The 288,358-nt window shown below is 41.4% G+C and overlaps 2 protein-coding genes across 2 annotated transcripts; one reads left to right on the top strand and one right to left on the bottom strand.

The window, feature by feature from the left end:
* Positions 1-22,713: 22,713 nt before the first annotated feature.
* LOC308678984 (ribonuclease P protein subunit p25-like protein) lies at positions 22,714-26,894 on the top strand (the record flags this gene model as incomplete). The annotated part of the gene is made up of 2 exons (XM_081346213.1): positions 22,714-22,899; positions 26,530-26,894. The coding sequence occupies exon 2, from the start codon at positions 26,541-26,543 to the stop codon at positions 26,892-26,894; it is 354 nt and encodes a 117-aa protein (XP_081202339.1). The 5' UTR covers positions 22,714-22,899; positions 26,530-26,540.
* A 28,430-nt stretch (positions 26,895-55,324) lies between these two features.
* On the bottom strand, positions 55,325-266,475 carry EPHA5 (EPH receptor A5; the record flags this gene model as incomplete). The annotated part of the gene is made up of 17 exons (XM_081346212.1): positions 266,416-266,475; positions 234,083-234,746; positions 179,339-179,494; positions 158,066-158,401; positions 124,184-124,308; positions 121,549-121,708; positions 91,537-91,642; positions 90,797-90,869; positions 90,066-90,499; positions 85,772-85,839; positions 84,064-84,189; positions 83,391-83,576; positions 76,530-76,591; positions 70,318-70,527; positions 63,878-64,027; positions 57,697-57,890; positions 55,325-55,484 (listed from the first exon to the last, which is right to left on the bottom strand). The coding sequence occupies exons 1-17, from the start codon at positions 266,452-266,454 to the stop codon at positions 55,325-55,327; spliced, it is 3,249 nt and encodes a 1,082-aa protein (XP_081202338.1). The 5' UTR covers positions 266,455-266,475.
* Positions 266,476-288,358: the final 21,883 nt, after the last annotated feature.

Here is a 288,358-nt window from a genome sequence, read left to right as displayed (position 1 = left end):
AAACTGGGCTATGGTCAGAAATAGTTCTTGCACAGATCTTTACCTTCTTAATCCTAGGAAAAAAGTCATTAGTCAACAAAATAAAATCAATCCTGGAAAAAGATTGATGTCTATCAGAAAAAAAAGTATAATCCTTTTCATGTAGATGTGTATCATGCCAAATGTCTCGCAATTCCAGATCATCCTTCATTTCAAAAAAAGATTTGGGCAATCTAGCATGACTCGGGGCACGCTTAAAAAAACCAGCTTTTTCCAACTGTACGTCTAGGACACCATTCCAATCTCCCATAAAAATAAAAGATTTATAATCCAGTTGGGTAACCTTTGTATGTAGTAAGTTAAAAAAATCAGCTTGTTGTTGATTAGGAGCATACAGTCCAACTAAGAGCGTTTTTTTGCCTTCTAGCAGCAAATCTATCATAACATATCTTCCTTGCTTATCTACTTCAATTAGTTCCGCTGTCAGAGTATTCTTAACATAAACAACCACTCCATTTTTCTTATTCATTGCAGAAGCAATAAATTGCGTACCCAGCCTTGAGTTCAATAAATACTTTTGGTCCATAACCCTAATATGCGTTTCTTGCAAACAAATAACATCAGTCTTAAATTGTTTTAAATATTGAAAATCTTTCTCTTCTGTGGTGAATTTAATCCATTAACATTCCAGGTTAGAAATTTAGTCGCCATTCTTGGCGTCTTGAAGCTTCTGGAGCACGTCTGCCAGGACCCCTGTAACTTCCTTAGGCCGCGGCCCTCCCACAGCTTCACTGTAAGTACGCTTTGGAGGTTCCATAACTTTCTGCTGGTCTTGCTCTTGCTCTTGTCTCGCTCGTCTTAAGGCGGCACGCATCATCCTCTGCTCTCCAGCAACAGCCGATGAAACTGTAATTTGATCCCCTCCAGCACCATTCTCCTCTGTCTGTATTCCTTCAGCATCTTGAGACTTTCCCTCGCCATATCCCTTTACAGCTTCCAAAAGTGACAGGGGGGGTGCTTTTAACACATTGCTGTAGAAATCACGTGCCTGAGTCACAGTAACCAGACGATGTCTTTTACCTTCGTGCATCACCACCATTCCGACTGGAATCTCCCATCTAAACTTGATATCACATTTCTTAAGTTCCTGTGCAAGGAATGCAAAATCTTTCCTTCTCCTTAAAATCTTTGGAGGAATCTCTTTTAAAACCAGGACTTCTTGCTCAGCAACCACAAACTTAGTATCGTAAGCAGCTTGAATAACTTCATCCCTAATTGCTCTCTTTGTAAAGTAGACCACCACATCTCTAGGTAACTTCCTCTGCCTTGCAATCCATGAATTTACACGAAAGATTTTATCCATACTTCCCTCTATTTCAGATGCTGGCTGGCCCAGTACCGCTTCCAAAGCCTCAGAGACCAGCTGCTTTAAATCTTCTTTAGGATTCTCTTTTAAGCCCCTGATTCTAATAGCAAACTCCATCTGATGGTACTGGACAAGGCTCAATTCTCCATCCATTTTGTCCCTTATATTTTCATTCTCTAACACCTTTACTTCTAATATAGAGTTCTTTTGACTAAGATCCTCCACTTTTTCATCCAAACGTTGCACACATTCAGCGACACTTTCAATTGTAGACAAAATGTCTGCCCTCATTGCTCTGAACTTCTCTTCCATCTTCTCCTCCAATTTCTCCTCCAGCTTTTCCATCTTTTCATCCATCATATCTGACATTAATTGTGAATGCTTTTCAAAGGCATCTTGTAAATCCTTAAGCGTCAATGCCGGAGGAGGTGCAGGAGGAAGCAAAGCTTGCAACGAGGTCTGTTGCACCGGGGAAGCCCCCGTACTCCGGAGAGCTTTGGAAGTTTTAGCCGCCATCTTCCCCCACTTTCACTTGTTGCACACTTTCACTTTAAAGCTATAAAATCCATTGAGCTAGAGAGTAAAGATAAAAGTCCACTTCACCTTGACCTCCTGTACCGCTCTGCCTGCTCCTTAATACTCAAGAGTCTTTCCTTCTGGCAGGGGTGGTTGCTAACGCTTGGCTCTGCTCCAAAAATCACGGAGCAGAGACGCTGCGCAGCCCGGAGCTAACCCAGGCTTCGGGGGGGCTCAATCCTTCAGCCGCCCAAACTTTAAGCTCAGGCGGCCCCGGAGAGCTCAACCCCTACCTGGGGCCTCACCCCCTCCTCTTCTCCCGAGGAGGGGGCTTCAGATCAACCTAAACAGCTGATCGGCGCTGTTTTCGATGAAACAACAAAGCTGCGGAGCGGACAGCCCGGAGATGGCTGTCTTCAGCGTCGCGTCGCCACCGGAAGTCCAAGGCAGGTTATTTGTTTAATATCATCAGTCAAACTGGTGCCAGCCTAATGTGCTTAGTGTGCTGATTCTTAGTGTGATTCTGTGACCTACAGATTTGACATATATGAGCCTGTCACAGGTTCCAGGTGATTTATAATATTTTAAATCACATAGTAATTTATTTACCTTTTGGAAAAGTTTATGGTTGCTTATCTCAAGACAAGTTATAAGAAGAACAACAAAAGGATAAGAAATTTATTATGTGTAATCCCTAGGGAGGAAAGACAATCTGGGAAGCCCCCTAAAATCCCAAAGGGATGAGCCTCAAGACAGAAGTTGTAATCCCCACATCTATATATAACTCTCATTGAAATAATTATTTGTTCTTTTTTTATTATTAAAGTGCTCCTGATGTTCAGACACCAGTCTAGTTAGGACTGGGCTGATTTTGCTTCATCCAGACACATCCTGGCCTCCTGAGGTTTTGAACGTAGATTGGGGCCTGATGCCACAATAGCAAGTGCCCTTTCCAGAGAAGTTGTACCAAGCCCATTCCATCCATCTAATGCTCGGCCTCTGAATCTATCAAATTGGGGCTTTTTACATTCTTTTTTTTTACATTCAGAAGAAATATAACACACATCAAGCTTCAGAAATATTAAGCAGAAAGCTGATGGAAATCAGAATCAATCATCCAGATATTTCCCAGGATTTATTTATTTATTTATTTTATTGCATTTATATACCGCCCTTTCCCTGAGGACTCAGGGCGGTTTACAGGGAATTAAAAATCAAACATACAAAAGTTAAAAGCCAAGTTAAAAAATATTAAATTAACCCTGTACTATTAAAAACCCCAATTAAAATAATTTTCTCCTCAGCCTGGGCCCGAGAGCTCAAAGAGCCAGGTCTTCAGGCCCCGGCGGAATGATCGGAGGAGACCTAATATGCATGGAAAATGTCAAGTCACTTAAATAATTTGCAGAAGCTTAGTTCCATGGTGATTCTGTTTGATAAGAATGGCTATTAATGCTACCTCAGTGAGCCTTTTTATGACCTGCCTGATTTATGGGTGATTTCCATAAAAATCACTGAATTGAAACTGATGAACTAGCAGGAGGAAGAGATATTTTCCTAATACCAACTATGTCTGTGTTCTGGTTTCTGACATGCTCAGTTGACTTAATTTATTTCTCCATTACATTTAGTGTTGTGTACTGGGTTCGTTGCTTGAATGAAGAGACAAGGCGAGTGAGTTCAGTCAGGAACTTTCTTTATTTGCTTGCAGGAACTTAACTGGGAAACAGGGCTGCGAATGGAGCTACTTATACCCTGGCCTCTAGGTGGCGGCCAATAGGTTTGAAGCAACCTATTGCTGCCCTAGAGATGGCCGCGCTGGAGACGGGTTGTCTGAGGAGCTGGGAGCCGTTAGCCAGCTCCCTGCTTAAACAACCTTCCAGCATTCAAACCCCATGTGGTACACTCAGTAAAACAAGGCCCAATACATTACACCCCTTTCCCCTAGAATGTACACACATTATAGCAACAAAAGAAATAAGTACAGCAATTACAAGGTTTACACAAGTACACAAGCAACAAACCCAGTATACAACACTGGCGACGAAGGTGGGATCCTGCTCCTTCCACAGAGCTGAAAGTCACTAGGGGTGAGGCTGGAATGTGCCTGGTGGGAAAGCAATCCCCCTCCTACAGTCGGCATAGCACAGCCATGCTATTGACCACGAGCCCTGCGGACTAGTGGTGAAATGATAGCAATCTTTCAATATTTAAGGGGCTGTCAAAAAGAAAGGAGGGGTCAGTCTTCTGGTTTGCCGATGCAGCTGCCATGGAAGTCTGGAAGGTGAGCTCCATCTTCCACATCCAGTTTCACTTTGCTGGGGGACCCTGGAAAGGGTCGAAAGTCGCCCTGTAGGGGCAACCAGCAAGGAGGGGACTGATCACAGGAAGGTGGTAGCCCTTCTGCTTGTTCCAGGGCACCCCTCCAAACTGACGAACGAAAGACCAGCCATAGCAATATGGCTCATTACTAGGCTGAAGACACCTGAAGTCACACTTACCACCAGGCAATTTTAAAGCAGCACAGATGAGACTGGGTGAGATCTACCTCTCTTAAATCCTAACTATTTTTTTACCTGCATAAACTCCCTAAAGTACTTTCCCCCCTGTGGAGAGGGAAGGGAGATTTTATCCCTCCTCTAGAAACAGGGTGACTGACTATCCAGGGGAGTTTAAAACATTGAAAGAATAACTTGATCCTAATTGGAATTCTATTTTTTAAAGTTTGTGGACTAAAAGATTTTCTATTCTTACTGAAGATCAGGGGTTTTACTTATAAAAAAGAAGCAGAATGGAAAAGATCATAAAAACTTTGGATTTAAAAGAAAACTTTAAATGGTAGGGGTGACATCTTGGGGCTAAATCTGATACTTCAACTTGTTATTGCTTAAAAGAGACTTGGCCAGTAGCCCAGACAATTGATAAGACTTATGTAACCTTGAGACATCAGCTGTGAGAAGCTCAGCTGTGTTCCATATTCAGTGACATTTTTTTTGTTGCATTCTCTGATTGTAAAGCTTTTAACCTAATACACTACTAAGAGAATATGAAGATTAGGAACAGATTCTCTCTATGTTGAAAGCAATTCATCGAACTATTCTTACAGCTACTGATGAAATAAGAGGTTACAGAAAAGAACAAGATGTCAGCGCAGATATATGAACTCAAACTTTGATTACAACTAAAAAATTAACTACACAGAATATAACAGAAAAGGTGGAACAATTAAAGATCATGACAGAAGATTCAACTGATCAACAAAAACAGTCAATGGAAAACCCAGAAAAGGGACTGACAACATGGAAAAAGGAAAAGACTTTCTACATAAATCAGAAGGAACCTGAGGATCAAGAAGAAGAACAGATTGAAAAGAAGATAAACAGTTCAGGACAACTATGTCGAGATGGAAAAATAGATGATTTGTTAGTCCTCTCAAAAAAATGGTGACCGGATGGTTTTTTCTACATCAAACAATCTACATAACAACACAGGGAGACTTGTTTGATGACTCAAAAGCACAGACATGGAAGATGATTTGGCAAAGAAAGCAAGCCAGAATAAGATTGAAGTAAATTGAGGTTTTGACTCACTCATGAGAATGAAAATAGAATATACTCAAATAGATGTGTACTTTGATGAGTTGAGATAAAGAAAACATTAGTCATTTATAACTTAGAAGTATAAATATTAATAGTTAAATTTGAACACTGATTTGCTTATAAAAGTTAAATGTAAAAATAATTAATATATATATATGTTTTCTGAGGTTTTCGCGGGTGTTTGTATGTAGATCCTTTGGTCATTCGGGTTTTTCCCCATGTAGAATTGGAGGTATCACGGCAACGTTTCGACGAAATCTCATCCGTCATCTTCAGGCTGGTGACTTCACCTTCGTTCTTCTGGGAGAAGTGTGTGATAGTGGCTGTTTGTTCTTCTTTTTTAAACTGCCAGAGGGGGTGTGTTCTGTGGGTGGAGGCTTGGCTATGTTCTGATGGGGTGGAGGTGTGCTCTGATTGGGTGGGGGCTTAGCTGTGTTCTGATTGGCTGGGAGTGTGTTTTGAATGGGGGCTGTGTTCTGATTGGGTGGGGATGTGTTTTAAGTGGATGGGCTGTTCTCAGCTGCCAGCTGAGAACAGACCTGAACTGGTGAGTTGTGCTGCTTTTGTTCTGATTGGCTGGGAGTGTGTTTTGAATGGGGGCTGTGTTCTGATTGGGTGGGGATGTGTTTTGAGTGGATGGGCTGTTCTCAGCTGCCAGCTGAGAACAGACCTGAACTGGTGAGTTGTGCTGCTTTTGTTCGGCTCCGTGTTTGTGGTGGTGCCATGTTTTTATAGTGGGTGTCAGTTTGCTTATTGTGTGGTATGGAGGGGTTTAAAGTGGGTAATGTTGCAGCTGTAGTTAGGTTTCTGTTTTGTGGTTGTGTGTTGTTATTGTTGTGGGTTCGGATTTGCTTTTGAATGGTTGTATGGTGGTGATGTCATGTGATGTTATCATGAGTTTGGGTCTGGTATCATTCTTGGTGGTTGGGACTAGTCTGTCAATCAAGGCGGGTTTCCAATAATCAGAGAAGCCATCGAGATAGAAAAACGCCCCCACAGCATGAATAAACGAGATGATACCTCTCGCCTACCAGCTATTTGGAAACCCGCCTTGATTGACAGACAACTCTCCAGTTCAGGTCTAAGGCTGGCAGCTGAGACCAGCCCATCCACTCAAAACACATCCCCACCCAATCAGAACACAGCCCCCATTCAAAACACACTCCCACCCAATCAGAACACAGCTAAGCCCCCACCCAGTCAGAGCACACCTCCACCCCATCAGAACACAGCCAAGCCTCCACCCACAGAACACCCCCCCTCTAGGACATTGATTGTCTATAAAGATTGAATGTTAAAATAACCAGGATATGTATAAGCTAAAAATTATTGATAAACATAAGAATGTTATTTTTATTTAATTGATATAATAAGAATTGTATTAGTTTAAACATGAGACAGTAAATACTAAGGGGGAAAGAGAGGAAATATTTAATGTGATAGTTTGAGACTTATACTAAAGATACTTGTATGTCATTGAATTATTGATTAACTCAGCTGCCATGGTGCTTTTTAAATACTTAAATGTAAAATTAGAAAATCAATAAAACATTTTAAAAAAGATACAATACAGATTTGTGTTACAGCATCTTCTCCATCACTGTCTGAAACTGAAACAATGACTGTACTCACAGAATATGCTAAATATACTTTGATCACTGAAGCACTGAATGTGCCATAAAATATCCAGTAAACAATGTAATCACCATTTAAGTATGACCCAGCAGTGTGCTGTAGCTATCAAAAAAGCAAATGCAGTCTTAGGCTGCTTCAACTGACCAATAGTATCAAGATCACATGAAATAGTAGTGCTGCTTTATACTACATTGCTGAGACCACTCTTGGAATACTCCATCCAGTCCTGGTCACCAAGATACAAAAAGGATGCTGAGACCCTACAAAGAATACAGAGAGGTGAGCAACAGAGATAAGGTATCTAGTAGCTAAACTGTATGATGAATGGTTGAGACAACTAGATATGTCTATGAAAGGATATTTTGATCCCCACAATGGATGAATGGCTGCAAATGTTGATGGAGTTAGCAGAGTTGGCTAAATTAACTGCTTTGATTAAATGGCTAGTATATATTATTATGAAAAATAAAAAGTTGAGGTTGTATTTTATTACCTTATTCTATTGCACCAGAGTCAGAAGTCAATGTACTGTTTTTTTCCCTTTTACCCTACAATTTTTCCTCTTCCGTATTTCCCCCCTACTTTTCTATTATTTTCATTTTTATTTCTTTCTCTGTATTTTATATTTTGATAAAGTAATAAAATCTGTGACTCCAAACAACTAGGTAGTATACTTATTCTAATGAACAGAAGGACAAGGGATGACATGAGAGCAGGCTTCCAGTACTTGAAAGACTCTCACAGAGGAGGGAGGGAAGGGCTGACCTATTTTCCAAAGAATTTGAGGCAGTGGTGGGATTCAGCCAGTTTGCACCACTTCGGCAGAAGCAGTAGCTAATTTTTTGTTGCCCAGGCCCAGAATTGACTTTTGGAAGTGGCATCTGCACAGAGAACCCGTTCTTCATATATCTAAATACCACTACTGATCGGAGGGCAGAACAAGAAGAAATGGGTGAAAGCTTATCAAAGAGAGATACAACCTAGAAATAACAAGAAATTTCTTGACAGTGGGAACAGTTAAATCAGTGGAACAGCTTGCCTCCAGAGGTTGGGGTGGTCCATCAGTGGAGGATTTTAAGAAGAGATCAGTCTGCGATTCATCCAGAATGATATAGGATGTCTATTTGAGCAGGGGGTTGATTAGAACAGTGTTTTTCAACCACTGTTCCGCGGCACACTAGTGTGCCGCAAGATGTTGCCTGGTGTGCCGTGGGAAAAATTGAAAAATTCGAAAGATTTTTAAAAAAATGTCAAATTTTTGCCCACTAGGCGGGCGCCGGACTGGTTAGCTCAAGGCAATATAGCGAAAGCTATATTTCATTTGGATTTACTTTCACCGGAGATGCAAACAAACCAACTCCACTGTGCGTGGTGTGTGGTGAAAAGCTAGCTAACAGTGCTATAGTCCCAAGCAAACTTAAACGCCATCTCTAAACGAAACACCCTTCGCTTCAAAACAAGAATGCGGACTATTTTGTTCGCCTGCGTGAAAACACGGAGAAACAGGCAACTTTCATGAGAAAAACCACAAAGGTAAATGAAAGAGCTCTTAAAGCTAGCTATCAAGTTGCTGAACTTATAGCCAAGTCAAAAAAGTCGCACACTGTGGCAGAGACATTAATACTTCCCGCCTGCAAAGCTATTGTAGAGGAGATGCTCGGACCTGAAGCAGCTAAGGAAATAGCCAAAGTCCCTCTCTCAGACAACACAATTTCCAGACGTATTAATGACATGTCTGCAGACATCGAAAGTGTGGTTTTTGATGGTGCAGGAGCAGGAGGAACTAACTGAACTGAGACAAAATCGTGGTTTCAAGCTAAGATTTGCTGATCTACCTTTGGACAGTTTTTGGTTGTATACTGCCAAGGAGTTCCCCCTTCTGGCAAACAAAGCTATTTTGACATTGCTCCCATTTTCCACTACATATCTGTGTGAGATGAGCTTTTCAAGCATGATTGCTATAAAAACTAAATACAGAGAGAGACTGAGAGCTGTTGACGAAGAGCTACGTGTGTGTCTTTCTTCGATTCCAGCCAGAATATCAGCTTTGTGTTCAGCCAAACAGGCCCAGGTTGCGCACTGAATAAAGTATTTTATAATTTTTCATATTTCTGTTTACTTACTATTTCATAATAAAGTAATTATAAAATACTTTCTTTGTGTTTATTTGATTCCTATTCAAGAGAATTACTTTATATATAGTCAATATAGGCACAGAGTTAAATTTTTTAACATTTTTTAATGGTGGAGTGCGTGATTTTTTTCAAAAATTTTGCCCAAAAAAGGCTGAAAAGCACTGGTCTATCAGACTTTGATGAGGAGATTGAGGCTGATGAATGACAGGAAAGACAAATCTTAAGAGACTTTTTCAGTTCCCTTCTAGGAACTGAAGGTTTCAGAGGAGGAGTCAGCCCTTCTCTCTTTGGCTGTCCTCTGAAAACCAACTTTGTTTTGCCGGGCAACCATCTTTGCCTTAAAGCCTGGAAGAGGCATCTTGTTCTTCACCCTTGGTGTGGTCCTTCCACTTCCAAACTTCACTTTTCGGAAGCTGGCTATATTTTCAACACTGGGCATGTAATTCCTGGTGGTGTATGCAGAAGGAGAGGAAGGTGGCAGGATTTGAGGTTCTTCTGTCCCCTTAGAAATCCTTGAAGGCTGCACAGAGGTGGCTATGGGTGGATATGGCAAGAGAGGCTGGGATCCAGTCATCTCAAAGCAAGAAGGAGATCTGGGTGGCAAGAACAACCTCAGAGATCGCCGAACCCTTTCTGGAAGTCCCCATCGGTGCTCTGATGTAAGATGTCTCAGATGGGCCTCCAAGAGTTCTTTTTCCTCAACGCTGAGAAAATCGAGGTCTTGACTGAGGATTTGCACTTCTCTATCCCGTGGAGGAATCTTGGTCACAGTGTCTGTGGTGATCTTCTCTGCTTTAAAGAGATGTGGGGCAAACGCTTGCAACGATTTTAACACTGTTGATGGCAAGCCCCATGCATGCTGGATCCTCTTCCACTGGATGTGGAATTCCAGAAGGTTCCGGCTGCTCTCTGGGAGGAAAGGGAGCCCTGTCTTGGTACCGGAGCAAATCTGGACTTTAGTTTGCCTAGACTTGCCTGTTGCTCTCTGTCTCTTATTGCCAACTTTGCTGTTGGGCTTTTCTAAAGTCTTCTGCTCTGGCTTAAACAATACCAGTTCATAGATGTCTGTGGTTTGAAAATCAGGTCCACTTTTCTGTAAGGATTTGGGTGGTAAAGGCAAGAGAGGCTGGAATCCAGTCATCCCAGGATGAGAAGGAGATCTGGGTGGTAGGAAGGCCCTCAGAGATTGCCGAACTCTTCCTGGAAGACCCCATCTGTGCTCTGATGTACGATGTCTCAGATGGGCCTCCAAGCATTCTTTCATCTCAATGCTGAGGAAAACAAGGTCTTGACTAAGGATCTGCACATCTATTTTTTCCCTTCTTGGTTTCCTAGATGTGATTTTCCCAGTAGTCCTCTCTGATTGAAGAAGATATGGGGCAAAGACATGGAGAGATCTAACCACCATCGATGGTAAGCCCCATGCATGCCGGATTTTCTTTCGTTGAATATGGAATTCCAGAAGGTTCCGGCTGCTCTCTGGGAGGAAAGGGAGCCCTGTCTTGGTACCGGAGCAAATCTGGACTTTAGTTTGCCTAGACTTGCCTGTTGCTCTCTGTCTCTTATTGCCAACTTTGCTCTTGGGCTTTTCTAAAGTCTTCTGCTCTGGCTTAAACAATACCGGTTCATAGATGTCTGTGGTTTGCAAATCAGGTCCAGTTTTCTGTAAGGATTTGGGTGGTAAAGGCAAGAGAGGCTGGAATCCAGTCATCCCAGGATGAGAAGGAGATCTGGGTGGTAGGAAGGCCCTCAGAGATTGCCGAACTCTTTCTGGAAGACCCCATCTGTGCTCTGATGTACGATGTCTCAGATGGGCCTCCAAGAGTTCTTTTTCCTCAACGCTGAGAAAATCGAGGTCTTGACTGAGGATTTGCACTTCTCTGTCCCGTGGGGGAATCTTGGTCACAGTGTCTGTGGTGATCTTCTCTGCTTTAAAGAGATGTGGGGCAAAAGCTTGCAACGATTTTAGCACTGTTGATGGCAAGCCCCATGCATGCTGGATTCTCTTCCACTGGATGTGGAATTCCAGAAGGTTTCGGCTGCTCTCTGGGAGGAAAGAGAGCCCTGTCTTGATACCGGAGCAAATCTGGACTTTAGTTTGCCTAGACTTGCCTGTTGCTCTCTGTCTCTTATTGCCAACTTTGCTGTTGGGCTTTTCTAAAGTCTTCTGCTCTGGCTTAAACAATACCGGTTCATAGATGTCTGTGGTTTGCAAATCAGGTCCACTTTTCTGTAAGGATTTGGGTGGTAAAGGCAAGAGAGGCTGGAATCCAGTCATCCCAGGATGAGAAGGAGATCTGGGTGGTAGGAAGGCCCTCAGAGATTGCCGAACTCTTTCTGGAAGACCCCATCTGTGCTCTGATGTACGATGTCTCAGATGGGCCTCCAAGCATTCTTTCATCTCAATGCTGAGGAAAACAAGGTCTTGACTAAGGATCTGCACATCTATTTTTTCCCTTCTTGGTTTCCTAGATGTGATTTCCCCAGTAGTCCTCTCTGATTGAAGAAGATATGGGGCAAAGACATGGAGAGATCTAACCACCATCGATGGTAAGCCCCATGCATGCTGGATTTTCTTTTGTTGGATATGGAATTCCAGAAGGTTCCGGCTGCTCTCTGGGAGGAAAGGGAGCCCTGTCTTGGTACCGGAGCAAATCTGGACTTTAGTTTGCCTAGACTTGCCTGTTGCTCTCTGTCTCTTATTGCCAACTTTGCTCTTGGGCTTTTCTAAAGTCTTCTGCTCTGGCTTAAACAATACCGGTTCATAGATGTCTGTGGTTTGCAAATCAGGTCCAGTTTTCTGTAAGGATTTGGGTGGTAAAGGCAAGAGAGGCTGGAATCCAGTCATCCCAGGATGAGAAGGAGATCTGGGTGGTAGGAAGGCCCTCAGAGATTGCCGAACTCTTTCTGGAAGACCCCATCTGTGCTCTGATGTACGATGTCTCAGATGGGCCTCCAAGAGTTCTTTTTCCTCAACGCTGAGAAAATCGAGGTCTTGACTGAGGATTTGCACTTCTCTATCCCGTGGGGGAATCTTGGTCACAGTGTCTGTGGTGATCTTCTCTGCTTTAAAGAGTTGTGGGGCAAAAGCTTGCAACGATTTTAGCACTGTTGATGGCAAGCCGCATGCATGCTGGATTCTCTTCCACTGGATGTGGAATACCAGAAGGTTCCGGCTGCTCTCTGGGAGGAAAGAGAGCCCTGTCTTGGTACCGGAGCAAATCTGGACTTTAGTTTGCCTAGACTTGCCTGTTGCTCTCTGTCTCTTATTGCCAACTTTGCTGTTGGGCTTTTCTAAAGTCTTCTGCTCTGGCTTAAACAATACCGGTTCATAGATGTCTGTGGTTTGCAAATCAGGTCCACTTTTCTGTAAGGATTTGGGTGGTAAAGGCAAGAGAGGCTGGAATCCAGTCATCCCAGGATGAGAAGGAGATCTGGGTGGTAGGAAGGCCCTCAGAGATTGCCGAACTCTTTCTGGAAGACCCCATCTGTGCTCTGATGTACGATGTCTCAGATGGGCCTCCAAGCATTCTTTCATCTCAATGCTGAGGAAAACAAGGTCTTGACTAAGGATCTGCACATCTATTTTTTCCCTTCTTGGTTTCCTAGATGTGATTTCCCCAGTAGTCCTCTCTGATTGAAGAAGATATGGGGCAAAGACATGGAGAGATCTAACCACCATCGATGGTAAGCCCCATGCATGCTGGATTTTCTTTCGTTGGATATGGAATTCCAGGAGGTCCCTCTCCTCAATGGGGAGGAAAAAGAGCACTATTTTGGGACATAAGAATCTTGTTGCTTCAGTAGTCCCCCCTGTCTTAACCTGTAATGCTTTGGGAGTTATCTTCATCGCCCCCAAATGGTGCTTTGCCTTTTGCAATGGCACTGAAATTCGGGGAGCAGATGATGTGTCTTGAAATGGTCTATACCTGCAAGGCCAGTGAGGCTGTGCTGGAACCTGGGAAGAGGGGAGAGAAGGCAGGAATGGATGAAATGAATGTTGAATCCGTTTTGGAATCTCCCACTTATGCTTTATGACCATGGTCCTCACACTGGTCTCCAGATGTTCCTGTGTATTTGTGTTGAGGAACCAAAGCTGCTGGGCCTTCGTTTCCAAATCTGCCTTGTCTCTTGGACTCCTCTGAGTTCTCTTTCTGGTGTGCTTCTGTAGGCCAAGTGGAAAAGGAGCAAAGATGCGCAGAGATTTCAAGATAGCAGATGGCAGTCCCCAAGCGTGCTGGATCTTCTTGTGGGTGACATGAAACTCCAAAAGATCCCAGGACGTATGGATGTAGAAAAGCAGCCTCATCTCCGGGGATCTGATGGCAGCCACTGGAAAGCTGGAACTAGTTCTTGCATCTGGTTTCCTCTGGTGGATGTTCTTCATAGGCTTCATGGTGGCTTCTTTCCAGGATAAAGTCCACCATGGTGATCCTTTTCTTCTGGAATGGGAAGCATGAGCTCCCTCTTGCAGTGGGAATCTGAAATGACGTTCACAGTGGGGTTTTTCATCAGTGACCTGTGGAGGAGGAACCATTGCTCTCAACGAATCTTTACTCAGAGACGATGGCACTTGTACCCCCCTGTGTGTTTTTCTTCCATCTCCCAATCTCTGTAGACCTGGACCTCTGAAGGACCTCTTCTGAGGCTCAGGTGGGACTGGTGCAAAAGCCTGTAGAGATTTGTGTACAAGAGCAGGTAATCCCCACTCGTGCTGGATCCTCTTGTATTGTACATGTAATCCCATAAATTCCAGGTCTTCCTGTTTAAGGGACATCGGGGTGGTCTCTTCATCAAGTGCCATCTTTTCTCTCCCAGACCTTGAGATTTTTCCTGGGGATCTTTCTCCTACAAGATCACCTTTGGGGAGAGCCCTCTTGACTGTGGTTACATGATGTATGTCTTCTGCTTTGTGCCATGGCTTTGAGGCAGTCTGGAAGAGTCGGTTGTAGGCATGCCGTGGGGTTTCGGCTTGACCCTGGTCGCCCTCAACCTGGGAACGAGAAGCAGGGGGCAGAAACATTTTCAGTGACTCCTGGACACGCTTGGGAAGACCCCATCGATGGACTGCAGTTCGGTTCTTCATGTGAGCCTCCAGTAGTATCTGTGTCACAAGACCCAAGAAGAACAAGCTGATGGTTATTTTAATTGTCACTTTTAATACACCCCACAAAGCGGTGATGGCAATGCCAAGTCCCTCCAGGAGCCGTTCTGGTTCTAAAGGGAGTGCAGAAAAGGCCTGAAGAGATTTTTGAACCATGGATGGTAATCCCCATTCATGCTGTAACTTCTTGTGCCGAATGTGCATCTCCAGAAGGTCCAAAATCTCTGTTTGGACAAAACATGGACCTGTCCTTGAGAATCTCAGTTCTTTTGTTCTGGAATCCATTACATTGGCTGTTTGACTCTCCTGGCCAACATTCTTCTCCAGAGTCCACCTCCTGAGCTTGGACATCTCTAGTGGTGGGCTTCCTACAATAACATTGCCAAACATCTTGTTTAAGGATTTAGTGTAGATACTGGGAAGACCCCAAAGATGCATTAATTGTTTGCATTTAATGTTCAAGTTCATCTTTTCCACAATGTCCTGTTCCAGAAAATACAAGCAAGATGGCCTGGGTTTGATTTCTGAGGACACAAGGGAACATTTAGGAAGAAAAGTTTCTCCAAATGTGGCTTGAGGTTTCTCCTCTGGAAGTAGTGAGTGAAAAAACTTTACAAACTGATGGACTTTCTGAGGGATGCCCCACTTTTGCTGTAACTTTAGCCGTTGAATGTGGAGCTCCAGGTTTTGTTTGACTTTCTCAGAAAGGAAATGCAACTCTAGATGAAGCAAGGAAATCTGAGTCACCGCCTTTGGAAGATCGCGATGCCACTTGGGTGGTTCTCCAATTAAGCTTCTAAGGGATCTCTGGACCAGGGTAGAATATCCCCACTCATGTTGTAGTCTTTTCTTCTTAACATGCATTTCTAAGTTTTCTCTGACCGCATTTTTGAAAAACAGAGACTTTACTTCTGAAAACTCAACGGGAATCTCTTTGAACCTGACTGAAGACAAAGGTCCTCCAGGACACATAGCTGCCAATGTCTCCACGTACTTTAGTCCCAGGCCCCAGAGGGACACCAAGCGACCCCGTTGCAAAGTTACTTCGATCTGACCCATGGCTGACAAGTCAAAGGAGAGGCATGGGCTACGAGTCTGGGGGGTCCTGAGACCAGGAAGGATAAGCTTGGGGAGAGGTTGCTGGTAGGTCGTCAGCCGGACACTGTCTTCTGTGGTCCCTGCAGAGAAGAATTGTCCCAACATTAGACCTCTTTGGGGAACATCTTTGCCTGTCCCATCTAAAGGTAAAACGGCTAAGGGGCCCAGGTGGTGCTACATGACACAACCTAGGTCAGGGGTAGGCAACCTCAGCTCTTTTATGACTCATGGACTTCAACTTCAACTATGCTGACTCAGGAATTCTGGGAGTTGAAGTCCATGAGTCATAAAAGAGCCGAGGTTGCCTACCCCTGACCTAGAACTAAGGAGGGATTTCCTGACAGTTAGAACAATTAATCAGTGGAACAGCTGGCCTTCAGAAGTTGTGGATGCTCCATCACTGGAGGCTTTTAAGGACACAGCCAATTGTTCAGAATGGGATATGGTCTCCTGCGTGAGCAGGAGGTTGGACTAGAAGACCTCCAAGTTTCCTTCCAGCTCTATTAATTAATCAGTAGAATGGCTTGCCTCCTGAACCTGTGGGTGCTCCATTACTGGAAGTTTTTAAGAAGAGATTGGACAACTATTTGTCCAGGATGAAGTAGGGTCTACTACTTGAGCAGGAGGTTGGACTAGAAGACCTCCAGGATGTCTTCCAACTCTGTTATTCTGTTCCATGCTCGGTTGAAGAGGGCGGCTTGCAAGCTATTTCTCTAAGAGGACACGGGGTGAATGTTTCAGCTGAATCAAGGAATCTTAGGACTCGGAGGGACCTTTGAGGTCATCTAGTCCAACCCCCTGCTCAAGGCAGGAGACCTTATACCATCCTGAACAAATGGTTGTCCCATCTTTTCTTGAAAACCTCCGGCATCCATGACTCTGGGAGCCAAACTCTTACGCTGATTACAGGTAGTCCTCAAGTTACGACTACGGTTGTGTCCAAAATTTCTGTTGCTAAGAAAGACATTGGTTGGGTGATTTTTGCGCCATTTTGACAAGCTTTCTTGCTACAGTTGTTAAATGAAGCACTGCAATTGTAAAGTTGGTCACACGGTTGTCAAGTGAATCTGACTTCCACATTGAGGAAAACTAATTCACTTAAAATTGCGGACTCTGCTTAACAAACACAGCAGTCACTTAACAACCGCTGCATAAAATGTTAAAAAAGCGTATCCAGTCTTGTGATGCCTTGACTTACAAGCACAATGACTTACGGCCATAATCGCGGTTTTGATTATGGTTATAACTTGAGGAGTCGTTGTATGCCCAGTTCTACTGCCTTTGTTTTAAGTTAAATAGTGCCTTTCGTTCATTTTAAATGGTTAGTCCTGGAGTAAGGTGCTGTTGATTACTTTTGATGGATATGCCTTGATTAATACAAGGTAAGCTGTCCTGGGTAGCATTTTTAGAGAAAAGCAAAATTGGAACGAAACAGAGAGGATCGCCCTTGGCAACGATGACAAGCTCATTGGTGAAGTGATCCATATTTTTGGGAGACAGTTAGGTGTCATGATGATAGCATCAGGCTAGAATCCGGAATCTGGGATCCTGAGTTCTAATGCTGCCTGGGGCACAAAGCCAGATGAGTGGCCTTGGGCTAGCCACTTCCTCTCAGCCCTTGGAAGCAGGGAATAGCAAACCACTTATGAAAAACCTTGGCAAGAAAACTACAGGGCCTTGCCCAGAAGCGGACACAAGGGAACAGAAGAAAGAGACAGAGAGAGGGAGAAGATGATAGCTAGCTAGGGAGATAGAGAGATAAAGAAATAGAGAGATGATAAAAATAGATAGATAGATAGATAGATGATAGATGATAGATAGATAGATAGATAGATAGATAGATAGATAGATAGATAGATAGATAGATGATAGATAGATAGATAGATAGATATACATAGACAGACAGACAGACAGACAGACAGACAGAGATGGAGAGATAGAGGGATGGAGAGAAAGATGATGAATAGATAGACAGACAGACAGACAGAAAAAGTACTGCAACAATCTGGTGGGTTAAATGCTTGGAAAAACTTAAAACCTTTTCCGATGGTTTTAGTTTCCTGCAGGCTGGCCTCACTTTTCTGCTGAACCTGCAAAGAGACAGAAAAAAGAAAAAAGAAAATCTTTTCTCCAAGTGATGACCAGGACTTAGGGGACAGTGAGTGTGTCCAGATGCCCACTCTCTCTCTGGTCACTTGCAGGCCTCTGAATGCTGGGTCATGAAAGGACAGCAAAGGAAACACCCAATGTTCTAACTCAGGGCTTTTCGACCTTTTCACCCATTGTACCACTTTTAGGATATGGCAACATCCGAGTACCACCAATCGCCTAGCAAGGTGTCAAAAAGTTGATGACAAAAAAAGGAAAAAAGTGATGAAGTACAGGTAGGCCTTGACTTACAACAGTTCACTTAGTGACTGTTTGAAGTTACAATGGCACTGAAAAAGTGCCCCCCAAGCCACAACCAAGCAAGACACCTGCCTGCCCACCTGGTGGCGCTCTTCCTCCTGTCCGAGGTTTTCATTGTTGTGAGCATTTCTGTTGAGGATTGGCAGTGTGGGTGGGGGGCTGTTTGGTTTTTATTTCTCCCCCTCTGCTGGGTGGTTGCAGCAGGTTTTGGTCACTTCACATGACCCCGGGATACTGTGACCGTCATAAATATGAATCAGTTGCCAAGACTCTGAATGTAAATCACAAGACCCTGGAGATGCTGCAACATTCCAGCTGATCGGCGCTTCTTCTGGGCTCAGAAGCACCGGGATCAGCGCCAAGCTCCAGCTGGAGCCTGGTGCTGATCCTGGTGCTTCCGCTGAGCCCTGACAGCCCTGCAGCTCCAGCCATGTTTCGCTCAGGCTTGTGCGGTGCTGCCACCGGTTCAGCTCATTCCCCTCCCCCACTACTTTTCTAGGATGGTCGCGTACCACTTGCCAGGTGCCAGTGTACCACAGGTGGTACCCGAACCACTGGTTGAAAAGCCCTGTTCCAATATTTGAGGGGCTGCCACAAAGAATAGGGGTGTGTGTCAACCTCTTCTCCAAAGCACCCAGAGGCAGAAGAAGAGGCAACGGATGGGAAACTCATCAAGGAGAGAAGCAACCTGGAACTAAGAAGAAATTTCCTGACTGTTAGAACAATTAACCAGTGGAACAGCTTGCCTCCAGAAGTTGTGAATGCTCTCCAACACTGGACGTTTTTAAGAAGAGACTGGACAGCCACTTGTCTGAAATGTATAGGGTCTCCTGCCTGAGCAGGGGGTTGGACTAGATGACCTCCAAGGTCCCTTCCAAGTCTATTAGTCTGTTATACACCAGGTTTCTTCAGCATATTCAACTACAGACGTAAGACTCAGGCCTTGAATTCATCTTATTAAGAAAAGTCACATTTTTCTCCCTATGACTTCTTCCCTATGGCACAGATGTCTCAAAAACTTACAGATTCTGCCTTGGGAAACCATTTACGAGGGTCCAAGAGGAATTTCAAGCTGCTTTGGATCAGCTCAAAAGCCACACGCCACACTGTGAAAGTTTTCAAGATTTTCCAGATAATAAAGAAAACTAAGATCAAAGGGGCATTTTTGCCGAGAAGTATAATCAATTTCTGAAGAGCTAAAATGCCAAAACATGTAGCTGCCAGCTCCATACTGGAGAAAAAATATCCAGATAGCTAAAGTCCTGGGCTGGGTTTAAATATAAACAGGGTCTTTGTATGATGTGTTCTGAGCGCATCATAAAGGTCACCACACAGCACTATGCCAGCCCCATCTCAAAAGTCCCTCATCATCCTCTTCCTGGAAATTGTCACATAGAAAAGCCCTCACCTACTTGCTAGAATTCATGATGCTCCACCCTCATGTCTATACATTTATCATCTGGAGTTTATCATCTTAGAAAATCAGAATAGAGCTGGAAGGGACCTTGGAGGTCATCTAGTCCAACCCCCTGCTCAGGCAGGAGACCCTATTCCATTTCAGACAAATGGTTGTCCGGTGTCTTCTTAAAAACTTCCAGTGTTGGAGCATTCACCGCTTCTGGAGGCAGGTTGTTCCACTGGTTAGTTGTTCTAACTCTGTTAGGAAGTTTCTCCTTAATTCCAGGTTGCTTCTCTGCTTCATTAGTTTCCATCTGTTGCTTCTTGTCCTGCCTTGGAGAGTAGGTTGACCCCCCTCTTCTTTTTTTAACAATAACAATCTTTTATTGCTTAGCAAACAGCATGTTGTCTGGGTTCGTATATTTAAAAAACAATCAATAATAATTAATTTCTAAAATTCCATAATATATTAATGATATTTTTCCTTGATCTTCTCTTCTTCCAGTAGTATTCTCCCTTTTGTCAACATCAAACAAATCCAATACTTTCAATGCATACAAGGTTAAATATAAACATTTTTCTTGGGTTTGTACAAATAACAATAACATCAACGTATAACATCTTTTCTAATTGGCTTATGTTTCAATTGCATTTATAAAGGCCATCTTATTGAGTCACTATGTGTCCTGTTTTCAAGATTCTTATTTAAGCTTAGTTTTCCCTCAGTGTTCAAACCATTTTTATCAGTCATGATTTTCTCAAAGTTAATTGCCTTTACACAGCTAAACTTTTCATTCACACACACCATCCCAATATTTTTACATTTCATATGTTATAAAAGATACTATACTACTTGCATGTCTTATCCCTCTTACTGTAGGGCCCCTCTATATCCAAAATTTATCTATTCTTTTAACCATATTCAAACAAGTGTTTAATCATATAGTACTCCATCTGGTAAATCGAGTCAAATCTCTTGAATCTAATTCTAGCTTTCTTCTTTTGCCTTGAATTCATCTTATTAAGAAAAGTCACATTTTTCTCCCTATGACTTCTTCCCTATGGCACAGATGTCTCAAAAACTTACAGATTCTGCCTTGGGAAACCATTTACGAGGGTCCAAGAGGAATTTCAAGCTGCTTTGGATCAGCTCAAAAGCCACACGCCACACTGTGAAAGTTTTCAAGATTTTCCAGATAATAAAGAAAACTAAGATCAAAGGGGCATTTTTGCCGAGAAGTATGATCAATTTCTGAAGAGCTAAAATGCCAAAACATGGAGCTGCCAGCTCCATACTGGAAAAAAAAATATCCAGATAGCTAAAGTCCTGGGCTGGGTTTAAATATAAACAGGGTCTTTGTATGATGTGTTCTGAGCGCATCATAAAGGTCACCACACAGCACTATGCCAGCCCCATCTCAAAAGTCCCTCATCATCCTCTTCCTGGAAATTGTCACATAGAAAAGCCCTCACCTACTTGCTAGAATTCATGATGCTCCACCCTCATGTCTATACATTTATCATCTGGAGTTTATCATCTTAGAAAATCAGAATAGAGTTGGAAGGGACCTTGGAGGTCATCTAGTCCAACCCCCTGCTCAGGCAGGAAACCTTATACCATTTCAGGCAAATGGCTGTCCAGTGTCTTCTTAAAAACCTCCAGTGTTGGAGCATTCACCACCTCTGGAGGCAGGTTGTTCCACTGGTTAGTTGTTCTAACTGTCAGGAAGTTTCTCCTTAGTTCCAGGTTTCTTCTCTCCTTGACTACGGTAGTTTCCATCCGTTGCTTCTTGTCCTGCTTTCAGGTGCTTTGGAGAATAGCTTGACTCCCTCTTCTTTGTGGTAGCCCCTGAGATATTGGAACACTGCTATCATGTCACCCCTCACCCTTCTCTTCATTAAACTACACATACTCAATTCCAGCAACCGTTCCCTATTTTTGTCAGTGTTGTTGGGAATAGGAAAGACAAATTAGGTAGGATGTGCATTTTTTATCTCCCAAACAGTAATTCTCCTGGCAGCTCTATAATCCATTTTGTTAGATCTTTCTTATCCTCAAGGTGCTTTGGCGAATAGCTTGACTGCCTCTTCTTTGTGGCAACCCCTGAGATATTGGAACACTAGTTATCATGTTACACACACACAGTCCTTTTCATTAAACTTTGTTGTTGTTAGTTGCGAAGTCGTGTCCGACCCATCGCGACCCTATGGACAACGTTCCTCCAGGCTTTCCTGTCGTCTACCATCTTCTGGAGTCCATTTAAGCTCATGCCTACTGCTTCAGTGACTCCATCCAGCCACCTCATTCTCTGTCGTCCCCTTCTTCTATTGCCCTCAATCTTTCCCAGCATTAGGCTCTTCTCCAGTGAGTCCTTCCTTCTCATTAGGTGGCCAAAGTATTTGAGTTTTAGCTTCAGGATCTGGCCTTCTAAAGAGCAGTCAGGGTTGATCTCCTCTAGGACTGACCGGTTTGATCGCCTTGCAGTCCAAGGGACTCGCAGGAGTCTTCTCCAGCACCATAGTTCAAAGGCTTCAATTCTTTGGCGCTCAGCCTTTCTTATGGTCCAGCTTTCACTGCCATACATTGCAACTGGGAAGACCATAGCTTTGACTATACGCACCTTTGTTGACAGGGTTATGTCTCTGCTTTTTAGTGTGCTGTCTAGATTTGCCATGGCTTTCCTCCCAAGGAGCAAGCGTCTTTTAATTTCTTGGCTACAGTCCCCATCTGCAGTGATTTTGGAGCCCAGGAAAATAAAATCTGTCACTACCTCCATTTCTTCCCCATCTATTTGCCAGGAGTTGAGAGGGCCAGATGCCATGATCTTGGTTTTCTGAATGTTTAGTTTCAACCCAAGTTTTGCACTCTCCTTCTTCACTCGCAACAAGAGGCTCTTTAGTTCCTCTTCACTTTCTGCCATTAGATTCATTAAACTACACATACCCAATTCCAGCAACCGTTCTTTGTATGTTTTAGTCTCCAGTCCCCTAATCATCTTTGTTGCTCTTCTCTCTTTCTAAAGTCTCGACATCTTTTTGACAACGTGGTGACCAAAACTAGATGCAGTATTCCAAGTGTGGCCTTACCAAGGCATTGTAAAGTGGTATTAACACTTCACACGATCTTGATTCTATCCCTCTGTTAATGCAGCCTAGCATTGTGTTGGCTTTTTGGCAGCTGCAGCACACTTCTGGCTCATATTGAAGTGATTGTCCACTAGGACTCCGAGATCTCTCTCACAGTTACTACTATCGAGCAAGGTACCACCTATACTATACCTGTGCATTTGGTTTTTCTTGCCTAAATGTAGAACCTTACTTTTTCCATCATTGAATTTCATTTTGTTAGATAGCACCCAATGTTCAAGTCTGTTAAGATCCTGCTGTATCTTAAGCCTATCTTCTGGAGTGTTGGCTGTTTCTGCCAGCTTCGTGTCGCCTGCAAATTTGATGAGTTTCCCATCTATCCCCTCGTCCAGATCACTGATGAAGATGTTGAAGAGCACTGGGCCCAGAACAGAGCCCTGGGGCACCCCACTACACACTTCCCTCCATGTAGATGCGGTTCTATTGAGGACCACACGCGGACTTTGCCTGCCGGTCAGCCAGCTACAAATCCATCTGGTGCGGCTAGCCCACATTTTCCTATCTTATCAAGTGGTAGGTTGTGGTCTACTTTATCAAATGTCTTACTAAAGTCCAAGTTGCACCCTTTTATGTTTACAGAAAATAGAATAAGAACTTTATTGTACTATAAATAAATCGGCATACATTAAAATGAGATTTTCGTTGCATATAGCTCTCAATATACACAAATAACAATTGCAAGAGCCTTGACTGCAAAAGAAAAAGAAAAATATTGATGAAAGCGATCACCGCACCATAAGCAATCCCCAAGCAGATTTATACAAAAGCTGAACGATGGGAAAAACCTGAGTGATGATAAACCACGTTTCTTGGTCAAGGAAGAACCAAACCTCGCATAGTTTTTACAAGCTTCTAAAGCCACGCAACGGGGGCGTTCCAGAAGAGAGAGTTCCGCCCACAGCAGCTCTGGCCAATAGGAAGAAAAGGGCGGCCCTCCCTCTTTGTGCAGGCGCGAGTCTTTCCCCGCGCTCTGCGTTGTAGCGCATGCGTGGTCCATCATTCGCGCTGAGGAAGCCGGGTGGGCGCCATTTTGGTTGCGGCCCGGTGGCACCGGTGGCGGCAGCAATTGGTGAGCGGAGGAAGGTGTGGGCTGGGGATGATGGGAGTGAGTGCCCGAAGCCTAGGGAGACCAGTGGTGAGGCGAAAAAAGTCCGGGGCCGCGTTCACATATTTCTGGGTCAGCCCGGGTTGGTCCCTCAGCAGTTCTGAGGGGAATCCACGGCTCAGCGCTTTGCCGTGAGGTGCGTTTTTATTTAATTTATTAATTTTTATTTCGCCTTGATGGAATTTTTATCCTGCTTTTTATGTATTTGGGATAACTCAAGGTAGCAAATTTGCCTGATCCTATTTTCCCCACAACAACCCTGCGAGGTGGGCCTGCCTGGCCTGAGAGAAAAACCGAGCCAGCATTCCTCCCACCCCCATAAAGACCATTTATACAGTAAACTGCAAAAGAAGGGGATCCAGTTCAAAGAAACCAAAATATCTGCAATATTATTTCATTATCAGCAATTGATTAATATTGGTGAGTTATTTCACCACAATAATTCGCTAATATATTCAGGAATATTACTGAATGGTCTCTGTAATCCAGATAATAAGGACAGAGTGATAGTCTTAAATAATATTACTTCGCTACAGTAATTCAGGAATATTAGTGAATTGTTTCGCTGCAGCCCAAATAATATACGTAAAAGGTAGCCATCTAATTAATATTTCACAAGCATAATTTACTAATATAACCCTCGACGTACGACCACAATTGAGCCCAAAATTTACGTTGCTAAGCAAGACAGCTGTTGTGAGCTTTGCCCCATTTTACAACCTACCTTGCCACCGTTGCTAAGCAAATCAAACAGGTTGTTAAATTAGTCGCCCGGTCATTAAGTGAATCTGGCTTCCTCGTTGACTTTGCTTGTCAAAAGGTTACAAAAGGACCCTGCAACTGTCATAAATGTGAGACAGTTGCCAAGCATCTGGATTTTGGGGAGGCTGCAGTGTGAAAAATGATCTTGTCATTTTTCCCCCCACTGCCCTTGTAACTTCAAATGATCACTGAATAAATGGTTATAAGTCAAAGATTACCTGTGGTACAAGGCTTTCTCTAATATTCCATTTAAAAGTACATCAGCAACTCGTCCTCTCTTTCAAAGGAAATGAGAGGATGGAGTTATGTGATTAATTGAATACTGATTGCATCAACTGATTAAAATTAATGGCTTAAATGACAGAACATTTTCTTCTAGATTTGCATAGCACTGATTGTTGAACATGAGATATTAATGAAGAACGCTTAAAGGTAAACCAGCACACACTTGTTTGCCTGCTCTGCTTAATAAAACATTTATTTTTTATGACATTTATATTCGGCCCAGCTCAATCTGCAAAGTGTCTTTGGGTGGCTTAAAATTCACTTGCTGCACATAAGCAACATTACATAGAATAACAGAGTTGGAAGGGATTTTGGAGGTCTTGTAGTCCAAACTCCTGCTCAAGCACTTATACCAGAGGTCCCCACCTTTTGGGTACCAGGGACCAAGAGAGAGGAGAGAGGTTTTTCCACGGACCGGAAGGTGCATGGTTTTGTGTGCTGCCTGCATCCCACAGATGGGGCTTTGCTTGTTTGTGCGGACCGGTTGCTGGAATGCCACAGCCTGGTACTGGTCCACGGACTGGGGTCTGGGGACCCCTGACATACCATTTCAGACAAGTGACTGTCCAATCTCTTCTTAAAAGCCTCCAGTGTTGGAACACCCACAACTTCTGGAGGCAAGTTGTTCCACTGATTAACTGTTCTCATTGTTAGGAAGTTTCTCCTTAATTCCAGGTTGCTTTGCTCCTTGAATAGTTTCCATCCATTGTTTCTTGTCTTGCCTTCAGGTCCTTTGGAGAATAGGTTGACCCCCTCTTTTTTGTGGCAGCCCCTCAAATCCTGGAATACTGCTCTCATGTCACCCCTGGTCCTTCTTTTCTCTAAATTGGCCATACCCAATTCCTGCAACCATTCTTCACATGTTTTTGTCTCCAGGCCCTTAATCATCTAGTTGCTCTTCTTTGTACTTTTTCCAAAGTCACAACATGTTTTTTGTAAAGTGGTGACCAAAACTGGATACTGTGTGGCCTTACTAAGACTTTATAAAGCAGTACTAATATTTCATCTGATTTTGATTTTATACCTCTGTTTATACAACCCAGGATTGTATTAGCTTTTTTTGGCGGCTGCTGCACATGGCTGGCTCATGTTTAAGTGATCGTCCACTGGGACTCCCAAGGTCCCATTTCTCTTCCTTGTTCTTCTTGAAATCCTCCAGTGATGCGGCACCCACAACTTTTGAAAGCAAGCCAAAAGCATTAGTTATATATGGGTGACTGAAGCTTCCCCTTATGCATTATTAACGAGGGTGTGAATAAGAGCAGGAATAAGGATGCTTTAATGTGACGAAGGCACCTTGGAGTGAGTTGAAACATTGATCTGGCTTGTCTTTGCTAAACAGTGTTTTCGGTAATTATTGTTTCATTGTACAGTTATCTCTTTCCCTTTTTTTCTTTTATTATTATTTATTGGGCTTACATGCCACCCATCTAGCCTAGAGCCGACCCTAAACAGCTTACAATAAAAAAAGCTCAAGATGAAACATTTAAGCGTAATAACCATAAATATTAACACTAGGATTAAGTTGAAATTGCAAGCTGGGAAGAAAGGGAAGAAGATGCACAAAAGGAGGAGGTGGGGTCTTAGCACATTAACCACCTCCAGAGTGAGATGCCCCAGTTGGGGGCCCAGGCCAGCTGGCAGAGCCAGATCTTTAGGCCCTTTCAGGACATGTGCAAATCTCACCTGCGGGGTGGTGGATGATATTTCAAAGGGCAGAAGCCACAGCAGAAAACGCTCTTCTCCTGGCCCCCACCACCTGGAATGTCTTAAGTGCCATGGTCTGCAGTAGACCTCTTCTGCTAGCACAATAAGGATAACCTGGGCCCATGCCTGAAGGGTTTTTATCACCCTTGAAGATGGAACAAGGGACTGGGGATAAACCTCGTCGTGTTCAGCGGGGTAAATTCCCAGATTTCTAAGACTTTGCATCCGTAATCCTATAGCATAATTGGATCCTGAAATGCCATTTCTGTCCTTGTTCCTTACAGCACTGCAAACCATGGAGAATTACCAGAAGTCCAAGGTAGTGGAGAAGCCTTCTCCTCTCCCTTTCACCAGCTTGCCCTCAGACATCATTGAAATGAAAGTGAAGGATGGAAGCAAGATCCGGAATCTGATGGGCTATGCCATTGGCAAGATGGAGCAAGAGACGACGAGACAGATGCTCTTCAGCAGGGTTGGCAAAGCCATCAACAAGACCATCACCTGCGTGGAGATTATGAAGCGGCGGCTCAAGGATCTTCATCAGATCACAAAAGTGTTCTTTCAGCAAATAGAGGAGGACTTATTATCATTCATTTTGTGCCAATCCAGCTTCTTTTTGGTCTTGGTGGCCACAAAGGCGAGGACCTGAGGCCTTCTCACCACAACCCTGACCCCCAGGGGCCTCCCCAAGGAGGAAACTGGAGCAGAGGGCATGAAGTTCCTGTGGGACCTGAGGAGAATCCAGGACATCCCCAGCAGATGCTGGAGCCTCTTGGCTAGCCAGTGAGACTCTAAGCTCTGAATCATAGCTTCTTCCATGAAGGAGACGGACACAGATGGAAAGTGCATCTCCTCTACCTTGGCAGCCTCGGGAGAAGCTGGCTTGGAGCTTCTGCTACTCTTCTGCTTTTGAAGGACCCTTTTGTGGTGCTTAAGGGACCTGCAGCTCCTCAGTCTGCTGTTGTATGCATGCTGATAATTTGTCTAACCTTGGCTTATACTTTGTAAGTTTGAGAGCAACATGTGCAGCACTCAGGTCATTTGTTAATCTGTTTCTAGTGTCAGATTTGATATAATTCAAAGCTAAAAACAGTGTGCTTGCTCCAGAGGCTTGTTTTGGCTAGGAAGGGGCTTGAGAAATGGCTTTTTCCTGCAAAAATTTAGCCAAAGAGCGAGGTGCGCATGCTCACAGAGAGGGCTCCAAGTGCCGCCTCTGGCAACCGTGGCATAGGTTTGCCACCACTGGTATAGGGTTTCCTGCTTGAGTAGGGGATTGGAGTAGAAGACCTCCAAAGTCGCTTCCAATTCTGTTGTTCTGTTTTTCAAGAGCATAGAAACAGCCCTTGGAGTAGCTACAATTTTGGATATACAGGCTGGTAATACTTATAAGAAAGATGGTCCTTTGTGAGGTGTGTGCGAATATGCCCTTTGTAATGTTTAATTTGGAGGACATGCAGTTCCAGTAGGGATGGCCTTATCTTATTTTGCTGAGTGTGTAGATCTTTTCTTTGGCAGGTGTCTATGTGCTGATTCTGGAATGCCACCTCTATATGCTCAGGGAAGTTTGTATTATAAGGGATTTTCCCTGTTTGCTATTATTTGCTTGATTTAATCAATTTCAGCCTGGCTGTCAATTATCACCTAAACTAGTTGAAGAGCATGTGCAACCTTATATTGTCTTTGCAATTTAGTTTCTGAGGAGACAGTATTCTCTGAGCTTGGTTGTTTTCTTGCAGATGTTTCACAACCCAGACTAGGACTACTAGGACTGATGATGTTAACTAGTTGGGTCATGAAACATCTGCAAGAAAACAACCCACTTCAGAGAGCACCAAAGACTCCTCCTCCTCCTCCTCCTCCTCCTCCTCCTCCTCCTCCTCCTCCTCCTCCTCCCTTCTAGCACTGATGATGTTACCTAGTTGGGTCCTGAAATGTCTGCAAGAAAACAACCCATTTCAGAGAGTACCAAAGACCCCACATTCCTCCTCCTCCTCTTCCTCCTCCTCCCTTCTAGCACTGATTATGTTACCTAGTTGGGTCCTGAAATGTCTGCAAGAAAACAACCAAGCTTGGAGAGCACCAAGGACCCTACACTTCAACTCTGAGCTACAAATATTCTCCTTTATTAATATTTATTAATATACTGTCTTCTGGCTACAAGCACGTATATGATTAACGAAGTTCACAGGGAGTGCATGAATAAAATTACTTAAATTGTAAAATTATTTCAACAAGCATAAAGAGCTTCAGGGGGGGATGACCAGCATTTTGAACTGGACTGGGATGCTGACCAGCAACCAAATTGGTCCTACTCATGACTTGCAGGATTGTTGTATAGGTAGTCCTTGACTTACAACCACAACTGAGCATCCCAGGGTCAGGTGAGCCCCATTTGCAACCTTCCCAGCTGGCTTTGAACAAGCAAAGTCAAGGGGGAGAAGCCGATTCGTTTAACGATCACATGATTCCCTTAACAACCGCAATGGTTCACTTGACCATTGGGTGCAGCTTCCTTAACCACTAACTTGCTTAGCAACTAAATTCTGGACCCAGTTGTGGTCATAAATCGAGGACTTAGCCAGCAGTAAAAAAAATGCTCTTTGAGGAGCACATGAGTGACCAGTCTGTGGTGCTTCATCCCTCAAGGCTTTCAAGAAGAGAGTGGACAGCCAGTTGCCCAGAATGGTATAAGGTCTTCTGCTTGAGCAGGGGATTGGACTACAGCAGTAGTGTCAAGACTGATTCGCCCTTTTACCCTCGCTTATAGCTTTACAGTGGGATGGGATGCAGAACTGGGAGGAGTGGTTTCTAGGCAACCGAGGCTTCTGAGAGCCAAGGTCACTAATGCAGGTGCTCAGCAGGGAAGTGGACTGTTTCCATAATAAGAACAAATGTTACTATTGGACAATATGAACACCTGGTGGGTGGGGATGAGGGAATTTATTGTTTAGCTAAGCAAGCCTTTGAGCCGGAAAATCAAGAGCTGGTTTTGCTTCTTCTGCGCCAATGTAAAATTTCAGTAAAGTATTAGACTCTTGGTAAAATCATGTCTGAGTAGTTTCTTTTTCTGGAAATGCCAACTGGACAGTTGACAAGCGGTCCCCAACCTTTGCGGCTTGGTGGCATGGCTAGGGGTGGGGGAGACAGGAACCAGGCCATACGAGCAATGGACCGATGCTTGTGCACAGCTCAACTTGACTTCAAGTGTGCGCTAGCCTGCTGTTTGCATGAGTTGAGCTGCATGCGCATGTGCATGCCAGCCCACTGCTCACATGGCTCAGTTCCGAATAAGCCACAGCCTGGTAGTGGGTCGTGGCCTGGGTGTTGGGAGCCTCTGGACTAGAGGAACTTCAAAGCCCCTTCCAACTCTGTTGTTCAGTGGAAAGGCTTGCCTTCAGAAGTTAGTGGGTGCTCCATCCCTGGAGGTTTTTAAGAAAAGATTGGAAAGCCATTTAGTAGGAATAGTTTGAGTTCTTCTGCTTGAGCAGGAGGTTAGACTAGAAGACCTCCAAGGTCCCTTCCAGCTCTGTTTTTCTGTTAATTAATCAGTGGAAAGCTTGCCTCCAGACATTCTGGATGCTCCATCCCTGGAGTCTTTCAAAAAGAAACTACACAGCTATTTGTCCAGAATGATAGGGTCTCCTGCTTGAGCAGAAGGTTAGACTAGAGGACCTCCAAGGTGCCTTCCAACCTTATTCTTTGTTCTTTCAGGCACTGCAGACCCTAAACACAACACTGCCAAAAATAAAGGTTTATTGGTGAAAAGGTACTGCAGAATAGAGCCAATTTACTTAACGGTCCCCAATTTTTGTCCCTGCACCCCACCATATTTCCCAGTTCTCCTGGTTTTGGAAAGTTCCTGGCTTTTCTTCCAGAAGCAGAGCTTTCCTTTTAGGATGTTCCTGCAGAGATGGAGCTTCCCCTGCAGGATGCTGGTGAGGGTGGAGCTCCGCTTGTCCACAGAAGTGGATAATGCTGATCTCCCTCCCTGTCCTCCTGTGCCTTCCCTTTTGTCTCTCTTTGGGCCTCTTCCTTCCTCTTCCTTCTGTCTGGGGCTCTGCCTCCAAATGAACAGCCCCTGTTGCAAGTTCAATTTCTTCTCCAGGATGTTACCCAACATGGTCATCTTTTCGCTATCCAAAGACTTCTGTTCTTGAGGTCTCTTGTTGGCTCCTTGCCTAGGAACCTCCAAAGTCTGGCTGAGTTTCGGGTCAAAGGCCAGCCTTCTGATGACAAGACATTCTTGGTGTGTTTCCTTGGAAGACCAGCTTACCTTCACCTGTTTCTTCTTCCTAGCTTTTGGGGGCCTTCCAGGTGAACAGCTGATAGGCCTCATCCCTCTAGGGAGAGGACGTTGGAACCCACTCGCCTGCCCCACAGCTCCTGCTTGCATGAAGTCTACTGGAATCTTCCTTTTCTGCCAGATGACCACATCCTTACCCTCTGAGATTTCACCTGGTTTTAGGACACCATGATCTTTAGGTGATCCCACAACTACTTCTGCTACTCCGCTGCAAAGCTGATCACTGATGATGACTCTTGCTTCTTCTGAGAGGGCCACCAAGGAAGGGGCAGAGTCCTCAGCTAAAGGGGGTTGTCTCACTATTGAGGAATTAGCCCATGTCCAGCTGCCCATCTCTTCTCTGAAGGACTCTTCTGCTCCCTTGTTCTGATCTTCCCACTTCACTTCCAGCTTTCTTCCTTGATCCCAGTCATCTATCCTCATGTCTTTACATTCTGTGCTGCCTTGGGACAGGGTCTTTAGGGACAAAAGGCTCTGCTCCTTAGCGATGGAAAAGGTGACTCTCTCCATCCTCCCCTCTTCCTCACTATCTGCCTTCAGGGTCAAGCTACAACTTTCATGATGGACCTGAAGTTTAACATCTGTCCTTCCAAAGTCTTGATTTTGATGGGGGCCCTTTCTACTCTCCTTGGGAGGTTGAACATCTTGGTCTTCTGTGGTCTTCTTCTTTCCTCTAGAGGATGAAGGATGTTGCAGGTAGAGGAATCTCTCGCAGTCGGAGAACCAATGGTCCAGCAGTTGGGTTCTAAAAAATGTTTGGCACCTGGCTGCTTCTTCCAGAGAATGGTCAAGGAACTCTCTCCATGTAAGCCTACTTCCTCTCCTTTGTAGCCTACTGCTCTGTGTTGCATGATGCCCCCTCCTGATTTGCCTGTAACATCTGGCTACAACATCCTCGTATCAGGAATTGGGAACATGAATATGGTGTGGGGAAAAATATGAGACTTGTTGAGAAATAGGAGCATGATATGGTTGAACATGTGCCTCTCACGGCCTGTAATACATCTTGACAGCTTCTGGCTCTTGGAGAGAAGAATGACTCATGTTGTCTCCTGAGGACCCTTCTAACTCTTCCATGTTATCTCCTAAGGACTCTTCCAACTCTTCCATGTTGTCTTCTGAGGACCAAGGAGAATCCTGGGCTTCGTTGTCTTCTGCTAGTAGAGAGGAATCACCTACTATAGCTTCCCCTCCCTTCCATAAGACTTCCTTCTTTTTCTTCTTTTTCTCTGGCCATTTTGGTTGTCTATCAGAAGACCTCCAATATCACTTCTGATCTTGTTTTCTATGTTTTACATGCTTGAAATCAATTCCTGAATTGTTTTCCATCCTGTTGCCTTGTCTTCAGTCTATCCCGTGGACTGAAAATTTATATTAGTTAGGATTTGGTTAAGTTAATACTAAAGATAGTTCAGGTCACCTCCAAATTTCATTGATTTATTTAGACGTAGTGGCTGGACTTAACTATTCTTAAACATCACTGTTCTCATATTATTTCTGCAACAGACAGCCACAAGCAAATTTTTCCAAGTGTCACTGGGCATTTCTTAAGATAGTTTCAGCATATAATTGCACATGGTAATTCAACCTATACTATATTTAGCTGTGGTAGCTAGGTTTTTTTGTGTGTGTATGTGTGTGTACGCATGCACTTGCAACTCTGAGTCAGTGTGAACTCCTGGCGATTGCCTGGGCTAGTCTTTGAAGTTTTCTTGGCAATATTTTGGTAGTGCTTTATCAATGCCTCCTTTCTAGAATTGAGAGAGAGGGACTGGTACAAGATCCTTCAGTTGGTTTAGTGCCTAAGGTGGGAGTATAACTGTTTGAAAAAGCAAATGTCCCTCTCCAAATGTCACAACTTTCTGGGCTTGTCTTCCAGAATCATCTAATTATGATATTTCTCTTCTCTTGAATCAGTTTTATATTAGTTTTGTTGACAGGTAAGGATATTCTATTTTTAAAGAACAAAAAGATCCCCATCGTAGGAGTGAAGTAAGTGTATGAGATAAGGATCTTTATATTATTAATGCTGATCATTATATATATATATTACCTGAATATTAAATACAATATGATATATGATGCAATATGATATATATTTTTCAGAGAAATAAATGGGGCCACTTTGAAAAAAGACTATCCCAAATCACTTAATTTATATGTACCCTCAAAATAGCTAACATAACATTTCAGGTATCCTTACTCTACAGCTAAAAACACTTGTTGTATTACTTGCATTCATTGATTTTTAGCAACCCATTCCAACCTAACTTTTATGTTCCAATAAAACATAAGAATTTTTCACAAATCAGAATTTGTGAAATTTAACTACATTAGAGAATTTTATACAATATTTTTTTTCATTTGTTGGAAGCTTATAAATCAGGCAGAGTTATCTGTTGCGGTTGTTCTTTCAAATATGCTGAGATTTTTGCCATTTCTGCCAGGTTTGAAACTTTTAAAGTCCACTCTTCTATCATAGGCAGGTCCTCCTTCTTCCAATATTGAGATACCAAAAGTCTTGCTGCCGTTATTAAATTCAACATCAATTTGATTTCTATAACAGTACAATCAGTAATAATACCCAACAGAAATAGCTGTGGAGAAAACCTTATCTTTTTCTTAAATATTTTCTGCATATTCCACCAAATTTTAATCCAAAAAGCTTTAACTTTTTTTGCAAGTCCACCATATATGATAATACGTTGCATCATCACAACCACACCTCCAACATTTAGGCTGATAATTTGGATACATACATGCTAATTTTTTAGGATCTAAATGCCATCTATAAAACATTTTATAAAAATTTTCTCTTAAATTTTGTGCCTGTGTGAATTTTACATTTCTGACCCAAATTTTTCCCCAAATATCCATCGTTATTGGCTCCTGAAAATTCTGGGCCCATTTTATCATACAATCTTTAACAAGTTCCGTTTCTGAATTTATTTCTATCAATGCATTACATATCCTTCTTATATGCGCTTGACTTTGATCTCTAATTTGTTTTACCAAATTTTCATCAGTTATCAAAATACAAATTTTCTGGTCTTCTTTCCATCTAGCCTGTAACTGCCCATACTGAAACCAGGTCTGAACTATTTTTTCTTCTTTTAAAATATTAAACTACTTTAATTGCTATACATTCCTTTCCATTCTAAGAATTTCTTTATATGTAGTCACATCTTCCCCTTCATGGATTACTGCCTTGTCGTGGTGAAGGGGCTTGCGTAATTCAATGAAGCTATGAGCTATGCCGTGCAGGGCCACCCAAGACGGACAGGTCATAGCAGAGAGTTCTGACAAAACGTGATCCACTGGAGAAGGAAATGGCAAACCACTCCAGTATCTTTGCCATGAAAACCCTATGGACAGTACCAAAAGGCAAAACGATATGACGCTGGAAGATGAGCCCCTCAGGTTGGAAGGTGTCCAATATGCTACTGGGGAAGAGCAGAGGGCTAGTACTAGTAGCGCCAGAAAGAATGAAGCGACTGGGCCAAAGCCGAAAGGACGCTCAGCTGTGGATATGTCTGGTGGTGAAAGGAAAGTCCGATGCTGTAAAGATTTTTTCTCCATAGGAACCTGGAATGTAAGATCCATGAATCAAGGAAAACTGGACGTGGTCAAACAAGAGATGACAAGACTGAACATTGACATCTTAGGTATCAGCGAACTAAAATGGACAGGAATGGGTGAATTTAATTCAGATGACCATCAGGTATACTACTGTGGGCAAGAATCCTTCAGAAGAAATGGAGTAGCCTTCATAGTCAATAAAAGAGTAGGAAAAGCAATACTGGGATACAATCCTCAAAATGACAGAATGATCTCAGTTCGAATCCAAGGCAAACCATTCAATATCACAGTAGTCCAGGTCTATGCCCCAACCACCAGTGCTGAAGAGGATGAAATTGACCAGTTCTATGAAGCACTACAGCACCTTATAGAACTAACACCAAAAAATGATGTTCTTATCATCATGGGGGATTGGAATGCTAAAGTAGGAAGCCAAAAGATAACTGGAATAACAGACAAGTTTGGCCTTGGAGTGCAAAATGAAGCAGGGCACAGGCTGATAGAATTCTGTCAAGAGAATACGATGGTCATAGCAAACACTCTTTTCCAACAACCCAAGAGACGGCTCTACACATGGACATCACCAGATGGTCAACACAGAAATCAGATTGACTATATGCTCTGCAGCCAAAGATGGAGAAGCTCTATACAGTCAGTAAAAACAAGACCAGGAGCTGACTGTGGCTCAGACCATGAGCTTCTCCTTGCAAAGTTTAGGCTTAAACTGAAGAAAGTAGGGAAAAGCACTAGGCCACTCAGGTATGAATTAAATCATATCCCTGTTGAATATACAGTAGAGGTGACAAATAGATTTAAGGAATTAGATCTGATAGACAGAGTGCCTGAAGAACTATGGACAGAGGTTCGCGACATTGTACAACAGGTAGCAACCAAAACCATCCCAAAGAAAAAGAAATGCAAGAAAGCAAAATGGCTGTCTGAGGAAGCTTTGCAAATAGCTGAGGAAAGGAGGGAAGCGAAAGGCAAGGGAGAAAAAGAAAGATACACCCAATTGAATGCAGAATTCCAGAGAATAGCTAGAAGAGATAAGAATGCCTTCTTAAATGAACAGTGCAAAGAAATAGAAGAAAATAATAGAATAGGGAGGACCAGAGATCTTTTCAAGAAAATTGGAGAAATGAAGGGAACGTTTAATGCAAAAATGGGCATGATAAAGGACCAAAATGGCAGGGACCTAACAGAGGCAGAAGAGATTAAGAAGAGGTGGCAAAATTACACAGAAGAACTATACAAGAATGAGCTTAACGTCCCTGATAATCACAATGAAGTGGTCACTGACCTCGAGCCAGACATCCTAGAATGTGAAGTGAAGTGGGCCTTAGAAAAGCTGAGCAACAACAAAGCTAGTGGAAGTGACAGTATTCCAGCTGAGCTATTCAAAATCTTAAAAGACAATGCAGTAAAAGTGCTACACTCAATTTGCCAGCAAATTTGGAAAACTCAACAATGGCCACAGGATTGGAAAAGATCAGTTTACATTCCAATTCCAAAGAAAGGCAGTGCCAAAGAATGTTCAAACTATCGCACCATTGCACTCATTTCTCATGCTAGTAAAGTCATGCTTAAAATCCTACAAGCTAGACTTCAGCAGTATGTGGATCGAGAACTACCAGAAGTGCAGGCAGGATTTCGAAGAGGCAGAGGAACTAGAGATCAAATTGCCAACATACGCTGGATCATGGAGAAAGCTAGGGAGTTCCAGAAAAACATCTACTTCTGCTTCATTGACTATGCTAAAGCCTTTGATTGTGTGAATCATAACAAACTGTGGCAAGTTCTTAAAGAGATGGGAGTACCAGACCATCTTATTTGTCTCTTGAGAAACCTATATGCGGGTCAAGAAGCAACAGTGAGAACTGGACACGGAACCACTGATTGGTTCAAAATTGGGAAAGGAGTCCGGCAAGGCTGTATACTGTCGCCCTGCCTATTTAACTTATATGCAGAGCACATCATGAGAAAGGCAGGGCTAGATGAATCAAAAGTTGGAATTAAGATTGCCGGAAGAAATATCAACAACCTAAGATACGCAGATGATACCACTCTAATGGCAGAAAGTGAAGAAGAACTAAAGAGCCTCTTGTTGCAGGTGAAGAAGGAGAGTGCAAAACTTGGGTTGAAACTTAACATTAAGAAAACCAAGATCATGGCATCTGGCCCTCTCAATTCCTGGCAAATAGATGGGGAAGAAATGGAGGTAGTGACAGATTTTATTTTCCTGGGCTCCAAGATCACTGCAGATGGGGACTGTAGCCAAGAAATTAAAAGACGCTTGCTCCTGGGGAGGAAAGCCATGGCAAATCTAGACAGCACACTAAAAAGCAGAGACATCACCCTGTCAACAAAAGTGCGTATAGTCAAGGCTATGGTCTTCCCAGTTGCAACGTATGGCAGTGAAAGTTGGACCATAAGAAAGGCTGAGCGCCAAAGAATTGAGGCCTTTGAACTGTGGTGCTGGAGAAGACTCCTGCGAGTCCCTTGGACCGCAAGGCGATCAAACCGGTCAGTCCTAGAGGAGATCAATCCTGACTGCTCTTTAGAAGGCCAGATCCTGAAGCTAAAACTCAAGTACTTTGGCCACCTAATGAGAAGGAAGGACTCACTGGAGAAGAGCCTAATGCTGGGAAAGATCGAGGGCAATAGAAGAAGGGGACGACAGAGAATGAGGTGGCTGGATGGAGTCACTGAAGCAGTAGGCGTGAGCTTAAATGGACTCCAGAAGATGGTAGAGGACAGGAAGGCCTGGAGGAATGTTGTCCATAGGGTCGCGATGGGTCGGACACGACTTCGCAGCTAACAACAACAAGTCACATCTTGTTTAAATCCCACACTTATATTTTCTATTGCGTGTTTAGGTATTGCCCAAATTGGTATTTTATAATTTAACTTATATCAAAAAAATTTCCAAACTCGCAACAGAGCATATCTTAATATATGAGTCTTAAAAACAGTATCCACCTTCTTATCATACAACAAATATGCATGCCAACCATATAATAAATCACATCCCTCAATATTCAATAATCTTCCTTGTGTTAAATTAAACCAATCACTAATTGATGATAAAACTGCAGCCTCATAATATAATTTAAAATTGGGCATTTTAAGACCACCTCTTTCACGTATATCTTGCATTATCTTAAGTTTTACTCTCGGTCTTTTCCCTGCCCAAACAAATTTATTAATACCTTTCTGCCATTCTTCCAAATTTGAGTCTTTTTTAAGTATAGGTATCATTTGAAACAAGAATAAAAATTTTGGTAAGACATTCATTTTCACTGCTGCAATTCTTCCCAATAAAGACAATTGTAATTTTCTCCAACTATCTAACTCTTTTTGTACTTTTAACCATAATAATTCATAATTATTTTTATATAATTTCACATTTGAAACTGAAATATATACCCCTAAATATTTAATCTTTTTAACAATTTCAAATCCTGTTAATTTTCCTAGGACTTCCTTTTGTTCTATAGTCATATTTTTAGACAGTATTTTAGTTTTTTGCCTATTTATCTTGAATCCAGAAATTTTTCCATATTGCAAAATTATCTCCATCAAATCTACAACCGACAGAGTCGGTTGACTTAAAGTAATAACCAAGTCATCCACAAATGCCCTTAATCTATAATCTTGATCTTTTATTTTAATTCCCTTTATCTTATTTGAATCATGTATCTTGATCAATAATATTTCCAATGTTAAAACAAACAACAAAGGTGACAACGGACATCCCTGTCTTGTACCCTTTTCAATTTTACAAGTTTCTGTTAAACTGCCATTAATTATTATTTGGGCTGTTTGTTTCTGATATATTGCTCTAATAGGTTGTAAAAACCTATCCCCAAACTCCGTCTTCTCCAATACTTTAAATAAAAATTGCCAATTCAATTGATCAAAAGCTTTTTTGGCATCCAAAAAGATCAGCGCTGCGGGGACTTGATTATTTCTTTCCAAAAATTCTAATAAATTTACAATATGTCTCACATTATTTTTCATTTGTCTACCACTTATAAATCCTGTTTGATTACTATGAATCATTTGCTGCATAACCTTCATTAATCTATTTGCTAAAATTTTAGTAAATATCTTATAATCAGTATTTAAAAGCGATATTGGTCTGTAATTTTTAGTTTGAGTAAGATCTTGATCTTCCTTTGGAATTGACATTATAAAAGCTGTTTTCCACAAAGGAGGCACTTCTCCTCCAGACTGAATTGTTCTAAATAATTCTTTTAGAGGTTCCACCATTTCTATTTCTAAGTTTTTATAATAAATGGCTGTCAAACCATCTGTTCCAGGTGCCTTACCCACTTTTAATTGTTTAATTGCTAAAATAATTTCTTCAACAGTTATCAATTGATTCCTTCCTTCCCTTTGTTTTTGTGTAAGTACAGGGATATTCACACCTTGTAAATTTCTATCTATATCTAAACCTTGAGTTACATCCCTAACATATAATTTGGAATAAAATTCAACAAAAGCCTTTTTAATAAAATTTTGCTGAAACACCTCTTTACCCTTATATTCTATCTTATCTATATTACGTGACTTTTGGTTTTTTCCTTAACAGATAAGCTAACCACTTAACTGGCTTATTAGCATTACAAAAAGTATTATGTTTGGCATACCATAAATTAATTGCCACTTGGTCTGCCATTAACATATTAAACTGCCCTCTTAACAGATTAATTGCTTCTTTCACCCTCTTATTAGATGGGTTCAAAATAAAAGCCTTCTCTTTCATCTTTATTTCCTCCTCTAACTCTTTACGCTTATATTCCAATCTACATCTATATTTATTATTCAAATATATTAACACTCCTCTCATATAAGCTTTACTTGCATCCCAAACCATTTCAGTGGAAGTACCCTTATGCATATTTGTTATAAAAAATTCTTTCATATATTTTTTACATTCTTCCACATTTTCTTCATATTTAAACAAATTTTCATTTAACTTCCAAGATCTCCTATCTACCTTTCACTTGTCCAATTCCACCCATACTGGGCTATGATCTGATAAAGTTCTTGGACATATCTTAATCTTCTTAACCCTGGGGAAAAAATCATTAGTAGTCAACACAAAATCAATCCTGGAAAAAGATTGATGTCTATCAGAAAAAAAAGGTAAAATCCTTTTCATCCACGTTTCGTTCTCTCCAAACGTCTCTCAATTCCAAATCATCTTTCATATCAAAAAAAGATTTAGGCAATCTAGCATGATTTGGAGTACTTTTAAAAAGTCCTTTTTTATCTTTCTGCATATCCAGCACTCCATTCCAGTCTCCCATCAAAATACACGATTTGTAATCCCATTGAATTATTTTATTATGTAAAAAATTATAAAATTCTCCTTGCTGTTGATTAGGTGCATATAGTCCAATTAAAAGTATTTTCTGCCCTACCAGGAACGGTCTTTGTTGACCAGCTGCAAACTCCAACTCAGGTGAAGTTCTCAATGACCTCCATTCTCAGTAATAGGAGAACAATCCACCTGAAACCATACCAAGATTGCTTCCCACTTGTGATTCTCAGTAATGGGAGAGCATCCCACATCTTCACCTTTAGAACCCTGGCAAAAGACAACACTTTCACAAGAAGAGGAGTCCTGTCTAAAGTAAACAGCCTGTTCGACCCTCTAAGTTTTGCTCCAACAGCTCAAGGAAAGCTTCTTCTGCGCTCACTCTCCCAAAACATCCCGGACTGGGACAAGCCATTTCCACCAGAACAGAAGCAAGCCTGGGAGATGTGGCATGGATCTCTAAGTTGTCTCAAAAGCACCCACGTACAGAGCATGCATGTTCCCATCTCACTTGCCACCGCAACAAACAAGGAGCTGCATGTGTTCTCAGACGCTTCTATGAAGACAATAGCAGCTGTAGGATACATAAAAGTCTACAGCGGGGAGAGCTGCAGTGTCGGTTTCATCATGGGAAAGGTGAAGCTAGCACCACTACAAGGTCACACTGTGCCCTGATTAGAACTCTGTGGCACCGTTCTAGCAGTAGAAATAGTAGACCTGATAACAAAAGCAATGAACCTTGAGTTTCAATCCACCACCTTCTACACAAACAGCAAGGTGGTGCTCTACTGCATCTACAACCAAAACAGACACTTCTACGTCTATGCAAACAATAGAGTAGAAAAAATTAAAATATCTCCAAGCCCTGAGCAGTGGCAACATGTGCCAACAGATCAAAACCCTGCAGACCAAGCTAAGTGGTCTATTTTTGCATTGCAGTTGGCAGACTCAGTATGGCTAAAGAGTCCTGAGTTATCAGCTCATTCAGACAGCCTGATGTCACTGAGACCAGAGCAATATGTGCTTCCAGATCCAGGTCAAAACGCCAACGTTCAATCTCAGGCACCCAACAAATTGCTCAGACAGAATGAGAAAGCGACCATCCAGACCATCTGCTTGTTGGCAATGGGCAAAGAAACAGAGAAAATGCCCACTAGCTGTTTCCTAGAATCAGCCCACCTTAAACGCTCCTACAAATGGAGACCCCGCATATTTGGCATAGCAGTAATCCTCTTGTTCACTTGTCTTAGCATTCCAGGAACTCACTTTGCAGGAGCCTGCAAGGTCTTGCAGATTGATGAAGGCATTTGTCATGACCCCAAATTTTTTTTTTTTTGCTTATTCTAGTTAGTTATAGTGGAAATTTATATTTCCAAGCGGGGAGTGTGCTGGACCAGTATACTGCTGCTCCATTTTATATCTAGTTTAGGAATTAAGAACTGTGTTAGTGTGTTCGGCATTTATAGGGTTAATACAGCCTTTTTAGCAACAATGTATGTAAAAACATGTAGCATTTACAAGGTTAAACGTTATTTCCTCAAGAGATGCCTTATGGGAATTGTAGTCTAACTGTTTAGTGAATACCATGCTTACTTATTTAAGTGGGTGGAATTTTAAGTTTTATGGTAGGACTTCCTGCCTTTGTCTTTTGTTCAATCGCTCTGGGTAAATCCCTGGCATGGCTAGGGATATCACGCTCCATCTTCATCCTGTAGCTTTGCACAGGATGGAAAGATCATCATTTTTTCACCTAATGAGATGGACTTCAAATTACAATCTGCATTCCGAATGGACCAGTGCTGTAACCATGAGTTATTGACATTGGAAGCATGAGAAATAAAAGTAGTTTGTTTATTCCATTTCATTTGAGTTTATTCTGGCTGTTTCAAGAGAGATCAGCATTTGCATCTTTATTTGAAACAGAACAGGCAATGTGAAATAAAAAAAGCTTTCTTCCCATCGAGAATTAAAAAAACTAAGACACACCTGAAGATGACAAATATAAAATTCAATATTATGAGTCATTTCACTTGGTAATTCCCTGGTATTATTAAACAGTAAGATTGTTTAGATTTCTTCATTATTTTAAAAACCGTCATAAAGGTTTGCCTAGTATACTCTTAAAAAAATGAAAACCACAAACATTTCCATTTTTACTGGAGAGCATGCTAATAAATGGGATAAACAAAATAATGGAACGATCAGTTAAAAACCAGATAATTGATCCATTCAAAATTATACATCTCCCCGTGGCACAATATATTTCTCGAAGTAGGTAATATATACAGGTCTGCTAATTAATTATTGAGAAACCATGGGATTTATGATTTCTTAATGTATGGATAAAACAATCAAGATAATCCCTTTTTGTTCCATTTTATATATGTGCTATGCATACTATTGGCACCTATCTCACTATTTCTGCTAGTATTATCAGCGTATACATTTGGTAGTTAAGACAGGAGAGAAAAAAACATTTGTACAGCAAACAAAGCATCTTTTTATTGTATGAAAAATATAAAATTCTGTATGTTTATACTACAAAAACATAGACAAAAATGCACAATGGGCATTAAAAAGGGAAAAAGCAAATACATATCACATTTTCTATGGATTCCACCATCAATACAAAATACTTAGAAATGGGGTAAGTGATAAGATCCTCTTAGCAACAAGTTAATTAAGGATCAAAAGGTTACTTCTACAATACTAATCAGATGTTTTGCATATAAAAATTGGAACTCTAACATTTCCTGCCATTAAGCCTCTGCCAGTTGTATTCATCACTATTATTATACCCTACCTTGTAGCGACTGTTTTATTATTATTATTATTCAGGGTAAAAAACAAAAGATCACTCTTAAAAAACTATGTGCAAAGGATATGTAAAGGCCTTGTTAATTAGAAAAAAAAATTATAGAAGGGAAAAAATAGCTCAGTTCTTTTGATAGTTGCGTAACTATGCAACAGTGCAACCTAAAAAAGGCAGCAGGTTGAGATTTGCCTAAACTGAAGATTTCAAGGACCTTGAAATAATTTTGCTCTGCTTAGTAAACATTTCTTTTAACTATTTAAATTAGGCAGAATTCCAGCAAGAATAAATATCACTGCTTCAGGCAGGAAGGTGGTGCAGAGAGTGGTGAGGCCGGCCGAAAAGATCATTAGCAGTTCTCTCCCTTCCATCCAGGACATAGCACAGAAGCATTGCTTGAGCAGGGTCCGTAAGATTATCTGGAACACTACTCATCCTCTTCACAACCTGTTTTCCTTGTTACCTTCTGGGAGGACACTTCGTGGTATCCATAGCAGAACATCCAGATTCAGCCATAGTTTCATTCCATACAGCATTAACCTTGTGAACTCTCAAGCTTCCTCCTTCCGTTGTATATTCAAGATGGACAGTATTTAATATTTATTTGTTATGTATATGTAGGGGTGTGGGTCTATACATATGTTGTATATAGTATGTTTTAGGTGTGTGTCATGTATGTGTTTCACTTGAGACCAGGCAACTAAATTTCATTTTTGATCTGTGCAGTTGTGCCCACAGTAAGAAAATGACAATAAAGGTTATCTTATCTTATTCATACGGCTTGTTTAGGTAACTGACTTTGGGCAGGAGAGATATGAAAGATTCATGTTTCTCCAAGATGCCTAAATATCCCTGGTTGTCCCTCCAGTGTTACAGTCTTTGTTATCATTCATGGCAAGACTGCACTATAGTTTATTGAAGGTTTATTATTGGAAATATCGAGATTTCCATTGCATAGGATAGTGTTATGCCTAAAATGGAACAAGTCCATAGCCCTAACTGTAACAATCATAATGTTCAAGTTTCCTTATTGTGTATCAAAGTCTCAATTTGTAAAGTATCAGGCATGATCCAATTTTTGATTTGATTTGATTTGATTAAATTTATATGCCGCCCTTCTCCCTGAGGACTCAGGGCGGCTCACAACAATAAAAATTAAAAAACATAGAGTATTTTTTTAAAGAAAGAATTAAAACAATAAATGCAAAATTACGAGACAATTTAACCAGGTAAAAAGCCTTATTAAAAACCGTAGTCAGTCCAGGCCCGCTTGTTGAAACAACCAGGTCTTCAGGTCACGGCGGAAGGACCGAAGGTCAGGGGCTGTCTGCTGCTCCGGGGGCAGTTAATTCCAGAGGGTTGGCGCACCCACAGAGAAGGCTCTCCCCCTGGGGGTCGCCAGCCGGCATTGCCTGGCCTACGGCATCCTGAGGAGGCCGACTCTGGGAGCGAACCGGGCGATGGGAGGTTGACAATGGCAGCAGGTGGTCTCGCAAGTACCCCGGGCCTAAGCCATGTAGGGCTTTAAAGGTTATTACCAGCACCTTTAATCGCACTCGGAGGGTAACCAGAAGCCAATGCAGCTCGTGCAGGAGTGGTGTAACATGGGAGTACCGAGATACTCCCATAAGCACCCGCGCGGCCGCATTTTGCACCAGTTGAAGCCTCCAGGTGCTCTTCAAGGGCAGCCCCATGTAACGAGCATTGCAATAATCCAGGTGAGAAGTGACGAGGCGTGGGTAACCGTGCATAGGGCATCTCAGTCCAAAAAGGGGCGCAACTGGCGCACTAGGCGAACCTGTGTGAAGGCCCCCCTGGTCACGGCCGTTAGATGATCTTCCAAATTAAGCCGTGAATCCAGGAGGACACCCAAGTTGCGAGCCCTTTCTGAGGGGGGCAATACCTCCCCCCATCAAGAGATGGAACTTGTTGGACAATACGAGATGCTGGTATCTACAGCCACTCAGTCTTGGAGGGGTTAAGCCTGAGCCTGTTCCTTCCCATCCAGACCCGCACCGCCTCCAGGCACCGGGACATCACGTCAAGGGCATCACTGGGTTGGCTTGGGGTGGAGATGAACAACTGGGTATCATCCGCATATTGGTGATACCTCACCCCAAAGCCACGGATGATCTCACCCAGCCGCTTCATATAGATGTTAAACAGGAGGGGGGAGAGAACTGACCCCTGAGGCACACAAGTGAGGGGCCTCGGGGTAGATCTCTGTCCCCCTGCCAATACAAACTGCGAGTGGCCCAAAAGATAGGAGAACCACCGTAAAACAGTTCCTCCCACTCCCAACCCCTCAAGCCGTTGCAGCAGGATACCATGGTCGATGGTATCAAAAGCCGCTGAGAGGTCAAGTAGGACCAGGACAGAGGAACAGCCCCTGTCCCGGGCCTGCCAGAGATCATCCACCAGTGCAACCAATGCCATTTCCGTGCTGTAGCCAAGTCTGAAACCGGTCTGGTACGGGTCCAGATAGTCCGCTTCATCCAGGAATTGCGGGAGCTGATGCACCACATTCTCAACAACCTTCGCTACAAAGTGAAGGTTGGAGACAGGATGGTAGTTATTCAATGAGGCCAGGTCCAGAGCAGGCTTCTTGAGGAGGGGCCTCACCACCACCTCTTTTAATGCGGAGGGGAAGACACCGTCCATCAAAGAAGCATTGACAACTGCCTGGAGCCAGCCCCCTGCCACCTCCCAGGTGGCCGAAACCAGCCAGGAGGGACATGGGTCCAGTAAACAAGTTGTAGTGCTCAGTCTACACATGATCCTGTCCACATCATCCAGAGTCACAGGGTCAAACTCACCCCAAATGGTATGATTAAGACCTGCCCTCTCCACTCTGCCGGATTCCGCCCAGTCGGAGTCCATGCCCCGATATCTGTCACGTTGCTGTTTTGAGTTCTTCTGTGGCTGCCTGCAGCCACACACCATGTGGTGCAATGCACTGCTGCCATCAGTTGCGGCTGGAAGCTGCATGGTGTATCACACCAATTGCACCGGTACCACCACTCATGGTAAGAGGCCATGAGGCTCATCGCATCGATCGCCCTCGCAAACAGCAGCAGTGGTGCGATCAGCATGATGAATGCTGCAAGTGGCTGCAGTGGCACAACGTGCCATGTCGCATGTAGCTGCAAGTGGCCACAGAAGAACTCAGGCAGCAACGTAACAGGTGTCGGGGTGTGGGAGGCCTGGCTGCAGCAGTCCTAAGATAAGTGGGTAAGACATCCCCACTGGGTCTTATTTTGGGGGAAACATGGTAGTTCAAATAAAAGGTCAGTATCAGCTTCTGAAGTGTTATTTCACTACACATTTTTAACTCCTGTTCTTTTGTGCCTCCTGTTCTTTTCCAGTAAATTGGACAAAGCAGTGGGAAAAAAAGTAGGGGTTTTTTTGGAAACACTACTATAGAGACTGTTTGCCATGAATGTAGTATCATAAAAAAGGATTCGTAATCATACTTTGATCATTATTTTCTTTCCTTCTGAAAAAAATGGGGATAATATTTGATTATTCTGAACTGAAATTGGTACAATCACTGTGAACTTATTTTTCAATTAATACATTGATTACATATATTCTGGTTACACATGCATTCAGTTTGCAGTTATCATCACTAATTACAATGAAGCTCCATGATGTAGGAATTAAAATTTAAGGTTTCTAAAGTCTCTCAAGTGATCAGAGAGATGCACGATTAGCTGTCTGACTCCATCCTTTGACTCTGTGGTTAATATGGAAACCTAAGGTGAGGGGTTGCCTGTTTAGGTACCTCTCAGGGCAATAACATCATCAAAGCTTCTATTCAGCACTGTATTTAGTTGCTGGATCAAACCTGGAACAATTACTGGAACACTTGTGAAGTTGACCATCACACAAATGAATTTGCTGACCAAAACAGTAGGACAAGTTTGCTTTACAAAGTACGGTACCAATTAAAATAAATGAATTGTTATCATTAAATTGTGGATAGATCAGAATGCATGATTAAGCAAAGATGACTTCAGGAATCATGATGTGGCATAGCTGGTGTGGCATTAGAACTAAGCTTAATCATGGAAAATATTAAGTCATCATTGAAAAAAATCATATATTTGACTATCTGTGGTATATTTATCTACTTTAGTAGCCAATTCATGCAAAACTGATCAAATGCAGTAATAAATTACTGAACACAAAACTGAATCTAGAGGGAAAGGAACCAATGCAACACAATTGATTATGGCCATTACAAAATTAAAAGTAAGTGCTGTACGGTAAATTTTGAATACAATATTAATATTAAGAAAGATCTGTGACATTTGCTTAAATAATTATAATGCAAAGAATAAAAGTTCCCTGGAACTACAAAAACTGTACTGTATGAATTTTGTGCTTAAAATTATGTGCCAAGAAATTTATACTGAAGAGTCGCACATTTGAGTTATTGTGCACAATATTGATTTGAGGAGGGACAGGAAACTAAGTAGAGTCTTTTGCCCACCAGTAACTTCCTAGAAATGTTATGAAGTTACTTCTGCCTTCTAAGCTGTTTCTCTCACTAGAAATTGTTCAAACATTTTCAAGCAGAACAAATATTGGCTTTTTCCATCCTCTCAAGAAACATGGGTACTTTCCCAATAATGACTTATATTGCCTTCTAGATGTATCCATTATTTACTTATTGGATTTATATGTCACCCATGTCATCTGGAAGTAACTGATTGGAATCACTGAACCAGTGGACTGATCACATTAATGAAGACCATGTGATGCTAGAAGTGACCAATGAGGAAATGGCTACAGATTCCTCAGGAAGCTGAATTCTAAAGTTAGTATTTAATATTCTGCTAATGTCAAATATATCTATGTTATAGTAAAACAGCATTAGAAACAGAAATAATATAAAAATGCATTCATGTATAAGCAATTGTATCTGCAAATATTGCATTAAAGATGGGCTAATCTCCCATCAACAAGAAAAATTAAAGACAAAATATTCATACACCTGGTATTGCACTGAATGTTCATCAAGGAATGTGTGTATAGTAATATCTAGAGCTTAATTGATGTAGAGCAGCAGCATTTTTAAAAATATCCAAACAAGAACTCTCTTGTCAAGAAATAGTCTAATATTGCGTTTCATTATTCTTCCATCAATGCTTAAGACTTGAGGCAAACCTCAGGAAACTACTTTTTTAATATAAACTATCAAATCAGTAGAAAATATTTCTATTCAAGTTAAATCCTTGGAGATATTAATATAAGTTACTATTTTCAGCTTTTTTAAAAAGGTCTAATATATATTATTTTTTTAATTGTTGAAGCAGACTAAATTATAACCATGCATATGGAATATATCTATTTCCGCTGTTCATAGACATTAATTTTAACTTCAAAATGTATCCACAGAGAAATAGATTATAACACTGGTTATAAATTATACAGTTGAGGCCAATGTTCCTCTGTTGCATTATAAAAATCACAGCTTTTTGTGTTGTTGTTAAAATAAATGTCAGGTTTAAATTTTAAATGTGCAAGTTGATCACTTTGAAAAAGTGATAGTCATTTTTTTTAAAGTTACTGTGGCACCATCCCATTTACCATCTGGACCTTCATTTCTTGAAGGCTGTTCATTATCTTCTTCTGGTGCCCAACAAGTGTGATTCCAAGATGCCTCAAATCCCTGTATGAAGAAAGCACATGTTGATTCCAAAGGCCAATACACTGGGATATTGGCTGTACTTGATCAACCCATATGTGTCTGTTTTGAATATGCATGTTTTCAAATTACATCTCTTAAAGCAGTTCATAAAATTATAAGCATTATTTTAAAATCTGTCTTTTTTCCTTTAACTATCAGAGGATGCCAGGATTTCTTGCTATTTCTGAGGCAGTATAAATGAGAAAGCTTTTCCTGAATTCAGGAAATGTGAGAAAAAATGAGTGAGTATGGAAAAGGGAGAGTATGTTATTTTTCTACTAAGCCATAACATTTGTACGCATCCCATTCCAAAAAAACTGATGAAAATATTTTTGATGTTGAGAAATATTCATAGTCACAGAGACAGATATAAACAGTCCAGTAAAAGGTTTAGCTTTTGATTGTCATGTCTTTTTTGTTTTTTTCACTCTATAGAAAAGGAGGCTGAACTGGGATATCTCAGACCATTTTAGTGCAGTTTCTAGTGCTACTCTTCCTCAGAGAACAGAAGAGTGATCCTTCCTATAAGAACAGGGCACGCGTAAGTGTTCCTACTTTCTTTTCCTGTGCCTTGGGGAGTTGGTATTGCTTATTTCAACAAATAGATTGAGTTCACCCACTTCATGTATGTATCCTTGGTATATGTCTGAAAACAACTCTTGTCTTCCACAGAATGAAGAAAATAATCTGTCCATCTATTATTCAACTATAATCTCTATTTTGGTTGAAGAGTGGCATATAGCTTTTTAAATATACATGTGTTTGTGTATATGTGTGTATCTAGATGTATACACACACAGGGCCATCTAAAAACTTCCCAGTAGTATCTTTTAAGTAATTATATGAAAAGCACAAGACTAGCTAAACAGAGATGAACATCAGAGCAGAATTAGTGTCGGGAGATTTGGAATGGAAAACGTTTGCATCTTTCTCCAGGAAAATTTATCATATTGTACTATACTTTTGACATTATGATCAAGGCCTGGTATAAAAAAATGATAAAGTAAACTGATATTGCTTCACATCAGTATTATACTTTTTAAAGATACGTCAGTGTGACTGAAAAACTATACGTATTTAAAACTGTTTATTTTCACAACTTGTAATCTACACTTCATGCAGATTTGAAAAGCATGGAGATCTTGTACCTGAAAGGATGGCATTTTGATATGACCAGGAATGCTCATAGAGTGTGTAAGACAGTTTAGATAATTAAGTTTTCAATTCTTGTAGGAGAACATAAAGCGTTCATCTGCTCTTGTTGTTTATCCTTTTCAAAAGAAATATGGTATCATAATTAATTTTGAAATATATATATATGTCACCAGATGAAAAATAAAGAATAAAAAGCAAGAGCTGGTGAATTCCTGATATTTTTTCCATAAAGGAACTTTTTTTTTATTAAAAACATTTATTTTAAAAGAAAAACAAAACAATTACAATGTAACACAACACAACACCCACACATATTGTTATAAATTTTCAGAGCAGTCCAATGGATAAAAAGCAACAAGGTGTCCTGAGATTCAATATGTATCTTTCATAAGGGAGATGTGATGAAGTCCACCTTCTGTTGTTAGCCATTAAAGTCCAGTCAAGTATGCAATTTAAGAGGCCAGTTTCATTACTTAGCTATTCTTGAGGATTGTTCTGGCACTCAAAATCATCAGAGATCGTCCATAAAGTTAGAAAATAGTTGCTCTTTATTTCTGTGAGAACAGTCTGATAATCCAGATGGAAGCATAGGTAGAAAACAGGATCCATCTCTCACTAGAATTAGAACTACATGACAACAATAATATTGGAACACACTGGTTGTCAGGTCATGGAAGAAGGATCTGGAACAGAGCACAGGACTTGGGGCAAATGCTATGGAATCCATTTTTTTTAAAAAATGTTACATTCAAAAGGCATCACTTTTGAGAATGTGCCTTTGAAAAAGACCGTGCTAGCTGGCAGGTTTATGAATGACATCTGAAAGAAAGCCACCAAGATTTTTAGATTGTTTGAGTATAATTTAAAACAACTTCAAAAAACTCATTTTTCTTACTCATTTGAAGGAATCTTGTTTGCCATTCACACTTTAAAGTTTGCCACTCAAACTACCATACAATCTTAAAAATCTTGGTACAGAAGCTTTATCTTTCTCGCTCACCTGTTTAGTTCAGGGCAAACACAATGCCTTCACAAAGACTGAGGTCCTCATTTCTAATAATCAGACTATTTTTCTATGTAACATTCAACCTCCTTCTTGCCTGGGTTCAGATTGCATGATAAAAGTTCTGGGAAAGCAGCAAAACCAAATAATGAATTTTAAATAATGGTGAATGGTGAAATCTATTTTAAAGTGCTGAATTTTGATTTTTCCTGATCTTCCCAAGTCCCAGCTCTGGAACAATATGAATACTCAACCCTAGTAGGTACGTTAAAAACACAATTAAATCCAAACATTTCCCATGTTTCTTTCTTCTTCTAAATAGTTAACCACAATCGCTTGTTTTCTGGGAAATTGCAAATTACTTTGAGTTTAGCTGTTATAAATAATTTGAAGGTCCCATGTTTTTTTTTGAAGTTGCTGCTTATCCTTAAGAACAGAGTAAATTGTCATGATTTCTTTTGTTCTAGGAAATATTTGAGAAATTCAACAAGAGATTCAGTTTAACATAAGGATTTCAAATAGATGTTTAACCAGTCATTTGGAGATTAAATAGCCATTTTTCTGTTGTTGTTTTTTTAAAAATTGGATCTTCATTGTGACCATGGGTTTAGAGGTAATGGCCTAGTGTACCTTTCCAACTCTATGATTCTATGACAAGAAGAGCTATATTACCCTCCTGGTTTCCTCATGGAAACTGACTAATCCAGAAAATGTTTCAATTATATCACATGAAACTATTACTCATTTATTAATAAGTTTGAGTTTTTATTGTAAATATTTTCTTTTGTTGCAATAGTTGGGGTTTTTGTTTTTCTGCTATATTTTACATTTGCAATAAAGAATGACTTATCAATTAATTGAAAGTAATTTTTTTGGTATCTATACATGAAAATGTGTTTTATACCATACACATAGGGACTGAAAAGTATAAAAATACAATAATACAGGAACTTAATTATTTAACTAGTTGAATGTTTTGTCTACATCAAATAATCCATTCAGGTTTCAAATAAATTATCATAGCCAGTTTACTTACAAAATACAATCTGTGATTCAGAAAGTATATAAGTGAGCTTTGATTTATTTGTTTTATCTTATATTTTAATGTCTCAAGTGGACCGTGGATTTTCAATAAAAATTGAAGCATATTTTTAAAACTGAAATACAAAAATTATAGCTGATGAAATCTAAAAGTGACATTATTTAAGATAGGAATAATGGGCGGAACAAATTAAAGATACAGTTGGTAATAATAAATCACTTATTTTGATGCTTTGTTTTTAAAGTAGATGGATGGTTGGCTTAATGTAAGATGTCAGATATACCCAACTTCTACTCAACCTGACAAGATAAAAATTCTTCCACAATGAACTTGCCTCCAAAATGGGTGAAAGGAGAAGACATTGCTTTCAAATCTTTCCACAGAATCATAGAGTTGGAAGGGGACATTTTAGCCGTTAGGTCCAATCCTATTCTCAATGTAGGAATCAATTGTCAGAAATATACACTTTTTTGCACAAAATCCCACTATCTTGAGCAAGAAGTGCATGACCTTGGTCATCTTTGACTTTGGCTTCCAAGAAGCTTAACCTAACGTGGGGTCTGGTTTATATATGCAGCAGGCTGTTGAGACAAAAGAAGGTAATGTTGGTGACTATAAAACCAGATCAAGAAGAAGATATCAAGCATCTCTTTACTGTGAAATGCTTACACTCCATTTTCAGGGAACTTAAGCTAGGAGCATTAAAAATGTGAAATTTTATGGCAGTCTGAAGAAGGATCTTTCTCTTTCTCATTTAGGAGTTTCTCATAGCCAGAACTCTAATGTAAGGTAGCACAACAAATCCCTTTTATTCTTATGGCTTTATGGACAGAAGGATTTGAGATGGATTAGCAGAATGATGTTATCTTAATATTTTATCTATAAATAGTTTCCATACAATATTGTTTTATTGTATAACTAGTGTAGAAAATAAAGAAAGACAAAATGTTTTTCAATAAATTCTGTGATATTAATAGTGAGCCTACAGAAATAGGTGATGCAAATATGGAGAAAGAGAAAACTGGAATTTTCATTCTATAACTATTCAGCCCAGTCTAATTCTTATCTTAATTTTCTGCTTGAATAATATCAACAGTCTAATTTCTATTAGTGCACATTTATACAATACTAATGTAGTATTCTTGGCCTTCACCAAGATTCTGAAATTATAGTTTGGTTGAGTACATCAAAAATTGCTTTCCAAAGATCCTAAGGCCTGCACACAAAAAACTATAGGTCTCAGAATTCTGGGATTTGTAGATACAATTTCAAAGGCACTGGGTTGGAGAAAAGCAGAATGTGGAAGAAATAAACTTTCAGTCTCTATTATCTACAGCTTAATGATAAATTTTGTTAAATATTCATTTTATCAGTTAACTTTTCTGTATGATTCTGACTCTGATCTCATAGAAAATTCCACTAGTATGAGCTCCTACACACACACACACACACACACACACACACACCCCACATACATGGAACCTGAAACTAATTGGATTAAATTTTAAATAAAGCATTAAAACCTGAGGATGATCACTAGAAACAGCAGAAAACACTATTTTACATGTTTAACTCAGTTAAGGGATAGTATATTCCACCTAGTTTTAAGCACCTCTACCTGTAAATCTATTTTTTCTAAAAGCCAACATCTCTTTAAAAATTGGTAATATTGTTACTTTTGTTAATTTGTACAATATGACAACTTAAAAAACTGAAATTATTTCAGGGGCATGATGTTTTAAAAATAATATTGTTTGGCATTTATAAATATTTTATTAATTTTCTAATTTTACAGAAATACTTAATAAACAACTTGTTGTCTGGGTCCATTAGCAATTCAGTGGTTTATATCAACTTCTTCGATCTAGATCTAATATTACACCATCAAATGTTTCCTCTCTTCTTCCAATAGTACCTGTTTTCCCACACTAGGCAAATACAATTCTTATTGTTATTAATAAATAATATTTTTATATAATTGAAGGGAAAACATGACATCCACTATCAAAATTATAATACATGCTAAAGAATTAATAATTCATATAATAGTCAGTAAGGCAGAAATTAATGTCTATATTATTTAACATAAGTGCAAATACCCAATCAGAAAGATACTTGTAAAAATATAGGACATACCCAAATTCTTATATGATTGATACATACATAACAGACAAGAGAGTATCAGGAAAATCCAAATTTATAATACCAGTGCAGGAATTCAGAAAATTCAACATATTTTCTTATTTCCTTTTCATAGTTAAGACATTTGCTAAAAGTAGATTCTGTTTCTATGTTTGATGCTTTATAAACCCTAGCTGTACTATATATTCATTTTTAAAATTGACTACTGTTAAAGCCAGAACTGGATCTGAGATTATCCAATAAAATAGACTTTAGAAACAAATGAAAAATATTGAAACAGCTGACGCAGGTTCAGGGAAGATGAAGTATTCAAGCACAGCCAAGGAGCTATGACACATTCATCATATTTCAGTTTAAAATATAAGCAGGGAGATGTTTTGTGTCCTAATTTTCACTCTGCTGCTGAGAAGAAGTCCTCTGATGTTAAATCAAACAAATAAATAAATAAAGCAAACCATATACTTTTAAATGAACAGCAGATTGTTGAAGATCTCCCGTAGAGCCAGGATTAATTTGCATCCTTGAGCAGTAAGAAGAGAGAATGTTGTGCTTAAAAGGGTTGTGTGCGAAGATCAATAATACAATGCAAATATTTTTTTTTTAAAAAACAACCTAACATAGATGACATTGACAAGCATTTTTTTTTAGTTTGGAGCCCAGAGAAGCCAGAGAAAATGAAGGCATTTATTAAATTTCATTATAATTGTAGGGAGGTGGGGGAAAGAAACATTTTCACAATTTATTTTTTGTAAAAACAAACAAACAAAGAAACAAACAAACAGTGAATTCGGTTTTCCCACATCTCACTTTCATTTTGGCAAAGCTGCCTTTAACAGAAAGGATTCCACATCTTGCCATGTCAGTCAAGACCTCTGACCTTCCTGTATTTTAATCAAGATCTTCTCTGTTTGGAGCAGGACAAATATGTGACCCTCCTGGTATTGTCACTCTCAAATGAAAGTCAGGGTGTTTTTCTGGTTTTTGAACTCTTCGCTCAGGAATGTTCACTGCATAGGTTTTCCTATTGGACCCTTTTTTTATTTCATAGAGATCTCAAGAGGAAACGAGGCCTTAATTTTTAAAGTCAGCAATGTGTCAAATCTCTGATAAGAGAAAGCCTCGTCCCTTGCAGTAGCCTCCCTATATTTCTGTATCCTTGTAAAGGACAAATATCCCCTCTTAACATAAGCTTGCCTCATATCACTGCACAAAGACAGAGGAAATATTCATTCTGCTCACGTTTTAATCTGAATTTATGTATTCTGAATTTCCTAAATCAAGACATAGACTGAAACTTTTCCAACTGTTATAATGTTAAAAATATACAAAAATGTGTATGTTACAAAAATGCAATAAATTTGAAAAATATATTTGAATATAAATATATATGTACATACACACACATACATACATATACAATTTTTCAAAATGTTAAAAGAAAAATCACTTGGAAAAAATTTAAGATGGAAAATATGATAACGTGAGTGAAAGAGTCACAATAACTCTACTGAGCAAAGTAGCAAACCTAGAGAAAATAATAGTGATTAGATCTGCTCCAAAATTATTAGATTTTCTGCACAGGAACTTGTTGCCATATCCTGGATAACAGGGAAGTGGGATTATTCCTCTGCATTTTTTTCTGAGATGTTTGCAGTCAAGCCTTTTTTTTCCCCTTGAAAATCCTTACACCTTGTACAGTTAGGATGAAAGTACCTTTATTATATGAAAAGCAGGAGACACCTTATGCCAAAATTGGCATGCTGTTGAAATGATCAAAGTCACACGATCCAATTATTAGTGCAAAGTTACTAATGTTATCTTTTCAACAACTGTGATACCTACAAATCAATGTTATCTCTGATATGCTATCATTTATATAGGATATAAATGAGTTTTCCCTAGAGTCAAATTGCAATTAAAAAAAATCTTAAATGCTTTCAATTGTTTTCTACCTTTACTTTTAATTGACTTCCAACCCAAAGTGCTCTCCCTTGTATCAGTGGAAATGATCAGGAATTCTACTCACTCCAGTGTCACCTGAGCCACAGCATCCATGGAACTGTATCCATTTTCCATGAAAATCTCTGTGTACCGTCCCATTTTGATGGCTTCCAGCCATTCACCTACAGATCTGTAGACCCCATTTCCAAGTGGGCTGTGTTCCCCTAATAAATTTGAAATTCTAAAAGAGAAACCAAGGTATACATTAAAACAATCTTTTTAAAAAGTTGGATGTAAGATTATTGCACATGAAGGAAGACCAGCAAACAGAGTTGTGTAGTAACCCTGGAGGTGCCCAAGATTAGATTTTGTGCCTAACTATTTCAAAGCTTTACTTCACAGCTAGCTATATAAATATTCTACAGGTCAATTTTAGGAGGGATCATTTCCTCACACTCCCTGATTTTTAAAATCTAATTTATTTATTTAAATTTATTGGCTGCTCAACTCCAGTGGACTCTGGGCAGCATACAAAGTTTTTTAAAAAGCCTAGAGCATAAAAATAGCAAGAAACATTTAAACAACAAGCAGCCCAGACTAAAATACTCTGCTACAGGAACCCACAAAACAAAAAACAGGCCTTTAAATAATGACAAACATCAAGTCCAGGTTTGGGGCATTTTTTTGATTTCATATCATTGATTTTTGGGGGGGAGGTGATATTTTTTCTCAAATTGATTCACCTATTAAAATTATAATATGTTGATACTGTAACATTAGAAACTGATCTTCATAACTGGCTAATATACAGACAGCATTAAGAGTGAGTGATGTGATTTACTCACAATCTTCCCAACTTAGCCTAACAAAAACTTTGCAAAGTGACAGTGAGGATCTACTAAACAGTCAGAGAGCTAGATTGGTCCTACATACATAATTTATATAAGGAGCTTTCTGGGTTTTATATTTTGTGCGTTTCTTTTCAAAGCTGCAGAAGAATATGCTATTGCATTATGTCTACTGCCATTGTTCCTATAATGTCACAGAGTTCTTAAAATTCAGAAAGCTTATGAATGTAATAAATAAACAAAATAAAATAATTAATCATCCATCAAGATAAATGTAGCACATCTTCTTACATAATGCATTCTATTTGATGGATATGGTAGGTGCTAATACTGACATAAATTGTTATGAATTTTTAATCACATTTCTTTAAATAATATCAGCATTTGTCAATTTTCTAAGGAACTTATACTAAATTGCAATATTCAGGTGATAAAATTAATTGGAGGCCAATTATTAAATTATACAGGCCACAGTCATCTTGGAATGTTTTTGAGTAGGAAAATATAGAAAAAGAGGAATGGCAGAAAGAAAGGAAGGAAATAAAATAGAGAAAATATCTATGTCCTGCACATTAAAAAATATCTTTAGATCTTTATTATTTTTTTAAAAAAGCTTATAAACAGGTGTGGCAGATTTGCTCATTTTTGCTATTATTATAAAAATATAATTACAATAGATGTTATTTTTTCCCAAATAAACCATAGGGATTGGATTTTCAATAACCCAGGCATAGCTTAGTTTTCAAATATTTGAACTATATTTTGATTTTTTTTATTTTTCTGTTCTTTGAACATGCAGCATTATAAAGTTGTTAAATGCATTCCTATTTTAAATACAACAATCTATAAACCAAGGACAGTGAGCCTTTAGCCCTCTAATTTTGATGAACTACAGCTTGTATATTCCTACATTACTGCATTATTGAACATGTTGGCTGGAGTTACTGCCATCAATGATTCAAAATCATCTCATGAATTTTGCTTTTCTATCCATGCTGCAATCTTTATATTAAATCAGAATATTGATTTTGATTAGGTGCCCAATCAGTTGCCTGTTGTCAGTTCAACCAATTAGTTATATATACATATTTTAACTTATTATAATTTGATTATAACTAAGAGCATAATTATAACAAAGAGCGTGAATTCTGAAACTTGCTATAAGCTCTATTCCTCACTATAACAGAAGTATTAAAGTATTAAAATTGGCCAGTTTTGTAAATATGGCACATTCTGTAAAAATAAAAAAATAATGGATTCTTTCAAATTTGTTTTCAAAAACAAAATATACATATCACAAGTAGTAAAATATTTATCCATTTAATTTAACTTTGATTTCATTTTCAAGAAATAAAAAAATGCTGTTGAAATTTGAGGTTCTGGGAGCCTACAACTAGCTCATGTTTCCTACATTCTCCATTTCTGTTTTGGAACAACACATGTAAACATGAAACAACTAAGGGTAGGTACTTTTGTACCATCTCTTTCCAAATGAGAAAAATAGCTTGTATTTTGACAATAATCAAAAACTGAGATATTTCATCAAACCAGAGAGACATATCATCAATGAAAGAAAGATAGCATAGCATGAATTTGATTTTATACCTGCTTGATGTGTTCACCAATGTTTTCAGGCTACTGGGATTCCGAATGAGCTTTTCCAATATGCAGACTATTTCATCAAATTTGGGCCTGTTATTTCGGTCCTTCTGCCAGGAATCTAACATTAGCTGATAGAGAGCAGCTGGGCAGTCCATGGGACTTGGCAAACGATAACCTTCTTCAACAGCCTTAATCACCTAAGGAAAAAATAATCAAATTCCTGAATGTTCTTCTTTAATAAAAATAATTGTAATCAAGATTCCCCTGACAATGCAGCACATGGATTTCTGTTGTTAAAGCATTCAGACCATGTTCCTGCTGATAACATTAAGTCTATATAAATGATGGTATGAAAAACTATATATTTGGAAAACTCTATCCATATTATTTACAATATCATGCAAGAATTTTTATTATATCTTCACCATGGAATAGTGCTACTAGAATCCAATAATATAGGAAAAAAATTACACAGCCAGCACTGGCATTGGTAATATCAAAAACTATAAATTCTCTAACTCAGTTTCAGATAAATAAAACTTCCCAAACCCTTGAGTTTTTGTAAATGAATTTATATCTGACTCCAGCCTATCAGGTTGTTAACTTTTTCAGGAACACAGCCAACTCCCAAAACTTTTTATAATCGCAGCCAAATATTTCTAACTATTTTTCACAGAAACAATAACATTTACTGACCTACTACTAATGTCTATATCACAGAGCACATCAAACCATTTATTACACCTCTCAGGTTTGTCTACGTAGGAAAAGAAAAATTCCATGAATAAAACTCCTAAAGGGGAAAATAACTCAAGAAGCATGGGAAACATTGAAAAATATGATCATAAAAGCCAAGTCCAATATAAAACCACTAAAAATGAAAAGCAAGAAATCCAAGAAGAAACCAGCATGGTTGCACAAAGATCTCTCTGATACACTGCAAGACAAAAAGTATAAGCACAAAAAATGGAAAGAGGGACACATAACTAAGGGAGAATATCAGCAGATAGCCCAAATCTGCAAAGATGAAGCCAGGAATGCAAGGGTCAGAATTAACAAAGACTTGCAACAAAAGTCAAGGATAATAAAAAAGTTTCTTTCAATATAAAAAGAAAAAGAAAAAAGTCAAGGAAACAGTCTGTCCACTAAAGAGAGAAAATGGCAAGGAAGTAACAGGCAGTAGAGAGAAAGCAGAACTGCTTAATTCATTCTTCACATAAAAAGAAATTATTGCCCAACATACCACAAAAAACTACTACAAAAGGGAGACTAGAAATAGAAATTAAAATAAGCAAGAAAATGGTTTTGCATATTCATCATTTGACCCTGATCAATATAAATCACTAGGACCTGACAGATTACGTCCCAGAGTTCTGAAGCAGCTGGCAGATGTAATCTCAGAACCATTGTACCATCTCTTTCAAAAATCCTGGAGTACCGGGGAATTGCCAGAGGATTGGAAAAGGGCTGATGTGATTATTATCTTCAAAAAAGGAAAAATAACAAACCCAGGAAACTACACACCAATCAGCTTAACATCAATACCTGGGAAGATAACCGGAAAAAATAATAAAAAATCAGGTCTGTGAATATCTCAAAACAAATAAAGTCATAACTAGAAGCCAGCATGGGTTTGTTAAAAGCAAATCATGCCAAACCAATCTTATTTCATTCTTTGACAAAGTGATTAAATTAGTAGACCTGCAAAATGTTCTTGACATATTATACCTAGAATTCAGTAAGGCAAAGTAGACCACAACCTACTTCTTGGTAAGCTAAAAAAATATGGGATAGGCTGCATCACCACTAGATGGATTTGTAACTGGCTGAAAAACCGTACTCCATGAGTAGTCCTTAATGGTACTACTTCTAAATGTAGGGAAGGAGTGGGATACAATAAAGTTCCATTTTAAGCCCAATACAGTATCTTCACAAATGACTTAGATGAAGGAACAAAAGGAGAACTCATCCAATTTGCAGATGACACTAACTTGGCAACAATAGTCACCATGCCAGAAGACAAGCTCAGGATCCAAAAAGATCTTCACAGACTTGAACAATAGGCCCTATCCAACAAGTTAAATGTGGGGAAAAGCAAGGTTTTACACCTAGGCAGGAAGAATCAAAGGCATAAGTACAGATTAGGTTAAACATAGCTCAAAAACAGTAACTGTGAGAGGGATTTTGGATTCTGTGTGGACAATCATTTAAACATGAGTCAGCTGTGTGCAGCAGCAGCCAAAAAAACTAATACGACCCTTGGTTATATAAACAGAGGCATAGAATTAAAAGCACGTGAAGTATTAGTACTGCTTTATAAATCTTTAATAAGACTGCACCTGGAATACTACATCCAGTTTGGTTACCACACTACAAAAAAGATGTTGAGACTGAAAAACTTCAGAGAGGAGCAACTAAAATGATGAAAGGCCTGGAGACAAAAAAAAATATGAAGAATGGTTGCAGGAATTGGGTATGGTTAGTCTAGAGCAGGGGTGTCAGACTGCCGGCCCACGGCCAGATGCATCTTGAAGAAACTGCACCCACCCCATTGCCGGCAATGGCAAAAAAGCTCTGATACGTCACATGACATCATGTGACATCGCGAGTTTAACATGTCTGGTCTATAGAAAAGGACGACTAGGAATGACATGACAGCAGTATTCCAGTATTTGAGGGGCTGCCACAAAGAAGAGGGGGTCAACTTATTTTCCAAAGCACCAGAGGGCAAGACAAGAAACAATGGATGGAAACTAATCAATTAGAGAAGCAACTCTGAATTAAGGAGAAACTTCCTAACAGTAAGGACAGTTAACCAATGGAATAGCTTGCTTTCAGAAGTTGTAGGTGCTTCATCATTGTAGGTTTTTAAGAAAAGACCGGACAACAGCCTATCTGAAATGGTATGGGGCAGGGGTAGGCAACCTTGGCTCTTTTATGACTCGTGGACTTCAACTCCCAGAATTCCTGAGCCATGGCTGACTCAGGAATTCTGGGAGTTGAAGTCCACGAGTCATAAAAGAGCCACAGTTGCCTATCCCTGGTATAGGGTCTCCTGCCTTAGCAGGGGATTGGACTAGAAGATCTCCAAGGTCCCTTCCAGCTCTATTTTGATTGATTGATTAAATTGTAGTAAATGTAATTATAGGATTATAATTACTTACAGAAAGGGAAGGAAAATAAAGTGCCAGAGTATGGAAAAAAATTCTGAAAACATATACACAGATGGACAAATGTTTGTTAATATTTTTATAAAGATTTAGAAGAGGATTATCGAGAAGGTATGCTTATCAAATTTTTACATGACATAAAATTGGGGGGATTGCTAATACCCTAGAAGACAGTCTTGAGGTTCCAAAGGATCTTGGTAGAGATGAATGTTGGGTCATATAAGGTCCTGTCCATAGTAAGAAGAATCAGATGCACAGACACAAGATGGCACCTAGCTTAGTAGTAGTACTTGCAAGAAAGATTTGGATGTTCTGGTAGGTCACAGATCAAGTATGAGTCAGCAGCATGCTACGGCTGCCAAAAGATCCTGTTGATGGTTCTGATCTACGCTGCACTGATCTGATTGCATTGGAACTGAAATACTTCAGTTCAGTTTTGGTTGGCATAATATGAAAAGGATGCTAAGGAACTGGGAAGAGTGCAGAGATAAATGAATGATTTAGCTTGGAGCTAAATCTTATGAAGAATAGGTAGGAGATTAGCATTTTTATCTTAAAGAAGAACCAGTTAAGGGGAGATATGATAGCAGTCTTCCAATTCATATAGGGCTGTCACAGGGCACTGATTTATTCTCCATAGTGCCCAAGGGTAGGAGAAAAACCATGAATAGATGATGCTTTATAGAGAAAGATTCAATCTGAGATAAAGAGGAATGTCCTGACTGTCAGGCCTGTTAAGAAGAGAAATAGCCTATCTTTTGGAATCAACTTGGAAAGCTATTTGACTGGGATTCTCTAAGGATTCCTAACCTGGGCAACGAGTGGATATAAGACTTCCAAGGTCTCTTTCAACCTTATGATTCTATGATTCTGTATGATTGTCTGGGAATAGCTCTTTCTACGCATATGATGTTCTGCAATAGTTTGGCATTCAGATGCTGAGAAATAATAGCGTTGTTAATATAAAAAGTAGTACAGGCAGGGATAATATGCAATTACTTCAATGACAAGTACTTTAGCTCATTTACAATGGAAGCCACTGGTTCTTAATGTTTTTAGAAAAACAAAAATGAAATCAGACATGCAATGTATCTTAATACTGATTAACTTAAAATTATACTAAAATAATGGGAGGTTTAATTACGTATGAAGAATCATCACAGGCAATATGAATCTTAATTGGCTTAACTGGCACCTCTTTTACTAATTAGTAATTCACCCAGAATAATAATTAAACCTGGAACTTGATTACTATCACTAATTCATACTAGCCTATTTGTTAATATATAGTCTGATTGTGGTGATGAGGAAAGATGCAATTAGAGTTAGGGTACAGAATGATGACAAAACTAATCCACAATTATACAGAATATATATATTGCCCTAAGACTCATTTATGTAAATCTAGGCAGCTCAAAACTATCAATTCTTTTTTCACAGAAGAATCTCTGAGGGGCTTCTTGGTGCTCTCTGAGCTTGCTTGTTTTCTTGCAGACGTTTTATTACCTAATGAATTAGGATAATGAAACGTCTGCAAGAAAACAAGCAAGCTCAGAGAGCACCAAGGACTCCTCAATTCAACCCTGAACTACAAATATTTTCTTTCATTAGATTCTCTTTGGTTAGTAATATGCAAGCTCCTGAAGATTAAGGTGTGGGAGTCTGTCAATGTTTCTGAATGGAGTAATAAAAAGTATTCATTCCATGATAGTCCTTATCTCTAAAAATAATACTGATGGACCTTGAATTAAGAACTATTAATGGGATGACGGTATCACTTCCAAGGGAATTTGTCTTGGCTTTGTCGTTTCACTTTATTGCAAATTATGTTTGTGCTACTGAAATGAAAGGCTTGGCAACAAAAGAGATTAAAATGAGAAAGTGGGAATGTTTCCCATTTTTTTAAAAAAAACCACAGCTGCTGCCTGGTTGAGCTAGCTTACATGTGTGAAATCTTCATAAATACAACTCCCTACATATTGATCTTCTATGTAGTAAACCTGTGACTTTATAAAATATATATTCAAATAGTATGCTATCACTGTATGTATATTATTTCCAATCTAGTTAAGTTAAAAAGTAAATTGCTATAGAGATATGGATAAGTAAACACCTCTCCATAATCTATATCTATGGGCATCAAGACATTGTAACTGAAGTAAATGTTCTGTCAAAGACCAACCAGTCAGTCAGTAAGGGTCTGATGATTCCTCAATTCTAAACACACAGGATTCAGACTTGAAAACAAACAAACATTCTATTTCCACAGTTATTACTCCCAGGAACAATAAAATAAAATATTGTATAAATAAAACAGCTCAAAAACATGATAAACCCCATATCAGATTTGATAAATATCTGAAATGATCTCTGGATGCCCCCTTATCCAGCAGCAAAATCTTGAAGTTGTCTGGCAGTAACAACAATAGCAGCAAGACTCCAAGAATTTTTCCTATTTCAACATCACAGGTATTCCCAAAAGAGCAGGAAAGTATTAGAAATATCAAGTAGTAGAATTAGCTATCCATGTCTACTCAGAGTGTTGGGACATAACTTTGTTTTTCTACAGGGAGATACCAGCAGTGCATCATAGGATTCAAATAGTGATGCCAGCCCAGATTTGGACTGGGAGCTGTTCCATGTTCTGTACTGATAAGATCTGTCTACATGGCATTATGATTAGATTCTAACAAGCTGATGCTCCAAGTCAGTTCTGGTACTCATAATGGGTTAATCTCATATTTACCACTCAGAATTACTAACTGAAATAAAGCATAAGATCAGCTGCTGTGCCTTATACAAGCCCCTTAATTTTTTATCCATTAATCTTACTTCTCTTCTCCATTTCACTCATTTGAAGATTCCATACTATTTTCAGAATTGACTCTTTTGACAATACCTGTAACTGTACATTTAGGCCTTTAAAATTAAAAATAGAAAATAATTAATATATGCAACATCCTGATTTGATGACTAACATGTTCTCACATAGAGAAGGAAAAGGAAATATTTACATCTTGATTGGTCATCTCCCAGTATGGTCTCTCTCCATAGGACACTACTTCCCACATCACAATCCCATAGCTCCAGACATCACTGGCAGAGGTAAACTTGCGGAAGGCTATAGCTTCAGGAGCTGTCCATCGAATTGGGATTTTCCCTCCCTAGAAATAATATATATATATATATATATTATCTCAATTAAATTTTCTTGACGTGTCAAGGATTTTCTAGAGAGAATGAATAGGCAAACAATTTCTAATGTTTGGAAGGTCTCCTTCTACATTATTGCATCCTTTACATACATTCAGATATATTAATTGCTGGTATTAAAGGCCTATTTGAATTTAGTTTGCATAACAAGATACAGTGAAATTGACAGCTCAGTTAGGTCATCATAGCTAGTGAAGGAAAATATAAAGAAGCATGCAGTCATCACAGTTTTAAGTCATCAGTTTCTGAATTGTTAACTATATATTTAAAAAATACACATAAAACATCTCATATCACAGTTTTGAGATCAAAGCTGTACTTTGGGCCTGCAAACAAAATGACTCATGATACACAAATTCTGAATTCAAATTATAAGGCCAAGCCCAGTGTCATACCTCTGTCGGAGCCTGAATCTGCTGAGGAAAATGAGCTGGAACGGGACCCTATGGAGGTCAAGGGAGAGGTGCCTGTGGCTTCAAAGGAATGTTGGGAAGAGCAGGCTGAGGCAGGCCAGGGCCTTTCAGTATTGGGACAGGATGAACAGGAGAGACAGAGTTCAGGTGATGAGCAAGGGCCACCCCCTCCTGATCCTAGAGCATAGGGAGTGGAGAGGAGGGAACAATGCAGGCAGGTTCAACTACTCAGGAGGAGAGCGTCCCGCCCATCTCCACAAGGCACACCTGGAGACTGAGACTTAAGGAGATGCTGTGGGGAGAAGCATTTGTCAAGAACAAACGCTGATTCCTTGGAGTTTTGTGTGTTGTTGATGATCTCTTGTTCTGTGTTGTGATTTCTGCTTGGAAACCTGAAAACTCTGATCATTGGACTGACTGACAATGTTGCTTGGATGTTCAAAGACCTCAGATTGTATTTTGGCTTCTCTTCTGAAACTGCTCAGGCAAGCTTGTATTTCCACAGACTCATTAGATTTTGGATGTATGTGTCATTTCTTGTTATCTCCGTGGCCTTGAGTAAATTACTCTGCTAATCAGACTGTATGTGAAACTACTTACAGCCAAAGGCGGCTGAAGGTGCATATGTCTTCCTTTGTTTTGAGGCTTGCCAGAAACGTGGGAGCATTTGGGGAAAATTTGGAGCAATTAAAGGACAGTTTGAATTGCCAGTTGACTACATTGCCTCTGCGCTGCGCCCTCAGTCATCACACCCATAACTATTTCTTTGTATGTTGTCTTAGAAAGAAATATTGGCATGTAATTCAACTATTGTTTAATAAGACATATGATAAAAATAGGAAAATGTTAAACAAATGGCTACTCTCAGTGAGAGCATAAGATATAATCATGACTAGGTATTTATTTAATGACATTCATTGATGACATGGTATCAGATACACTATTGTGACATCACCCTATTGTTCCTGTTCTAAGTGGTTTTTTTTACCCTGAAATATAAATTAGCATTAGACCTTAATGTCAAGCCCCGTGGGCTCGACATCACGAAGGGAGCTGGGGGAACGCCGTGCACACCGCCCGCCCAAGCCTCATGGCGAAAGCCACCCAGAAGCGGCCCGGACAGCAGCGGAATGGCTGTCAGCCACCATGGGCAGTCACACAGAGCCCACGGCCGCGTCCCCGAAGGACAGCTGCTCTGGGGCCTTGTGACGCATCGACGCTGACGGAGCTGCCGAGAGGACCCCCAGGCAATCAACAAGACAGCCGTAACTTGTCCTGGGACTTCGCAGCTGCGTGTTCTTCGGTGGCGGCGCCAAGCGGGCCAGAACCAAGCCCGGCTGGCAGGGCATTGTGGGGGGTTGCTGCATTAAGGCGCTGGATGGTGAAGGGGAGCACAATAGGGCTCAAGGGGGCACAACAGGGGAACTTAGGGCATACACTTACCTGCAAGCCATGTGGAAGCTCGGAGGCAGGGGGCGGGATGCTGTACAAGGAGATGGGAGGGGGGCGGGCTTTAAGCAGGCCCAGCCGGATGCTGATCTGCCCAGGGAGGGTGGGGCCAATAACCTTCAATGTTTAAAAAGCGCATTGGGGCAACTAGCTCCCAATGCTGACTTTGTAACTGCCTGGAAATTTCTGGAGTAAAGAGTTCCTCGCTGTCGTCATTTTTTTTGTTCCAAGCAAGGACGGCTTTGACAGTAAGTCAGCGTTCCCCACAGCGTTCCCTCGTTGCTGTGTTCTGCTCGGGACTCTGAAGCAACTGACATGGCCGAGGGAACTCAAGGGGCTGTGTCTGCAGCGGAGGGAGAGGAGCCGGCTGGGGCTCCAACGCCTCTGGACGTGAGGGAATTAGCAGAGGCTCCACCCGTGGTCCGGCCCAAGGTCCGGGACTCGTGCCCAGTGGGTGAAGGCTCTGGGACCCAGGGGACAGCTGCTCAGGCGAAAACCGGGGAATGGTGGCTCAGTCCGGTACTGGGAGAGACGGAGGCTGGCCAGGAATGGCCACCTAGGCAGAAGGGATAGTTGTTGGAGTGGAGAGAGCACCGCGTTACCAATGAAGGAGGGGAGGAATGGAGCTACTCCACGGCTCCTGGGAGCTATACTATGGATGTCCTGAGGGACCAGTTTGGGAAGCCTCGGCCGTGGACCCCCAACGATCCCGAACTGGAGACTGGCCGTTGGGCTCAGGACAGGCCCGGCCGTGAGCAGCAGAGCCAGACTTGCTTCCGTCTGGCCAGTCCCCATTTCCGGGCCCCGCAGGGTCCTGACACTCCATAGGGGGTTGCCCCTTACCACCGGCCCCAGCGGCTGCTTTGGGTCTGGGGCCTGTGGGGGCGGGTGTCACGGGGGCAGTGGCGCTGTGCTACGCCCAGGACCGCCGGCAGGAGCGCTGGGGTGGCAGCACACAGGGCCTGTAGCGCAAGGTCCAGGTGCTCCAGCGGGACTCTGGGGGGTACCAGCAGCGTGGGGCCCACCACCATTGCCCATGACTTTCGATGGCCATCCCGACCGCTTGGCCCTCTTCCTTGGCCACGTAATCCATCACCTGGACAAGTACGGCCCCGTGTATGCCTCCCAGTGGGCGATGGTGATGGCGGTCACAACAGCACTGCAAGGGGAGGCCGCGGCATGGCTCACTAACCTGTACGGTGACTGCGCCAGAGAGCTGGGGAACATTGGGTTATTCCTCAAGGCATTGCGGGTCCACTTCGAGGATGTTACCCGTGTACAGCGGGCTGAGGCCAAGATAGTCAGGCTTCAGCAAAACGGTCGTTCAGCAACGGAATTTGTCCGGGAATTCAGGGAGGTGGCAGGCAAACTCAGATCGTGGCCGGAGCGGATGCTGATCCACCACTTCCGGGCCGGGCTGGACGAACACCTCCATAGGGCCTGTATCGTCCGCGGAATACCTCCCAGACTCCAGGAATGGCTTCGGGTTGCGGTTGAGCTGGACGTCGGGTTATAGGGCTGCCAGTGGCGCGCAAGGCCCTCAGCGGACCCCCGACAAGTCCCGCAGAGGCCGCAAGGGGAGGGGCAAAAACCAGTGTCACCAATGCCAAAGTCTTCAGTACCACCACCCCGGCCCACTCCTTGTTGTTTCTGGTGTGACCAACCGGGGCACCGTGTAGCCGACTGTCCCGTACTGGTGCCCCGAGCGGTGGCGGCAGCAACCCCAGCATGGGGTGCAACCCCCGGGCGTTTCATGGAGCGCTCTCGGGCCTCACATCAGGCTTCAGACACGACGCCCAGGAGGAACAATGAAGCGGAGACTGAGAGGCCAACAGAAGTGGACTTAGAGGTCTACGGGAGCGGCGACGTGCCACAGGAAGACCTGATGGTAAGCGCACCAATCAGCCTGTTCACGGTCCCGGTAACACTAACGAACCCCGGTACAGGTGAGACACTGGGATTCAGGGCCTTGATCGACTCGGGTAGCACGCGGTGTCTTGTCAGTCAAGAGGTGGTGACCAAGCTAGGTGTTGGGGTGGTGCAGCTGGACACTCCGATACGCTTCCAGAAGGTGGATGGGTCCCTCTTGGGGGAAGCACCCATCACGCATGTAACAAAGCCCATACGCCTGGACATGGGGGAGCACTGGGAGAGATTGCGGTTCATCGTGATGCCCTTCATGACTGAGGAGGTGATCCTGGGTCTTGCGTGGCTGGATAGGTGGGGCCCGACTATCTGGTGGGAGGGGGGTGCCAACACCTTCGACTTGGGGTCGGACCCCAACCACCTGACCACGAACACATGGGGGCGGACAAATCGCCGGGAAGGGCAAAAGAAGGTTGCAGGGCTGGATCAGAGGTGCGGGTTCCGCCAGAATATGCCGATTTCCTGGAGGTTTTCAGTGAACAAGTGTGATCTCCTGCCACCCCATTGGGACATGGATTGTGCGATCGAGCTGGAGCCGGGGGTCAGGCTGCCTAAGCCACGAATGTACCCTATGGCACCGCGAGAGATGCTGGAGCTCCGGCATTACATAGACAAGAATCTGGCATGGGGGTTTATGCAGCCTGCTCGCTCATGGACGGCAGCACCCGTTCTCTTCAGGGAGAAGGACGGTGGACTATGGCTGTGCGTGGATTATCGTGGGGTCAACGCGGTATGCGTCAAGCACCTGTACCCACTACCTTTGATGAAGGACATGTTGTCCCACCTGGCCAAGGGGAGGGTGTTCACCCGTTTGGATCTACGAGAGGCTTACTACCGGGTGAGTATAAAGAAAGGTGATGAATGGAAACCAGCGTCCATTCCCGTCGGGTTGGGGAAAGGGGCCCCCGGTCCTGTTCGTAATGGGCACTACGAAGTACAGGACGTTTTGGACTCCAGGGTGCGGAGGGGAAGGGTACAGTACCTGCTTTTGTGGAAGGGGTATCCGGCAACCGAGGCATCATGGGTGGCAGAGTGGGACGTCCAAGCACCACGGCTAGTCAGGGCATTCCACCGTAGGCACCCAGATAAACCCGGGGGGGGGTCGGGTGGAACCCGTCGCTCATACTGGTACCCATGTAACATCTCCCTCTTGCCTTCCAGGTGGAGCCCTGGTAGGAGGGGCCGCCTGTCAAGCCCCGTGGGCTCAACATCACGAGGGGAGCTGGAGGAACGCCGTGCACACCTCCCGCCCAAGCCTCATGGTGAAAGCCACCCAGAAGCGGCCCGGACAGCAGCGGAACGGCTGTCAGCCACCATGGGCAGTCACACAGAGCCCACGGCCGCGTCCCCGAAGGACAGCTGCTCTGGGGCCTTGTGATGCATCGACGCTGACGGAGCTGCCGAGAGGACCCCCAGGCAATCAACAAGACAGCTGTAACTCATCCTGGGACTTCACAGCTGCCTGTTCTTCGGCGGCGGCGCCAAGCGGGCCAGAACCAAGCCCGGCTGGCAGGGCATTGTGGGGGGTTGCTGCATTAAGGCGCTGGATGTTGAAGGGGAGCACAATAGGGGCTCAAGGGGGCACAACAGGGAAACTTAGGGCATACACTTACCTGCAAGCCGTGTGGGAGCTCAGAGGCAGGGGACGGGATGCTGTATGAGGAGATGGGAGGGGGGCAAGCTTTAAGCAGGCCCAGCCGGATGCTGGTCTGCCCAGGGAGGGTGGGGCCAATAACCTTCAATGTTTAAAAGGTGCGTTGGGGCGACTAGCTCCCAACGCTGACTTTGTTACTGCCTGGAAATTTCTGGAGTAAAGAGTTCCTCGCCGTCAACCGTTCCACGTTGTCGTCATTTTTTTTTGTTCCAAGCACGGACAGCTTTGACACTTAATCAATCTCCTTCATAGAGAGCAGTTAATTTGTTTGTGCATGAAGAGACAATTTGTTTAGCTCATGGAACAGAGTACATGGATAACAGTAGTAAAAATATATAAAAGGAGCACACAATACTATGATACACATATGATGAAAATATGTACTCAAATTTGTAAGAGATATGGAATTCAAGAAGTTATATACAAGTTACAGGTCATATTTTGAAATACATATGTTGTGATTGCCAGAAGGCAGGATAGAAAGAGAGGCAAGAAGCAATAGTTTATATGGATGGTCAGTAATGCAGATTACTTACACAATGGAGCTGTTCTAGAGGTGAGGTTTTTACAAAACCTAATATGTCCTTGCTGATTTATATTTTGTTTCTGTATTTATCCTAGAGCATAACTCTCATTGACAAAGTTAAGAGATTGGCTATTGGTAGCTCTGGTTCAGGACCATTGTCCAAACTTCAGAGCAACCAACACAACATATGGAAATTGGTTGAACTATGCCCCAAGTTAGTTCCCCTACTTTGGTTCTGCAGTAAAAATAAATAAACATTCACAAGAAACTTACTCTTGTTGTGTAAGCAGCTTCCGGATCATCTTCAAGAATTCGAGAAAGTCCAAAGTCTGACACTTTACACATTAAATTACTATTGATTAGGATATTTCTCGCAGCCAAATCTCTATGTACGTATCCCATGTCAGACAAATACTTCATCCCAGAAGCTATTCCTCGGAGCATACCAACCAATTGAATTACAGTAAAGTGCCCATCATTCTTCTGTAAAAAGTACAACATTACAAAATTATAGAAGCAAATGACTAAATCTTGATTCTGACAAAGGAAAAGGAAATGCTGGAAATATCACAATATATTTTCATAATATATTCCAAACCCTCAGGAGCAAGTTAAGACAATCTATAACTGTTATTAAGACTTTTACAACTATTTACCAGCAAAAAACCCCAGATTCTGATACAATTTAATAACCAGATTGATTGAAAGTGAAATAGGAATTAAAGTTTCAAAAAGTCTTGGCAAGTGGATACATTTACTTCCACACCCCATTTATTTAGTTCTTTATGATGGCAATTTCTATGTCTACTTTCAACTGATGCAGTAGAAGAACAGCTACCTACTTCACAGAACAAGATATTCTGAAATTATTATATTTTATTATTATTATATATTTATTATTATTATATTTTAAACTGACATAGTTTTTTTCCCCAGGACTTGCAATCCATCACAGTTACTACATCTGGAACACAGAAAAAACAGCAAAAATCAGTAGTCTGTAAAGGGGAAGGCTTTGGATATATTAGTCACGATGTCTGTAGCTGGTCCAATGAAAAAATGTACAAAAGAGATGGTTTGCATCCATCAAAGAAAGAGACGGAGTTGCTCGGCTATAAATTCACAGACTTTCTGGAGGAATATTTAAACTAAACAGCGGGGACAGTGAGTTAATTGATACAGAATATCCCTGTCCCCAGCAACCTAAAAACTTAGGGCTATCAGTGCATGTAACATATATGTGTGTGTGGACAAGAATATCAACCTTGCTGTCAAGCAAAATCAAGCTTCTAATAGCGAGTGCCACATAAAGTGCATTAACCAAAAAGGTGGTAAGACAATAAGGGAACTCAGGGACCACACATGTCATGTAGAAAGTAAACAAAGGGTCAGTCATAAAGGACTCAAATATCTATACACCAATGCACAGAGTATGAGCAATAAACAGGGTGAACAAGAAATTCAGGTTAATGAGGGCAGATATGATATTGTCGCCATTATGGAAACATGGTGGGATGAAATCCACAAATGGAACACAGCTAGAGGGATTTAAATTATTCAAATGAAACAGACCAAATAAAAGAGGATATAGTATATTTCCTATATAGAGAGCAACTTATATAGTTGCTCTCTATATAAGAAATAACTACATCTCTACAGAAATAGAACATAACAATGATGAAAACTGTAAACTTGAATGCATTTGGGTCAATATAAAAGGGAGAAAAAATGACATTGCCATAGGAAATAGATGAACTTTTTGCTAGTCAGCTAAGTTATGTAGGAAGCACATCACAATAGTAATGGGGGACTTTAACTATCCTGACATCAACTGGGAGACAAACTCTGCACCAAATGGAAGATCAAACAGATTCCTGACAAACCTAGCAGACAACTTTGTCACCCAAAAAGTAAAGGAGGGAACTAGTGGATTAGCCATTTTGGATCTAATTCTCACTAACAGAGATGAAATGATAGAAGGTGTTGAAGCCACAGGAACCTTGGGAGGAAGTGATCATGCAATATTGGAATTCAACATTATGGAAGCACAAGCAATAGAATACAGTCAAACTAGATTCTTGGACTTTAAGAGAGCTAATTTCAATAAACTTAGAGAGAGCTTGGGAAGGATTCCATGAACAAGAATCTTCAACTCAAGAAGCTTGAGAAATTTTGAAAAGTGAGATGGTAAAAGCCCAGTCAAGCACAATACCAACAAAGAGGAAAAATAATAGCTCTCAAAAGAAACCAGCATGGCTGCATAAAGAACTCTCTGATAAATTGAAAGATAAAAAGGACAATATAGAAAGTGGAAAGTGGGGCACAAACTAAGTCAGAATATCAGCAAATAGCCTGAGCCTGCAAAGATGAAGTGAGGAAAGCTAAGGCTCAAAATGAACTAAGGCGTGCGACCAAAGTCAACATGCAAAAAACAAAAAAAGTGAAGGAAATGATTGGTCCATTAATGGGTGAAAGTGACAAGAAGGTGACAAGCAACAGGGAGAAAGCAGAATTATTTAACTCGTTTTTTGCAACTGTCTTTACACAAAGGGAAAAAACAGAACAACTTATCAAAAATAGTGCCATAAAAAACAGAACAGAAACACAAGTTAAGATAGGCAAGAAAATAGTAAGTGAGCACCTGTCTAGCCTAGACGATTTCAAATCACCAGGACCAGATGGATTACACCCAAAGGTTCTCAAGGAATTGGCAGATGTGATCTCTGAACCACTGAACTATATTTTTCAAAGATCCTGGAGCACTGGGGAACTACCAGAGGACTGGAAAAGAGATGATGCAGTTCCCATTTTCAAAAAAGGAAAAAAAATGAATCTAGGAAATTACAGACCTATCAGCCTGACCTCAATACCTGGGAAGATTCTGAAAAAGACAATCAAACAACGAATCAGCGAGCACCTACAGGCAAACAAAATCATTACTAAAAATGATTTTTAGTAATGGGTTTGTCAAAAACAGATCATGCCAGACAAATCTTATTGCATTCTTTGACCAAGTGACAAAATTAGTGGATCAAAGGAATGCTGTGGATATAATTTACTTGAACATTTGATAAAGTAGATCACAAACTACTACTTGATAAGATAGAAAAATGTGGGTTAGACAGCATCACCACCAGATGGATTCGTAGCTGGCTGATCAGCTGTACTCAGCATGTGGTCCTCAATGGAACCGCATCTACATGGAGGGAAGTGTGTAGTGGGATGCCCCAGGGCTCTGTTCTGGGCCCAGTGCTCTTCAACATCTCCATCAACGATTTGGACGAGGGGATAGATGGGGAACTCATCAAATTTGCAGACACCAAGTTGGCAGGAATAGTCAACACTCCAGAGGGCAGGTTTAAGATACAGGAGGATCTGGACAGACTTGAACATTGGGCGCTATCTAACAGAATGAAATTCAGTGGTGAAAAAAGTAAGGCTCTGCATTTAGGCAAGAAAAACCAAATGTACAGGTATAGTATAGGTGGTACCTTGCTCAATAGTAGTAACTGTGAGAGGGATCTTGGAGTCCTAGAGGACAATCACTTCAATATGAGCCAGCAGTGTGCTGCAGCTGCCAAAAAAGGCAACACAGTGCTATGCTGCATTAACAGAGGGATAGAATCAAGATCATATGAAGTATTAATACCACTTTACAATGCCTTGGTAAGGCCACACTTGGAATACTGCATCCAGTTTTTGTCACCATGATATAAAAAAGATGTTGAGACTCTGGAAAGAGTACAGAGAAGAGCAACAAAGATGATTAGAGGTCTGGAGGGTAAAACATATAAGGAATGGCTGCTAGAATTGGATATGTCTAGTTTAATGAAGAGAAGGACTAGGGGTGACATGATAGCAGTGTTCCAATATCTCAGGGGCTGCCACAAAGAAGAGGGAGTCAAGCTATTCTTCAAAGTGCCTGAAGGCAGGACAAGAAGCAACGGATGGAAACTAATCAAGGAGAGAAGCAACCTAGAACTAAGGAGAAAGTTCCTGACAGAACAATTAACCAGTGGAACAACCTGCCTCCAGAAGCTGTGAATGCTCCAACATTGGAAGTTTTCTAAGAAGAGACTGGACAGCCATTTGTCTGAAATGGTATAGGGTTTCCTGCCTGAGCAAGGGGTTGGACTAGATGACCTCCAAGGTCCCTTCCAACTTTACTATTATAATTATGATTATGATCCCAATTCTTTGCAAATTCTGCAATAATATTTATTTTCTCCTTCTCACTCCACTGAAATGGGAAAAAAACAAATAAATCCAGTAGCCTGGAGTTTGGTACATTAGCTTGTCTTTGCTAAACAAAATGGGGAAACTGATCCCTGTATTTCGTCTGGGGTTAGGGTTAGGGAAAGTCATAGAATTTTATTTTTTTATAAGACATGAAAGTTGGGAATTGGCAAGAAAGATGAGTTAAGAATTCCCTCTAATGGGGAAACAGATCCACAATCATATAAATCTAACTTCACTATAGTTTCAACTTATTACTGTTTATCTTTAAAAGAAACCTAGAGCTGCTTTTCACTGGCATAGACTCATCATGTAGATGTGTTCTTTGTTGCTCATGTCTTTTAGCAGCACAACTGTTTTTGATCCAGGGATATGTATTAGTGAAGTCCTTGTTGGTGTGGGGCAGGTCTAAATTTAAATAATTTTTTTTGCTTATTAGATTTCATTCCATTTCACTGGAATATAGAGTGAATATAAAAATATAGAGGATTTTAATAACAAATTTTTGATATATTGGTAGTTAAAATAACATAACACAAATATCTCCAAATGTGGGAAATAGTATAATAATAATAATAATAATAATAATAATAATAATAATAATAATAATAATAATAATAATAATAATAATAATAATAATAATAATAGTTGATTGATATCGCTGTACCAGGAGATGCCAGAGCTGAAGAAAAAGAACTGGAAAAAATTACGAAATACTGCGACCTGGCCATCAAAACTGCGCGATTATGGATGAAACGTGTAACAGTGATACCCATTGTCATCGGGACACTGGGAACTATGTCCAAAAACTTTGCAAAATACATCAAGAAATTGCAGCTTCCTGCAATAACTCCAGCATAGCTACAAAAAAACCTGCACTACTCGGAACATCTTACATTTTAAGGAGATTCCTGGTTGATACGTAGGATGCTGGCAGCAACCCGTGTCAACCATTAGTGCCAGTCAATTTGAGTGTTCAGTTGACTGAGTTTCATGTTTTATGAATAAAAGTTTAATAGTAGTAGTAGTAGTAGTAGTAGTACAGTAAACATTACTACATTACGAGAGAGAGAGAGAGAGAGAGAGAGAGAGAGGGAGAAAGAATGAGAATCATTGCAATTATGGGGAAAAACAGAAATTTGAAAGATGTTGATGAAGCAGAATCAGGAATGGCAATGTAAGTAGTAATGTGACAGAGTGTATAGAGACAAACATCTGTGAGGCATCATATCAACATAAAATTCTTTGTTTGAAAAATATTTTTTTTTAAAGCAAGCAGTGGAAACTTGTATACAAACTCCAAAACTATACTTGATATTTTAAAAAGAATAGAATAGGAAATAGTGTGAATCATAGTAAAATATTTATTACAAGCAGCCCTTGGTAAAGAGGAATAGTCTCTTCAGAATTAATATTGTTCTCATATATTATTTAGAGTGTGGGAAGAAAAAGCTATCTCAAAACTAGTTTGTGTAGAAAGCAGTAGATCAAGAATTAACTGGCACTAATCATTCAGAACACTTTACACTATGCTGGAAAAACTCTATTAGTTTCTACTCATGAGCTCACTTCAATATTCTAACACCAAGAAACAATTAAAATGTTTAACAAAAAAAATTACAATTATTTTTTCAGTGCCATGTTCAAGCAGAGGATATAAAAGCAAGGTTTAATTTACTATAAACAACCAAGGACTTTGGAAATAAATATGTGAATGACAAAAATCCTGTACTCTTGTGTTCCATGATAAATGTGTTGAAAATTAAAACTGTTAAACAACTCCCCTGGAGCACTTCAGAACTAGGTTCCAGATTGTGAACCAGCATTGTTAATAACATGCTTGAAAAATGAGACTGCAATTCAAGAAAATAATTGATAGAAAAAGACATAATTAACTCCAACTGAATAACTGCTACTGATTGTTTAATGTTGGTATCATGTAGTCATAAACATTTTCAGTACCACAGCACTTCAGTTTCTTCCCTTATGTATGTCAATATATTGTATAGGAGGTATCACAGAATGTGAAAAACCAAGCCTATCACTGGGAAAATCAAAAACATTTCAGAAGAGGGCAATATGGAACTACTCAGTTGCTAAGAAAACTGCATGATGAACACATCCATGAAATCTGCAGGACTTGAGATTCACCTGAAGAAGACTTTAGTTTAAGAAAACCACATTTCTTCAGGGGAAAAACTATAAAATGGGAGATTAGTACCTGACATGCATACACATATCAAGCTTACCTTTAAAAATGTATCCAAGGATCCATTTTCCATATATTCAGTTACAATCATGACTGGTTTACCTGGATAAAGTAGATCAAAAGCCCATCACCTGTAGCTACTGGAACAGCAGATGAATAATTATGTGCTTTTGTATATATAACAAAGTTTAACTTTTTATGCTGCTTATGCATAACAGAGGGCATAAGATGGCAAAAACTTACTTACAAGTATAATACAGGTAGAGCGCAGGTTTTAACTGAAATGAAGCCTGCCCATTACAGTTAGAAATCAGGATGACCATTAAGTGAACCTCCTCACTTAATAATCCCCTATCCCTGCTCTCCCCAATGCAATCATTAAATGAATGCTCTACCAGTGTTAGCTTCACCAGTGTTAGTGAGGAAAAGAAAGGAGACAATTTCTTTTCTTTGCTAAAGCTAGTCTTAGCTCTGCCAGCTTTAGCTTTGCTGGCATAACACAAGCAAAACTAATGCTGGCAAAACTATGGCTAGCATCAGCAAGGAAAAGAAATCTTTGAAAGCATTATTTTTCGCTAAGAAAAAAGATGTCCGCTTGTGGTTTGTTCATGTAACTCAGCAATAGAGCGCAATCCTGTTCTTTTTCCCTATCCTGATCTCTTAGGCCCTGGAGATCCTTGAAAGGTACATGAGTGACTGTTGACTAAGGTGGGGAGGAGTATGTGGAACCTGTGGAGTGGCAAAGCAGGCAGGGCAGGACAGGGAGAATAGGGGGGGGCACTGAATGTTCTGCAATCCATCATAATGGTGAATGACCATGGAGGAGCTATAGTAGCTGTAATTTGAAACCGACTCATAAATGTGTTTGGGGATGTCTGCCATAACTTCAAATGGTCATTAAATGATCCATCATAAGTTAAGGACTATCTGTACATTTAAAAACATACTTGAAAATTTATGTATGACACACACATTCATCTGGAGAGTGTGATTTGCTGTTATTTCCTAATGGCAATTTTTGGTATTCAATCTGTTATGTATTAGGCTTAAAGGAACACCTAAAGTACTTGTATAAGAGTCACCACCAGGAGGGGTTGAACTGTAACTGTTTGGCGGGAATCAGTTTCGGCGGGAAACAGAGGTTCAATCTGATTGGTTGGCTGTGTACCTGGCCAGGTACTGGCCAGGTATATAAAGAGTGCAGGTAATCCCTATTCTCCAGTACGGTTGCTTCCACCAAATAAAGAGCTGTTATGCTGTACTCATCGGCCTGGCGTCCTTCCTACTCTCCAGAACCCACAACACAACAGTGGCGACGAAGGTGGGATCCTGATTTGCCTTAAAGAGCTGAATTCACGAGGGGACGGCTTCACGTGCTGGAGGAAAGAGGCATCTTCCCCCCCCCCCGCTTCTACAGCTGGCTAGTCACCATGCTAGCGGCCACACATACTCAGAACCAACCGTCTGAGTCGGCGGAGCATGATCCGAGAACAAGAGGAAGAAGATGCCAAAGGTCGGCCAGCCCAGAGAATTTGACATCTGCCATCCCAAACGGTGGCCATCACACCTGGGGCAAGTCGAGAACTATCTCCGGGCGAACCAAATAGCCGAGGACAGCCTAAAAGCGGCGACCTTGCTTTGCATAAGCAGGCCTGCCATATTCGATTTGGCCAAAAGCCTATTTGCACTGACGCCGATCGAAACCGTCTCATACAAAGACCTTATGAAAGAGCTGAATGGGCATTTCAAGCCCTGAATGTCCGAATTGGCCTGGCGGTTCCATTTTGACCAGAGTGTGCAACAGCCGGGCGAATCTGCGTCCGAGTTCATCGTGGCCTTGCGACAGGCTGCCCGCCTCTGCAAGTTTTCCAACCTGGACGAGACTACGGGACAGGCTTGTGTGCGGCCTAAGAGACAAGCGACTGCAACAGAGGCTTTTTGCAAGGCCCAAAATAACTCTCCAAGACGCTCAAGACGAGATCTTGGCCGACGAGGCAGCCAGAGGTGAGGTGCAAGTGGTACAGACTCCCCTGCCCAGCAGCCCAGAGGAAGCAATACACTACGAAGGCGCTACATACGGCGAGCACATAGATAAGGAATAAACTGACATCGACCAGATCCAGCGAAAAACAGAACAACGGGGAAAAAAACAGGGAGAGCCAGCAGAAAGCAGCTCCCTCCCTGAAATGCAGAGGCTGCGGAGGCAACCATGCGCAGGTGAGCTGCAAGTTCCGGTTGGCCACGTGTTGGGCCTGTGGAAAATCAGGCCACATCACAGCAGTCTGCCATAGCCGTGTCCGAGAGGGCCTACCCAAGCAACAGTCGGAGAACTCGTCGTGGCAAGGTACCAGGGCCCAGAGCTCGACAAGCGTGGGGTTTTTCAAAAGCCAGAGGGCCATCTGCCAAACCGGGGCCCGCCGGCCGCTTAAACCCAAACTAAAATTGGAAGTCCATTTACAAGGCATTCCTTGTAAAATGGAGCTAGACTCCGGCTCTGCAGTCTCGATTATTTCCAACGAGACGTTTAAACTTGTTTGCGGCCGGAGCAAGCAGTGGGTTAAATTGAGGCCCTCCAGTATCATGTTAACCAATTTCCAAAATGCCCCAGTAAAAGTTAAGGGGGAGGCCACCCTTTCCATGCGGTTTAAGAGGTTTCAGGGGCACTTGGATGTTATCGTAGTCAAAGGCCGTAGAACCAGCTTAGTCGGGTTGGACTGGTTTGAGGCATTGGGCATTGTAATATCTGGCATCCACAGAATGCAGGGAAACAACATTGAATCTGTCTGCAAAGAGTTTGCAGACGTATTCAATAAGCTGGGAAGGTACACAGGGCCCCCCATTTCATTTAAATTAAACCCCAGTGTCTTAACCATTAGAGTTAAACCCAGGAGAGTCCCCTTCGCACTCAAACACAAAATTGAAAAAGAGCTAGACAAACTAGTAGAACGGGGTCCTGCAGCCGGCAGACGGGGGAGAGTGGGACACCCTGATAGACACCCCCCTCAAAGCTAACGGGGAGATCCGCATCTGCGCGGATTATAAATGCACCCTAAATAAGGTCCTAAACCAGCACGCTTACCTGGTCCCCATGGTCAGCCACATTCTCGCTTCCCTCCAAGGCGGCGCTATCTTTGCTAAACTAGACCTTGTGCAGGCATACCAGCAGCTGCCAGTTACCATGGAGACAGCAGCAGCACAAACAATTGTAACTCATAAGGGAGCCTTCAGAGTTAACTGTCTGCAGTTTGGCGTAAGTGTAGCACCAGGAACTTTTCAGGAGGTAATGGAGTGAACACTTAAGGGCATCCAAGGTGTATGCCCTTATTTTGACGATGTCCTCATTGCAGGAGAAACAGAGGAAGTGTTAGCAGACAGACTTAGGGCAGTTTTAAAGAGGCTTCGCTCTGCAGGTCTAAAGCTAAAAAGAGACAAATGCAGCACAGGGGTTGCATCCACAGAATTTTTGGGGTTCAGAATCGATGCCAGCGGGATTCACCCCGCAGAATCAAAAGTGAAGGCAATTAAGATGGCCCCCACTCCCAAAACAAGGCTGAACTGCAAGCCTTTCTGGGATTATTAAAATTTTACCACGCCTTCCTACCCCACAAAGCAGCCATAGCTGAACCCCTGCATAGGCTCCTTGATAAAAAAAGCTGCATGGAAATGGACCAATGTCCAGCACAAAAGCTTCCAGGACCTAAAGGCTCTACTGTCCAACAAGTCCACAGTCACCCATTTCATTGAAACGAAGCCTATCTGCATTGCTTGCGATGCTTCACCCTATGGAGTGGGAGCAGTGCTAAGCCATCTGGAGGAAAATTGTACACAGGTTCCCATAGCCTGCTACTCTAGAAACTTGTCAGGGGCAGAGAGGAACTATGCACAGATAGACAAGGAAGCCCTGGCAATAGTGGCTGGGGTCAAAAAATTCCACGACTATCTGTATGGTAGGGAATTCAAAGTGTTTATGGACCATAAGCCTCTGTTAGGCTTATTCACCACTGACAAACAAACCCCACAAATACTCTCCCCAAGGATGCTCAGATGGTCCATATTCTTATCGGCTTACAATTTTAAACTGATTCATAAGCCAGAATGGTCACCAAGCGACCACGGGGAGAATTACCCCTCATTGGGTTTTCAAGCTGGCACACAAGCTAGCTCACATCCCCCTACCAGCACCACCAACAAACAACTGCGTCCGAGCCCGAGGAGGACCATGTTGACACAGAACTGCATCAGGAGAACCCTGATCAACCAGGACAGCAAGCCTCCCAGGACACCTGGGCTAAACCTGCACAGGGTCTGGCTATGGGGTGGGTCTACCAGAAATGGTCAGCCAGAGCTTACCTGCTGACTCTCCAGTTCAGGAGAACTTGGACTTCCAGGATACGCCGAGTAAGGCGCCAGCCCACAAGGGGGAAGAAACCCTAAGACGTTCATCTTGGCCCCATAGGCCACCTGCTTACCTCGCTGTGTGCGCAAATAAAGGAAGCCAGATGGCAAGGTCCATTGGGAGGATCGGTTGTCATTGTAAATCCTGGAAAAAAGGGTGCGGCTCATAACCCTAAGGGGGGGGCTAATCCTTCAAGATGCAACACTGAAGGTGACGGGGGAATGTAAGTTCGTTGTATATGTATATTGTTTTATCCTTAAGGGGGAAGGGGTATTATGTATTAGGCTTAAAGGAACACCTAAAGCACTTGTATAAGTCACCACCAGGAGGCGCTGAACTGTAACTGTTTGGCGGGAATCAGTTTCGGCGGGAAACAGAGGTTCAATCAGATTGGTTGGCTGTGTACCTGGCCAGGTACTGGCCAGGTATATAAAGAGTGCAGGTAACCCCTATTCCCCAGTACGGTTGCTTCCACCAAATAAAGAGCTGTTATGCTGTACTCATCGGCCTGGCGTCCTTCCTACTCTCCAGAACCCACAACACAACACAATCCATATATATCCCACTATAACAATAAATTCCTGATTTAACAGATTTCAGTTTTATCGAGTTTTGGATACAACAGACAAAATTTGCCCATGTAGCAAATGCTTCTGTGCAATTGTAAAGTCTCACTTACCATTTATGCATGGATAAATATGTAAAACAAGCCATGCATAAAATCCCATTTAGCTTAACTGATATTCTGTTAAAACCTATTTTCCCTATTTGCCTATTAAATTGATAGTTTAAATCAGTGGTGTCAAACTGCCGGCCCACGGGCTGGACGCATCACGAGGAAACCGCACCCACCCCATTGCTGACAATGGAGAAAAAGTTCCGATACGTCAACAATGAGCTCATTGCTAACAAGAACAATTATCTTTTTCTAACCTTATGTGGTTAATCTTTTGCAACTCTAATGATAATTGTCTCCAATTACTATACGTAACTGTTCTCTGATTTGTCAAGAATAATTGATCTAAAAAAATATGTGAAATTCTGCTAGAACACATATAGGTAGTTCTTGACTTATGACTATAATGTAGTCCAAAATTTCTATTTCTAAGTGAGACAGTTGTTAAATGAGTTTTGTCTCGTTTTATCACCTTTCTTGCAACAATTGTTAAGTCAATCACTGAAGTTGTTAAGTTAGTAGTAATATGATTATTAAGTGAACCTGGCTTCTGCATTGATTTTGTTTGTCAGAAGGGATCACATGACCCTGCGACATTGCAATCATCACAAATGTAAGTCAGTTGATAAGAGTCTGAATTCTGATCATGTGACCATGGAGATGCTGCAATTGTAAACGTGAAAAATAGTCATAAGTCACTTTTGTTCAGTGCCATAACTTTGAATTGTCACTAAACGAACTGATTTAAGTCAAACACTATCTGTATCTGTATTCTTAGCATTAACTTTCATTAAAGAAGCTATCTATTAATCATATGTAAATTTTGTCTGTCTTTCAAAAATAAAATCTCAATAAAATGTCCTCCTTTCTTACCCATTTTATTTCCACAACTATCTTAGAAGGGATTCAATTGAACTACATGCTGTTAGGAATGGGAGGTTCAAGATCAATGTTGTTTTTAGCAGCAACAGCCAAGTATTTATTAGCTTGTTTAATTCACTATCATGAGGTCAAAGTCACAAATTCAGAAAGTCTGCCATTTCTACCTGCTTTCCTACTAAAATTCAGATTTTCTAGAAATGAAAAAGACTTTTGTTTAATTGATTACTAAGGATGTTGTGTTGAAGCTCAGATTTCTAAGACTAACATTGTAACCTGACATAGCATGTACCCCTGCTGTTGCATGACATCATTGGATGTAAGATTAAGGAGAATATTCAGTACAATGTATGAGAATCTAAGGGAAGTTATACACATGATTAGATGCTACTTTACAGACAATATTATATTTCTTATGATTTCTTATTTCTTTTCATCCTAAGCTTTAGAACAGAGAAGGATGCTGCTATTTGGGGGTGGGGGAGGACCCAGAACCACTCCCTGGCCAGATCCTAACCTGAAAATAAAAGAGGGAGAAATACATGCATGGATTAGTCTTTGCATAAGAAACCAATATTTTATTCTGACTTACAAGTTTGTTTGACTACTCTGGTTTTGAAGCAATATTATATGAATGAATAATGTTTGAGAAGACAAAAAGGATGATTCAATGACTTACTAATTTTTCCATTATAGATATTACCAGTGCTTTTTTTGTAAAAGAAAAAGGTGCCGGAACTCCCACGTCATACAACCTGCCTTGCCTACCCTACAAGGTTCCATCCAAAAAAGGTGCCGGAACTCCGTTCTGAGCGTTCTATGAGAAAAAAAGCCCTGGATATTACAGTTAGATATATTAACATTATTGGAATTTAATGCCATTAAGATATTGCTGCATATAGTTTGTATAAGCAATGATAATCAAACATTCATTAGCATTAGGTACATACTCTTTGTTACCACGCCTTCCAGGTGTATTATGTTGGCATGATCAAACTGCCCCATTATGCTTGCTTCTCCCAAGAAATCCCATCTTTGTTTCTCAGTGTAGCCCACTTTCAGGGTTTTAATGGCCACTGGCAATTCACATTTCCCAGGAAGTTTCAAGCGCCCACTGCATACTTCACCAAATTCACCTACAAAAAATTCACCCCTCAATTAAGAGAATTTAAAACTAAAATCTGATAATGCCTGCTGACTTTTGCACATAAATCTTAATTTTTTATTATTTCAAGTTTTTTTCAAAGAGGTCAGATATAACATTACTCATTCACTAACTGCATTTTTATTCCAAGTCAACCATAATTCTTTTTGAAAGAAGACTTGAACCAGATTTCTGTTTATGAACTATACTGCTCCTGACAGATGATCACATTTTTTATTTTATGCTAAATTAATATTGATTAATCATCACCATTCATAAGGGTCTATAGTGAATCATTTTATCTACAGAAAACTTAAGTTTTGCTTTTATAAATAATAATTTTATCAGTGACAGGATCTAAAATATAATTTATTTTCAGTCCATTTATTGGAAATCCATTTGCATTGAATATTTATTAATGCATTCCAACCATTATCCTAACACATGCAAAAGAGAGATAAACATTTAGATTTTCTTACCAGCTCCAATAATTCTCTCAATTGATACGTATGACACTTCTATTTCTTTGGCAAATTCATGGACAGCTTGATTAGGGTCTTCATAGGTATGTGGATCAATATAGGTCTTTACTCCTGGTAGTTTAACTGTATATAAAATTACTTATTACACTTCCCTTTACAGTATGCAAATAAATTAAAAAGAAGCAGTAACTTTAAAAAGCATAATCACCTGGGTTTAAAGAGAATTAGATGACTGAAACGTATTACTATTAATTAGGCAGTTCTATTTTATTAGGGAATGTTTTTCATAAAAACCACAGGTATCAGGCTACACTTAAAAGAAGCATTTTTCTCCCTTTTTTATTTAAAGAGGAAACTGACTTTGAAGATTGTACTCTACTGTACTTCTTGCAACAGAAATTTGGTTATTAGTCTTCCATACACTAAAAAAATCTGTAGTATATTACGGAATATATTTCAAATATATATTTCAGTAATAACTTAAATTGTAATTAAGTTATAAATTAGAAATTAAGCTGTAAATTGGAATTAAAAATTATTCCGCTGTGGAAAGAAGAAGGCAGGCAGGGCGCAGAGGAACGGAGACCCGGCGACGTTTGGGGATATTTGGGGAGGCGCCCAAACCTCCCCAAACGTCGCCGGGTCTCCGTTCCTCCGCCCCCTGCCTGCCTGCTTCTTTCCGCTGTGGAAAGAAGCAGGCAGGCAGGGCGCAGAGGAACGGAGACCCGGCGACGTTTGGGGATATTTGGGGAGGCGCCCAAACCTCCCCAAACGTCGCCAGGTCTCCGTTCCTCTGCACCCTGCCTGCCTGCTTCTTTCCACAGCGGAAAGAAGCAGGCAGGCAGGGCGCAGAGGTCCGGAGACCTGCCGACGTTTGGGGAGGTTTGGGGAGGTGCGCGCGCACCTCCCCAAACCTCCCCAAACTTCGGCAGGTCTCCGGACGGCGGCGGCTTTGGAGAGGTGCGCGCGATCCTGGAAGCACCGAAGCAAGTCCTCGGTAAGCTCCGGGCGGTCACTTGCTTCGCGTCTCCTGAGGGAAGGGGGGGCGACTGGAGCGGGCGTGTTTCCTCGCCTGCTGGGCGCCGCGATTTGCCCGGGGGAACGCGCGGGCCCCGAATAGCAGCGTGGAGCGAGGAAGCGGACAGCCAGGGCTTCCCGGAGAGCCAAGGCCACACAGGGTATTCCTGTGTATTCAGGCTTGCAAAATGGCGGATCGAGCCTCTGCTGGTGGCAGAGGCTTGCAGAACGGCGGATCGGCTTATACTCGAGTCAACAACTTTTTCCAGTTTTTGGGGGTGAAATTGGGGGTCTCGGCTTATACTCGAGTCGGCTTATACTCAAGTATATACGGTACTTATTTCTTTATGGTACTTGTAATTAGGTAAAGGGACAAATTTTTAGCATTTTTCAGCAGCTTTTGTACCCATCTCAGAAAAACAAAACAAAACAGAAAAAAACCAACTAATGAAACAAATGAGGAGTTCTACAGAGTGGGGGTATGATGCTTGTTTCTTTCTCCATTCCTACACTGGAGTTTGTGAAGCAGAGATTTACTATATACTGGATGCTCAGGATATGTATTCTTCTGCCATCTCCATAAATTGAGTCACATAAATATTAAACTGTACATTGTGCACTGTAAAGACCAACAACAAAACAAAACAAAAAAGCTTTTGCAGGATTGTTTCCAATGCTTTTTACTTACTGTGGCCATTATGAAAGTGCATTTTTTCTTCTTCAGGATCTTGTTTAGCTTTGCTATAGCCACACCGCCTGTCGTGGGAAAAAAATTACATATATACATATATGCATACTTACATACATGTATACACTCTTTAGTACAGAAATATGCCATTATTACTTTAATAAATAGAGCAGTAATGGTAGCCATGAAATGAAACACATGGAAAAATCACTTAAAAGTTAATAAGAAGAATGCTGTGAAGATTAGCATGTTAGAGTAGTGATGAAAGTATTTCCTCACTAAATCAGTGGTTTCATTAAATATTACATTTCAGGACCAGAGGTTTTGTCTGCTTTTGGATTTGGGCTGGAGCCAAACTTCAGGGAACTTCTCTCTAGCACAGTGTGTGCTGTTCTGTGTGTGGTATTTGTATGTGGCTTTTTAGATGCTGATTGGAGTGCGTTGAACATTACATTGTCATAGATCTGGCTGGCCAGGAATCATGTTCTAAAGTGTTGTGAAGTGGCTGGACAGACCACTCAAGACAGCTGGTAACCTCAACAGATTTATTAGAACAGAGCAACAGATAACAGAGACATTCGGCTTTTTATAGTCTGTAACCGGTCGTCTGGACCAATCAGCGGCCGGTCTTTTCCCGCTTTGCTTTCTGCTCCAATCAGCTTCGCGAAACGTCTGACAGCTCGGTTTCTCGTGGCTGGGCGGCTTGTGTTGCTTTGACAGCTGAGAGCTGTCAACCGGTGCGCCTGCGTATAGTCGGGAGTTTTGACAGCTGTCAAAACTCCCGCGTGTTCGGCTGTCAAATACTTTACCTCACGTTATAGTTTTAGAGAATTAGAGTTAATACATTAAATGGAACTATTTACATATAATACACCCCTTACCCTTCCCCCGGATTGTTTTCACCCCCGTGTGTTTATTTATTTTATTTTATTTATTTATTTTATTTTATCACATTTGTATACCGCCCTTTCCCTGAGGACTCAGGGCGGTTTACAGGGAATTAAAAATCAAAACATACAAAAGTTAAAAACCAGTTAAAAAATATTAAATTCACCCTGTACACTTAAAAACCCCAGTTAAAATTTTCTCCTCAGCCTGGGCCCGGGAGCTCAAAGAGCCAGGTCTTCAGGCCCCGGCGGAATGATCGGAGGTCGGGGGCAGTCCTCAGCTCCACCGGCAGCTGGTTCCAGAGGGCAGGCGCTCCCACTGAGAAGGCCCTATCCCTGGGTGTCACCCGCCGGCAATCTCTCACCGGCGGAACCCTGAGCAGACCCTCCCTGTGGGAGCGCACTGGGCGAAGGGCGTTTGATGCCGGCAGCAGGTGTTCCCTCAAATAACCCGGACCCAGGCCATGTAGGGCTTTATAGGTGATAACCAGCACCTTGAATTTCACCCGGAGGGCAACCGGAAGCCAATGCAGCTCGCGGAGTAGAGGTGTTACATGGGAGTATCGGGAAACCCCCATTACAACTCGCGCGGCCGCATTCTGCACCAGTTGAAGCCTCCGAGTGGTCTTCAAGGGCAGCCCCATGTAGAGAGCGTTACAGTAGTCCAAACGGGAGGTCACAAGCGCATGAGTGACTGTGCGTAGGGCGTCTCGGTCCAGATAGGGACGCAACTGGCGCACCAGGCGAACCTGTGCAAAAGCCCCCCTGGTCACGGCTCCTATGTGATCTTCAAAATTGAGCCGTGAATCCAGGAGGACGCCCAAGTTGCGAGCCCTATCAACGGGGGGTAACACCTCACCCCCCATCGTTAGAGGTGGAATAACTTGGTTAACCCGAGACGCCGATATGCACAGCCACTCAGTCTTGGCGGGATTGAGACAAAGCCTGTTTCTCCCCATCCAGACCTGAACCGCCTCCAGGCACCGGGACATCACGGAGAGGGCATCACTGGGTTGGTTCGGGGTGGAAAGAAAAAGTTGGGTATCATCAGCGTACTGGTGATACCCCACCCCAAAACCACGAATGATCTCGCCCAGCGGCTTCATGTAGATGTTGAACAGGAGAGGCGAGAGAACCGACCCCTGAGGAACTCCACAAATGAGAGACCTCGGGGCGGATCTCTGCCCTCCTGTCAACACCGACTGCGAGCGGCCCTGGAGGTAGGAGGAGAACCACCGTAGAACGGTGCCTCCCACTCCCAACCCCCTGAGACGCCGCAGCAGGATACCATGGTCGATGGTATCGAAAGCCGCTGAGAGATCTAATAGGACCAGGACAGAGGAGCAACCCCTGTCCCTAGCCCTCCAGAGATCATTCACCAGCGCGACCAATGCCGTCTCCGTGCTGTGTCCGGGCCTGAAGCCCGATTGGTACGGGTCCAGATAATCAGTTTCCTCCAGGAACAGAGGGAGCTGATGCGCCACCACACTCTCAACAACCTTCGCCAGAAAGCGAAGGTTGGAGACTGGACGGTAGTTGTCTAAAGCAGCCGGGTCCAAAGCAGGCTTCTTGAGAAGGGGTCTCACCACCGCCTCCTTCAAGGCGGCAGGGAAGACACCCTCCTTCAGAGAAGCAGTTATTACTGCATGGAACCAGCCTCGTGTTCCCTCCCGAGCCGCATAAGCTAGCCAGGAGGGGCACGGATCCAACAAACAGGTGGTGGAGCTCAGTCTCCCCATGATCCTGTCCACATCATCAGGGGAAACAGGGTCGAACTCAGTCCAGATAACATGCTCAAGACCGCCTGATTCCTCCACATCAGACTCTGCCCAGTCAGAGTCCAGGCCGGTCCGGATCCGAGCGATTTTGTCCGCCAGATGATGACTAAACGATGGCCAGTGCCTCCCAATCAATTTGAGCGTAATTTCTTTCCGTTTTAGTCAGGGTCCGGGAATAAAATGCGATAGGTCTTTGAGTGCCGTCCTGGTCCAGGTGGCTGAAGACGGCTCCTATTCCGTACGGGGACGCATCGCAAGCGATGCAGACAGGGGCGTCCTCCTTAAATAGGGTGACAGTGGAGCTTTTGCAAATGATATTCTTAAGTGACTGGAAACTATTTTCATGTGCTCTTGTCCAGGTCCAAGGTTTGCCTTTATCTAATAATCTATGTAGGGGTTCTGCTATTGTAGCCTTGTGGGGAAGGAAGGCGTGATAGAAATTTAATAGCCCTAAAAACCCCTGAAGTTCTTGTTTGTTCTTGGGGCTGGGGGCTGCTTGAATAGCTTTAAGTTTGTCGTTGGTAGGATGGATGCCCTGGGCGTCAATTTTGTACCCGAGGAATTCCGTAGAGGGAACTCCTATGGAACACTTTTCTCTCTTTAGTTTAAACCCGGCAGTTCTGAACCGCTCTAGCACAGCTGACAATCTGTCAGCTAGAATGGCTTCTGTTTCTCCGGCGATGAGTACATCGTCAAAGTAAGGGGAGACCCCGGGGATTCCCTTTAAGGTTTTTTCCATGATGCTTTGAAATATGCCTGGGGCTGCCGAAATGCCGAATTGCAGTCTTGTCACTTTAAATGCTCCGCGGTGTGTGACAATTGTCTGGGCGACCACGGTGTCATCGGTCACAGGCAATTGCAAGTACGCCTGCGTGAGGTCTAATTTTGCAAAAATGGCGCCGGAGCGGATGGAGGCGAGGACGTCTCTCACCGCTGGGATGGGGTAAGAGTGAGCGTTGAGCGCTAAGTTTAGGGTCGCTTTATAATCAGCGCACAATCTAATTTGCCCATTAGGTTTTACAGGGGTTACGATGGGGGTTTCCCAGCTGCCCCCGTCAGTAGGTTCTAAAACTCCCAGCTTGACAAGGCGTTCCAGTTCGTCCTCAATTTTTTGTTTGAGGGCGAAGGGAACCCTCCTGGCTCTAATTTTGACAGGTTGTATGGCGGGGTTTAAGTTAAGGGCGATAGGAGCGATATTTGCCCAATGAACCATCGAAGACGTCTGCATATTTTCTGCAGACGGCCTCGAGGTTTGAAGTTTGCACTGTGTTGACGCCAGTAATGGCAATGCCTAAGGGGCTAAACCAATTTAACCCTATTAGATTAGTGCGATCCCCTTGGGTGACTATTACCTCGAGGGGCCCCTTGAATTTTTTATACTCCACCCAAACCTTGGCTTTCCCCTTGAGCTGTATTGGCATCTTCTGGTAGTCCGCTAACTGAACCTGTGGGGGTTCTAACAGTATTGCTTTTTTACTGCGCCGGCAGATTTCCCTGTACGTTTTTAACGAAATTAGGGTTACTGCTGAACCTGAGTCTACCTCCATGTCACAGTAGACTCCCTGAAGCTTTGTTTTAATTTTTACCTTAGGGCTTAAGTAGTGCACTCTGTCTACTGCCTCCACTAACCCTTCTGGGGACTTTTCCTTCCTGGCTCGGAGGGTGACCGTACCTGGGGGGTTAGCCTCCACTTCGTGCAGGTTGTCGCGGGGACAGCTTCGGCAGACGGGTTTAATGTGGCCAGTCTTACCACAATTGTGGCATTTTGCGCTCCGGAACCGGCAGTTGGCCCGGGCATGGTTGCCCCCGCAGCTGGCACAGTTGTTGCGTTGTTCTCTTTGAGCTGGGATGATGTTTCTCGGTTTAGGACGGTCGTTGTTGTCACTTCGTCTATTTTGCCTTCTCTCCATCCGGCGTTGTATTGCGTCGGTGTCTGTCAGGTCTATGGATTCTTCGTCACTGAAGGACGCTTCGTCCTGATGGACGCTTCCTTGGGGTTCCGCCGTAGTTCGGGCGAGGGTCTTCCTGTGGTTGTCTTCATATGCCAAGATCTCCCGGGAGACCTCGGCGAGAGTCATATCAGGTTTAGACGTGATTTTTTTCTTGAGGCGTTCGTCCCTCAACCCGATGACCACTTGGTCCCGGATCCGATCTTCTAGGTCAGGAAAGTTGCAGCTCCGCGCGGCGTGCCGGACTCCTGCGATGAAGTCGTTCGCAGCTTCATCCGGCCGCTGTCTTCGCTGGGCGAACTGTACCCGCCAGTACAGTTCCGAGCGGGCCGGCATGTAGTGTTTGTTGAGCCGGTCGATGAGCTCGGTGTATGGAACCTCGGTGATCGGCACAGGGCTGAAGAGCCCTACAGCGGCATCGTAGACGGGTGGACCGCTGATGTAGAGGAGCGCTGCGGCTTTGGCTCTGTCGTCCGTAATTTTGCTGACGAGGAGGAATCCCTCGACCTGCCCCAGATGCGACTCCCATCGCTCCGGGTGGCGGGTGTCGAATTCCCTCACTCGTCCGAAATTGGCCATGCTGTCTGGGTCCGGTGGTCCGCTTCGCGATGGAAGTTAAAACTTCCAGTGACTAGCTCCGCCGGCCTGGAACTCTCTTCCTGGCCGTGACTTCAGCTCTGGGAAGCGGATCCCACCTTCGTCGCCAGTGAAGTGGCTGGACAGACCACTCAAGACAGCTGGTAACCTCAACAGATTTATTAGAACAGAGCAACAGATAACAGAGACATTCGGCTTTTTATAGTCTGTAACCGGTCGTCTGGACCAATGAGCGGCCGGTCTTTTCCCGCTTTGCTTTCTGCTCCAATCAGCTTCGCGAAACGTCTGACAGCTCGGTTTCTCGTGGCTGGGCGGCTTGTGTTGCTTTGACAGCTGAGAGCTGTCAACCGGTGCGCCTGCGTATAGTCGGGAGTTTTGACAGCTGTCAAAACTCCCGCGTGTTCGGCTGTCAAATACTTTACCTCACGTTATAGTTTTAGAGAATTAGAGTTAATACATTAAATGGAACTATTTACATATAATACAGTTTGGCTAGATAAAAGCTGGAGGGACAGAGAAGAAGGGTACAAAGAATACTGGGGTTTTTTCCTTACCTTCCGCTGAGAAGGAAACCAATTACAACAGCCAAAAGAATCACTCCCACAGTAACAGATACAGCAATTATAGGGATCTGACGCTGATCACTGGATGCAACTACTGCTGAGAGGAGAAACAAAAGGGGATATGATGGTTAAAAGTGCTGCCACTTAGGGGCTTCAACTTAGAGACTAATGGAGAAAGACTCGAGATTCTTTAATACAGACTTAAAGAAAATATGATCAAACATCCTGGGAGAAGATGCAGCTCTTTTAAGGAGTTTTTAACAGCATTCCCAAATATTGGAAAGAATGCTTTGTCTATCACAGAGCTTTTCAACCTTTTCACTGATTATACTGCTTTTAGGATATGGCAACATCAGAGTACCATCAGTCACCTAGCAAGGTGTCAAAAATGTGATGACCAAAAAAAAAAGGGAAAAAAGTGATGAAGTAGAGGTAGTCCTCAACTTACAATAGTTCACTTAGTGACTGTTTGGAGTTACAATGGCACTAAAAAAAGTGCCCCCCAAGCCACAGCTGAGCAAGACACCTGCCTGCCTGCCCAGCGGCGCTCTTCCTCCTGTCCAAGGTTTTCATTGTTGTGAGCATATCTGTTGAGGATTGGCAGTGGGGGGGGAGTGGGGGGTGTTTGCTTTTTATTCCCCTCCCTCTGCTGGGTGGTCACATGACCCTGGGACACTGTGACCATCATAAATATGAATCAGTTCTCAAGCATCTGAATGTAACTCACAAGACCCTGGAAATGCTGCAACATTCCAGCTGATCGGCGCTTCTTCTGGGCTCAGCAGAAGCGCCGGGATCAGTGCTGAGCTCCAGCTGGAGCCTGGCACTAATCCTGGCACTTCTGCTGAGCCCTGTCAGCTCCGAAGAAGTGCTAATCCTGGTGCTTCCGCTGAGCCCTGACAGCCCTGCAGCTCCAGCCATCTCTCGCTCAGGCTTGTGCGGTGCTGCCACTGGTTCAGCTCATTCCGCTCCGCTACCACTTTTCTAGGATGGTCATGTACCACCTGCCAGGTGCCAATGTACCACAGGTGGTACCCATACCACTGGTTGAAAAGCCCTGTTTATAGTTATTAATATTTAATTTTATTTATCTGTTATAAAGATCATGCAAATTTAGTTCTAAGTTATTTTAACTGAAGTTACAACTGCACTGAATAAAGTGGCTTATGACTATTCTTTGCTCCTAGGACTGTTATAGCATCCCCATAATCATGTGATCAAAATTTGGGCACTTGGCAAATGACATGTATTTATAATGTTTGCAGTGTCCTGGGATCATGCGATTGTCATTTGCAATCTTCTCAGCTGGCTTCCAATAAGCAAAGTTAATAAGGGAAGTCAGGTTTACTTAACAACTGCATGATTAATTTAACAACTGCAGTGATTTACTTAACAACTATTGCAAAAAATATCATAAAATCAGGTATAACTTGCTTAACAACTGCCTTCCTTTGCAGTAGAAATTCTGGTCCTAATTGTTGTCACGGCAAGGACTGCCTGTATTGTGTTTATTGACAACACTAATAACCTCTGTCACCTCTTGTGAAAGATATTGTGATGAGATTTCATTACATTTTTTTCCTGAGTCTCAACTGAGACTGAATGAAAAACCTGTCAAGTCCCATTTGAAAAAACCCTTTTCCAAAAAATCAGCTGAAATAATTTCTCAGCCTGGTCTCCAGATTTATTGATTTATAATTCCTACAACACCTAACCATCCAAATAGAAACTATATTTCAATGTATTTTAAACTACTAGTCTGGGAGATTTTTTCTCTTGAAATGTGTAATTACTTTCTGGATTTAGTGATATGTACTACACTTAGCTATGCACATTCCAAAAAGTAGTCAGGGACCAGACAAAAACTACACACTTTAATTTAATGTAAATTACATTAATTAAATATCATAAATATGGTTATACCCAGGATATTTAATTGTTTTTTAAAATTCTTTCACTATAGGATGTACAAGATGTCATAGAAGACTCAGCATATTGAATGCAAATAGTCTATGAAGGATTCCAGGTTGCTCAACCCTAATTAAGCTCATAATATACAAAGAATTAACCTCTGAAACTTCAAAATCTGAAATAATTTCAAAAGTTTCAAATACTTTAAGATCTGTTTTCTCCACTTAAATAGTAAACCAAGATTGGATCTTGTTAATATTTGGATAGAAAATCACCAGGAAATATTTCAGCTGTAGCTTATAGTGTGGTATATTTTTTTAAAAAATCCTGAAGATGCCAATTGTAAGCTGCTTCCATATTGGTACCAAGAAAACTTGAGGGATGTGTCTATGAAATCAACAGGTTGTTTTAAAAAATTTTTTATTCAGTCGAGATTATCTCACAAAATGGAAAATGTAGCTAGTTTCCAGCAGAGTTACAATATTTTCTTTTGAACTCTCTTATATATTAAGATATGCAGAAGAAGCCCTATAGCAATGTAGCAATGCTTATTTTTGGGACTTATAAGAAACTGTTTCTTTTTTAAAATTTAATTAAAAAGAAAAAAATTAATACAAACTAAAAATAAAAAAGATGAAGAAAAAAATAAAATAGGAAAAAAAATAGGAACACAGTAAAGATAAATACAACGTATATAGCAATGATTTCCCCCTTGTCACAAGTATAATTGTAGTAATTCATCATCTTCCTATTCTCTATCTCCTATCTATAAAAAAATTATATTCCTTAATTTTTAACAATTTTGATCTTTACTCTATTCAAATAATAGTCTAAAACTCAATTTCTTTTTATTTGTCCCATTTTCCTTATCATGAAACACTTCAAAAGTTTAACAACTTGTTTTTTGTAAGAATAGAAGAGAACAGAGCTGAAAGGGACCTTGGCGTTCTTCTGGTCCAGCTCCTTGCTCAAGTAGGAGAGGTCCCATACCATTTCAGACAATACCATTTCAGACTGGCTGTCCAGTCTCTTTTTAAAACCTTCAGTGATGAAGGCAACTCTGAAGGCAAGCTATTCCACTGATTAATTGTTCTCACTGTTAGAAAATTTCTCCTTAATTTCAAGTTGCTTCTCTCCTTGATTAGTTTCCATCCATCGTTTCTTGTCCTGTCCTCTGGTGCTTTCAAAAATAAGATGACCCTCTGTTCTTTGTGGCAGCCCCTCAAATACTGGAGTACTGCAATCATGTCACCCCTAGTCTTTTTTTTTCTCTAGACTAGCCAAACCCAAATCTCGCAACCATTCTTCATATCTTTTAGTTTTCAGGACTTTAATCATCTTAGTTGTTCTTCTCTGCACCTTTTTCAAACTCTCAATATCTTTTTTGTAGTGTGATGACCAAAACTGGATGCAGTATTCCAGGTCTTACTAAGGTTTTATAAAATGGTACTAATATTTCATGTGATTTTGATTCTATGCCTCTGTTTATAGAACAAAGAATTGTATTAGCTTTTTTGGCTGCTGCTGCACACTGCTGGCTCATGTTTAAATGATTGTCCACTAGGACTCCAAGGCCCTTCTCACAGTTACTGCTTTTGAACCAGGTCTAGCCTAAACTGTACTTATTTCTTTTGTTTTTCCTGCCTAGGTGCATCTTTCTTTTCTCCACATTAAGTTTCATTTTGTTGGATAGGGCTTATTGTTTAAATCTGTCAAGGTCTTTTTGGATCCCGAGCTTGTCTTCTGGGGTGTTGGCTATATCTGGTGGACAAAATTGCTCAGATTCGGGCTGGTCTGGACTCTGACTGGGCAGTATCTGACGAGAGGGAAACGATGAGTTTGGCCGAGAACATTTGGGAAGAGTTTGATCCTGTGACTCCAGATGAAGTGGACAGGATCATGGAGAAATTAAGTGCCGCCACGTGTTTGTTGGACCCGTGTCCCTCCTGGCTGGTCTATGCGTCTCGGGAGGTTACACGAGGCTGGCTCCTAGCAGTTATCAATGCCTCACTGAGTGAAGGGTACTTCCCTACCGCCTTGAAAGAGGCGGTGGTAAGGCCCCTCCTTAAGAAGTCTGCATTGGATCCAGCTATTTTAAACAACTTTCGTCCTGTCTCCAACCTTCGCTTTCTTGCGAAGGTCGTTGAGAGCGTGGTGGCACGGCAGCTCCCATTAGTCCTGGAGGAAACTGAGTATCTGGATCCGTACCAATCAGGTTTCAGGCCCGGGTACAGCACAGAGACGGCATTGGTCGCGCTGGTGAATGATCTCTGGCGGGCCCGAGATAGGGGTTATTCCTCTGTCCTGGTCCTATTAGATCTCTCAGCGGCTTTTGATACCATCGACCATGGTATCTTGCTGCGTCGTCTAGAGGGGTTGGGAGTGGGAGGCACCGTTCTGCGGTGGTTCTCCTCCTACCTCTCGGGCAGTTCACAGACAGTGTTGGCAGGGGGGCAGAGGTCAACCCCTAGGCCCCTTAGTTGTGGGATGCCTCAGGGGTCGGTACTCTCGCCCCTCCTGTTCAACATCTATATGAAGCCGCTGGGAGAGATCATCCGTGGCTTTGGGGTGAGGTATCATCAATATGCTGATGATACCCAGCTTTTCATCTCCACCCCGAACCAACCCAGTGATGCCCTCGATGTGATGTCCCGTTGCCTGGAAGCGGTACAGATTTGGATGGGAAAGAACAGGCTCCGACTCAACCCGGCCAAGACTGAGTGGCTTTACGTACCGGCATCTCGTTTAGTCCAAGAGGTTGCATCTTTGGTTATAGGAGGAGAGATGTTACCTCCCGTTGATAGAGCACGCAATCTAGGCATCCTCCTGGATTCACGACTCAGTTTTGAAGATCATATTGGAGTCATGGCTAGGGGGGCATTTGCCCAGATTCCCCTGGTACGCCAGTTGCGCCCCTTTCTGGACCGAGATGCCCTACGCACAGTCTCCCACGCACTCGTTACCTCCCGTATAGATTGCTGCAATGCTCTCTACATGGGGCTGCCCTTAAAGACCACCCAGAGGCTTCAGCTGGTGCAGAGTGCGGCTGCACGGGTAGTGATTGGAGCACCCCGATACTCCCATATTACACCCCTCCTGCGTGAGCTGCATTGGTTACCGGTTGCCCTCCGGGTGAGATTTAAGGTGCTGGTACTTACCTTTAAAGCCCTACATGGCTTAGGCCCGAGATACTTGCAGGACCATCTGCTGCCAGGAATGAATTCCCATCGCCCAGTTCGCTCACACAGAGAAGGCCTCCTCAGGGTACCATTGGCTAGAGAATGTCAGCTAGCGACCCCCAGGGGAAGGGCCTTCTCTGTGGGAGCGCCAGCCCTGTCCCCCCTGAGCTTCGGATGGCCCAAGATCTCCAGTCCTTTTGCCGCGGCCTCAAAACACTCCTTTTCCACCTGGCTGACCTGGACTGACAGGGGTTTTTAATTATGTTTACAATTTTTAACTCTAATTTTTAATTTATTTTAATTTAATTTTTTAATTTTAATTTATTGTACAGAGGCCTTTAATTTTAATTTTATCTTAATTTCTGTATTTATTGTATGTTATTGTTGTTAGCCGCCCTGAGTCCTTCGGGAGATAGGGCGGGATATAAGTCCCATTAATAAATAAATAAATAAATAAATAAAGTCTAAGTATACTATGTCCACAGCGTTTCACTGGTCTACTAATTTAATCACTTTGACAAAGAATGAAATAAGATTGGTTTGACAAGATCTGTTTTTAACAATGCATGCTGTTATTTGTTTCTAAATGTTCGCAGATTTGTTTACTCTATTTTATATCCAGTGCAGCATCTTTTCTGTATTTTCTTGTAGCCTTCATTTTTAAATCCACTCTTAGATCAGCCTCATACTTGTCTAGTAAAATTTGTTTCTTTTCTATAACATCTTTTAGACACAAGTCTATCCACAAAGGAAAACAGTTAACTTCTAGCTCATTTTCACAAATATTGGCCCATGTTCTGCATTAGTGAAAATTAAATGTTTTCTCCTTTAAATATACTCTTTATGTAATTATATAACCCTTTAGTGACCAAAGTTCATAATCCTATTGTTTTTTTAAGAATTCAAAATAATAGTATTTTCCCTCAGAAAGGATTTTTATAATTAATTTCAGCATCTTAATTGAAATCCATTAGTGCATTTATAAGTTTCTAAAATAAATGTTCTAATTGCTCTTTTGCTATTTAGTCCCCACCCCACCCTCAAAAGCATTTTTAAAGTCTTTAAATATATATTTACAACATATTTCACTAAAGATTGAAGGAAATTAATCTGGTATTTTAAGATTTGGCCCTCAAAAGGTTCCTAATATCTGAAAAGCAGTTAAGAAGCAATTTCCAAATTTGATTAGAAAAGGAGTATAGTTAGAAGAATGCTAACCCTATGTGCATAAAGGGAGTGACCCTCATATCCCAGAGTTCTAAACCTATCAGATAAAAAAGCTACACTGCAATCTCCTTGTGAGGACCAACTGTGTGGAGGATTTGGGGGCAATTTCAGGTCTTCTCTTTGTCTAGAAAGGTATCACAAAGAGTCAGTCAGCATGCTTATTGGCTCTTTATTCTGCAGTAGTCATCAGCTCCACTCTCAGCAGAGCAATCTTCAATCTTCAGTTTGTCATCTCTTCCCTAGAAGTTAGGGAAATTAATTTTTCCCTACTTAGCCAAATGTGGGAACTCTGATTTATTATATTTTATTTTTATGATGATTAATATCCTTATCTACGATATCATTTTTATTGCTAGGTTGAATAACATGTTAATATAATATTAATATATTATATATAACATTAATTATATAAATAATATTTATGATATTAATTATAATTAATATCATAAATCAAAATATAACTTAATAAGCCCAATTCACATCACAGAGTTGTTTTTGTAGGAAAAATTGGAGAAAGATGTGCTGGATATGTTTGCTACCTTGAGTTATTTGTAAAAATAATATAGGCAGGATACAAATAAATAAATTCCAGCTTGCTTCTTAATAAGACAGAAAAATGTGGAATAGATAGCATCAGTTGGATTGACTGACTGACCAAACACACTCAATATGTAGTCCTCAAGAGAACCACCTCTACATGGAGAGAAGCAAGCAGTGCAATATCCCAAGGTTCTGTCTTAGGCCCAGTACTCCTCAATATCTTCATAAATATTTTAAATGGAGGGACAGAAGGGGAATTCATCAAATTTGCAGACAACACTAAGTTGGGAGAATAGCCAACAACTTAGAAGACAGGCTCAAGATCCAGAAGGAACTTGACAGACTTGAACAATTGTTTATCCAACAATGTACAATTCAGTGGTGAGAAAAGCAAGATTTTACACTTAGACAAGAAAAACCAACTACAGAATAAGTGGTACCTAGCTCAACAGCAATAACTATGAGAGGAATCTATGAGTCCTAGTGGAGAACTACAAGTATGAATCAGTAGTGTACTGCAGGTGCCAAAAAAACCAATGCAGTCTAAGTGGCATCAAAAGAGAGATAGCATCATGATTACATAAAGCAATTGTACCACTTTAAATTGGTAAGTCCATGTTTGAAATTCTGTTATCTAATTTTTGTTGCAGTGATAAAAAAGGATGTTCAGACTCTAGAAAGAGCACAGGAAAAGCAACAAAGATGGTTAGAGAACTGGAAGTAAAGAATATAATGAACAGTTGCGAGAACCGGGTATGTCTAGTCCAGGGGTCGGCAACCGGAAAAAGGAAAAGAGCCACTCAGAACCGGTTCCATCACACAAACAAAAAAGTGGGAGCCGCAAAAAGTGCGCGCGCGTGCGTCCACTCAGAGGGTCTGCTTTCAGGGCTGATACCCCCAATTTCCCTGGGCAGTTTCCTTTCACTGAGCCAAAGCTTTACTTGCACTGGTGGCTCAGAAGGAACCAATTCTTCCCTTCAAAGTGCCAGAATGCCATACCAGTGTGTTCTATGACAAAAAAAAAGCACTGGTTGTAACATTGAAAAATTTGGGAGACTTAAAATATTTTGGAAATGTTATTTGCATGAAAAACTAACAGACTGAACTCTCAAGAAAAAAGTCCTGGTTGAAAGATAGACTTGTAATGACATCTAGTGGTGAAAAGAGGAACAACACTAAGACTTTTGTTTTGTTTTGCTTTGTATGCTGTTTAGAAAGAATGATCTTGGTTTGAAGCCTAGACAGAAATAGTAAGCTAGGCTCTTTGATGTTCCTGAACTTCTCAGCCTTGCAAAGTGCAGCTGGAAAAGAAGAGAAGAGAATCTTTTGGGGCTGTTTTTCTGCAGGATGGATTATAAATATAAACTATTTTGAAGCCAACTGGCTTTCTGGGATTATAAATATATATTGCTTGATCTGCAATATCAAGAACTTTTCAGAGACAGAAAAAACTTGACACTTGGTTATTCTCTTTGGGAGAGGCTCTATGGATTATTAACTTGGAATAGTAGGGCCTTGAGGATTATAAATCTTGATTAACTGATAATTTTGATTTATTGGATAACTGCTTGGAGTTGGTGCTGAAAGACAAAAGTGGATTATGAATTTTTTTCTTCCCTCTTTTTTATGGGGAGTCTATTGGATTATAGATTTTTATTCTCAAGAACTATTTACAGATAGAAGAAATCTGACTCTTGGCAATTCCATTTGGGGGTGGCCTTGTGGTTTATAAACTTTATACAATAGGACTCTTTTTGGCCTACAAATTGGAGCTGATTGATAACAGATAATTATTTGGAGCTGAGATTGAAGGACAGAACTGGACTACAAACTCTCTTCCATCCTTTCTCCCTGTTTGGGGGTGGAGCCTATTGAATTACAAGAGACTACAGAAAAAGATTATCAGAATTGTTTGAAATAAACTTAAAGGACATATTGTAAGATTGAAGGTTTTGTATAAAATTGATAACTGGGGAATATATTAGAACTGAGGAGTTCTGGAGGGTGGGAATAAAAATGAGTGTTTCTCATCTAGCTAAAATTAGCAAAAAACTATCCTCAGTGCCATTGTCTACTACCCCCAGTCCTGTGTATCAATTCATGCAATGTTACAAGAAAAAACCAACAGCTTCCAGAAGGAAATGCAAATTACATTATAAGCAATCCAGGAGGCTATTACTTCACATAAAGAAGACATGAAGAGAAATCATGAAGAGATGAAAGATAATTGATAAAATGAAGGAAGAAATTCATGACTTGAAATCTCAATTAGAAAACTTTCAACAGAAGATCACAAAGAATGAGCAAAGGCTTCAGAAAGCAGAAGACAAATCAGTAGAAACAGATCAAAAGCTGGAAGAAATAAAAGATGCAAATCAAGATTGATGCACGCAAATAAAGAACTGGAAGACTCAATAGCGGTTTTGGAAATGGAAAAGGCAACTCACTTTTTAAGATTTCAGAACATAATGGATGATAAGGAAGAAGATCTCACGGACTTGATGACAGAACTGCTAGCTGGAGTGTTGGAAACCGGAAAACAGGAAATGGAAGGAGAGATAGATCAAACATTTAGAGTCAATTCAAGCTATGCAAGAAGAAACAAAGTGCCTAGAGAGGTACATGTTAGATTTGTCAAAAAATCAATAAGAGATGAGATATTGAGAAGAGTCAGAGATGACCCATTGCAATACAAGGGAAAATAAATTGTAGTCTTGAAGCAGATACCTAGGAGACAAGCCCTAAATAATTGACAAAGATTGAAGAATTTGGAGAAGAAGCAAGATTGAAAATAAACAGAGATAAAACTAAAGTGATAGTTAAAAATCTTACAGATAGACAAAAAAAATCAATTGTCATAAAAACAGATCTTCAGACAGTTAAGAAAGTTAAATTACTGGGGATATATTTAACAGCAAGGTGTGCAACATTAAAAGTAGATAATTATCTTAAACTATTAAAACAAAATCAGATTTGGAAAGATGGAAAAATTTACAATTATCAACCTTGGGAAGAATAGCGATGGTGAAAATGAATATTTTACCAAAACTACTTTTCATACTCCAAACAATACCTATGAAATTAGAGATTTTTTTGATGAGTTAAATGCATTGATTTTGAAATTCATCTGGCAAGGGAAAAATGCCAGAATAAGACTGAAATTGCTACAAGAAGCAAAAGAAAATGGAGGATTTGGGCTACCAGACTGAGTTCTATACTATCAAGCAGCTGCATTAACATGGGTAAAATAATGGATAGCTCTTAGACACAAAAGAATACTATACCTAGAAGGACATGACCTACAACTTGGATGGCATGCCTTTCTATGGTATGGGAAGAATAAAATCCATAAATACTTTCAAAATCATTATATAAGAAATGCTTTGCTTTTGACATGGGAAAAGATAAAAATGAAAATTTATATGAAAATACCAAGATGGAGCTCAACAATAGAAGCGTTTGTGCACACAAAATTAATCAATTATGAGAAGCTTATGTCATACAAAGACATTCTGAATACTGATGGGAAATTACAAACTAAACAAGAACTGGAAGAACAGGGTATTGAGCTATCATGCTGGCTACACTTGCAAATGCAAATGAGATACGAAAAAGATGCTAAAACATATGGTTTCTATAAAGATCAAACAGTGTTTGACCAGATACTATCAATTTATAATTACAGCCATAGGCCAACACATAAAATTAAACATTCAAGTAAAACAGAACTAAACAGAACTGAACACAAGAAGGCATAGCAATATATTACAATTAATGATATAATCAATGAGTGTCCAAAGTCTGCCTAGTTTTACAGACAGTATAACAAAACCCATCTACCTTCAGAGAGACTGACCTGACAATAAAAATACATTGAGTATGGTCTAATACTGAATAAAAACATGTAATAAAATTAATTATAAAAGATTATTAAAAAGATCTAATATATTTATGTTTATGGTGAATCCCCAGTGCGGCTGCACAGAATCTATCCACCTGCGCCATGATCACTGCCTGCTCATCCTTAAGAAGCCACCGTAGATAAATACTTTCCAAACATCCAAGATACCTATCGATTATGGGGAGGATATGGTTTTTCCAAATAGCTCTATAGAAGGAACATTGAAAGAGTATGTGTCCAATAGTCTCCACCTCTCCTGAGCCACAGGAGCAGTCTTTCAGACAAGTGTCTTTTTATACTTGCCATACAGGACAGCCGATGGAAACGCATGGCACCTTGCCATCAAAAATGCTTTCCAGTGGTTTACTGACTCCAACTGACTAAGATAACAGGCAGATTAACAACATATCTAAAAGAGACTGGAGCCAGAAACAGCAGAGCTAAACCTAAGTCTGCTTGCCTCTCGATGTCCTCTACCCTTTGTCACAAAATTTGTTTAGCTTAGTTATAGTCCAATTTGAGTATTGAGACTAAAGAGAACCATAGTTTGGCAAGATTGGACTTGACTGCCTTGATCCACGAAGCATAGAATTTATCTTGGAGGATTAATGGAGCAAGGCCTTGCGAAAAGCAATTAAGCCTTAGTCAGATATTTAAGGAAGCTATACAGATTTTTGCTTCAACTTTTATCAATCCTGTCTCCAGGCACAGAAGTGCAATTGAGATACAATGCAGCATTTGGAGAATTGTTCTAATAAATTTGGATTGAACTCTTTCTAATGGTGTGAAACATGAAGCTGAGGGGTCTGAGCAGGGTCCCGTAGAGAAGCTGTGCTAGTGACTTGGCCAGAAAGAGCTTAATTGTGGCTGGAACATAATATACTCCCTTTGTGCGAAAAAATTTAAGGATGAAGTTCGCTAATCGTTGGCCAGAGGCAGCTGCATATTCTCCATGTGGTTTTTGTGAGCCAGTGGCGTGGATGACCACCCCTAGTACATACAGGTGGTTACCTGCTCTATTTTATGGCTGTTTAAATACCCTGAGTACAATTTTGGCCTTTTTGCAAAACCTATGTTTTCTCATAATTTATGTCCAGTTTATTGTAATTGCAATACTGGACAAGGGCTTGCAAGGCTCTTTTAAGGCCAACTGGAGTTATGGAGAGGATCACAGCATCGTCTGCATGAAGCAGCAGGGCAATGTTTTGGTCACCTAGTTAAAAAGTAACGATGTAAAAGCTGAAAGATTGATACATAGATTTTTTAAAATAAGCATTCTAATAAACCTTGAGGGGATTCCTAATTTTAATTCTTCTTCATTTATAGGATTTCTCTTTTCTTTAGGGGATCCGATGTCAACACTACAAACAAATTTGGCTGAAGTCATTTTCCTTTTGTTTTCAGTTGCCACAGAATTGGGAGGGGGGATGAGTATTTTTTAGATTAATCAAAACAATAAATTGTTCTGTGGCAACCAAGGTCAATGCTGGAAAGGATTATGAGGAGATTGAGCTCCACCACATGCTTATTGGACCCGTGCCCTTCCTGGCTGGTTTATGCAGCTTGGGAGGGGACATGAGGCTGGTTCCAGGCGGTCATATCTGCTTCTTTGACTGAGGGTAACTTCCCCGCCACCTTGAAGGAGGCAGTGGTGAGACCTCTCCTCAAGAAGCCTGCCTTGGACCCAGCTACGTTAAATAACTTTTGTCCGGACTCCAACCTTCACTTTCTTGCAAAGGTTGTTGAGACTGTGGTGGCGCATCAGCTCCGTCTGGTCCTGGATGAAGCGGATTATCTAGACCCGTGCCAATCGGGTTTCAGGCCCGGCTACAGCACGGAGACGGCATTGGTCGCTCTGGTGAATGATCTCTGGAGGGCCCGGGACAGGGGATATTCCTCTGTCCTAGTCTTATTAGACCTCTCGGCGGCTTTCGATACCATCGACCATGGTATCCTGCTGCGGCGCCTCAGGGGATTGGGAGTGGGAGGCACAGTTCTTCGGTGGTTCTCCTCCTATCTCCTGGGACACTCGCAGTCGGTGTTGGCAGGGGGACAAAGGTCGACCCCAAGGTCTCTCGTTTGTGGAGTTCCTCAGGGGTCGGTCCTCTCGCCTCTCCTGTTCAACATCTACATGAAGCCGCTGGGTGAGATCATTCGTGGTTTTGGAGTGGGTTACCATCAGTATGCTGATGACACCCAGCTTTTCATCTCGACCCCAAACCAGATCAGTGATGCCCTCGACGTGATGTCCCGTTGCCTGGACGCGGTCCGGGAATGGATGGGGAGGAACAGGCTTCAACTCAACCCGGACAAGACTGAATGACTGTACATACCGGCATGTCAGGATATTCAGAGTATTCCATCCCTTAATATTGGGGGCGAGTTATTGCCCCCCGTAGATAGGGCTCGCAACCTGGGTGTCCTCCTAGACTCACAGCTCTCCTTAGAAGATCACATAGGAGCTGTGACTAGGGGGGCTTTCACTCAGGTTTGCCTGGTGCGCCAGCTACGACCCTATCTGGACCTGGATGCCTTGCGTACAGTCACCCATGCACTTGTGACCTCTCGTCTTGACTACTGCAACGCTCTTTACATGGGGCTGCCCTTGAGAACCACTCGGAAGCTTCAGCTGGTACAGAGTGCAGCTGCACGAACGCTTTTGGGGGCTTCCCGATACTCCCATATTACACCTCTGCTCCGTGAGCTGCACTGGCTTCCAGTTGCCTTCCGAGTGAAATTCAAGGTGCTAGTGATGACATACAAAGCCCTACATGGCATGGGTCCGGATTACCTACGGGAGCACCTACTGCCAGCGTCAACACCCCTCCGTCCTGTGCGCTCCCACAGAGAGGGCCTCCTCAGGGTGCCTCCGGTCAGAGAATGCCGGCTGGTGACCCCCAGGGGGAGAGCATTCTCGGTGGGTGCGCCAATCCTTTGGAACTGCTTACCAGCCGAAATCCGGTTGGCCCCCGACCTTCGCACCTTCCGACGTGATTTAAAAACCTATCTATTCCAGCAAGCCGGCCTGGCCTGATAGATTTGGGGTTTTATTTGTTTTATTGTTGCTTTATTGTATACTTACTTTGCTCTGTACACCGCCCTGAGTCCTCCGGGAGAAGGGCGGTATATAAAACAAACAAACAAACAAACAAACAAACAAATAAATAAATAAATGCTGATGGCATTTTGGTGGACTGAAGCTTCCTTTAGAAAGCCTGTTCAAGTAGTTAATTGGGGAATGTGATTTATGACATATTACTTGGGTGGGAAGATCAACTTTGTAACCTTTGGGAGGGAACTTCAGTCTTGGTTTCACTTTTGATCATGTGGATACTATATAGCCAAATAAATATGTTCTTTAAGGAAACTTTTTTGCCTTGGAGTTCTCTTACTGGTCTCATCTATCGGAACCACGACACTGCCTTTGAAAACCACCTAGTATTGAATCAAACTGTCTGTTCTGTAGTTTCATGGATTGTAATCTTTGCAACCTTTTTAATCATTATTCTAAGTATTCATCATAAGAAAAGGTGCCTTGTCAGGCTTTTAGCTATGAGCCTGGAGGCAGCCTTTTCAACAGCAGCCCTGTTATTTGGTCATCAAGGTCTAAATGGAACACATTGTTAGCACTTAGGGATGCAGTGAAGATGCTGCTTTTCTGCTGAGATTTGAGAAATAAGGTTTATTTTATTATACCAGTTAATTGTTTGACTTGTTTTAAAGTTTCATTTTAAAAAAATGTCTAAGGATAGTGACACCACTAAAGAACAAAGGACCATTTTTTCTTTCTCTCTGTTAGGAAAGATTCCAAGATCTCAGAATCTAAGCTTTCTTATACTTCCTATGAAAATCAGAAGAAAATTATGCTACCATTGTTGGCTGGGCTATCATCAGATTTTGGCAGCTATTTTGGGAAACATAAAAATGATTTGGGGATAACATGGGAGCACCAAAGATTGGTGAATAATAAAGATTTATATCTACATTTTTCAATAGTTTTTTTTTCATATTTCATACTTCCCAAGATAAGGCTATCTTCAAAGTCTTAAGTGTGGTTCCAAAGTGCCATAAAATTGCAGCTCTTAAATTACCTGAAAAGAGTACCAAATTAATTAGCTGTCATTTTACCAAGAGATTAAATGTTGTTTTTATTTTAAGGAGCTTACAAATCATCTACTGAATCATGGTTTATATTAATTAACTCTGCTAATTTCTTAATGTTTTATTATATACAGTACATTCAGTTGCACAGCCAGTATTGTAATGTTATAAATTGGTGGCATAGATTGATGTCCACTTATCTAAGAAATGTTCATTATATCATGGGTGGAATATATTTGGGAGATAAAAAGACAAGCAAATGCAGCAGTTTGTCCCTCCCAAGTCACAGGAATCCATTGCATTTACTGGATCCAAAGTATTTCCTCAAATAATTTTTTAAATATTTTAAATAAAGCAAAATTTTGAGAAGACAAATCAACTATGTATATTAATAATTCAGGAGAAAGGAGTCAACATTGAAATACATTTTGTCCAAATGAGAAACTTTCTATAAAATTAGAAGCAAAGTTGTTGATAATTTTTTCCACGATTTATATGGTAATCCCTTATTAATATGGCCACATTTGCACCAGCTGCACTGAAATTCAAATACTCTGGAATATAATTACTGACTATAATTAGAAACTTTCTACTGCACCTAAAATTAATAACAGATATTTATTTGGCAACAAAATAAGGTTTTGTTCCTACATATAAGATTATTAATGATTAATATAATTTATGATGTATTAAATTGATAATGTTATTGCATTAATGTTTGCAACAGTTCTTTTCTATTTATTAGTATGATTATTCACTATGGTATATCTATCATTCCTTCAAAATCTAAAGCATTTTTAAAATTAGCATTTAATGAAATTTGAAAAGCTGACAGCTATTTTCCCCAGTTAGTTTGGCTGTTGAGAACTTAAAATAAAAAGTAACCATGTCGGAAACTTGACAGATAAATTTAAATGCAGATTATGAACAATAGATTTCTATTCAATAGAGAATTGAAGAGAACTTATTCCAGTATAAATTCTTATTAAAACACAATAAATATCATTTGAACAAACAAAAATAGGTGTGTACTATATATATATCTATGCTTTCAATCATAACGTTAAAAGACTTTTCATAATTAAATTGCTTCCAAAGCACAAGCATCCATGGGTTGGGTGTGGGGATACAACATTAGACATGTTCCATTATTTGGCATATTTGTGACTAGCTGTGAATCAGAAGTACTTCACACAAAACTACACCAATTCAAAAACAGCTCTAGATTTTAGGATTCAAAGTGCACAATCAACTAAGTTTGGCAGCTGAGCTCTTATTTACAAGTCAGCTATAACCCAATGGGCAAAGCAAGCTTCTTTTCCTTTTGCAATGAAGCTCTGCAGAGATTGTGGCTATCCCACTGGGGAAAACTCTGTGTCAATCATTCTGTCTGTTCCCTTGATCCCTTCAGGAGGAAGAAAGTAAGTATGCAAAGTGCAAGACTGCTTCAGGGTCTTATTTGTTTTCTTACCCTTTTGTGTAGTGTGGGAGGGATTTTGTTTCTACTTATTGAGTAGAAATGGAAGTATGCAAATGCTGACATCTCAAATTGGATCTAGGCCAACTCAGCACAGCCAGCTCAGTGTGGCCATCTTGCCACCACCTCTGCCAACTCACCACTGCAAGCCAACATGGCCAGTTTGCTGTGAGGACATCTTGCTGCAGGCAGTCGGAGCTGGGAGGGTGGGTGGGTGAGCAGAATGCAGAGGTAGGGAGCTCCTAACTGGAGGGAGAGCCAGAATCAGAATCAGAATAAAGCTGGAAGGGACCTTGGAGGTCAGCCCCCTGCTCAAGGAGGAAACCGTATATCATTTCAGACAAGTAGCGGTCTAGTCTCTTCCTAAAATCCTCCAGTGATGGAGCACCCACGATTTCTGGAGGCAAGCTGTTCCACCAGTTAATTGTCCTCACTGTTAGGAAGTTTCTTCTTAATTCCAGGTTGCTTCTCTCCTTGATTAGTTTCCATCCATTGTTTCTTGTCTTGCCCTCTGGTGCTCTGGAAAATAAACTGACCCCTCCTCCTTGTGGCAGCTTCTCAAATACTGGAATACTGCTATCATGCCCTCTGCTTGATAGTATTGTGTTGGAATGGGTTTTTATGATTGTATTTTTCAGTGTTCTCCATGCATCTTGAGTTGCTTTCCCTTTAGGATTTTTACCCATGAAATTTTGCTTAGACTCTCTCTGAGTTTGTTAAAATCAGCTCTTTTAAAGTTAGGACACTGGTTGGATTATATTCTATTGGTTATGTTTGCATTATATTGAATTCCAGTTTGCTGTGGTCACTCTTGTCCAAGGTTGCAGCAGCTTGAACTTTCTCTCTCATTTCTTCTCTATTAATAAGAATTAAGTCCAGTATAGTTTTTCTTCTAGTTCCCTCCTCTACCTTTTGGATGTCAAAGCTGTCAACTAGGTTGGTTAGGAATCTGTTCGATCTCCCATTTGCTGCAGAGTTTGTCTCCCAGTTGATATCAGGGTAGTTAAAATCTCCCATTACTACTGTGATATATTTCCTACATACATTTGTTAGTTGTTTAGCAAAAAGTTCATCTATTTCTTCTGCTTGGTTGGGTGGCCTGTAGTATATGCCTATAGCAATGTCATTCTTTTTTCCTTTTATATTGACCATGTGGATTCTAGGAATTTTTATGTCAATGCTGCTAAAATCAGATGTTTTTGCTTTGACAACATATGGAGATGCAACCATTTTCCTTATGTTTTATTCTTAGAATTAGATGATACTGGGGGGGAGGAGGAATGTGCATGGGAGTTTAGTTAGAAATAACAATATTGTAACCAGTGTGACAATCAAGGTTTTTGAAATAAGAAATGGTAAGAATTGGCGGGCTGGAGAACTGGAGGGAGAGCCTGCATTTCCAACTAATTGGAGAATGTGATTTATGAGTGTAAATTAGAGGAGGGAAATGTGGTTTGATACTATGTGCTCATGGGAGAATTCAGATTTTGGCTGCTGTCAAAATAAGGGCCCAGGCAGTCACCAGGACAGCCAATCCCCGGACTGGTGTGCATATCGATCACCCAGCCTGGGCCCCCTGCAGCAATGGGGAATATGGCAGCCCCCACAGGTGGGAGGTCAGCAGTCTCTGCCAAGGCAATAGCAGTTGGGGTGTTCATAGCCCCTGTGTTTGCAGCAGCTAATAGAGGCCTTGCAATAACTTGGGGTGATGCAGATGCCAGGAGACCAGCAACTGGTGGGAGGCCAGCCGCAGCAAGGGGGTTGGTTGCTGCCCCCGAACGTATAGTAACCGCTGAGGGGCCTGCAAACGATGGGGATCCAGCAACCCCTCCGAGGCTGCAGGGGGGCCTACAGCAATTGAGGACGCCACAGCTCCCTCCAGACCAACAGTAGGGGGGATGGCAACAGCCCCCACCCAGGCAGCAACCATTGGGGGGGTCTACAACAACTGAGGATGCCACAGCTTCCTGCTGACCAGCAGCAGGGGGGATGGCAACAACCCCCACCCATTCAGCAACCATTGGAGGGCCTAGAGCAACTGAGGGTGTCACAGCTCCCTGCTGACCAGCAGCAGGGGAGACAGCAGCAGCCCCCACCCAAACAGCAACCACTGGGAGACCTATGGCAACTCGGGATGCCACAGCTGCCAGTACTGCAACAACAGCAGGGGGGATGGCAACAGCCCCCGAATGGGCAATCACTGGGAATGCGGCAGCTGCCAATGTGGGGCCAGCAGCAACCGGGGGTGCAACAGCCACAGTGGGGGGCACAGCAGCCATTGATTGCTCCACCTTTCAGAGCAACTTTCGATGGGGACCCAGAAAAGCTGATTTTTTCCTCAACCAAGTGCGCTCTCATTTGAACCGCTGTGCCTATCTCTACCCGGACTCAGCCACTATGGTCGATGTGATTGCGTCCAACTTAGAGGGAGAGGCATCCAAATGGCTGAATAATTTATATAATGAGCAAGCCCCTGAATTGGAGGACCCCTATCTCTTCCTCCTAGGACTGAGAGCAAGGTTTGAGGGCCCCTCCACTGCCTTCAAAGCAGAAGTACAAATCTATAAGATAAAGCAAGCTGGCAGTCCTGCTCTGGGGTATGTATGAGAGTTTCACAAGATAACCGGTCAGATAGAGAGGTGGCCTGAGCAGTCCCTAGTCCTTCACTTCAAAGAAGGATTAGGTGACCACCTCTCTTAGGCCTGTATCTATCAAGCAGTACCTCATAAGTTGCAAGAATGGTACCAGACAGCATTAAGACTAGACGTTCAGCTCACCCGCTATAAGCCTCCCACACCTGAAGCTGAGTCAAGGCCAGAGCAACCCAAACAGCAATCCCCCCCACTGAAAACGTCTAACTGTTGCAGTTGCTGAAAGTCCCAAGCCAACAGCAGGTCCGCCAATCAAGTGCTTCCAATGTGGACAGCAGCGAAATCTAGCAGCGAATTGCCCAGTCCCCAACCCACAACAGCAGAGTAGACCAGGACTAGCAGTGAGAAAGAAACCTGCCCAGCAGCCAACAAGAGAGAAATCCAACTGGATCACACAGAAGCCTGTTGCCCAGATCACATCCCCTACACAGAAGAATGCCGGGACTCAGGCTGGACCCACCCCTGCTCTACCCACTTTTGACAACGACGACAAAGGAGCGGATGACACGTTCCCACCTTTCTCACTTCCTGCCAAACTCATAATCCCTAAATCGGGAGCACAGGTAGATTTAAAAGTGTTAGTTGGTTCTGGATCCTCCTGGTGCGTTATTAGCTTGCCATTTGCCATGAAAATGGGCATATGAGCAAAACGGCTCTCCAAGCCTGTGAGGTTTGAGCAAGCCTTTTGGGAGGGACTTTAGTCATGCAATTAACTGAGCCCCTAAGCTTAGAAACAGGTGAGCACTGGGAGTTCATCTGCTTTCTGGTGGCTCCAAAAATGACTGAGGCTGTGATCCTAGGATTAGCCTGACTGGACAAATGGAAGCCATTTATCTGATGAGAGAAGGGAATGAGAACTGTGAGACTACTTGTAGGACTCAAGCCCCCCACTGATTCAACGCACATGACAGAAAACTTTAGCCCAACCAATGAGCGAGCGCACATGGCAGCCTCACTGCAAGCAGGCAAGCCGCTCATCCCCCACAAGTACCAGGACCTGGCGGAGGCATTTAGCGAGAGTGTGATGCCCTGCCCCCCCCACCCAATGATTGTTCCACCGAACTGCTGCTGGGAGCCAAACTCCCATAACCGAAAACGTACGTTATGTCCCCCCTTGAAATGGAAGAAATGTAGTGATACGTGGATAAAAACCTAGAGGGGATTCATTGAACGGGCCAAGTTTGCTGTGGAAGCCCGTGTTTTGTTTAAAGAAAAAAATAAGGTGGGTCTCTTCGTCTCTGCATTGATTATAAATCTCTGAGTGTGGAAAATAAATACCCCCTCTCCCTCCTGAAGGACTTACTAACCCACCTGGCTAAGGGGAGTGTCTTCATTAAATTAGACCTGAGAGAGGCATATTACCAGGTGAGGATAAAGGAGGGAGAGGAGTAGAAGACTGCCTTCAACTGCCCCATGGGAAGTTCAAAGTCATGCCATTTGGGCTACAGGGGCCCCCAACCGTATTCATGTAGTTGATTAATGAGGTCCTACATGATCATTTATACTCAAAACAGGTAAAGGAGTAGGGAAGCCGCAACCAGGCCAACCACTAACATGGACTATGAGCTGTCAAACCGTTTTTCAGAATTTAAAAAGACTATTTGCTGTTGAACTGGTCCTAAAGCACCCCTGCCCAGAGGAGCCCTTTGTAATTCAAGCTGACGCCAGTGAGGTGGCCATCAGAGCTCTATTACTGCAAAAGAACCAAAGTGGGACCTTGCAACCCTGTACCTAGAAAAATTTTAGTGAGAGCAAGAGGAGGTGGGCAATATGGGAAAAAGAGGTTTTGCAATCCATTGGGCTTTATTAAATTGGAGGCACTATCTAGAAGGGAGCAAGGTGCCTTTTGAAGTATGGACAGATCACAAAAATCTAGAAGCACTGAAAACTCCACTCAAACTGTCCCCGAAACAAGTGTGGTGGGAACAATACTTTAACCGTTTTAACTTCACTCTAAAGTACATACTGGGAGGGAAAAACTTCCTAGCTGATACTCTATCCAGACTGCCCCAGTACAAAAGCCAGTGCAAAGAGGTTAATGAGGCAATTATCTCCAATCCACAAATTGCTGCTCAACTCACGCCTCGCAGGGCCCCTAATCCTGATGACCCTGGGGCAAAGAAAATAAAACAAGAGCTCCTTATCGATCAATGGTTCAAGGACAATCAAACCTCCCTAACATGCAGGGATGGTTTGGCTTACAAGGGAGGGAAATTGTACTTGCCAAAAACTCTCCATCTTAACGCTCTCAGACACAGCCATGACATAAAGCAGGCTGGACACTTTGGGTATTTAAAAAGCCTACACCTTATCAGGCGGCAGTTGTGGTGGCCGGGGTTAAAACAGGATGTGGAAAATTGTGTCAGTTGTACTGTATGTGCCACCATGAAAAGAATTCCAGGGAAATCCCCTGGGTTACTGCAGCTGGTGGCAGACCCTTCTCAACCATGGGAAGAAATTGCTATGGATTTTATAGTAGACCTACCTGAAAATAGAGGTAGGATCCCTGTGATAGACCTGTTTTCAAAGCAGGCTCACTTCATCACCTGCAAAGGACTCCCATATGCCCAACAAGTGACTAAACTGTTCTTGATACATATCTACTGGCTGCATGGCGCCCCTAAACAAATAGTTTCAGACAGGGGGGTACAGTTTACAGCTAGGTTTTGGAGGAGCTTTCCTAAATTAATTGGATCATCTCAAGGTCTATCATCTGCTTTTCATCCATCTACTAGTGGGGCTGTGGAATCCGCTAACAAGATGGTGAAGCAAAATCTCAGATACTGTTTCCTATCAACAAACAAACTGCATCAGCCTCCTCCCTTTTGCAGAGGTGGCTTACAATAAGTTTGTTCACAGCAGCATCGGCTTCATGCCTTTCAGAGTAGTCACAGGAAAAGAGTTCGGCCCAATACCTGAATACCCTTCAAGCGCCCTTCGCTTCTCAGACACTTGATCAATGGTTGAGGGGGTGGGAAGAAGGTTGGAGAGCCATGAAGTTGTTTTAAAAAAGACTTCTGAGACCTATAAAAAGCAGGCAGATAAAAAGAAGGCTCCTCGAAGAATATTCCATGTTGGGAAAAGGTTTATCTGTCGACTAAATATTTACACCTCAAATTACCCAGTAAGAAATTAGGACTGAAATTCTTGGGGCCTTTCTCTATCATAAAGATCATTAAGCTGGTCACAGTAGAATTAAAACTCCCTAGGCTTTTAGGGAGGGTTCACCCTCTCTTCCATTGCAGCTTGTTGAAACCTTTTCGGGGTTCCACTTTAAGACCTCCCCCTAAGAAGGCACCTGGCCCCCTCATGGTAGCGGGTCAGACTCACTATGAAGTAAAGCGTATTCTTGACTCTAGAATTTTTAAAAGGAAATTGCAGTACCTAGTACAATGGAAGGGGTAGTTGCCACTTGGGTGAAATCTAGCGATGTGAAAGCCAACAAACTCATCAAAAGATTCTATAGGAAATACCCTAACAAACCTAACATATGCTTTTGTTTACATTACAGATCTGTTCTTTTTGTAGGGGGGGAGATGTCAATGCTGCTAAAATCAGATGTTTTTGCTTTGACAACACATGGAGATGCAACCATTTTCCTTCTTACGTTTTACTCTTAGAATTAGAGTTAGAAGATACTGGGGGGGGGGAGGAGGAAGAATGTGCATGGGAGTTTAGTTAGACATAACAATATTGTAACCATTGTAAGAATCAAGGTTTTTGAAATAAGAGATGATAAGAATTGGCAGGTTGGAGAACTGGAGGGAGAGCCTGCATTTCAAACTAATTGGAGAATGTGATTTATGAGTGTAAATTAGAGGAGGGAGTTGTGCTTGGATACTATGTGCTTAGGGGAGGGGAATTCAGATTTTGGCTTTGGCTATGTAAGTGCCGATGCTATGCTTCTCAAATAAAGATTCTTTAAGATAAACAATGCCTCAAAGTTCTTTGAAGTTTCATCCATTGGAACCATGACATTTTGGGTATTTGTGTATTTCTGTAGAGATGTAGTGATCTTTTAATTATAATGCAATGTTGGGTCTGTTTCTTTTGAATAGTTTCTATCCTTCCATCAATACATTCCAGTCATGAGTTTCATCCCACTAGGTTTCAGTAATGGCAACTTTTTCATATTTGCCTTCATGTACTAATACTGCAAGTTCACCCTGCTAGTTCCCTAGCTGTGAGCATTAGTATATAGGCATTTATTGGTCTTGGATATGTTTCTTGTATCTCCTACTTTATAACTGGGATTTCCATCCTTTCCATCACCCTTTACTTCATTATGTTTTTTCCCTCTTTACTCCCTTCCTCGTTATGTGATTGGTTATCTAGTAGTTTTTGCTTGGTTATCTAGATGGATGAGTGGTTGTGTAGACTGCAGAGCAGTGGTGGCTGGGGGCTTCTCATTTTCACATATTCCCCCCATTTGGTGGTGGTGGTATTCAAGCCATTTGGGATGGCAGCAGTGGAGTGAAAATGAGAAGCTCCTGGCCATTCACAGATTTCACAGCTTCTGATTGAATGTTCTAACTGTCAGGAAATTTCTCCTTAGTTCTAACTTGCTTCTCTCTTTGGTTAGTTTCCATCCGTTGCTTCCTGTCCTGCCCTCAGGTGCTTTGGAGAATAGCTTGACTCCCTCTTCTTTGTGGCAGTCCCGGAGATACTGGAATATTGCTATCATGTCACCTCGTCCTTTTTTCCCCTAACTACTAGATATACCCAATTCCAGAAACCATTCCTTATATGTTTTAGCCTCCAGTCCCCTAATCATCTTTGTTGCTCTTCTCTGTACTTTCTAGAGTCTCAACCAGTGGTGGGATTCAACTGGTTTGCACCAGTTCAGCAGAACTGGTAGCTAATTTTTTGTTGCCCAGGCCCAGAACAGACTTCTGGAAGTGGCATCCCCACAGAGAACCCCAACAATGTGATGAAAACTGGATGCAGAATTCCAAGTATGACCTTACCAAGGCATTGTAAAGTGATATTAACACTTCACGTGATCTTGATTCTTTCACTCTGTTAATGCAGCCTAGCATTGTGTTGCCTTTTTTGGCAGCTGCAGCAAATTTCTGGCTCATATTTAAGTGCTTGTCAACTAGGAGTCTAAGATCCCTCTCACAGTTACTACTATTGAACAAGGTACCACCTACACTGTACTTGTGCATTTGGTTTTTCTTGCCTAAATGCAGAGCATTACTTTTTTACCATTGGATTTCATTTTGTTAAATAGTGCCCAATGTTCAAGTCTGTCAAGATCCTCCTGTATCTTAAGCCTATCTTCTGGAGTGTTGGCTATTCCTGCCAGGCTGGTATTGTCTGCAAATTTGATGAGATCCCCATCTATCTCCTCATCCAACTCATTGAAGATGTTGCAGAGCACTGGGCCCAGAACAGAGCCCTGGGGCATGCCGCTACACACTTCCCTCCCTGTAGATGCAGTTTCATTGAGGACCACACGCGGAGTACGGCCGGTCAGCCAGCTATGAATCCATCTGGTGGTGATGCTGTCTAACCCACATTTTTCTATCTTATCAAGTAGTAGGTTGTGATCTACTTCATCAAATGCCTTACTGAAGTCCAAGTAAATTATATCCACAGCATTCCTCTAGTCCACTAATTTTGTCACCTGGTCAAAGAATGCAATAAGATTTGTCTGGCAACGCAGTAAGTTTTGTCTGGCCACTACTGCTCTGCACTCTGCCCACCCACTCATTTGCCCACCAACTTGGCTCTCCCTCTAGTGGGAAGAAGTGCCATTTTCACAGAGTCACCATCACCACTGCCACCATGCTAAGCTCCAAGTGCTTCAGAAAATGTGAAAATGTGACACACCCAGCCTCTGCTGCGTTCCTGCTGCCTGCCCCACCTACCCTGCCCTAAATGGCTGGGGAGGTCTGGAAATGGGACATATATGACTTCTGCCATTTGCCCCACCCACCGATGCCATCCCTGAACAGCCTGAACACTACCGCTGCTCCCAAATGACCCAAACACAACTACCACTGCCAAATGACCTGCGGCAGTGCCGGTGATCACATGTGTATGAAAATGGGACCTGCCTGTCCTTTGCACCTCCCCACCTCCCATCCCACTGCCACTGCCACTGAATGGCCTAATTACTACCACCATCACTGAATGGTTTGAACTCTGAATAGTTTGTAGTTTGGTGCAGCGATAGCAAGATGGCATTGCCAGGGTGTGTGAAAATGGGAAGACCCCACTGCCACTACTGCTCTGCCCATCTGCTTGCTCACTGGTTGGCTCTGCCTCTGGTAGGAAGCCCCTGGCTGGTGCTCCTGCTCTACACTCTACCCACTTGTTTGCTCTGCCTGGCTCTCCTCTGGCTGCCCGCAAAGAGTTGTCCCCATGGCAAATTGGCTATATTGACTTGTCCTGTGATGACTTGGCAGTGGTGAGCTGGTTGCACCGATCTGGCTATGCCGAGTTCTCCCATTCCACTCAAGTTCTAGTTCCTGAATTCTAAAATATATGCAATTTGTTTAATCACTCTTTTCAGCCACAAGTGCAATCTAATTCCATGGAGAAAGTCCATTACATGGCATGTTTTCATATCTCCACAACTTTTTTAATATAAGAAGTTTGATTGCTTAGCAGTGAGATGGATTTACTATTTGCAAATGCTAATAATAATAGCAATTGAATAAATACACAGAACCATCTCCTGATGATTTGGGTGCTCTACTGTTCCATTCAAGCAGTAGTTTAAGTGAACAACTGCATGACTTTTGTAAGCTTCCACAGCATTGTGTAAATGTAATTGAACTGAAGTTCTCAGAAAAGATTCATTTATTCTCCAACTTTAATTCAATTGTTGCATGTATTAAAAAGTAAGGGTCTTTATATGTTGTTGTTTTGTGTTTGTTCTGTATAACTAAAACACATGTGAGTGCAAAATGACATCATGGAATACAACTGACACTAAGATTTTTAACTATACTACACATTTCCCCTTTCTCACTGTATAATAGCTACTATTGCTGCAATGCTAAATGCCCATCATTTGTGACATCAGTGCTAGATGCACATCATTATGACATCAAGACACACTGAAATATATACTAAGAATACTTGCAATGAGAGAGCTGAATATACAAAAACACTATTGCTTTTTGCAGTAGCTGTTTTCTTAATATATAGCTTTGCCTCACAAAGATAACAATGAGGCACATTTTTATAAATGACATGATTTCTGTACTTTTTTCTTGCGTATTTATTCATGTGTTTTGTGGTATTTTCCTTCCTTTAAGAATTTTAAACTACTGAAAGAATGTTCTTATCAATAGATTAAAATATAGTAAATAAATGAAATTAAACAGAGTCAAGGATAAAGAATATATAATGGTCATCTTCTCTAATAACGTTAGAATGCAATGGAACTAAAGTTGGAGATCTTCCTCAACCTTTAAAAAGAAATATCAAAGAAATCTGTAGTCCTATTCTGCTGAAATTTTCCAATAAGCAATAATATGTTAGTTGCAAATAACAATGCTAACCAATAATTCAATAAAGAAACAATAAATCAACTTCTGAAATACTGAGGAAACATATAAGCTTTCTCTTGTCTCCTTTTGAAAACATGTCATTTGTAGACTCATGAAAATAGAATTCATATCTATTTTCATGAATCTACAAATGACATGTTTTCAAAAGGAGACAAGAGAAAGCTTATATGTTTCCTCAGTATTTCAGAAGTTGATTTATTGTTTCTTTATTGAATTATTGGTTAGCATTGTTATTTGCAACTAATGTATTATTGCTTATTGGAAAATTTCAGCAGAATAGGACTAAGCAGTGCTGCAGTATAGGAAATGATTGCAATTTCCATGCACAGCCTGCAATGGTATGGTATGGTATTTTGGTTACTGCATATTTCATTGTTTAATTCAGAGGTCCCCAACCTTTTGGGCATCAGGGACCGGTTCTGTGGAGAGATGTTTTTCCATGGATCAAAGGATGGGTGGTTTTGTGTGCTGCCTGCATCTCGCGCATGGGGCTTTGCTTGTTTATGCAGAACGGTTGCTGGCATGCCGTGGCCCGGTACTGGTCCATGGATCGGGAGTTGGGGACTCCTGCTTTAATTGCATGCTTCATGAGAAATACATAGCACATTTACCATCTTTATAAAATTGACAACATGACATATTCTAGACATGGTAGCTATTTTCCAGCATAGCAAATTGGACTTTTTTTTACAGCTCTGCCTGATATAATCAGGGATTAAACTTGGAACTTTTTTCATGCAGGCAATTTGATGATGAATTGGGGATTAATAAAATGTGACATCTTCCATTTCTGTTTTACAAAATGGTTGCCTGCCTATTCTGGTGACAGAGCAATGAAGCAATGCAGATAAGTCACAAAAGACAGGAAGGGTCTAACACAGAAGGAAGTAAAAGGAAGATTCACATTCTTGCTTACTTTATAGTGATATGCATATCACAAAAGTACTGTTCTTAATAAATTGCACTGCTACTATTTAATCCCCTCACTCCATTTGGGTTATCAGGAGAATAGATAATAACACTAAAGTAATATGCTTTGAAAAATTGGCATAACTGACAATTTCTGAGCCACATCCTCTGTTTCTCTCAAATTGTATTGGTAGAACAAGATTTACCGGTATAAATGTTTTTATGTTTAGAAATACAAAAAAACCCACATTTTTAAAAGAAACTGAATTTGAATTATTATAAACTTAGGGTTTTACCTCCTATTCCTTCTCACATAAAGAACCTACTGCCCAATTACATCTTTTCAAAAAAATCAAGATTGCTTCAAAAAGTACATAGAAATATAGCAGCTATTTTAGATTTCATCATTCCAGAGGAGGTCAATACATACCTGCAGTCATTAAGTTCTTTGAAGCCAGGCCCCTATTCTTATTACTATATGGTCCACAACTTGGACCACCTTTTTACATGCAAAGTGTGTGCAATGTTTGTATTCCTACTTATGGAGGACTCAAATTACACTTTTCATAAGTGTAAACTTGAGGAAAAAGTGAAGATTCTAGAGCAGGGGTCTTCAAACGTGGCTCTTTTATGACTTATGGACTTCGACCCCCAGAATTCCTCAGCCAGACACGCTGGCTGAGGACTTCTGGGTGCTGAAGTCCACAAGTCATAAAAGAGCCAGGTTTGAAGACCCCTGTTCTAGAAAATAGCAAGCCCCTAAAATTCCACATACTTCCAGACTTGACAGTGTGAGTTTCAATGGTGAATACGATGAATATGACAAACTACTATTAAATTCAGAAGTCTCTATACGAACAGAACATAGTGATGAAGATGAAAAGGAAGGGCAAGGGTAATGACAGCATGTTGTGCTAAGAACAAAAAAAAAAACCAAGAAGGCAAACCCTGCCCTCTCTGGAACTGAGCAATTGATTTTATATCCTCCCCCAGGAAGCAAGCATGGAGACACCCGAAGAAAAGTCTTTGTTAATTGTATCAGTGATAAGAAGTAACTTAGATTTCCTCAAAAGAAAAAGCGTTCGTGATTAAAAGAACAGAGTCAACCAGACAAATTTTTAAGGAAAGTATATTGCCTTCTAAGTGCAAAAATTAAAGATGTGAAAGAGAGACTCACCAAAATAATCAAACATGGTCAAGATTGTCAAAGGTTTTTCTCATTCTTCATGCCTCATTGGTGACAATTATTAGAAAGACTCAGCTTTCTATTGCTGAGGAAGGTGGAAGAGTAGAAAAATACAACAAAAACAAGATGGACTGTGACAGTGGCAATAAGTGTACCTCTGCAAGATCTGAAAGAACAGGTTAGTAATAGAATATCATGGAGAAGATCTATCTGTATGTTCACAGAGTCAAAAACTCCTTAATAGCACATCTAAGGATTCCTTAGATGAAGTAATAATAAAGACGCTCTCTACAAGATGGGTGGTAAAGAAGATTGATAAATAAATAAATAAAATAATTACCATCACCTAATTGCAAGACAATAATAATTTGTAGTAGGGATCTGTTTTAATGCAATCACTTCTGCATTTATGGAACACTATCGTGCTTACTTACAAAGAGGTCTCTTCTGAAGTTACATCAGCTTGTTGGAATTCTCTCCCCATGAAATCGCTGAAGTGTCTACTTTTATGCACTTTAGGCACCTAATCAAGACCCATCTCTTCATCAAGATCTTCTTCACGTGAATGTTATACAGCAGGGGTCCCCAACCTCTGGTCCACAGACTGGTACTAGTCTGTGACCCATTGGGAACTGGGCTGCACAAGCAGCAGGTGAGAGCACGAAGCTCCATTTGTACAAGTGGTATGCGTGAAACCATCCCTTTCCCCATTGCCATCGTCCCTGCTGGTCTGCAGAACCAGAAAGATTGGGAAACGCTGTTATACAGGACTTTTCTTTTTTTTTGATTCCGCACCTTTTTAAAAATAAATTCATGTTTGCGGAACAGTGATAAAACTCCTTACCTGCCATTATCTTTTACATATTTAAGATTTCTGTCTTGGATGATTTCTACATTCATGTGCTAAGATTAATAATTATATTTCTATGCCACCACTATGCTCCCTTTGAAATCAGTTCTATGCTTTGGTATATAATATATCATACACCACACTGTGGACAGAGAAATAAGATTGCCTGTTGGGACTTGCCAGGTGTGCACTCATATTTAACCATGAAAAATATGGAAAAGCTCAAGTTGCTTTTTGTCCTCAATTGTTTACGCACAGAGTACTCAGATCCTACTCATGGCTTTCTTCAATTTTGGAATTAACCTATTAATATAATGATGATAAATTGATGTTTTTTGATAATCATCGTTTTATAAACTGTAGTTTTGAAAAAATTAAACTACTTAACTCATGTTACTGATAAGTCTGAAGAAAACTAAGCTAGGAGACCTAAAGTGGGAAGACTATGGTAAGGCTGAAATGATCCTGCAAAAATACTGATCAGCTGATGATTTTCTCATAATCACGAATAAAGACCTGGGTAGTCAGTAATGAAAATGACTTACACACTGGGCCGGTTTTAAACTCAAATCTTCGACTGAAGCCACCATAACCTGCTGAGGTGCGAGCTCGAATCTGGAAAATGTACGCTGAAGCCGGTTTCAAGCCATCTGCTGTAATTCTTGCCTGCTTGGATTTGACGATGGTACAAGTGGTCTCCTGATCCTTTTTGTGGTGCAACAACATACATAAACACACACACACACACATATATATAAAATAATAAATTTCATAAATAGCAAGTACAACCATTGGGTCCAATTCTTGGTGTACCATAAAATGCTAAAAAAAATTGTCTATAATGATTTGATCCATCACTTAGGAATTGGGTTTAAATCCTTCCCTTTCTTAACTATTAAAGTTGATATAATTTATACCTGGATCAAACTTTAAACTAATAGTAATAACATTTTACTGGACTTTACAATCTAGCTTCATGTTCTACTAACAGTTACCCTAATTTAGCATTAATTTTGTGGCAGATGCGATGCAGTTTAATAGTAAGAAAAGAGAAACCTGTGTGGAAAAAGGAACTTGCCCAGCTCTGTAAATAAGGGTACACAAAACCGCTGCATAGCTGATATACCAGGAGGAACACACCAAACTCAGTTTTATATTTATTGTTAAAGTTTTTATTAAATGAATGTATGTGCCTTTTGGTATTTAGAGCATAGGTAAAAGGTAAAGGTAAAGGTTCCCCCGCACATGGGTGCTAGTCATTTCCGACTCTAGGGGCCGGTGCTCATCTCCGTTTCAAAGCCAAAGAGCCAGCGCTTGTCCAAGGACGTCTCTGTGGTCATGTGGCCAGCATGACTAGACGCCAAAGGCGCACAGAATGCTGTTACGTTCCCACCGTAGTGGTCCCTATTTTTCTACTTGCATTTTTACATGCTTTTGAACTGCTAGGTTGGCAGAAGCTGGGACGAGTAACAGGCGCTCACTCTGTTACGCAGCACTTGGGATTCGACCCACCAAACTGCCGACCTTCTGATCGACAAGCTCAGCGTCCTAACCCACTGAGCCACCGCGTCCCAATTTAGAGCATAGGAACTATTAATGTCTTTTAATGAGAAGTATTACTGTAAAATTACTTTTAATGCAGATATAACATGAAAATTCCAAAAGGTATCTGGTGAAACTATTTTTTATCTGCAATTTTATATTATTTATTATAAGAATTTTAATGAGCTTTGAATTTAATTTCTTTTAAATGAAGGCCTATCACAAAATTTGTCATTAACTTTTAATACATTAATACATTTTGAGTTTGATAAAAAGTAATAACTTAAAGGATACTAAATATAATACTAAGCATAATAAAGTTTAATAATGAAGTTCAGAGATCCCCAACATTTTGAGTACCAGGGACCAGTTCCGTGGAAAGAGGTTTTTCCATGGACTGGAGGGTGCGTGGTTCTGTTGAAAAAATATTTTGAGGCCATGTTCCCATTAGGGACACCTTGATTTCACATTATCTAGTCACCATTAAAATTATAGGAAACCTGCCCTCATCCCTATTACTTTTGCACAAGGAAGGTGACAGGATTCTAGAAGATGCCATGATCTACCTATCAAGACAAACTGCATGCTTTTGAATCAAATTGGTGAATTTGAATTGGATCTTGATGGCTTGTATACCTCTTTCAAGAAAGGTTTTGAAATATTTTTTTCCAGTCAGTAGTTATAACTGGCAGAAAAACACTGCATTTTGGTGAACAGTATAAAATGCCAGATTGTCAATAGTTAATAGGCAGCAATTTATAAAATTGTCTTTACTTGCTCTCTTCTGCTGCCTGTGCTATTAGTGATGCTTTTGTGTATCATGAACCAATCAACAACTAGGTATGCTTAACTTAACAATTTACTTAGGAAACTTGGGAATTACAGCTTAGTCATGTGGAAAACAGTTTGGGAATCTATAAAGCAAAGCCCCCATCATTTTTAATCAAACTGAAATTTGCAGTTCTTAGTTGGGAGAGCAAAAACACTCAGAGATGCATAAAGCAACAAAAACTGGTAGTGTGGATTTTCTCTGTATTCTCCTGGCATTTTGAAACTAAAATATTTAACCAAAATAGTTCCTAAAATAATAAAAATGGAAAATGAGTGTAAATAAGAAACAGAACTATGAAGCCAGCAATTCTTTGCCAACAAAACACTACTGGCATTCTTTACTAAGGCACCTACCATTTCATTATGTTGCACTGTTTTTACAGGTATTTTAACAGTAGTAACTATTTTCTATAACTTCAAAGTACATGACTTTCTGGCAATATTCTCATGCTCACTAATCTCACTAATTAAACTCCAATTCTTTAGTAATTAGAGATTGTCCCATTGAAGTATGGTGACTTTTGAGTGTGACATTGCAGTATACATTATCTTTATTTTACTGCAATATGATTGGAAATGAAACTGATGGGAAACTAAAATATTTTTTCTTTGATACAAGTAATGTATTAGTGAAAACATATACCTATGCATGCATAAACATAAATATTAAAAATTCCTAATTGAATACAATATTTGTCAGTAATTTAAAATAAGAAGTGATGTCAATACTTTTTAATAGAAATTATTCCAAAAGAACAGAAGAGTAAAGAAATCAGTTAGTATGATCTTGGAAACAGACTTTCACACCTTTTCAAAATATTTGATTTCATATTCCAGAATGATGCCATTGGGTCGATCTGGTTCCTGCCAGGAGAATGAAATGCTATTTTTGGCGACTTTCCCTTTTTTCACATTTGTGATTGGAGATGGTGCTGTCATATGAAAGAGGATAAGAAATCAAAAAGAAAATCAAAACGATTGTTTGATCAAATGGGAAATAAAAGCAATTATTTTGCAAAGTTTTAAGAATTTGTAAATTTAGAGCATCTTTCTGTTGTAGGTTGTTTCTCATTTCTGAGCAAAAATTACTGTGAGTTAAGAGCTGGACAGTTCTTGTCATTTGGAGGAGACTTAATATATTCCGTTCTTAAGAGTGTAGCTTATTTTCTAATAAGAGCAGCTTTTGTAGATCCGATCTAAGCCAATTTTCTGTCACTGCCCACTCAATTTAAGATCCAGTAATTTTATTATAAGAGCCTTGGTCAGCATAGCTGACTCAGGAATTCTGGGAGTTGAAGTCCATGAGTCATAAAAGAGCCGAGGTTGCCTACCCATGGCCTAGTCTATAAAAGTAGGGTTTACTTAAAGGTGATTTAGCTCTAACATTTAGGAAGTTACTTTTAACCCCTGTAAATGCACCAGTGGTGGAGTTCAGCTGGTTTGCACCAGTTAAGTAGAATCGGTAGCTAATTTGAGTTCGGAGAACCAGTCTAGAAATGGCCAGACTAGCGTGCACTCACGTGCTTCCAATCCCTTTCCTCGCTGCAATCCGGCTTTGCAGCAAGCAAGGCGGTTGGATGCACGTGAATGCACGCTAGTTTGGCGTCTCAAAAAGCCGGGTTTTACCCCTGCTCCTGACAGTGAAAATCCTCCACCTTACGTGAGACCGGGTTTTTTTCCTCTCTGTTCCCCTTGACTGTTCGCTGCGAGATTGTTTTACTTAATGCAGCAAAATGGGAAGGATCCTCATTATGCAGCAAGTAAACTTTAAAGAAAATCCTCTGCCTCACGTGGGAGCAGGGGTTTTTTCTCTGCTCCCTTTGGCTGTTCGCTGCCAGACTGTCTGGCAGCAAAAAGCCAAGGAAGGATGAGGGGAAGAAAAACCTAAGGGGGAGGATTTTCACTGCCAAGAGCAGGGGGGAAAAACCCGGTTTTTTTGAGACACCAGGCTAGCATGCGTTCACGTGCTTCGGAACTACCTTGCTTGCTGCAAAGCCAAATCGCAGCAAGGATGGGATTGAATGCACGCTAGTCTGGCCATTTTGGAGCCAGTCCAGAAGCGAAGGGAATCGTTCCCACCCCACCCAATCGTTGCGGCCGGGCTTCGTTTCCAAAGACCGGCCTCGGGCTGCTCAAAGGAGGAGGAAGAAGCATGTGGGAGAAGCTACTACCAAACAGGCAAGGCGCGAGAGGTGTTTGAACGTGGAAGGCCTGGCTGCAGGGGCCCTTCAGCGCGGTAAGCGGTTGCGGGGCACGTGGACAGCTCTCCCCCCACCTCTCCGTATGATTTAAATTTAAATAGCAGAATTTCAATTTCATATATCAAACCTTAGTTTAGTATTTTAATAAGAACTGTTTAAGTAACAGGTGCTGTTTCAGATGGCAAATAGCGGTTCAGTGACAGGAACCTGTGACTTTATATAACAAATGCTTACTTAGTTAAGCAATTTTGTCATTTTATGGAGTAAACTGTTATAAGTAGCAGAGATTTCATGAGCTGTTATTCCAGAAACATTGGTTTTAGCCAGAGATATATAATTGCATACACTAAACACTGATTTAGTCAGAGATAACTTCTATACAGGTAGTGCACAACTTACAACCATTCTTTTAATGACCGGCTTTGAAAAAAGTAACGTTATGATCATTTTTCATAGTTGTGATGTGTTGCCATGTAACTTCCATTGTTGGTACTTTATATGCTCTATGATTATATATTCTTTTGTTCCCTTATATATTTGTCCTTTATTCTTAAAATATCTTATATCTAAATACTGGTACTGATGTAATTTATTCATATTGTTTGAAACATTTTTTTCTACTTGAGCAATACCAGCTTATTTTTGTGATTATTTTTGTCTTGTCCCAGCTATTGGCTTATCTTTTACCATTTTTCCTTTTCCTTTAAATTCTAATTATTGTTGTCTCTTTATTCTATAATTTCCTCTGGTGATTGTAGTAATGTTATAAAACTTTGTATTTACTACGTGTCCTTGCTTGGTTACTGATGCATACACTTTTCAATAAGTTTTTGTACAATATCTTGCAATCTTCAATAAAGGGTAATGTCCAATTAATAAACATTATTATATATTAAAATAAAACATTTTTATGTTTTTGCAGTAACCCTCAAAAGGATGAAAAGGCAACAAGTTTGACAGATTTTTTCAATAAGAAATCAAAATTGGAATCAGTTGTATCAAAATTGGCCTTGGATGGTACAAAACAGTCACAAGCACAACCACACTAACTTGAAGAAAGCAGCACATCAATTATTGAAATAAAAAATGATGACTCCACAATTGAAAATAGTCTTCCTGAATGCTGGACAGTGCAGCAGTATAACAATTTTAAACAAAAATATGATGGACTGGTAATTTCTAACAAAAAGTTAGGTTGAGAGTATTGTGCAAAATATGACTTCAAAAAAGAAAAGTGTTCATGTGTCAAAAGAATGGAAAGGTTTTCAGACTGAGGGATCAGGGAAAAATAAAGAGGTACAACAAGCTTCTCTTAAGGAAAAGAGAACATTTTTCATCAAAAGCTCATAACAGTTGTAAAGAGAACTTAAAACAGTGTAAGCAGGATTCAGTAAGAAAAGCAATAGATAAGATGAATGAAAAATATTTATGTACTACTTGTAGAGTATTTAATACCGTTTACAGCCTGGCAAAAGAATGTAATCCATTTTCACACATGAAAAACGATGTAGAAGTGCAAACTAAAGGATTAGATATGGAAGTAGGATTACATTCATGTAAAACTGCTGTGAAAGTAGTTGATTTCATTGCAAAGGAAATTTAAAAAAATATTTACTAAAATTATTGGAAATAATCTGAAAATGTTTGATTATTGGTGAAGCCTCAACGATATCTTGCAAACCAGTTATATTTTTCTTAAAATTTGGGAATTCAGTTACATCACCAACAATTTTTCTTGAGCTAGTTGAATTGGAAAAACAAGATGCATTCAGTTATGGAAAGTTTAAATAATGTTGGATCTACTAAGAACTAGAAAAAAATTAATAGGATTTTGCTCTGATGGTGCCAGCATTATGCTTGGGAGAGAATCTGGAGTGAGCACTAGGATAGCAAAAGATTTTCCAAACATAATAAATATGGCACTGTTTAAACCAGGGGTCGGCAACCTAAAAAGGGAAAAGAGCCACTGGGAACCGGTTCCATCACAAATTAAAAAAAGTGGGAGCCGCGTGCGTGTGTCCATGCACGTGCATGCGCAAAAAATGTTTTGCGCATGCGCGGACGCACGCGGTTGCCATTTTTTTAAAAAAAGTGAGAAGGAACCGGTTCCCGGTTGCCCGACGGCGACGGCCCGTCTGCAAAGCTGCCGCTTTCAGCAGCTTTGCAAACGGGCCGCGGCAGCTTCCTCAAAGAGCAGCGCCCCTGCCCATTCTGAGAGGTGCGCGCGCACCTCTCCGAACGACCGGAGGTGCGCGCGCACCTCCCCAAACCTTTGGAGAGGTGCGCGCGTACCTCCGCGCGAACGGGCAGAGGTGCTGCTCTTTGAGGAAGCTTTAGCGGCCCGTCTCCGAAGCTGCCGAAAGCGGCAGCTTCGGAGACGGGCCGCTAAAGCTTCCTCAAAGAGCGGCACCTCTGCCCGTTCGCGCGGAGGTACGCGCGCACCTCCGGTCGTTCGGAGAGGTGCACGCGCACCTCTCAGAATGGGCAGGGGCGCTGCTCTTTGAGGAAGCTGTAGCGGCCCGTCTGCAAAGCTGCCGAAAGCGGCAGCTTCGGAGACGGGCCGCTAAAGCTTCCTCAAAGAGCGGCACCTCTGCCCGTTCGCGCGGAGGTACGCGCGCACCTCCGGTCGTTCGGAGAGGTGCGCGCGCACCTCTCAGAATGGGCAGGGGCGCTGCTCTTTGAGGAAGCTGTAGCGGCCCGTCTGCAAAGCTGCCGAAAGCGGCAGCTTCGGAGACGGGCCGCTAAAGCTTCCTCAAAGAGCGGCACCTCTGCCCGTTCGCGCGGAGGTACACGCGCACCTCTCCAAAGGTTTGGGGAGGTGCGCGCGCACCTCCGCCCATTCGGGGAGGTGCGCGCGCACCTCTCCAAACGGGCGGTGCCACTCTCCATTTGGAGAGGTGCGCGCGCACCACTGCCCGTTCAAAGAGGTGCGCGCGCACCGGGTGGCTGGGAGCCGCAGGTTGCCGACCCGTGGTTTAAACCATCACCTGCATCTTGTTTTAGATGATTCGATAAAGGAAATAAAGCAAGTAAATCATTTTAAAAATTTTATTGATAAGATATATACTATTTTTCATCAATAACCAAATTGAACTTACCAAAATATCAGAACAACTTGGAATTGAAATGATAAAGATTGGTAAGAGTTTGAGGACCAAGATGGGCTGCCTGTAGTTTAAGGTCAGCCCTAGCTGTGTGGCTCGCTTATCCAGCGCTACATCATGGCTATGCATCTCGGGAGGTTACACGAGGCTGGCTCCTAGCAGTTATCAATGCCTCACTGAGTGAGGGGTACTTCCCTGCCGCCTTGAAAGAGGCGGTGGTAAGGCCCCTCCTCAAGAAACCGGCATTGGACCCAGTTGTTTTAAACAACTTCCGTCCTGTCTCCAACCTTCGCTTCCTTGCGAAGGTCGTTGAGAGCGTGGTGGCACGACAGCTCCATTTGAACCTGGAGGAAGCTGAATATCTAGATCCGTACCAATCGGGTTTCAGACCCGGGCACAGCATGGAGACGGCATTGGTCGCACTGGTGAATGATCTCTGGCGGGCCCGAGATAGAGGTTATTCCTCTGTCCTGGTCCTATTAGATCTATCAGCGGCTTTTGATACCATCGACCATGGTATCTTACTGCGTTGTCTTGAGGGGCTGGGAGTGGGAGGCACCGTTCTGCGGTGGTTCTCCTACCTCTCGGACCGTTCGCAGACGGTGTTGGCAGGAGGGCAGAGGTCAAGCCCTAGGCCTCTTAGTTGTGGAGTGCCTCAGGGATCGGTGCTCTCGCCCCTCCTGTTCAACATCTATATGAAGCCGCTGGGAGAGATCATCCGTGGCTTCGGGGTGAAATATCAATATGCTGATGATACCCAGCTATTCATCTCCACCCCGAACCAACCCAGTGATGCCCTCGATGTGATGTCCCGTTGCCTGGAAGCGGTACAGATTTGGATGGGAGAAAACAGGCTTCGACTCAACCCGGCCAAGACTGAGTGGCTGTACATACCGTCATCTCGTTTAGTCCAAGAGGTTCCATCTCTGACTATAGGAGGAGAGATGTTACCTCCCATTGATAGATCACGCAATCTGGGCGTCCTAGATTCACGACTCAGTTTTGAAGATCATATTGGAGTCGTGGCTAGGGGGGCATTTGCACAGATTCGTCTTATATACCAATTGCGCCCCTTTTTGGACCGAGATGCCCTACGTACAGTCACCCACGCACTCGTTACCTCCCGTATAGATTACTGTAATGCTCTCTACATGGGGCTGCCCTTGAAGACCACCCGGAGGCTTCAGCTGGTGCAGAATGCAGCTGCACGGGTAGTGATTGGAGCACCCCGATACATATTACACCCCTCCTGCGTGAGCTGCATTGGCTACCAGTTGCCCTCCGGGTGAGATTTAAGGTGCTGGTACTTACCTTTAAAGCCCTACATGGCTTAGGTCCGGGATACTTGCAGGACCATCTGCTGCCGGGAACAAATTCCCATCGTCCAGTACGCTCACACAGAGAAGGCCTCCTCAGGGTACCGTCAGCTAGGCAATGTCGGCTGGCGACCCCCAGGGGGAGGGCCTTCTCTGTGGGAGCGCCAGCCCTATGGATTCAGCTCCCCCCTGAGCTTCGGATGGCCCAAAACCTCCAATCCTTTCGCCGCGGCCTCAAAACACTCCTGTTCCACCAGGCTGACCTGGACTGACAGGCATTCTAATTAATTTATATTTAGAATTTTTAATTTATTTTTTAATTCTTTAATTTTAATTTATTGCACAGATGATTATTTAAATAAATAAATTAAATTTTATTTTTATCTTGATTTCTGTACTTATTATATGTTTTGTTGTTAGCCGCCCTGAGTTCTTCGGGAGATAGGGCGGGATATAAATCCCATCAATAAATAAATAAATAAATGGCTGCCCATCTTGAAAATAAATATAACTGATTTGGCATTGATTGATATTTTAAATGAAATTTCTCTTCTTTCAAATGCACTGAAAGCAAGAAATATAATAAAGGCTGAAAAATTTGTGATAAGATCTATTAAATCTTTCAAATGCTTGGAAAGGAAAAGGGTCCATACAAAAAAAAGTTGAATTAATTCAGAAACGTTCAAAAATATAAAATTTGTAGAAAATTATAATTTGTCAAGCTTCTTCAGGAAAGACTTAGAAAACATCGTAATTAATTTGAAAAAAAGACTAATGGATTGTGAACGCTTAAAAGCAAATCGTAACCAAATTCAACATAGGAATACATTACAGTTTCTCAATTCTTTGGAGCCAGATTACTGGAATATTGAAGAGGTTCTTGTTCCATTGAAAGCAGCTGAAGAACAATTGGTTACATTTAATGACATTTTTAATTATCAAATTGATGTTAATTATTATCGTGGTTTTGTGGAAAATATTTTAAAAAATTCTCAAAACTATAATTCCTAAAAGTGTACAAAAAGCTAAAAATACACTGGTGGTGATGCTTGGATACAAGCAAAGAAAATTGCAAGTGAGGACGCTAATCAAGAAGCAGTATGGAAATAGCTTAACAGTATTATTGTTATTTAAATATTAAATGCATTAAATAATAAACTACCTTTTGTTATATCATTTTTTATACTTAAAATGGTCATTAGTGCAGAGAACCGGTTGTTAAATTATTTGAATCCCACCACTAAAATGCACCCCTATCTAACTTGATAGTTTTGTCTGAGCAATATTTCTGCTGTTTTAATGGGAATTGGAAAAGGTTTCTTTATATAGATAAGAGAAAATGCAAGAATATGCAGGGTTCTATTATGCCCAGCATGAGAATTAACTGAACATATTCAGAGCTACGAGGTACGATGTTTTCTTTTAACGTGAAAGTTCTTGAGTACTACATGTCAAGTTTGCACACTTCCACTTACCACTCCTTTGCTCATGCAATGCTGTAACCTGAGACATTGGAATTAAGGAAAGTTAGCATCTTCAAAGTCTAATGAACAAACTATTATCTGTAATAGAAATTTTAGAAAATGAATCTTATCTTGTCAACAAAAATGTGTATAGTAGGGAAACCCTGATTTCTCATTAAATCTGATGCCATACCAGATACCTTTGCAATAAATTTTAATAACTGATGCTTAACAGGTATGAAATATGTAAGGTATTTATTCTAGTAAAAGAAAAGAGATACAGTAGTTGATAGTGTTTGACTTAATGATTTTTTATAAACTTAATTTCAGTTGAATTTTCTACAACTGATTTTATTACTAATTTGATTTATTAAATTTATATGCCACCCATCTCCAAATAGTGTGACTCCTAATTCCTACTTTGTAGAAATGAAACAGTTTTAGAAAGCAAAAAAGTAAAATGAAAAACTTTAGGATGTGCCATTGGATCAACAAATTATTATATATTTAATCATCTTGATTTTAGCTATATTTGATTCATTAAAATTCTATTGTGCTTTTTTCTTTTCGTTTTTTAAACAATACTAGTTGCTTTAAAAGCTTTTTAATCATGTAGGGGTCTTTTCTCTAAATTTTTAATGATATAAATTACATGTTTAGTGGAGATAATGCAGGATCTGGGATTCAACTGGAAGGAGAGGATGGAATGAAGTTAAAGGAATGGATAACTATGTACTTCAGAAGGGTAGGAACCATACCCCTTTGCCCTCTTTCTAAAAAGACATGTTATATACTATAACTGCAAGATAAGAACCAATATGTACAACTGATGGTTTTGGCATGTAATTGTAGCTCCTTTGCATCTTCTACACATTTAAATTACAAAATTCCAAATAAAATCTAAACCTTTTAGCTTTCCTTGTCAAACAAAATGTAATACAATCTTCCCTGTCAAAGTCTGCAATCATTCCATTTAAAAGCATGAAATGGAAGCCATGCAACCTGATAACAGGAAAAAAGAACTGCTATAAAAGCTACATTTTAAAGGTCATTGATTCTTACACAGACAAAATCCTATGAATTAAAGGAACCACAAAAGCCAAATTAATGAGCAGTTTTAATGTACTTGATATATTTCTTTTTCTTCAATAGTGTTCTAGAATAACATGCATTAAAAATTGCAGTTCACATATTAAAATCAGTATAATAAAAACATTAAAGCATCACAATAGAAAGCATCATTGATTAAATTAAAAATGTAATAGTAGTATAGGAGTTTAAGTGGATTAAAAATATATAAATACCTTCACCTCTTATTGAAACAGTACCAAACATTAGATATATCTCATTAATGGGAATATCCTACATTAAGATACTATTGCTGAGTAAACTTTTGCCTCTGGTGTCAACTATAATTCCTCAAATTATGGCAGGAGCAGTCTCTTGAAAATCTTAATACATAAGCAGCCATTTAAACAGTTCAGCAGTCCTTTGAATATTCCAGTGCTTATTTAAAGGTTAAAAGTTTATGCTAAATTGATTCTGGAAATGAACTGTGAGTCAATGTAGTCCATAAAATAAAAACAATGTTTGAGCCTAGTAAGAAGAATCACTGCATTTTTATTAGCTTCAATTTCTACTTTATCACTGCATTGCAACACAAAATAACACAACCTATTTTTTAAAAGTTTCTTATAGCATTTTAATAACTAAATAGAGAGGTACAGGTTTGACAACTCAAATGTAGGTGGATCCACAGTAGGTTCAAAGATTGTATTAAAAAGATAGCTATAAAATGTATCAAATCTACCTAGAGAGACATCTCCAATGGGATGCTACAGGGCTCTGCTTTGGGCCCAGTGCTGTTCAACAGTTTTATAAATGATATAAAAAGATAATGAGACTAGAAAGAGTGCAGAGAAGAGCAAAAAAGATGATTAAATGACTGTAGGCTAAAACATATAAAGTACAGTTGCTGGAATTGGGTATGTCTACTTTAATAAAAAGGACTAGGGGTGACATGAATGCCTAAGGCACAGGTCGGCAACCCGCGGCTCCGGAGCCGCATGCGGCTCTTTAAGCTGACTCCTGCGGCTCCCAGTTGCCTGGTGTGCGTGCACCTCTCCGAACGGGGCAGCTGCGTGCGCACCTCTCCGGACGGGCGGAGGTGCGCGCACACCTCTCCGAACAGGCAGTGGCGCCACCGCCCATTCGGGTGGAGCTCCGCGCGCATCTCTCCAAAGGTTTGGAGGAGCTGCGTGCGCACCTCGCGGAACGGGCGGTGGCACCGCCTGTTTGGAAAGCTGCTGTGGCCCGTTTGCTGAGCTGCCGCCTTCCTCCGAAGGCAGCACCTCTGCAAACTGGCCATGGCAGCTTTCCAAACCGGCGGCGGCAGGTCTGCAAACGGGTGGTGCCGCCGCCTGTTTGGGCAGAGGTGCATGCGCATCTCTACAAAGGTTTTGGAGAGCTGCGTGCGCACCTCTCGGAACGGGCGGTGGCACCGCCAGTTTGGAAAGCTGCTGCGGCCCGTTTGCAGAACTGCCGCCATCCTCTGAAGGTGGCAGGTCTGCAAATTGGCCGCAGCAGCTTTCCAAACCGGCGGCAGCACGTTTCCAAACGGATGGCGCCGCCGCCCGTTCGGGTTCAGGCAGAGGTGCGTGCACACCTCCAAAGGTTTGCAGAGCTGCACGCGCATATCTCCAAATGTTTGCAGAGCTGTGTGCATACCTCTCCGTTTGCTGCTGCAGCCCATTTGCAGAGCTGCCGCCATCCTCTGAAGGCGGCAGGTCTGCAAACTGGCCGCGGCAGCTTTACAAACCAGCGGCGGCAGGTTAAACAAACGGGCGGCGCCCCCGCCCGTTCCGAGAGGTGTGCACACAGCTCTCCAAAACTTTGGAGACGTGCACGCGTACCTCTGCCCAAACGGGCGGCGGCGCCACCCATTTGCAGACTTGCCACCGCCGGTTTGGAAAGCTACCACGGCCAGTTTGCAGACCTGCCGCCTTCGGAGGAAGACGGCAGCTCTGCAAACGGGCCGCAGCAGCTTTCCAAACAGGCGGCACCACCACCCGTTCCGCGAGGTGCACGTGCAGCCCCTCCAAACCTCAGCCTTCGCTGCATGTTTGTGGGACAAAAAAAAACTGCAATCAGACTTTCTAACTTCTTGCAAGATCTCACAAAATTAGAAAGTCCAATTAAACTTTTCTTTTTTTTGTCCCACAACCATGCAGTGAAGGCTGAGAAGTGAACGGAGAAACGGAATGCAGCTGAAAGGCAGGTTAGTATAGTACGTGGAAGGCGGTCTGGTGGGAGCAGCTGGTAGAAGCCAAAAGCATCCAGCTGGTATGATAGGTGCATTGCCTGCCAGGGCCCAAAGAGTGCCAGGTTCAGCCCTTAGCCTGGCGCCTGCAGCACTGAGTAGGCATGCAGGTGGAGGGCAAAGACCCCTGCGAGGCCAGCAGCAAGGGCAGCCACTTGGCCACCACATGGCACCCAACGTGGCCGAGAAATGTCCTAGTAGGGCCAGCATTCAGGCGGGCGGAGGCCAGGGCTCACCAAGGGTTTGGTTCATTGTGGCTGCAGGCAAGCAGGCAGTGGGATGAAGAGGGCAGGGCTGGTGGTAGCAAATTCCACCAGCAGCCACTGGCGAAGGGCCCTGGTAGGCTGGCAGCGGATGGGGCGCTCCAGTAGTTGCATGGAAGATCTGGGCCAACTCACCCAGTACCAGCCTCGGCGCCCTTTCCACAGCCCATCATGGCTACACCAGTACCGTATTTGGACCACCACCATGCTCTCACCGCTGCATTGCTTCTCCACCCCATGCACAGGCCCTGCCCCACCCCCACCTGCTCGTGCCTATTGGTGCTGGTGCCGGCAAAAAGTAAGCCCTCCCCGAAAGTAAAAGCTTCTGCTTTATTCAGAGGCCAAAAGAAAGTAAGACAAGTTCTTACTTTCAGGAAAACATGGTATATGCTCTATTCTCCTTGGTCAGGTTAACTTGAAGTATTGCATTCAGTTCTGCACACCAGTTCTTTTCTTCTTTTTTAGAAGAAAATCATAAACTGAAACAGGTCCAGAAAATGGCTATCAAAATCTTGAAAGGACTCAAAATGAAGTCCTATGTTGTTGTAACAATTAAAATGTTTAACTTGCAGAAGACAAGTTTGAAGGAATACATAGATTTTCAAAAATATGAAGGGAGGATACATTGCAGACTTGGCTCTAATGTCAATAAACAAATTGCCATAAACTGTGAGACGGACAACAAATAAATTAAAAATTAAATAAGAATAAACAATATAAATATATATTAGACATTAGGAAATAAGAAGTAAGAATTCTCTATCAATGGAATAGATGAGATGGTTTCATCCCCTTAAGTAGAGGTTTTCAAACAGAGGCTGAATACTCATCAATTGAAGTTAGCGTAATAAGAAACTGGTTCAGTTCCAATGCCTAGTTCTGCAAACTAATATAAATTAAAATATGTTTGTAGGTTAATATCTGCATTCTTCATAATGTAAGTTAAAATATTACAGGATATCTATAAAAATGTGCATATTTGGAAGAAAGTAAAGAATGTGCATAGTAGGAGAGATAAGCATAAAATTCATATAATTTTGGGTGAATTTTTTAAAATAGTCATGATGGTCTTTTGATAAAGAAATGGGATAGAAAAATGATCAACAGAGCAAAATAAAAATTAAGATTATTTGTGTGCTGGTAGGAACAGTAAAGTAGAACATAAGACACCTTGAAGTCTTCTAGTCCAGGGCTTTTCAACTTTTTCACCCATTGTACCACTTTTAGGATATGGCAACATCTGAGTACCACCAGTCGCCTACCAAGGTGTCAAAAACTTGATGACCAAAAGGAAAAAAGTGATGAAGTAGAGGTAGTCCTCGACTTACAACAGTTAGCTTAATGACTGTTCAAAGTTACACTGGCACTGAAAAAGTTGCCCCCCAAGCCACAGCCGAGCAAGACACCTGTCTGCCCACCCAGCAACGATCTTCTTCCTGTTTTCATTGTTGTGAGCATTTTTGTTGAGGATTGGCAGCAGGGATGGGGGGGGTGTTTGGTTTTTATTCCCCCCCCCCATTTGCTGGGTGGTTATAGCAGGTTTTGGTCACTTCACATGACCCTGGGACACTGTGACCGTCATAAATATGAATCAGTTGCCAAACATCTGAATGTAAATCACAAGACCCTGGAGATGCTGCAACATTCCAACTGATCAGCGCTTCTTCTGGGCTCAGAAGCACCAGAATCAGAGCCGGGTTCCAGCTGGAGCCTGGCGCTAATCCTAGTGCTTCTGCTGAGCCCTGACAGCCCAGAAGAAGTGCCAATCAGCTGGAAAGCGGTGCTGATCCTGGCGCTTCCACTGAGCCCTGACAACCCTGAAGCTCCAGCCATCTCTCACTCAGGCTTGTGCGGTGCTACCACCGGTTCAGCTGATTCCCCTCCCCCGCTACCACTTTTCTAGGATCATTGCGTACCACCGGCCAGGTGCCAATGTACCACAGGTGGTACCCGCACCACTGGTTGAAAAGCCCTGTTCTAGTCCAACCCCCTGCTCAAAAAGGAGATCCTGGACAAATGATTGTCCAATCTTTTCCGGAAAACCTCCTAGATGGAGCATCCACAACTTGATAATCTTTGATCATGTCCTTGTTCTATTCATTGTCCAGTCCTCAGTTGCTTTGGAGAATGTCACTTCTTAGTGACAACCCCTCACTTGCTGTAATGCTATCATACACCCCTGGTTCTCTTAGTTAGACAAAGCTAGTTCCCACAACCATTCATCATACAGTTTAGCCTTTATACCCATTTTCATCTTTGTTACTCTTCAAAGATTCCATTTGTAGAATCTTAGTATCTTTTTTATATCATGGTGACCAAAACCATGTATTCCAAGTGTGGTGTAATTAGTGCAGTATAAAGTATATACTTAAACTGCAGTATCTTGAATCATATGATCCCTGATGCAGCCAAAGATTGCATTGGCTTTTTTGGCAGCAATAAGAGAGAATATTTGTGGCTCAAGGCTGAAATCAGAGGTCCTTGGTGCTCTCTGAGCTTGGTTGTTTTCTTGCAGATGTTTCATTACCCAATCAGTGAGCATTTTTGGCAGCTGCAGCAAACTGCTGGCTCATATTTAACTGGTTGTCACTAGGACATCTAGATCTCTCCCACAGTCACTACCATTGAGCCAGGTTCAAATAATTTATGAAGATGTTGCGTCTAAGACAGAACCTTGAGATAATCTACTGCATGCTTCCCTCCATTTAGATGTAGTTCCATTGAAGACTTACATCTTGAGTATGGTTGCTTTAGAGCAGGGGTGTCAAACTTGCAACATCACGTTACGTGTCCTGATGTATCATGACTTTTTTGCCATTGCCAGCAATGGGGTGGGCACGGTTTTGCTATGATGCATCCAGCCTGCAGGCCAGGAGTTTGATACCCCTGCTTTAGAAGGTTGCAAAGCCATCTAAAGGTGATGCTGTCTATACCACATTTTTCTGTCTTACCAAGTAGTAGACTGTGGACTACATTGCCAAATGCCTTGCTGAATTCCAACTAAATTAAATCCACAATATTTCCCTGATCCACTAATTTAGTCACTTTGTCATAGAAGGCAATAAGATTTGTGTGGCATGATCTATCTTTAACAAACCCATGCTGGCTTCCAATAATAACTTTGCTCATTTCTAAGTGCTTGCAAATTCTTTGCTTGATTGTCTTTTCTAGGATTTCCCCAGATACTGATAACAGGCTTTATAGTTTACCAGATCCATTTTTCTCCCTTTCTGAAGATTGGAACCATATCAGTTCTTTTCCAGTCCTCTGAACAGATCCATTCTGAATGTACTAACTAAATCTAAACAACTTCACTGATCTTAGCCAAATAACTAGACCCATTTTATTACACAGCTGTCATATTATTACTTTTACTTGAATGGGAAAAAATAGCAGAATTTGCTTTATCATCTTTTAAACAGGCTACCCACCTCAAATAGTTGGGTTATATGTTCCTAAAGGGTAAAAAAAACACTAAGAGATCCCACAGTAGAGATGCCAAAAAATCCTGGTCAGCTACTCCCATTCCAATCGTATGAACTGCTTAACAAAGAATTAGTTAATTATCCTCTGTCCTAAAATGAAAAATTGTCTCTTAAAGATGACTCCCCTCTAAAAAAACGTATCTGGGAACTTCTGTGTCATTTCTTCTCAATCATTTCCATATCCCCATGGCCACAAACAGAAGTGTAAAGGGAGCTGGAAAGGGGATAGTATTTAACTCATTTTCTTAGTCTCACTAATTTTTCATTATAAATTTACTGTTATTATTTGATGACATAAGTGACAGACTATCCTGGTCCTCTAACCCAACAGGACACAATTACTACTAATACCGATACATACCTGTTGTTCACAGGGAAATCAATCAAATCAATTACAGTGAATAAATGGAAACATTTTGCAATAATACAATGACATAACCCTATATGACTCTCCTTCCATCCCTAGACCCTTCTCTTTCTTTCTCTGTATTCCAGGAAGTTGGCTAACTGATATGGGAAAACAAGCAGTGCTACAAGCAGTGCTGATCCATGAGGCAAAAATCTATAGGCAGGGAATACTTTTGTTAAGAGTTCTCTAACAAAAAAAGATTTGGAGAGTGTTTTTTTCTCCCTCAGTTTCTTGTGGAAAGGTACTCCCTTCTAACTCCCTCCCTTAATGCTGCCAATCCTAGTTTTAAAAATTTAGTCTAGAGATCCCAGTGTTGGAGTATGTAAATATTGGACCTTCTAAACCAGGGGTCCCCAACCCCCGGTCCATGGACCGGTACCGGTCAGCAGTTAAGAACTGGTCCGCGCAGCAGAAGGCATGCGGCAAGTCTGCAGGGGTGTGGGCAGGGGCGGGAGAGTGGCAGGGAAGAAGCCGGCTTGCAAAATACAAAAGTTCTCCAGTGGCTGCTCTTGCAACTGGCTTGCAACATCTGAGCTCAGTGTCCTTCCTCCTGCTTCCTATGCTCTCTCTTCTTCTGCCTCCTCCTCCTCCTCTTCCTGCTTCCTCTCCTTCCGGCTACTTTTTCTTCCTCCTCGTCTTCCTCACTTTCCTCCTCTCCCCCTCCCAGCACCCCACATGGGCTCGTGCTCCCTTCACACAAGTCTCCCAAGTTTGCAAGGCAAGCACGCGCCAGCCGAGCTTGCAACCAGGGGCTTCCCCAAAACCTCGTTGGAGGGGAAGCCCCCCCCCCAGGTATGTGTTTGTGAGGGTGCTTTCTTAGGGTGCAAATAGGGGCAAGGAGAAGCTACCTTTCACTTTAAGCACTGCGTCTTCAAGGGAATCTCTTGTTTGCAACTTTTCTAAGACAGCTGACTTTTTTGCTTTTGTTTTGATGGTGCTCCGGGTGCCTCATATTTTGGCAATTTCCTGCCTGCTTTAATTTGGTGTGTGTGTGTTCGCGCTCGTTTCTTCGTGCAGCTCTCAAGTTTGTAAGGCAAGCACGCTCCTACCCGGCTTGCAATGGGGGAGAGGGGAGGGGAGAAGTTACATTTCCTCGTAAGCACTGTGTCTCCCAGGGAATCCCTCTTATCTACATCTTTTCCAAGGCTGCTGGGCTTGCGCAGTGCCTTCCCTCCCTTCCCCCCACCCTCTGGGTCTTTGTTTTGTTTTGCCGAGTTTAGGATTCTCTCTTTTTCTTCCTACTTTCTTAGAAGCAGAAAGTCACTGGTCTAATCGAATACAACGTAATAATAATAGAAATAAAGTTTGTTTGTTTGTTTGTTTGTATATTTAGAAAACTTAGAATAAATATAATGAATCATCCTGAAACCTCCCCTTCCTCCCCCCTCACCTGGTCCATGGAAAAATTGTCTTCCATGAAACCGGTCCCTGGTGCCAAAAAGGTTGGGGACCTCTGTTCTAGACTAGATTTTTCAGGCAGATTGGTAGCATTGAGGGATTTAGAAGGGAGCACCTTTCCACAAGAAACTGAGGGAGAAAAAATATATTTCATTTCTACTTCTCAAGGACTAAAGGAGAAATGCCTTTTGAAAAGCAGGAAATTTTCTATCATGGTCGTCTTCACCATGCATACTCTTGTGAACATTAATGCATTATCTCAGTTCTTCCTTGGATTTGGAGTGTATCTCAACCAGAAAATTGCATCACCCAGATTTTTGGTCAGGTATCAAGATCTAAATAAATGGTCAAGATAACTCAAGAGGAAATGTATTATAAAAGACTGGTGCTGAAGTAGTAAATTGAGGTCAAAATTCTTATGTATCTCCCGGCTTTCAATAGTCTCAACCTATCCAAAACTAGCTAAGGGGTATGTGGATGTATGATTCTACACAGAGCCAAGTAAAATGCCCTATATACAACAAGAAATATATGGTTGAAAGAATTAATCCTTATTTTTTTATTTTACATTGTGCTCTTTTGGATATGAATTATTTATTCTTACTGTACTGTGTAGTACAGTAATTTCTATGTAGCTATTGTGAGCATTACAGCAGATTCAACCTTGGATTAAATGGGTTCCTATTAAGAATTCAAATGTTTTATATTTTTTTATTTGATCTTTGATCATATATTAAAATATTTAATGTTTTCTATTTTAAATACTAGGCTTCCATAGCTGAATTTCTTATTTTGATTTATATATGCATAAACTTTTATATCTTTTTGCTTCTCTGAATCAAAGTTAATGTGTGCTAAATCATTTATTTTAATCACATAATAACCCTTAAATTAGTTCAACCTCAATGAAAATCTGATTTGTAAAGTTTGCCTTTAAATCATAGATGACTAAGCAATCAATCAGGCACCACATAAATGCTATACATAGAACAGCCCAATGCACACATTCTGGAGAGTGAGAAGTTCCCTGAGGATGGGCTCCAGCATAAGTTTGAAAACTTTGGAAAAATAAATCTCTGGTCCTGAATCAGACTGAATCCTGCAACATTATCCTGCGAGATATGTATATTTAACTTCATTTGTGAGAGATATAGACAATTACTCCTTTCCTAATTATCAGCTCTTTTGAGCAGTGTTTTTCAACCTTTTTTGGGCAAAGGCACACTTGTTTCATGAAAAAAATCACGAGGCATTCCACCATTAGAAAATGTTAAAAAATTTAACTCTGTGCCTATATTAACTATATATAAAGTAATTCTCTTGAATAGGAATCAAATAAACACAAAGAAAGTATTTTATAATTACTTTATTATGAAATAGTAAGTAAACAGAAATATGAAAAATTATAAAATACTTTATTCAGTGCGCAACCTGGGCCTATTTGGCTGAACACAAAGCTGATATTCTGGCTGGAATCGAAGAAAGACACACACGTAGCTCTTCGTCAACAGCTCTCAGTCTCTCTCTGTATTTAGTTTTTATAGCAATCATGCTTGAAAAGCTCATCTCACACAGATATGTAGTGGAAAATGGGAGCAATGTCAAAATAGCTTTGTTTGCCAGAAGGGGGAACTCCTTGGCAGTATACAACCAAAAACTGTCCAAAGGTAGATCAGCAAATCTTAGCTTGAAACCACGATTTTGTCTCAGTTCAGTTAGTTCCTCCTGCTCCTGCACCATCAAAAACCACACTTTCGATGTCTGCAGACATGTCATTAATACGTCTGGAAATTGTGTTGTCTGAGAGAGGGACTTTGGCTATTTCCTTAGCTGCTTCAGGTCCGAGCATCTCCTCTACAATAGCTTTGCAGGCGGGAAGTATTAATGTCTCTGCCACAGTGTGCGACTTTTTTGACTTGGCTATAAGTTCAGCAACTTGATAGCTAGCTTTAAGAGCTCTTTCATTTACCTTTGTGGTTTTTCTCATGAAAGTTGCCTGTTTCTCCGTGTTTTCACGCAGGCAAACAAAATAGTCCGCATTCTTGTTTTGAAGCGAAGGGTGTTTCGTTTGGAGATGGCGTTTAAGTTTGCTTGGGACTATAGCACTGTTAGCTAGCTTTTCACCACACACCACGCACAGTGGAGTTGGTTTGTTTGCATCTCCGGTGAAAGTAAATCCAAATGAAATATAGCTTTCACTATATTGCCTTGAGCTAACCATCTTTGCTTTCTTTTGATCCCCACTCATACTTGGGCTCTCATCTGGCTCCAAATTTTGTTCAGAGTCCAGTTCTTTCCTTTTCAAAAACTTGTCCATCACTGCAGTATCTCACTGTCACTCAGTACTTACTGTGCTTGTCTCCTCCAGATAGCCGCTGTCCGTCACACTCAGCACTCTTCTGCGCATGTCTCCATCCAGATCCATCAGTCAGCGCTCTTCTGCTCTTCTGCCCTCCAAATCCAGATCCATTGGCACTCTTCTGCTCATCGGCGATCTACTGCGATGTCTGGTGACTCGAGTCGCGATGTCTTCTTCTCTCCGCTGCTGTGCACACTGTGCTCGGGCGGGAAGGAAGTCGGAAGATGATGTCCTACTGTGATAGGTCCAGGCTGGAGTCTGGACCAATCACAGCCCGGACATCAGAAAGGTGGAGGGTGTCCCCCTGAGGAGCGCCAATCGGCGCCCCTGCTGGCCGAGGGCAGAGTCAAAACCCCACCCCCCCCATACCCAGGACACAGTCCGGCGCCCGCCTAGTGGGCGAAAATTTGACATTTTTAAAAAAATCTTTCGAATTTTTCAATTTTTCCCACGGCACACCAGGCAACATCTCGCGGCACACTAGTGTGCCGCGGAACAGTGGTTGAAAAACACTGCTTTTGAGGACCATTCTAAATACAAATATAACACTGTTCCAGATTAGCACTAAATCTGTCTGAAACAGTTTGTGCGCTTATATAAGACCTTCTTTAAAACTGTTCTAGCCATTTAAATTTGCCTCCCCCATGTCAGCTCATTACAAGTCACATTAATGACAGTGGCTAGTGAATAGCAGGTGAGGAAAACAAATCAAGGAGAACCTATCAATTATTTTCTTTTCCTGATCTCACATTAAAACTTTTAAGAGCAGCAGCATTTACAATCTCTTTGCTCTCAAAAACAAAATAATTGTTAAAAGAGCTATGAAAAACAGTTGCTATACTGGCTATGTCTACCAGATCTGACTACATAAACCTAGAGACCATTAGACAAAAAAATAAATATATTCCAACATCTCTAATTCTACCATGCCATATATCACCTGGATTTCTGCAGTCTCCTACTCAAGAATTACTAGCCCATGCAGATAAATCCAGAATTAAAACATTCCAATCACATTATGTAATGTTCTGGCCTAGGACACTTGAAACAATGTCATTCAATTTGTTTATTTCTTTCATGATTCATAAATTCAAAGTTTGTCCTTTGTTTTATGCTATAAACAGTTGAGTTTGTTTTATCTCAAAACAAAATTATTGAGCCAAATTGTTTCTTAAGACCACAAGTTGTGAGCCGGTCTGGAATTCTCGAGGGACTTCCTGGTCTGTGTTAAGAGTACCAACCGTAGGCTGTAAACTGTGTCACTGACAAAGGTTAATTTGCTCTTTGTTCCTTGTTTATAGCTAGAGACAGTAGGATGGCTTGCTGAGAAATCTCCCTTTGGAGATTCAAAACATATATTTTAGGATTGTTAACTAAATCACTTGCTTATTCATATAAAGATGCTTGCATGGCTACTTCATCAGTCCTTTGAACAAAAGATTTCAACAAACTGGCAAACTTTTTGGTTTGAGCAAAATTCCAACTCTAAAGACAATGGCTAGCAGCACAGGATGAAATCTCTGCTTGCATGGCTACTCATCATTGCAATCAATGCCTATATTTTGTTTAATTAGGGAATAACAAAAAGTTTATTCCAGGTTTGAAATTATTCATATTCAAACTACCTTGCAAATGCTATTTAATATAAGCCAAGATTCTTAGTTTAGTATTGGGTACATTTGCTCATAATAATCTAGCATTCCTCAAAATTCTGATTTATCTGTTATCAAGCTAGTGCATTCTATTTGAGTGCTGTAAAATGAACAATAGTTTGAATGAGGTCAGATACTGCTTCAAAAGTTACTAAAGTGTTGTTTCTTTTGGGCATCCTGGAATTGAAAGGAGGGAAGCTCAAGCTGGCAATCATAACCATATCACATACCTCTAGGATTAGGTAACAAAATATTAGCTTTGCCTGAAAAGAGGAGATCATTCATCAAAATGTTTGCCTACTTGACTGAACTCATGTTTTGCTATCTACATCATCATATAGAAAACAATAATCATGCTTGTAGCATTTCCAACCCAAAGCTGTAATTTTTATGTCATGGTCTTCCTTAAAGCTCTGAATGTATTGTTAGGCATATGGTGATAGCCTACATTGTTGGGTTGAAAATATATAAACTATGATGTTGTGACTTTAAGATGTTAATTGGCCAATGGGTGTGTAAGTGTTCTCATGGCCATAAGAGGGAGCTAGGAACGTAGCTTCTATCTCTTTTTGAATTCACTGCTCTCTCTACTATTGCTCTGTTTTGCTGTACTGTTGGTTTACTACTGTGATAAACCTGAACTGTGTATTGACCTCTGGACCGGTAAAAAGACTTTGTATTTGGAATACTCCTTGGACTGTTACTATTGTGTATGACCTGGACTGTTTATTGTTCACCGTGCATTTTTGTTTTTACACCACCTCAAAAGTAAAATACTTTTTGCTTTCACAACTCAGTATATTCTTGTGGTTACTGTGTGACTCTTACTGCTCTCAGTACCTTTCCTTGTCTGTGCAACTTCTTGGTAGCACAAGGAGACCTCTGCACAACAATCCCTAACATGTATAATGGCAATAGAAAACCAAGAGTGGAGTGAGGATAATCCAGTAATGGAAAAAAATTGCAAATATTCAAGAATCCATTTGCTGGATAGCTCATGTCAATGGATTGTTAAATATCGGGGAAAGTTGGTTTTCAGGTGATCTGGAGAAATTGAGGGAAAAGTTGGTGGATAAAGACCTTTAGAGATAGGAATGAGTTAAGATATAAATATTGTTAGACTGCTGGGTAAATTCATCCTTCCCAGGAAAATAAAATCCAAGAGAAATTAGATAACATTTCAATTTCACTTCAAGTTAATGGAAACTGAATCTTAGAATAGACACACTGCTAGATGAACTTTCTGTCACACCAAGGGTATAATTCTAAGTAGCAGTAGATCCATACTGAGTTATGATCATTAGGGATATAGAAAGCTATTGCTTAATGATTTGTTAGACCAAAACTTTGAGTCTGATGCCCTAACACTGAAACTCAACCAGCTACAGTAGTTTGTACTATGTCCTATGTTTCTATTGATGACATATATGCTGTTTTAAAATCCAATTTTAGTTTGCTAGGACGGAGAACAAAGCTTCCCTTACATAGACAGCTGCAGTTAGCCAGGAAAGGTGGACTGCTTAAAACATGAATAAGTCATTTGTGGAATAGATTTTCAGAAGACAAAACTCAGCACTAACAGGAAAATAACTAGAAGAGAGACAAATCATAACTCATTAGACAATATTTCACCTTAGCTAAAGAATGGACCTTAGCTCGTTTGTGGAGTTCCTCAGGGGTCGGTTCTCTCGCCCCTCCTGTTCAACATCTATATGAAGCCGCTGGGTGAGATCATTCGTGGTTTTGGGGTGGGGTATCATCAGTACGCTGATGATACCCAACTTTTTCTTTCCACCCCGAACCAACCCAGCCATGCCCTTGCCGTGATGTCCCGTTGCCTGGAGGCGGTCCAGGTCTGGATGGGGAGAAACAGGCTTCGTCTCAATCCTGCCAAGACTGAGTGGCTGTACATATCGGCATCTCGGGCTAACCAGACTATTCCACCTCTAACGATGGGGGTGAGGTGTTACCCCCCGTTGATAGGGCTCGCAACTTGGGCATCCTCCTGGATTCACGACTCAATTTTGAAGACCATATAGGAGCCGTGACCAGGGGGGCTTTTGCTCAGGTTCGCCTGGTGCGCCAGTTGCGACCCTATCTGGACCGAGATGCCCTATGCACAGTCACTCATGCGCTCGTGACCTCCCGTTTAGACTACTGCAACGCTCTCTACATGGGGCTGCCCTTGAGGACCACTCGGAGGCTTCAGCTGGTGCAGAATGCGGCCGCGCGAGTTGTGATGGGGGTTTCCCGATACTCCCATGTAACACCTCTACTCCGCAAGCTGCATTGGCTCCCGGTTGCCCTCCGGGTGAGATTCAAGGTGCTGGTGATGACCTATAAAGCCCTAAATGGCTTGGGTCCGGGTTATCTGAGGGAACACCTGCTGCCGGCATCAAGCTCCCTTCGTCCAGTGCACTCCCACAGGGAGGGTCTTCTCAGGGTACCGCCGGTAAGAGACTGCCGGCGGACAACACCCAGGGATAGGGCCTTCTCAGTGGGTGCGCCTGCCCTTTGGAACCAGCTGCCAGTGGAGCTTAGGACCGCCCCCGACTTCCGTTCGTTCCGCCGGGACCTGAAGACCTGGCTCTTCGAGCTCTCTGGCCCAGGCTGAGAATTTTAATTTTAATTTTAACTGGGGTTTTATTTGTTCAGGGACGGATATAATTTTTTTAATCTGTTTTTAACTTTTGTATTTTTTGTTTTAACCACCCTGTAAACCGCCCTGAGTCCTTCGGGAAAGGGCGGTATATAAATATAATAAAATAAATAAATAAATAAATGCAAGAGGGATGATTAAAAGACCTATTGTGGATGATATGATGACTTCCTATTGTTGGTTTCTTAATGTTTCCCTCTTTTCCCAAAATGATGTAATATATCTAGCATTTTTACAGTACACTAGGGATCAGTTAAAGGAAGAGACGGAAAAAGTGAAGACTATTTTGGCTTTTTAAAAATACATTTACGAATGTATTAATTGGCTATCTGAAAATATACCAACAAGAATCTGTGCAAGCTGACCAGTAGATTGTCTAAGCTTCAATGATATTACCACATACATTTTATCTATACATACATAGATACATATACATATACATACATAGCGAATGCATGATTGAAGTCCAAATGGAGCAGAATAACCTTTTATTTTCAATTCAAGTTCTTCATTTAATGGATATACATAAAGTATTTCTCTAGATTGCTAAGCATTGTTTAAAGCTTGGTAACCAATTAAGAGAAATCAGAAGGTAATTATAAATAAAACCATAAAGTGTTCATCTGATTCATAATTCATGGGTAACAGATATCCTACCATCTGGAGTGGGGATGAATGTGCAACTCAAGCATCAGATGGCTTGTGATGGAGATGTGACATGCAAAAATGGGTGTCAGTGTTGCAAATGATTTTCTGTGCTATCTTATTTCTGATGTCTCTTTACATAGATTGTATATGGGGAGCTGGGAGGGGTGCACTTTTAATTTTTCTTCGCCTCTTTATGATGTTTCTTTCCTCATCCAAGCCACCCCAAATTCTTAGTTTCGTCAATTGAAGGATATCTATGATGCCGGGACAAGCAAGGATTTTAGCACAGTTGGGCCCCTTGATGACATCCAAGTTGGCAGTGCAAATTTCAGAAGACCAACTGGCTTTTCTCTTAATCTGGTTTTGCTTGAGGCTTGTGATCCAGGGCATGGAAAAGAGAGGCTTAAGGGGTGTTCCAGCTCAGATCTTTTACATGATTTAGCTTGGGTGGGGGCCAAATTGTACATCCCACAGAGCCAACAATTAATGGTTTTACAAAAAAAACCATGATTCAGAGATGGAAGGGCACTTCGGATTTGTAAAAACCCTGCACCTAGTCAAGCACCAGAAGTTTGTATCTATCCCTTAATTGCCTCAGGCATCCCATTGCTTGCATCGCTAAAAGAGTGGGGTCACCCAACTACAGAATAACTGGCTGGTGGTGGACGAAGCTAGAGAAGCATATAAAAAACAAGCCAATGAAAAAAACACTAAGCCTAAGGACTTTAAAGTGGGAGCTAAAATTTATCTATCTACCAAATTCTTACAAGCATCCCAAAAATTGGGACTGAAGTATGTTGGACCTTTCCCCATAAAAACTAACCTGATGACTATAAACTTGAGCTCAGATGCATACACCTGGCATTTCATTGCAGCCTATTGAAACCAGAGATCATGTCTTCCCTATGTCCTGTGTCACAGCCACCTCTTGATTATGACTGAGAGAGAGCAATACTTTGAAGTCAGAGACTTTTGAACTACCATACACATCAGGGAAAAACCCAGTACTTGGTAGCATGGGAAGACTGTCTCCTCCCTCAGAGACTTTATGGGTTGATTCCCAACACGTTAAGGCCTCCGGACTGCTTAAAAAGTTCTATGAACAATACACAGATAAGCCTCATTGAACTGTCTGCTAATTGGAGAATTTTTGTATCTCTCTCCCTTTCCTCTTCTTTTTCCTCTGCAGGATTGATGTCTCTAACAAGGGGGCAGAAAGCTAGAAAGGGGTAGGGGAAGGATAAATTGGCAATAAAGCTGTGTGTATAAGTGATGGGAAAGAGGGAGTGGAAATGATAGGTGATAAAGACCAGAGAAGCTCGGCACCAGTTTGCACCGGAATCCAAGGCCAGGCACCCTGAGAAAGAATGCCTATTATCTCAAAACATATCAGTGTTCTTAAAATCTCAGCAAGTTCCCATTGACTGAAGATGGACCGGTCCACAGGGGGAGGGCTGAGATTAGGGGAAACCATTCTGTATCTTCTGAGCATGCAAAATCCAGAGCTAGCCTTACTTTATTGCAGCCAACAACTTTTTAGTAAAAGAACCTTTCTCTTCAACCCAATGGAGTGTGTGTCTTTCTTTCCTAAAGGATCAAATTGGGGCAGGTCTGACACAGAGTGTATCTGCTCTAGGTCCCCTCAATAAAAAGAAGTCATTTACTAAGACGTAGGAAGAATGCAGTGGTGGGATTCAGCCAGTTTGCACCCCTTCGGCAGAACCGGTAGCCAAAGTTGTTCCAGAAACTTTGGCAAATGTGGCTATTTTCCCAGACCTTGGGCAAGGTACTAGCTAAGGGCAAGATACTAGCTAAGCTCCTAACCCCTATGAATTTCATTTTTTAAAATTTTTAAGCTATGACTGTGTGCCAATGAGTTTATTTTTTAATGTTCTTGCTTTAGCCATCATTCCATTTTTCTGAAGAAAGTTGTAGTAAAACAAAGAAATTCATGGTGTAATGGTACAAAATTCTAGACAAAAGAGAAGACAAGGCATTTACTTAGGTTTATTTTCACAACTATTCTATTTCTTTATTACGTTTACTTTCAGCCACTGCTAAGCCTCGATAAAATAAAATTTTGAGCAAGTTTTAAAGCAGTGGTGAAAGAGGTAATACAAAACTAGATAGCCAACCATCTCCTCCCCCTTGTGATAACTTGAGGAAGGGCTGATGAAGAAAAAAACAAAATGATTTAGTATTTATTGAATGGTTTGAAAATATCATTTATGTTCCTCATGACTCTCGTACCAAGGAGAAATTCTAACACCTACTCTGTAGTTATATTGACTACAGAGGTTCAACCACTTATTCGAAGAACATACTGACAATAAAACAGAATGAAATTTAACTACAGATTTTTATGATCTTTAATAAAAATACTGATGATTATTTTCTAACTACAGCTTCTGTTCACGGCATATTATTGAACAAAATACTTGTCTGAAACTGATTCTTTCAAACTGATTGAACCAATAAAAATAAATTCATGACTATACTTTGAAAATGCTAAATCTTGTTTTCCAACTATAAAGGTAAAGGTTTCCCCGGACATGCATGCTAGTCATTTCCAACTCTAGGGGCCAGTGCTCATCTCCATTTCAAAGCCAAAGAGCCAATGTTTGTCCGAGGACGTCTCCATGGTCATGTGGCCGGCATGACTAGATGCCAAAGGCGCACGGAACGTTGTTACCTTCCCACCGTAGTGGTCCCTATTTTTCTACTTGCATTTTTATATGCTTTCGAACTGCTAGGTTAGCAGAAGCTGGGACGAATAACAGGCGCTCACTCTGCTACGTGGCACTCGGGATTCGACCCGCCAAACTGCTTATCTTCTGATCAACAAGCTCAGCGTCCTAACCCACTGAGCCACCACGTCCCTTTCTCTTCAAATATATTTTTATCTTTTTTCTTGATTATCAAATTAATTTATACATTCATTTCTGTGTGAAATCTTTTTTTTTCATTTTGCTAATGTAATCTGCATATAACTGACATAATATAAGCATAGGATCCAGATATAGCCATGAGATAACAGCCACTGCTGTTGTTTAAATATTGCATTGAAGTAGCAAAAGACTTCACACAACACAAGAAGTTGATCCAGAGTCAAGATTGAAGTAACCTATTGTCCAGCACATAGAGCTAAAGTATACTATTCTTTTCCAGACTTCTGCTGCCCAAATTTGAGGCTGTGGAATGCTTCCACGCCCCCTCTGCAGCCTGATCTAGCCTCTGGAGGCCTTTTCCAGGCCGCTGCCACCTAAATTTGATGCTTCTACGCCCCACCATAGCCCAATCCAGGCTCCGGAGGCCATTTGTAGGCTGCTGCCACCCGGTTTTGAGGCTGGGGAATGCTTCTGTGCCCCCTCCTTGGCCCAATCCAGGCTCTGGAGGCCTTTTCCAGGCTGCTGCCGCCCAGATATGAGGCTGGGGAATGCTTCTGTGGCCCACTACAGCCCAATCCGGGCTCCAGAGGACTTTTACAAGCTCTTCCACCCAGATTTGAGGCTGGGGAACACTTTCATGCCCACTCCATGGCCCAATCCAGGCTCCGGAGGCCTTTTCCTTGCTGTCCAGATCTATGACTGGGGGATGTTTTTGCACCTTGCTGCAGCCCAATCCAGGCCTTTGCCACGCTGCTGTGGCCTGGATCTAAAGCCAGGGAACACTTCCATGCCCCCCCCCGGTGGCCCAATCCAGGCTCCAGAAGTGTTTACCAGGCCCGATCGGGTAGCAGAGGGCTGTGGAACCATCCCCCAGCCTCAGATACAGGCGACCGTGGCCTGAAAAAGGCCTCCGGAGTCTGGATCGGGCCACAGGGGGGCACAGAAATATTCCCTGGCCTCAGATCTGGGCCATAGTGGCCTGGAAAAGACCTCCAGAGCCCGGATTGGGCCATGGGGGGGGGTGCGGAAGGATTCCCCAATCCTAAATCTCGGTGGCAGCAGCCTGGAAAAGGCCTCCAAGCCTGGATTGGGCCATGGAGGGGGGCATGGAAGCATTCCCCAGCCTGAAATCTGGGTGGCAGCAGCCTGGAAAAGGCATCTGGAGCCCGGATCGGGCTGTGGGTGGGTGCGGAAGCATTCCCTGGCCTTAGATCCGGGTGGCAGCAACCTGGAAAAGGCCTTTGGAGTCCAGATCAGACCACAGAGGAAGCACAGAATCATTCACCAGCCTCAGATCTGGGTGGCAGCATCCTGGAAAAGGCCTCCAGAGTCCGGATCGGGCCACAGCAAAGCACAGAAGTGTGCCCCAGCCTTAGATATGGGTGGCAGCATAAATTGCAGCTGAGAAGAGACAGATCTTTTCCAGGTGAGTCTGGCATGGCAGGAAGGGAGGGGGAAGCATGTGGTATCTTAGTAGGTCAGGGAGGCCTTGGGGTCCTCTTCCATCACCAGGCCTTCCATGGCCTTTCCCACCCTGAGTTACTTCATGTTCACTTAATGAGCAAGAGAGTAATCTCATTCAAGGTACGAGATTCACTACCATGAGTTTTCAAGTTACAAATGTAATGGGCAGTCTTCATTACACTCGTAACTCGAGGGCTACCTGTATTACATCATGTGCAAATATTTCCTATTAGGGGCACTTTGCTGGGTTTCTGGATTATTGTGAGGCAAGACTTGGAGACAGCAGGCACGGTTCAGGATGTTTATTAGGGAAGGCACCGGCTTAGAACACCGCCGGGACTCCCTGCTATTTATACACAAACTAGAACAAGCGATAACCGATAACAGTGCGGCGTTCTCCCACCGCATGGCTGCGGCCAATCAGGTGTGGTAGCTGTTGACAGCCACGAGCTGTCAACGAGCTGCGCCTCCGGCCAGCTGGTAACTTTTGACAGCTAGGTTGCTTCTGCGCATGTGCAGCTCCCGGCTCCCTGACAGCTGTCATTGAGCTGCGCCTGCACGGCCGCTTTGACAGCTGTCATGGTCAGCCAGTTGGTGCGCCTGCGTGGTAGTGAGCGGCAGCCCGTTTGACAGCTGTCAGTGGTCTGCCGCGTTTTCTCCTCACGAACTTGGTGAGGGAATGGAACTTGATTAACAACATTTAACCGTTCAATACACAACACCCCTTCCCCCCCCTGCTTGTTTTGTAATGTGTTGACTCGCTGGATTTTGGCGGTTCCTCCCTTCGTATCTTGACCTGCTCCCGGCCCATTCGTAGTCAGCTAGGTATGCAGGAGCCTTTCACTGTCTGGTGGAGCGGCGGAGGTTTCCTTCGGGCTGGTCTCCCTTTCCCCCATTGGGGGAAAGTGTAGGATCTTGGGCTTCGAGGTTCTCCGTGGGTGAGTGGTTGTGGGACGGCGGGCTCTGGTTTTGCTGTGCTGGAGTTTGGCTTTGTAGTGGAGAGGGAGGAGGGTGAAGTGGCAGATTTTGGGGTCCCTTGGTCCTTAGCTGGTCTGCATGGCGTCTGATGTGGAGACCTCCTCCCAAGTCTATCAAGTAGGAGACTGGCCCCGTTTGTTCCAACACAACGCCTTGAAACCATTTGTCCCCTGTCCCATAGTTCCTGGCCCAGATGAGTTGTCCAGCCGGGAAAGTTTTTGGCTGGGGGGGGGGGTGTTCAGCTTCTGCGGCTGCCCTGTCCGGGTGCAGCCTGTCCAGCTTTGTAACCAGCCGGCGGCCCCAGTGAAGTTCGGCTGGTGATTTCCCAGTGGTGGAACAGGGGGTGGAGTGTTGTGCCAGGGGAAATTGAGCCAGCCGGCAGTGCCAGTCTCCGGATATGATCTTCCTTAGGGAATCCTTGGTCACCTTCACCATGACCTCTGCAAGGCCGTTTGAGGATGGATGGAAGGGAGCGGACGTGGTGTGCCTGATTGTGTTGTCCCTGGTGAAAATCTGGAAGTCACGAGAGGTAAATTGGGGGCCGTTGTCAGAGACTAGGATGTCAGGTAGCCCGTGAGTGGCAAAAACCCTCCTTAACCCCCTGATCGTGGCGGCAGTGGTGGTGCTGGAGACAGGGATGACCTCCAGCCATTTAGAAAAACTGTCGACTATGATAAGGAAGTTCTGGCCCTGAAAGGCATAGTCGATGTGTACCCTGGACCAGGGGTTCTTAGTCACCTCCCACTTGTGGACGGGGGCATGTGGCAGGGGGGGTCTTGTTTGTTGGCACATGTAGCAGCCAGCTACATGTTTCTCAATGTCTTTATCCAGTCCCGGCCACCAGAAGAAACTGCGCACAAGTGCCTTCATTTTGATGACACCTGGGTGGCCGTCGTGGAGTGAGTGCAGCGCTTGGGATCTGTGGGGGTCTGGAATGATGACCCGACTACCCCAAAGGACGCACCCTAGGTGGGCTGACCGTTCATGCCGTCTAATATAGAAAGCTTGAAACTCCGGTCCGGGACAGCTGAACTGCCAACCTGTCATTACCCAGGCAAGTACTCTGCCCAGGACCTTGTCCCTGCTCGTTGCTGAGACGATGTCCTTAGCGGACAAGGGGTGGTCTGGCAATTCTTGGATTGCCAGGATGTGGCCGGCTGGTGCTGGGTCTGAGTCTAGAGTGGCCATGGGCAGCCTGCTTAGCCCGTCTGCGTAGCCCATTTGCTTCCCGGGCTTGTGTTCCAGCCTGAAGGAATAAGCCGCCAAGAATGTGGTCCAGCGCAACATTCTTGGGGATAGGATTTGGGGTGTTAGCCTGTCCCACATGAAGAGCCCTAGCAGGGGTTTGTGATCTGTGAAGATCGTAAAGGGGCGACCGTACAGGTAGTCGTGAAATTTTTTCACGCTTGCTACGATTGCTAGGGCTTCCTTGTTGATTTAAGCGTAATTCCGCTCTGCCCTGGAAAGAGTCCTAGAATAATAGGCGATGGGAGATTGAGTCCTGTCTGTGTGTAGGTGGCTGAGAACTGCGCCTATACCATAGGGGGAGGCATCGCAAGTGACGCAGAGGGGCATTTTTTTCCTTGTAGTGAGTGATGGTGGACTTACTGGATAGGAGGTGTTTTAACTTTTGGAAACTGTCATTGTGGACCTGGGTCCACTGCCAGGGGGCTCCCTTTTCGAGCAGCCTATGTAGGGGCTCTGCGATGGTTGCCTTTTGGGGGAGGAAGGCGTGGTAAAAGTTAAGCAGTCCCAAAAAGGCTTGTAGCTCTGTTTTGTTTTTGGGGGGGGGGGGTCGGGCTGCCTTGATAGCCAGAATCTTGGAATCTGTGGGATGGATTCCTTGGGCGTCGATTCTGTAGCCCAGGAAATCAGTGGCTGGAACCCCTATGGAACATTTTTTCTTTTTTAATTTAAGGCCAGTGGTGCAGAATCTGTGTAGCACCTCCTGCAACCTTTCTGCAAGAATTTCTTCGGTCTCCCCTGCAATGAGCACATCATCAAAGTAGGGCCAGACCCCGGGGATTCCTTTGAGAGTTTTTTCCATGGCCTCCTGGAAAATGACAGGTGCCACAGCAATGCCGAATTGCAGGCGGTTAACTTTGAACGCCCCACGGTGGGTGACAATGGTTTGTGCATCCGCTGTCACTTTAGAGACCGGCAATTGCAGGAACGCGTGCGCCAAGTCGAGCTTAGCAAAGATGGTGCCTGACTGGATGGCTGACAGGACATCTTTGACAGCTGGGACGGGGTAGGCGTGGGGGTTTAAAGCTCGGTTGAGGGTGGCCTTATAGTCTGCGCAGATGCGGACTTCCCCGTTGGGCTTTACTGGGGTGACTATGGGGGTTTCCCATGTGCCTCCCTCAGTTGGTTCTAACACCCCAAGATTAACTAGTCTGTCTAGTTCTACTTCAATTTTGGATTTAAGGACGAAGGGGACCCTTCTGGCTTTAATCCTGACTGGCAGGATTTCAGGGTTCAGTTTCAAGTCAATAGGGGGTCCATTGTACTTGCCTAGGGTTCCGTCGAACACGTCTGCATACTGGTGGCAGACAGTTTCTAAGTGTCGGGACTGTAACTGGTTGATCCCGACAATTTTTATTCCCAGGACCTCGAACCAGTCGAGGCCAATGAGGCTGGCACGCCTCCCTAAGGCAATTTGGGCAGTGAGTTCCCTGTGGAACTGCTTGTAATCAACTCTGAGTTTGGTTTTCCCCTTCAGTTTGATAGGGGCCCCCTGGAAGTCAGGAAACAGAATTTGTGAGGGACTTAGGGGGAAAGTGGCGTCTGCAGCGACGCGCGATTCCCTGAAGTGTGTTCCATGATATGATGGAGACTGAGAACCCTGAGTCCACCTCCATCTCGCATGGGACTCCCTGTAATTGAACTTGGATTTTTAGTTTGGGCCTGAGGTAGTTGATGAGTAAGGGCCCCTGGTCCGAGCGGACAGACAAGATGGATGCCCTGTGGTTTTCCCTGGCCATGTTTTGAGGGGACATCCTACCTGACAGGGCGACTTCCAGATCATTGAGGGTTTCTGTGTTCGTGCTGTGGCAGGCAGCACGGATGTGACTGGTCTTTCCACAGCCGTGACACTTGGTGTTCCGGAATCTGCAGGAAGCTCTGGCATGATTTCCGCCACAGCTGGCACACTTGAGCCGGTTTGATGGGGAATTCTTGGTGCCTGCGGCCGATCTGTCGGGTGTTCTGTCAGACTCGTGGCATGTTCGGGGGTTGCTGGGACTCGGGCGGATGGCATCTACTCCAGATTCCTCCTCTGATGTTCCATTGTCGGGATTCCTCAGGTGGTCCTGGTGGACTGACCCGCTGACGGAATTGCCTGATGGAGCCACATCTTCTCTGTGGCTGTCTTTGTACGCCATTATCTCAAGCGTCACCTCAGCGAGGTCCATCGTTGGTTTGGCGACGATCTTTTTCTGCAGCCATTCATTCCGCAGAACTATGATGACCTGGTCTCGGATGCGGTCCTCTAGGTCGGGGAAACGACAACGGCGGGCTGCGTGGCAAACCTCGGCGATGAATGATATGGCTGACTCGTTGTTAGAAGCGACGGGCGAAGTTCAGCCGTCAGTAAAGTTTGGACCGCCATGGCATGAAATGCTGGTTGAGACGGTCGACCAACTCGGCGTAAGGCACAGTAGCAACTGGGTCCGGGCTGCAGAGCCCTACGGCCACGTCGTAGACCGCCGGCCCACTGAGGCATAGAAGTGTGGCGGCCTTGGGGCGATCTTCGAAAATCTTGTTTACGAGGAGGTACCCTTCGACCTGCCTGAGGTGAGATTCCCAGCCTTCTGGTTGCGAGACATCAAATTCCCTAATGTGCCCGAGATTGGCCATGCTGTCCTGGTCCTCGGGTCTGCTTGTAAGGCGAGTGGGTGGAGGGCTCTCCCTGACCAGCGAGTGACTTCAGCGATCGGCTGGTGGGATGGCTTCCCTCCTTCAGCTGCGACTTCAGCTCTGTGACTTCAGCTCTGTCTAAGCAGACCCGAATCCCATCCTCGTCGGCAGGTGGATTATCGTGAGGCAAGACTCGGAGACAGCAGGCACAGTTCAGGATGTTTATTAGGGAAGGCACCGGCTTAGAACACCGCCGGGACTCCCTGCTATTTATACACAAACTAGAACAAGCGATAACCAATAACAGTGCGGCGTTCTCCCGCCGCATGGCTGCGGCCAATCAGGTGTGGTAGCTGTTGACAGCCGCGAGCTGTCAACGAGCTGCGCCTCCGGCCAGCTGGTAACTTTTGACAGCTAGGTTGCTTCTGCGCATGTGCAGCTCCTGGCTCCCTGACAGCTGTCATTGAGCTGCGCCTGCGCGGCCGCTTTGACAGCTGTCATGGTCAGCCGGTTGGCGCACCTGCGTGGTAGTGAGCGGCAGCTCGTTTGAAAGCTGTCAGTGGTCTGCCGCGTTTTCTCCTCACGAACTTGGTGAGGGAATGGAACTTGATTAACAACATTTAACCGTTCAATACACAACAGTTTCTGTTTTTTTTATCTCAGATAAAAATCTTATGCTTGTCAGAATATATCCTTTCACTTATAGAAACAATATATTTCGTGTAAAAGAAACCACAATAAAAATAAAATGACAACAAATTTAAGCTAGTGTGCTTTATATTTTGACAATATCTAATAGTGATATTCTATGGAAGATGTATACTAATAGAACTAAATACATTTTTATTCCTTTTCAAACAATAGTTTTAAACAGATTAACTGCCATATTAATGGCTTTTGGAAAAATATATGTAGATTTCATCATCCTTTCTATTACAAGTGGTAACAATTGAATGTTTTACATTTTATGAGAATTTGATGGTGAAAATCTATTTTGAAAATCTGTTCCTGCAGGATTACATTAACATGAGAAGAAACAGTTTATTATTATTCGCTTATTGATGTATGTTCTTTAATCCAAGATAAAGAAGAGAGGAAAAGATGCTCCTTACTGAAAGCAAATTATTATTTCAAGCAGCTTTCTGTTATGCATCTTCTAACCTGGAAAAGAATTATAGACTACGTCCTCTCAGGAACCTAGTTATCTGTGTGAAATTGCACTTACCTGCCTGGTTTGTGGTTACATTGAGTGAAACAAAGTGCCGTGTAGCTGGATTCTGGCCGGACACACCATTCACTGCCTCAATTTCAAAGGTATAGTTTGTGTGAGCCAGCAGATCTACCATCATCACAGAGGTGTTTTTCAGGTTTCTTTGTTGTGGAAGGTACCTGACATGATTGCCACATGCCTCACAGAGCCCAGAGTGCCAGTTGCACTTCTTGCATGCAATATAATAAGACACATCTTTCCTTCCACCAGTATCAGCAGGAGGAATCCATTCCAGAAAGACACTAGTCTCGTTAACATTTGAGATGGCACTCCGAGGAGCAGAGGGGGGTCCTGGTATGTAAAGTGAGAAAAATAAAGTAAGAATCAGATTCAAATCCCAAGTTCCTATCTAATATTTTTAAAGGTAAAAGAATTATAAACCAAATCCTCTATCAGGATTGGATCCCAATCCGGGAGTGCATTATCATCCAACACTTTCCCATCTTTCCTTAGAGATCAATAAAGGACTTCTAAACAGAATAATGGGAAATCCAATAGCCTCCTCACAGTCTAGCGATTCTTTTAGCTATTTTAACAGTATATTTTAAACTTACAAAAAAAACCTCTTAACAATGAAAACAAATTGAAAACTCACCCCCCCTCCAAAAAAACAATCCTATCCTCTGCTTTCCTAAAAATCTTCTTTGTTAAGAAGACTTCTGGTTTTCTACTTATTCTAATAGTTCTCTATTTTAGAACTATTATAAGTGTATCTGGGTTGCTTTTGAATTTCCTTGTGAGAATGCTGCAGTTAATTTTCTGTATAAACTGCACTGCAATTTCTCTGAATCCTAATCTACAAATACTCCATGAGAGAAATTATCTCATAAAATATTCATTTGGGACTGAAGTAAAGCAAGGTAAGCCAGAGCAGGTAGAGAGAAGATTACACAAAGAAAGTTAGAACATTCATATGTATTCTCAGCCACCTTATATCTAAAATAAGTATCAGAATTCATCACAGCAGTGCAAAAATTCCATCATAGTTTCCTTCTCTGAAAAGAATTGTATCAGTATAGTAATTCCTTTTGATCACATGGTTTCTAACACATACTTTAGAAAGCAGTAAAAAAAGTAAGTTTGCTCAACAATTCCAGAGGAAGAATGCATTGTATGTTGTCACCAGGGGAGGGGGAGTATTGATTTTTTTAAATTGTTTTTGTATTGAGGTTTTATCTTGTGCTGCCAAGAGTCACTGAGAGTGAATTGGCAGCCATATAATTTTTCATAAACAAACAGATTCAACACATCCTTTTGAAATTAGTCTTTGTTACTGAACATAATACCAAGCAACCTATCTTTGGAATACCTATGATTTTCCTGTGATCATATTAGGTCTGCCTGGCTCAGAGATGACTACTATTAAACCTATATGAAACATCTATACATACACTCACAAAATAGTAATGCCTTGTGAGGGTAAAGTGAATAAATTAACCATGGGCCCCAATTTACATGTATTTTCTAATGATCAATATGTCAAATTCACCTACAGAATATTGGGTCCCTGGAATTCTAAGCTGTAGCTAATAAGATATAAACAAAGTAGAGGAATGCATGCTCACCACAAATGCTAAGAAGACTGTTAGCATTAAGCACTCAGATCCAGGTTTCTTTTGAGAATGGTGACGTTAAAATAATTTGTTATAATTCTAAGGTTCTTTATTTATATTGAAGTTTCTATTATGCAGGATCAATCATTTATTCATCATTCATTAAATATTTTAATATGTATAAGAATTATCTTAAGGTAAAGGTTCCCCCGCACATGCGTGCTAGTCGTTTCCGACTCTAGGGGCCGGTGCTCATCTCTGTTTCAAAGCCGAAGAGCCAGCGCTTGTCCGAGGATGTCTCCGTGGTCATGTGGCTGGCATGACTAGACGCCAAAGGCGCACGGAACGCTGTTACCTTCCCACCGGAGCGGTCCCTATTTTTCTACTTGCATTTTTACATGCTTTCAAACTGCTAGGTTGTTAATTTTATCAGTCATGTTGGCTGCTATGAAAAATGCATATTTATTTATTTATTTATTTATTTATTTATTTATTTATTATTAGTTGAATTTATATACCGCCCTATTCCCGAAGGACTCAGGGCGGTTCACAGGGCAGTTAAAACAGTACAAAAAGAGAATAAAATGGAATTAAATTAGTACAAGCCCACAATTCATAATAACAATAAAATTAAAATTTTAAAATTAATTTAATATAATTTAATATGATTTAATTAAAATACTTTAAAATTTAAAATCCCTCAGTCCAGGCCAGACAATTCGAACAACCAAGTTTTTAAGTCCCTGTTTTGTTTGTTATTTTACAAATAACTTCAAGGCACTGATATATCCAACACATTTTCCTCATTCTATTTTCCCCAAAACAACAATCCTGTAAAATGAGTTAGGCTGAGAGAGAGTAACAAGCCCAATGCCACCCAGCTGGCTTTCATGGCCAAGGCTAAAACTAAATGTCAGAACCCACTTCTTTGGTGAGGGGGGCTTTTTCTTTTCTTTTTCTTTTCCTTTCTATGGGTTCTGCCAAACTCCTGGGGGGAAGGGGGAGGCTTTTGGGGAATTGTATGTATATTGCCCTTTTGCTTAGCTGCTACAATGTATCCTCTCCGCTTCCTCTATCTGCTTGCTCTTTGAACTTTTCTCCCCTTGATGCCAACCTGGGGTGAGAAAGGAATGTGCCTCCAGCCATCTGGCTTATCTCTCGCTGTGGAAGAGAAGGTGTGAAGACCCAACAACGTTTTCACAGCCTTGGGAATGCAATCTTATCAGCCTCATCCCCACAGCGGACTTAACACCTGGGGATTGGCCTGTTTGAACTGACTGGATGAACTGTTGGCGTGGGGTTTGCTTTTTGCTCCTTTAACCTATTGATTTGAGTGGGAAACCCTCATATCCTACCTACTATGCCTGCTGTCAACTTCTCCTAATAAAAGTCCCTTTTGTGATGAATCTGTTCCAAGAGTTCTGCTTTCTTGTGAAGAGGTCTTGAGGCGGGTCCTTACAGTCTCCTGAGTTCTAGCCTGGTCCCTTAAGCACTAGATGAAACTGACTGATGTCTACTGAAATGATCTGTATAATTCTATAAATAGGGATGAAATTCCTGTACTGCCTGTCAATAAATCAAATTATTCTTCATTGTAAGTGTGCCTTAGTTTCTTGTTTTAAAGTTGTTTTAAGAAAAATGTTTTTCCTTCAGCATACACAAAAAAGTAAGCACTAATCTTCTTTAGAACCAAGCTGAATTCTTTTATTATTTTCCCTTGCCTGAAAAAAGATGTGAGAAAGAACACTGATATTCAAAAAAGCTCACCATTATTTCATACCTTCACTTCTTTGACATAAGGTATATAGTACATTCAGCTGGGAACCACAACAAAATTAAGTTCCCTGTAATGTACAATTGTATTGTTAATCACATATTTCTTACATTCCCACATAATATTGAAGGAGAGTTTTAAAGCATGTTCGTATTTACCCTGTTGTATAAAAGTATATTAGCATACAGGGCAGCCACTGCTATTGGGCAGCAACAGTACAGGAACATTATGCCCTTTCAAATCTGTTTACTGTGCCTACATTTTTATTTCTCCTGTTCTATGTTATTTGTCTCTGACTATGTCCAATTTTATTTACATTCACATACATTTACATTCACATAAACTCATACATATATTTTTCATATGAAGAACTTCAGTATCCTATGGTTAAAGTATTTAAGTAATTACTTTGTCCTTTGTTTTTATTACCTAGAGTCTATTCTTGCCCCCACTGTATTGTAAGTAAATTTTGGATGCTTAATTTTTTTCCCCAGACATTATGTTTTTTCCTTCTATGGCATCATTTCTTGTATTCTTCTTTGTTTGTTTGTTTGTTTAATTTGTTAACCATTGACTATAATAAAGACTATCATTGCTCTATGTGGGTAGAATAGTTAAATTATAATAGCAAAGAGATGGCTTGGAGATGACTGTAGAGCAGATCACTAACTTCTCATGCATAAGTTCAAAGTTAAGCTAGAGTTGAAAAAGAAAGTCAACCAGTTTCTATAATATGATGTTGACTGTATAGGTACCAGTGTCATGAAAATATCAGGAATCATACTGAAATCCTGCTTCTTAGTAATAGGGAACCAATGAAACTTTTTTAAAAAATTAAAGAAGATATAGAGCAACCTGTGGCCCGTGAACTGCATGTGGACTTGAACAGCTAGTAATGTATCCAAGATAATAAAAAATAGATAAAAATATAAAAAATAAACCATCTCATGACAATTCCTCTTCACTCCATGTAGCCTAGACAAGCCGAAAGGTTGTACAACTATGAGGTAGAGGATAAAAGTGAAAACAGACTGCTAAAGACTGAGAAACTAAATAAAGAAATCAAATGTTAAAACAAATAGTGGAAATTACCAAGAAATGAAAAGAAACCATACCAAAAAAGTCAAAGATCTCAGGAAGGAATGTCACCCAAAATGTCAAAGATCTATTACAAAAAGTAAGGAACAGTATCACAACAATATTTGTAAAGACACTGGATTCAGAATGGAAAAAACAAAGTCTTCTAAAATATGTCCTAATTTAGAAGGAGATTTCAGCCTTAAACTGGTATGGTAAAATCACTTCTAAAAAGATCAAACAAAGAAGGAAATGGTGTATTGAAATTCTGTATAGTAGTGATGTCAATATTCTTAACAGATATTGCTTACTTACCAGAACCTCTAATATTAACATGACGTTAGACCAACACTCTAGTCATTACCAAATCAGCAGACTACAAAAATAATGGAATATCTACAGAAATATGTCAAACAACAGAAGAATATATAGCAGTTCTAACCAAACTCTGCCTGCAAAATTAGGCAACAACAACTGGGTTAAACTTCAATTGAAAAAGATTTATATGCCAACACCAAAGAAAGCAGATGTCAAACCTGACTCACTCCATAGTTTTCTGTAGCAGCTTTCGCTCACAGTTTTGCCAGACAGTAACGGGAAGAGGGTGGTGAATTCCTAAGGGAGGAGGGAGGCACTAGAAAGCAAGTGAACTATCTATTGTCGAGGAGACATTATCTGACAAGGCCAAGTGATGAAGAATTTTTTGATCAAAGCAGAGGGCTTTTCCCAAAGCAAAAGAACTGAACTCAGTTGGTGAACTGTGTGTGGCTCAGAGAGGAAAAAGGGATCTATGTGGGTTTTCACAGGAAAAATCCCAGAGTTTGCCATTCCTACATGGATTTTTCAATAAAGCTACACTCTTGGTTAATCTGAAGAGCCAGGAGTTTCTTTTGTTGAATTTGCCAAATGGGACAGTTGACAGGAGATTTAACAGAGTAAACAAATTATTGGGTAATATCCTTAATTTCACATGGTAGCAAAATAAGGTTTAAGGTCATCCATGGCAGACTAAAGTCATGTAGGGAAGGGAAATGTTAGATTGAGCTGGTTTTAATGTAGGCCATGGGACACAGACATTATTTCTGATTAATGCAAATAAAAGAATACTAACAAGAAATCAGTAATTGCTAGACTTCTGGTTTGACGTTGTGGCGCGACAGGTGCAGGAAGATAGGGCTCCATCTTCTGCATTTGATTTCGTCCCATTAGGGATCCTAAAAAGTCCCTAAAGACACCCTGAAGAGGTGATGGAGAAGGAGGGGACCCTCATGGATCGCGGGAGGGTGGTGCCCTTTCCATTTAATCCAAAGAAGCCATTCAAACTGGCAGCGAAAAGATTGGCTACATTCATGTGGCCAGTCAGAAGCTGCTGACAATTGAAGAAAATAAGCATTAACCAGCAACTTTCGAGCAACATGGATAGAACTTGGTGAGACCCTATCCTCTCTTTATGATTTTAAGACTTTTTCCTGAGAAAAAACCACCCAAAGCAAAGAATCCTCCCCAATGAGAGAGGGAAGGGGAATTTCCACCCCTCCCCTCAGGAAAACAAAAGCAGTGAATTAATTGCTTGAGGGAAAACAGAGAAAATCGCAAGATTAATACACATATATAACTTTGAAATTTGGGGATTAAAAGTGCTTCTAAGATATTTTTTTTAAAAGAAAGCTTGTAATATATGTTTGGATGTAAAAAGCTGGAAGACAGTGTCAATGACATCTAATGGCAAACTACAGCACTACAATTTATTATGCCCAGTGCTTTTTTGTAAAAGAAAAAGGTGCCGGAACTCACACATGTCATACAACCCACCTTGCCTATCCTACAAGGTTCCATCCAGAAAAGGTGCCGGAACTCCGTTCTGAGCGTTCTATGAGAAAAAAAGCCCTGATTATGCCTAAAGGAAACTTGGCTGGAAGCCCAGATTCAGATAAGACTCTTGTTTTCAGAAACTTTCACTTTTGAAGACTGGGAAAAGGGGAAAAAAAACAACTCTTGGGCTGCTTATTTGTTTGGCAGAGACAATAAACTATTTTGAAACTGGCCTGCCTGGAGTACAAATATATATAGTAACTGACTTTTAGAGCTGTGTCATGGAGCTATTTCCCTATAGAAGAGACATGCATTATTGATTGAGATGATGGAAAACTTTAGATTATAAACCTTTGATCAATGAACACTTTTTAATTGCTCTTTTCTCTCTGGACAGAAAGGATAACTTTTTCATTGGACAGAAAAAAATGAAAAAATCAAACTTTACTTATATTTGCTGAGGGGAGATTTCAGGAAAAACTGATAGGCTGGTTGGATAATTTGGAGTTCAAATGACAATTGATTGAAACTTTTTAAATCCCTAAATAGATAGGACTATAAAGACTACAAACAAAAATAACATGGATATTCCATTTTTAGCTTCAAATGGTAAAAAACCATCCCTAACTTCTGTCCCCAAAGTCCCCAGCTTGATATACCAACAAGAAAATGTTGATGAATTTCAGAAAGAAACCCTAACCCTAACCCGTAGCTCATGATGAGAGTAAAAATAACACAAAGGAGATAAAATAACAATTTTTAATCTAAATTTACAAACTCAGAAAATTACTACAAAGAAGGAACTAACAACCCAGAAAATAGAATGAGAATCAGAGGAAGCAGATACAAAGATGGAGGACCTAAAGAAAGGAATTAATAGACTCAGACAAATGAATAATTAGAAGATGTAGCAATAATATAGGAAATGAAAAAATTATATTACCTGTCAATATCTCAGAACACACTTGAGGATAAGAAAGAAGAGCTGACTGAATGGAAGATAGAAATGCTAGGAGAATAGGGGGAAATTGGAGAAGGAGGGAGGCTGTTTAATGAATATCAATGTGCTAGGCGTCCTTCCAAAAATACTTTAATCAAATTGTCTTTCTTATTCCAAACAATATACACAAAAATAGAAGAAGAATTACTTGATGATTCAAATGCATTGACTTGGAAAGTTAGTTGGCAAAGGAAGAAAGTTAGAGTAAGACTGAAAAAATAGAGGTTTTGACCCATTGTTGTTGTTAGCTGCGAAGTCGTGTCCGACCCATCGCGACCCTATGGACAACATTCTTCCAGGCCTTCCTGTCCTCTACCATCTTCTGGAGTCCATTTAAGCTCATGCCTACTGCTTCAGTGACTCCATCCAGCCACCTCATTCTCTGCCGTCCCCTTCTTCTATTGCCCTCAATCTTTCCCAGCATTAGGCTCTTCTCCAGTGAGTCCTTCCTTCTCATTAGGTGGCCAAAGTATTTGAGTTTTAGCTTCAGGATCTGGCCTTCTAAAGAGCAGTCAGGATTGATCTCCTCTAGGACTGACCGGTTTGATCGCCTTGCAGTCCAAGGGACTCGCAGGAGTCTTCTCCAACACCATAGTTCAAAGGCCTCAATTCTTTGGCGCTCAGCCTTTCTTATGGTCCAACTTTCACTGCCATACATTGCAACTGGGAAGACCATAGCCTTGACTATACGCACTTTTGTTGACAGGGTGATGTCTCTGCTTTTTAGTGTGCTGTCTAGATTTGCCATGGCTTTCCTTCCGAGGAGCAAGTGTCTTTTAATTTCTTGGCTACAGTCCCCATCTGCAGTGATCATGGAGCCCAGGAAAATAAAATCTGTCACTACCTCCATTTCTTCCCCATCTATTTGCCAGGATTTGACCCATTAGACACGACATTATATTTTTAATCAGATGTTTGAACATGGCTGATAATAATTGTTAGAAATAGAAGTATTATAACTAGAAAGATAGGATTTGTAACTAGAATATTATATTTTGGTATGAGAAGGGAAATATGAAAATGCTAAGAGGGTTTGAATGAGGAAAACTTAGTTAAACAAATATAATTTATTATGAGAAATTATAAGCAATAGAGACACTTTGAACACTGATGGGAAATTAAAAATTTTTAAAAAGCAGGAAAAACAGGATATTAATTGAATAAATGGATATTAAGTGTAAATGCAATTAATATGTATTTTGTTAGAAAAGATATTTTAAACCATTATTGATATTATTAGGAAAATGTAATAAAGATGTTGATATTCAATTGAATATGTATTAACAACAATAAGAATTGTATTTGCCACTTCTGGTTTGCCACCGCAGCACCACGGATGCTGGAAGATGAGCTCCGTCTTTTGTGTCCAATTTCGTCCTGCTGGGGGACACTGGAAAGAGTTGAAAGTCACCCTGTAGGGGCAACAAGCAAGAAGGGACCCCTGCTTGATCGTGGAAAGGTGGCAGCCCTTCCGTTGGATCTGTGGAAGCCCTCCAAACCAGTGGAGGAAAGACCAGCCATAGCAATATGGCTCATCACTAAGCTGCTGACAGCTGAAGTCAAAATCACCACCAAGCACCTTTAAAGCAACACGGATGAAACTGGGTGAGTTCTAATCTTACCTTTGAAGACTTTAAATATTTTTTCTTGTAGAAGCTATCCAAAGTATTTTTCCCCCTGTGAAGAGAGAGGGAAGGGAATTTCTATCCCACCCTCTAAGAAAAGTGGTGATTAACTACCTAGGGGAAACAGAGTAACTATAAGAACAATTTTAATCTAATTGGATGGATATTCCTTTGAAACTTGGGGACTAAAAGTGTTCCTATTCTTATTGGAGATATTTGTTTTTATCTAAAAAAGAAATAAGACCTGGAAAACTATCATAAACACTTTGGATTTAAAAAGCTTTAAATGGCATTGGTGACATCTTGTGGCAAAGTATGATATTACAACTTGTTATTGCCTAAAAGAGACTTGGCTTGAAACCCAGACTCCAGAAAAAACTTCTTTGACCTTGACAGATACCATCTGTGAAAAACTCAGCTGCAAAGAAAGAACTTCTGGGTGGCATATCTGGCCTGTTTGAACTATGAATGTAAACTTTTACTGACTTTCAGAGCTGTATGTGGGGAATTGCTTTCCTTTGTCTTTACATGAGAAGCATATGTTATTATATGAGATGATGGAATACCTTGGACTATAAACTCTTATTTGACAAAATTTCTACTATAAAGATCACCTATAACAAGTGAAATAGATGTCCCATACCTACCTATAAAAAACAAAAACTATTTTTAACGTTTGATTCTAAATCTTCAACTTAACATACTATCAAGAGAATATGGATGAAGATCAGGAAAAAAATCATTTCTATATTGAAATCAATACACAAAACCATTCTTTCAGCTTGTAACAAAATAAGATGCAACATGAAGGAACAAGATGCCAGCTTAAATATACAAACCCAGATCTTGACTACAACCAAAGAACTAACAATGCATAAAATAACAGAAGTGGAACAACTAAACACTAAGACAAAGGACTCAATTGACCAACAGATCCAGCCAATGGAAAAATTAGAACAGGGAGTGACAACACTGAAAATGGAAAAGACTTTTTACAAAAATCAGAAGAAATTTGAGGGAAAGGAAGAAGAACAGATTGAAGGGAAGATAAACCTATCAGGTCAATTTTGGGAAATTGAGTAATAGGGAGGTGATCTAATAAATTCAGATGGGCTAGTTCTTCCAAAACAACTGCAACCAAATGGTCTTTCTTATTCCAAATAATATATATAATAATAGAGAGAGAACTATTTGATGATTCAAAAGCATTGACATGGAAGGTTAGTTGGCAAAGGAAGAAAGCCAGAGTAAGGCTGAAGAAAATAAAGGGTTTGATTTATTAGAGGGGATTTCATATTACTAATTAGAGGGTTGAATATGGTGGAAAATAGATAATTTTTAGAAAATAAAGTAACATTATAATTGAATAATAAGGGAAATTTTGGTCACCTAATATAAAATATTTGGAAATCTATTGAAAATAAGAATTCTGTTTGCCTATTATGAGATAATTTGTTGTTGTTAGTTGCGAAGTTGTGTCTGACCCATCGCAACCCCATGGACAATGTTCCTCCAGGTGTTCCTGTCCTCTACCATCTTCTGGAGTCCATTTAGGCTCACACATACTGCTTCAGTGACTCCATCCAGTCACCTCATTCTCTGTCATCCCATTCTTCTCTTGTCCTCAACCTTTTCCAGCATTAGGCTCTTCTCCAGTGAGTCCTTCCTTCTCATTAGGTGGCCAAAGTGCTTGAGTTTCAACTTCAGGATCTGACCTTCTAAAGAGCAATCAGGGTTGATTTCCTCTAGGACTGTATGAGATAATAGACATTATCTAGAGGGAGGGAGTATTTGAGGGAGTATTTGAGCTTTTAAAAATTAGACCTAAATGGGAAAAAAGTATATTACTGATTTATTGGTTAACCCAGACAATACATATAATGGTTTTGATTTATTAGAGGGGATACTGTATTATTAATTAGATGGTTTAATATGGTGGAAAATAAATAACTTTTAGAAAACAGAACAAGATTATATTCAAATAGATAAGATGTGTATTTAGAATATTAGATTTTGTTATGAAAAGGGAAAAAGGAAGAAGTTGAGTTAAGGGAAACTTTGGTTACCTAACGTTTCGAAATTATAAATACCAAATGTTAATTTGAATATTGATGGGAAATTAAAGCTTGAGAAAAAAGCAATAACAGGACATTGATTGTATTTAAGAATTGAATGCAAACACAATTAAGATACGTGTAAGCTAAAAATTATTGATAAATGTAACAAAGATGTTTTTACTTAGTTAATAATAAGAACTGTATTAGCTTAATATGAGATAGTAAATATTAAAGGAAAAAGAGAGAAAATAACTGATGTTGTAACTTGAGATTTATACTAAAGGTTTATGTATGTTATTGAACTATTAATTTAACCCAGCCACCACATTGCTTTTTAAATACTTAACTGTAAAATTAGAAAACTAATAAAATATTATAAAAAAAGAAGTGTATTTGCCTAGTATGGGAAAATGTGTACTATCGGAAGAAGAGAAGCATTGGATGGTGTAATATTGGGCCTAGATTGAAGAAGTTAATATGTACCACTGTATACACACACACACACACACACACACACACACACACACATACACACACACATATATAAGAAATCAGTAATTGCTTTGTTGATTATAGATTTTGTTTTGTTTTGTCAAACTACCAAACTGTGGAACATCTTAAGGAAAATGGGAATTCCAGGAAATCTAATTGTTCTTGTGAGAAAACTATACACAGGTCAGGAAGTCACAGTCTGGGCAAAATATGGTGAAACAGACTGGCTCCAAGTTTGCCAAGGAGCAAAATCAGCCGATGTATTTTTTTAATTTTTAACCCTATTTTTGGAGTTTGAATGGGGGAAGGTGGATTGAAAGATGAGTATGGTTTTAAAATTGGAGGAGAAAATAATAATAACCTGCATTATCCTGCTTTCATTACTTTGTAAGTCAAATATAATCTGCAAGATATAACAATAAACATCAAGCAACATTGTCAAGGTAATGATTTAAAAGCTAACCAGCTTATGTAACGTAAGATGTAATGATGGGAATGACTCAGTAGGGTCTGTGTCTCTTTAAGAGCAAGTAGGGTCTGTATCTCTTTAAGAGCTTTGTATAAAAGGGAAAGCTCTGCAGATGTGTGCTCTCTCTTGTGTTTCCTGCTGTAACTGCTGTGTGTTGGATATCACTGTATTAATATCTGTATGTATATTGTTCCTGGTGTATGATATCATAGATAGTGTAATATAAACCACCATTTAATACAGACCAGTACTGTGTGTACTCCTGGATTATCTCAGCACAATAAGACTGTGCATGCTCTGACAGGTTATGGGCCCAGAGAGGAGAAACCCAGTGACAGCTTGACCCAAAGACAGAGGAGTTAAGGCTTGTGGTTTGTTGTGGTAGTAGGCAACATGGACTCCATCAGCATAATGGGAGGAGGTTTTGTAGTATCTCATCTGAATGAGACCAACTACCTCTCCTGATGTCTTCAAAATGGAGATGTACCTGCGAAGGGAGGAGTTGTGGATGATAGTTGCTGATCCACTTGCAGCCCTGGATGATGGGGACCAGAGAAAGAATGAAAAAGCATTGGCCAGCATAATCCTGAGTTTGGAGGATAGCCAGCTAATACACATGAGGGGTCTTCAGTCTGCTAAAGAGTGCTGGGATGCTTTGTGCAGTGCGTACATGAGAGAGACTGCAAGCAGCAAGGTAATGCTGACAAGAAAGCTATATAAAGCCCAGCTGAAGCCAGGAGAGAGCATGTCTATTCATTTGCAGACCATGAGAAAGACATTCCTAGACACAGAAGAAAGAGGAATGACTTTTGCTGAGGCACAAAAGGTGTATGTGGTGTTCAGTTTATTGCACACTTCATAGGATGTCCTAGTGACCAGTTTAGAGTCCATGCAGGAGAAGGACGTAACCATGAGTTATTTGACTGGCAGGTTACTAGAGGAGGAACAGTAATAGTGTATCAAAATGGTGTGCATAGCATTGCTTTACAATACAGTACTAGCTGTAGACTTGTATTCCTCTTCAGTAATGTTCCTTAATTAGAAGGGATGGGAGAACTACTGCTTTAGAGAAAAAACATGGTGTAGTTCAAATCAGAGAATTCTGACTCTGACAGTGAAAAGGCCAAGGAACAGGGCCTTTTCTGCTGTTGCCCCTGCTTTGTGGAACATTTTGTCCTAAGTGGTGAGAAAAGCCACCAATCTCTTGGTGGGTCAAAACTTGGCTGTGTACCCTTGCCTGGGGGACACAGGGGCCCACATAGCCATGAAGCTGGTTAGGCCTGTGAGAACTCCCCACACACACATCTGTATTAACAATTCTTAGTCTCCCCATCTTGGATCTCTCCGTCTTGCAATTTTATAATGTTGTTTTCATTTTTGAATTTTTAACCTTATTCAGTTTTTAATTGTACACTATCCAGAGCTCTCTGAAGGAGACAGGCAGTTAAGAAATTTGATATATAAATAAATAAAATAAATCCGGTATAACAGAAAGACATTAAATCATCTAACTGCTCTTTCTCCAATGTCTGTTCTCCCACATATATATCATGCTCCAAAATTTTTGATGTAAGTTTTATTTACTATGTCTTTATATTACTAACAATTCAACTTTATTTGGACAAAAGGATATTGTAAAGGCAACAGTTTCTAATGAATGATGCATCAACTCATCTACATCTATCATACTAAGTTAAATATGTTACATAGCTAGTTACCCTGTTGATTTCATGTATTCTACACTGTGTAGTTGACTGAAAGTAGATTATTGATATATGAAACATATTATTTGGTTCAATGAATACTCACTTTATAGATCCCTATGATACAAAATAGCCTTGGTGGAGCAGTGGGCTAATGCCTCCTTAAGTAACACCAGCTGCCTGCAATTAGTGCAGGTTCACATCCCACCAGGCTCAAGGTTGACTCAGCCTTCCATCCTTCCGAGGTAGGTAAAATGAGGACCCAGATTGTTGGGGGCAATTAAGCTGACTTTGTAATAATGCCGCTTGGGGGTGTGTGTGAAAGCCCTAATAAGCAGGCATATACATAGAATGAAGGCTACTGCTAAGCTTGTAAGCCGCCCTGAGTCTTCGGAGAAGGGCGGGATATAAATGGAATTAAAATAAAAAATAAATAAAAATAAATAAAATGTTGCTACAATCAGTAGATTTAAAGTAGTGGCCAAATTAGTAAAAATAGAATTAAATATTACCTGAACTGGAACTTTATGGATCAAGACAAGAAATCTCTAAATATTGACTTCCGGTTTTGCATCATGGTGAAACAGAAGGCTCTGCCTTCTGCGCCCGATTTCACCTTGCTGAGTGCCCTAAAAAGGGCCTAAAGTCACCCTGAAGAGGTGATGAAGAACAAGAGGTGTCTCGTTGATCATGAAGAGATGGCAGTTTTTCCATTCAATCTGAGAAAAGCCCTCCAAACCAGCAGGGGAAAGGCTGGCTACATTCTTATGGCCAGCCATTAGCTATTAACAACCAAAGAAGAAAAGCACCGATTAACATATTGTAAACAGCATCTTTGGAACTGGGTGAGAATATTGATCCTTTCTTTACCATTTTACAACTAAATTTCCTGGAAAAGGCTCCCAAGAAACTAACAACCTCCAAATGTGAACGGAAGCAGTGTTTTAATTTCTGTGGGGGACAGAAATTTGCTCTTTGGGAAAAAGAAAGAAAAAAAAACACATTGAGGTGAAACATAAGAAATCAATCCTTGTTTTAAGAGTGGGAAATGGATGTTGAGTGACATCTAGTGGTGAATCTGAGTACAGCACTATAAGCTTCCTGCCTGCTTGGTAATTCCTAGCCTAAGGGAGAACAGCTGGCAGTAAAGGAAAATATTTTGGCATGCTTATCACCCTGACCTTGTTGGATTATAAACACCCACTGAGCTTGGACTTTTAATCTCAAGAGTGAGTGGATGAGAAAGAAAAACAACCTTTGATTATGTCTGCCTGGGAGAGACTTTTGAGCTGTTTTCAGGGAGGTTGAACACTTTGAACATTGTGGATTGTAACCTTGCCTGACTGACAATTTTTGGATGCCTGAGACAAAGGATCACTATAAAATATTGCTTTTGGGACTGGATCTGTATTCTAAAATCTATTGGATTATAAAGACTGCATATAAAGACCAGAAAGCTAGAGGAAACTTTGTTTTACTCTTACTGAGACTGAAGATATTAAAGGATCTCCAGGAATAATGCCTCAAGAAAAAACAAATACCTTTCAGAAGGAAATATACTTTATGCTACAACTAATTCACCAAGCAATTGTTGCATACAAATAGGACATAAAAAGAAACCATAATGAGACTAAAAATAATTTAGATAATAAGGTAAAGGTTCCCCCGCACATGTGTGCTAGTCGTTTCCAACTCTAGGGGCCGGTGCTCATCTCCGTTTCAAAGCCAAAGAGCCAGCGCTTGTCCAAGGACATCTCCATGGTCATGTGGCCAGCATGACTAGACGCCAAAGGTGCACAGAACGCTGTTACCTTCCCACCGTAGTGGTCCCTATTTTTCTACTTGCATTTTTATGTGCTTTCGAACTGCTAGGTTGGCAGAAGCTGGGATGAGTAACAGGTGCTCACTCTGTTACACGGCACTTGGGATTCGACCCGCCAAACTGCCGACCTTCTGATCGACAAGCTCAGCGTCCTAACCTACTGAGCCACCACGTCCCTTAATTTAGATAATATAAATGAGCAAATTTCTAAATTAAATCTACAACTAGAAAGTTCCCAGACAACGACTACAAAGTATGAACAAATAAACCAGAGATCAGAAGATGAAGCAGAGGAAGTGGACCTAGAGATGGAAGAGAAATTGCAAAAGACCGTTTACCCTTTAAGCTTGCAAGATGCACCTGATGAGAAGGAAGAAGATTTTGGGGAATGGAACATAGAACTGTCAGGGGAAATGTTACAGTTTGGGAGACAAAAGATGAGGGGAGCAATTGAGGAAGAAGGAGGGTGGGAGTTGCTTAAGGAACATAAATGGGCAGAATTCCCCCTCAAAAATACCCTGTCTAAATTGTCTTCCTCATGCTAAGCAGCTTTCATAAAAATAGAAAGAAAATTCCTGGGCAATTTAATTGCCTTGGCTTGGAAAGCTACTTGGCAAAGAAAATAAGTTTGTCTGTTCGTTCCCTAATGAACATAGGATGAAAAGTACAATAGACTTGTCAAAGTGAAAAGAAGAAAAAAACCCCAATTTGATTACTTCCAGAATTGCAAATGATCTATTTTTCATTCAGTTCACTGGGCAATAATTTCACAGACTACTCTACTAGGAAAGGAAAAGTGTTACAAAAACAAACAAGAATTCCACAAAGGATCAGTAAAATACTGAAGAAATTACAAAGATCACACTGTAGAGGTTAGATTAAATTGTTTTCCACATTTTAGTTTGCATGGCCATCAAAAGCTATTTTTGGATTGAAGAAACATTAATTTCATTCAAATTTTCCTTTTTTAGATTTCTTTCATTTAAACCAATGACTTTTCACCTGATAATCATTGTTGATTATATCCAAACATCTATAAACAGGAATCACACAGATTGTCATAATTAATTAAATGATAATATGGACAAATGAGACTGAGGAAATTACCTCAAGCAACTACCAAAAAATATATGCATCTTCAGCAAGGTTTCTGAATTATTTTGGTAATTTGTTCAGCTGCAATGAGTATCATAATTCTAATATGAATATAAACATCAGAGAATATTCACATTAGTTTTATTTCATATACTCTCACAAAGTATATTAGAGTTAAAGATTCCTAATAAATATAGTTACTGATCTGATAGTTCCTTGTCTGAACAAATGTCTACCAATGCCAAGTCTTAGATCCTTCCATAATAGCTAAAGCACTTAAGACTTATATACCGCTTCACAGTGCTTTACAGTCCTCTCTAAGCGGTTTACAGAGTCAGCATATTACCTCCCAATAATCTGGGTCCTCATTTTACCAACTTCAGAAGGATAGAATGTACCACCTTTTTCAATTAAATAAATACAACTTTGTTTTTCTAATCTTTATGTATACATGTGCATATTTCTACACTACTTTTCTTTTTAAAAAATATTTAGAATGGCTTATAATAATTAAGAAAATAGAAAATAGAAAACTTTTATTAAGATGGATATTTGATTTTTACAGCTTTAAAATGCACTTTAGATCGCATCTAGTTTCCCTTGAACATTTTCCCCAGATTGTGCGATTGATACCAATTAATTCATGTCAAGTCTGGCAACAAATCATTATGCATAAACAGTAAATGTTCAGTCAAGCTTGCAAAAGTATGTAGAGGTTTTATTTGCTTCTGTTCACTTAAAAGATTTGTTGAGGCTTTCAATATGAGCAGAATTACCTACATTATGCATGCAGTTGTACTTATTACTATTTTTTTGCTTCCTGGATACTCAGTTGATACATTTTTCTTACAGAGATTACATAGACATTCCTATCAGGAGAAGAGCATAAAATAATGGATACACATTTAAGGTGTAATTTCAACCATGATTTATTCAAAATGCTATAATGGTGCAATTTATATATCACGCTAAACTCAAAAGAAACAAATCATAATACAACTTAGTACAGGTAGTCCTCGACTTTTTTTTTATTAAAGAGTTTTACAAAAACAAGATTTTACAATATATCCCCAAATCCTGCCCACCCCAAACCCGCCCACTCCCCCCCCCACTTCCCAGAGCTAAATACAGGATTATAGTTATAATAATCATATTCTAAATAAAAATTTTGCATAATATACAATTAACCAAATTCATAATGTGCTTTAACTCCCCTTTAACATAACTACATACAAAGTACTAATAACAATATCCCACTAAAATCTACTCATAAGCTAAATGGAACTTTTTAGTCCCATATTTGTTCTGAATATAATTTATCCATCTCCTCCAAACTGAAATATATCTTTCCTGTGAATGATCTTTCAAGTAAGCAGAAATCTTAGACATTTCTGCAAGATTCGAAACTTTAAACACCCATTCTTCTATAGTAGGCAAACTATCCTTCTTCCAATATTGTCCCACCAGTAACCGTGCTGCTGTTATCATATTCAACATCAAATTGGTTTCTTTAACATCACAATCTACAACAATACCCAATAAAAACAATTGCGGAGAAAACTTTATCTTTCTCTTAAAAATCTTTTGAATGTTCCACCAAATTTTAATCCAAAAAGCTTTTATATTTCTACAAGTCCACCACATATGAAAATAGGTGGCTTCTAAACTACCACATCTCCAACATTTAGACTGTAAATTAGGATACATGTTACACAACTTCTTGGGATCCAGATGCCATCTATAAAACATTTTATAAAAATTTTCTCTTAAGTTTTGAGACTGAGTGAATTTAACATTTCTGACCCAAATTATCTCCCAAGTGTCCTCGACTTTTGAGCACAAAATTTCTGTCAGTAAGTGAAACATTTGTTAAGTGAATTTTGCCCCATTTTAAACCTTTCTTGCCACAGTTGTTAAGTTAATCAATGCAGTTATTAAATTACTGTGTTTCCCACCCAGAAAATAAGCCCTAGCCTGATTTTATAGCGTGCTCCTAATATAAGCCCCAATACACCAAAAATAAGGCTGGGGGGGATGGCCAGCACAGGAGGCAGCAAGTGTGCAGGGGCTGACGGTCCAAGTGCAGTGGCAGGAGATCTGGACGTGCTGTGCAGCCTCCTGACTCCTGACCTTCGGTCCTTCCGCCGTGACCTGAAGACATGGATGTTCCAACAAGTGGGCCTGGACTGACTATGGTTTTAAATTTGGCTTTTATTGGGTTAAATTGTCATTTCTTATTACATCCATTGTTTAATTCTTTTTAAAATTTTGTACTTTATGTTTTTTAATTTTTTATTGTGAGCCACCCTGAGTCCTTAGGGAGAAGGGCAGCATATAAATTTAATAAATCTCAATCTCACAGCAGCACCAGCAGCAGGCAGAGACAGAGGCAAGGGGGGAAAGCAGGCAATCCTGATATGCTGTGCAGCCACCTGGCTTGTGTGAGGCTTGTGTGGTGGCACTGGCAGCATGCAGAGGCAGAGGCAAAGGGGGGAGACAGGCAATCCGGATGCACTGTGCAGCTGCCTGGCTTGTGAAGGCTCACGTGGCAGCACTGGCAGCAGGCAGAAGAAAGGGGGTGGGTGGGAGGCAGGCGACCCTGATGCACCCTGTTCATCCCACCATCTCTTGGCTTGCTCCTGGCCACTCTAGGGCAGGCGGCTGTGCAGAGCATTGGCATCGGCTGCCTCCCTGTGCCTCTGCCTCCACCTGCTGTTGGTGCTGCTGCGCAAGCCTACCACAAGCCATGAAGCTGCACAGTACATCCAAATTGCCTATCTCCCCCCCATGCCTCTGCCTCCGTCTGCTGCCACTGCCACTGCGTGAGCCTCCCACGAGTCAGATGGCCGCACAGTGTGTCCGGATTGCCTGCCTGACCACACCTTTGCCACCATGCTTGGACTCACCTGCAATGCCCCAAGGGGCTGGCAGGCTGCAACTAGTGCCAGACACTGTCAGTCCCCATGGACTCACTGCCTCTTGTGTGCATACTAGTGGGGTGGGGCACCCGGCCGGGCTGGTCATTCTGATACCATGCTTCCCCCCAAATAAGCCCTAATGCATCTTTTGGAAAACACACACACACACCCAAAAATATAAGACCAGGTTTTATTTTTGGGGAAACATGGTAGTCACATGGTTGTTAGCGAATCTGGCTTCCCCATTGATTTTGCTTGTCAGAAGGTCACAAAAGCTGATCATATGACCTTGGGACATTGCAGCTGTCATAAACGTGAGTCCGTTACCAAGTGTTTAAATTTTGGTCACGTGACTATGGGGATGCTGCAATGGTTGTGTGAAAAATGGTCATAAGTCACTTTCTTTCAGTGCCATTGTAATTTTGAACAGTCATTAAATGAACAGTTGTAAGTCGAAGACTACCTGTATTACAGAAGTTCTTTTTTTCATTTATGCGTATCCATTTGTAAACCTAAATTGTTCAGAGCTCATGAACAATTTGTACAGTTATATAACAAAAACAGGTGTCTGAGGTTCAAGGTACTTTCTGAATCAATTTCAAAGCATATTCAGCCCTGTGAAATACAAGATCAGCATACCAAGATACATTAACTAACAAGAAAACAAAACAGCCACTTAGTTTCCTTCCACAGAGTCTTTAAGATGGGGTTTAGGTGGTGAAAGTCTACCATTTCAAAAGTAGACTGAATTGAAAGTAGATGGGAATTTAAACATAATGTCCCTGGTTTTTCTTTCAGAAGATGTGAAATAATCTATCCAACTTTTAAAAAAAACGATTTAAGGCCAAAATCAATAAAACAGTGAAGGCGTATTTGTTATTTTTGTGTCCCTCACTCACATATGAAAGCAGATTAAGATGATGATAATGTTTAAAGATTCACTTGATAACGTTTAAAGAAATACTTGAGTTGATTTGGTTTCCTGGTAAGGACTTGCATATATCCATGAAGTTTTCCTGACAACAATGAAGTTCTTTGCCACTGTCTTTTTAAATGTTTTGACTTTTCAGCCTAGCCTATGGCCAGAGGTGACAATACATGCATGTAAAAAGGGTGAAGCTTTGATCATAATGCTGTGTCCTCCTTCTGTTATGTATTCAAGATGAGCAGTGATTAATATTTATGTTACTTACAGGGTGTAGGTCTATACATAAAATATGTGAACACTTTGAGAGCAAGCAACTAAATTTCATTTTTAATGTGTGCCATTGTGCCCATAGTAAAAAATGACAATAAAGGTTCTCTCTCTCTCTCTTTCTCTCTCTCTCTCCCTCCCTCCCTCCTCTCTCTCTCTCTCTCTCTCTCTCTCTCTCTCTCTCTCTCTCTCTCTCTCTCTCTCTCTCTCTCTCTCTCTCTTTCTTTCTTTCTGTCTACCTACCTACTCTACCTAACCTACCTACCTATCTACCATCTTGCAGATTCAAACACCTTAAAGACACCCTGGATGTTCTAGGTGATTTTTCATTCAAACACTAACAAGCTTGGCTTTCTTGAGATCATCCAAGGTCAGTTGACTGTTACCACCTGCTTTGGCCATCTAATTTTACCTGGAAAAGCTTCAGGAAACTGATGTGCCTTTATTGAACCAACCTTTTCTTCCTATTTATTTTTCATTAATCTTGATGCAAAATTTTAAGTTCAAAATCTGATTTCTTAAGAAAGAAGGATTTGGGAAGGTAAAGGTCTCCCCTAGATAAAACAAGAGAATCACTTCCAGTTAAATGGCTCAAAAACCATTTTATAACTCTGTATATTAAAAGTAGTTACTCACTTGTGCAAGCCATGGTAAGTGGATCAGATTCCTTTCGGAAATAGTTGTCTTCACAAATACAGAATTTTGATGCTTCTTCACGTGTGAAACTGTGTGTGGGGCATTTGGTGCATCCTTGACTTTGGGATGAATCCTTAAAGAATCCCAACTGGCATGCTACAAGAGAAGAGTCAAAGCTTAAGAGATACTGCTTTCTTGTGAGCATTAGCAGACAGTTCTATAATTAACAGGAACAAGCTCTGGCTGGAGAGAAAAAGTACATGGAAATATTTTAGTGAGCAATGAAAATGGGCTTCCTATCTATTTCAAGAGATTCATTCTTTGCCAAGTATAGAAAAGTAGACTATGTGGAATTGCTTGGTAATACCTATGTAGCAAGATGGATGGATTTGTATATGAACTGATGGATGGATATACTCAAATGAACCCAAATTATGAAATAAGACAGATGTAGTATTGACATACTGCAAGATTTGAGTTATTTTTATTTTTGTATTCCATTTTATTTCTTATTTTCTTTTTGGAGAGTGGCCATTACATTAAGTGAAATTACACACAACCCCCCCCACACACACACAAACCTTGTCCCCATATCTAGTTTGTTTTATATGTAGTAGCTGCTCTTCCTTTATACTCTGCTCAATTTCTGTTAGAAATGAGGCTACAGAACTTACATGCAATAATGTTGGGACATTAGAGTGTGTCCTAAATCTACAAGGTTGTATGCCAGCTTTTGAAAACAAATTACTTGCACATTCTGTTTTTTAATTCTGACCAAGAAGACACAGATCTCACCAGAACTGCCTCAATGCCATGTCTGCAAAATGATATTTGCCTTTCCAGCAACCTGCTCAATTGCTTTCCTCAAATATCACTGTATAAAGGGATAAACCTGAAGACACAGCTTTTCTTTCACTCTTAGAGTGGTTTGAATTCTTTTTCTCCAAGATACATTTGAGCTCAGTAGCACAGAATTAAACTACACATCTGCTTTATATAGTGATACAAAGTCTGAAGGATATTCATACTCATGTGAGTATTGCCACACTTAATTTTTCCAAACTTCGTGTAACTCTATTAACCCTTGTCTACTCAGTATATACTTAGACCTATAACTAATTAACACATATTTTCTTCCTTTCAGGCTTGTCTCAAAAACCTATATTATTTGGGATATTCTTGAAGAGTAGACTAGAGCTGACCATTTTCCAAGCTCAGAGATTATTTTAGGAGGGACTTCAATGCCAGGATGGATTTGGACAATGAAACTCTCTTTTGCCATTTCAGTCCTCTGTGCTTACATTTTAACCATTTTCTAGTTAATTGGCTTAAGACAAGATATTTGACATAGGGAATGGAGATTGACATATCTAGCCATCAAATTTAGTCTTAAATGGCTCAGCTCCTAGAAACTTAGAGGAAAAGCTTACTGTCTGAAAAAGGAAAAAAATACAGTATGTTTTAATGTATTTATTTAATAGCAACTTATTTACTTACTACACATACTTTTGTATCTTCCCCATTTCCCTTCATCTAAAAGGTTAACGCTCTGACCCTAAATATTTCTTAACTTTCAATAAGAATTTTTTTCTGCTCCAAATAATCACACATAGTAAGCTGGAATATGCATGAAATTTAACTCAAAAATTCCTCTTGAACTTATCAGCACAAGCAGGCTATGATCCAATGCAATATAGAGCATCTTTGATAATTGTTATTGTTACATCAATTCTTTGATGCACAAAGTGCATATTTTACCCAACACAAAAAGCCCAAGTGTTTCAAACCCTGATTTGACAGAGCCTATTCACATCAAGGTTTTAGTGACTGTTGTTCATAAAGCTATTTTTTTTAAAAAAAATGTTTGTTTATTTAATTGAAGGTCATAGATCAAAAGAAATATTCTTGCTCCTAGGAAATTTGTTATTTCCAAAACAGAAATAAAAACTTTTTTTGTATAGTTAGTTACACTTATTAAGGCATCCAATTTCGATGGATGCTGGGCAGAGTACGAAACCAAAAGAACAGTAAAATATAATAAAAATATAAAATTAAAAATTAAATTAAAAATATAAAATCACATAGCCCTGACAAAAACAATCATAAAAGCAAAAAAAATCACAATGGCGCTCCTGCAAATTACATTAACTCCAGGCTTTGAACCAAAGCCAGATTTTGAGAACTTCTTTGAATGTAAGCAGTCTGGGGAGATTCCTGTATTATATGCAAAATACAATAAAGTAGTTTGAATCTGGTTCCTTGCATCTGTCAATTATATAGTTTCATCCCACAAAAAGGCAAATCTAGATAGTCTTCCTTCTGTGAAACTGGTGAGTTGATGCAATGGTATTCCTCACCAGGAATGTTTCTGCATTTAATCAAGACTGAAACTAAGACAGTAATATACAAACTTTTTAAATATTGGATTTACTATTTCTGGAGGGCAGAGTTATTTTACCTTCTAATTGTTTGGTCTATCACCATATAATTAATAAACTAAAAAACATACATACTGACAAAGCTTACCAATGTTATGTTAAATTTTCTCAGTGTTACTGACACACCTCTTTATTCATCATTAAAATGACCCTTTCTCATGCCTTTAACAGGTGCAGGTGTATCTTTAAGTATTTTTAACAATATGACCTCAAAACACCCACAACTTTTTTTCAAGGCTGCCACAGAAGTATGTAAATCCCTCAGCTGTTTAATGGACAAATGAATGATCCTATACTTTTGCTCATGCAAGTTTTGAAATACTTTTTTAAAATTAGTTTTAAGTATGCACATTCTAATTTCCAGAGGTGTAAAGAATTATTCCTCTATTACTAGGTTCGCCTGGTGCACCAGTTGCAGTTCTATTTGGATCGAGATGCCCTACGCACAGTCACTCATGCACTCGTGACCTCTCGGATAGACTACTGCAACGCTCTCTAAATGGGGCTGCCCTTGAATACCACTCGGAGGCTCCAGCTGGTGCAGAATGCAGCTGCGCGAGTTGTGATGGGGGTCTCCCGATACTCCCATGTAACACCTATGTTCTGCAAGCTGCAATGGCTTCCAGTTGTCTTCCGGGTGAGATTCAAGGTGCTGGTGATGACCTATAAAGCCCTAAATGGCATGGGTCCAGATTATTTACGGGAGTACCTTTTGCCGGCGTTAACTTCCCATCGTCCTGTGTGCTCCCACAGAGAGGGCCTCCTCAGGGTGCTGTCGGTCAGGGAATGTAGACTGGCGGCCCCCAGGGGGAGAGCCATTTTCTGTGGGCGCACCTGCCCTCTGGAATCAGCTCCCTGTTGAGCTCTGGATGGCTCCCGACCTTCGCTCTTTCCGCTGCGACCTGAAGACTTGGCTATTTGAACTTGCCGGCCTGGACTGAGGGACTGGGATTTTAGATTTTAAATTTTAAATTTTACATTTTAGAACATGTTTTATTGTCTAGGTCTACTTGGTTTAATTTATTTTAATTTTGTATATTATGTGTTGTATATAGTGTTTTAATTGCCCTGTACACCGCCCCGAGTCCTTCAGGAGAGGGGCGGTATATAAATCCAAATAATAAATAAATAAATAAATAATTATTCTACTATTTGTTTTCTTGTGCTTAGAGGATGTGAAAACACTTTAAAGTTATTTCATATCCGATTACGTCTTTGAAGTAAGTTGCAAGCCAGATATGTCCAATTGTTTTCACAATTTAATATCTCTAAAGTCAGGCTATGACTTCAAACCACTAGGAGGAATGCGGAGAGAAAATGAGCAAGGTCACAGACAACAAGCAAGTAAGGCAAAAATGTGGGGGAGGGTAAATATTAAAATGGAATTCAACCCACTTCATTTGCCACTTGAACTGAACAAATATAATGCAACCTAGCAAACATGGCCTAATTTAAACTAAACGTGGGACATATGAATTTTGGGTGACTTACAATTATACATTGCTACACATCCCCTAAAAACAGCAGCAATGTACACTAAAACCACCAACAAAAAAAGCAGTAAATATGTACCACTATTTTAAGAGAGAGAGAGAGAGAGAGAAACAAAGAAGCAGAAATTATTCTTGTAGGAATTTGTTTGGACACTGATACTTTCTGAGACCCAAATCTTAAAAGTGAATATAAATCAGAAGTATATGTAGCCTGAAAGTGCATTCATATTTGAATCTGTACTCTTGCACTGTTCATGAATTACTCAAGCTTTATGGTTCTTGGCATGAAATGCAGGACTATTTACTCCAAGGCTATCTCTAAACACTGACTTATCTAGAGAGCTCTTTTATGTTACATTTCAAAATCCATATAACTTGGGATGGATGTGGCAGGTAGGAGAATCCTTATCATACTTCATACATCAAATTCCAAGTATAAATCTCAAGACAATGAACCAAGTGGTAAAGAAAGGGAACTCAAATACAAAACAGAAGATGTAGGAAGCAAACACAGGGTCCAGTCAAAATGTAAGCATCTGAGTCTTTTTGATGATAGATAGATAGATAGATAGATAGATAGATAGATAGATAGATAGATAGATGATAGATAGATAGACAGATAGATAGACAGACAGACAGACAGAGTGTGTTTGTGTGTGTGTGTGTGTGTGTGTGTATAGTCACATTGCCATTCTAGAGCATCCAACCAAACAGTGGAAACAGCTGATCGGCGTATCTTCTGGCTCAGAAGTGCCAGGAGCAGTGCCGAGCTCCAGCTGGAGACTGGTGCAGATCTTGGCGCTTCTGCTGAGCCCTGACAGCCCCAAAGAAGCGCTGATCCTGGCGCTTCCGCTGAGCCCTGACAGTCCTGCAGCTCCAGCCGTCTCTCGCTCAGCCTTGTGTGGTGCTGCCACCGGTTCATTCCTCTCCCCCGCTACCATTTTTCTAGGATGGTCGCATACCACCTGCCAGGTGCCAATGTACCACAGGTGGTACCCGTACCACTGGTTGAAAAGTCCTGGACTAGAAAACCTCCAAGGTTCCTTCCAACTTTGTTATTCTATATTCTAATGAATATTTCTGAATGTTAAGGTTGGATATCTTTTGGAATACTGTAAATGAAAACTGGAGTTCTGGTTAATAAACAATGCTGCCAGATAAGTGACCAAGGTGAAATACAAGAAAATGGCTATGTTCCTTAGCATTTTTTAAAAAAATAGTTAATAGTTCAATAGTATGCTATAACTATCTTCTTTTTTCATTTTTATTCAATAGATACAATATTAATACTGAAAAAGATTTCAGGGATGCAACCCTCAGTTTTCATTGCAGCTATTCTAACAATTTGAATTTCCAGCCTCTGCTTTACTATTTATTCCTTGTTAGTTAAATTATTAGAACACCATGTACCCAAAGTGTGACACCATGGCTGATTTTTAATAGCAGTTCCTAAGTAAGAAAAGAAAGGGGGGAACGTGACAAAGGTATCTTTCCTTATTTAGACACTGAAAGTTAAGAAAATTAAAAATCTGAAGACACCTACTCTTTTTTTTATTAGTTTGTACTATCAACATTATCTCCTTATTTGATTAACATACAAAGGTGAGGAAAAAATAATTCCTAAAATAATTGTTAAAACAGTATCTTTGACACAATTTACCAACACTCCAAAGAACAAGCTGCTAAGCAAAAAACAAAGAAATAGAAAATACTGATGGCATAAGATTTAATAAAGGCAAATCTCTCTTCTTTCCTCTTGTGTGCTGCATTCTGTATTCTTCAAAATGAGTTGTTTTTGCTTGATGCTGAATTTGTGGAGATACTAGGAGTGAGACTGAGCTAGATAAGACAGAAGCCTTCAAATCTGTTGCTTTTAATTTTTAAAAGAAAAAGTAATTATAGGAATGAGATAAAAATGCCTTTCAGTAACTCTGAAGATACCTTTGATATCTTTGAATATCTTTCTCTTTTAAAAAATGCAGGGGGAAGGGGAGGAGGGGAGGGGAAAGGAAAAGAAAAGAAGTGAAGAGAAAAGAAAAAAGAAAACAAAGAAAGGTGAATGGGTATTTCTATGTGCTGCAGTGATAGTGGTAGACAGTAAACAGCGACTTGAAAGTGTACAAAATTATAGAATATTAGTGGTCACACCCAACATATTTTTTTTAATTTGCACACCACTCAAGGTTGTGATGACATGGGCATCTTATAAATGTGATGTATAGATATAAATAAATTAACAGATTTAAGGATTAAATGATTAAAATTAACTTTAAAAAAAGCAATCACTATGGTTTGAACATAGCATTTTCAATATGTGCATATTCTTTCTATTATTATTTCACTGAATATTGGCCATTATTTTTCCTGTATAACTTAAGACTTAAAAAACTGAACATTTTGGTGAACTTCCTGACCCAATCAAAGGTACAAATTCTTCATCTATTAGTCATCAATTCTATTACCACTGAAAATTTCTATGTGAGAAATGGATGTATGGAACTTAAAACACCCAAACAATACTTATGTTCATTAAAATTACTTATGTTTGTTTACTGTTTAATCTTTCTCAGTACTTCAGATGATAACTGGTAATCTTATTGATACAGTAGCAATATCTGAATCAATTTCCAGTAATTTTTGCCAAGTGAAAATTTTTAAAGAATGTTTAAATATTTCCTGATTAATTTATGCTAATATAAAAACCACAAGGCTATGAGGTTTGCAAATATTTGAATATGAATAAAGATTTAACATCTTCCAGCAATGTTGATTGAAAGCAGAGAAAACATCTAGGAGAAAACAAATTATTTCTTGTGTTAAGATAATTAGATGCTTTTGAGTAGTGATTCCAGGTGACTATATGGCCATATGGTCCCTGTCCCAGTAGAAAAAGCAAAGTGTAGTACTAAAAGAAAAATTAAATAGACTTGGCAAAATGCTCAATATAGACTGAGTAAATTCCTTTCAGCTAAACCAAACTTTATACCAACATGCTTAACAGCAGAAAGAATGGGAATATGGAGAACATTCAATGAACATTTTGCTGTACAAATTACAGGTTCCAATATGGTTATAGTTTATATATAATGCCTAAAGACATAAATCTGAGTTTTCAAAAAAGTTACTAAAAGCTTTGAAAAACAACAGGATTTTAATGACATTTTTTTTTCTTTTTTATTTGAGATGAAAGTTCCATACTTGGTTGGTCAACAAAAGAAACTGATTTGTAAGGGCATTCAAATAGAAGGAAGTATACTGATGATGATGATGAAGAAGAAGAAGATCATGATGGTCTATTGAATTTAGAAGGTCGTTAAGTTAAAGAAAATTACTCCAGGACAGATGCAGTGATGTATTGCCATAAAATAACAAAAACTACTACTGTACTACAATATCTCAGCTACAATAACAGCAGAAATTGGGGAAATTCGCCAAAAGAAGATTCCAAACACTCAGCAGAATAATTACCTTGACTCAAAGCATTCTTGAAAAGTTGGGGTTTTAATGCTTTCCCGAATAACAGCAAGGTGGGGATAGACAGATCTTAAAAGGAACATTACTCCAGAGGGCAGGAGTTATAATAGACAAAAAAATCTCATTTGCCAGTTATAAATCATTAATATTGACTAATGAATAATTGCAGTGTTTGTTTTTATTTTAAGGATTCCAGTTCTATTTTGTTTCATATTTGTTGCAATCACTTTAAAATTAGAATTAATAGAAAGGGGAGGTGTACATTCAAGAAAAAATAAATTAACTTAGTGTAAGTAGAATGCATATGCAGAATATACCAATATATTAAGGCCAGCTGGATTAGAAGATGAACTTAAAACTGGAGGAAGAAACATCAATAACCTGTATTCTATTGATAATACTGTTGAAAATGCAAAGATTTTGCAAGCCATAATACTAAAAGACAAACAACTTTGTGAAAAAAATGAGACTAAAATTAAATGTAAAGAAACCACACTAATGTCAACAGATATAATAACCTGATTTAAAACTGAGAATGAAGTTATCAAAGTGGCAGATAGCTTTTGCTTTTTAGGATTAACCATCATTATTTAAGGAACCAGCACTCAAGAAATATGCCACAAACTAGCACTTGGTATAGTAGCCATGAAGGCTTTGAAAATGACATTCAAATGTGGTAATGTGTCTACCTACAAAGAACTTTTTATGTATATATTTCTTACAAATAACTTTCATGTATCTTTTAATTTGAATATGCAAAAATGCCTTTCTCCCTGCTTTTATTAATCAAGCTACATAAACACAAAAACGTACTGTTCAACATTGCATTAATTCCATTGACAATAATATTACAAAACACAAAACTAGGATACCACATCTCAAACCAGCATGGCAAGATAAACCATGTACTATACATGGATGACTTAAAACCGTATGCAAAAAGCCACACTGAAGTTGAATCAATACTCAACACAGTTCAACTGTTTAGCAGCAACATCAGAATGGACTTTGGACTTGGAAAATGTGCTATATTATCCATGCAGCGAGGAAAAATGGAAAAAATAGAAGGAATAGAACTGGGAAATAGAAGTATTATGAAAGCACTAGCAAAGGATGATGGTTACAAATACCTAGGCATATTGGAAGAAGATAACATCTTGAATGGAAAAGTCAAAGAGTCAACACAAAAGGAATACATCAGGAGAGTCCGCAAAATACTAAAATAAAAGCTGAATGCTGGAAATATAACTAAAGCCATTAATACATGGGCAGTTCCAGTGATACGCTACCCAGCTGGAATTATCAACTGGATTTTGGCTGAATTGGAACACCTAGACCGCAAAACGCGTAAACATTTGAATATGCACCACACTCTACATCCACAAGTGACATCGACAGGTTGTACCTGCCAAGAAGAATAGGGGGTAGAGGGCTACTGCAAATCCACCAAACTCTAGAAGAAAAAAAACGAAGTTTGAATGACTATGTGAATCAAAGTACAGGAAAATTGCTGCAGGCTGTGAAAACAGAGAGCATTATAAAAATAACAGAAACAAAGGCAGAATATAAGGAAAAACGGCTGGTTGACAGATTAAATAGATGGAAAACCAAAGCTTTGCATGGACAGCATTTGAAAAACATTGAAGGAAAATGTGATAACAACTTGACATGAGCATGGCTGAAGATGGGAACCATCAAGAAAGAAACTGAAGGCTTAATACTGGCTGCTCAAGAACAAGCACTACAAACTAATGCCATGAAAGGGAAGATACAAAAATCTACTGACAATCCAAATTGCCGACTTTGCAACGATAAAGTTGAAACTGTTTCACATTTAATATGTGAGTGCAGCAAAATCACGCAAACTGATTACAAAGCTAGACGTGACCGATTTGCTAAACTAATCCACTGGGCATTGTATAAAAAATACGGCTTGCCTATGTCCGAAAAGTCATGGGAACATATGGTGGAAAAAGTTGTCGAGAATGAGAGGGTGACGATCTTGTGGGACTTCCGAATACAGACAGATCACCAGATATCGCAGTCATAGAGAACCGAAGCGTACAGTTGATTGATATCGCTGTACCAGGAGATGCCAGAGACGAAGGAAAAGAACTGGAAAAAATTACGAAATACCACAACCTGGCCATTGAAACTGCGTGATTATGGATGAAACGTGTAACAGTGATATCAATTGTCATCGGGGCACTGGGAACTATGTCCAAAAACTTTAAAAAATACATCAAGAAATTGCAGCTTCCTGCAATAACTCCAGCAAAGCTACAAAAAAACTGTGCTACTCGGAACATCTTACATTTTAAGGAGATACCTGGTTGATACCTAAGATGCTGGCAGCAACCCGTGTCAACCATTAGTGCCAATCAATTTGAGTGTTCAGTTGACTGAGTTTCATGTTTTATGAATAAAAGTTTTATAATAATAATAATGTTGGAAGGGACCTTGGAGGTCATCTAGCCCAACCCCCAGCTTACGCAGGAAACCCTTTACCATTTCAGACAAATGGCTGTCCAGTCTCTTCTTAAAAACTTCTGGAGGCAGGTTGTTCCACTGGTTAATTGTTCTAACTGTCAGGAAGTTTCTCCTTAGTTCTAGGTTGCTTCTCTCCTTGATCAGCTTCTTGTCCTACCCTCAGGAATTTTGGAGAACAGCTTGACTTCCTCTTCTTTGTGGCAGCCCCTGAGAACACTGGAACACTGTGGAACACTATTGGAACACTGCTATCATGTCACCCTTCGCCCTTCTCTTCATTAAACTAGACATACCCAATTCCAGCAACCGTTCCTTATATGTTTTGGCCTCCAGTCCTCTAATCATCTTTGTTGCTCTTCTCTGTACTCTTTCTAGAGTCTCAACATCTTTTTTACATCATACTGACCAAAACTGGATGCAGTATTCCAAGTGTGGCCTTACCAAGGCATTGTAAAGTAGTATTAATACTTCACGTGATCTTGATTCTATCCCTCTGTTAATGCAGCATAGCACTGTGTTGTTGTTTTTGGCAGCTGCAGCACACTGCTGGCTCATATTTAAGTGATGTCCACTAGGACTCCAAGATCTCTGTCACAGTCACTACTATTGAGCAAGGTACCATACTATACCTGTACATTTCGTTTTTCTTGCCTAAATGTAGAACCTTACTTTTTTCACCATTGATTTTCATTTTGTTAGATAGTGCGCAGTGTCCATGTCTGTCCAGATTCTCCTGTATCTTAAGCATATCTTCTGGAGTATTGGCTATTCCTGCCAGCTTGGTGTTGTCTGCAAATTTGATGAGTTCCCCATCTATCCCCTCGTCCAAATCATTGATGAAGATGTTGAAGAGCACTGGGCCAGAACAGAGCCCTGGGGCACCCCCACTACACACTTCCCTCCATGTAGATGCAGTTACATTGAGGACCACACACTGAGGTCCAGTTGTTAACCTTAGAGTCCTCACTCCATTCTCCCACCAGATCATTGGGTGGCATTTGTCAAGCCACGCTGGACCCAGAATCACTGCTTCTGTCATTTTTGGGATCACCACAAAACAGATTAGCTCCCAATGCTCCCATATCTCTAGGCATACTAGCTCAGTCAAGTGAGTGGCCGGGGCTCCTCCTATGAAAGATCCATCGGCCTGCTTGAACCTCTTGGGTAGAGGCAATAGTTTTGCCCTAATGCACAGCTTAAGCACTATGGGGAGGTTGATCAAGCATCTGGTGCTGCCTGAATCAATTAAAACATTCAAATCCATCTGAACCCCAGATTTAGGTACTAATAGTTTGGCAGAAAGGGCAAAAGGTGGGATAGGCTGACTCACCAGCAGGTTGTCTTCTCCTGCTTCATCACTGTTGTAGGGATCAGGTGCGGGCAGGCATTCAGCTGAAACTTCTTGCTTCTCCTGGGCATGAGAGGTGACTTCTACAACTTGCCCCTTGCTGACCTAATTCAACTTCTCTCATGCTGGTCGAGGTTGTTTCTTTGGCTTTCTGGGACCTGTGGTCGCACTCTTCAGAGGAGGGAAAGGAACCAGACAGTCCACAGCTCGATGCCCAAGTTGCCCACAACTGAAGCACTTGATCTGAGATCCAGCGGGAGCTTTATTGATCCAGTCGCCGTGGCAGGTGGGGGATGCTGCAACGATTGGCGCCTAACCTGCTCTCGGGGCTGTTAAATGCCAATAACGGTCAGGGCTTATCAGGCATTGGTAGCGGTCAGGGCTAGGAAAATGGTAGTGACAGTCTGGGCTAGAAGGGCGTCAACATTGGTTGGTGCTGGCAGAACATTGGTAATATTTGGGACTAACATGTCGCTGGGGTCAATTTGGACTGGTGTAGCATTGTTAGCGGTCAGGGCTCTGCTAGTGTACCAGGCTCAACATTAGGTCCAGTTTCAGCAGTGGGGAGGTAGCCCATGCCACCACTATGGGACTGGGACTGGAAGTTTTAAAGAAGAGACTGGACAACTATTTGTTGAAAATGGTATAGGGTGTCTTGCTTGAGCAGGGGGCTGGACTAGAAGACCTCCAAGGTCCCTTCCAATTCTCGTATTACGTTTACTATTGTGATAGAAAATTGTAAAGTGTAGTTTACATTAGGCAATTTGTACAGCAGTTTTATATATTTCTAAGTATCATTTTTATATTTACAATAGAGAAGCATTACTCACATAACTTTCAGTGATAGAATTAAGATACAGCTTTACTAGTTTACTCTTTGAAAACATTGTTTCTATTAGGAAATCTCTATAACATTAGGAATTACTTAATAAATTACTCAATGAATGCTTTATTTCCCAATTATATATATTTTTATTATTCCTTACCCAAAACAGTTTACTATTGTAAAAGCACTGGCTGCAGTATTGGTCCAATGCAGAGGGAATGAAAAAAATGATGAACTTATTCAAATTTCACAATGAACCCTATTGTTGGTTTATCATTTTCTTTAATATGGTTTAGAAATTAAAATGCAGCACAGTATATAGACTTAATCCATATTAATAGCTGCCATTTAAACAAAACAACAGAAAATTAAAATACAATTTACTTTAGATCATTGGTATTTAATAATAACGGAAGTAACTCTAGCAAAAAAGTAATGTAACATCAAGACTATCGTGTGCCAGTAATTGCAAGAGATTAAACTAAAAAAAGCCTTTGTGGTGCCCATAAATATCACAGTGCAAGGATGTAAGAGTTCAGAAAAATAAATAAGCTTACTTCAGAAGCCAAAGCTCCTAGGAGCAAAATCCAGGAACTGGAGATAACTATAGCCACAGTCAAAATGCCAGCCCAGGAATTGGAATTAGAACACATTCAGTAAGTCAGGTTCAAGACTCAGAAGTTATTGCCAGCAAAAATCAGATTCCCAAGCCTATCTTTCATAGCACTGACTCAGTCATGCCTATTTTCCTAAGTCATCTTGCTTCGTTTTGGACATTCTTAGTTCTACACACTTAATTTTAAGTGTGTGTCTGTGTCTGTCTGTCTGTCTGTCTGTCTGTCTGTCTGTCTGTCTGTCTGTCTGTCTGTCTGTCTGTCTGTCTCTCTCTCTCTCTCTCTCTCTCTCTCTCTCTGTATGTCTCTGTCTGTCTGTGTGTGTGTGTGTGTGTGTGTGTGTGTGTAAATCAAATAAAGTCTGAAGCTCAGGCTGTAGGTCATGGTTCTCCTGCTTCACGTTTGCTCCAGAATTTCAAGCTCATTCTCCAAATTGCAAAGGAGGAACATATCATATTTTGCTCCTCATCGATGCAACCATATCAAAGAATAAATCTGCTTTGTTACTAGTGGCAAGCATTGTTAAATAGAACACAAAAATAATCAAGCTAATAATTTATTCTACAGTTTATTTATCTTACTGAAAAGTAGTACTGTTCATGAATGCTTCATTGACCAAAGCCATCATGACTAGCATATGGCTAGTACATATGAACCATATGATAAAAATTATAGCATATGGAAGATTGTGACTTGGAAGGTAAGATGAATAAATGATTAATTAAGGAGAGAAACTAACTAAGGTGACAAGCAAACTGGAAGGAGAAAGTTCCTAACAGTGAGGACAACTAACCAGTGGAACAGCTTGCCTTCAAAAGTTGTAGGAGCTTTGTCACTGGAGGTTTTTAAGAAGAGACTAAACAGCCACCTATCTGAAATGGTGTAGGGACTCCTGCTTGAGCAGAGTGTTGGACTAGAACAGTGATGGTGAACCTATGGCACGGGTGCCAGAGGCGGCACTCAGAGCTCTCTCTGTGGGCACCCATGCCATGCCCTGAATGTGGCAACTGTCCCTCTTCAACCAGGGGAAAGTTGCCACTAATTTGCTGAGGTCCCATGTGGCTGAATGCATCCTGGCATGGCTGGTTTCCCTCCCCCCCATCCTGTCCCTCCTGGCCTCGCATGCTCTTTTCCCAGGCACGACCCACTGCATCACCTCCTCAGCTGTTGGCCGACCATCCATCCCAAAGGTGGCTCTTTTGAACTGCTGGCGATGGGCTGTGGAGCCCCAGAGTGCGCCTGTCAAGGGGCTGGAAGGCTGTGGCTACTGACAGACACCGTTGGCCCCCATGTGCTTGTTGGCCTCTGTGTGGAGGTGCCAATGGTGTCAGGCAGCAGCTGCCCCAGCCCTTGCCTTGCCCCATGGCAATGGCACCCCTACCCTGCCTCGCCTCACATCACGGAATGAGTCTCCTGCCTACTGCCCCACCTGCCAGAGACCTCCTGGAGCTCCCCCAACCCTGTCCACCCCCCACAGGTGTCCCTTCCCACGAGCAACATCGAGGTGACCACACCCACCCAATCTTCCATGACCACCACAGCCACCCCCACCCAGTGGGCCATGCCCACCTGGCACCCAGCGATAAATAAATGGGTTTTGGGTTGCAGTTTGGGCACGGTCTCTGAAAGGTTTGCCACCGTGGACTAGAAGACCTTCAGGGTCCCTTCCAAATCTATTCTGATAAAACCCATGGATTAATAAATGAAATTCTAAAGAAGAAATAATTATGGGGGGAAACCTAATGAATCTGAATGAAGACATTGCACATTTGAGTAGAGTTGATGAATATATGCAAGAAATGGAAAGCATGGTATTATTATTAATTAAAGGTCTAAAATGTATGTCAGAAAGTATGAATTGTTGTCACCTAAGTTTCTGTAAATGTACAAAGATGTAGGACCATAGATCATTGATAGGTGTATGTTATATAATGACTTTGGTATCAATAGATGTTGTTGGTAAGGAATATGGCTGATAAATCAAGTGATTTGTAAGAATGCAATAAGGAATACTAATCTGAAAATTAAGGTGTTAAAGAAAAATATTTTGGTTTGACAAGAGAAATATAGATAACAAATAAAACTGACATAAGTTGTGAAAAATTAGAGCCAGTAGATGAATCTTGGTAGAATTTTGGAAAGATGAGCAAAATAGAAATATTGATGGGGAAATTTAAGATGGGGAAATGTTAATAAACAGATAGTGTCAACATGTATTCTTTTACAAGGAACAAGCATTTTTAAAAGTAGCAAAAATTACTATTTACATAAATACATATCTGCACACATTGTTATAAAACAATGAAAATTAGGTAGACCAGGAGAAACATAAATGTTGGATATAGTATGAATGGATTATTTCAGAACTGTACAGGTGAAACTCGAAAAATTAGAATATCGTGCAAAAGTTCATTTATTTCAGTAATGCAACTTAAAAGGGGAAACTAATATATGAGACTCATTACATGCAAAGCAAGATAGTTCAAGCTGTGATTTGTCATAATTGTGATGATTGTGGCTTACAGCTCATGAAAACCCCAAATCCACAATCTCAGTAAATTAGAATATTGTGAAAAGATGCAATATTCTAGGCTCAAAGTGTCCCACTCTAATCAGCTAATTAAGCCATAACACCTGCAAAGGGTTCCTGAGCCTTTAAATAGTCTCTCAGTCTGGTTCAGGAGGAATCACAATCATGAGGAAGACTGCTGACCTGACAGTTGTGCAGAAAACCATCACTGACACCCTCCATAAGGAGGGAAAGCCTCAAAAGGTAATTGCAAAAGAAGTTGGATGTTCCCAAAGTGCTGTATCATAGCACATAAATAGAAAGTTATGTGGAAGGGAAAAGTGTGGAAGAAAAAGGTGCACAAGCAGCAGGGATGACTGCAGCCTGGAGAGGATTGTCAGGAAAAGGCCATTCAAAAGTGTTGGGGACTTTCAAAAGGAGTGGACTGAGGCTGGAGTCAGTGCATCAAGAGCCACCACACATAGATGGATCAAATGTTGTATTCCTCTTGTCAAGCCACTCCTGAACAATAAACAACATCAGAAGCGTCTTACCTGGGCTAAAGAAAAACAGACCTGGTCTGTTGCTCAGAGGTCCAAAGTCCTCTTTTCTGATGAGAGCAACTTTTGCATCTCATTTGGAAACCAAGGACCCAGAGTGGAGAAAGAATGGAGAGGGACACACTGCAAGATGCTTGAAGTCCAGTGTGAAGTTTCCACAGTCTGTGTTGATTTGGGGAGCCATGTCATCTGCTGGTGTTGGTCCACTGTGCTTCATTAAGTCCAGGGTCAACGCAGCCCTCTACCAGGAGATTTTGGAGCACTTCATGCTTCCTTCCGCAGACGAGCTTTATGGGGATGCTGACTTCATTTTCCAGCAGGACTTGGCACCTGCCCACACTGCCAAAAGCACCAAAACCTGATTCAATGACCGTGGGATTACTGTGCTTGATTGGCCAGCAAACTCGCCTGACCTGAACCCCATAGAGAATCTATGGGGCATTGCCAAGAGAAAGATGAGAGACATGAGACCGAACAATGCAGAAGAGCTGAAGGCCGCTATTGAAGCATCCTGGTCTTCCATAACACTTCAGCAGTGCCACAGGCTGATAGCTTCCATGCCACGCCGCATTGAGGCAGTAATTGCTGCAAAAGGGGCCCAAACCAAGTACTGAGTACATATGTATGCTTATATTTTTCAGAGGTCCGATATTGTTCTATGTACACTCCTTGTTTTATTGATTGCATGTAATATTCTAATTTTCTGAGATTGTGGATTTGGGGTTTTCATGAGCTGTATGCCATAATCATCACAATTATGACAAATCACGGCTTGAACTATCTTGCTTTGCATGTAATGAGTCTATCTCATATATTAGTTTCCCCTTTTAAGTTGCATTACTGAAATAAATGAACTTTTGCATGATATTCTAATTTTTTGAGTTTCACCTGTATGATTAAACAAGAAGAAATAAGAGGCTGAATGAGCTGCCCCATATGCCCCACACCCACTTACCTTAGGACCGCTGCAGCCAGGCCTCCCATGCCCTGACACTAGTCGCTCTGCTGCCCAAGTTCCTCTGTGGCCACTTATAGCTGTGTGTCATGTGGCACAATGTATTGCTGCCGTGGCTCACAGTAACAAGCTGCATGGCTCATCATGCCAATTGCACCACTGCTGCCACTTGTGGCAGGAGGCTGTGTAGCTTGTTGCACCGATCATGTTGTTGCTGCTGCTCACAGGATGCTGTGTGGCTCATCATGCCATCGTGCCAGTGCCACCGGTCACAGCAGAAGGCCCCGTGGTATATTGCTCCAGTGCCACCACTTGCATGCACCAGTACAATTGGTGTGGATTGGTGCGACAAGCCAGGCAACCTCCTGCCATGAGTGGTGGCAGTGGTGTGATCGGTATGATGAGCCATGTGGCCTCCTGCTGCAAGCAGTGGCAGTGGGGGAATGAGCTATGTGGCATGTGGCTGCAAGTGGCTGCAGAAGAATTCAGGCAGCGGTGCAACAGTTGTTGGGGCAGGGGAGGCCTGGCTGCAGTGGAGCTAAGGTGAGCGGGTGAGGGGCACATGGGGCAGCTCCATTCCCACCATAACTTGATTTTTATGCATGCACCTTGCCCCAAAACTAGGGCTTATTATTGGGATAGGTCTTATTTTCCGGAAAACACGGTAGCACTGAAGATGTTACATAGTTAGTATAATGAAACGTCTCCAAGAAAACAAGCAAGCTTAGAGAGCACCAAAGTACAAATATTCTCCTTCATTGGAATCTTAAAGGTGCCAAAGTTGATTAACAGTGGCCTATAATTATTATGAAAAAGATAAATAAAATAGGAAATGTGTTCTATTGCATAAAACATAAAAATACAGAAAAGGTTTTTCTGATTGTCTGTGAAGCTTAACATACATAGTAACAGAAAAAGCAGTGTTTTCCAACAGAAAAAACAGAACTGTTTAAAACAATGTAGGCTATATAGGTACTGAACCACTCAATCTAAGTTATCTGATCACATGATTAAAGCTATTGACATCTATGGTGCGATACACCATGTGACATGCGGCTGCAAACGGCCAAAGAACTCAGGCAGCAGCGTGAGAGGTGTTTGGGTGTGGGAGGACTGGCTGCAGTGGTCCTAAGGTAAGTGGGTAAGACATCCCCTGAAAATAAGACCTGGTACCTCTTTTGGAGGAAAAAATAAAAGACCAGGTTTTATTCTGGGAGAAACACAAGTAGTAAGGAGTGCTGTTGGCTGTCAGTTTATATTCTGGTGTCTTGTCTGTCTGGGTGGGTGGGGGCAGTCTTAGGGATTCTTTGGCTGGGTTCTCAGGCAAGTTTCTTGATTGGGGTATTGCTTACTTGACTGTTGTCTGAAGTTCACCTTGGAGTTAATCTATGCTGATCTGAGTGCTGATTGCTGGTGGAGAGGTGCTGAAGTCTTTTTCTCTTTTGGGCTAGTTGACTGTCTCTTTTGCATGTTCTATAGATGTTGTTAATGTCTATTGATGGCTGATCTGTCAGAGTGCCAGGCTTCTAGAAATTTCCTGGCATGTTTTCGATTTGGCCTGATCTAGGATTGTCACATTTTCCCAATTGAAACTATGGTTAAATCTGACTATATCAGAGGTCCCCAACCTTTTGGGCACCAGGAACCAGTTACATGGAGAGAGTTTTTTCTGCAGACTGGGGAGGGCGTGGTTTTGTGTGCTGCCTGTATCCCTCAGATAGGGCTTTACTTGTTTGTGCGGACTGGTTGCTGGCATGCTGCGGCCCGATACCAGTCCGTGGACCGGGGGTTGGGGACCCCTGGTTTATATGTTGTGAAATTAAACAATTTTTGTCATGCCAGTTCTTACATTGTATGTTTTGGATGACTCCTGTTTTTTCTTCTGGGGTTGCTGTGTCTTTGGGATTACTTAGGATGTTTTGAAGGGCTTTAATTGGCTTATGTGATTCCACATGGAATCAGTTCAGTTCAATTCTTTGGCAAGAAAGGGTAATCCTAGTGATTTTCTCTGCTAATTTTATCTCCCCAGGCAACTTGCTGACTGATAGGCTAGTCCCCAAATATCAAATCTTTTAGTTCAAGACTCAGAACAGGTAATGGAATACAACATATATGTGTGTGATACGAGAGAGAATGAGACAGAGAGAAGAGCAACTTTGAGATAAAGAGTTGAGAAATATTCTAAGCTTGAAATGCTCTAAACTTGAAACAATCATTTTAAGTATTCTGTATCCAATATATTGTTCCAAGAAACTCAGCACCGAACAGATGGTTTTGAATGTTCTCATGTCCAGTTACACATTTCTTCTCATATAAATTCCTCTAAACCACAACACTTAGGGAGACATTCATCAATAAAACAGACACAGACTCAATCCCAATTGCTATTGGCAGGAGATGAGAAAAGGAGGGGAGAGATGTGGTTAAATATAGATTTAGAATTTGAGTAGGAATTTGTTTATAATCCAAATTCTTGTAGATAAATATATTGCCAACTTTACATTCTTTCCTCAGAAAAGATTAAATCTATAATGCTATATTGCCTGTGGGTCATGTGGTTGCACAGAGCGTTCAGATGTTTTCCTGTTCAGAAAGGTTATGAAATCTAATCTGCTGGTTACTTTTTTGTTTTACTTTGGAAAAAATATTGCCAAATGCAAATTTATGTTTGTTATGGATATTAAATTCTTATCTTTGGAGACCAGAATGGGCAGAATATAAATTTAATAAATAATAATATGTAAATAAAAATATTAAAGGATTATATAAAAAGTATAGTCTAATACCCTACCAACCCTTTGGAAATGAAAGGTTCCTGATCAACATAACCTCCCTTTCATACTCTGAGAGTCTGCAGAAGTGTGATCAATAAAGGCCATATTTTTTAGGACAGGCAGATGTGATCAGGGGCAGACAATGCATGCAACAACAAAAGAAGATTATAAGGAAGATGACAAAGAGGATAACCAGGAAAATCTCTTGAAGCCAGCCCCAGCCTGGTAGCCAATTAATAAGCCAAGAGGACAGGGCAGAGAAGAGACCAACAAAGATTATTAGGAGACTGGAGACTAAAACATATGAAGTATGGTTGAAGGAATTGGGTATGTCTAGTTTAATAAAAAGAAGGACTGGGGTGATGTCAGGCACCATGAAAATCAGGAGATCCAGACAGCTCAAAGGGTTATAAAGATTTATTGTAAGCTTGAGTTCTCTACAAGAATCTGAACTACTAAAGGTGAAGGGAAATTAGCAGGAGATAAGAGTAGAAGGAAATCAAGGTGGGCTGGACTCTCTTGTGGGTGTGAAGGGACTCAGGACTAATGATGGGTTGACCCCTCTCTTGTGCTTAGCCTGGTCATCTCCTACAGGAGACATTATAGTAGTTGTCCAAAATCTAATGGGTTGTCACAAAGAAGAAGGGGTCAACCTATTCTCCCAAGCACCTGGAGGCAGAACAAGAAGTAATGGATGGAAACTAATCAAGGAGAAAATTAACCTAGAAAAGGAAAATTTCCTGACACTTAAAACAATCAATCAGTGAATGACTTGCCTTCAGAAATTGTGGGTGCTCCATAAATGGAGGTTTATAAGAAGAGATTGGATAATCATTTGTCTGAAATGGTATATGGTCTCCTGCTAGAGCAGGGGGTTGGACTAAAAGACCTTCAAAGTCTCTTTCAATTCTGTTATTATGTTATAGTATGAGACAAAACAAAACTTATAATAGCAGGTAACAAATCTCAGAAGAAAGCCATAAATGTGAAGTTGCATTTTGATAGTTCTGTTTAACAAAGGCTTGTGAATAGACACATTTCTCAATTCTATACCTTTCTCCTAACCATACAAAGCACCACAAATTGGGGAATGGTTTACTGTCATAAACTGTACATTTTCAAGGCTGTAAGCTAAAGATTAAAATAAATCCCATGATGTTTACAAATGAATGTTTCTGAGAAAATAAAATCATAGAGAAACAAGGGATTATGATATTGCTGTTATGTTTGAAAGGAAATAATGGGAAGCAACTCCTTGAGCATGTACATTGGGGCAAGAAAAGGTTATTTCTGTATAAAAAGCATAACAGGAAATAACTAACAAATGGGCTGTACAGGTACATAAATTATTTATGTGAAACGCAAAGACCACAAACAAAATAATTTATGATTTCATACGCATTTCAATTCATAAAAATAGACCAGGCTCTTACAAGATTTCATGTCTGGTCTTTTTGGCCTAGTTATATGTTATACTTTTCTAGCAAAGCCTTTTCTCTTAAAAATCTGTTTTGGGGGGAGGAGGCTGGAAGAGGGATAAAGTATTTGGCAGAGTCTCTGATAATAAGTCTCAGTCAGCATCTCTGCTGTTACTGAAAACTTATCAGTGGAACAATTCTTAGTGAAGTACATAAAACAGTCTAATATTATTTTGCTCTACAAATTATCATCTGGAGATAACATGGCAACAACTATTTATTATATTGTTAACACAGAGGTATTCTGATTTGTATTATAAAAACTAATTGATCAAGGCTAATTTCAAATGTCACTGTAATACAGTACAGTGGTTTCCCAGGGCCAAAATCTTTGTTCCCATGTGAAAAATATGCAGATGCTTCCACAGAACAAGGCAAAATGAGAGCTTGGGCCTCAGGCAGATGGAGGCTGGAAGGGAGCGAGAACTGTGGCTGCCCAGTTCCTCTGCCTGAGAATGCATGTGGGGAGAGGCACTGCCTGGCTTGGTAAGCCTCAGTCCGCCTGCAGAAGGAGGAGGAGGATGGAGGAGAAGGGGTGGCCGGGGACGGGCTGGCAGCGGGTGCAACACTTCCCACGGAGGGAATCTGATCAGCCCCAGCCTAGAGGGGGGGAGAAGCTGAGGGAACCGCTCTCCCCCCCTCTCCTCGCACTCCCACAGAAGGGCTGGCTGGCTTTGGCATCACCTGGGCAGCCTGGCCACGCATCTGCCCAGTGGTGCTAGCAGGCCTGACCTTCCTTCCTTCCTTCCTTCCTTCCTTCCTTCCTTCCTTCCTTCCTTCCTTCCTTCCTTCCTTCCTTCCTTCCTTCCTTCCTTCCTTCCTTTTCCCTTCCCTTCCCTCCCCTTCCTCTCTCTCTCTCTCTCTCTCTCTCTCCCTTTCTCCAAAGTCCAAACCCACATGTCCTCCTTCCCCTGCTAGCCAACTCCAAAGCACAAACGGACGCTGCGTCCTACTTGTCTTTTCCAAACTCATGCCCACCATCACTTCCAAAGGCCATCTGCTCGCTCACTCACTCTCTCTCACCAAAACCTGCTCCTTTAATACTGGTTCCCCTCTCCCCACTCAGCTCTCGCAGCTGTTCCTGTGAGAGCACTGCTGAATTTGGTTTCCCTGCCTTCTCCAGTTCCCACTAGTCAGACACATGTGGAGAGGGGGAGGAAAGCATCCCTCTGGCGCACGTACTAACAGAAAAGGCTCTGTGTACCCAGTCTGGCACATGTGCCATAGGTTTGCCACCACAGGGCTAGGGCTTATTTTCAGGGTGGATCTTATTTTTGAGGAAACACAATAATGCAATTCCACCTCCTCTTTTGTTAGGTCTGTTTCTTTTGAACAATTTATATCCTTCTACCAGAATCACTCTTGTGACTTTTTCAATATTATACTTACTTTAACTCTTTCAATATTGTACTTATCTTCTTAACAGCTGATCACAATCGATGAAATGATTGCTATTTACTGACTATATTTAAGATCTGAGGGCTGTCAAAAAGAAAATAGAAGCTGTTTCATTTCATATTTTCAAGATGAAAATTTTTGAGTGATGCCTTGTCAACACAATGAGAGAAAAAATATGTTCAAGCAAAAGAAATGTAAGAACTGACTGTCACCATACATAATATCAATCTGCTACTAAAGAAAAGTCTGGCATTAGAACAAGGAATCTGCCAAAATGCAATACACACACACACACACACACACACACACGCACACGCACACAGACAGACACACACACACACACACACACACACACACACACACGTATTAACTATCATTCCTAACAGCTGTTTCTTGCAACACCCAGGCATTTAGCTCTGTTTACTCTTTTTGTAATGCTTACATGATTGTTGTATAAAGTTAATCCAACAGAACCAAGGTCACTTCCTGACTTCTAGTTTTGCGTTGCGGCAAGACGGATGCCTTCCGCGCCCTATTTCATCCTGCTGGGGGCCCTAAAAAGAGCCTAAAGCCACCCCAAAGAAGCGATGAAGAAGGAGGGGTGTGTCTTCGATCATGGAGAGATGGCAGTTTTTCCGTTTGATCTGAGAAAAGCCCTCCAAACTGGCAGGGGAAATGTTGGCTACATTCCTATGGCCAGCCATTAGCTGCTGACAACCGAAGAAGAAAAGCACCAATTAATATATCGTAAACAGCATGTTTGGAACTGGGTGAGAATATTCATCTACTATTTTACAACTGAATTTCCTGGGAAAGGTTCCCAAGAAGCTAAAAACCTCTGAATGTGAACAGAAGTGGTGTTTTACTTTCTATGGAGGACAGAAATATACAATATTGAAGTGGAAGTAACATAAAGCTACAGTTTTGAAATTTGAGATAATTATTAAGATTTTCTCTTTGGGAAAAAAACACTGAGGTGAAACATAAGAAATCAATCCTTTGTTTTAAGAGTGGAAAATGGATGTTTAGTGACATCTAGTGGTGGGTCTGAGTATAGCACTATAACCAGCTTCCTGCCTGCTTGGTAATTTCTAGCCTAAGGGAGAACAGCTGGCAATAAAAGAAAATATTTTTCCATACTTATCACCCTGACCTTGTTGGATTATAAACACCCATTGAGCTTGAACTTTTAAGCTCAAGAGCTAGTGAAAGAGAAAGAAAAATAACCTTTGATTATGTCTGGCTGGGAGAGACTTTTGAGCTCTTTTCAGGGAGGTTGAACATTTTGAACATTGTGGATTATAACCTTGCCTGACTGACAGTTTTTGGATGCCTGAGACAAAGGATCACTATAAAATATTGTTTTTGGGACTGGACCTGTATTTTAAAATCTATTGGATTATAAGGCTGCTAGAAGAAACTTTGTTTTACTCTTACTGAGATTGGTGTTATTAGAGGATCTCCAGGAATGATGCCTTAAGAAAAAACAAAAAACCTTTCAGAAGGAAATATACTTTATGCTACAACTAATTAACCTGTTCTGTTCCAGCCTATGACGGCCCTGTTTGTGTGTCAGGGACAACCCCTTCTTCCTTTAAACAATCAATAGGATGGAAAAACCCAACCCAAATTTATTTACAGTTCAAACAAAAAGGCAACAGAATATTTCCTTCAATAAATGATTCAAAATATCAAACAAGAGTTAATAAACAAGAGTCAAACAGATTAGCAAGAACAGACCAGGATTCTCTTTGAATGTCTCCAAACGGTTGCCTTCAGCAACCAGCACTGCCCACCCCTTTCCCTTTTATTATCTGTCCCAAAGCGTGGCTTCTCAATGCCTTCTCCTCCTTTCATTGAGTTGCCTCATAGATTTTCTCTGCTCTGCTGGATTGCCTTCTGCTTCTAGTGTCTCTTAACAGATTCAGCTGTGGCTCCTCTGAATCTTACACCTCTTCCTCACACAGCTGAGCCTCATGAGGAACATAATTGGTGGGGCCAGGCTGAGAGTCCTGCAGTGCATCAGAGCCTCCCTCTGACACTGAAGGCTCTCCAAATCCCTCTTCCTCCTGCTCAGATTCCTCAGACTCAGCTGCTGGGAGCACAGGCTGGCACTGAATCACAACATAACCAAACAATTATTGCATACAAAGAGGACATAAAAAGAAACCACAGTGAGACTAAAAATAATTTGTAGATAATATAAATGAGCAAATCTCCAAATTAAATCTACAGCTAGAAAGTTCCCAGACAATGACTACAAAGTATGAACAAATAAACCAGAGATCGGAAGATGAAGCAGAGGAAATGGACTTAGAGATGGAAGAGATGAAAGCAGGGAAATATAAATTTCAAAAGACCATTTACCCTTTAAGCTTGCAAGATGCACCTGATGACAAGGAAGAAGATTTTGGGGAATGGAACATAGAGCTGTCAGGGGAAATGTTACAATTTGGGAGACAAAAGATGAGGGGAGAAATTGAGGAAGAAGGAAGGTTGCTTAAGGAACATAAATGGGTGAAATTCCCCCTCAAAAATACCCTATCTAAATTGTCTTCCTCATGCCAAGCAACTTTCATAAAAATAGAAAGAAAATTCCTGGATGATTTAATTGCCTTGGCTTGGAAAGCTACTTGGCAAAGGAAGCGAGAGTTAGATTTAAAAAACAGAAGATTTGACCTATTAGAGGGGGCATCATATGTTTATGTATTTGTTTGAATATGATTAAAAGAATGGATGATCCTTAGATATATTTAGACTTTTATAATGAAAGATGTGGTTTAGAATTAAAATAGCATTTTTTTCTCTTCTTTTGATGTGGAAAATATGAAACTAAGAGGATTGGTATGAATAAAAATTTAGCTATATAAATGTAATTAACATTGAGAAAATCATAACTGACAAAGATACTTTAAATATTGATGGGAAATTAAACCTTACCAAGACCACGGAAAACAGTATATTGATTAATGAATTGATATTACTGTTATTTGTATAATATTAATAAAATATGATGAAGATGTTTATATCTAACTATATATACATCCCCCTTCATGGATTACTGCCTTGTCGTGGCGAAGGGGCTTGCGTAATTCAATGAAGCTATGAGCTATGCCGTGCAGGGCCACCCAAGACGGACAGGTCATAGCCGAGAGTTCTGACAAAACGTGATCCACTGGAGAAGGAAATGGCAACCCACTCCAGTATCTTTGCCATGAAAACCCTATGGACAGTACCAAAAGGCAAAACGATATGACGCTGGAAGATGAGCCCCTCAGGTCGGAAGGCGTCCAATATGCTACTGGGGAAGAGCAGAGGGCTAGTACTAGTAGCGCCAGAAAGAATGAAGCGACTGGGCCAAAGCCGAAAGGACGCTCAGCTGTGGATGTGTCTGGTGGTGAAAGGAAAGTCCGATGCTGTAAAGATTTTTTCTCCATAGGAACCTGGAATGTAAGATCCATGAATCAAGGAAAGCTGGACGTGGTCAAACAAGAGATGACAAGACTGAACATCGACATCTTAGGTATCAGCGAACTAAAATGGACAGGAATGGGTGAATTTAATTCAGATGACCATCAGGTATACTACTGCGGGCAAGAATCCCTCAGAAGAAATGGAGTAGCCTTCATAGTCAATAAAAGAGTAGGAAAAGCAATACTGGGATACAATCCTCAAAATGACAGAATGATCTCAGTTCGAATCCAAGGCAAACCATTCAATATCACAGTAGTCCAAGTCTATGCCCCAACCACCAGTGCTGAAGAGGATGAAATTGACCAGTTCTATGAAGCCCTACAGCACCTTATAGAACTAACACCAAAAAATGATGTCCTTATCATCATGGGGGATTGGAATGCTAAAGTAGGAAGCCAAAAGATAACTGGAATAACAGGCAAGTTTGGCCTTGGAGTACAAAATGAAGCAGGGCACAGGCTGATAGAATTTTGTCAAGAGAATACGATGGTCATAGCAAACACTCTTTTCCAACAACCCAAGAGACGGCTCTACACATGGACATCACCAGACGGTCAACACAGAAATCAGATTGACTATATGCTCTGCAGCCAAAGATGGAGAAGCTCTATACAGTCAGTAAAAACAAGACCAGGAGCTGACTGTGGCTCAGATCATGAGCTTCTCCTTGCAAAGTTTAAGCTTAAACTGAAGAAAGTAGGGAAAAGCACTAGGCCACTCAGGTATGAATTAAATCATATCCCTGTTGAATATACAGTAGAGGTGACAAATAGATTTAAGGAATTAGATCTGATAGACAGAGTGCCTGAAGAACTATGGACAGAGGTTCGCGACATTGTACAACAGGTAGCAACCAAAACCATCCCAAAGAAAAAGAAATGCAAGAAAGCAAAATGGCTGTCTGAGGAAGCTTTGCAAATAGCTGAGGAAAGGAGGGAAGCAAAAGGCAAGGGAGGAAAACATAGATATGCCCAATTGAATGCAGAATTCCAGAGAATAGCTAGAAGAGATAAGAATGCCTTCTTAAATGAACAGTGCAAAGAAATAGAAGAAAACAATAGAATAGGGAGGACCAGAGATCTTTTCAAGAAAATTGGAGAGATGAAGGGAACGTTTAATGCAAAAATGGGCATGATAAAGGACCAAAATGGCAGGGACCTAACAGAGGCAGAAGAGATTAAGAAGAGGTGGCAAAATTACACAGAAGAACTATACAAGAATGAGCTTAATGTCCCAGATAATCACAATGAGTTGGTCACTGACCTCGAGCCAGACATCCTAGAATGTGAAGTGAAGTGGGCCTTAGAAAAGCTGAGCAACAACAAAGCTAGTGGAGGTGACAGTATTCCAGCTGAGCTATTCAAAATCTTAAAAGACAGTGCAGTAAAAGTGCTACACTCAATTTGCCAGCAAATTTGGAAAACTCAACAGTGGCCACAGGATTGGAAAAGATCAGTTTACATTCCAATTCCAAAGAAAGGCAGTGCCAAAGAATGTTCAAACTATCGCACCATTGCACTCATTTCTCATGCTAGTAAAGTCATGCTTAAAATCCTACAAGCTAGACTTCAGCAGTATGTGGATCGAGAACTACCAGAAGTACAGGCAGGATTTCGAAGAGGCAGAGGAACTAGAGATCAAATTGCCAACATACGCTGGATCATGGAGAAAGCTAGGGAGTTCCAGAAAAACATCTACTTCTGCTTCATTGACTATGCTAAAGCCTTTGATTGTGTGGATCATAACAAACTGTGGCAAGTTCTTAAAGAGATGGGAGTACCAGACCATCTTATTTGTCTCTTGAGAAACCTATATGCGGGTCAAGAAGCAACAGTGAGAACTGGACACGGAACCACTGATTGGTTCAAAATTGGGAAAGGAGTCCGGCAAGGCTGTATACTGTCACCCTGCCTATTTAACTTATATGCAGAGCACATCATGAGAAAGGCAGGGCTAGATGAATCAAAAGTTGGAATTAAGATTGCCGGAAGAAATATCAACAACCTAAGATACGCAGATGATACCACTCTAATGGCAGAAAGTGAAGAAGAACTAAAGAGCCTCTTGTTGCGGGTGAAGAAGGAGAGTGCAAAACTTGGGTTGAAACTTAACATTAAGAAAACCAAGATCATGGCATCTGGCCCTCTCAATTCCTGGCAAATAGATGGGGAAGAAATGGAGGTAGTGACAGATTTTATTTTCCTGGGCTCCAAGATCACTGCAGATGGGGACTGTAGCCAAGAAATTAAAAGACGCTTGCTCCTCGGGAGGAAAGCCATGGCAAATCTAGACAGCACACTAAAAAGCAGAGACATCACCCTGTCAACAAAAGTGCGTATAGTCAAGGCTATGGTCTTCCCAGTTGCAATGTATGGCAGTGAAAGTTGGACCATAAGAAAGGCTGAGCGCCAAAGAATTGAGGCCTTTGAACTATGGTGCTGGAGAAGACTCCTGCGAGTCCCTTGGACTGCAAGGCGATCAAACCGGTCAGTCCTAGAGGAGATAAACCCTGACTGCTCTTTAGAAGGCCAGATCCTGAAGCTAAAACTCAAATACTTTGGCCACCTAATGAGAAGGAAGGACTCACTGGAGAAGAGCCTAATGCTGGGAAAGATCGAGGGCAATAGAAGAAGGGGACGACAGAGAATGAGGTGGCTGGATGGAGTCACTGAAGCTGTAGGCGTGAGTTTAGATGGACTCCAAAAGATGGTAGAGGACAGGAAGGCCTGGAGGAACATTGTCCATAGGGTCGCGATGGGTCGGACACGACTTCGCAGCTAACAACAACAATATATACATCAATAGTACTAAGAATTGTAATTGTGTAATGAGGGGAAAATGGTAAAAATATAGGGAAGAAAGGAGGATCAGGGGAAAAATACTGGATTGTGCAGTACTGAATAGACTTATATTGAGGAAGTTAATATTAAATATGTGAACCCAGACAACATGATGTTTTCTAAGCTCTAAAGATTGTAATTCTTAAAAATTAATAAAACTTTTTTAAAAAAAGAACCAAGGTCACTTCCTAAAAGGATTGAGCTTACAAGGACACAAAAAGATTAGTCAGAAATCCATTTACTCTAAAAAGGAAGGGAGAAAAGGATGTACCGTATTTTCCGGCGTATAAGACGACTGGGTGTATAAGACGACCCCCTACATTTCCTATTAAATTATAGGGTTTGGGCTATACTCGCCATATAAGACTACCCCTCTTCCAACGCACACCAAATAAAAATTAAAAAACATCAGATTTGATTTTAATATGGTAATTTTAATTCAGATGCTTATGACATGCAGGTACTTAGTAGGAAAACTGTCACTTATAAACATAAGGCTGTTTGTCATCAAACATATAAACATAAAACAGTGCAAGTGGATTAATAATAATAATAATAATAATAATAATAATAATAATAATAATAATAATAATAATAAGAAGAAGAAGAAGAAGAAGAAGAAGAAGAAGAAGAAGTTGGAAGGGACCTTGGAGGTCATCTAGTCCAACCCCCTGCTAAGGCAGGAAACCCTATACCATTTCAGACAAATGGCTGTCCAGTCTCTTCTTTAAAACTAAGCAGCTGCTCTGACTGCTGCATTCCCTACCTGCCTTTCAAGTTGGGATAGACTACAGCTGCTCTTCAACTTTAGAAGGAAAGACGCCCAGACCCCAGCCTGTAAAAAACCACAGACTGCAGCTTCTTCTCCAATTGGTCCCGCTTTCCCTGCGCAGACTAAATGGGAGATCCACTCCAGGTTTTCCAGCCAGCCCTGTCCCTAAAGTTTCAGCACCCGGCGTATAAGACGACCCCTGACTTTTGAGAAGATTTTCATGGGTTAAAAAGTCATCTTATACGTCGGAAAATACGGTAGTATTCAAAAAACTGGAGCAGATATACATATATAGATATCAATTTTCTACACTGAACATCTGCACATATATAATGTTCCTTGTTTTCGATAAAGCAATTTAGTTAGATGGATTGCATCTGAAGATCTGTTGCTATAAATAAATTACAAAACATGGCATTAAATTTTTGGAGTGTTTTCTATTTGTTGATTTTCCTGTTCTGAAGTCTGACATCTGCCTATTCCTACACCCAATACTATGAGAAATGAACCTATCCCTCTAGATTTGGTTAACAAACTGATTGAAAAAAACTTCTCTTTGCATAGATACGTGAGAAGGAGTCACATTCTTTCTTTTCTCCCTTTTCCCTCACATTTCTTTTTTTCCCTTTTTCCTCCCTTACTTTCCATTTATTCTCATTTTTCTTTGTACTTTATATTTTCCTAACTAATAAAAATGTAAACAAAAAAATATTACGAAAGTTATACTAACTATAACTATATAATTACAGCTATAAAGTTTTGAGATTACTTTCTGCATTAATTCCACAGGTACAAAGATATTGGCTAAGCAAGAGTTTACAATTATTAAGCAATGTCAATAACAACAACAGAAACAAAGCCAAACATACAAGAAAAATCTCAGTTTAGTCAAGTGGCACCAGAGTAGAAATTGGAAAACTGATTCCCACATTAGGCATGAAAAGTCAGTTGGGTGACTTTGGGCCAGTATCTCTCTCTCAGCCCAACTCACCTCACAGGAAGGAAGAAAAAGGAGTATTAGGTAAGTTCACCAAGTTGAGTTATTTTAAAAAATAATAATAAAGGCAGGATAAAAAGAATCTTTAAAAAAAGTGGAACAGACAAGCCCTCATACTCAAGTGGGATGGAAGCATAGAAAAGTTATAATTTGCTGACAGAAATCTCCCTAAAATATTATCTTTCCATAAGCATTTTTTAATCATTCAACAGAATAAACACAGTATAGTCCTAGCTTGTATCCGACACCACAAAGTAATGAAAAAGACCTGATGAATACAAAACTTGTTATGATTTCAGGTAAACATTTAAAACTCAAGTAAAGTTTCAAAGTTTTAATCCAGCTAATACCATACAGTTTCTGAAAGAGATTTCTCTTGCATTCAGGAAATCTTCACAAAAGAATTATAGGTTTAATAATTACCCCAAAAGTTTTAATACTATACATTTGTAAAAACAGGGCAAGATTTGAAGATAATTGTGTTGAAGTATCTCAAGATCCATAATGATTTTATAGGACTATAGATATGCTGTCTTATAAAGCATTGGAAAAGGATGCAAATTTGAATACCAAGTTATCGATTTTATATTTCCTAAGGGTTTAATACAATTGGCTACAACTGTGTGGCCCCATCCACTTCTCCTGACTCCCTCTCCCCAGCCAATTTGCGGTGGGCTAGGGAAGGGGGGAGGGAGAAACTTTCTTCACCTTGCTGGAAAACTTCTCAGGGTCCTCACTGAGTGCGTGGGTGGTGTGGGGTCTAGGGAGTAGAGAAAACATTGCAGAGAATTGGGAGAGCTCTTTGTCAAGAAAGTGGCCCCAGGCAGGGGGCTGCCAGCATCTGTGGTGGGCAGGCATGGGTGGGGAGGGGACAAGAAGATGTGTGATGATTTCTTTAATTGTCCTCATTGATTCTGTGCCAGCATGTGCTGAGTTTCTAAATGGGAAGTGGTGGATGGGTGGATGCGCATCTGCATGGTGTGAGGAAAGTTACCCTGGTGGAGGGCGGAATAGGGGAAAAGGGGGTGAAAAACAACATCCTTTTCACTTCGCTTCACTTCCACTTAATCAAAGGAAAGATAAAAGTGTATAAACCAGGCAGAAAGGGAGGAGAGGAGAAAGAAAGTTCCCTGGTGCTAATCCATGTTCTGTGCCCAGCTTCCGAGCTATCCAAAGAGCTCTAGGGATAGGACTCCTTACTTTCCTCTCCTCACCCTGCCTTCCCCCCCTCTTTTCTTGTGGCAAAGGGGTATCTCTGCCCCACAAGCTGCCCCACAAACTGGGAGACAGAAGGGAGCAGGCTGGGGTGGAGGAGAGTGGGCAAGCCCCAATAAAAGTATCGCTTTTCCCTCCTCACCTTGTCACCACTGCAGATGTTCAGAATTCAGACAGAGGCTTAGCTAGGTACAGATTGGCCCTTCAACAGTTACCCTTTAACTCAAAGCAAGGGCAGCAACTGTGGCTGCCTACACCACCTAAGATTACAGAGAAACTCAGCTTTTGGGGAGTCTTCTCTCTAATCTTGGCGTTCTGGTGATTGTGATGGCTGCCCAGAGGATGGCTCAAACCCAGTCCAGACAGTGACTAGAGACCTTCCAAGAGGAGCTTCCAAGTACTAGCACTGGCAGGTCCTTCCATACCTCAGGGTCTCTAGGGACACTTTTGCAGTGCCTCTCTCCTCTCTTTGCAGGCTCCAGGTTCCTCCTAGCCCAGGAGGGTTAGGTCTTCTCAGGGAGAGCACCATCTCCCCGCATGACTGAGACCTTTCATGCCATGCCTTCTCCAGCCCATGGCTTTAGCCTTCTGGCCCTTTCCAGCAGCCTGACCACACTCCAAACCCCATCTTTTCCAGGAGCCATGCGTCTCCTTGCCAGGGGTAGCTCAGCTGAGAGGTCCAGCTGTCACTTGTGTGATTCCTAACACGGGGGTGGGGAGGGGGTGCAGCACAACTCTCTGGTTGGAACTGCTCCTTTGTCCCAAGAAGGAAGGCAAAGGTGCTGTTAGGGCTCCCATACTCTCTTCTAGGTGTGCCAACCATACAGGATTGAAGGGGAACTCTAGAAGACGAAAAAGCGAGTCAGAAAGCTCAGCCTACAGATGTCTTTTTTGGCCCCAACCCTTCCTCAGCTCCTCTGCATGCCCAGCCCCTTCCAAGCTTCCCCACAGCCCTCAAGGGCCAACCAAGCCCAGCTCTTCCCAAATATTGTTGTGTGAGTGATCCCATTCCATATGGTACTGCCTCTTTTCCTGGATCTTTCATTATTAGGTAGATTTTGCCAGATGTTAGCCACTCTTTAATTTCACCTCTTTGCAATATGTTGTTAAATTGCTTGGCAACAAGTGGGTGTAGACCAGTCCAAGGCCCCCTCCCTTTCTAAAGCCACCTCATAAGTGGCATTGCAATTAGGAAGGTTCAGAGTCAGCAAGAATCTGACTGCATGGAGCACCAACCCATCTCCCCACCAAAGTACTATCTGTTTATCTACTCGCATAAAACATGCTTTTAAATTGCTAGGTGGATAGAACCTAAGACAAATAATAGGAGTTCACCCCGCCATGCAATGTTAGCACTCGAATCACTAGAACAAAGACTATCTTCACCATCATTAAGCTACTGAGCCACCAGCCTCTATGTTAGAGGAAAGCTATGGGGAAAAAACAGATAACAGGAAACAAAATCACACTCATTTTTAGAGAATCAAGTTAGGCAATTTTAACCTTCTAAAATTAATCTTGCAACAAATTAAGCTGATGTACAGCTTTTGCTTCAAATGTGTCAAGCACTATTTTTATGAAGATACATAAATTAAATCATAATAAGCAAAGCATGTAGAATTTGTTCCTTTTTAGTATGCATGATTGGCACACTTCTCTCTATAATTTAAAAATCTATTTTTTTATATTCAGAGCAAAAGATCTTTGACTGAGTTGTCTCTATTCTTGAGAGCCTTTTTTGTGTTAGACCTAGAACAGCAATAGCACTTAGACTTATATATCACTTCATAGAGCTTTACAGACCTCTCTAAGCGGTTTACACATCTGCACATAGCTCCCAACAACCTGGGTCCTCATTTTACCCATCTCCAAAGGATGAAAGACAGAGTCAAGATTGAGCTGGTGAGAACTGAAATGCTGGTGGTCGGCAGAATTAGCGTGCAATATGCATTTTAACCACTATGCCACTACAGTGCACTTTAGAATGCTAAACTTTAATTACAGAGCCTCAACAGGCTGGCAGCTAAACTGTTACACTAGAATTTTGAATCTACAGCATTTTCCACAATCACAATTCATTTTATTCCTTTTGCTGAACTTAAGATATTTTTCTGTAGAAATGCAACAGACAACAATGCAGCAAATTGGATAAGGATGTTATGGAAAGTGCATAATTAAAGGTAATTAGGAACTTCAGGTCATGATATTTAAAAAATACACTATTTTCCCCATCATTTCCATTTAAATAGGAAAAAATTGCATCCAAAGTATTAAAGACAACTAAAGTTTCCGTTGGTACTATTTCTAAATACAGTACTTTCCATGTACAGCATTTTTCCATCAGTGTTTTTCCAAGCTACGCAATTAAATCCCAGCAGAATAAATTAAAACAGTCTCTTTTAAACCTTTAACATGACCTGGTTTTGGACAATACCTTAGGGTGCAATCTTCCTTGTATTACTAACGGGTAGATTCTGGGCTTTAGATTACTATAATTCAATCAAAATATAATCATTTAAAGTAGTGTCTCCCAAACCTGGATAAAATACTCAAAATTGGGTAAAAGTGGGTTGTTGGTTTTTTTGGTAATGACACACAAACCCATTACTGAATCACCACAAGGACATTTAAATAAGGATTTTTCATAAGTTTTTTTTTGAGGGGGGGTGTTATTAAAGGAAAAAGTTTAGGAAGCACTGATTTAAAGAATTTATGTTTTTATCTGTATGAATATATGTGTATACACAGACACACAGAGACCTACACCGAGTTTGACGCCTGTGATCTAATTGATTCCCAAGGCTGACAAAAGGAAAATTCAACCATCTTCCATCCTCCCAACTCTGTCAGTCTCTGGAAATGAAAAATTAATTAGTAGGTTTGATAAGTGACCTCTCTCTAAAATCTGAAAGAATAAGAATAAAGAATAAAGATTTGAAGTGATGCAATTTATTTGGATAAGGAAGAGGCTTTTTGGAGACCAAATATAAGCGCAAAAAATAGAGAGAGGAACAAAACAGAAATTGACATTTAAAATGGCAGAATCAACTCCTGCAAACCTATAAGTATACATTCTACTGACTATCACATACCAAAGAAGGAAAATATTTGTAATTCAGGGTTGAAATAAGGGATCCTTGGTGCTCTCTGAGTTTGTTTTCTTGCAGACATTTCATACCCTAACAAGGTAACGTTATCAGTGCTAGTAAGGAGTGCTGTTTGCTGCCAGTTTATGTTCTGGGGTCTTGCCTGTCTGGGTGGGTGAGGGTGCCTGTCTTAGGGATTCTTTGGTTGGGCTGTTTACTAATGGCTCTTTGGCAGTTTCTTGCTTGGGGTATTGCTTACCTGATTGTTGGTCTGAAGGTGACCTTGGAGTTAATCTATGCTGATTTTAGTGCTGATTACTGGTGGAGAGGTGCTGGAATCTTTTTCTCTTTGGGGCTGGTTGATTGTCTCTTTTGCATAGTCTACTGATGTTGTTAATGTCTATGTGTCTATTGATGGCTGATTTGTCAGAGTGCCAAGCTTTTAGAAATTCTCTGGCATTTTTGGATTCACTATCACATAATCATGGTACCATGGTATTCCAACATAGGAATATTTTAATTGCATTCCTATACTTCTGAGCAAAACAGGCAATATGCAAAATGAAAATGGGGCAGCTAAAAAAGGCAAGTCTTGATTATATGAATGAGCCATCTGCTTTGAAGATTATAAGGGAAGTATATCTGGCTTAGAGATTCTTCAGGTTGTCTAGACTAACGTCAGTGAAAAAGTCAAGTTTACCATCAAGGATATTAAGGAGGATTAAAGGATTATTAAAGTTTCATATAAGAGCCAGATTGGTGTATAGGTAGTCCTCAATTTATGACCATAATTTAGGAACGAGTCATGTCATTTAGGTCATTAAGCAGGTCACCACATGTGTTATCTATTGGGCTCAATTGTAATACCACGTGGTTAGCTGGAACAGCTAACGGCTCTCCAGCATCCCAGACTCCAGGTCTCCAGTGCTGCTATTGGCTGTCCCTAGGCGGCAATGGTTGCTTTAAACCGATTGGCTGCCATCTAGGGGCTAGGCTATAAATTGCTGCTAGTTGCAGCCCAATTCTCAGTTCAGATTCTGCAAGCAATAAACCATGAGCTTTCCTGAACTCACTTGCCTCGTCTTCTTTCCTGCGCAAAGAACTTGCGACATAACACTGGCGACGAAGGTGGGATCCTGCTTCCCAAAAAGAGCTGAAGTCCACTAGGGGAGAGGCAGCTCATGCCTGGAGGGAAAAAGAATTTCCCCCCCCTTATGGTTGGCTAGCAAGCCACGCTAGTGACCTCATGCTCAGCGGATTCACCCCCTGGGCCTTGGGAAGCAGGATTGAAAACTACAGGAACCAGCCGAAGACAAAATGCCGAAGGTCAGAAGACTTTGCGAATTCGACGTCAAGCACCCAGAGGGATGGCCTTCCTACTTGTCCCAGGTAGAAAACTACCTCCGGGCAAACCAAATTGCTGAAGATGGGCTGAAGGCCGCAACACTGCTCTGCATGTGTGGCCCAGCCACCTTTGACTTGGCTGAAAACCTCTTTGCTCTGACACCGTTAGAATTGATTTCCTACGGAGACCTGAAGAAAAAGCTGGCCAAACATTTTCAGCCCAAGATGTCAGAAATTTATTTATTTATTTATTTATTTATTTATTTATTTATTTATTTATTTATTTATTTATTTATTTATTTAAATTTTTATACCACCCTTCTCCTGAAGGACTCAGGGCAGTGTACAGGGCAATAAATATTAAAATACAAAATACAAAAGTTAAAAACAATTAAATAATTATGCCCAATATATAAGATAATTAGAACCATATTAAAACCCACCCCCAAACCCATCAGACCAGGCCAGCTTGCTCAAATAAATAGGTTTTAAGATCTTGCCGGAAGGAGCGAAGGTCAGGGGCCATCCGGAGCTCAACCGGCAAGCAGTTCCACAGGTCTGGCGCGCCCACAGAGAACGCCCTCCCCCTGGGGACCACCAGTCGACATTCCCTGATCGGAGGCACCCTGAGGAGGCCCTCTCTGTGGGAGTGCACTGGACGGAGGGAAGTTGACGCCGGCCGCAGGTGCTGCCATAGGTAATCTGGACCCATGCCATGTAGGGCTTTATAGGTCATTACCAGCACCTTGAATCTCACCCGAAGGGCAACCGGCAGCCAATGCAGCTCGCGGAGCAAAGGTGTAACATGGGAGTATCGGGAGACCCCCAGCACAACTCGCGCGGCTGCATTCTGCACCAGTTGAAGCCTCTGAGCGGTCTTCAAGGGCAGCCCCATGTAGAGAGCATTACAGTAGTCCAAACGAGAGGTCACGAGTGCATGAGTGACTGTACGCAAGGCATCCCGGTCCAGATAGGGCCGCAACTGGCGCACCAGGCAAACCTGGGCAAAGGCCCCCCTAGTCACAGCTCCTATATGATCTTCTAAAGAGAGCTGTGAACCTAGGAGGACCCCCAAGTTGCGCGCCCTATCTACGGGGGGCAATAACTCAACCCCCGTAGTAAGAGATGGAATAATCTGAATTTCCCGGGATGCCGGCAAGAACAGCCACTCAGTCTTGTCAGGGTTGAGCCGAAGCCTGTTCCTCCCATCCAGACCCGGACCGCCTCCAGGCAACGGGACATCACGTCGAGGGCATCACTGGGGTGGTTTGGGGTCAAAATGAAAAGCTGGGTATCATCAGCATACTGATGATACCCAACTCCAAAACCACGAATGATCTCACCCAGCGGTTTCATATAGATGTTGAACAGGAGAGGCGAGAGGACCGATCCCTGAGGAACTCCACAAATGAGAGGTCTCAAGGTCGACCTCTGCCCCCCTGCCAACACCGACTGCGAACGTCCCAGAAGGTAGGAGGAGAACCACTGAAAAACTGTGCCTCCTACTCCCAACCCTCTGAGACGCTGCAGCAGGATACCATGGTCGATGGTATCGAAAGCCGCTGAGAGGTCTAATAGGACTAGGACAGAGGAACAACCCCTGTCCCGAGCCCGCCAGAGATCATTCACCAGCGCGACCAATGCCGTCTCCGTGCTGTACCCGGGCCTGAAACCCGATTGGTACGGGTCCAGATAATCAGCTTCCTCCAAGAACAAAGGGAGCTGATGCGCCACCACGCTCTCAACAACCTTTGCAAGAAAGCGAAGGTTGGAGACCGGACAAAAGTTGTTTAATACAGCTGGGTCCAGGGCAGGCTTCTTGAGGAGGGGTCTCACCACCGCCTCCTTCAAGGCGGCGGGAAAACTACCCTCACTCAAGGAAGCAGTTATCACTGCCTGGAGCCAGCCTCGTGTCCCATCCCGGGCCGCATAAACCAGCCAGGAGGGGCACGGGTCCAATAAACACGTGGTGGAGCTCAGCTTCCCCATGATCCTGTCCACGTCTTCAGGAGTCACAGGATCAAACTCCTCCCAGATAACATCGACAAGACTGCCCGTGTCCTCATCGTCAGACTCTGCCCAGTCGGAGTCCAAACCGGTCCGAATCTGAGCGATTTTGTCCAACAGATATCGGCTAAACTCCTCAGCATGACCCTGCAAGGGCTCCTCCCTCACCTCCTGATTAAGCAGGGAGCGAGTCACCCTAAACAGGGCGGCCAGGCAATTATCTGCGGACGCGATGAGGGTAGCAAAGTGGTTAGACCTTGCCATCCTCATCGCCTGGTGCTTCAAGTTTGATCAGCGAGTGCAGCAACCCAGTGAATCAACATCATAATTCATCATGGCCTTGAGGCAGGCCACATGCCTTTGTAAATTTTCGAACCTAGAAGAGCGACTGCGAGACTGGCTCATCTGCGGCCTGTGGAACCGAACACTTCAACAAAGACTTTTTGCCAGGCCGAATTTAACATTCTCAGAAGCTGAAGACAAAGTAATGGCAGATGAAGCCTCCAGGGGTGCAGTTCAAACAGTCCAGCCCGCCAAAACGACAAAGCATGAAGAAACAGTCCACCACAAGGACGCCAAACGCTCCGAGGAATCTTCAGAGGAAGAAGATCCTGAAGTCAACAAACTTTAAAAGCAAACCGACACACAACACCGCAGCAGCAAACAGCAAGAGAACACTTACAAGGCAGTTCTCTTACCTAGATGTAAAGGGTGCAACGACAACCATTTTTGCACCGATTGCAGATTCCGGTCAGCCACATGCAGGGCCTGCGGCAAGACAGGCCACATCGCAGTGATTTGCAGAGCTCACCAGAGAGACCAGCCACCCAAACACCAGTCAGAAGATCTGACCAGGAGAGGTACCGGGGCTCAGGGTCCATTTAGTGTGGGGTTTTGCAGAAGCCGTAGAAGCGTGTGCCACACTGGGGCCCGACGCCCCCTCAAATCTAAACTCAAATTGCTGGTAGAGCTACAAGGAGTCCCATGTGAAATGGAGTTGGACTCTGGCTCTGCTGTCTCCATTATTTCCCAGGACACCTTCAATTTCGTGTGCAGGCGCAGTAACAAATGGGCCAAGCTGAGGCCCTCAGACATAATCTTAACTAACTTTCAAAATGCTCAAGTTAAAGTTAAGGGAGAAGCCACCTTGACTGTAAAATTTAAGGGGTTTTATGGGCACCTGGATGTCATAGTAGTAGGGGGCCAGAGAACAAGTCTCATTGGACTCGATTGATTTGATACCTTAGGCATTCAGATTACTGGTACCAGCTGCAAACCTTTTGTCAGTTTGCGAGGACTTTGCAAATGTTTTTAATTCAGCCCTAGGAACATAAACAGGCCCGCCTATCTATTCAAGCTAGACCCCAACGTAGTTCCCATTAGGGTTAAGCCATGAAGGGTCCCTTTTGCCCTCAAAAATAAAACTGACTCAGAAATAGACAAGCTTGTAGAACAGGACATTTTACAACCAGTTGATGGTGGGGATTGGGAAACTCCTATAGTCACCCCACTTAAAGCCAATGGGGAAATTTGCATATGTGCAGACTATAAATGTACAATCAATAAGGTCCTTAAGCAACACGCTTACCCTGTCCCAGTGGTCAACCACATTTTAGCTTCCTTGCAAGGGGGTACTATTTTTGCTAAATTAGATTTAGCACAGGCCTATCAGTAATTGCCGGTTGATGAGGCCACAGCCACGGCTCAGACGATCGTGACTCAAAGGGAGGCTTTCAAAGTAAAACGTTTACAATTTGGAGTCAGCGTTGCCCCAGGCATTTCCCAGGGGATCATGGAATGTACACTTAAAGGCATTCAGGGTGTCTGCCCTTATTTTGATGATGTTCTTATTGCTGGGGAATCTACAGAAGTGTTAGCCAGCAGGCTCAGGGCTGTCCTACAGAGGCTTCGCGAAGCAGGCCTCAAATTAAAAAAGAGCAAATGTAGTATTAGGGTCCCTTCAACAGAATTTCTGGGATTTCAAATTGATGCTAATGGTATTCACCGTGCTGAATCCAAAGTGAAGGCTATTAAAATGGCTCCTAGTCCTAAATCCAAAGGAGAGCTACAAACATTCCTGGGGCTCCTCAGTTTCTACCATGCCTTTCTGCCTAACAAGGCTGCATTGGCAGAGCCTCTTCACAGGCTCTTAGATAAGAAAGCTCCATGGAAATGGACCGGCATTCATGAAAAAAGCTTCCAGGACTTAAAGGCACTCTTGTCAGATAAATCCACTGTAACTCATTTCAGAGAGTCTAAACCAATCTGTTTAGCATGTGATGCATCTCCTTACGGGGTGGGGGCAGTTTTAAGTCATTTAGAAAAGAATGGAACACAGGTCCCTATAGCATTTTATTCAAGGACACTATCCTCTGCTGAGCGTAACTACGCTCAAATTGACAAAGAGGCCCTAGCCATTGTTGCTGGAATAAAAAAATTCCATGACTATTTATATGGCAGGGACTTCACGGTCTTTACAGACCACAAACCTCTACTGGGATTTTTCACAACAGACAAACAACCCCCCCACATACTTTCCCCAAGAATGCTGAGATGGTCTATTTTCTTATCTGCATACATTTTTAAATTGGTTCACAAACCTGGTAAAGAAATGGGCCATGCTAAGGGCCTCAGCAGACTTTCACTGCCACTAATGGAACCAGACCCGGCCCTTGCAGCCAGAATTCTGTCCATACAGGACATACCTGAATTTCCCCTCTATGCTGGGGACATTGCTGCAGAAACAGCTATAGATAGAATACTTAGTAGAGTGCTTTCATGGGTACCCATGTGGTGGTTGGATAAAAGCCCAGGTTCTGAGTTTCAGAATTACATTGGCAGAAGGCATGAGCTATCAGCCCACAAGGGGTGCATATTATGGGGGAACAGAGTCATAATTCCCTCTTCCCTGAGAGACAGGGTTTTACAGTCATTACATGAAGGCCATCAAGGCACTGTCAGAATGAAAGCTTTAGCAAGAAGCTACTTTTGGTGGCCTGGCCTTGACAAGGACATTGGGGCACAAGTCCATGGTTGTTATACATGGCAGCAATCTAGGCCTGAAATGCCACAGGCTCCAGTTCACAGGTGGGAGAAGACACACACTCCCTGGTCTAGAATTCACATATACTACGCTGGGCTCTTTCAGAGACAGCTCTTCCTCATAGTGGTGGACAGCCACTCCAAATGGCTGGAAGTAATTCCAGTTGTTAACATGACTACTGCTAGGACCATCCAGGTGCTGAGAAAACTATTTGCCACACATGGGTTGCCAGATGTCTTAGTTTCAGACAATGGGGCCCAATTCACTGCTGCTGAATTTTAGGCCTTTCTCAGAGCAAATCTTAACAGACATGCAATGTCTGCCCCTTTTCACCCATCCATTAATGGTCAAGCTAAATGTATGGTGAGGACAATGAAGGAATCATTCAAGTGCATTGTAACAGGTGACTGGCATCACAGATTGGCAGATTTTCTACTCTGCCAGCATTCTACGTCCTGCACTGCTACAGGCAAAAGTCCTGCAGAACCACATTGGGGGAGGCGACTGATCGCTAAACTGGACAGGTTGCATCCAGATAGAGTAGCAGAAGAGGCCTCTCAACCAGAACCCTCTAGGGGGGTGCAAATGGGCAATTGGGTATGGGCCAGAAACTATGGAAATGGGAATCTGTGGTTTCCTGGTAAAATTACCAAATCATCTGGGCCCATGTCTTACGAAGTGGGGCTGGAGGGAGGGCGAGTTGTCAGACGCCACATTGCTCAACTCATAAAATAGTTTCCAGAATGGCCACTAAGCGAGGACTGTATCCTAAGTCCCTCCCAAGGTCCCCAAACTTGCAGTCAAGACAGCCCATACAAAGACTCTTTGTATGGGCTGTCTTGTCGATATTACCTGGGAGGAGTTTGATTCTGTGACTCCGGAGGAAGTGGACAGGATTATGGGGAGGCTGAGCTCCACCACATGTTTATTGGACCCGTGCCCTTACTGGCTGGTTTATGCAGCCTGGGAGAGGACACGAAGCTGGTTCCAGGCAGTTATATCGGCTTCTTTGAGTGAGGGTAGTTTCCCCGCCGTCTTGAAAGAGGCGGTGGTGAGGCCTCTCCTCAAGAAGCCTGCCTTGGACCCAGCTGTGTTGAACAACTTTCGTCCGGTCTCCAACCTTCGCTTTCTTGCGAAGGTTGTTGAGAGTGTGGTGGCGCATCAGCTCCCTCTGGTCCTGGATGAAGCGGATTATCTAGACCCGTACCAATCGGGTTTCAGGCCCGGGTACAGCACGGAGACGGCATTGGTCGCGCTGGTGAATGATCTCTGGAGGGCTCGGGACAGGGGATATTCCTCTGTCCTAGTCCTATTAGACCTCTCAGCAGCTTTCGATACCATCGACCATGGTATCTTGCTGCGGCGTCTCAGGGGATTGGGAGTGGGAGGCACGGTTTTGCAGTGGTTCTCCTCCTATCTCCTGGGACGTTCGCAGTCAGTGTTGACAGGGGGGCAGAGGTCGACCTCGAGGTCTCTCGTTTGTGTACTGATGATACCCAGCTTTTCATTTTGACCCCAAACCACCCCAGTGATGCCCTCAACATGATGTCCCGTTGCCTGGAGGCGGTTCGGGTCTGGATGGGGAGGAACAGACTTCAACTCAACCCCGACAAGACTGAGTGGCTTTGCATACCTGCATCCCGGGTTATTTCGGATATTCCATCTCTCTCTATGGGGGGTGAACTATTACCCCCCCCGTAGATAGGGCTCGCAACTTGGGAGTCCTCCTAGATTCACGGCTCACTTTGGAAGATCACATAGTGGCTGTGACTAGGGGGGCTTTCGCCCAGGTTCGCCTGGTGCGCCAGTTGCGGCCCTATCTAAGCCGGGATGACTTATGCACGGTCACTCACGCGCTCGTGACCTCTCGTCTAGACTACTGCAATGCTCTCTACATGGGGCTGCCCTTGAGGACCACCCGGAGGCTCCAACTGGTACAGAATGCAGCCGCGAGAGTTGTGTTGGGAGTCTCCCGATACTCCCATGTCACACCTCTGCTCCGTGAGCTGCATTGGTTGCCAGTTGTCTTCCGGGTGAGATTCAAGGTACTAGTAATGGTGTTTAAGGCCCTACATGGCAGGGGTCCGGAGTACCTTAGGGAACACCTGCTGCCGGCATCAACTTCCCTTCGCCCTGTACGTTCCCACAGAGAGGGCCTCCTCAGGGTGCCACCAATCAGAGAATGTCGATTGGTGGCCCCCAGGGGGAGATCCTTCTCTGTGGGTGCCCCGGAGCTATGGAATCAGTTACCGGTTGAGCTCCGGATGGCGCCCGATCTTCGCTCCTTCCGTCGCAATCTAAAGACATTCTTATTTGAACAAGCCGGCCTGGCCTGATGGGGGATTGGTGGGGTTTTTAATTGTTATTTTAATATTTGTATTTACGGTTTTTAGTGGGCATATATTTAATTCTTTTTTAACTTTTGTAACTTCGTATTTTTTATTCTTGCCCTGTTCACTGCCCTGAGTCCTTCGGGAGAAGGGCGGTATATAAATAAAATTATTATTATTATTATTATTCTTTCATAACCAATGATGAACTCGGCATAGAAGAGGGGAGTCCAGAAATGCAACATAGATTCCCTGAAGGAGCAAGCCAACCAGATTTCAACAACCACTGTGCTTACTCTGCTGATCAGTCTGACTCTGGGGTGGGCCAACCTGGAGGGGCCAGCCAGAGAGCATCTAATTCCTTTGACTCAGGTGCATCAAAGGACAATGGTCTACCTGGCCCGCTGGGTAAGCTGGTAGACTACAAAGTGACTGGAACTCCAAGGCGTTCCACAAGGGCATGGAAGCCTCCTTCTTATCTTGCTGATTATGTTGTAAAATAAAGAACTATAATGTTGTATGTACTGTAACGTGTCACTGTACTGAAAAAACTGGACCTATGATGTTAACTGACTAGTGTACTGTCAATGAAAGCCTATTCATTCAGATGCTATGATATTTAACTGTCTAGTGTGCTGTCAATGAAAGCTTATTCATTCAGATGCTATAATGTTAACCCTTGTAACTTGTGTTGTTTTTTATTTAAGGTTGCTATGACGTTTAGTCTTGTTAATTGTATTAAGGCCAACTATTGCTAGGATGTTGTCTGATCTAAGAGGGGAGGGGTGTTATCTATTGGGCTCAATTGTAATACGTGGTTAGCTGGAACAGCTAACGGCTCTCCAGCAACCCAGACTCCAGGTCTCCAGTGCTGCTATTGGCTGTCCCTAGGCGGCAATGGTTGCTTTAAACCTATTAGCTGCCACCTAGGGGCTAGGCTATAAATTGCTGCTAGTTGCAGCCCAATTCTCAGTTCAGATTCTGCAAGCAATAAACCATGAGCTTTCCTGAACTCACTTGCCTCATCTTCTTTCCTGCACGAAGAACTCGTGACATAACACTAACACGATCTTTTGATGTCCATTGTAACTCTGAATACTTATTAAGGGACCAGTCATTAAGCAAGAATTACCTGTGATTGTGAGTTCTAGTTCTGCCTTATGCAAAAGGCCAGCTAAGTTACCTTTCAGCCCTAGGAAGAAAATTTTCTTCCCAGAAAAATTCCAATGATTAGTTCAGGTAGTTGTTGGGAGTCAAAAACTGAGCTGAAGACAATCTCCCCCTACCAAGTCTTGCACACTTTTTGCATCCTATTAGATTGGATGAATATATGAGGTCTCATTGTAAACATTTTTATTATTGTTGTTGTGATTAAATTTATATGATGCCTGACTCCTAGTGACTCAGGGTAGGTGGTCATTAAAAACATTTAAAAACAAAGATCAATGTAAAAAATGTATAAAAACTGCATAAGACCAAAGAATAATCATGGCAAAAAAACTCCTCACATTGCTGAATTCCAAAGCAAACAGAAAATGGTCACCCAGGTCTTTTATTGAAGCTTTAATATGTGAAGCACAGTACTAACTTAACCTCAAGTTCACCAGCTAGATATTGAAAGGCCATGCATCCAAACACTCTCTTTTGATATAGCTGATAAATCTCAATTTGTGACTATGAATTCCTCATTTTTTCTGGCATTTATCAGCTTTCTTTTCTTTTTTTTAAATTACAGATGATAATTTACATGTAACAGAGCAACTTGGAGATAATTCACCATTAATAAATTGTTTTTGCTTCAAAAAACCCAATATGAATGTTCATGAACTTTTTAATGTTTAACACATTGTTTAACACAATGCTATTTCATCCAGCCTCCCTCCAGCATTTGACTTATTTCAGTTTGCTTACTGTCCATATTGCTCTCCAAAGGATGCTATTTCTTCTGTTCTCTATCTGAGCTTGGTGCACTTATAGGAAAGAAACACTCATGTGTGAATGCTGTTTATTGACTTCAGTTTGGCATTTAATACAAGCATTCCTCAGCATCTAGTAGACAAACTGGCCCTTTTAGGCTTCAACACTCCTTTGTGCAACTGGATTCTTGATTTCCTTATTGACAGGCTCCAGTATGTGCGAATTAGGACTAATATTTTTAACACCATTTTCTTGAGCACAGGTTCTCCTCAGCTGTTGTTCATCCTGTTGACCCATGACTATTGTGCCAGGTTTGCCACCAACCATATTTTGAAGTATGCAGATGATACAACAGTAGTGCACCTTTTCAAGATGACAGTGTGCTTACTACAAGGAAGTAGAAGGTTTGATGAACTGGTGTAACAGCTTCGTTTTAAACATAGGAAAAATGAGATTATTGTCAATTTCAGAAAAAGCAGGCACAACCACACACTTTTATGTTTCCCTGTGGAGGTGGTTAGCAGCATCAGGTTTCTGGTGTGCAAGTTAGTAGACTAGTTTGGTCGCTCTACAGCAAGACACTGGTGAAGCAGGCAAAGCAGCACCTGCATTTTCTGTGTTGCATGAGAAAAGCACATCTTCCTTCCCATATCCTTACCTTCCTTCCCCTATCCTTTCTACAGAGGGACAATCCTGTCGCATTGCATTACTGTCTGGTCTGGAAGCATTACTGCTTCGGGCAGGAAAGCAGAAAGTTGTGAGGATGGCAGAAAAGATTATTAGCAGTTCATTTCCTTGTATCCAAAACATAGCAAGTAAGTGATGCTTGAGCAAAGTCTGCAGTATTGTCTGGGATGCTACACATCCTCTTCATGACCTGTGAAGGAGGCTTCATGGTATCCAAAGCAGAACATCCAGATTCAGCCACAGTTTTGTTCCAGATAGCACCAAGCTTGTGAACTTTCAAGTTTCCTTTTTCCGCTATGTATTCAAAATGGACAGTGATTGAATTTCATTTTTAATGTGGGACAGTGTGCTCATAGTAAAAAATTATAATACAGCTTGCCTTGCCTTGCCTTGCCTTGCCCTGCCCTGCCTTGCCCTGCCCTGCCCTGCATGCCACTATATAAAATACTATTTTGAAAATAATGTAATGTTCCTAAACCCTTAATTATACAAAGGCTACAAAGATTTGTTCATCCTGTGAAACATTACAATTGTAATCATCTTGTACTAAAATAAACATGATGATGTCCATAGATAATTCATAATCCAACTCTGAACCATATTTTTATCCAGATAAAAAGAGATGCAGTAAAAGTGCTACACTCAATTTGCCAGCAAATTTGAAAAACTCAACAGTGGCCACAGGATTGGAAAAGATCAGTTTACATTCCAATTCCAAAGAAAGGCAGTGCCAAAGAATGTTCAAACTATCACACCATTGCACTCATTTCACATGCTAGTAAAGTTATGCTTAAAATCCTACAAGCTAGACTCCAGCAGTATGTGGATTGAGAACTACCAGAAGTACAGGCAGGATTTCGAAGAGGCAGAGGAACTAGAGATCAAATTGCCAACATACGCTGGATCATGGAGAAAGCTGGGGAGTTCCAGAAAAACATCTACTTCTGCTTCATTGACTATGCTAAAGCCTTTGATTGTGTGGATCACAACAAACTATGGCAAGTTCTTAAAGAGATGGGAGTACCAGGCCATCTTTTTTTTTTTTTTTAAATTTTTATTAATTTTATTATTTAAAAACATTGGACACAGTACCAGCGAGCTGACAAACCTTTTTGTCTACAATGTTTAAATATATATATATATACATGTATATATGTACATCAAAAATACACTTAAATACACTTAGATTACAAATCGATAAAATACCACAATATTTAAAACAGTGAGCTAGTCTGTAAAACCTAATAGAGACCTTTCTTTTTATCCATCCAAAGATACAATTTGTTCCAAATTCTATAATAGTCTGATTGATCTTTATTCTTTAATTCCAAAGTTAATTTGTCCATTTCAGCGCAATCCCAAATTTTCCTAATAACCTCTTTTTGTCCTGGGATCTCATTCTTTTTCCATTTTTGCACAAATGATAATCTAGCTGCTGTGATAATATGGATCGTTAAGTATAGCACATCTTTAGGATATTTCTCTTTCGTGATTCCCAACAAGAAAAGTTCTGGACTAAACTCCAGATCTTGATTCAATATTTCTTTCAGCCAAATCCAAATCATTCTCCAAAATTTTTGTGTTTTACTGCAAGACCACCACGTGTGGAAGTATGTTCCTATCTCTTCAGAACACTTCCAACATTTGGGAGATGCTGTTGTGTACATTTTTGCTAAGCGAGCTGGGGGAAGATGCCATCGGTAAAACATTTTAAATAAATTTTCTTTATACGATGAGGCCAGTGTTATCCTTTTATTTCTATCCCAAATTGTTTGCCAAGTATCTAGGTCGATGTTATGTCCTAAATTGTTAGCCCAGGTCAACATGGGGTCTTTCACTTGCTCTTCAAACAGCTTATATCCCAAAAGTAATTTATAAAAATTCCTTATTTGTTTAGAGTCCGGTCCCAATAATATTTTGTCCAATGCTGTTTCAGAGGTATATATCCCCCATTCATTTTTATCCTTCCTAAATCTCGATTGGATTTGTAAGTAGGCCCACCAATCGAGTTTTATACCTTGTAATTCTAGTTCATTCCTAAGTTTCAATTCCCCCTCCTCATTCAGAATATCCTTGTATGAGATTATGTTACCCAAATCAAACAGATTTGGGTAAACTATCGCTTCAAGGGTGGATAGCCAGACCGGAATTTTGGTGTAATTGTGAGATCTAATTTTTTTCCAAGTATTAAGTAGCGCTTGCCTGATCCGATGTCTTTGAAAATGCGAGAAAAGACCTTGTTTCTCCGTCCATAGGAAAGCATGCCAGCCATATTGCAAATCGTGACCCTCTAAAGTTAATAGTCTTCTATTTCTCAAGATTACCCATTCTCTAATCCAGCTCAGGGCCGCGGCATGGTAATATAATTCCCAGTCTGGCAATCCAAAACCCCCATTTTCCTTCGTGTCCTGTAAATATTTCAATTTAATTCTTGGTTTTTTCCCCTGCCAAATAAAACTTAGTGATAATTTATCCAAATTTCGAAAAAATTTAGAGTCGAGTTGAATTGGGATATTCTGAAACAGAAACAGGATTTTAGGCAGAATATTCATCTTAATGACAGCGATTCTTCCCAATAATGAGAGTTTTAGGTTTCCCCATCTTTCCAGATCACCTTTTATTTGGTTCACTACATTATCATAATTATCCTTTTTGAGTGAAGTGCATCTAGCCGTAATGTTAATCCCTAGATATTTTATTTTCTTGACTATTTCTATATCCATGATTCCGGCCAGACTACCTTTTTGTTTATTGGTCATATTTTTAACAATCATCTTGGTCTTATTTCTATTTATTCGCAGTCCGGCAACCTCACCATATTTAGATAATTCTTCCAATAGCTTTGGTCCCGTCTGACATGGATCCTCCATAATAAAAACCAGATCGTCCGCGAAAGCTTGCAATTTAAAGGTTTCCTTTTTAATGGTTAATCCTTTTATCTTTGGCTCATTTCTTATAGTTCTCGTTAATACTTCAAGAGTCAATATAAAGAGCAATGGTGATAGGGGGCAGCCTTGCCGTGTTCCCTTTTGAATTTGAAACTTGCTAGATGCTTCCCCATTAATAATTATTTTTGCTTCCTGATTGTCATAAATTGCCCTAATTATATTTATAAATTTTTCACCCATATTCATAAAGCTAAGCTGTTGGCACAAAAAAGACCATTTAACGTTGTCAAATGCCTTTTGGGCGTCTAAGAAAAGTAATGCCATCTGTTGTTCGCTATGTAATTCATAGTACTCCAATGTATCTAATATTATTCTAATGTTGTGCTTAGTGTGTCTCTTAGTGAGAAAACCATTCTGATCTGCATGTATGAAATCATTCAGAAATCGTTTCAATCGTTCCGCTATAATTGATGTAAATATCTTGTAGTCCGAGTTAAGAAGTGATATGGGTCTATAATTTTGGATTAATGTATGGTCCGTGTTATCTTTCGGGATAAGGGTTATGTTTGCCTCTAGCCAAGATTTAGGCGTCCTTGCGCCTTCTAATACTGCGTTAAATACCTCCACTAGGGGTTGAGCTAGGATATTTTGTAATTCTTTATAAATTTCTGATGGAAGACCGTCGGGTCCCGATGCTTTATTATTCTTTTGTGCGTTAATAGCTTTTATCACCTCAGATAGTCGAATTTCCTCATTTAACATATTTCTGGTATCTTCTGTGACCTTGGGTAGTTTGGCTCTTTGAAAATATTCCTCCATTTTCTCCACACTTGCCTGACTATCTTCTTTGTATAAACGTTCATAAAATTCCTGGGCTATAATTTTTTTTTTTTCCTCCTGGTGGAATATTCTCCCTTCCTCATCTCGTAATTCGTGAATCCAGTTTTTCCCCTTTTGTTTTCCCAATTTATATGCTAGCCACCGGCCCGGTTTATTTGCATTTTCAAAAAAATTTTGTTTCGTGTTTCTCAATTGTTGGGCTAATTTCTCTTTGTCTAGAATGTTAAGTTTGTGTTTAATCAGATCCATAGATTGCTTGATATTCTCTTTTTGTGGATCTTGTTGGAGTATAACTTCTAAGCTCTTATATTCCTCTTCTAATCTTTCCCGTTGTTGTCTTTTCCCCTTATTTTTATATACCATATATGCCCTCGCTACCCCTCTCATCATTGCCTTAGCTGTATCCCAATTGTTTTGTACTGAGGTGTCTATAGCTTTATTTTCCTTAAAGAAAAAACTTAGTTCTCTCTCCATCTTAGATTTGAATTCGTCTTCTTTTAAAATTGCTCTTTGGAGCGTCCATCTGGGTATTTTTTTGGAGCCTTTCCAGATAAGTTTAATAGGATTGTGATCTGCCCAAGTACCTGTCGCTATATGTACCTCGTCTATTTCTGAACTAATTTCTTTCGTCATCCATACCATGTCTATTCTAGACCATGAGCTATGTCGGTTGGAGTAATATGTATATTGTCTAGCCTTACGATTTCTTTCCCTCCAGACATCTTGGATATTTAGTTCCTCCGCCAAGTTGAGAAAAGATCTCGGTAGAGTTCTTCTCTTCTTTTTCCTAAGCGTCTTTCCCATATAATCCAAATTTGTATCTAGGATAGCATTAAAATCTCCTATTAAACAAATCTCCTCATAATCAATGCTACATATCTTATTGTGAAGTGTTTTGAAAAATTGTTCTTGGTTATGGTTTGGGGCATATATCTCTACCATCATGACCTTCCTGTGATTTATTATAACCTCAACTATCAGTATTCTACCCTCTTTATCGTTATAAATTTGTTTTGCAGTCAATTTTGGGTTTACATATAGTGCCACTCCTCTCTTTTTCTTGTGTCGGTCTAAGGAAACGAATAGGTTCCCTATTCTTGGTTGTACTAACAAATATTTTTGTTGTTCCTTTATATGGACTTCTTGTATTGCCACGATATCCAATTGTTGGTGAATAAGCCTATTAAAAAATTTCCGCCTTTTCACTGGCGAATTCAATCCATTAATATTCACAGACATAATACTACACTCACCTCCCTTCATCTTACTTATTTTTGGTTTTTGTGGATCTCGTGATTCGGGGCTCTCTCTCTTCCTTGTCTCTAGTTCCATGTTTCTCTGTTAACTCACCGGATTTGTTCCTTCTATCCTCTGTAGCTAAGATCTTCCCATCCATTGCCACACGTATTGTATCTCTTTCTCTTACCTCCCTTCCATCTTGATCTTCTAAATCTGCTTCCTCTTGGCTATGGAAGTGACGTTTATAGAAATCTTCTGCCTTCTCTATCGTGTCCAGTCTATGCCTTCTATCCTGCCACGTAACTAGAATACCCTCTGGAGTTAGCCATCTAAAGTTTACATTTTCTCTTATTAATTTAGATGTTAAAAATTGATAGCCGCGTCTCAGATCCCTCATCCTTTTAGGTATCTGTTTAAGGATGGTGATTGGTTGGCCCCGAAATTCTAATGGTTCCTCTCTAGATCTATGCAGAAGCTCATCCCGAATTGATTTTTTAACTAACCTTACATGTACTTCTTTTGGGAGGTTGTGCCTTCTCGCATAATTAGTTTGGACCCTGTATGTTTCATCAATTTCCGCCAGCATTTCCTCCTTCCCTACACCGAGTGCCTTTGCCATCAGTTCTGCCATCATGACCAACAGATCTTCCCCTCTTTTTTCTTGAACGTTTTGGAAGCGTAGATAATGAGCAGCCTTTTCTGCTTCCAGAAAAATAACTGTTGTTTCTAACTCCTTATTAGCCTGAAGGAGTGTTTCATTTAGATCATCTACTCTCTTTTCCTCTTTTTCCATTCTAGCTTCCATATCTTGAAGTCTTTGTTCATTTTTGACTAATTGTTGTTGAATCCCTTCAAATTTATCATCTATCGCTTGGATCTTCCCCTTTAATTCACCAGTGTCGTTTCTTATTTGGCCTATTTCTCTCTTCATCTCCTCGTGATTTTTGGCCATTGCCTCGTGTAGGTTTTGCAAAAGGGCATGTAAATCTTTAAAGGAATTCGAGTTAGATCTTTCCCTTTGCAGCATATCCTCTATAGATTTCTGATTGGAGGGACTTGAGGCCATCCCCTGTCCCTGTGCTGCCGCCTTTTTACCAGCGCTAGGCTTAGTTGCTCCCGAAATGCTTGTCATGTTTCCCCAATTATAGCAGCGTTTTATCAATGTGTAATACCCTGAGTGTTATATAAACCTTTTAACTCTATGACAAAAAATATATAAAACAGTTACCACCAGATACTTATTACCAACTAAGCAATTTATATAATAGAATTCTATAGTATGAATATATTCAAAGTCACGTTCTTCTTCTTTTTTTTTTTTTTCCCCGTTTCCGGCGCAGAAATTGGCACCTTTTCCGTCTTCCTCTGCTGTCAAAGACCAGTAGGTGTCCCACTAAACAAACCTCCAGTTACTAAATTGCTAAATCAAATGGCCGCCCGTGACAAGTAGAGTAGAGTTTCAAAAGTTTCAAAAGTTCACAAATTCAAAATTTACCAGAATAGACCAGACTAGACCAAGCTGATCACTTTCCACGCCCGACAATCCAGAGTTCAGTCTCTAAGGCTCCAAAGCTCAGACTTTGACCTGTTGTAGTTTATCTCCAGCTAAAATGCAGTCATATAGTCTTCGGCTTTCTTTCCCTTGCTGTTTTTGCCAAACGCCTCCCTCAAGACTTCTATCGCCGCTTATTCCCTCTCCATGAGGCACCCACTTCGAACCAGTACCTCTTTCACAAGCGCTTCCTATTTAATATTCGGATACACTCTCCGTCAGCTCCGCTCTACCGTTGTCCCGCTGCTTACGTGCTAGCTCCGTCCCTCTGTCAGATCTTCATGTCGGCCATTACTGGCCTCCTTCTCCCCGGTTCGCTCGCATCAGACTTTCTCCGGATCTTCAACACGAACCGCCGCTCATGAAGGTTCTCCGGGCTGCCTGCAACTTCGGATGTCCCTACAGGACCTCCTGAAGCTCCGAAAAGCCCCCGCGAACACTGGGTGAGAGGTTGTGCGTGGAGAGAGCTCCGTTCACACAGCCGCCCGCTCTGACAGTTGGCTCCGCCCCCCAACCAGGCCATCTTATTTGTCTCTTGAGAAACTTATATGCGGGCCAAGAAGCAACAGTGAGAACTGGACATGGAACCACTGATTGGTTCAAAATTGGGAAAGGAGTCCGGCAAGGCTGTATACTGTCGCCCTGTCTATTTAACTTATATGCAGAGCACATCATGAGAAAGGCAGGGCTAGATGAATCAAAAGTTGGAATTAAGATTGCCAGAAGAAATATCAACAACCTAAGATATGCAGATGATACCACTCTAATGGCAGAAAGTGAAGAAGAACTAAAGAGCCTCTTGTTGTGGGCAAAGAAGGAGAGTGCAAAAGTTGGGTTGAAACCTAACATTAAGAAAACCAAGATCATGGCATCTGGCCCTCTCAGTTCCTGGCAAATAGATGGGGAAGAAATGGAGGTAGAGACAGATTTTATTTTCCTGGCCTCCAAGATCACTGCAGATGGGGACTGTAGCCAAGAAATTAAAAGATGCTTGCTCCTGGGGAGGAAAGCCATGGCAAATCTAGACAGCACACTAAAAAGCAGAGACATCACCCTGTCAACAAAAGTGTGTATAGTCAAGGCTATGGTCTTCCCAGTTGCAATGTATGGCAGTGAAAGTTGGACCATAAGAAAGGCTGAGCGCCAAAGAATTGAGGCCTTTGAACTATGGTGCTGGAGAAGCCTCTTGCGAGTCCCTTGGACTGCAAGGTGATCAAACCGGTCAGTCCTAGAGGAGATCAACCCTGACTGCTCTTTAGAAGGCCAGATCCTGAAGCTGAAACTCAAATACTTTGGCCACCTAATGAGAAGGCAGGACTCACTGGAGAAGAGCCTAATGCTGGGAAAAATTGAGGGCAATAGAAGAAAGGGACGACAGAGAATGAGGTGGCTGGATGGAGTCATTGAAGCAGTAGGCATGAGCTTAAATGGACTCCAGAAGATAGTAGAGAACAGGAAGGCCTGGAGGAACGTTGTCCATGGTGTCGCGATGGGTCGGACACAACTTCGCAGTTAACAACAACAACAATCCTATGTACACAAAGTACATAGTACCAATTGGAATATATATTTGCAAATTGATTATAAGTTATTTTAGACATATTATGTATAATTCTGAATTATGAAACAAGTTAGGACAGTTTTGCAGATATATGTACATTGTCTACATTATTACTTTTGTACTATGGTGTCTCAATTATTAAAATCCCTCCACTCAAAAATAGACGATAGAAGTTCTTTAGGATCATATCAGCCACTATAAACCCTTTATAGCCATGTAAGAAAGGGAGCAAAACTGAGCAAAGAAAGGGAGCATAGACATCACATGCACAATTTAATCTAGAATATTACTGTGCTCTATCCTTCCCAGATGCAGTTTAATGAGCTAAGTAGTAGAGAATAGCTTTATAAGCTGCATAAGTGGGGCTGAGTCACCCAGCTGTTAGAGGTAGCAATCAATGGCACTGCAAGAAAGTATATTTATGTGAGAAACAATTAGGCTGCCATCCTTCATTACACTAGTAGGATGTTCTCATTCTGTATGTGTGTGTTTGTGTGTACACATATGCATACACACATGCACACATACATACATTAGCACTGATATTTATTTTCCAAACAGGTCAATAAAACTATTTCTGGCATAAAATCCTTACCCTGGCAGGTGCCGTTGTTCTCCTCATATCCTGCCTTACATATGCATTTTCCAATTGGCACCAGCCATTCCCCTTCAGCACTGCAATGCATCCTTGGAGGTTCATCAGTCATTGAATTGTTCACGCATGACCCTAAGACTTCTAGTAGCTGTGAAGAATCTGCTCCGGTGATGGTGTCAGGAAAGATGGCAAGGTTTCGAATCACCAGAGGGCACTTTTTATAATAGACCCGAACAGATACCAGTGCAATGCAGGCCCCCACATCCTGGAAAGCAAGGTAAAATCCCTTTTTGGTCAGAGGTCCAATATCTCTCACCTCTGTATTTAGCTTCATAACTCTATCTCCAAGATCTAATTCTGTAAAACTCTCATCTGCTGCAATGGTATCAATCTTGATGTATTGGTTTTCTTTTACATTCCTCCCATCTTCATAATCAGATTCAAAATAGTACATATTAAAAGTCTCTTTGCAAGTTCCAAGACCTCCTGGAAGGCTGTTACAGTCTCTAAGGGTAAATTTTAGTTCAATGAATATCCGAGAGGCTCCTTTGTTTGAGATCCAGCTTGTCAAAAGCCAATTATTCTGACTCTGTTCCATCACTCTACATACTTGATATGTGTGGATTGGTGCATAATTTTCATCCACCTCACCAATTTCTTCCCACTAGACAAAGAGGGGGAAGGGAGAAAGAAACAGGAAAAAAAACAATTTTAAAAATCAGTTCGCAAACATTCACATTTCTAGATTTAATAGTATAGAATGAAGCAAGTAGTAATGAAAAAATTAAAGTATCAAACCTTATCCATACCTTTAAATACTGATTTTTGTTCTCCACAAGTTATCCATAGCAGCTTAAGAATAGATTTTACACTGTCCTCACTAAGCTTTGTTTTCTTATTATCGATATGTTAGATTTTTGTGACAAGTAAAATGCCATTAATATCCAGTTAAAATGCTTTAATCTGAGAATCTTAAAAACATGAATATTACAAAATGGTCCACCAAGAAGCAAATTAGATAAACTGTATTCATATGCCACTTATTTTCCAGCTCTGAGAATGATTAAAAAATATCTGCATTTTGATTGCCTATTTTATTTTTGTCTACTAAATTGAAAAAAAAATTCTTCCATCTCCTCTACCTACTCCTATTTTTTCTATCAGTTAAATTTTAACAGGAAATGGTTCCTGATTAAATAGTCCAATTCATATAGATGCAGATGATTCAGTAACTTTAAATGCATGTAGCAATATTACTAATGTCACTTGATATGAAATCCCTCCAAACTATTAGAATTTTTTTTCACTTATCTTCCTCTTGCATGCTTACCATTCTTATAATTTCTCTCAGTTGCACTTAAACTACCTCTTTTAATTCTGCTCCATCTTTCCTCTAAGGAAAAAAAAATACATGGATATATGTGCACATCTATGCACAACCACAAACTATTGAATCCCTGTATACCGTATATACTTGAGTATAAGCCGACTCGAGTATAAGCCGAGACCCCCATTTTCACCCCCAAAAACTGGAAAAAGTTCGTGACTCGAATATAAGCCGATCCGCCGTTCTGCAAGCCTCCGCCGCCAGCAGAGGCTCGATCCGCCATTTTGCAAGCCTGAATACACAGGAATACCCTGTGTGGCCGCGGCTCTCGGGGAAGCCCTGGCTGTCCGCTTCCTCGCTCCACGCTGCCATTCGGGGCCCGCGCGTTCCCCGGGCAAATCGCGGCGCCCAGCAGGCGAGGAAACACGCCCGCTCCAGTCGCCCCCCCTTCCCTCAGGAGACGGAAGCAAGTGACCGCCCGGAGCTTACCGAGGACTTGCGCGCGGCCGAGGCTTCGGTGCTTCCAGGATCGCGCGCACCTCTCCCAAGCCGCCGCCGTCCGGAGACCTGCCGAAGTTTGGGAGATTTGGGGAGGTGCGCGCGCACCTCCCCAAACCTCCCCAAACGTCAGCAGGTCTCCGGATCTCCGTGCCTTGCCTGCCTGCTAATTTCCGCTGCAGAAAGAAGCAGGCAGGCAAGGCACGGAGATCCGGAGACCTGCTGATGATTGGGGAGGTTTGGGCACCTCCCCAAACCTCCCCAAACGTCGGCAGGTCTCCGGATCTCCGTGCCTTGCCTGCCTGCTTCTTTCCGCTGCAGAAAGAAGCAGGCAGGCAAGGCACGGAGATCCGGAGACCTGCTGATGATTGGGGAGGTTTGGGCACCTCCCCAAACCTCCCCAAACGTCGGCAGGTCTCCGGATCTCCGTGCCTTGCCTGCCTGCTTCTTTCCGCTGCAGAAAGAAGCAGGCAGGCAAGGCACGGAGATCCGGAGACCTGCTGATGATTGGGGAGGTTTGGGCACCTCCCCAAACCTCCCCAAACGTCGGCAGGTCTCCGGATCTCCGTGCCTTGCCTGCCTGCTAATTTCCGCTGCAGAAAGAAGCAGGCAGGCAAGGCACGGAGATCCGGAGACCTGCTGATGATTGGGGAGGTTTGGGCACCTCCCCAAACGTCGGCAGGTCTCCGGATCTCCGTGCCTTGCCTGCCTGCTTCTTTCCGCTGCAGAAAGAAGCAGGCAGGCAAGGCACGGAGATCCGGAGACCTGCTGATGATTGGGGAGGTTTGGGCACCTCCCCAAACCTCCCCAAACGTCGGCAGGTCTCCGGATCTCCGTGCCTTGCCTGCCTGCTAATTTCCGCTGCAGAAAGAAGCAGGCAGGCAAGGCACGGAGATCCGGAGACCTGCTGATGATTGGGGAGGTTTGGGCACCTCCCCAAACCTCCCCAAACGTCGGCAGGTCTCCGGATCTCCGTGCCTTGCCTGCCTGCTTCTTTCCGCTGCAGAAAGAAGCAGGCAGGCAAGGCATGGAGATCCGGAGACCTGCTGATGATTGGGGAGGTTTGGGCACCTCCCCAAACCTCCCCAAACGTCGGCAGGTCTCCGGATCTCCGTGCCTTGCCTGCCTGCTAATTTCCGCTGCAGAAAGAAGCAGGCAGGCAAGGCACGGAGATCCGGAGACCTGCTGATGATTGGGGAGGTTTGGGCACCTCTCCAAACCTCCCCAAACGTCGGCAGGTCTCCGGATCTCCGTGCCTTGCCTGCCTGCTTCTTTCCGCTGCAGAAAGAAGCAGGCAGGCAAGGCACGGAGATCCGGAGACCTGCTGATGATTGGGGAGGTTTGGGCACCTCCCCAAACCTCCCCAAACGTCGGCAGGTCTCCGGATCTCCGTGCCTTGCCTGCCTGCTAATTTCCGCTGCAGAAAGAAGCAGGCAGGCAAGGCACGGAGATCCGGAGACCTGCTGATGATTGGGGAGGTTTGGGCACCTCCCCAAACCTCCCCAAACGTCGGCAGGTCTCCGGATCTCCGTGCCTTGCCTGCCTGCTAATTTCCGCTGCAGAAAGAAGCAGGCAGGCAAGGCACGGAGATCCGGAGACCTGCTGATGATTGGGGAGGTTTGGGCACCTCCCCAAACGTCGGCAGGTCTCCGGATCTCCGTGCCTTGCCTGCCTGCTTCTTTCCGCTGCAGAAAGAAGCAGGCAGGCAAGGCACGGAGATCCGGAGACCTGCTGATGATTGGGGAGGTTTGGGCACCTCCCCAAACCTCCCCAAACGTCGGCAGGTCTCCGGATCTCCGTGCCTTGCCTGCCTGCTAATTTCCGCTGCAGAAAGAAGCAGGCAGGCAAGGCACGGAGATCCGGAGACCTGCTGATGATTGGGGAGGTTTGGGCACCTCCCCAAACCTCCCCAAACGTCGGCAGGTCTCCGGATCTCCGTGCCTTGCCTGCCTGCTAATTTCCGCTGCAGAAAGAAGCAGGCAGGCAAGGCACGGAGATCCGGAGACCTGCTGATGATTGGGGAGGTTTGGGCACCTCCCCAAACGTCGGCAGGTCTCCGGATCTCCGTGCCTTGCCTGCCTGCTTCTTTCCGCTGCAGAAAGAAGCAGGCAGGCAAGGCACGGAGATCCGGAGACCTGCTGATGATTGGGGAGGTTTGGGCACCTCCCCAAACCTCCCCAAACGTCGGCAGGTCTCCGGATCTCCGTGCCTTGCCTGCCTGCTAATTTCCGCTGCAGAAAGAAGCAGGCAGGCAAGGCACGGAGATCCGGAGACCTGCTGATGATTGGGGAGGTTTGGGCACCTCCCCAAACCTCCCCAAACGTCGGCAGGTCTCCGGATCTCCGTGCCTTGCCTGCCTGCTTCTTTCCGCTGCAGAAAGAAGCAGGCAGGCAAGGCACGGAGATCCGGAGACCTGCTGATGATTGGGGAGGTTTGGGCACCTCCCCAAACCTCCCCAAACGTCGGCAGGTCTCCGGATCTCCGTGCCTTGCCTGCCTGCTAATTTCCGCTGCAGAAAGAAGCAGGCAGGCAAGGCACGGAGATCCGGAGACCTGCTGATGATTGGGGAGGTTTGGGCACCTCCCCAAACGTCGGCAGGTCTCCGGATCTCCGTGCCTTGCCTGCCTGCTTCTTTCCGCTGCAGAAAGAAGCAGGCAGGCAAGGCACGGAGATCCGGAGACCTGCTGATGATTGGGGAGGTTTGGGCACCTCCCCAAACCTCCCCAAACGTCGGCAGGTCTCCGGATCTCCGTGCCTTGCCTGCCTGCTAATTTCCGCTGCAGAAAGAAGCAGGCAGGCAAGGCACGGAGATCCGGAGACCTGCTGATGATTGGGGAGGTTTGGGCACCTCTCCAAACCTCCCCAAACGTTGGCAGGTCTCCGGATCTCCGTGCCTTGCCTGCCTGCTTCTTTCCGCTGCAGAAAGAAGCAGGCAGGCAAGGCACGGAGATCCGGAGACCTGCTGATGATTGGGGAGGTTTGGGCACCTCCCCAAACCTCCCCAAACGTCGGCAGGTCTCCGGATCTCCGTGCCTTGCCTGCCTGCTAATTTCCGCTGCAGAAAGAAGCAGGCAGGCAAGGCACGGAGATCCGGAGACCTGCTGATGATTGGGGAGGTTTGGGCACCTCCCCAAACCTCCCCAAACGTCGGCAGGTCTCCGGATCTCCGTGCCTTGCCTGCCTGCTAATTACCGCTGCAGAAAGAAGCAGGCAGGCAAGGCACGGAGATCCGGAGACCTGCTGATGATTGGGGAGGTTTGGGCACCTCCCCAAACCTCCCCAAACGTCGGCAGGTCTCCGGATCTCCGTGCCTTGCCTGCCTGCTTCTTTCCGCTGCAGAAAGGAGCGCGGATCCAGTGGGGGGGGGAAAGCCCTTTAGCAGGATTTGCCTGCATGCCGGCGGAGGCTGGATCCGTGCTCCACAAGCCTCTGCCGCCGGCTGGATCCGCGCCCTGCCGCTGCGGAGCGCGGATCCAGCCTCCGCCGGCGGCGGAGGTCTAGGGGTAGTGGGGGGGGGCCCGCGGACATAGATGGGCTCAAGTGGAAGCCAAGCAGCCCTCCCGAATCTGGGCTTCTGGACGGAGCAGCCGGTGGTGCGTTTCAAAAAGCCAGATAAGGCAGACAGGGAGATGAAGAGTTCAACCGAGTTTCCTCTTTTGTTCAGGCTCCCCCGATCAGACAAAGAACTAGCCAGCGGCAGGTTTCTCCCCTTTTCCCTCCCATCTCTCTTCCCCCAACCCTTGGGTCCCACAGCAACTCACGAACTCCAGCCGCCCCTTCTCCTTCGAAAGGTCTAGATCCCGAGATAAGATATATACAGAAATATACATAAAGAGAGACGGACGCAGGCTGTTGGTTTCTCGCCTCATCCCACACACGCACGAGGGGGAGAAACAACGCTCTGGGCGGCAGAGTCTTGGAGAAAGAAAAATCGGCTGCAGCCTCGGGGTAGGCTTCTCCGGGGGCGCCGCCGCGATTCTGCAGGGGCCAGGTAGGGAAAACTCGCCGGGGAAAACGGGTGCCGTTGCAGCGCCCGGCGAGTTTAAAAGCAGCGGGTGCAGATGCCTGAACAAAAGAGGAAACTCGGTTGAACTCTTCATCTCCCTGTCTGCCTTATCTGGTCTTTCAAGAGGAGGGTATTCCTTTCACTTCTTGAACTTTCCCAAAGACTTGCAAACTTTTCCAACCATTACTTCCAAGGATCTTTGATGGGGAGAGAAAGCACGGGTGAGCGATGGGGAGAGAAAGCACGGGTGAGCGATGGGGAGAGAAAGCACGGGTGAGCGATGGGGGGGAAAGCACGGGTGAGCGACTCCGCTCCCTCACCTCACCTCCGGGCCGGGCTTCTCGCCGGCGGGCTGGCTGGCTGGTGCTGGTCCCCGGGCGAGGAAGCGAGCAAGCGGGCGAGCGGCAGCGGCATTTTCGGCGCGGCACGGGTGAGCGATGGGGAGAGAAAGCACGGGTGAGCGATGGGGGGGGAAAGCACGGGTGAGCGATGGGGAGAGAAAGCACGGGTGAGCGATTGGGGGGGAAAGCACGGGTGAGCGATGGGGAGAGAAAGCACGGGTGAGCGATGGGGGGGGAAAGCACGGGTGAGCGATGGGGGGGGAAAGCACGGGTGAGCGATGGGGGGGAAAGCACGGGTGAGCGATGGGGAGAGAAAGCACGGGTGAGCGATGGGGAGAGAAAGCACGGGTGAGCCATGGGGGGGGAAAGCACGGGTGAGCGATGGGGAGAGAAAGCACGGGTGAGCGATGGGGAGAGAAATCACGGGTGAGCGATGGGGGGGGAAAGCACGGGTGAGCGATGGGGAGAGAAAGCACGGGTGAGCGATGGGGAGAGAAAGCACGGGTGAGCGATGGGGAGAGAAAGCACGGGTGAGCGATGGGGGGGGGAAAGCACGGGTGAGCGATGGGGAGGAAAGCACGGGTGAGCGATGGGGAGAGAAAGCACGGGTGAGCGATGGGGAGAGAAAGCACGGGTGAGCGATGGGGAGAGAAAGCACGGGTGAGCGATGGGGGGGGAAAGCACGGGTGAGCGATGGGGAGAGAAAGCACGGGTGAGCGATGGGGGGGAAAGCACGGGTGAGCGATGGGGGGGGAAAGCACGGGTGAGCGATGGGGGGGGAAAGCACGGGTGAGCGATGGGGAGAGAAAGCACGGGTGAGCGATGGGGAGAGAAAGCACGGGTGAGCGATGGGGGGGGAAAGCACGGGTGAGCGATGGGGGGGGAAAGCACGGGTGAGCGATGGGGGGGAAAGCACGGGTGAGCGATGGGGAGAGAAAGCACGGGTGAGCGATGGGGAGAGAAAGCACGGGTGAGCCATGGGGGGGGAAAGCACGGGTGAGCGATGGGGAGAGAAAGCACGGGTGAGCGATGGGGAGAGAAAGCACGGGTGAGCGATGGGGGGGGAAAGCACGGGTGAGCGATGGGGAGAGAAAGCACGGGTGAGCGATGGGGGGGGAAAGCACGGGTGAGCCATGGGGGGGGAAAGCACGGGTGAGCGATGGGGAGAGAAAGCACGGGTGAGCGATGGGGAGAGAAAGCACGGGTGAGCGATGGGGAGAGAAAGCACGGGTGAGCGATGGGGAGAGAAAGCACGGGTGAGCGATGGGGGGGGAAAGCACGGGTGAGCGATGGGGGGGGAAGCACGGGTGAGCGATGGGGAGAGAAAGCACGGGTGAGCGATGGGGGGGGAAAGCACGGGTGAGCGATGGGGAGAGAAAGCACGGGTGAGCGATGGGGAGAGAAAGCACGGGTGAGCGATTGGGGGGGAAAGCACGGGTGAGCGATGGGGAGAGAAAGCACGGGTGAGCGATGGGGGGGGAAAGCACGGGTGAGCGATGGGGAGAGAAAGCACGGGTGAGCGATGGGGAGAGAAAGCACGGGTGAGCGATGGGGGGGGAAAGCACGGGTGAGCGATGGGGGGGGAAAGCACGGGTGAGCGATGGGGGGGGAAAGCACGGGTGAGCGATGGGGAGAGAAAGCACGGGTGAGCGATGGGGAGAGAAAGCACGGGTGAGCGATGGGGGGGGAAAAGCGGCAGCGGCATTTTCGGGAGCAGCGGGTGAGCGATGGGGGGGGAAAAGCGGCAGCGGCATTTTCGGGAGCAGCGGGTGAGCGATGGGGGGGGAAAAGCGGCAGCAGCATTTTTGGGGGCAGCGGGTGAGCGATGGGGGGGGAAAGCGGCAGCAGCATTTTCGGGGGCAGCGGGTGAGCGATGGGGGGGGAAAGCGGCAGCGGCATTTTCGGGGGCAGCGGGTGAGCGATGGGGGGGGAAAGCGGCAGCGGCATTTTCGGGGGCAGCGGGTGAGCGATGGGGGGGGGAAAGCGGCAGCGGCGGTTGTTGGGGGCGCAGCAGGCGAGGCAGCTTCTCTCAGCAGCCTGTTCCGAACGAAGGGACAGTTCTTTTTTTTTGTTGACTGGAGTATAAGCCGAAGTGGAGTTTTTCAGCCCAAAAAGTGGGCTGAAAAATTCGGCTTATACTCAAGTATATACGGTACTTAGCCCTCTCCTCAAGACAACAGGTTATATCAGATCTCAAAGAGACCTATGACAAAGAAGAGTGGAAATGTTCAGCCCTTGACATTAGGCTATTTATTCGTTTATCAATCAAACAATAAACAACAATCTACTGAAGGAACCATTAAGAACATTTCCACCATTACTGACAGGGAAAGCCAGCTGTATAAAACAGATCAAACCACATTCCCCTTTTAGCATTGATAATGTTCCCTGGTTAAGTAATGAAATGTCTGCAAGAAAACAACCAAACTTAGACAAACTTAAAACAACCAAACTTTAACAGTCTTAGAAAGAGAACATACATGTGTTTTAAGTATGCAGTGTTAAATCATTTATTAACAGAGTGACTCCTGCATTGGTAATATTCAGAGGTCAACAGGTCTGGTGATAATCAGAATGTAAATGCCCAGTGTCAATGAGAAAGTCATCACACACCACACACACACACAGAGAGAGAGAGAGAGAGAGAGAGAGAGAGAGAGAGAGAGAGAGAGAGAGAGAGAGAGAGAGAGAGAGAGAGAGAGAGAGAGAGAGAACATGTAATAGATTAGGCTAAAGAATATAGGTAATCCTTGATTTACAAGCATTTGTTCAACTGTTCTAAGTTACAATGGCACTGAACACACTTACAAGTGTTGCAGTATCCCCATGGTCACACAATCAAAATTCAGATGCTGGGCAATTGGCTCATATTTATGATGGTTGCAGTGTCCCAGGGTAATGTGATCACCTTTTGCAATCTTCTGACAAGCAAAGTTAATGGGGAAGCCAGATTCACTTAACAACCATGTTACTAACTTAACAACTACAGTGATTCACTTAACAACTGTGGCAAGAAAGATTGTAAAATAGGACAAGACTCACTTAACAACTATCTTGCTTAGCAATGGCAATTTTAGGCTTAATTGTGGTCATAAATTGAGAACTACATGTGCTGTATATAAAAACTCTTTTCAAAGCAGACTTTGGGTTGAACATCTAGAAACAATTTTGAAAATAGGAAATTAGTTTGGTTTGTAAATAAGGCACTCCTAGAGGAAAAAATTGTCTCAACAGAAATACTTTGGGTCATGTCTTTTGGTAGCCAAGGAGTGCTCGTGCAGTCTGGTAGATAGGTTTTTTCCTATTTGGCCCACATAGTTCTTTTTACAGTTGTTGCACTGGATCAGGCACCATATACCAAGTCCAGTGCAACAACTATGAAAAGAACTATGTGGGCCAAACAGGAAAAAAACTATCTACCAGACTGCACAAGCACTCCCTGGCTATCAAAAGACATTGTCCCTCATGTCTGTCCATGAGGACTCGGAAGGACACATATTTGATCTAACTGGGACAACAATTATAACCCAAGCAAAGTGAAGGAGAGAAAGAGAATTCCTTGAGGCCTGGTTCTCCATCAACCAATCAGTGAACAGACACATTGACATTGACCCCGCCTATCGCCCACTGAGAGCGAGAGAGCTACTTCAACTGAAGTACCAGAAGCAACATTCCAAACAAACCAAACACAATTCAAACCACACTGAAGATGTCCCCCCAAGCAGAGATGCAATGTTTGCAACCTGATTACCAAGTGCAGAGATCAAACCAACAACCCAGCTACCAACCTGAGCTACTAATATTCAAACACATGCAATGGTGGGATTCAGCCGGTTTGCACCACTTCGGCAGAACTGGTAGCTAATTTTTTGTTGCCCAGGCCCAGAATGGACTTCCGGAAGTAACATCCAAACAGAGAACTGGTTGTTCACATATTTGAATCCCATCACTGAACACATCTCATATATGATTCTTGTCAGAGCTACAGCACATCAAAAATAAATCTTTGTCTATGTCAACCTAAAAGAGATTCAGGAATGGATTAATTCAGCAGTTCTCAGCCTTTTGTTCACCATGGATCATGGTAAATATTTGAAGGCTACAGACCTTCAAGACTTTAAAGCACAGAACTGCATCAAGCCTTCATGGACCCCCCTGTGACAATGTCATGGACCTCCCCCAGGGGTCTGTGAATCACAGGTTGAGAACCACTGGATTAATTTGTCAGAGCTGATTTTCTCAATTTCCCATTGATTTCTGTCATTTTTGCTGCATCAATAAAAAAACTACCTCTTCCAAATGCATTTGGACCAAAAAAAGTACATATTTTTTGTGCATTTCTTCAATATCTCTTTTTGTGCACTTCTTCCAACTCATGCAACTATTTTAAGTACTTTTCCTGCTGAATGCTACATATATTTTCTATGCAAACTATGCAAACATTGTCTTTTTTTCCTTTTTGTGTACTTTTGGAATTGTTAATATCATAAAAACTCTGCACACTCTGAATTTGGAGAGAGGTACATAGTTCCTGAATAGATTTGCAATTTTTTTTGGATCAAATGAATTTCTCCTCCATCTCTAGAATGAGAACAAAATGGCAATATAACAAAGACAATAAAACAAAAAATTGAGCACATTTAGTTATGTATGTCCAAGTTTACTTCAAATAGAACAAAACAAAATAAAAATAAAGAGGTTATACAGCTTCAAACTGTCCTTTAGTTTATCAGATAAATATTTAAGCAACTATGTTGGTTTCATCTGTGGTATTATGCTAGACCACGGGTCGGCAACCCGCGGCTCCGGAGCCGCATGCGGCTCTTTGAGCCGTCTTCTGCGGCTCCCAGCCGCCCGGTGCGCGCGCACCTCTCCAAATGGAGAGTGGCACCGCCCGTTTGGAGAGGTGCGCGCGCACCTCCCCGAATGGGCGGAGGTGCGCGCGCACCTCCCCAAACCTTTGGAGAGGTGCGCGCGTACCTCCGCGCGAACGGGCCGCGGCGTCGCTCTTTGAGGAAGCTGCCGCGGCCCGTCTGCAAAGCTGCCGAAAACGGCAGCTTTGCAGATGGGCCACGGCAGCTTCCTCAAAGAGCGACGCCGCGGCCCGTTCCGAGAGGTGCGCGCGCACCTCCCCGAATGGGCGGAGCTGCGCGCGCACCTCCCCAAACCTTTGGAGAGGTGCACGCGTACCTCCGGGCGAACGGGCAGCGGTGCCGCTCTTTGAGGAAGCTGCCGCGGCCCGTCTGCAAAGCTGCCGAAAGCGGCAGCTTTGCAGACGGGCCGTCGCCGTCGGGCAACCGGGAACCAGTTCCATCTCACTTTTTAAAAAAATGGCAACCGCGTGCATCCGCGCATGCGCAAAACATTTTTTGCGCATGCGCGTGCATGGACACACGCACGCGGCTCCCAGTTTTTTTTAATTTGTGATGGAACCGGTTCCCGGTGGCTCTTTTCCTTTTTTAGGTTGCCGACCCCTGTGCTAGACTGAGCTTTTATAATTTCAGTTTTCAGAGTGTCCCAAGCTTCTTGAATTGAAGAAAGCAAAGGCAGCTATGCTTCTTCTGCAACTAATAACTACAACCAAATGTGGAATCCAAGAAAGAATTTGGATCTACTCTTTCCTTCCTTTTCTCTCAGTGTCCAAAGGTGAACCAAGATATAGCACATTGACAGAGGTCCTTCCAATTCCATCTCAGACCATTCTTAGCTCCACTGATCTGTCAACTGGTCAATTTTTGGAGAAAGTTTGTTTAATTTTCCATAAGACTAGCACTGTACACTGATTTATAGGATCAAATTATATAGGAGATGACCAGGCTGATCCTGAGGGAGGGGTCAAGGGCATCATCAACCTTGAGTCCCTTTGAACCCATAAGAGATCTAAGTCCAGCCCATCTTGATTTTGATTGACCCTTATCTACCACCAACTTGCTTTGACCATTAACAGTTCAGATTCTTGTGGAGAGTATTAGCATGCAATAAATCTGTATTTATTTGAACCACTCCGGCTCCTAATTTCTTAATTCTTGACAATAATCTGATCTACTAACAGTCAAAACAAATAAAGATCAGCTTAATTCAAAGTGGTCTGGACTTCTATCTCTTATAGGTGTGAAGGGTCTCAAGGATGATGATGCGTTTGACCTCTCCCTCAGGATCAGCCTGGTCATCTCCTATAGATTAAGTTACACTACTTGATGTAGAAGAGGAAATTGGCAAGTAGCCTTGCACAAATTATAATGTCTAAAATAAGCCTAATAAATACATAAACACATTCAAGTTCTATCTCATAAACATTTCTATTTTAGATCCTAATAGATCACTGATTACTAAAAGGATAACCTTTAATGGTTCTCTAAGAACTCACTTTTTAAATCTAACTCGGGCTTTCTTTTTTTGTTAATCAGGTTTCCAGACCAAGTCCTTTGAATTGCCAGATAGGTCTCCCTTCGCTCCAATACATATTATTTGAATCGAAGGAAGCCACCTAGCCATCAGTGGTCCACAAAAACCAAACCATTTGTAATCATTATGTTCTTGCCCTGTTAGTTCTAGTCTCTGTATTTGCTCTAAAAACCTTATCTTCAGTTCAGTTTGGATTCCTCTTCTGTCTGGGTTCATCTGCTTTAAATAGAGAGTCTTATCCAATTTTGTAATTAATGCATGGCTATCCAGGCTTTCAGGAAACTGTCTTTGTTGATCTTCCACGTCCTCTATGTTAACATCACTATCTTGCACATTAAGTTTTCCCATAGTATGTTGTTGGTCTTTAAGGTTATTTGCCATAGTGATAGTTCCTTGTACTTTTAAAGTTGTTGGTTCTTTGGATAGTTGGATATATTCCTCTGTCTCAATAATAATATCTTCCAATTTTATTATATTCTGAAGTGTAAATTCTTTAGTTGCAGTCTCGGTTTCAATTTGTGACTTAAGGTTGGCATGTAAATTATTAAATCTGGAGATAGACATCTCAGTAACTCTGTAGATTGTTTCAAGTATGAGATTATAATCAAGCAAGGTTTGTGGCTGATCCTTCTCCATTTTGTAATAATTATAAATAGTCCTTGGTGGAGGCTATTTTTCAAACAAAAATCAGTAAGTGTCCATCTCCACAAGTCTAAGCCAAATTCATCTCCAGCTGTTTCAGGTTTTTATCTTAATGCCAAGGTAAGTCCAAAATGTAAGCAAGCTTGTTTGCCAATAGTACTCACTAAATATCCTCAGAGTACTTCAAAAGACAGTATCCTTTTATTTATTTCTTTTTTTGTCCCCTTTTTTTAGACTAATAGGTAGAATAGTCCATTTCTGTAAATATAGGAACTTTGGGCCAAAAGTAGAAAGGCAGTAAGTCCAATAAATCAGTAGAAGGCTGTTTCTTTTCTCTCCCAATGTAGACAAGGCCGCTCTTGAGGAGGGTGGGGAAAAAATCCCTTCCCTCTCTCCTTGCAGGGGGAAGCAAATTCAAGAAGCTTTTGACAGGGAAAGTAGACAATTAGGAAAACAAGAAGGCAATTCTCACCCAGTTTTCAAGTGCTTTCAAGTGCTTTGTTGTGCTTTTGGCTTTGGCAGGAAATGGCTAAATGATGGGCCATGGGAGTGGCCGATCCTTTCTTCTTTGGTTCGGAGAGTAGCTCCAAGCTGATAGGAGGGCCGCCACCCTTCTACTGCGGACTGGAGAGACCTCTCCCCCACTCATCGCCCATCCAGGGCAACTTTTGACCCTTTTAGAGGGGGCCCCCGATGAAGAAATCCAGGCAACACGAGGAGCAAATCCTTCACACGTCTGGGAGCACCAAAATTCCGGAACCAGAAGCCCCTCCTTTTTTTTCCTGAAGATGGTCAGCAAATGAGGGAAATTTCCCAGCTGCAATGGCTGTTCCTCCACTCTGCCCCTGTGGCCCGAAATGCTGCCTTCACTGCTCAAAACACTGAGCACACTGCTGTTTCCACCACCAGCAATTTCCTTTCTTCCTCCCCGCCTCTCCAGACATTGCAGCTGATCTCTCACCCTCCATGTCAGCTGCCAGCATCTCCATCATTGATTTTATCCTCTGAAGTAATCCGAGGCCAGGTAGACTCTCCCGAATAGTTTTCAACACCATTCCTTTCATGCTGAATTTCTTCATCTTCAGTATGGACTTACGTTCGTATGAAATTTTAGTAGCCCAACTCTGCTTAGTTGTCCCTATTTCTGAAAAGTGGTTCAGTCCAGTTCATTCATTTCCCTCGCTAACCCCTACACTTTTGAGAGCTGAAGCAGCCGCAGCCAAGCAAGGCGCCGCCATGTTTAAGAAAAGGAGAACCAAATTCTAGTCCATCCATAACCATGGAAATATATTGAGTGATTCATTTATTATCAGCTCTATCTACTTCACAGGATTTTTAGTGGGGAGAATAAAGTAAAAGGGGATCCATATAAACCATCTTCAGTTCTGCAGAAAAAGTAGAATATCACTCTAAGACATAAATATTTTCATTCTCTCATTCCTGTAAACCAAAACAAGACAGAAAAACAGCATTTGTAGTATAAACTTTTGCAAATGAAAACAAACAAATATCGATCAAATTACTTCCTTTCGAATTCAATGAAGTAGAAAAAGGAAGGAAAAATAGGGAATTCCCCAAAATAAAAAGCATGAGATAATTCAGGCATATTCACTTCATCATGGACTTTTTCAACAAACTCAAAGTACAATAAATTCTCTTTCTCATATTAATATATTTCAGAATTCTTTGCTAGGGAATAAAACTAACATACCTAGTATCACCTAAAGCCTTGATGCTTTTACTAAATTTTGCTCTTTTCACTGAGTTCCAGTGAAACTCTCTACATCCTCTCTACATTCATTCTGTTGGGAGATTAATCTTAATACCTTTTAATACAAGATTTACTATTAGTTAATTATTGGATCTTTAAAAGATGCCAATCTTTTTTTCTCTGTTGTCTCATCTTATTCACATTCACTCAGTTATGGCTATTCACTTTTTTTTCCTCAAGAGTTTGCCCTGATTCTTCCACAATCACCATCCATGCTCACTTTCATGTATCAGTTCTTAAAGTCATGCACATCCATACTGACTCATATTTTTTGACATTTAACTCCTGTCTTTATAATTAAACTAAACTTTAATTTCCTTGCATATAGTAATCAACCATTCCACAAAATATAACTGTTACATCTTTCATTTTTTTCTTAGTTTCAGACATACAACATACCTATTTTTGTTTCATTCATTGCAATTCTTAATTCATTTTCTTTACTATATATACCACTGGCATTCCATATCCCAATCTTCCACATGCCACAATTATTCCTAGATGGAACTAAACAATACTTATCTCTATAAACTGTTTTAGTTAGTTGAGATTTTTTTATTAATAAAAAATAGAACTATGTGATCAGGCATGCAACTCTGTGCTATCAACACTGACAATCAGTTCTGGCACATTTTGACCAATGCTGTAATCTACAAACAAAACTATGACTTTGATTTGCCAAAAGTATGATCACATTATTCTATGGATGCTAGGATCTCTAATCTAATGACAACCTTACAAGTCAATGTAGTACTTACCATATTCTATAACTCAGAGATACATAAAGTGTAGTGATATAATATTCCAGATGCACACATAAATATTCTCAGATATGCTGTCAAACTACAAAGCACACTCACGCTATGACAGCTATGTTTCTTCTTAGCTTGCCAATAGACCGAGGGGTGGTGGTGATGGGATGGACAGGTGGATTCTAACCACATAGGAATCAAGGTCATCCAGTAAATTTTATGGCGAGCAGAGACTTTCTTCTCATAACAACCTTCTGAAGACTAATTGGACAATGTGACCTGGACTGTCAGGGGGGAGGGAAGATTTATTCTTTTTACTTATTGTTCAGGCATGATATTGCCAAAGCTGGTTTTCTATTCATTAGTGCCAGTATGCTGTACTCAATAAAATTTTGCATTGAGTTTGGAATGTCTCGGCTTACTACATTGGGATCACTAGCTGGAACCTTGACATATCTATTCTTCAAGAACTGACAATAGCAGAAATGGACAATGTAGCTCACTTTGTTGAGAATCTGCTATTTGTGATGGTGGCAGATCTGCTATTTCACATCATCTCCCTGATCTCTAATTTGCAAAGAATGTTTTACATGAATATAACAATCATGGCTGAGGCATTGACAATTGCCCCATAAATCAATTTCAAAATGTTTTATCAATCATTTTTCTGTAATCAGTAGCTATTCAGTGCAAATTTACATCTCATTTCTGTTGGCCTTCTGTTGGTATTTTCAGCTTTGGAGACTCTTAATTTGCTAAAGTGATCACTAAACCTTATGCATTTGAACAGGAGTGTAATATGCAACTGAAAAAAGACAAATAATTTAAAGTAGTTTATAGTCATGTATTATTTAAAATATTACAAAAGGCTTACGTTATATATTAGCAAGATATGCATCAATTCTACTGAGGATATAAACATTCTTGCTACGCTATGAATACATGACTGAACCTTCCAGTATTGCTATAAAAACTCAATGTTTCTCATTAATGGGAGTACAGAGCCAGGTCTCTGTCCTACAAGGTGGACCAGAACAAAGTAAACTGAAACCAAATAGAATTAGAACTACATTTATTACAATAGTAACCGAATCCTGCTAGTCTGAATGTGCTCCTCCACTTTCCTCCTTTATCTTCCTGAAAATTGAGGAGGGAGGGGGGAAGTGTGCCTGAGACATTTTTGTAAAGCTCTCTATTCAAATGGCCTTAAAGGATCTTTCATTCCATCACATTCATTTTTAAACTCGCCAATTTTAAGATGTGTGGACTTAAATTTCCCAAATTCACCAGCCAACATTTTCTAACAGCTTCTCATGACTAAGAAAATTAGATTGTCACAGAATCTCACTAATCAGATTGGTTAAAAGGAAAAGGAGGTCAGCTACAAAACTTTGGAAAATGAATATATGTATTTGAACATCTCCACTATGTTAAACTATGATTTTTATAATCTTTGATCCTCTATCTGATTCTTTACAAGGAAAAGACTTCACTATTTGTATGCCTCATAGAGGACGAATATACAGATGTATCAGCCCTCTGACGTTATCATTCCCAGTCTTACAGAATTCCATTACACTGGCTTCATTTTTCCAACTGGAAATCTTAAGAGGTTGTATCACAGCTATGGAAATGTTTAGACACCTACCCCAAATCCTAGATGAAGATGATGGTTATATTACAAGGCCTACCCAATTCAATTGTGTGATAAAATAAGCAGCCATTCAAACTGATTTAAAAACAAAAAACAAAAACCCTGCGATACAAACAAGCCATAGCTGGCTAGTTGGTCTTTTAATAGATATAATCAAGAATAAATATTGTCAGTAAAGCAGTCTGCCCTGCTACGAAATCCCAGAGACATACACATAGAAATTACTTTAATATTTAATTGATGGGACTCAGATATTCTGACTTTAACTGATTACCATCTACTTTTTTTGCACCATACATAGGCAATCTAGATTCTTTGTCCAGTTGGAATACTGCTACAATTCTGCTTTCCACTATAGTATGAGGAACCCAAAATAACTACTTTACAGATTTCCCCATTTCTCATTATTTAGGATTAATACTGGAGTGTGAGAAGCTCTACTTATTTGGATTATCAAATTGAGTAATGATCTAATCACTTGTATAGATTTGGGGGTTTTTGACAAAAGAAAGTTCAGTACGAAAGCACAGTGTCAGAATCCATTTATATCATATTCATAAATGGAATGTTTTAAACATTATTCCATAGATTCTGCCATCTCCCAAAGAGAAGAGAATGGATGTGTATTGAACCGGTATTAGGCATTTCAAAGGAAAGGAGAAGCCTTTTGAACTGGGGAAACAAAAGGGGGGGCTAGCATCTGGCTTGTGTCACGGAAGAGAGCAATAAACATGAAAGGTCCTAAGTTCCTTTTTCCCATGAGAGGGATGATACGAAATAAAGGATGGGGGACTGACCAAATGGGGTTAAGGGGGGTTAAACCAGGAACTCTTTATAAGGGTTTACTTCGTGGAATAATATTAAGTCCTGTCTCGTATTCCTACAACCAAGCATGTCATAGTAAAGATTCTTTTTGGAATAGATTTGACTCCAAGAATTTTGTCTTCCTAAGACGTGGTTTGGGGTGGGTCCTGACACACAGTCTTTATAATCGTAACATACATAGAAAGCCCTCCCGTGATTTTGATTAACCCAACAGAAATTATACTGAGATCATTTTATTTCTTTTAAAAATAGAAAATACAAAGCAGGTATAATAAGCCTAAAAGTAGTGATAAAATACTGTATATCTCTGTCCAACTCCTCAGTAGGGTTAAACTAAATTCATTCCACTTGAACTCTGCTAAGTAGGATTTTAGCAAAAATTTCTCAGTCTAGTCTTTGATTACAGTGCTCCCCCATTGCCATGAGGAATAGTGGATCCTCTCACAATCCCTCTGTCCGTCTGCATAAGAACAATACAAGTGTGTACCATGCTGCCTCTTTTCTTCAGGGCTATTTAATGTTTAAATGATTTGGTTAGGCATGCAAAGTTGCAGTTCAAACACTACACTTTTATGTGAACAATTGTTTGAAACAGAGACTTCTTTTTCATCTTAAAGAGTGGATGCAAAAAATTAAGCCATCTAATCACTAGTGAAAGTAAAAGTTAAAGAACAAAATAATTGCTGTTTAGAATTTCAATATACAGAGTTATCAAATAATGGATCCTTTCAATCATAAAATATTGAACATAAAAGCAATTTAAATGCTACAGTATGGAAAAAATATAAGGAGTTTTAAATATTAAACATTTTGTGTGTTATATTAGATGTCATACATTGTGCTGTCTCTAACTCTTTTGCCTTACCATATCACAGTTTAAAAATTATAATCTAAACTGTTATAGTTTCTATACTAACCCTAGGGCTCATTTTAAAGTACTGCTATAGCACTAGTCCATATTAGAGGAGAATAGAGCCTGTCCAAGTTCTTCTTCCGGCAACAGAATGCCTTCAGCAGAAAACTGAGGAATTCCATTTGAAGCTATTTTTAAAAATGAATTATCGAATGTATATGCCATCTTTCTGTTTATTCAACAATCAACTTTTGATGCAAGACTGCTTCCCTCATTTTACAATATTTGCCTATCTGTTACACCTTTGTCCTTTTTGACCAGCTATACCTCTATCAAAACGGAATATTTTCAAAACATCACTGCATATTTTAAAAAAAAGTCTGGGGAAAGTAGCAGTGACTATCAAAAGAAAAGAGTGCAGGCAGGCAGGCAGGCAGGGTCAGCACACAACAGCAGCAGCTGCCTTCCCCCCACCCCCCTTCTTCCACTACCGCACCACTGCTATTTCCCTTTCCCATATTACAATCTCCTTTCCCTCTTTCCACTGCCTCGCTATTATTAACTTTCTAGCCAACAATAAGCAGCCTCCTCCTACCCAAAGGAAAAAAGAATAATCCTTTCTCAGGATATCACTGAGCTGGTCCACTCACTGGAATCCAGAGCCAATGAAGGCTTGCATACAGCCATAAGGCAGTATTATAATGGATATAAACAGTCTACACATCACTGTTACAATTATTATTTCCTAAATTTATTTGCCACCTATCTCATCATGTGGTTACTCTAGACAGCCTAGAATAAAAAAAAGAAAATGAAAAGAGTATAAACAGAAATAAAATAATAGAACAATAAAATAAACAATGAAAAAGAAACACAAGAATACATCAATATGATAAACAAAAAGATGGGTGGGTGGAGAGTAGAGAGCGGGGGTGGGGGAGAGGGGGAGAGGTAGAGTCTACCATCAATCCAGCAGCCACCTCCAGTCCAGAACACCCCAATTTGGTCCCCAAGCCAACTGGCAGAGCCAGGTCTTCAGGCTCTTATGGAAGGATAGGAGGGTGGGGCAGATCTTACCTAAAGGATAAGATGTCTCAATGGATGAGCACTGCAGCAGAGAAGGTTCTTCTTCTGAATTCCAATAGTCAAAGTTGTCCCAGAGATACTTTTTCAAAGGCAATTGGACTTTCTTTATTTTCCTTGAAGATCTTTTGCTTCTCATCAAAGAAGTTTCTTCAGTTCTAGCTGAATGGCAGAAAATGGAACAATTTATATTCCTTGTAGTCATCTGGTCATTTTAGCACTCTCTCTGACAGTCATTGAGGGCACTTGGAGGCATATCTGTGCCTTCCGGGTCACCTGGATAGTGTAAATGGTGTGGAACCTTCTTGGAACTACTGATAGGACTATGTTATAAACAGAAATAGGTGGTGTTTTATCCCTGTCTCTCTGTTGAGAGATTGGGTGTTCAGTTTTAACATAGATGGCCTCTCTGAACCAGCGGTCCTCTCTGTCCAGAATGTGGACTTTGCTGTCTTCAAAAGAATGAACTTTGTCTTTCAAATGCAGATGGACTGCTGAATCTTGTCCTGATGGTTTGTTCTATGATGTGCCATGTGTTTGTGAAGTGGTTGTTTTGTTTCTCTAATGTACAAATCTGCACATCTCACTGTGGAGAAGGTTCCACACCCATATGCGCTATGTAGATTACCCTGAGGGCACAGATAAATCTCCAAATGACTTCAATGACTCTCATAGAGAATGCTAATGATGAGATGACTGCAAGGGGTATAAGTATTTCCCTTCTCCACCATTCAGTCAGAATTGAAGAAGTTTCTTGAATGAGAAGCAAAACCTCTTCAAGGAAAAACAAAGAAAGTCCAGTTGCCTTTTGAAAAAGCACCTTTGGGACAACCATGACCTGGGTGACTGAGAATCTCCATAGAAAAATAGAGTTCTTTGATTGATGGGATCCAAAGTAGGCCCTCTAAGTCAGCATAATTAAGATGGTCTTGTCCTAGAGGGATGAGGCGGTTCATCAGTTAGCCTCTATTTATGCTATTAAGGGCTTTAAAGATCATAATCAACATCTTGAACTGCACTTGGAGGCAGACTGGTAGCCAGTGATCTTCACTGAACAGAGGTGTAATATGAGCCATCCTAGGTGCCCCAAAGACTGTTCTCACTGCTGGACTTTGTACCAGCTGAAGGTTCTGAATGGATTTCAAGGGTTCAAGAATTCAGCAAGAGAAGACCAGCAGTTGAGTAACTGAGCATAGGAAGTAATGTTCCAGGAAAGATCACAACTGGCACATAAATTGCAGTTGTGCAAAAGCTATCCTGGTCACAACTGCCACCTGCTCTTCAGGAGAACCCCTGGATCTGAAGGGGTGATGCAACTCCATACAGAATTAATGATGACAAATATCCTTAGATGCCTGAGACTCCATGCACTTAAAGCCACTCAGTCATGTCAGGGTTCAGTCTGTCTCTTTGTCTCTCATCCAGATATCTACAGCCTTCAGGCAGTGCAAGAGGACAGAGACAGCATCATTTGGATTGCCATGGGTGGAGATGTAGAGCTGAGTATCATTACCATATTGATATCTCAACCTATGGTGATGGATAATCTCACCTAACGACTTCATGTATTGTAGATGTTAAACAAAAAAAGACAGAGTACCTAGCCCTATGAGAGACATCGTAAGCAAGTGTTCGGGGGCTAGATCTCTCATTCTCCATCAACACCAATTGGGACCAACCTTGGAGGAAGATGCTGAACCAACACAAAACTGGCTGCCCAGACAAAACTCATATAGCTAGCCCAAAATACTATGCTAACACTTCAGGGAACAACTTCTTATAATCCCCCATACATTGATTTTACTGTTACAAAATGCAACTTTGAGTTTCCTCAAAGATGCCTTTTTTCCATACGTTTTGAACTTCTCCATACTGCAGCAAATTAAAATGCATAACAAATTAAACTGATGTTCAGGAAATGTGCATGTGCAGCCATCAGGAGGTCACTAGAATGTATGTTGCATTAAGGAGTATGGAGAAGAAAAATTATCTGAAGCAATTCCTCATGCTTTATTTTAAAAGAAACATACATCATTGTCATCTTTTCATACAATTCTTTTCCATCTCATCATTTGTAATCACCAAAGTTTCCATATAAACCATAAAAATACCAAATGGCAATGTTTGCGTACTAACATAATCACATAAATGTCATCATTACAAAGTTAATTCAGGACATCTGACATAAGTACATAGGTTCTGGCTTTGAACTGATTATGTCATTTGGTAAGTGACTGAATGAGTGGGTGGGTTGATTGGGGTCAACTAACCCCATACCGAAATGCCTTTACCTGTTTCTTGTTTTAATTCTTCTTCCTTTCATTAGTTTGATCCTTGTTCTACTACAGCTAAAATAAAGCTTGGTAAGTATTTGAAAAGAAGAATCCTGGTAAGATAACTTCTGAACTGCAACATTCTATTTATTCTTTGGGGAGTACATGTTGCTTCTTACTGCAGAAAAATGAATGGCTAATTCCTTTTCATTTGTAGCTCTAGGTTTTCCAAATTTCTTCCTGCTATCATGCAATAGGGCCTTCAACTGCACTCATATTTATACTGTTACAAAGCTATTAAATAGTTAGATCCATCTGGAAAAGTACATGAATGCGCCAATTTATTTGTTACCTTCTCTCTCCAACATTTTTCTAAATCTCCAACTTAAAGCTACTTCTCTGTTGTATTTAGCATTAGTCAAAAAGTATTCCCAAAACTTCTAAATACACATATACAGACTTTATCCTCAAGCTTACAATATAATGGATATGAACAGAACAGAATAACAGAGTTGCAAGGGACCTTGAAGGTCTTCTAATCCAACCCTCTGCCCAGGCTGGAAACCCTATGCCATTTCAGACAAATGGTTGTCCAATCTCTTCTTAAAAACTTTCAGTGTTGGAGCACCCACAACTTCTGAAGGAAAGTTGTTCCACTGATTAATTGTTTTAACTGTCAGGAAATTTCTCTTTAGTTCTAGGTTGTTTTTCTCCTTGATTAGTTTCTATCCATTGCTTCTTGTTCTGCCTTCAGGTGTTTGGAGAATAGCTTGACTCCCTCTTCTTTGTGGCAACCCCTTAGATATTGGAACACTCCTATCAGGTCACCCTTAGTCCTTCTTTTCATCAAACTAGACATACCCAATTGCAGCAACTGTTCTTTATATGTTTTAGCTTCCAATCCCAAAATCATCTTTGTTGTTCTTCTCTGCACTTTTTCTAGAGTCTCAACATGTTTTTTACATTGTGGCAACCAAAACTGGATGCAATATTCCAAGTGTGATCTTACCAAGGCATTATAAAGTAGAATTAACATTTCACATAATATGCAGGGTAGGTGCAGATCTCACCTTGGCTCCACTCTTCAGTCAAATCCTGTTCTGCGCATGTGCGTATGTACGCGCATGTGTACACATTTTTTGCGGCTCCCAGTTTTTACTTTTGTGAGGGATCCAGTTCCGAGTGGCTCTTTCACTGTTTCAGGTTGCTGACCCCTGGTCTAGGACAATGTTGGGGTTTTTGGCAGCTGCAGCACACTGTTGGTTCATATTTAAGTGATTGGGCACTAGGACTTCAAGATCACTCTCACAGTCATTACTATTCAACCAAGGTACCACCTATACTGTGCATTTGGTTTTTCTTGCCTAAATATAGACTTTTTCACCACTGAATTTCATTTTGTTAGATAGCGCCCAATGTTCAAGTCTGTCAAGATTCTTCTGTATCTTAAGCCTATCTTCTGGAGTGTTGGCCATTTGTAAAAGCTGGCTGACATTTGCAAATTTGATGAGATCCCCATCTACCCCCTGATCCAAATCATTGATGAAGATATTGAAGAGTACTGTGTCTAAGTCAGAGCCTTGGGGTACCCCACTGCATACTTCTTTCCATGTAGATATAGTTCCATTGAGGACTACATGTTGACAGTGGTTGGTCAGTCATTTACGAATCCATCTGGTGGTGATGTTGTCTAACCCATATTTTTGTATCTTATGAAGTAGTAGATTGTGGTTTATTTTATCAAATGTCTTACTGAAGTCCAAGTAAATTATATCCACAGCATTTTTCTGGTCCACTAATTTTGTCATTTTGTCAAATAATGCCATAAGATTTGTCTGGCATGATCTGTTTTTGGCAAACCCATGTTGGCTTTTGGTTATGACTTTGTTTGCCTCTAGGTGTTTGCAGATTCATTGCTTGATTATATTTTTCGGAATCTTCCTAAGTATTGATATCAGGCTGATAATTTCCTGGATCTTTTTTTTCCTTTTTGAAAATGGGAACTACATCAGCTCTTTTCCATTCATCTGGTGCTCCAGGATCTTTGAAAGACATACATAGTTCACTAGTTCTGAGATCACGTCCACCAGTTCATTCAGAACCATAGAGTGTAATCCATCTAGTTCTGGTGATTTGAACTCATCTAGGGTAGAACAGGTGCTCTCTTACCCTTTCCTTGCCTATTTTAACTTGTATTCTTAATCTGTTTTTTATGGTACTATTTTTGATAGGTTGGACTGGGGTTTTTTTCCTTTTATGTAAAGACAGATGCAAAAAAAACAAGTTAAGCAGTTCTACTTCCACTGTGTTGCTTGTCACTTTCTTGCCATTTTCTCCCATTAATAGACCAATCATTTCCTTGAATTTTTTTCTTTTTTACATGTTGAACAAAGTTTTTTAAAATTATTTTTTACTATTGTCACAAACCTTAATTCTCTTTGAGCCTTAGCTTTCCTGACTTCATCTTTCCAGGCTCAGGCTGTTTGCTGATATTCTGTCTTAGTTAGTCTGTTTCCACTTTTTATACTTGTCCTTTTGTTTTTCAATTAATCAGAGTTCTTTTGCAGCCATGCTGGTTTCTTCTGAGAGCTGTTATTTTTTTTCTTCGTTGATATTGTGCTAGACTGGGCTTTTATAATCTCACTTTTCAAAATTTCCCAAGCTTATTGTGTTGTTTTCCCATTGAGGATTCTCATCCACAAAATCCTTTCCAAGCTCTCTATTGAAATCAGTTCTCTTTAAGCCCAAGACTCTAGTATGCCTTTGTTCTGTTGCTTATGGTTGCATAATGTTGAATTCCAATATTGCATGATCACTCCCCCCCCCACAAGGTTCCCGTAACTTCAACACTGACCACCTAGTTTTGGGACACAAAGTTATCTGCTAGGTTTATCAGGAATCTGTTTGATCTTCCATTTGGTGCAGAGTTTGTCTCCTAATTGATGTTGGGATAGTTAAAGTCTCCCATTACTATTGTGAGATGCTTTCTACATATCTTAGTTCAGGGCTTCTCAACCTTTTCACCCATTGTACCACTTTTAGGATATGGCAACATCTGAGTACCATCAGTTGCCTAGCAAGGTGTCAAAAACTTGATGACCAAAAAAAAAAGGAAAAAAGTGATGAAGTACAGCTAGTCCTTGACTTACAACAGTTCACTTAGTGACTGTTCGAAGTTACAATGGCACTGAAAAAAGTGCCCCCAAGCCACAGCTGAGCAAGACACCTGCCTGCCTGCCCGGCGGTGCTCTTCCTCCCATCCGAGGTTTTCAATGTTGTGAACATTTCTGTTGAGGATTGGCAGAAATGGGGTGGGGGTGTTTGGTTTTTATTCCCCCCATCTGCTGGATGGTTGCAGCAGGTTTTGGTCACTTCACATGACCGTGGGACATTGTGACCATCATAAATATGAATCAGTTGCCAAGCATCTGAATGCAAATCACAAGACTCTGGAGATGCTGTAATATTCCAGCTGATCGGTGCTTCTTCTGGGCTCAGCAGAAGTGCCAGGATCAGCGCCAAGCTCAAGCTGGAGCCTGGAGTTGATCCTGGTGCTTCCATTGAGCCCTGACAGCCCTGAAGAAGCACTGGTCCTGGCGCTTTTGCTGAGCCCTGACAGCCCTGCAGCTCCAGCCATCTTTTGCTCAGGCTTGTGCGGTACTGCCACCGGTTCAGCTCATTCCCCTCCCCCACTACTACTTTTCTAGGATGGTCATGTACCACCTGCCAGATGCCAATGTACCACAGGTGGTACCCGTATCACTGGTTGAAAAGCCCTGCCTTAGTTAACTGACTAGCAAAATGTTTATCTATTTCCTCTGTTTGATTGGGTAGCCTATAGTATACACCTATGGAAATGACATCGTTTTTTCCCTTTTATATTAACTCAGATGCATTCAAGGTGGCTTTTATCAATGTTGTACTCCATTTCTGTGGAGATGTAGTTATATATAGTGCAATTTCACCTCCTCTTTTAATTGGTTTGTTTCTTTTAAATAATTTAAATCCCTCTAGCTGTATATTCCATTTGTTGGTTTCAACCCACCATGTTTTGCATAATGACAACAATATCATATCTACTCTCATCTACCCTCATGAACTTGAATTCAGCAGTTCAGCTGATATAGTTCATCTGTAATTTTGCAAGTAAGATGTCCCCTTTTGTGATGACACACCTGTCCTCTTTGAAGGTCACTACATTCCATTGTTTTGTGTGTTTCTTCGCTGACAAAAGATTAGCTTCAAGAGCAGGGACATATAGGATATTTTTTACAAGTATCTTTCTGGTGACATTAGGGAAATAAGACAGTAAAGAAAACCATCTCCTATTCCTTCTGATTCTATTATCTGCCCATTAGTTATGGTGATTTTTTTCTGTTTTACTCTGGTCAAGATGAATAAAGAAATTTCTGTCATTTCTGATATTTGTAGCTCCTGAATCAACACATAATGCTTGCAAAGATGAGGTGCAACTTTTGGATTAAAAACATATCCATTATCTGAAGCAAAATCAGTTTCTTCCTTCACACTTTTGACTTTAAGTAGTTTTCACATTCTAGTTTTCCAGATTCTGCAATCTGCTTTTAAATGACCCTTTTTCTTGTACACAAAGCATTCATGTATTTCTTGCTTCATGTAACTGTTTTTATTCCTATTTTTTGTTTTTAAAGCAGACTCTGACAGAAGCACCATCACTATTAACACTTTCTGTTTTATGCTTATAGTCATGCATAAGCTTTTCCTTAGCATATTCCAATGTCAGTTCATCATCTGGACATGCATTAAGTGCTGTGACAAATGTTTCATAACTTTCTGGTAAACCACTAAGTAATAGTGTTGTAACATGAAAATCTTTTATTTCTTCTCCTATACCTCTCAGGCATTTAACCATTTCCAAGGTGTGGCTTATGTAATCCTGCATATCCTGGCTTTTCATCAGCTCAGTTTGGTATAGCTTTCTAATTAAATACAGTTTATTGCTAAGATTAGCCCTTTCATGCTAATTCTTTCCATATTTCTTTAGCAGTTTCACACTTACACATATGTAAGATTTGATCATTTTTTATGCTAAGAGAGATTGTGGTCTGATCTCTCTGATCTTTCTCTATCCACTCATCTGAAGGGTGTTCTGCCCTAACTTTATTTATACATTTCCACGTACCTTCACTTTTAGCAGCATTTTCATCTTGAATTTCCAAGAGTGGTAGTTCTGGTTTGTCAGATTTGCAAATGAAAACTTTGTTTCAGCTGTGTTACTGGGCATTTTCTTTATCCTATTGCAGTCTTATTTCTATTGCTATATCTTGCCCTTATTGGCTGTAGCTGGCTATGAGTGGGCCCATAACCTGTTGGAAATTCTGTTTATATATATAGCCCTACATAACAAAATAAAGTGTACAGTCACTATGGGTCTTGCTACTTAACTGTTTTAACTGTAACAGTAAATTCTCATCAGAACAAAAGGACATAGAGTATAACTGTAAATGCAAACTTATAAATGCTGCCATCTACTGGCTCTAGTTGTTGCCAAACAAAATACATTCCAACATGTATTCCAACACTAACGCATGTTGTATATATTTATTTGTTGAACATTTAAATTGCAGAATCATTCTTGTCCATATATATTTTCCTTTGCTATAATGCGTCTATATTATTTTTATATTTAAATTATTTTCCAGTTCTAATCAAGTAATGAAACAAAATTATAACTCAATGGGAAAACAACTTGTCAAGCATTCAATCAGATTTAATTTACATTTTTAACTCAGCAGGGAAGCAATAATTTATTATTAATATTATCCAGACTGCTACAAACCTAGATAGAGACAAATGAGAAAAGTTATTTTTTTTTAATCTGGGACCTCTTTATATAAAGTCCCGGGATAATAATTTACAGCAGGACATTTACAAAATGGTTTAACCCCCCTTTCAGTATATATTCTCAAGATGTAACATTACAAAACTACTACAACAATGCAGCAAACTTTGCAAGCCTGCTGGGTCCCATTCCTATTATCCAAATTTGTCAGTAATGGGTCTTCTTTGCAACATTATTCATTAAGGCACTACAATAATCATAAGGGTGAGGATTTCTATGGCATGTCATATTTTTTTCTAGAACCTTCACTTGAATGTATAATTAAACATTTTTAGAGTAATCTGGTGAGAGTTAGATGCTTTTTATTTTGCCTGAAAAGTCATATTTTGATTTTCTTAAAGGTGTTATGTCAAGGTGCTGGTGATGACCTATAAAGCCCTAAATGGCATGGGCCTGGATTATCTGAGGGAACACCTGCTGCCAGCATCAATTTCCCATCGTCCTGTGCGCTCCCACAGGGAGGGCATCCTCAGGGTACCGCCGGTCAAGGATTGTCGGCTGGCGGTCCCCAGGGGGAGGGCGTTCTCTGTGGGCGCGCCTGCCCTATGGAACCAATTGCCAACGGAACTCCAGATTGCCCCTGACCTTCGTTCGTTTTGCTGGGACCTAAAAACCTGGCTCTTTGAGCTATCAGGCGTGGACTGAGGGGTTTTAATGATTTTAAATTGGGATTTTAATTTTTGGGGCCATATTTAATTTTATTTTATTTTAACTTAATTTTATACTGTATTGTTTTTAAATTTTGCCCTGTAAACCGCCCTGAGTCCCTCGGGAATAAGGCAGTATACAAATTGAATAAATAAATAAATAAATATATCTGCTTAACTAAGTTGTACTTTGGTCATTGCCAACCCTCATGATAAGCCAGCAATTTTGAGCTAGCAAAGAAAGTGAGAATTGTCTGGTTTTTTTTCTTATTTGCCCCCCAACTCAAGGAAGAGTGTGTGTGTGTGGGGGGGGGAACAAAGGCTTCTCCCCTGACCAGTCCTGTTTTTATTTGCTCTGCAACTCAGGTATGTGTGTGTGTGGGGGGGGGTTTCGACGTGGTAGAATCACGTAAGAGCTGCAATCTGATTTCAACAGTAGATGTTCAGCAAGTGTGAAATAACGCCTTTTTGTTCAAGAATTTGAGGAGCAGATTTTCAATAACAATGGAGTTTGTTTCGTAAATTGTTAAGTATTAGCCCAAAGCGTTTTAATGTTCAACAGCACTGTGACAATAGGGTTGTTTAGTAAGATTTGCCTTCACTGAAAACAGGCAACATCTCTTTTTCAACAGCTTCTTCTTCAACAGCAGGTTTATCAAATACCCAGTCAGAATTTTCTAAGGATCTCTGTTCAGTGATGGTTACTTCAAATATTGCCTTAAAGGAAATTCGGTAATGGTAGCCTCAGGCTTTTTTTTTTTTTGGATGATTCCAAATGAATCAACTCTAAGGTAAATTTACATTTCTGCCTCCTATGAAGATGTATTAGGAAAGATAACATCTCCTGTTCACAACAATAATGTATGAGTTTCAATAACTGGAACAATTATATAAATAGAAGATATGTAGCCAGTATTACTGACATTCTAAAATGTGATAAGCCTGGTAAAGGATTTTTTTTCTGACATGTGAAATTCTACAAAAAGTAAACAGTTCCACTATTCCTATGCTCTTTGATGATTCTATGAAACTACTCTAGACAGATGATGTAAAAGGGGGAAGCATCCTTCTCTTTGTAACAGATGGCACTCCATGCATGATTAAAGCAAGCAAGGAACTTATGACTTTTTTTATCAAAAAAATGATGCATATCACATGCCTTGCACATGGCTTACACAGAATGGCTGAAGAGATTTGAAGCAATTATCCTGATGTTCATTCCAACTTCAGTGAAGTACAAAAATTCAAAGAAATTGTTCCGACTTTGGTTCTCCCTCCCCAATCTGTTGTGACATGTTGGGAGACTTGGCTGGATGCAGTTATGTATTATTTCACAAATTATGCTTCCTTATCTCACAATGAGATCATCCTTATTCAGATCTCTTCAGAGAAATTTAGAAAAATATAGAAGAATAGACAAGTCTATGAGGTAGATTGTAAGACTTCCTTCACTTACTGGCTATAAGCTGATATACACAAACTTTTCATATAGCATTAACATGCAATTCAGTACTATAACTAGTCTTGAACTAGGTTTCCCTTGTATTTTCACACTGCAATCCAGAAATAAAATAGCTAATATTATTAGAACTATGATTATATACACAAACATACATATACCACACACCTGCTGACACACAAACAAAATTTAGTTTTCTTACTGTAACAGATGCCCTCACTTTAAATAATTTCCTAGTTTCAAATAATATAGCCACGATGGCAAAGATGATTGATGTGGTCTTCGATTTTCAATCACATTCAAAATAATAACGAAAAATTAAATCCAGAAAATAATAACTTCGTGATTGTGTGTGTATGTATGTATGTGTGTGAAAGAGAGAGAGAGAGATGGTCCTATTTATTCTGCATCATCATCTCAATCCAATCCATATTTCCTAATTATTAAATACAGTCCCCTATCATCCAAAACTGACATCATTTCTGTAAAGACTATGATGATATAACCATGAAAAAAATAGATATAGTCACGGCTATTAAATGGATGAAGCTCCATATGAGGCTAGGAAAGAGGAGCAACTTATGAGATTTCCTTTACATTCATCTTACTGAACTTGAATCTAATTTTTAATAGATCTCTAGAGCAATTGAGGATGCTAATCATTCCACTTATTAAAACTTGATGGTAGTTTGTAATTTAACTACAATAAGGAATGAAAAAGAAGACATTCTAATTCAACTGCTGCCTTAAATAAATTTTATAGACAATCAAAGTTAATTCAAAACAAGCAGTGCAAAATTACTGTAGGCATGATCAGTTTTACAATTCCATAAATTAATTAACTTTAGAACTGTTTGGAGCCGGGATCTATAATCTACTGTATTCTGTTCATAGCCACGTAATCTGATGGCCATCAGGTCTTCTTTCCTCCCAAATTTTAATTTATTTTTAAATTAAAGAAGCAAATAGAAATGCTACAGCTATTACATATGCCTCACCCAGAATGCCTTTAGGGATACTAAACTGGTCTGTTGTCCAATATTTCATTCAAAATTAGAAAAGTCAAATGACAAATTGGACAGTATAAACCATCCTTAGAGAAAAAATGTGGTGGTGAAGTTGTAATAAATAAATAATTTTGATATAGTCATGAAAACCCTCTTAAATATAAGTTTGTGTAAAAAATAACATTTCAACTGGTTCCTGTTTTTTAAAAAGGAAATGAGAAAATAAACATAAATTAGTATGTTTACTATATATTTAAATGGAGCACAGAGTTTGGTTAAACTGGTGCTGAAATAGCCCTGGGAAACTGAAAATTCTACATTGTGCTCTGCTTCTGAAAAATAAAGGACATTATTCATTGAGACACTGTCCCAGACTCCATTTCAATCCCAAAGTGGAAGCATATATTGGCCAACTTTCTAGAGCTGCTGCAGGGAACATGAAACATACAGGTAGTCCTTGAGTTATGAACACAATTGAGTGCAAAATTTCTGTTATTAAGTGACACTTTTGTTGAGTGAGTTTTGCCCCATTTTACGACTTTTATTGCTTCAGTTGTTAAGTGAATAACTGCATTTGACAAGTTAGTAACTTGATTGTTAAATGAATCTGGCTTCCCCACTGACTGCTTGTCAGAAGGTCACAAAAAGTGATCACACGACCTTAGGACACAGCAACAGTCACAAATATGAACCAGTTGCCAAGCATCTGAATTTTGATCACATGATCATGGGGATGCTGCAAAGATTGTAACTGTGAAAAATGTTCGTAACTCACTTTTTACAGTGCCGTTGTAACTTTGAACATTCACTAAATGAACTTTTGTAAGTCAAGGACTACCAGTATGCGAATATATTATTACTAACAGAAGAGAGTTAGTTGGTATCTTAAGTGGACTTACAAGCACTTACCCCATTCTTTGGATACGCAATCCATCCAAGATCTGTCATAACTGATCTTGAGTCCAATAAATTCACTAAAAGAAATCAAAGAAATAATCTTAATTGAGTGCAAAATAGACACTAAATGTCCACTGACACAATAACTAATAGGCATAATATATTTCATGTACACATTCATATTATATATACACAAATATATACATATACATACATATATACATATACATATATGTATACGTATACACATATAAACATATACACATATACACACATATACACACATATACATATACATATACATATATAGATATATATATAAGTATACTCTGTATGTGTGAGAGAGAGTGTGTGTGTTTGTGTATGTTCATAGCTAAATGGTTATGAAGCACTGGAACATCTAGGTGAGTGATATCACTTATTTTAAAAGTACTTTGCCTTGGCACTGCAGATAATACACTCCCAAAAAATAAAGGAGAATATTTGTAGCTCAGGGTTGAAATGAGGGGTCCTTGATGCTCTCTGAGCTGACTTATTTTCTTGCAGACGTTTCATTATCCAACCTAGGTAACATCAGTGCTAGTAAGGAGTGATGTTTGCTGTTAGTTTACATTTTGGTGGCTTACCCTGTCAGTATTAGTGGGGTTGGTCTTAGAGATTCTTTGGTTGGGTTGTTTACTGTTGGCTCTTTGGCTGTTTCATGATTGTGGTATTGTTTGTTTGATTGTTGGTCTGATGTTAACCTTGGAGTTAATCTATGCTGATCTGATTGCTGATGGAGAAGTACCTGAGTCTTTTGTTCCCTTTTGGGCTGGTTGATTGTCTCTTTTGCATAGTCTGTAGATGTTGTTAATGTCTAAATTGATGGCTAATTTGTTAGAGCATGGTCACTCCACAATGCTAAAACCCAAACCAGAATCAGAACAGCCACAGTAAAAAAGTAAATTTTAGCATTTCTATGTAACACCAGCGTATGAACATAGTTAAGAATGTTCATGACACATCAGATTGAAAATATATTCCTTTTGTAACTTGCTTTGATTATGCAGAGATCATTTTGCTTCAGACAACTCATAATCTCAGACAACACATGAGATTATGAAAGGAAGAAAATTAATCATGTGTGCCTATACAGCATACATTTAGAAATAACAGCATGTGATACATTTACAACAGAACTGAAGTTTATACAATCAAAAATAACATCACCACAAACTCAAGATCTTACCATACACCAGAATTACATCACTTCAAAAAAAATATTAGCGGGCTAAGGAATCAAATCAAGCCCTACAGAGAAAATAAAATAAAATAAAACCAAGAATTGGACATAATGAATAAAAAGTGGAACAACTAAGCAATCTGCAGTTTATGTAGAGTTTCTGTGTTAACATTCATAATCTCAGAAAGGAGAGGACTAAGAAGTGGAAACTGTTAAAGGCACCTGAACAGAGGACAGAAAGCTAGTAGACCTTAAGAAAGGAGATTACCAAGCAAGTCAACAAGCAAACAAACAAACAAAATGCTTGCTGGTTCAAAAGTGAGACAAAGCACAATAAACAACAAAATTGCCTCTCATTTCTATTCTCTCGCCTTTTACCCAGAAATATTACTCTTTTCCCTAATACTCCAAGAAGAATGTTCAAGAGGCCCATATGTTTGTAAGTTCTGAAAATCAAATGGAGATATACAAAGACTGGCATATGAAATTTAACAGAAATAGCCTATAGTAAGTGAAACTATGATTCCAGGTGACATCTGGTTTTTAAAAATGAGACACTGCCTTTGAAAGTAAGGTCCGTAATTTTAGGAAGGGCTACAATTTGAGTTTATTTGGGGCTGACAATTCTCTTCCCAAGGAAAATCCTTTTGAAAAATGATGGATTTGCTGCACAGAATTATTTAAATACTATTAAGAAATTAATTTCAGTGGGGGAAAAGGGTTCATCATATATTTCAAGATTCAATCGCTTCCTTAGAGGTTGTAGAATAAAAGTCCCTGGTACTTGTGCCTTCTGCTGCCTAAGAGCTTAAATTCACATTGCTTGGCTCTGCCAAGTGAGGCAGCCAATTAACTAGCAATTTTACCTTAAGTAGTAATAAACTATTCCCAAACTTACAGTATTTTTTTTGCAATACCTAAGATATCTAGTCCAAATAGAAAATGGAATTAAAAGATAAATCTGCACCCATTAAACAAAGAAAATTATAGCACTTCCCTTTTTGTGTGCTTATAGCTAAAAGAACTACGGCAATCTAACAAAACCTAATATTTATAGAGTTATGGAGATTATTTAGATGGCACAACTTTTCTTTTGTTGCATCTGAAGGAAATATTCATTTTTTTTAAAAAATCATTTTTTTCATAAGAATTATTTTATCCTCAGGACTATTACCATTTGCATTATGTAGAAGTACTGTATTAACAGAATAACAGAGTTGAAAGGAAACTTGAACGTCTTCTAGATCAGGGCTTTTCAACCAGTTGGCACCTGGCAGGTGATACACAATCCTGCCTAGCCTAGCCAAGTGTAGCAGGGGAAGGGAAAAGCCAAAGCGGTGCAGCACAGGACTTGCCATGAGAGAGTTCTCAGCAGTGGTAGGTCTGCTGAGAAAAAGACAAAGGCCCCAGGATCGACACTTCCAGGAAGAGAAAGGAGGAGGAGGGGGCGGAGACAGGAAGGGACAGTTTGGGTGGGAGAGGCAGAGGGGAGAAAAGATGCAGCCTTAGGAGGTGCACCAAAGGGAAAAGAAAAAGAAAGAGGAGGGGGGAGAGAGGAGAGGAGATAAAACAGGCCAGCTAGGAGGCAATCTAAAACTTCTGTTGCAGCCATCCATGCTGTGCATGCACACAGGTGGCAGTCACAAACAGGCAAGAAATGCAGCTGGGAAGGGGTCCCCCTCCATGAGGAATGAATAAAGACAGCATCTCCTGAAGGAGACCAGCAAATGGCCCTTGACACACCCAGCTCTGTGGGCTCCGGAGGAGGGGACGCTGCACGCAGAGTTAGTCCATGTTACCTATGCTATGCTGCCCAGCCCCTCCCCCCCAGCCTGCCTGGTTTCAGCAGACAGCAGCACACTTTCCTCATTGCATGGAGAGACTAAGCCAGGAGAGGTGAACTGGAGAGAAGCTGAGTCCTGCGTGGTCTCTGCTCCCTCTGCGTGCACCCAGGTAGGTTTGGCTTCTTGCCAGCTTTGCCTTGCTCTGCCAAGCCTCTCTTTGAGGTGAGAAGAGCACACCGCTGCCTGTCGAAACCGGGCAGGCTGGGGTCTGAGTGGTGTAGCGCAAGTAATGTGGACTTACTTCACTCATGGTGTTCCCTCCCCCAGAGCCCCCAGAGCCAGGTGTATTGGGGAGGTCGAGGGACATTTGCTGGTCTCCTTCAGGGAATGCTGTCTTCATTCCTCATGGAGGGGGACCCCTCCCCATCTGCATTTCTTGCCTGTTTTTCTCCCTCCCTCATCACAAATATCTTCCCACCACTCAGCTTTTAAGGCTGTGTGGCTCTTATCCAGTAATTTACAGTGGCATTTCAAGCCACAGCCACCAGTGGGAAGGATGGATGGATGGATGGATGGATGGATGGAAGGAAGGAGGGAGGGAGGGAGAGAAGGAAGGAAGGACAGAAGGAAGGAAGGGACAATGAGAGGGAAGGAAGGAAGGATGGGACAATGAGTGGGAGGGAGGGAAGGAAGGAAGAGACAATGAGAGGGAGGGAGGGAAGGAAGGGACAAAGAGAGAGGGAGAGAGGGAAGCAAGTAAGTAAGCTGGGACAATGAGAGGGAGGGAGGGAAGGAAGGAATGAAGGGACAATGAGAGGGAGGGAAGGAAGGATGGGACAATAAGTGGGAGAGAGGGAAGGAAGGAAGAGGCAATAACAGGGAGGCAGGGGAGAGAGGGAGGGAAGGAAGGACAGGGAGGGAAGAAAGGGACAATGAGTGGGAGAGAAGGAAAGTTGGGACAATGGGAGGGAGGGAAGGAAGGGACAATGAGAGGGAGGGAGGGAGGGAAGGGAATGGACAATGAGAGGGAGAGAAGGAAGGAAGGGACAGTGAGAGGGAGGGAGGGAGGGAAGGAAGGAAGAGACAATGAGAGGGAGGACGAATAGGCCACAGCCCAGTAGTGGGCCATGGCCCATAGGTTGGGGAGCCCTGCTCTAAACTACATGATGATATCATATTTATCAACAAATAGGATACAATGAGATGGGGAGAAGAGTGACTTAAATTCTTCAGTAACCCTAAAACACTTACCTTGATTATTTCATATTGATGAGTACAACCAAAACAACAATATACTGGATTATAGCATATCCTCAGGCCTTTACTGTAAGACTTCACAGCATTTTTTAACACAGAAGAGGTGAAAAACAAAGTATAAATTGTATTAATGCAGAAAATTGTTTTTTCGCCACAGGTATAAGAAATTATAAAATATATCCAGTGATTCCATGAAATTGGCAGATTCTGTAATCAAATATATTCATGGCATATTACTTAAAATGAAAACTTAACTTAAAACTTTAAAGTTTTAACTTAGAAGTGACAGCACACCTCTTTCCACCATCCCTCAAGTTATGACCGTTACTATAGAAATTCAATAGAATACATTATAAATATAGGGGCTGAACAGTTAGTACAGGATTCAGCAAGCCAGGCTATTTTCTAAGGAGGAAATAAAAGGATGCTGAATAAATCAAACATTCTGTTACTGACTGCAGAATCAATGAATAAGTCCTCTCTGACTGCATGGTCCCAAATAATGCATGTTATTAACACAAAAAATATTATTTAAGAATAATTTACTTCATCAATTCAGCCTTCACCAACAGTCTAGCTGAGAGTGTTGTAACTGGGCATTATCATTTGTCTCCTGCCAGGGCAAAGGACTCAGTTGGGATGGATCCCAAACTGCAGAACTTAAGATATATATATATTGATACCAACAACTATGATTGATCAATTAATTAGTTAGCAAAGTTATTGATGAAAATATTGTCTAATGAATGTTCAACTCTAATGAAAAGAAATGAAAAATCTCATAGCTAGAGATCAAAAGATTAATTCAGATGGAATCATAAACTCTACCCATATATTTAAGCCTCCTACAGGACAGTTTTCTAATAGGCAATTAATTTACAGTAAATGTATCTCAAAATTCAGTTACATTTTAAAAAACAGCAAAAGGAAGGAAATACTTCAGAAAATATTAATTCCATCAAGTTCTATGTGGGAAATACATGTATCCAACAGAAGTGAACATATGTATACATGTTTCTATATAGAAAAGTTAGGACTGTTTGGAATATAGATATTTGAAATTGATTAATAATGATTATTATGTTTTAGTGTAATAGGTTGGATATTGTGTTAGCAACAAAATCTAGCATTGTTAAGATATAAGGCACTACTGATTATAACCTTGGAAAAATGATAAACTCCCCAGGTGTGGTGGAGGGAAAGACAAAGATTGTGCATAAGTGGGAGGGTTGGCTGACGTCATTTAGAAAGATGACAAGCATCCCAAATCTCATGAGAGTTGGGACTGGAAGAAGGCAGATGACCCAAGCCTCATCAACAGAATTAAGCCCAGAGGGCAAAGATCTAAAGAGGAGATGATGCCGTGGGAGAGAGCAAGCTCTACAAGCAATATTACAATCCATGCAAGAGATTATGTTGAGAAATCATGAGGATTTAAAAAGAGAAATAGGTGAAATAAGGAATGATACTGGAGAACTCAAAGAGAGGATGGGAGCAATGGACGGAAAATTTGAATGTTTTCAACAGCAAATATTGAAAAATGAACAGAAACTATTAGAAATGGAGGACAGAATGAATAAGGAGGAAAGAAGAGTAGATGAAATGAATGAAAAACTTTTGCAAGCAAATAAAGAGTTATAAAGAACCATTATACTGCTTGAAACTGAGAAAGCAGACCACTATTTACGTTTCCAAAATGTGAAGGAAGAGAAGGGGGAGGACCTCCCACAAATGATGACGGACTTGCTAGCAAGGGCCCTAGGGACAGGGAAAGATGAGATGGCAAATGAGTTTGATGAAATATATAGAATTCACACAAATTACGTGAGAAGAAATAACTTACCCAAGGAGGTATATATCAGATTTGTGAAGAAGTCAATTAGGGATGAAATTTTGCACAGAACAAAGGATGACCCAATAGAATATAGAGGTAAACAACTAATTGTCCTCAAACAAGTCCCTAGGAGGGTAAGAGATCTGAGAAGGCCCTACCAACATATTACATCAAAATTAATAAGACAAAATATTAATTTTAGGTGTCTGATGCTGGAAGGGATTATGGTGACCTGGCAAGAAAAGAGATATAGGCTAGATTCGATTGATAAAGCAGAAGAGTTTTTCCAGCAGCATCTAGGCAATGAAGATGAACTAGAAGAAAGAGAGTTAAGAGAAGGGAACAATGCAGAGAGATATAATAGAAAGACACAGGAATCACAAGACAAAGAACAGGAAACAGAGAGAAGAGATCACACAAACATACAACCACCCTGCATTGTAGAATACAGGGAAGAAGAGAAGCAACTATTTAGAACCTCTGGTATAAGAACACGGGCAATGACTAGAGCTATGGCTATAACACATGGAACTGTCAGCAATCTACTTTTGACAACATATATATATGTTGTTGTCTGCATGACATCACAATTGCAAATGGCAAAAGCCATTAAATTTGTTCAGAGTGTCTCTGGATCTTGTTGTACCCATATTCAATCTATTCAACAATTTTCATACTTCCCAGCTTTTGCCAGACCTAGATGCCAATTCCTATAAAGAAGTGTTGGTTCTTTGTAACTTTCAAATTTCTCAGTCTTCCATCAACCTAAGGAAGCTTTTCCTAGATTTTAATCTCTGATGAGCTGGTTGTAGGTCATACGGAGGGTGTTGTCTAGATTTAAGCCTCTTGGTGTATGCTGCTGCATCTCCTGGAAAAATAGGTGGGGCAATGCTGGCTGATGGTAGACCTTATCTAGAGGGGTAAGTTTAAGGCATCTGGTAATAATTCTATTAGCTTAATTTAGAGCAGAGTAAATCCATTACCTATCATTTGTAGAGCAACATCTATTTTCCTAGAAAGTGCTGATTTATACCATACTGGACAGGCGTCCTATCATTTCTAAAAGCCATCTTCATTTGTCTTTTGTTTAATATCTGCATTTTAATAATATTCATCTCACTATCTCATGTTTATATCACAGTAAGCCTATTAGATGAACTAAAACCAGATTTTCATTGGAAATACTAATGGGGAAGCTAAAGTTTAAATATTTGGTGTGCATTACAAGAAGGACAAAAACAATGGAGAAAATCCTGCTATTTGGAAAAAAATGAAAGGAACAGAAAACAGGCTTAGAATGGCCTTTGAATATTTGAATCTCATTGGAAAGCTTTGGGAGGGTGCCTACAAAGAAGCCGTGCCTACAAAGTGACTTAACATTATTTCTGGATTAGAACTGTTCGGCAAGGGAAAGGGGACAGGTCCTAAAGGAAGTACAGAACAAAAGGTACAAGAATAGAAAGAGGAAAACTTTGGAAGCTGTCAATTTTGCCAAAGTAACTTGTAATGTACTAGCCTTTATATGCTGTAAGTGTTTGCTTATGTTGTACTGCTTGCTAATTGCTTAGTTCAATTGCTTAGTGCTTAAGTTCACGTGTATGTTGTAATGGTTGCTGGGCCAGCCTAGACTGGTTGTTTCCAGCTGGCTAAGTAGTTCTTTGGGTGGAAAACCACTGCTTTAAACCTATTGATCACCGCCTATCGACCAACTGTATAAATAGCTGCGCAGCAGCTCCTATTTTGCTTCTGTTATGTTCTAACCTTCAATAAAACCTGTTGCTGTTTGAACCTCCCGTCTCTCTCAATGCCTGCAAAGAACCAGCTACACAACACTGGCGACAAAGGTGGGATGTGCTGCTTCATTATAAGAGCCTGAAGTCACTAGGGTGTGAAACCATCACAGAGCCTGGTAGGGAACAGCGTCCCCCCCTCGGTCTGCCTAGCAAGCCACGCTGGAGACCACCCCGCCCTGAGGATCCATCCCAGGGCCTACACAGAAGCCAGCAGCACAAAGCAACGCAAGACACGAGCTACGAAGACTACACACCATAGCGAAGGTTGGAAAGCTCAAGGAATTCAATGTGACGCACCTAGAGAGATGGTCATCCTACATTTCCCACGTACAGAACTACCTCCATGCAAATCAAGTCAGCGAAGACAGGCTGAAGGCTGTGACCCTCCTCTGTGTATGCGGCCCAGCCACCTTCAATATTGCTGAGAACTTGGTCGCCTCAACGCTTCTAGAGACTGTCACGTATGCTGACCTCAAGAAGAAACTGCATGACCATTTTGAGCCTAAGCTATTGGTGATAGCATGGAGGCACATCTTTGAACAACCTGAACAACAACCCGGTGAGTCGGCAACAGAATTCATCGCAGCGCTTCGTCAAGCATCGCAATTCTGCAATGTCTCCAACCTAGAGGAGCGACTATGAGACTGCTTAGTCTGTGGACTCAGGAACAGACAGCTCCAACAAAAACTCTTTGCGAAGGAGACTCTCTCACTTCAAGAGACCTTAAAGGAGGTCATGGCAGACAAAGCCGCTGGATGGGCCGTGAAGGCTTTGCGGCCCTCCAAAAGCGTGCTGTCTACAGAGACCATCCACCACAAGGACACAGAATGATTGGAAGATACCAACTCTGACCATGAAGTCAACAAAATCCAGCGGCACCATGAAAGAGGAATGAGGCCATCTGACAAGGCAGTTCTGTTGCCAAGGTGCTTGGGCTGCGGAGGCCACCATCAATGCGTGGATTGCCATTTCAGGACAGCCACGTGCTGGGTGTGTGGAAAACCAGGCCACACTGCCACCATCTGTCGAGGTCGCCAGGGGGATCACCAGCTGGATGAGACTTTCAGGAGAGGTTCCGGGGCCTCGGGGCAACACCGAGTGGGGTTCTGTTCCAGCTGCCAGAGCATTTTCCGCACTGGTGCCCACCAACCTTTTAAACAGGAGTTGCGACTGCAGGCCGAACTTCAAGGAGTTCCATGTAAAATGGAACTAGATACAGGCTCCACTGTGTCCATTATCTCCATCAGAACTTTTCAGCACATTTGCAGCTATAGCAACAGAAGGGTCAAGCTATGACCATCTAATATCCTACTTACAGATTTCCAGAATTCCAGGGTAGCAGTCAAGGGTGAGGCCACCCTTGTGGTGAAATTCAAGGGGTTTTCAGGCCCACTAAATGTTATTGTGGTAGATGGCCAGTGTACAAGCCTCATAGGGCTCGATTGGTTCAATGCATTAGGCATCCAAGTGACCGGCATTCACCAGACTCAAACAACAGATTTGTCTTCCATCTGCAAGGAATTCACAGATGTTTTCAGCCCAAGGGCCCTCCGATAGCTTTTAAACTTGATCCCCAATTCGTGCCAATTTGGGTTAAGGCCTGCCATGAGCCATTTGTGTTAAAGCATAAAATCGATGCAGAGCTGGACAAGCTTGTTAGTCAAGGGGTTTTGCAGCCCGTAGATAGTGGGGAGTGGGAGACCCCCATTGTAACACCACTCAAGGGCAACGGAGAGTTATGAATATGTGCTGACTACAAGTGTACCATTAACTGGACACTACAGCAGCATACCCTGTCCCAGTCGTCAGCCACATTCTGGCATCGTTGCAAGGAGGGTGCAAGTTAGATTTAGTGCAAGCCTACCAACAGCTGCCACAGCAACCACCCAAGCGATTGTTACGCACAGGGGGGCTTTCAAGGTCAAGCACCTTCAATTTGGGGTGAGTGTAGCCCCAGGGATTTTTCATGGGATCATGGAGCACATGCTCAAGGGTATTCCGGGGGTCTGCCCTACTTCAATGATGTACTCATCATCGGGGAGTCCACAGAAGTTCTGGCTGAGTGGCTTAGAGCCGATCTTCAGTTTGAACTAGGCTGTTTGGAAGGGTCTATGACAATTTGCCATGGTCAACTCGCCACAGCCAACTCACTGCGGGACAATTCACCACGGCAAACTTGCCAAAAGACAACTTGTTGTGGGACAGAAGTTACACTAATATCAAATAAAGTATGGAAAAAATCATTAAAGAAAGGATGCAAAAGGAAGAACAGAATGAAATGCAAATTATTTTAAATAATTAAATAAAATTGTTAAATTGTCCCAAAGTGAGTTGTCCCACGGTGACTTTGCCATGGCAAGTTGGCTGTGGAGAGTTGGCTGTGGAGAGTTGTCCCATTCCTGTTTGAAATACCCTTTGCAGTTTTTCATTTTATGAAGACCTACAAGACCCAATTCTCAGAAGGTCACAAACAAATATCAGGTCATACCATTACCAAACAAGAAACAATGGAAATATTCTTCCCACCGATTAAAGTGATTGTCAGCCTGTTATACTCCAGTGATGGGAAAGAGAGATACAAGAAGTATCTGTCTAGAAGTTGTTTCCTTTATAGTCAAAATATTCTTCATGCACACACCATGCATAAACCCCATCATTCACCCAAGGAAAATTTTAAAAAAAGAAATAGTTAAAATTCCATAGGACTTTGTGGAAAACTATACAGTTTGCCCATGGCACCAGCTAAACATTTAGGGTATAAATTTAAGGACAGTGGCTAGGCACAGATTTCCTAATTTACTTTTCAACAGAGCAGGGCTGAAGTTTTGGCTTTCCCTGACAGTACACACCTAAACCAAATTCATTCTATACAAGCAGGGCCTTTTTGCCTATATTATACAACTGAAGTGACTTCCCTTTGCCACTACTCACATCAATCTCCCCTAAATATAGCCCTGCTGGGCAGTTATTTATTGGCTGGATAGCTAAAATTATTCCAGCTGAACCAAAGGATCTGGCAAATGAGGTCATCCAGAATTACAGAATGCTATCCATCAGTGAAGAAGAAGGTTGGTTACTGAGTATGTGATGGAAGTGAGGCATGTATAAGAATAATTGGATACTCTGCAGATGGTTTAACACCAAGCCTTTCTATCTTGAAAATAAATGAAGCATTCAAAGATACTTTCCTATGCTGTATTCAGAAATTGAAGAAAATGCCACATATTCTGCATTGTTAATAACAGTAATGATTTGAGTATGCTTAGAGAAAAGCACTCATTTTGCACACCTGTGGGGACAACAGCTTAATACCCTGCTAATTTTTAATTCCTGCCAGGTTCCAAGATTACAACACTATCCCTTTATGGATAGCTAAATATAATTTAACAAGATGCCCTTGCCCTCAGGAGATTGGTTTTCCTATAACATATGGAAAATGATGAATGCTTCATCTATGTAATGGAAAATATGGTTCATCTTTTTATAACTTATCACTTCCTTCATGTATCTCTTGAGAAATCTCAAATGAAGTTCTGCCTCATGGGAAGATGAAAAAATACACTTTGTCACAAAGTTGTAAAATGACTTTACAAAATTAAGTTCCCCGTAGAGTAATTAAAATTTTCTAAAACAATGGCTATTTTTATTCTGCCTTAGGCAAGATTTGCTAAATAAGGTGTAATGACATGAAGTAATAGTAAATTTCCTATTTAGACATGCTGACAAATTATTTCTCTTTTATCCTAGCATCAATTTTATGAAAGGGGACACATTCTACAATTAAGAATAAAGAGCACCTTTACTTTAGTTACTTTATTTATCATGTCAAATGTCAAATATCTAAGTGAAATTTCATTTACAAATAGCTACTTATATATCAAGTTACTTTGTCATCAATACAATGTATTATATATCACCAATATTTGCAAGAATTATTTTTGTTTAATTTCTTGTTATACTTGTTTCTAAGAATTAAATATTGAGTTTGTTGTAATTACTATACCAATAATTTAGAACAGTCAGCTAAAAATAATTCTCCTCCCAATTAAGTTGGTCCTAAAAAAGACATTGTGACATTTGGATGTTTTCATTAAAATTATAAACTGTAGTTAGCCTAACCAGGATTAGAAATATAACCTGGAATATTTTAGGATATTCATAAAACCTAAAAAGTGCAAAGATATCAGAAAAGAAAATTCTTAGGCAGGATCCCATGAGATTTGGTGCTTTTTAAAAAGTTATGTAAACTTAATACAATTTTATACATACAACATGTCTTCTTCAGTTGCACTGAGCACACAATTGTAAACAGGGACTTGGCATCACCTGAGGGTGTTTGGTGAAGATGTACCTTATTCCTCATGTAGTAATGTGCTACTGTTAGTAACTATGGATGAAGCTCTGAAAAATTATTTTTCTGATAGCAATAGGAAGCCCTCCTATTCACCTGAAACTATGTGTAATTCAATGTGTTTGCAAGCATTCTAAAGAGATATAAAATTCAATCTAGTAGACAAATATAAGAAACACAGAATGCTGCTTGATTATAAATCAGACCACTGAATCATCATCATCTCCCAAGTTATGCCTCTCCAGATTTTCAGATTAAAATTGGGAATTGTTTGCATATCAAGAATGAACAACATCCTCTTCTCAAAGGAGCTTTTTATTCTTTTAAATAAAAATACAGTCAAACAAAGACTAAAAAGATTCAAATACCAGTATATAACAGAAAATTAATGATTAACTGGGATGCAATCACCATACAGTAAAAAAAAAATCATGTAAAACCTCATGAAGGTATGACATAACAATTGTATCATACTCCTCTGAGAACCTAAGAGAAAGTAGGCTATACTGTACCATTCTAACAATTAAAACTTTACAAGTATAGATAAGCTTAGTGTTAAATCAGTCCTATACTACAACATTTACATTTAAATAAAATATGGTTAGGAAACATGAGCACCCTGTTACTCATTTTCAGCTAGACCAACTCTGAAAACTCTTAGAATTTTATTTTGGCTGCTGATTAACTCATTTTCTAAGGAACAGGAAGGATGAAACATACCAATCACTTCATTCAGAAAAAGATCTATTTTCTCTTAGATATAACGTTTTTAACCTAAGTACCATGAAATATTATAGGCCTTTGAGAAGAAAAAGCTAACATTCTTTAAAAATCATTTGAAGAGAGATTTGTACTAAATAAACATTGCAATGTAAAAATGCACTCACACACAAATTAGAAGCATTTTTATACTTTCAAAACTTTCCCATTTCAGTAGAAAATGTTAAGAACAAGGCAACTCCCTTCAGTGAAGGGGGTACAAATAGGTTTCATTTAAATCCAACTGGGCCCCTTTAAAAAAATACACACTTTTCACAAAGAAGTTTGTAAACGCAATATACTTTTCAATTTTACTAAGCTGCAGAGACTACAGCTACATTCTGGAAACCTACCTATTGGCAACTGTTAAATGCTCAAAAGAAAAACGGCACCATTGACTGTTACTTGGATGAATGAGACCTGATTCTCTGCTTGGTGAATCACTTCGCTCATAGGGTGAGTCAGAATTATACAACCATAATTGGCCAAGCTATCCTGCTGTGCAAAGTGCTAATCAAATTGTACTTGTTTACAAATAAACTTCCAAATAGTACAAGTGGCCATTGGTAAATAAACTAAAGCTTCTTCTAAATTTCATTTACAGTATACCTTACAGCACAAAGAATCCCAAAATAGCAAGGGATCAAGTACTACATATCAAACTAATTCATCAGGTATTTCTCAACTTTCCCTTCCATCTCCCAAATTTTACTATGCCATTCTAAAACAATGGTCTGCTCAATTCCACCAAATCAATCATTCCTGCAGCCTGAGTTCTATATTGACTTTGTAGGATGTGACCAGAATTACTGTCACTTTTGGCTCACTAATTAAATCTTAAAATGGTATAAATGAAAAAGGCTATGGATTTTGGCCCAGCAAATCAGAATGCTTCTCAGTGACAATGAACATACAGAAATTTCAACTTATATTACATTAGTTGTGAAACTATGACTAAAACAGAGCATTTTAAAGAGGAATTGCTGATAAAAAATAATTCCCTAAGGAAAAAGAATTAAATTTTCCATCCAAGCAGAAAAAGATGCTTAAGACCCTTTTCTAGACCCAAGAACATGCTATAACTGAGATTTTGATAACTGAGATTTTGATAACATAACATATAATTACAGTTTTGGGGACTATGATTAGTAGCTACTACAATATCTACAAATTAGTAGATACTACAATCAGTATCACATTCTTTGTCCATCAATTCAAGGAGGATTAGATAGAAGTATCCCTTCATTTTTTTTTCCTCCTGAATTAACCCTGCAACATCTGGTTGGGTTAAAAAAGAACAACTGACTATATTTACACAGAGTGTTCGTGGACAGGGATGAATTAGAACTTCTAATCCTAATACCTCAACCATTATACATGCTAATATACAGTATGGCCAAAAAAGTATTTTTTTTTTCAAAACAATGTCCTTATAAATAAGCATTGCTGCTTACCTAGGACTTTGATTAATAAAGTATCATAAAGGTTTGGCCTAAAATTTTGGAAAAACTCTCATCTGAAATAAAGGAAATCAGAATAAACCATAGTTCATTCTAATCATTTTTAATCTACCTGAATGGAACAACTCATTCCACTTTCCCAGGGCATTTTCCAATATTTAAATACTGGAATACTGAACAATCCCAAAATAAAGTAAGTGTGGATTAAGAGTCTCTACCTTGAAGAATTTAGTCTGAAGTATGTCAGATAAATATACATTTTCTCAATAGTTATAATGATAGTGTTGAAGGAAAAGTCTTCATCAGGGTCCAGTCCAAGCTGGGAATAAGCAACATGGTGACTATTTAGAAAGAAGGTTGTAGTTTATTGAAGAAGAGAGCCAGACAGAAAGATGGCTCTGGAAAAAAAACAACACATGTAGTAGGGAGTGGGTTTTTATACCTTCTTGGGCTTTTGTTTGGAGTTGTTCCTGTATCATGAACTTTGACCTGAGTTGGAGTGTGCCTTTCTGGTATTCTGATGGTGGCGGGTTAATCCTACTATGACATGTCTTAGAGTTTGGGTGGGGTATGTAGATTTTAAGGTTCTTTTTTTTTTTTTTTTTTTTATTGAAAAGTTTTAAAATACAATTTTCCTTTGAAAAACCCCCCTTCCCCCTCCCTCCTCCCCTCCCTACCTCCCCCCCTCCCCCTCTCCCTCCTCCCTCCCCTGCCTCCCACCCCTCTACTTCCCCTCCTCCCCCCCTCCCCCCCCCCCGACTTCCCAGAGCAAAATACAAGGTATATATCTAAAAAGCAATCATAAACAATCATATACTAACAATTATAAACTCTAAAATCCATCACTCTCTAGCTTATATAGAGTAAACCAATCCTTAACAATACTAAATATGTATAAAGAACTAAAATAAAAGAAAACTAGCATCATTCCCATCTATGTTCTTCCACAATTCACTATTACCTAGACATATTCTCACTTACACATCACAAGCACCAATCCCTATTAACCTCTCTAGCCAAAATAGGCTATAATAGATAGTTCTTACACAAATTAACCCGCATTAACCCACAAAATTTTCTTCCTCTTCCTCTGTAGTAAATTGTCCATTAATTCCAAATTGAACATTCTGTTACCATAGATATCATCCCAAAACTCTTAAAAACACAGCTACCACTTGACTATAAGTATATTGTGGAAGTTCCATAGATTTCTACTGGTCTTATTTTTTAATCTTTTTTGAGCGTTTTAAGGCAGCACGCGTCACCCTCTGTTCTCTAGGATCATCCAAAAGAGTTGCAGCTTGATCTCCTCCTGTACCCTTCTCGTCTATCTGTCCATCTTCATCCTCTTGATGTTCTCCTTCTCCAGATCCCTCTGCAGCTTCCAGAAGTGTTGATGGGGTTGCTTTTAAAACATTGTTGTAAAAATCATGCGCTTGCTTCACAGTACCCAAACAGTACCTTTTGCCATCATACATGAAGCTCAACCCAGCTGGGATCTCCCATCTGAACCTTATATCTCTTTGCTTGAGCTCTTGCACAAGAAATATAAAGTCCTTCCTTCTCTTTAAAATCTTTGGAGGAATTTCTTTTAGAACCAAAACTTCTTGACCAGCAATCACAACTTTAGTATCATAGGCAGCTTGTATAACTTCATCTCTAATTTCCCTTTTTACAAAATAAACCACCACATCTCTAGGCAACTTTCTCTGCTTAGCAATCCAGGAATTCACACGAAACACTTTGTCCATGCCTTGTTTTATTTCAGATGCTGGATGGTTCAATACCCCCTCAAAAGCCTCAGAAACCAGCTGCTTTAAATCTTCCTTAATATTCTCTTTTAGGCCTCTAATTCTAACAGCAAACTGCATCTGGTAAAATTGAGCCAAACTCTGTTCGCTATCCATTTTGTCTTTTAAATCTTCAATTTCCAATACTTTTGCTTCTAATATAGCATTCTTTTGAGTCAAGTCTTCCACTTGATCATCCAGCACCTCCACACATTTAGCTACTTTATGCACTGAGGACAAAATGTCTACCTTCATCTCTCTAAGTTTCTGCTCCATCCTTTCTTCCATTCTCTGCTCCAATTTCTCCAATTTCTCCTCCATCTGTGCAAATTTAACACCCATTGACTCCAAAATTAACTGGGTATGTTTTTCAAGATCCTTCGATGTCAATACATCAGGAGAATGCAACGCCTGCAGTAATGATTGTTGTTGCACCGGAGAATTTCCAGCACTCCGAAAAGTTCTAGGGGGAGGTTTAGCCGCCATCTTTTACTTACAATTGTGACGCACTTTCACTTTAAGTTTTAAGCATAGTCCATCAAGCTTGAGAGTAAAATAAAATAATCCTCTTCATCTCTTCACCTTTTCCTCTTGTACCGCTCTGCCTGCTCCTTTAAATCATAGTCCTTTCTTCAGGCAGGGATGGTTCGCAGACGCCTGGCTCTGCTCCAGGAAATTCGGAGCAGAGACGACGGCCAGCTGGGAGCAACCCAGGCTTCGGGGGAGTTCGATCCTTCAGCCGCCCAAGCTCGAAGCTCAGGCGGCCTCGGAGAACTCTACCCCTACCTGGGGCCTCACCCCCTCCTCTTCTCCCGAGGAGGGGGCTTCAATTTCGCCCGAACAGCTGATCGGCGCTGTTTCGGGCGAAAAAACAAACAGCTGAGCCGCGGGCAGCCAGGGGAGGCTGTCTTCGGCGCCGCGCCGCCAGCGGAAGTCAGATTTTAAGGTTCTTTGTCTTCCTGATCTCTTCAGCTTCTAGCTGGAGGGCTCTAACCTTCCTGAATGGATTATTACATCTGCATTTCTAAAAGCTGCTTTCTGCTGAGTTGTCTGGCTGGGTGGTGGTGGTGGAGAAGTTTTTGCCTTTTTAATATTCCCAAAAATATTTTTTTTCCTCTGGATTGTTCCTACAATTCCCCCTTTGTGCCATAAGAGTGTGGATAACACTCTTTTACTGGCACAAGATTAAAATTGTTCTGATCAGGAAGACTTGATAAACAAGCTTTTAAACTGTTAATGCAAAAAACGGGGGAGGGAAGACACTAATAGAGGCAGCAGAAAAAGATCCCTGCAGTGGCTCCCAAAGGGGAGCCTTTCAACCATGAAGGTCTAAAGCTAGGGCAAAAGTTCTTTTAGGTGGAAAAGAAATTTATAGTGTCCAATATTCTGTGCCAATTATTTTCAAATGTTGAATGTCACTTTGAGCTTCCAGTCAGGTTTGCACATTCCCCAAAACTCCTCAATACATAACCACTAGCTGCTCAGTTTCAATGGTTGTTTCCTGCCTTAACTGTTAGTTCAGTGCATCCAGGTTTGTGATGTCCAATTGAGGTTAGCCAGTGTGCAAGCCAGTCTATTAATTTTTCTAAAATTGCACACAGTGAGCCCTAGGACTCCCACTCTGAGTCCACCAGTGCAAGATATTCAGGGCTTGGGTTTTGGAGATCTCTTTTCTGCTCCTCAATGAGAGCATATGAATTGCAAATTACCTGAGGGAGCCTGGTTCCCTCTCCCTGAAATTTGCAGCAAGTTGTGCTTGCAAAACTTTGGTACCAGAGAGCAAAAATCAGCCTGGGGAGCTCTACTGAAGGTAGATGGAGGGGATATACTCAGTGTGATTCTGAATGGTGTGTGTGTGTGTGTGTGTGTGTGTGTGTGTGTGTGTGTGTGTGTGTTTCTGTGTATGCAGCTACTAATACAAAACAGGCAATACAAACATTCTGGACAAATTTTCCCTCCCACCATTAGAGAAATCCAAGGTGTCCAATACTTGCTGTGCCTACCATTCCCAAATGCCATCTCTCCATAAATACATTGAACTGCTTAATTACAACACAAATGTGGCAAGAAAGAAAATCTTACAATGAGTTTCCACCCTCCCCCCCCCATAGTTTTTCCCTGTTGTCTTCTGAGGCTTCACATGAGGGCCAATGGCTCCAGGATTCATTCCTTCCTCTGCAGCTTTCACAGACATCTGGGGGAATGGTAGGACTTGGGAAGATCTGTTCCACTCAGGTTGCATGGTGGCTTTCTAGTGGATGGCTGGATTCAAACCCAATTCTCTGGCTCAAATGGATGGAGGCAGCATCTGGGTCAGTGTGCTCTGCTTCCAAAGGTTGTGGGGGTCATCTATGCAGGACTGAAAGACATGAGGAAAAGGTCCCCTCCCCCCTTTCTGGGTGATTCTCCCAGGAGAGGCAGACAAAGGCATGGAGAACAGAGGATAGGAAAAGAAGTAGAATTGGGCACTGGAAGGGGGTAGCTTGCAGACAGAGTTTGAAAAGGCATTAATACTGCAGTTGTTAAAGAAACAGATAAGACCAGTCACAACAAAATGGGGACACCACAGATGAGGACAAAAGAGAGGCTGGATTCTGGTAAAAGAACAAAAATGAAAGGTCTCACTTCTGAAATTGAACATTTGCAACATATTGGAGAGGACTTAAGGACTTGCAACTTGAAAATGCTGGGCAGCTTGAGAATGCTGAAAGCTCCAAATAATTTTAAAAGCCTAATATTTTAAGGTGTGCAATTTGCCAGGGGCAAGAGAATCTACCTTTAACATTTATTCTAAAATAGACCACATTATTTTAGAGATTGAAAAATGCTTATATGTTCCAGGATTAGTTTCATAGTAGTTTCACTGATTGGTGATAGGATAAGAAAAGTAACTTAAGAAGAAGGTTATTTCCCTACAGAAGCAAACTTGAGCTTCAGGAGGCTCATGTTTCAGGAAAGGGATAGATAGATAAAACCCATTTACAACACATACAGTAAATGCAAGAGTGAAATTTTCCCAGTAGATGCACTTAAAACATCCCCTCCTGCTACCTTTGGACTATTCTTAAGAGTACAGAGAGAGAAAGGAAAAAAAACCCCAACATTTCTCTTCACCCGGTTTGTTGGCCAAACAGAGTGAAGGTATTTTTGTTTTGGTGGCTTATTTTAAGCTGAATTTCTAGCAGAATTTTAAAATTCTTTTCTCTTTGGATTAGAGACAATTAACAGTCACATTTACTTCACTCTCAAAGACTTTGACAGATATAAACACACAAAGACAAGGAAAAGAGAACAGAAAAGGAAAACAGAAGTCTTAGTTTTACACTTCCTGGTCATTCCCACCATAAATCTCAGTTAACTTAAATTAGGGAAGGCACAAATCTTAAACATATCACATGGTTGCATAGAAAGAGAGAGAGAATCATTATTCCTATATTTTAATTTCCTTTTAAGTACCTTTATTTAGCTGAATTGGTTTCCCAGCAAAGCCCTAAGCAAAGCCCATTTTTTTGCATAATTTCTCTATCTGTCTCTTTTTCATACCTGCCTGAATAGATAGACAATTCCCGTCCCAGGCCTTAAGCAAATCTTTTACGGGGGAGCCTATCTCGACCCTCGAACTAGAACATCCCATGATTCACTATTTCTGATGTAGGGGTTCACTTTGGCTCTGTCGGATCCGGCACTCTGAAGCTTTCTAGTGAGACTTCTGCCTACTACCATGGTTTTTGGGTCAAAAAAAAGGACCCAGGAGGACTCTGGTTTCCCTAACAGAGTATGGGAAACTCCTTTAGGGATTTTACTACTAAGGGTTTCAGACCAAAAAGGGATCTGCGATGACTCTTCTGCTCCTGCTTTTACTGGCTTTACCTTCACTTTTCACCACCACTGTTTATGGACTTCAAATGTCCAGGGGGACCTCTACTTGCTTTTCAGCAGTAAGGAATGCTCCTACCCCGGGACTTAATTTTCTGCTGTGGGGCTTTGCTTACAGGGCCTTACCAACTGGTTGCCCAAATCCAATTCTCTCATTCACTCATTTCATTCCATTTTCACACAGCCTCTCCTTTTTCTCTAGCAAAAGGTCCTGCGCTCTGGCCAAACCCCCATGCTTTCCAGAGTCTGTTGCTTGAACAGATCCTTTCTGTGGTTAGGAAAGACCAGAGGAAGCAAGATCCAACTGTGATTGGGGAAAGGGTCTTCTCACTCACTCACACACACACAGACATCCACACATTTTTCTTATTCCCCTGGGCTTTAAAATTAAAATTTAGAGGTACTGACCTTCACTTCTTTCCAAAGCAGCCCTTGAGCTCAAACTCAAAACTCCCTTTGCTACCCTCACTCCACATGGGCAGGGCCTAAGAAACCCATCCACAGACACAAGGGGTCTGCTACTGGCAAGATGGGGCTTACTAGTCTCAGTCCATTAGAGAGGTTAGCTTGGAGTCCCATCTGGGGTGCCAAATTGTTGAAGGAAAAGTCTTCATCAGGGTCCAGTCGAAGCTGGGAATAAACAACATGGTGACTGCTTTAGAAAGAAGGTTGTAGTTTATTGAAGAAGAGAGCCAGACAGAAAGATGGCTCTGGAAGAAAAAAAACATGTAGTAGGGAGTGGGCTTTTATACCATCTTGGGCTTTTGTTTGGAGTTGTTCCTGTGTCATGAACTTTGACCTGAGTTGGAGTGTGCCTTTCTGGTATTCTGATGGTGGTGGGTTAATCCTACTATGACCTGTCTTAGAGTTTGGGTGGGGTATGTAGATTTTAAGGTTCTTTGTCTTCCTGATCTCTTCAGCTTCTAGCTGGAGGGCTCTAACCTTCCTGAATGGATTATTACATCTGCATTTCTAAAAGCTGGTTTCTGCTGAGTTGTCTGGCTGGGTTTGTGTGTGGAGAAGTTTCTGCCTTTTTAATATTCCCAAAAATATTTCTTTTCTCTGGATTGTTCCCACAATAGTAATAATTTTAATTATATGGACAAATAGGAACCCTGAAGTTCAGTTTAATAATTTGGAACCTATTTTGATTTTAATAGGAAGGCAAGGTCAGCTGGACACCTGTTCTGTTCTGTTTTGGGGACTCAATTGAAGCTCTGCTCCCAAATGTTTTCCACTGCTCTGGAATGCTGTACAGACTGGTGTTATACAAGTAATACTGCCCTTTTCACTGTTTGCACAAAAACATCATAGTAGAGAAAGCAGTCTAAGAGAACAAAAGAATTTATCTTCAAATCAGAATTATCTGTATGGTCAAAAGACTATCAGTTGCCTAAACCAATTGTGATATGAAAAAGCAAAATTCTTAATTTTACCACTAATTATCATTGCCTCAAACAGAACAATTCTGTGATAGTCTTTTCTAAGTTTTCTAGCCTAGTGACCCCTGTATTTCTAAGAAAGCAATCATGTTCACGGTAATGGACATGAAATTCATTATGAACACCCTATCCTTTTAGACAACTTCTTTTTAATCTATTTATGTGAAAGGCAAATATATTTCTTGTAATTCTGCAGATCTGACTGTATTCTATTCCCAATCACAAACTTATTTATGATTTTTAAATTATACACAAGTCAGAAGAATTCAACTCTTGCTATTTCCATAATAGATAAAGCATTTGATAAACCTCCAATCAAACTAGGTACTTTTTGAAATGCTTGTCACACGTTATTAATAATCCAAATGATTCTCAAATATTAAAAAG

This window comes from Vipera berus (assembly GCF_964194415.1).
Source record: "Vipera berus genome assembly, chromosome: Z".
NCBI lineage: Eukaryota > Metazoa > Chordata > Lepidosauria > Squamata > Viperidae > Vipera > Vipera berus.
This window is presented reverse-complemented; position numbering and strand designations above follow the sequence as displayed.